The sequence below is a fragment of the Schistocerca cancellata genome, chromosome 3 (assembly GCF_023864275.1).
Source record: "Schistocerca cancellata isolate TAMUIC-IGC-003103 chromosome 3, iqSchCanc2.1, whole genome shotgun sequence".
NCBI lineage: Eukaryota > Metazoa > Arthropoda > Insecta > Orthoptera > Acrididae > Schistocerca > Schistocerca cancellata.
This window is the reverse complement of record NC_064628.1, coordinates 486908093-487196450: the sequence shown is the minus strand read 5'-3', so window position 1 is coordinate 487196450 and position 288358 is coordinate 486908093. Positions and strand designations below refer to the sequence as shown.

Sequence of the window (288358 nt, the reverse complement as noted above, 5' to 3'; positions counted from 1 at the left end):
AGTAGGCTGTGAGTTGAACAGAGGGATTGCCAATTGGGAATATTGGGGAAGGGACATCCAGTTCAGAGAATTGCCTGGTAACCAAGGGAAACCTCCCAAAACTCTTAGTCGGAACCTGGACGACTGAAACGATTTTCATTTATTAGTAAGACAATATATCTGCGTTAGACAGGATTTAAAGTTTTGTGTTTGTGCTTGAATGCATATGTGCATATGATTTCACGTACAGGGGTTGGACAAAAACACTGAAAGTGCTGTGTCGTCCCGACAAGACACAGCCAGGGCAAAAGCATCACAGGCATAAAGACGTGAACTGGTGCCAGTGCCGTAAGAGTCGCCACTTGAGCGAGTTCCACCAGCGCCATGGACGGCGCTGAAGATGAAGATATTTACTTCGCCTCGGCCAATTGCCGGCCGAGTACAATCCGCCAAAGACCGAACGACAACGGACAGAAGTCTACTCGGGAGATAAGAACAGTTCTCACCCACTTGGTTATAGTTCATCGTCCAGGGAACGTCGTTTAGTGCTCTTAGAAGTGAGCAGACATTTACTGTAAATTACATTTCCTATGTACTGTGAAGTTTACCTCGATCATTTGCACTTTGCCATTGAGGGCATTTTGTGTTACATTACGTGCAGTGTTGCAGACTTCATTATTCAACCAGCCTCCAAAATAAGTAAATCTTTAACTCATTTGTATGACTTTGTTACTAATCTGTTGCAGTGATATAGAACCTTCGTTATCCTATCCTATTACCTGTAACAGTGGCACGGAGAAATTTTCTTAGCGGCGTACTCCACAAGAAGCCGTTTCACGAACTCACAAACTCTGCCTAGCGTAACAACAGTAGCAACTCGGCCTCGACAGCAATAGCGACGAGGCTTCACCAAAGAAAGACCATGAGAAATGCACACTTTCACATACCTGCAGATGCTAGCCATGCTTGCAGATTGTGCTGTTGTGTTTTATCATGAACAGGCCGGCCGGAGTGACCGAGCGGTTCTCGGCGCCTCACTCTGGAACCGCGCGACCGCTACGGTCACAGGTTCGAATACTGCCTCGGGCATTGGTGTGTGTGATGTCCTTAGGTTAGTTAAGTTGAAGTAGTTCTAAGTTATAGGGGACTGATGACGTCAGATGTTAAGTCCCATAGTGCTCAGAGCCATTTGAACCATTTTTTATCACGAACGGCAGCCTAGCAGTATCTTCACTACGTTGCTAGCGTCAATGGTGGTAACTGGAAATTTGTGATAAGGTCTGTTGGGAGCAAACTGCTGAGGTCATCGGTCCATAAGCTTACACACTACTTAACCTAACTTAAACTAACTTACGCTAAGGACGACACACACACACCCATGCCCGAAGGAGGACTCGAACCTCCGACGGGGGAGCCGCGCGGACCGTGACGAGGCGCCCTAGACCGCTCGGCTACCTCGCGCGGCATCAATCCTGGTCAGGACAGTATTCTGTTTTGATGTGAGTGCATTATGCTGGAGCTAAGTGAAGTAAAACGTGAGCATATTACTAGTGCACGTGTAGTAGGTGCTTCTGCAACGAAGTTAGCCCAAGTGTTTGGAGTTTCAAGAGTCACTGTATCGCAAATTTATATCGCACACAGGGAAAGCGGAAGAACATCATCCGCTAAGTTACAATGCGGACAAAAGTGTTTGTTGACTGATAGTGACGGATGGTCGTTGAAGAGGAGTGTGACCGAAAATAAGAGGACGACAGATGCAAAACTCACTGAAGAACTGAATGTAGAACTCGCGAGCCCTATCGGCAGCAGCATGATTTCGGTAGCCAATCGTGCTATTCCGTGGGCCCGTGAGAGCTCACATTACTGCGGAGGATTGTGTGACCATTTTGACAGATCAGATCCAATCCAGGGTACAATGTTTGTCCCCAGAAAGTACTGCTGTGTTGGAAGACGACAGGACCGCTGTTCACAGAGCTCGCATTGTCCAGGACTGCTTTCGTGAACATGATCTCTCCTGGTCACCACAGTCAACAGATCTCATTATTATAGCGCCTTTGTCGTCTACTTTGGAGAGAAGGGTGCGTGATTGCTATCCAGCTCCATAATCGTAACTGAACTTACCACTGTATAGTAAGAAGAAGACCCTATATACAGGGTGTTACAAAAAGGTACGGCCAAACTTTCAGGAAACATTCCTCACACACAAAGAAAGAAAATACGTTATGTGGACATATGTCCGGAAACGCTTGATTTCCATGTTAGAGCTCATTTTATTACTTCTCTTCAAATCACATTAATCATGGAATGGAAACACACAGCAACAGAACGTACCAGCGTGACTTCAAACACTTTGTTACAGGAAATGTTCAAAATGTCCTCCGTTAGCGAGGATACATGCATCCACCCTCCGTCGCATGGAATCCCTGATGCGCTGATGCAGCCCTGGAGAATGGCGTATTGTATCACAGCCGTCCACAATACGAGCACGAAGAGTCTCTACATTTGGTACCGGGGTTGCGTAGACAAGAGCTTTCAAATGGCCCATAAATGAAAGTCAAGAGGGTTGAGGTCAGGAGAGCGTGGAGGCCATGGAATTGGTCCGCCTCTACCAATCCATCGGTCACCGAATCTGTTGTTGAGAAGCGTACGAACACTTCGACTGAAATGTGCAGGAGCTCCATCGTGCATGAACCACATGTTGTGTCGTACTTGTAAAGACACATGTTCTAGCAGCACAGGTACAGTATCCCGTATGAAATCATGATAACGTGCTCCATTGAGCGTAGGTGCAAGAACATAATGACGAAACTAAAATGAGCTCTAACATGGAAATTAAGCGTTTCCGGACACGTGTCCACATAACATCTTTTCTTTATTTGTGTGTGAGGAATGTTTCCTGAAAGTTTGGCCACACCTTTTTGTAACACCCTGTATATCCATTCCGAGACGATTGGAATCTGTTTTGAATGTCAACGGATTCCTTACGTATTATTACGTTTGGAATGCGTTGATTTCTCTCAGTTTTTGTCCAACCCTGTACGTCAGTGTATGGGTGATTATGAAACGACAAATGACGTCATGTAAACGACATAATTGAGAAACCCTTACCTGTAGCTCACTCTCCAGTAAATCGCTGTGAGACAGTCACTTATCAGGTAAGAAGTGAACGATGCTGTTTATCTGACTAGCCGGCCGAGGTGGCCGAGCGGCTCTAGGCCCTACAGTCTGGAACCGCGCGACCGCTACGGTCGCAGGTTCGAATCCTTCCTCGGGCATGGATGTGTGTGGTGCCCTTAGGTTGGTTAGGTTTAAGTAGTTCTAAGTTATAGGGGACTGATGACCTCAGATGTTAGGTCTCATGGTGCTCAGGGCCATTTGAACCATTTTAGTTGATTAAAGATGTACGTGAAGTAAACATCTTCAGCGTTGTTAGGCCGCGTCATATTTCTTCAAACAATCGACGTTTCGACTCCTCTGCTATGGCCTTCTTCAGGATTTTCTGGTGTCCACTGGTACTCAATATGCAGTATCCACTGGTGCTCAGTCTACAGTGGACACCTCAAGACACTGAAGAAGATCCCAGCAGATGGGTCGAAACGTCGATTATTGAAGAAATACGACGCGGCATAACAACCTAGATTTTAGCTTCAGTTCAAATGGTTCAAATGGCTCTGAGCACTATGGGACTCAACTGCTGAGGTCATAAGTCCCCTAGAACTTAGAACTAGTTAAATCTAACTAACCGAAGGACATCACACACATCCATTCCCGAGGCAGGATTCGAACCTGTGACCGTAGCGGTCGCGCGGTTGCAGACTGTAGCGCCTAGAACCGCTCGGCCACTCTGGCCGGCTTAACTTCAGTGACAACGGCCACGAAAGCCTGAAGAATTACATGAAGATGTACGTGCTTCCGTGCTTATTGCAGAGCACAAGGACGTATTGCGAAAAAAAATGAATATCTTTCAATGACGATATGAAGATGCTGTTGTTAACAACATCAGACAGATCTAATAGTACTGAGACGATTTTGTGTATGAATATGATCACATTCTAGAGCAGAAGCAACGGCATGCAAACCCCTTAATACGCTGTTTTGGGACTCTGCGTGTAAGACCTAGTATCACTCTGTGGCGCATTCAGTAAAGACAGGCCTCCTCGGAGCTCTAGTGTTATGATTACATGCACTGGTTGCGGGAAAGTACGGTACTCCTTGAGCTGGGAAGGAATGACGAACGCTTTCTACTTCCCGTGAGATCCTGTTGTCGCACCTGGACTTATTCTGGAAGCACGCAGCAATTAATTTGAGCGTGATACACGGGAAGATCAAGTACAGCGCATACATTAGGCGGCGGCCCGTTAGGAGAGAAGACAGGGGACCGCGTGCCTGGAGCACGTTGCTCTCCGAACCCGACCCGGTGCTCAGGGCACGGGCGGGCGCTGTGGCCTGTGGACCACGCCTCGCCTCCAACTGCTCCTGCACTACATGTCATAGAAACAATGCTCTAGTCTTCTATGAAGTAGCTACTGGAATTCGCAGTCTTGAAAATTTTGTCAGTGCTCCTACATTTGCTCTATCCAGTATTTGTTTTGTACTCTTAATGTTGCCAACCAATTTCGTTACAGCATTTCCCATCTCACATTTACAATGTGTTCAAAGACTACAGACTGTATTGGAATGAATTTTCATGCTGTCGTGGAGTGTGCGTTGATTGGAAATTTCCTGGCAACTTAAAACTGTTTGTCCGAGAGACACTCGAACCTGGAACGTTCCTCTTTCTCAGGGAAATGGACTATCGACTGACCTGTACAGGCACGGCCCACGACCAGTCCTCGCAGCTGGAAGCTGGACAGCTCAGGTGGTTAGAGCATATGCCTGCGAATGCGAAGGTTTCCAAATTCGAGTCCGTATCAAAAATGGTTCAAATGGCTCTGAGCACTATGGGACTCAACTGCTGTGGTCATAAGTCCCCTAGAACTTAGAACTACTTAAACCTAACTAACCTAAGGACATCACACACATCCATGCCCGAGGCAGGATCCGAACCTGCGACCGTAGCGGTCGTGCGGTTCCAGACTGTAGCGCCTTTAACCGCTCGGCCACTCCGGCAAGCTCGAGTCCGTATCCTGCACATGATTATAATCTGCCTGGATCATTTCAAATCAGCCTACACTTCGATGCAGAGAGAAAATTATTTCTGAACGTAATCCCCATGGATGTGGCTAAGCTATTTCTCTGTCATATTCTTTCTTCGAGAAGTAATTGTTCCGCCAGGTACGCAGAAGAACTTGTGCGTATTTCCAAAAAAATGGACGGAGATACTGGCGGAAGTGAAGTTTTGAGCTCTTCTTGGACACCTCAGTTCGGTAGAAAATTTACAAAGATTCTGGGTTCGAATGTTGGTTCCACATACACTTTTAATCTATCAGAAAGCTTCTCTATAAACCTCACTGAGGGAGAAATGGTTGCAGCGTGCAAAGAAATGAGCGAAATGGACTGTTTCCGGTAGGCGCACATGCATCCTTCAACGGATAGTAAATGTGAAGATTACGGAATGTCTAATAATTTTTAACGCCTTGACCATTAAAAACCAATATCCTGTCACTTCGGCTGATCATGGCTATTTTGGTGAATCTCGGACAACTAGATAGCTGTTTGTAATAATGGCTTCAACAAGTAGCCAAAACGATACTACCTACAAATGCTTAAATTTTTTACGGTGGAGACTGGCAGTTTTGGAAGCAATCAGGTTTGTATCTTCCATTTCCTTTTTAAAGATATTAATCGTGTCAGACTTCCTAAGTACTCTTAAAAATATTCGACACTGAAGCTGTAATAACAGGACCTACCGTTATATCCTGGAAGTGGTACTGGAATATGTTCTCTGTAAACAGAGAGGGCAGACAATCATTCCGATGTTGGTGCATTCCCGCTCTGGCATCCACCATAATGAGGAAGTTAATGTCTTAGAGAAACAACTGCATCTTCAGAAACTCTTCTCGACTGGAAATTACTATATACAGACTTCCTACGCGAAGTTAAGAGCTACGAAAACAGCAATGAAAAGAGATCTGGAATGTGTCGCATCAGACTAAAGATGGATGTTATGCGGCATTGCAACCTAAAATTCCTACAAAACCGTGGTTTACGAGGCAGCATTCTGACCGATCTACGGTTTTCACCATCGTTCGACTCCACTTTAACCGTGCCTCGTTCTTTGTACATTTGTATTGAACTGATATTTATGATTCCCTTGCATGTGAGTGTGATTCGAAGTCAGAAGTTGATATAAACAATATCTTGTTTTCGTATTCGAAATTTGACCGTGAATGATCGTAATTTTTGGAGATTTTTGTAAGTATGGGTTACCTCCTCCCTGAATCAGTATCTTCTTTTTTGGTTTCTGAACATATTCACTTTTATGGAGTGATTGTGAATTTCCTTAACAGTATAGGAAAAGATCAGTAGATCTGAGTAGTAGTCATATTTTAATTTATCTGTGTCGCTATTCATTAAATTTAAGAAACAGTGTGAAGTGATAACATAAAAACGTCTAGTTTCCTTATCAAGTTATTTTTTTATTTGCTGTAACAAAATTTGACGGTTGAGTTCTGTAACTACGCATTTTCTCTGTACAGGTTTGTATTCTATGTATGTAGTAAACACGTGTTTTCCATGACTGTACAGTACAAACTCTGGTGGCCAAATAAAACAAAAAGGGGACAAATTGCTAATCCGTGTTGTATTTTAGAGGATTTTCTTGCAAATCATGAGTTTGCTTCGTAGAATAATCTCTCTTAAGTGAAGAATTTGAAATGAAAACAATACAGGATATATTCCAGAAAACTCCTGAAGGGATTCTGGCATACTGTGGGAAACTTGGATGGTCAGAAGTGAATTCGAAATATATATTTTTTTAAATGCGTCTCCAATGGCTTTGAGTGCAGAATCTGAAATACTACTTCGGACTTATTGTCACAACATATGCCATTAGTCTTTGAGATTGCAATACCGTGAAGGCGGTATGCAACATGTGTGAAACTGGCGTGAAATGTACGACATGCTTGCCTATGCAAAGGATCAGCATCTCAGTGTAACCGTAAAAATATGTAGAAGCAAAGTCATTTGAATTCTGTATAAAGGGTGATTCCGTGATAACGTTACAAATTTTCGGGGTTAGGGAGAAAGGTAAATGTATGTATGTATTTGAGGTAAGTGAGACAGACCCGGAAGCAGCTGAGTCGGAAGTTATAAGCGACAGTCGTTCCAATACCTCTGACAGTGGACCTCTTCTACTGCAAGCTCTTTACTTTCCGTGCTTGGGGTGGACTTAATGTGGACTAAACACGAAAAAAATGTTCAGTAAACATGGAGCTCTAAAGCGCAAACGTTAAGAGCTGTGAGAACTTGTTCATCTTTGTTATTTTGAAACATATCTCTTCTACTAAACAAGTGCTCATACCTCTTAAGGTACGCTTTTTAGAGCCCATGATTACTAGAAAATTTTTTCTTGTCTTAGTCCATACTACCGCTTTCCTAAAGATCTTAGAGTAGAAGAGGTCCATTGTCAGAGGCATCAGAACGATTTTCGCTTACAACCTTCGGTTCGGTGGTTTCTGGCCCAGGGTTTGCTCCCTCAGATTCACATTTTTACCCTTCTCCACTATCCCTGGAAATTTGTAACATCATCATGGAATTACACTATTAAAGGAAAGAACACGCTGCCAGTTTCTCATTCTGGAATGTTGTTTGTTTGTGCGAGAATCGCGTTGTGGCTCGTGTCAGAAGGAGAAGCGGCTACCGGCAGACATCAGAATTCGACAGTGGCCAATCCAAACGGTATATTCAGGACGTCCGTACTCCGACCCGTTTGCATAGCCAGTAATTTTGACAGAAGGCGTTACTTTTGTGACGTTCCCTAGTTTCGAAATGTTTATGAATGTTATGTTTAAAAAAACCTGGTACAGTAGTGACGTATGACCACTTCTCGTTATTTTGGTCTGACACACGTCCAAACACAGTTTATTGGACTGTTGCCCTATTGAAACCACCTGGTTTGTCCCAGAGACCGGTACACCAGCACTCACCAACCAGTACGACTGATGAATCCTGGCGTGTAGTTGAAGCAGCATGCAATGACGGACCCACATCTGTTATTCAAGATTAGTTCAACTATATACCCAAGCGAGTTAAAAACAGTATTTCTGCCAGATGTGGGTAGTATGTCTACTAAATTCTACATGCTGTAGATCACCAAATCACCTACAAATTAGATTACACACTTTTCTTGACCATGGAGGAAAGAATGAGTGCTGCGAGATTTAGGTGGTTAGGTCATGCGAAGCAAGTGTACCTGACTGGAACTCCACGTCAGTATTTGGAGATGGGGGTACCAGGAAAAAGATACGAGCAGACCAGCTTAATGAAGACCTGAAGAGGAGAAGAGTAACGTGAGATGCAGTGAAGAGAGAAGAGCTAGACCAGGGCATGTCGTTCACACAGTTCCCACCCGGCTCGCTGGAAGAAAATCCTTTTGATGATATCGATGATGATGCACAATAAGAAAAATTTCGTTGTTTGCTATCCATTATGCCGGAATATTTGTAAATTTTCGTCCACTTTCAGTTATTAAGTTAGGAAGAAGTACTATCAGACTTCCTAGTAAAATCCATCACATAGTGAATATTCTATTTCTACAAGCGTATTAGAAGCAGGTAATTTGTCACAGCGCTTACGAAATTTTTTGGTGTGTTCGAACACTGTGTCATACAAAGAACGTCCACAATCTCAACACAGTTCTAACTCCATATTCAAACAAAGAAATCAAACTTTCATATCCTATTGTGCTTAGTGCTAGTGGACAGTATAAGAAGACTCATTTTCGATAATATATGAACCATATAATATATGTGGTGCTACAGAAGAATGTTGAAGATTAGGTGGGTAGATCACGTAACTAATGAGGAGGTATTGAATAGGATTGGGGAGAAGAGAAGTTTGTGGCACAACTTGACTAGAAGAAGGGATCGGCTGGTAGGACATATCCTGAGGCATCAAGGGAACACAAATTTAGCATTGGTGGGCAGCGTGGAGGGTAAAAATCGTAGAGGGAGAGCAAGAGATGAATACACTAAGCAGATTCAGAAGGATGTAGGTTGCAGTAGGTACTGGGAGATGAAGAAGCTCACACAAGATAGAGTAGCATGGAGAGCTGCATCAAACCAGTCTCAGGACTGAAGACCACAACAACAACAACAACAACAACAACAACATCAACAAGGGAGGACAGAGAGACCCACTATTAGAATCACAATTTAAAAGAACGCTGGATGACTTGAGATGAAATGAGGCAGAAGAGATAGATAACATCTGATTGGAATTTCTAAAAGCATTGGCGGCAGTTGCAAGCAAACGACTGTTGATAATGGTGTGTATAAACTGTGATGCTGGCAACGTATCACCAGACTTTCGGTAAAATATCATCCACACATTTCCGAAGATAGCAAGGGCAGATAATTGTGAAAACTATGGCACAATCAGCTTAACAGCTCATACATCCAAGCTGCAGGCAAGAATAATAAAGAGAAGAATTGAAAAGAAAATTATGGATCAGTTAGATTACCATCATGTAAAGGAACCGGAGGGGCCGTTCTCACGTTGCAATGATAAATGAAATAAGGCTGAAGAAATATCACCAGGATAAGATAAGTAAATCCAAAATCGCAGCACGTCTATTTCACTGTCGTCATATGTGCAACCCACCGTCATCACTGCGATCGAGTTAATCGCGTGGGTTTCCTGTCGGGGGAGATTCAGTAGGATGTAGGTTGCAGTAGGTACTGGGAGATGAAGGAGCTTGCACAGGATAGATTAGCATGGAGAGCTGCATCAAACCAGTCTCAGGACTGAAGACCACAACAACAACAACATGAACTGTTTTCTGGTATCGTACTTCGGCTTACAGCTTTCGGCAAACACAATTTTCAAGTTGAAGTGAAAGAAAGGGAAAGCAGACAGTACCTCTCGTCGACGCAGAAGTCGGTAGAGACATAGCGGAAGTTCGTAATGGACAAGAAAGGAGTGGGATACTACTCTGATAGGTGACACGTACTTAAGCAACTCGTCTGATCACCTGCATCCATTCATGTTCATTGCGCATTCCGACGGACTTGGACAGTCCAGCAGGACAATGCGACACCCCACACGTCCAGAATTGCTACAGAGTTGTTCTATGGACACTCTCATGACTTTAAACACTTCCACTGCCCACCATACTCCCCAGGCATGAATATTATTGAGCATATCTGGGATGCCTTTTAATGTGCTGTTCAAAAGAGATCTCCCCTCCCCTCCCTCCTCTTGTATTCTTACGGATTTATGGACAGCCCAGCAGGATTAATAGTGTCGTTTCCCTCCAGCACTACTTCAGACATTACTCGAGACCATGCTACGCCGTGTTGCGGCACTTCTGTGTGCTCGCGTTGTCTCTACACGATATTACGCAGGTGTACCAGTTTCTTTGGCTCTTCGGTGTATAAAGCGTGCTACTTTGCTCATATGCGTAGGGGCTCATAAATAAGGACTTCAAAGTTCCGCAACCAAGTGATTCCTAATCTAAATGCCAGTTCTTCCATACATATGTTCCAAGGAATAATCTCTGATCAACTGACGAAGGTTTATGATAATTCAAAGACAAAAAAAAAAAAAAAAAAAAAAAAATACAATATGGTGAGCCACTTTCCTGGTGCACAGTTAACCAGCGTTTGAGAACTCTCAGACCAGTTTCTACCACACAAGTTATATGGCTTGATTATAATAAAGTTGTTATAAATGTCATAAGAAGACCAAGAACTGGAAACGGCTATGAATGCAAGAGTTTCATAAAGTAACAATGTGTTTACATCAAAACAGATGATGTACGATGCCAGATACTCATTCTTACTGCAAAAAAACTGTAAAATCCGGAAGCATACTTACTTTTAATATTCTGAGGGACCAACAGCAATTATATTTATGAAAATGGCTTCATTGTACTTTTATTCCGAGCAGCTAATATCGGTTGGAGGGTAACCACTTATTCACATCGTTTAAGTCTTTTCCTTGAACCTGGGAAAATTTCATTACCGTGCACAAGGCCCACGAGAGTGAGAGGTATAGCATGTTAGGAACAGAGGCACCGCCAGTGAAGAATTAAGCACTTCAAACGTGGTTCCTCGATTGCACGTTCCCCGCAGGGCATGAAATCGGTAAACACCAGCCACCTCATTGTGCGACTGCTAGCACTGTCTTCAGATCGTCAACACACAGCCTTGACTTGTGTTTACAGAGTGAGTTTTTCGTTATTCTGCCGTCGCTCGTCACCGTCCTTCGCGTGATATTCCGCTTAATACGTATAATTTTTAAAGCCAAGGTAAACGAGGGGCGAATCAATTTAATGAGTTTCTCCAAGGCCACGAGTCAAAGAAGAAGTTCAGAACAGCTTTTCGAATTACATTCACAGTCACTGAATTACTTAAAACATCTTAGCTTGAGAGTATAACAGATACAAAATATATTGAAAGTACCGGTGATTAGTGACAGAATAGATAGAAAGAAGAGGCACACATCAGTCATTCGCAATACCAATAATTTTTATTACTCTTGCACATGTAGCCTTCAGCTATAAATAGCTACCTTCAATGTATTTGAGTTAGAACCAACAAACTCGCAGCAGTACATGTCATCATATGATCTTACTGGTGTATAGGCAACGTGTCTCTCCTTCGTTACGGTCTACAGTCGCCGTGCACAACAGTTCCTTATGGAATAATAAAAGCGATATTGATGGAACTCAAGAACCTTACAAACTTCGATTACCGAAGACCTAACACGATTACGTATTTTTAAGCTTTCATGTGAGTGCTCGTGCTACATGAACTAAGTGTGAAGGCTGTCTTAACAGTTCAAAGTAGATTATCACGCCACGCCGTAACAAATTAAATAGGAATGGTTTTCTAATTTCTTGTTTGCAGTTCGATGGAGCTGGTAGCTAGCCGTAACCTTACAACGTCGCATTTATTCTATTATGACAAACGTAGACAAAATTTTTTCATATGCGACAAACTGCTCACATTTCACACTTAAAGTTATTGATATCGGTGTCTGAAACAATATTAATCGAGAACTCACTTCGTAGTATCAAGTAACAGCTACAATGCAGCATTGTCCTTAATTAATTCGTATAAAGAAGAGCATCCATAGCTTCGTCAAGGTATAACAGCTGGTTCACTCTTGGATGAACAGGTATATGTAGATCACAGTTTCTTGGAATTAGCTTTATGTCTAGTGCAAATTCTGTACTGATATGAAGCAAACCATAGTATGCTTTGATTTCCAACTTCATCTTTGTCGAATTTTCTGATCACCGTTTCCTCGAATACCCATGTGTCCTTGTACTGCGAACTGAGTCGAATATGAAGAATTGAGTGAAAAAAAAAAAGCCAGTCACGACCCCATATCCTGTACGACGCTATAATGCGGTTTGACAACTGCTAAGAAACAGCTAACACTTGCTAAGAAACAACTATCAGTTGATGCGGAACAACTGACAATTACTACGTAACACCTGGCCAATGACAGCAAAAGGAAATGTAGAGGGCGGGGCGGGTTAACTACAGCGGACGGAGCCTGTGAGCGAACACTCTGTATGCATTCGACAGTTCATGCAGTACGGCGTTTGACGACGGACGTCGTGGAACCGGTTAGTGCAACTGTCCATGTGGTACGACAACCTGTCTGCAAGACATCTTTTGAATGCTTACGATCGTGGGCTAGCAGTTGGACGGCTCGAAGTCGGTCAAAGTGTCACTACTGTGACCACAGCAATGAGGGTGTCCAAAAGTATCATCTTGCGATTAATAAGGGCCGCTGAAGATGGAAATGCTATGTGAAAGCATGCCATTGGTCGTGGACAGACCGCCACAGCGTAAGAGGATCGCTGCTTAGCCCTTGTGGCGAAAAGGAACAGACGGCTCGCTCTTAGACAGATCATTGCAGACCTTGCAACCGCTACAGGTACACGTTTCTGTGCTAGAACCATTTCGTGGCTATTAAGTCAGACTGGTTTGCATGCTCTGAAGCCTGTTAAATGCATCCCACTTCAACCACGCCATCGTCGAGAAAGAGTTCGTTTGTGTCGGGAGTATGTTGATTGGAGCCAGCAATACTGATCCAGAGTGATTTTCTCCGACGAATGCCTCTTCACCGTGGCAAGTGATTCTCGCTACCTGTTAGTGCGGTGAGAGGGGCGAACACGTTACACTTCACAGAATGTTCATGATTGTTATGGGTGTGGCCTAGGCTATATGGTGTGGACAGGGATTATGCACAATGGCCGAACACCGCTGCATATCTTTGCGGGAGGTACCCCTAAAGCACAGCGGTGTTGGGAGTAGATTATTCTGGATTATGCCCCTCCGTTTAGAGGGCAGTCAGTCGCGATTTTCTGTTTATGGACGACAGTGCCCACCCATACAGAACCGTTGAGGTATCGGACGTCGCTGAACGTATGGAATGGCCTGCGTACTCTCATAACCTACACGCTATAGAGCATGTCTGGGATGCTCTTGACAGACATGGCGAAAAATCTCTCCCCACACCGCGCAAAAACTGAAAACCGCCTTCACAGCGGAGTGGGACAGTATGTCCCAGGGACTCCTCAGCAGCTTAGTAGACAACCTGAATAACAGGTGTAAAATGTGTATTAGTGCCCGAGGACAGACAGGTGTCGACCATTATGTTGGGAGTCTCACCTGTGTTAAACATGAACGTCATTTATGTCTTTTATTCGGCTTCCGCATGTGGTGATATCTGTACCAATTTTTGTTAGAGACATACCACTCTATCTGTGTTACGTATGCGCTGTGTTTCATGTCACCAATCATAGCCTGTGTTATTCCTATCCAACAGTGTATCTGTTCCTCAGCAATCGTCACACAGCTTAGCGACAGTGACAATGCTGTCACTGTAGTCGACAGTGCGAGGACTGGTTGATGCAGCTCTCCACACTAGCCTGTCCTGTACAAGTATTTTCATCTCTAAGTAACTACTGCAACCTATATTCTTTTGAAATTGTTTACTGCAGTCCTCATTACTTAAGTGGCCGTTTCTTGATGTCACAGGATGTGCACTACCAGTCATTATTTTCTTTTAGTCAAGTTTTACTATAAATGTCTGTAGCCCTCAGTTCCATTCAGTAACTTTTCATTAGTTATCCAAGCTACCAACTGTATATGCAGCATTTCTCTGTCCCCTCTCGCCGGAGGTTCGAGTTCTCCGTTGGGCATGGTTGTGTGTGTTGTTATTAGCATAAGTTAATTTAAGTTCGTTTAAGTAGTATGTAAGTCTAGGGACTGATTACGTCAGTAGTTTGGTCCCTTAGGAATTCACACACATTTGAACATTTTTGAACATTCCTATGTAGTACGACATTTCAGTACCTTCTCTATAGAATCCTGATCTGATTTATCGTCCAGTTTCACTCCCGAACGAGGCTACACTCCAGACTAGTACCTTCAGAGAAGACTTCATAACAACTAAACTTATGTTAAATGTCATTAAACTTCAGTTTATCACAAACGCTTTCCTTTGTATTCTCTCTACTTCGGCTATCGTCAGGTGTTCTGCTGCTCGAATATTTAAACAGGACTTCCAAATCAAGAATCTCAATACTAGAATCTCGGACCCTTTTAAAAATAAAAACGGTAATCTGAAAGAAAAAGTAGATACGGATCTATCTAAAAACAACGAATGAATTGAAATAATAATAATAAATGGAAATGCCGTGTGGCTAGGGCCTCCCGTCGGGTGGACCGTTCGCCTGCTGCAAGTCTTTCGAGTTGACGCCATTTCGGCGACTTGCGTGTCGATGGGGATGAAATGATGATGATAAGGACAACACAACACCCAGTCCCTGAGCGGAGAAGATCTCCGACCCAGCCGGGAATCGAACCCGGGCCATTAGGTATGACATTCCGTCGCGCTGACCTCTCAGCTATCAGGGACGGACATAATAATAATGCTCTGCGATAAGCTGTATTGGGACTTTGTAACATTTCTATAGTGCGAGTGATTTCCATATTTTGTGAGATATGCGTAGCTTTGTACTATAACAGTTTATAGTATGTTTTCTCTGCCATTTATTTTGTGTTCCACCGCCAAGGACCACACGGCGCGCCTAACTCCTCGTTGACTTCATTGTACTTGCATGCCCGGGCGGTCGTGCTCTTCCTGGTCGCTGCACATCACATCGCCGCCGTCGCCGCCGTGTCGTGAGTTACGCAGGGGCGGCCGACCGGCCGGCCCGCGGCTTCCTCCCGATTATAACCTGTTCCGTTTCCCTCATACGGCGGCCTAATTTAGAGAGCTGGCAACGCACCGAGTTGGTACCGTTCCTTGTCCATCAGTCAATGTGGGCCGCTCCGGCCCACAGAATGCCGATGAGGGTATTAAATACACCAGTCATCTTTGTCGTCTAATGCGGGATAATAATCTTTTCTTGGAGATGGTCGTTAAGACGGAACTGGAGCGGCCTGTCTGGCCCTCTAACGGGACACGATTTTATCGCGCCGAGGGTCAACGTCCCGCCCTGACGCCCTATAGGGTCGACAGAACCAACGACACAAGAATCCACTACGGCTCTGGGACCATGGTTAAATGCTGTTATTCATCTGAAGTGCTTGTTCCCTGACAACTTAAATGACATTTCTTAACAGTCGATGACAGCACTGTTTGATACAGTATTTCCTGAGCTGATATTAGGTTCGGCATTTGGGCAAAACATACGATTTATTAACTCCTCAGTCTTCACGTTCGGTTTTATCGTTATACAGGGTGAGTCAGGGAAAAAGGTATGTGTTTCGATGGATGACAGTATTGGAGAGTCTCAACAAAAAACTTTAAATGAACATATGCTCTTTTGTTAACCCTATCCGACATACAGCAGTTTGAAAGTAACAGGCGTCAGTCGCACGTCCTTTTTTCACCAGCACTCATATGCGAATACAACCAAAGTGACATTAGGCTAACTAGCGTTGTATTTTCTCAGTACGTTTGGTATTGATGACCTACTCATAGGTTCAGTTGTTTTAGATAATCGTCTCTATAGACTACGGTGATTTTCTTCAAAATGTGTTACCAAAATACTTCTTTGGCTACACGACATCATAACTAATTTCAATGCGGTGGAGTTGCTGCACATTCCTTAGGGACAGTGGCACAGTGCTTCACTGAAACATATCCTTAGCGTTGGATCAGCCGCTGTAGAGTCAGTTTTTGGTCACTGAGGCCGCCCGATCTTTCTCCATTAGATTAGCGTTTATTCCGCGCGGGATTAGGCGAGCGGTCTGAGTCGCTGCAGTCATGGACTGTGCGGCTGATCCCGGCGGAGGTTCGAGTCCTCCCTCGGGCATGGGTGTCTGTGTTTGTCCTTAGGATAATTTAGGTTAAGTAGTGTGTAAGCTTAGGGACTGATGACCTTAGCAGTTCAGTCCCATAAGATTTCACACACATTTGAACATTACTGTTTATGGATTTCGCTTAAAAGAGAAATCTACAAGCACAGAGTAGACACAGAGAAGGAACTTCTCGCTCGTATGTTACATGCGTGTGCTCAAGTACGGATTGTACGAATGAGCACAGATCAGCAACACAGCAGCTGTCTACAAAAGCTGCAAACAGCAATGCAATGACGGTGGACATATTTTATGAGGAAAAGTACACATTTTAAAAAAACATTTGATCACATCGTTTTATTTAATGTCACCTGCATTTGTCCTGTTCTCCGCTGTTTTCACTAGTTTCCTTGGAAGCTGTTAAGAACGGTACATACATTGATATGATGTTTTTTCTTCATAATCACTAGTGTTGTCACCCCTCAAAATACGTACCTTTCGTCCTGACTCAGTTTGTGTAAACGGATGGATCCCACCAAGAGGCTGCACTCGATTGTTCACCTGTTTACCCGATGGTGTTTTACGAGTATCCCCTCTGGAATACTTCACAAACTATGATGCTAAGTTACGTGTCACCCTCACGACACTGGAGCAGACACAAACGCATCACATTACAAAGTTTCTCGTCTGTTCTGACTCATTCGGTGAGCTACCAAATGTGTCCAGTAGACAAAATGATTCATATTATCCACGGAAACTTACAGCGGATCCAACTCCAAGGCCAGGAAACGCTATTTTACTAGGTACCGGTATACGCCAGGATGCGGAGAAACGACGCAGCCCTCAAAGCAGCCAGAGAACCACGTAGGGTTGTTGCTGTAGTTCAATGTGCTGCCTCCTAGCACGCCATCACCTTTGTCTGACGGGAGGATCATGTGTCGGTGGGAAATCGAAAACTTCATGCCAGTCATACCGATTGAAGGAAGTGCTTCTTCCCAGCACATTAGGACCAGCATCTTCTCGTTACGTGTGTTTTACCAGGGTGTTTCGAAACTGTTCGTTCAAGTTAATACGGTACACAGCAGTCCCTGACGGCAATTTCGGATGGTAGGGACGGTTTACACAGAAGGTAGTTTAGCATGATAATTACAATAGTCGCATTCACAAGAAATGCTGCCACCATTGGCCTGTATGCACGCAGTAAACCGTTGGACCACTGACTATTGTGCCCGTTCGGAGATTCCTGGCATGTGCGCAATGGTACCAGCAGCGACGGAAATTCTAACGACGTGTTCTTCTTTTGTTCCCACAACGTTTTCATAGACCAGCGGCTTCATATGCCCCATAGGAAGAAATTCATGCCGGCCCCTGGTGGCCGAGTGGTTCTAGGCGCTTTAGTCTGGAACCTCGCGACCGCTACTGTCGCAGGTTCGAATCCTGCCTCGGGCATGGATGTGTGTGGTGTCCTTAGGTTAGTTAGGTTTAAGTAGTTCTAAGTTCTAGAGGACTGATGACCTGATATGTTAAGTCCCATAGTGCTCAGAGCCATTTGAACCATTTTTGAAGAAATTCAGACACAGACCACAGGGCCACCTCGACTGATCCATCGATTCTCTATGGTGAATCTCAGATGATTCCTCACAGCATACTGAAATGATTTGGCGCCCCATCGTGCTGGAGTTACGTCCTTTGTCTAACATTCAGAGGTACATTCTCAAACATGATGCTCGAAGATGCGATAACTCCTTCCGTTGAGACGGAACAGAAAAATGTACGGTCTAGTGAACCTATCGCCGAGAATGCCGGTCCACACTTTAACATCGAATCGTTGTTGATGAACACTAGATAGAGTACCTTGTAGATTCACCTGCGCCCAAACATGCAAATTGTGGATTCTGGAACGCCTCGTCGGTGTACAGGACCTCGGCCGGAAATAAGGTATCCAGAGGAGTCAGTTGTAAAAACCACAGTCCGAAATGCACCCGTTGGGGTTTCTTCAGATGCTAGCGCTTTGTCACGCACTGAAGATGAAAGGAAGTAGCTGCTAGTTACGTAACACAATCCACACAAGGCTATGCCTGATGCCAAGGGTGTGTGCAATACGTAATGTACTAGTAGACAGAGTGTCTTCAGCGCGTCACAGAATCTCGTCTTCCGTTTCGGCAGTTCACACTGTTCGATTCCTACCTGTATCATGCATACTTGCATGGCCTGTTTCATACAGCAGGCGATGCTGACGTTCGAATGCTTGAAACGGTGGATCTGGTGGTTTGGGAAAGTGCTATCGATACGCTCTCACTGCAGCTCGCACATTTCCATTCACAGACCCGCATACCGGATGGATATCAGCCATTTCAGTATGCGTATACCGCTCCATGTTCTCTGTTGTTGTCACAAGTTGGTGATGATTTCGACTGAATCGGTGTGATTATAAGGAAGTCACCGATTTTGTCACAAGGCGGTGATACTTGTGAAGGAATGGGTATGTTTGCTAGCAGACGTCAGAGCCAACCGCCCGTACACAGAGCGGTTCTGAATGTCAGTACACCGACACAACAGCTTGCGTCAACACCACTAACAAAATGTTCCTTAACATTACACTTTTACCTCAGAGACCGTATGTTCCTTATGGAAATATATTTGTTTTGATGTTCTCTACCTCCTGTATTAATTTGAACTAATAGTTTCGGAACACCCTGTATCTGACATAAGGCCAACCCTCAATTTGGCTGCAGACCTGCCTACCATGCTCGTCAACGCCGACATCTGTTTAACATGGATTTCTAAATTCTGTGAAATGTCGTGTCACATCCCTAAAGTGTTGTAGAAGGGAAGTCATCGCACACTGAGTGGCAAGCTCGCCCATGCAGTTCAGCGTTATTATAAATCGATTTTACGTGTCATAGTCTATGTAACATGACGGCGGTTTTTACAATCGATAGATGGATTATGATACATTATAAGCAAATTCACCTGTGGGGACAGACATCATCCTCTCTCACGAGACGTGTGCTCTGACAGCTATTAAATAATCGTGTTGTTGAGCACACTATGTCCATCGTCATAATCATCATATTTTTTAGTCTTCACATAACGTGCATTTCACTAATGTATTACTTTTTTCTGTTTCTTTACATTATATGACGTTTATCCATTTTTTAGCTACAAATTTAATTATTTTTTCACCACATGTCAGCATTTTAAAACGTTGTTTCCCATGAGACTACAGTTTCTTATTAGGCATCTGTTTGCGTTAAGTTGGTTGGTTGGTTGTTTGAAGAAGGAGACCAGACAGCGTGGTCATTGGTCTCATCGGATTAGGGAAGGATGGGGAAGGAAGTCGGCCGTGCCCTTTCAGAGGAACCATCCCGGCATTTGCCTGGAGTGATTTAGGGAAATCACGGAAAACCTAAATCAGGATGGCCGGACGCGGGATTGAACCGTCGTCCTCCCGAATGCGAGTCCAGTGTCTAACCACTGCACCACCTCGCTCGGTTTTTCGTTAAGTGACTATCATCATTTAATTACCTCGAAAATTTTGGATTTAGGAGAGTCAGGTGTCCTGAAAAAAGTACACGTAGTAGTAAATCTGACACCAATGAATTTAAGAAAAGTCACTGACTTATACCTTTTGAGAGTTTGTTCAAAAATTATAAGCAATTTGTCATGCATAGCTTGAATAATGCTCTCTTTCTAGTAATTACAAAACTTAATAACAATGTTGGCAACCATCGTGAGTCGTAGCGGTTTTGACAAAGAACGGACCCCACAATAGAACGATATTTAAGCTCAAAAATAAATCTTTTGTAACCATTTAATTAGAAAAAAATATTTCCGCGTTACTTTCTTCTGAGTAGGAAAAGCGTGCTTGTGCACTTATGGGAAGATACCTTCACTCTGTCACTCTCGGCGAAAACTTTGACAAGGTCTTGACTGTAAATCATTATCGAACTACTGAAATATTGCGAACCATAAATTTTCTGTTTTGCCCGTCAGACAGAATCATAATCTTTCATATTAGAGTTTCTCATTTCTGTGATTGTACAACCGTAAATGAGTTGAAAACCAGTTTTCAGAAAAAAAGATTTTTAATAGTTTTTTATGCAGTACAGCAGTAAAGAGGTATAGTATCCGATCACAAGTATCCGTGCATCTGTTAGTGGACGTCAATATCGCCTTTATCACATCTTGAACTCTAACGGGGACACTCAATGAGTGAATGTCCGTGGAGGAATGGCAGAGAATGGCAGCCTATTTTTCCTGAAGAGCCAGGACGAGGTAAGAGAGTGATGCTGGACGGTGGGCTCTGGAGCGAGGTCGACCTTTTAACTCATTCCAAAGTGTTCCAGCAGGTTCATTTCATGTCGGTACTCAGAGCAGACCAGTCCATTCCAGAAATGTTATTGCCCACAAAACATTGGCGGACAGATGCAATTTTATGGGAGGACGCATTCTTATGCTGATACAGTCATCGTCTCCGAAATGCTCCTCTACTATACGCAGTAGACAATCCTGTAAAAGGTGCTCGTATTCTTCCGCATTTAGCGTTTTATTAAGCGCAGTGCGAGGATCTCATTCCAACCACGAGAAACACCACCATACCGTAACACTACACATGATGGCTGACAGCGTTTTCAGGCATTCGCCGAACCGAAACCCTTGCTCCTGATTGCCACAGAGTATAGCGTGAATAATTACTCCAAATCACTCGTTTCATGTCATCCTCTGTTCAGTGGTGTCTTTACACCACCTCAAGCACGGCCCCGTAGTAAAGCATTGCTCCGTAACAAAATTCCGGCAATCATTTTCGATCTTTTTGGAATCTTTCTCATTATGATTTATCTTTTGTATGAATATACTCTGCCAAACCAAAAAGTGAAGGTATAATACTACCATCTGCTACAGATATAACATAACCTCTAAGCTGGAGGCAGTTCGTATAATGAAAATATTAGTCAAAGCAATTATGGTATAAAGTAACTCTTAGTATAAAGTTACTCTCTGAAAGGAATTTTGTTGAGTTGATATACCTAACGGAAGTGGCCTCTCGAAAGTGAAAGTCAGAATTACGTAAATATTTAAACTCTAACAAACGATAATTTGCCTATCCACACTGTCTAAATGAAAATAAAAACGGTCGCCAGCCTAAGTAGGCATAAGAATGAGCAACATTCTTGTTCAAGAAACTGAAAATAAGTAACTTCAATGGGAAAACACAGCTTATACTTTGTCACACGAGAGTGCAATGAACTCTGGCACCTGCATATGTTAACGTTAAGGTTGGAGCTGCCAGTTAGAGCAGAACAAACTATTTGCATAAATATAACAGATAACGATACACACTACTACCTTCAGCGCTTAGTCAAACTGAATCGTTTCAATAATATTACTATTAATATTCACTGCAAAATTATGAACTGGGCATAGGTTAAGTCTCTCTCAGCTAAATACACTACTGGCCATTAAAATTGCTACACCACGAAGATGACGTGCTACAGACGCGAAATTTAACCGACAGGAAGAAGATGCTGTGATATGCAAATGATTAGCTTTTCAGAGCATTCACACAAGGTTGGCGCCGGTGGCGACCCCTACAACGTGCTGACATGAGGGAAGTTTCCGACGGATTTCTCATACACAAACAGTAGTTGACCGGCGTTGCCTGGTGAAACGTTGTTGTGATGCCTCGTGTAAGAAGGAGATATGCGTACTATAACGTTTCCGACTGTGATAAAGGTCGGATTGTAGCCTATCGCGATTGCGGTTTATCGTATCGGGACATTGCTGCTCGCGTTGGTCGAGATCCAATGACTGTTAGCAGAATATGGAATCGGTGGGTCCAGGAGGGTAATACGGAACGCCGTGCTGGATCCCAAAGGCCTCTTATCACTAGCAGTCGAGATGACAGGCATCTTATCCGCATGGTTGTAACGGATCGTGCACCCACGTCTGGATCCCTCAGTCAGCAGATGGGTACCTTCGCAAGACAACAACCATCTGCACGAACAGTTCGACGACGTTTGCAGCATCATGGACTATCAGCTCGGAGACCATGGCTGCGGTTACCCGTGACGTTGCTTCACAGACAGGAGCGCCTCACTCCTACTCAACGACGAACCTGTTGTTGTGGTTGTGGTCTTCAGTCCTGAGACTGGTTTGATGCAGCTCTCCATGCTACTCTATCCTGTGCAAGCTTCTTCATCTCCCAGTACCTACTGCAACCTACATCCTTCTGAATCTGCTTAGTGTATTCATCTCTTGGTCTCCCCCTACGATTTTTACCCTCCACGCTGCCCTCCAATACTAAATTGGTGATCCCTTGATGCCTCCGAACATGTCCTACCAACCGGTCCCTTCTTCTGGTCAAGTTGTGCCACAAACTTCTCTTCTCCCCAATCCTATTCAATACTTCCTCATTAGTTATGTGATCTACCCATCTAATCTTCAGCATTCTTCTGTAGCACCACATTTCGAAAGCTTCTATTCTCTTATTGTCCAAACTATTTACCGTCCATGTTTCACTTCCATACATGGCTACACTCCATACAAATACTTTCAGAAATGACTTCCTGACACATAAATCTATACTCGATGTTAACAAATTTCTCTTCTTCAGAAACGCTTTCCTTGCCATTGCCAGTCTACATTTTATATCCTCTCTACTTCGACCATCATCAGTTATTTTGCTCCCCAAATAGCAAAACTCCTTTACTACTTTAAGTGTCTCATTTCCTAATCTAATACCCTCAACATCACCCGACTTAATTCGACTACATTCCATTATTCTCGTTTTGTTTTTGTTGATGTTCATCTTATATCCTCCCTTCAAGACACCATCCATTCCGTTCAATTGCTCTTCCAAGTCTTTTGCTGTCTCTGAAAGAATTACAATGTCATCGGCGAACCTCAAAGATTTTATTTCTTCTCCATGGATTTTAATACCTACCCCGAATTTTTCTTTTGTTTCCTTTACTGCTTGCTCAATATACAGATTGAATAACATCGGGGAGAGGCTACAACCCTGTCTTACTCCCTTCCCAACCACTGCTTCCCTTTCATGTCCCTCGACTCTTATAACTGCCATCTGGTTTCTGTATAAATTGTAAATAGCCTTTCGTTCCCTGTATTTTACCCCTGCCATCTTTAGAATTTGAAAGAGAGTATTCCAGTCAACATTGTCAAAAGCTTTCTCTAAGTCTACAAATGCTAGAAACGTAGGTTTGCCTTTCCTTAATCTTTCTTCTAAGATAAGTCGTAAGGTCAGTATTGCCTCACGTGTTCCAACATTATCCGCATGGCTGTAACGGATCGTGCACCCACGTCTGGATCCCTCAGTCAGCAGATGGGGACCTTCGCAAGACAACAACCATCTGCACGAACAGTTCGACGACGTTTGCAGCAGCATGGACTATCAGCTCGGAGACCATGGCTGCGGTTACCCGTGACGTTGCTTCACAGACAGGAGCGCCTCACTCCTACTCAACGACGAACCTGGGTGCACGAATTGCAGAAGTCATTTTTTCGGGTGAATCCAGGTTCTGTTTACAGCATCATGATGGTCGCATTCGTGTTTGGCGACATCGCGGTAAAACCACATTGGAAGCATGTATTCGTCATCGCCATACTGGCGTATCACCTGGCGTGATGGTATGGGGTGCCATTGGTTACACGTCTCGGTCACCTCTTGTTCGCATTGACGGCACTTTGAACAGTGGGCGATACATTTCAGATGTGTTACGACCCGTGGCCCCACCCTTCATTCGATCCCTGCGAAACCCTAAATTTCAGCAGGATAATGCACGACCGCATGTTGCAGGTCCTGTAAGGGCCTTTCTGCATACAGAAAATGTTCGACTGCTGCCCTAGCCAGCACATTCTGCAGATCTCTCACCAATTGAAAACGTCTGGTCAGTGCTGGCCGAGCAACTGGCTCGTCACAATACGCCAGTCACCACTCTTGATGAACTGTGGTATCGTGTTGAAGCTGCATGGGCAGCTGTACCTGTACACGCCATCCAAGCTCTGTTTGACTCAATGCCCTGACGTATCAAGGCCGTTATTACGGCCAGAGGTGGTTGTTCTGGGTACTGATGTCTCAGGATCTATGCACCCAAATTGTGTGAAATTGTAATCACATGTCTGTTTTAGTATAATATATTTGTCCAATTAATACCCGTTTATCATCTGAGTTTCTTCTTGGTGCAGCAATTTTTATGGCCAGTAGTGTACTTTTTTATTTAGGATGAGTGTTAAATGTATTTCACTAACAAACACTTTCTCACTGACCTTTGAATAAAAGGAGTTACTGTTTTCATAGATAGTGGTTTTTCTGTTAATTGTTATTTAGGTTGAGCACAATAGACAAACTGTGGGTCCTGTTACACTATTAATAAGCACTTTCAATACACAAAAGGAACCCAATACTGTACGGAGCTTGACAGGAATAGCAAGAGTAATTGAAACGTTCTATAATTAATAACTTTCTGCATTTGGACTACTTTCAATGGAGGGGGCTGTCTTAATCTTGACCACTGTAGTAGAGCAAACTAAAGGCACTTAGTGAAACAAGCACTTAGCAAGCATGAACAGGTAACTCTCAACAGTTGCAGGTCTGAAATTTTACTGCAGTGAAACAGAGAATTGAGATATTTGTAAGATCCTTTCAACAAACAATATTAATTTTAGCACACTCTTTTGCCTCATTAACTTTAATGTGCTTTCAATAAAGGACACTCGGTAATCACTTTAGCATGGGAGGGACCCTAAGTGGATATGTAACTGAGGATAAATCATGGTATGTACAAGAATTCAGGTGTAATTTACCTTATATTTGATCACACTATAACATCCAATGAGCTGATCCACCACTGTGCATTACTACAGTTCGTCTGTTCCATTACAGTGATTGCGCAATGTGGTGGTGAGTGCATGTTGGTAGGTGGATTTGCAGGTAGAATTGTTGGACTCTGTCATTTCTTGGTGGTGAAGATAGATATCAATTTCAGCATTATTCCAGCTATTTACTGCATCCATCCGAGGCTTTGGCACATTGGAAAACGGCACAAAAAGCCCCTCTCGGCACCAGCACAATGCACAACCTTTTCGTGAGCTGTTGGTGGTTCAGTAGCTAATACCCGACTGACTCTTTGTTCCACCTTTCTATCCACGCCAACCACATTTTGCGCGCCCTACACAGTTCCGTTCCCGAGGGGAATCACACCACCTTTTACACACAAAATAACTAAGAACCCTAAGTGAGGATCAGTAATTACATAACAACAACCAAACATATTAAATAACATATATCAGTTACACATATTGGTAAAACTACAAAAAAATTATTCACACAGAACTTACAGTTATATACATTACGTTTTGTTCCCTCCAAATGAGGCAAAGAATTTAACTAATAAAAACAATACATTTTATCGAGACATCAAAGTTTTTACAAAGAAAGGAGTATACAATTTTGTGTTATTGATTCAAACCAACAACATTTACAAGAACTCAACGATAGAATACTGAATAAACATAAAGCACAAAAAAAAAAAATGAGATCAGTAAACAGTTCGGTAGTGTCTGAGTTGTGATGTTACAAAGGGCCCAGAAAGAAAGGAGGAAACGAATCGAAACTTCACTGGTTGGGAGGGTACGCGATGCTATTTCAGTGATTATAAAATCGAGTCAAATTTACAAAGAACTTGGCATTCAAATGGTTCAAATGGCTCTAAGCACTAAACATCTGAGGTCATCAGTCCCATAGACGTAGAACTACTTAAACCTAACTAACCTAAGGACATCACACACATCCATGCTCGAGGCAGGATTCGAACCTGCGACCATAGCAGTAGAGTTATTCCGGACTGAAGTGCCTAGAACCGCTCGGACACAGCGGCCGGCTAAACTTGGCATTATGAGACCACTCATCAGTATCGGATTGATCCTCCTCAGACCTCTATGCACGCACCGATTGGGTTGGTAATGCATCATAACGCCATTGTATTCTCTCCTGAAGTAAGCTGGCTGTTATAACTGGTCCCTGATATCCTAGACACCGCAATGGGACATGACATACGAGCTGATCCCAAACATGTTCTGCTGTTGACAGTTTTGGGGATCTTTCTGGTCACGGCACTGCCTCAGCATCACATAGGCAGTGTGGACAAGTATTACCTTTTGAAAAATGGCATTAAGATACAGTCACACGAGGACGCAGGATATCAGTAACTTACTGTTGTGCCGCCAAAATTCCCTCAGTTACTACCAGCCCCGACCTGAAGTGAAACCCAATGGCTGCCCGCACCATGAAGCCAAGAGTAACGCGTCTGTCCCTCTGCACTGGTAGCCGTTCACTCACCACAGATAACCGCCATACTCACTGACGGTGGTCATCCACGTTCATGCAGAACCGTGAAGGCCTTCATCAGCCGGCCTTCATCCTGGTCACAGCATCACTCCAAACGCAGCCGTTTGTGTTGTGGTGTTGACAGCCAACCCATTGGAAGGTAATTCCCAATTCCGGCTGCTACTATACTCCTGTCTGTATAGCGGGATAACACAGAATGTTGCAAGGAGTCCACTACTTGTTCTCGAGTGACCGACGCGACGTGAAGGGGTCACGATGTGCTACGGCGATCCTTCCTAGTGGTGGTCAGACGTGGTCGACCGGAACTATGATGACAAGTATCCCAGGCCTCACTTTCCCATACAGCATAACAAATCGTGATATCGCACAATTCGACCAGACAGCTTAATGGAGAGCCACAACGATGCCCCTTTCAACCTCGGTCAGATTTTGGTGGCGCTGATTCACACGAGTACACGGCATCTCCGTGTTCTCCGCTGTGATCACTCTACATACAACTTCTGACGCTCTTCATGCCCCTTATATACACCACCAGGCCTGAAACAACGCTAAAAGACGCGTACACACAGGAGGCCAATGAAGGCCAACGTACGATACCGCGGCACCCTTGTAAGGCATTGTAGTTCGGTTACATAATTTACCTAGGGGCGTGAAATTCTGCTCCACTCGGCAGCAAATGCATTTTCCTTAGTTTCACTTAAGTAACATTATTTCAACATAGTCTGGAGTGACGTAAAATTAAGTATTGGCAATATTTTTTATGAGGTTCTGTTTGATGTAGTTCCTTCACCTATTTTACTGACCTGAGACTCCCGATTCGTTATTATTACTCTTGTTGTCCTTCGTTCGTTGCGAAACGTTACATTGGTCAGATGATTTTCATGAAATTATCACCCTCTATCTTTGTCATAGAGATGATTGACCACGCAAGAGAAACTGTCTACTTCTCTAGTATAACACAGCACAAGTGGAATTATATCAGTTATATATATATATATATATATAAATTTACCCCCTCCTCCTGCAGTAGGAGACGCAAGGAAATGTTGACACATAGCATGGTGTGACACAGCCATCGGTCAATGAATATTTATGGGCTATTAATAATGACTAGTCATGTCAAACCGGTATAGCCATTAAACAATGATCGTGATCATTGACTGAAGTAAACTTTATAGTCACACTTCGTATCCCTATAATTTCTTATTAATTACCACAATCAGTTCGAGGAGTACATAAGTGTACTTGTCTCTACGAACTGGACTTAACATCACTCTGTCGTCTTATCGATTCCAAAGTATCAGGGATCATAAAATTCTTCTGAGTTTGAAAGGGACTGAAAGTATGAAAATTTGGGTTAAACATCTCGTCGTCGACGAGTTCATAAGAGAAGGAGTATGTCCCCTAACTGTGGAAAAATGCAGAAGGAATCGAGGCGTGACCTTTTCAAGAAACCATCCTTGCCTTTGCCTTCAGTGCTAATATGAAATCAGGGAAAACCTAAATATGGACAACTGGATGAAAGTTGAAATCGTCGTCCTGCCGTAGACGAGTCCAGTGCCTTACCACTCTGCTACCTTTCCTTTTTGGCTAACTATTTTGTAATGCTTTATTTAAATCTAGATCACAACAAAATTAAGTATCGTACTTAGATCACAGTTTAAAGAAGTAACTTCTCTAGGAACTTCCCGGCACCATCTGGAGCGTAAGGCGGGACTGTACAACCAATCTGCTTAATAATTTCCCCTGCATTTAAATTCTCAAATTAATACAAGGTTTTCAGACTCCCGTTGAGGAAGAAATCTGCAAGTACATCAGCCAAAAAAGGATCTCCAGAACCTGTGGTATCTTTCACCTGTGTCAAATCAATTTCTGCCACTTCAAGTGCTAAAACTGTATATGTTTTCCTGTAATTACAAAGTACGTAATTATTTTTCTTAGTGAGAATAATCAATATCGCTTCCTGGAAAATCTGTGGTATATCGCAGTGTTGCACTTTTCTCCCATCTAGTGTATTTATACAACTATCTCTACGTTTAACAACAATATTATTTCAGCTACTGTTTTTAATATTCCGTTAATTAACAAGAGAATTAAACTCTGACAAGAGAATAAAACTCTGAAATATATTCAAAAACAGTGCCCCCCGCCCCTCCAAAAAAAAAAGAAACTAGAACCCCTAAAGAGATGTCGATTTTTATCTCATGATAGTATATGCCACCTGAGGTATGGTAGACATGCTGGTAATGGTCTAAACCTTATCCGCTAGCAGGTAGCGTAGTGCCGTAGCTACCAGAGCGTCACCTGTTTCTATCCTTTAAAAGGGAACTCCCGTGGCCATAAGGCCTAGTGTCGCGCAGACGTGTAGAGCAAGCAAGCACCGTGCCACAGAGACGCACTTATCCTTCGAGAGTGGCCTTTCGAGTGGTGGCACTGTCGTTTCGATGAAATGCCCCAGATGTAGGACGTACCACATCTTTGTGCAGCGATGTTGGCAACAGCGGATATGTGAACATTCTCACGCTCGTAGATAAGTTCTGAACATCCAAGCAGCATGTACGCCCACCAGCTCCCTCGTACTGTAAGATCGAAAGTGGCAAATCGTGCAGCTTCCACATTACATATAAGAGCAAATGTCAGATAAGATCAAATGTGGCCCCACAGGTGTCAACATGAACTGTTGCGATCTCGTTTCTGGCAGTTGGACTATGGGAAACCCACACCTGTAGCCCCTCTTAAATTCATGGCATAGCATCGACGTGCTCAGCTAGACTGGTGCCGTCGGAGCATCAGCTGGAGGACAGAATGGCGCGCTGTGGTCTTCAGCGATGAATGCAGAATCTTCCTGCGCGCAGGTGAAGGCCATTCACACGTACGACGTAGACCATGTGAGCAATCGAACAGTACATTCGTCCAAAGCACATCGGTCCGACTCGTTGCATGGAGTGCGGTAAACCACAAAGCTCGTTCACATTTGGTGTTTGTGGAGGGAACGCTGACCTATGCTCAATTCTACGTAATTTGGTTCGACCTGTTCTTCTGGCATTCAGGCAAGGGAAGGTGATGTGCTGTTTCATTGCGATAATACACGCCCACACACTTACCGTGAAACTCAACGTTCTCTGCAAGACGTGCAGCAACTTCCATGACCAGCACGATCACTGGATTTGTCTGCAGTCGCGCAGACATGATGGGACGACATGTGACGCGTGCTGTTCGTCCAACCACAACGTTCAGAGAGCTACTCGAACAGATCGAGCAGGTGTGGAAAAAGTATACAAAGAAAATATTCGTCGCCTTTACGATCGACTGCTTGGCAGAGTCGATGTCTCCATTGCCAACCGTGGAGGCTATAATGCGGACTGGTATGGCGTTTCAGTACGGGTCCATACCTAGTATCTCAGATCTGTTACGATAACCATTCCAAGTACTCCATATGTGTAGCTTCTACAACAATTTTTGAAAGAGTTGGAAAACTGTCAATGTGTGTCATAATTGTTTGCAGCGTTGCATAATATTAGCATTAATAACAAATTAAATTGAATAAAATGGATGACTTTCGCAAACATTTGCCGCATTTAAACTGAAAGCTGGAGGTTTCTTTTTAGTTTTACATACGGGTGTTTCAAAAATGACCGGTATATTTGAAACGGCAATAAAAACTAAACGAGCAGCGATAGAAATACACCGTTTGTTGCAATATGCTTGGGACAACAGCACATTTTCAGGCAGACAAACTTTCGAAATTACAGTAGTTACAATTTTCAACAACAGATGGCGCTGCGGTCTGGGAAACTCTATAGTACGATATTTTCCACATATCCACCATGCGTAGCAATAATATGGCGTAGTCTCTGAATGAAATTACCCGAAACCTTTGACAACGTATCTGGCGGATTGGCTTCACATGCAGATGAGATGTACTGCTTCAGCTGTTCAATTGTTTCTGGATTCTGGCGGAACACCTGGTCTTTCAAGTGTCCCCACAGAAAGAAGTCACAGGGGTTCATGTCTGGTGAATAGGGAGGCCAATCCACGCCGCCTCCTGTATGTTTCGGATAGCCCAAAGCAATCACACGATCATCGAAATATTCATTCAGGAAATTAAAGATGTCGGCCGTGCGATGTGGCCGGGCACCATCTTGCATAAACCACGAGGTGTTCGCAGTGTCGTCTAAGGCAGTTTGTACCGCCACAAATTCACGAAGAATGTCCAGATAGCGTGATGCAGTAATCGTTTCGGATCTGAAAAATGGGCCAATGATTCCTTTGGAAGAAATGGCGGCCCAGACCAGTACTTTTTGAGGATGCAGGGACGATGGGACTGCAACATGGGGCTTTTCGGTTCCCCATATGCGCCAGTTCTGTTTATTGACGAAGCCGTCCAGGTAAAAATAAGCTTCGTCAGTAAACCAAATGCTGCCCACATGCATATCGCCGTCATCAATCCTGTGCACTATATCGTTAGCGAATGTCTCTCGTGCAGCAATGGTAGTGGCGCTGAGGGGTTGCCGCGTTTGAATTTTGTATGGATAGAGGTGTAAACTCTGGCGCATGAGACGATACGTGGACGTTGGCGTCATTTGGACCGCAGCTGCGACACGGCGAACGGAAACCCGAGGCCGCTGTTGGATCACCTGCTGCACTAGCTGCGCGTTGCCCTCTGTGGTTACCGTTCGCGGTCGCCCTACCTTTCCAGCACGTTCATCCGTCAAGTTCCCAGTCCGTTGAAATTTTTCAAACAGATCCTTTATTGTATCGCTTTTCGGTCCTTTGCTTACATTAAACCTCCGTTGAAAACTTCGTCTTGTTGCAACAACATTGTGTTCTAGGCGGTGGAATTCCAACACCAGAAAAATCCTCTGTTCTAAGGAATAAACCATGTTGTCTACAGCACAGTTGCACGTTGTGAACAGCACACGCTTACAGCAGAAAGACGACGTACAGAATGGCGCACCCACAGACTGCGTTGTCTTCTATATCTTTCACATCACTTGCAGCGCCATCTGTTGTTGAAAATTGTAACTACTGTAATTTCGAAAGTTTGTCCGCCTGAAAATGTACTGTTGTCCCAAGCATATTGCAACAAACGGTGTATTTCTATCGCTGCTCGTTTAGTTTTTATTGCCGTTTCAAATATACCGGTCATTTTTGAAACACCCTGTATCTGAACAAGTGTAACATGTTGTGGAAAATTGTAATTTAAGAATATGCCTTCGACTTACAGCACTGTGATACGGTCTAATACTGTAGTTACTTCACTGCTATTCAGAAACGAACCATCACTGGTTGCCAATGTGAGCTACCAGTGTCCTGTGCTCACAGTTCATGAGAGAAAACCGAATTCTGGTGGGAGAATCAAGATCGTAGGAGTATCTGGTATAGAGGCCTGCCACTTTTGACAGGAGTTCATTAAGTGCACCTCGATCATAGGTCCCAGTGCCAGCAAAGCAGACAGCTAACGACCCAATGAAATATACATAAATTGTTCTGTGCTGCTCCACCCGCACTGGACTTATATTTTACACAAGCGTTATCTGCTGTGCCTAATTCTTCACTAATCTCTGCCTGTCCATTAGTCACCATACCGTGTTTATTCAAATCCATTGCCATTAATAATTACACATAATCCAACACCGAGCGAGGTGGCACAGTGGTTAGACACTGGACTCGCATTCGGAAGGACGACGGTTCAATCCCGCGTCCGGCCATCCTGATTTAGGTTTTCCGTGATTTCCCTAACAAACTCCAGGCAAATGCCGGGATGGTTCCTCTGAAAGGGCACGGCCGACTTCCTTCCCCATCCTTTCCTAATCCGATGAGACCGATGACCCCAAATTTATTTAGCAAACGCTACCTGCTACTAGCTTATAGCCGGCCACTGTGGCCGAGCGGTTCTAGGCGCTTCAGTCCAGAACCGCGCTGCTGCTACGGTCGCAAGTTCTAATCCTGCCTCGGGCACGGCTGTGTGTGATGTCATTTGGTTAGCTAAGTAGATTAAGTAGTTTTAAGTCTACGGGACTGATGACCTCGGATGTTGTCCCATAGTGCTCAGAGCCATTTGAACCACACTAGCCTATGGTCTATTCAACCATTTCCCCTTACAATACTGCGAAGCATAACATCACACTGTGTGGCCCGGGGTCCACATAAAATATAGTCCCTGCAGCAAACTTGTGACGTAACAGTAGTCGGCTTGTCCGCCACACTCCGTGAACTCTCGGCTCGGTGCAGGGACCACGGGAAATCAATGTATAATTGAAAAGGTATCCAATAAAGGTCCTAAGTTTTTCGTGTGCTATCGAGGACTTGCATGCATTTAAACACGCAATCAAGAATTATTAAACTCGTCTGTAAGAGTTACTCGGTCCTACCCGGAGACGGTTGCCGGCACTCGTTAAGACCTGCAGCGTCACGTGATGTGACGTACGCGTCACGGCCTGTCTTTCTCGCGGGGCTCGGTACGGCCGTGTGACCGAGTGAAGTGGTTTACCAACTACTATGCGGTATCACGTCTCGGAGAGACACACAGACGACACCTCGGGAACTTGTGCGACCGTTATGCGGAAACTGAGATGCCACCGGCAGACAATGTACCACCACTCCACGAAAACTTCCTCGGTGCGTTTGTTGACGTCAGATAAAGAACCTCGCCAGAAGACTCACTTGTTGTGTTTAATGTAATACCTCGAAACTGGCACTAGTGAGCGTCGTTAAGAGGAACGTGTCGCCACTAATTACGGCCGAAAGTACCTAATAATTTATTTCCGTACCATTAAGCGCATCAGCGGCGGCAGTTCCCGAGGCGCGGGATAAAGGAGTGTAGCGCCGAGAGACGGTTGGGAGCGAGAGGGAGCCGGGCCTCGCTTCTTGCCCTGGACGCGATCGTTCCGAGTCACCGGCCGGAATTTATGTCAGCGGGGAAGGTAACGGCAGCCGCGGTCACAGCCGCGCCGGCACGCCGCGCCAGCGCCCCTCTCCGGAGCAGGGCGTTAAGGGCCGACCCGCGCGGCGGACAAAGGCGATTTTTATATCAAAAGCTCGCGGTAATATAAATAAGTGTCAACAACACGTAGCGAGCAACAAAAGGTATGAGCTGCTGAAATGAAAATAGTTTATTCGTGTTTGGTGAGGATGAAGTAAAAGAGGACCGCAGTGGTAGTAAATTTTTTTCTGCCTCCTCTTCTCCTCCCCTCCCAGTGTCTCCCTGCGCCTTGCTGTGAGATAGCAGGTCGGTCGTGTTTTGTGTGGGGTTATTTACGTTTACAATGCTGGCTGTAATGACAAACGTCGGCGACGACGCGCGCGTGGATTCGAGTCCGGCAGGGGCAGAGCACAGGGTCCCACACGGCAACATTCCTTGGCCGGACCCTTCGTGGCTGCACTTCCCGAGAAGCAATGCGGCGCGGTGCAGTCACTCGGCTCATACACAGTTGCAAACTTCGATTTACTGACACAGTACTAACTTTTGTCAGTCGGAAAGCACCGAACTGATTTCCTCAAATGTTCAAATGTGTGTGAAATCTTATGGGACTTAACTGTGAAGGTCATCAGTGCCTAAGCTTACACACTACTTAACCTAAATTATCGTAAGAACAAACACACACACCCATGCCCGAGGGAGGACTCGAACCTCCGCCGTGACCAGCCGCACAGTCCATGACTGCAGCGCATCAGACCGCTCAGCTAATCCCGCGCGGCCAACTGATTTCCTAATTTTTATAACTGCATAGAATTTGTTAAAGACTAACGAACTTGGCAAACGTGCGGAATTGAAATATATGTATGGATATTGTACGTAAGTCCTAATCTCATCCTTCTCCCTGTCTCTGTCTTCCCCCCCCCCCCACTCTCGTTGTCCATCTACTTCTCTTTCACCTCCCCCACCCACTCTTTGATCATCTCCTCTTAGGCCCCCTCTCTCCGTCTTCTCATCCCCCCCCACCACCACAAATATCTCTCCATCTCCTCCTCTCCGCTCTCTCTATCCATTTTCTCTCCCTCTTCTCTCTGTCCATGCCCTCTCATATCCTCTCCCCGGTTAGTGTCAGTTATGTGATGGGTACGGGAAAGACTTGGGAAGCTGCTGGATCGGTGAGGATAGTTGTTTCAAGGACAGTATTTCTCGTAGTTTTAATGTGTTCGACTGCAGAGTTTCTGATGACTCAAATTCCATAATACAGTACTACTCTAATAAGACGATAAGCCATAAATACAATGTTTCTCTTTCCACTTAAAACTGACTGCAACGAAGAAAACAAAACAGCACACTGTTGCGTGTGCTTTATCGTTTAAAATTATTCATAAGGAGAAAGAATATATGTGGAAGAAACAATTCGTCTAATGTAAGTTAAAACTGAATTTGAGAAATAAAGTATTGTACTGTGCTGTGAAAATGTGTGGTTTCGGATTCTTCCTCGCAGTCGGTTTTAACGGAACATCTGTACATTACTGTTCAAATATATGTATTTGTTTACCAAATGTAATTAAGATAATGCAGCGTACGTTTGTACGAACGTGTATTAAAGTATAGTATATAAGGCTGAAGTAAATAGGTCAAGAGAATTTTGATAACAACATTTCTCTTTTATATACCATGTACATATTTATATACCACATATATTGTCAAAATGCTGCGTATGTACGTTTATTAGAATACCGTGTAAAAATTTTAATTAATTTTACAGGATTTTGTTAACAACCTTTCCCATGAAGATACATACCACATATATTTAAAAACACGTAGCGTATAGTCGTTCGAACGTTTATTAGAGTATCGTGCAAAAATCTCAAGTAAATCGGTAAAGAACTGTCGGCATTTTTGGTAATAACGTTAAACTACAACTTGTCTTTATATAATAGTATAGATTTCACGAACTGGAGATCTGAATGCAAAGTAGAGCGCTACACATTTTTCTTTGCTCAAGAGCTGAGACTCTGAAATGGTATTCAGGGGGATGAAGGTTCAGATCATTGTCACGCTATCAGATTTAGATTTTCCGTGACTTCCTTAAATCTCTCAAGGCAGATGCCGAAAAGTTCCCTAGAAAGTGCACGAGCCGTTTTCTTCTCAGCCTTACTCAATCCGAGCTAGTGCTCCGTCCCTAGCGACCTAATCATCGACGGAACGCTGAACCCTCATCTACCTTCCTCACTTACACTGTTGCGGAGGATCGCTCAACTGTCTTTTATCACATGACTGACACCCCTAGCAAGTTTCAGTAAGAACGTAGAGGCAAAACAGAGATTAATCTTGCGCTAGCTGTTTAACTCGGTCGAATGGCATTATCACGTCGTGGGATTATGCCTCTAATTTCTGCCATAATCTCTCCATTTCACTCAAAACGTTTATCAGAGACGCAGTACCTTAGATGTGATAATGGGTTGTTGTCCGAAATTATTTTAAAAGTTGTGACTTCTAATGCCTCACATTTTCGATTGCAAAGGCACTTTCCCACGCCAGTACATTTCCTGAAGAAATTTTTTATTCTTTTTATTCTTTTGTGTTTCGAGCCTCACCGCATGTATTTTTGCATCCGATTGGTAAGGAAGACTTGCTTAATATTTGTCAATATTATTGCTTCGCCTCCTGTACGGTAATCAAGACCAAGAATAAAGTGCTCAGATTAAGAAGTACTTAAGGAAAGTTGCAGCCTTTCTTCCTTACCGTACTTCGAAGAAGAAATCAAACATGTAAAAAAAAAGTACTGGAATAATATTAACATTCAGGCTGCAACGATATCAATGATAAAAATCGTTGAATTCATTGCTGTTCACAGCATGAGTGAGGAAGAATTACAGGATCTGTTGAATGGAATGCTCAGTCTAACGAGCGTAGAATATGGATGAAGGTATACTGAAAAAAGACGAAACTGATGAGTTCGACTTACGATGCACTTTGAGGACCAGGAGGGAGTAGACTAAGTGAAGGACTTCTCCCACCTTGGAAACCATATAACACAAGGACGATATTTGAACCACCGAGAGGGGTGGCGCAGTTTTAATTACATTGAATTCGCATTCGGGAGGACGACAGCCATCCCGATTGAGGTTTTCAGTGATTTCTCTAAATCGAGCCAGGCAAGTGCCGGGATGGCTTCTTGGAAAGGACACGGCAGATACGGCGGATTGCCTTCCCCATTCTTGAAACAATACGACCTTGTGCTCGTCTCTAATAACCCTGATCTTCCTTCCATCATATATGAACCAGACTAGCACAGCCAGAGAGGCATTCCTCGCTACATGAAGTATCCTAATATCAAAAGTAGGACTCAATTTGAAGAAGAAATTGTTGAGTTCGTTCGTATGGCACTGAAATAAGGGGCGATCGGAAAACCATAAAAAGAGATAATCGAAACGTTTGAGATGTGGTGTTACAAAAGACTGCAGAAAATTTTGTGGTCCGACATGATAGGAAAGGAGGAAGTTCTCCGCAGAATAGCCGAAGAAAACACTGAATGGAAGAATGGAACTGTGTGATAAACATTTGTTAAGACATCAGAGACAAGTTTTATAAACTAGAGATAACTGCGGAGAGCAAAAATTACAGAGGAAGGCAGATTGGAATACATCCGACAAATAATTAATGTTATATGTGAGTGCTTCTCTGAGATGGAGAGTTTATCACATCAGAACATAAAAAAATTGGATGAAACAATCGTGCATACAATGGGACGCTTTTTATCACCTTTCCAGCATATGACACCACGCCCTCATTCACAGTTGTATTAGATAAAACGATGACTCACAACGCCTTGGATCACGTTTAGCACAGCAAATGTTGATACTGGATGATAGCATCTATTCGTATCGCTTCTTACCATTGAGGAATTAACGAACGCTATAATTTAAAACGGGCGTAATTTGAATACGCCAACTTCTGTTTTGTTTGAACTTGACTATAAGGCAACTAATGTAACGCAGCGGTCGCTTGGCTCCAGACTGTAGCGCCTAGAACCGCACGGCCACTCGACCGGCCGTCTGTTATAACATTAGGCCCTCATGGCAGGAAACTTTTTCGCTCCCGAACAAAATGTACATTATACTTATGAAAGTTCTTTCTATCCACACCAATGGCTAAATATCTTTCGGCAATTGGGTGATTTCTTGACACGGAAAACATCTGAAAATGAACTGTAATAATCTCATTACTCGGCTTTCTGCAAATCAGATATTAAAGCACGAATGGATTTTCTTTGGTGTTTCGGTACCAAATTCTGTAATTCAGTACTTTAAACCCAGCTGTTTCTGGTCTAGCTATCACAAAAGAATAATGTGCAAATATGGACTTTTACAAATACAATAAACTTTTAGATGCTTTACAGTAACTGCATGATGTATAAACATATTCCATAGCGGAGTACGTCCACGATTGCCCCTGTATTTTCTGTGCCTCTAGAAGTCATTTGGCTTTTTGTGGTATACACAGGCCTGCACAATCATAACACTTGTTAATGATGAAATAACTTAAAATTTGAGAGAAAGTGTGAACTATAGGGAAGGAAATACAACTTCATTCCATTAAGAAAGAACGAGAGGATACACGTTTTGGAACTCTATCCCTACCGTAGTGACAAAAGCCGTGCCGTGGAACACCACCAGAGCTCATTTACGTATACTGTGTCCTTTCAAATGAGGCTATAAGAGAGTGTTTTTTTTCATAAAATAGACTGCTGAGTTGCAATACAGAAGTTTTCTCCAAAGAAAATCCGTATAAAAACCATGTTGAGACATGACATATCGATTAGAATGTTTTAAAATACTAAAGGAAGTTTTCACGATCCTGATTTTGTTCACCCTACTCTATGTTTTTCAAAATTGCTTCACTAGGTTCCTGTGATTACTATTTCAATAGACAAGCTAGTTTCCTTCGTATCTCTCACTCACTCCCTAACGACCAAACGTCAACTGCGCGTAAGCCATTATCTCCGTTAATTCATCATATGTAGTCAGCGAGGGGTGAACAGAGAACATAATTAAACCTCTGAATTGGATACGAAACAGTAACTCGTGTTACTTCTGTATGTCTTTCAAGGGTAGCGTAGTTTTCGAGACACGCATCCTATCTGGATGTAACGACTCTCTCAAAGGCATCATTTTATTGCTAGCACTTAATTATTATGAACGCTTTGTAAAAATTATGTTTATGACAGAGAACGTATAATGGAAGGGGCATATTGTATCTGCTTATAAGGCCTAGCAGTTTTATTTCGCTACTTTTAATGTATGTCATTAATTAGCTGTGAACGTGATAACTGGCCTTAAACCTTAAGAGAAGTACCACAACTAGAAAAGCAATCTTCAGTGGGATTTCAGGATGCACCTCGTGGCTATGGAAATAAAAGATGAATAGATATGCATAGATACGAGTAATAATGTTGTGCTGATCCCAGCTAATAAATCAAAAGAACTTATATGATAGATATAGACAGTTTTATTTGTAATAATTTGCAAATTTATGATATTTACTGAGTGTTCTTTTGCTATACATTTGCTTTCTGAGAGAACTTCGTACCAGTATGATCTGTTTTTTGTCCTGTTCCAATTACTTACTGAGCGAGGGCTGAGTGACTGAGTACGTGCCTCCGTAGGCACCCTGACTTCTCTTGTCTTATTCTCATGATCTCTGTGTGTGATGTACGATGATGGTGGCAGACTTACCGGACTGTCTTCATCGACAAATAATTGATTAAATTTATCAAATAGTATTGCGTGAGACCGACGACGCCTTCGTTCCAAAGATTCGCACCTAAGTTCCTCCATCGTCTCTGTTACATTTTCGTTGGAGTGTGCTATCCTGTTCCGATCCTAGCATCGCGTCTCTGAATACTTTCAATGTCTAGAATCATGGGTACTTGTTAAACACTCCAAACGCTGGAACAATACTCTGGAATTTGTCTCACTAGGGCCCTTCCTTTACAAACGAGGAAACCTTTCCAGGACTCTTCCTACAAGTGTAAGTCTTTCGGTAGCCTTCCCTAACACTGATTTTACATTTTGGTCCCATTCCGCCGGCCGCGGTGGCCAAGTGGTTCTAGGCGCATCAGTCCGGAACCGCGTGACTACTACGGTCACAGGTTCGAAACCTGCCTCGGGCATGGATGTGTGTGATGTCCTTAGGTTAGTTAGGTTTAAGTAGTTCTAAGTTCTAGGGGACTGATGACCTCAGATGTTAAGTCCCATAGTGCTCAGAACCATTTGAACCATTTGGTCCCATTCCATATAACTTCTTAGTACTGATGCTAAATATTCAAACGATGTGACATTCTCAAAATGCTGGACACTATTCGTGTAATCAGATACTATCACGTTCTTCGTGTTTGCTATAGGTATTGCCTAGAGTTTACCTTATTATCACGCAATCACTCTGTGCTGATATTCCTGCAATTCCTTACCACATCCCAAGGGCGGTACAATCTCGCAGACTACAGCGTGTCCAGCGGATAATCTGGTATTGCTACTGATCCTACCTGATAAATTATTTATGCAGGTAGAGAACATTAGAGGTTTTATACTCTTCCTTGGGGCACAACCGATGTTATCATTTTTGTGTTGAACATTCGTCGTTAAGTATAACGTAATAATAAAAGTAAAGCGTATGGTATGAATGGCTGGGAGACACCGAAGGGCAGGTTCAGTTGCCCAACTGCAAAAATTTTTGCTATCCTCCCCGCGCAGACGCATTTTTTCTTTGCAAAGTATTAGAGTTGTGTGTTTATAAGTGTATCTGTTAAGCGTAGATGACTGTAATTATGTGTGTAATGTAGTGACGTGTTCTTGTTGAAGACGATAAGCGAACGGAGAGTTATAACAGGAAGGTGAATATAAAGGCACGGAGCCGTTGACTGAACGTGAGTTTTGAAACATATTTATTAATATACACCAAGTTGAGACGATCTTAAGGAAACAGCAATAAAATACCACATTTTGTAAATAAAGACTAGACTCAAAAGACTGATGCATCAGAATAAATACACTAGCCGTTATTATACACAAACTAATAACCATTGATACGGCAAATGCGAACGATTCGTCAATGTATCAATCATAAACTTTCTTAGGACGCACAAATAGCTGAAAAAACACACATGCAGCAGAAAATTAATCATTAAGCAAAAATAACAAGAAACTAACCAATAAGTCACAAAATTACTCGGTCCTCAAATCAGGATTATTCTCATAAGCATGAGAAATGAATTTAACGAAGCCTTTAAAATGCAGCAGTTCTCAACCTAGAAAAGTAATAATTCACATCAATGCATCAGAAAGACTCTGTCAGGAAAATAACCACGTTAAGAACTCAACAAATCAGTCATACGCAAATAATCGCACTTTGTGACCCACACTTTATGCAGAGCCTTTAAGCATCCTTGAATGTAGATAGCGTGGGTGAGCTAAAATGATTCCCTCATATACATCGTCACTTCGAGTACTTCAAGAATTAGGCCTATAAACGATGTCTTTTCAGCCAGGGCTAACGCACGCCTCCGACTACGTCACACACAGTTGTCGGAGCTGTTCTGCCAAACCGCTGGGACTGATAGACAGCTGGGGCACGTGATTCCAAAGAACAGCAGTCCTGGCGCGCCGCACATTCCACAGGCCGCCCAAGCTCGCTGTCACCTCCTGAAGCCCCCGGCACACGGACCGCGCATCCGAACGTTGAGCGTTGAACGTGCGGAGTTTCTGACGTCATAGCGTGGAACAGCACATTGGGAAGACCTTCCGAACGTGCAGATCAATATCTAGCATGTCAGATATTCTGAGAGTGCGATTGAACGTTGACCAATGAGATGGCAGAACGTCACCTACGTCACACGCATGCCATCTCCCTTCGGTGCAGAGTTGTGAGGCGCCATATTGCCACATTTGTTTTCAGTTAAGGCTAGTATGTATATACGCCATTTCTGAGCACCAGCAAACTGGGGAGCTCTCAAAAACATTCCTTTAATTGAGTGATTTGTTGTAATAAAATGACAAAAAACGTCATATTAGTGGGAAAAGCAGTACTGTAGCTCGACTATTATGAGAGTAGCCCATCTGAAATCAACAGCATGTTGAGGATCCATTAAAGCCGCATTGTTCTTGGTACAATTTGTTATAGTCAAATTTCAATCAGTAATATAGCTATAATAAAACTTTCATGGTATAGTATTAAGCTAGATATAGTTCTTAAACAGCCGTCGTCACGGTAGTGCTGGTGATTCGCATCCCACTACACCTAAATATTTTTTTCTTCTGACCTTCGCTCTTTTAATAGGTTCTGATACATTCTTATTAGTTTAATTTAAGTATATACTATAATATTCGATGTTATGTAAATATAAGAGCCCTTTTTTGAGGGATGAGTGTGTTCGATTTGCTTAATCTAAAGGGCACCTTGCACTAGTTGCAATAAGATATTTTGCCCTTCTTTCTTTTAGGTTTTGTAATTCTCATGTAAAGATTCTGCTACTGAGTACAAACAGTGATCAAATAAGAATGACCTTAAAGCTTTACTGAAAAGGGAGAATGATTAAATAATTTTATCTCATGTGGAGAACTACTGTAAATTTGTGTGGCACTATTTGTAATGGAACTTTTATAAGCCGATGTCCTTACTGACTGGAGATGTTACTTTCCGTTTTGCCTTATTTTCACGGGTATTGAAGTTTTTTTTATATATACTACAGACGGAACAACCTGACTAGCATACAGACAAGGGAAAAAATTACGTTTTAATGGAACTAATATGGGAATTTTACGCCCGTCCAATTAGTAAACAATGTTATTTACGGGCCAGATACGGCCGACAACTGCCGCTGGAGTGCGTTGCGATCGCGTATACCACGTTGGGTTCCACGTACCGTATGCACAAGTCGCATTGTTTCTGAGCGTTCAGCAGCAGTTTGAACTCGGCACGCTCAACGTTGACGTTCGGCAGCACGGTCCGTGTGCCGGCGGCTTAACCGTCCACCTCCGTCCCGGCTGTCACTCCCCGCTCCACCCACCACCGCATCCTCTAGCACGCGCTGGCGCCACGAGACCTCGTCGCGCCATTGGGCGGCGCAGGCCACAAACTTCATCCTTATAGAAGGAGGAAGACAGAAAATAGGCGGCGCGAGTACCGACACGGCACAGAGATTGAAACCCGGTGCCAGCACGTAACTTATTTCTCTTTAAGAGCACCAAAGGGCCTGCCAAGCTTAACATCCCCATGCGACGGAAGGATCACCGTCAGCAGAGTCGCGTGCCCTCACTTCACGAGACACTGTGTGGAAGTTTAGAATTTAATCCATGAGATTGGCGCAAAGTCTGGTGATCAATGACTTTGCGTCACCACTCCTCCTGTCCCCTCTACCGTAAAGGCATTGGGAAAATTGTCAACATTATGTGGCGTAGCCGGACGGTCACCCATCCAAGGAATAACCACCCCCGACGGTGCTTAACTTCGGGAAGACGGTCCGTCCACCTCGGCACGGCCGTTGTTAGCCGAACCAGTCACATACAAGTAAAGATACTCCATATAGTATACCTAAGTTATTAGACGATAATATGGTACAGTGTCGGTAGTCTTTCTAGGAAGATCGAATCTACTTGTTGACCTACATCTACTGTTTTCAAGATATAGTTTCGAATAAAGCAAGCAGTGTTTCACATGAGATTTATTTCAGAATCTGTCCTGGTTCCTTGAGAAAGCCTCAATTTTTCTCCAGAAGTATCATATGCTTTTATTTTACAATCTGCTCTGTGGTCCCGCAAAGGACTGACGTAAATAATATTGGTCTGTAATCTATGCTTCCGTTTTTTTGCCCTTTTTGTAAACAAGAGTGACCAGTCATGCCCCCGGAACTATTCGCTGGAGATTCTCGATAATTATAAAGTAATAAAGATGTTTAGAGTGTATTCCATGGAAATAATAACTCGAATTCTGCCGTATCCTGCTACTTTGTTTGCATTAAACTGTCTTAAATGTTTTGCTATACAGGGGTGCATGTATCAAGAGGCATAATTCGTGAGTATATGCAGCACCTAGATATTGGTGTTGTAGTATCCTTGATTTGATTACATTTATAGATACGAAATTTAATATTTCAGTATTAAGTCATTTGCTTCCTATTTTAAGAGACTGATACATGAGAGACTGAATGGAGGTTTGGATACGATCATCAGATTTACGTATGACCGGAAATTTACTAATTTTCTGACAGTTATTCCGCTCGTATTTAAATGTGCAAGTTATTGTAGGCTCCACACAAACCTTGCTTACGGATTCAGGAGTTACTAATAAATTTTTCCTGTCACTTTCCGTCCAATCTCTGTTGTAGCGAGAGTGTGATAGTCTCTGTTCTCTCAACAATCTCCAAACGGTATCATGAAACGAAGGTGTGTCTTTACCTTTTCCTTTAACTTTATTTGATGCGTACTTGTTTATACTGTTGTTTATGATGTCTTTATATATATTATCTAAATTTGCAATTCGTTTATTGAATTTAAATTAAACGTTCGCATTTATTCTACAAGTAATTTGTTAATGTTCAGTTAAACAAATAGCTTTAAGAGTAGAACGTATATTTTAAAGTAATGTTTCCGCAACATTTATAATCCACCTTAGCGGGAGATGTACCCGACAAGTACCATATACGTCCAACTTCAAAGAAACTTAATTTTTTTTTAAATCCAGACGAATCTGAATACACACAAATATATCAGAATAGGATGAACAGATACGAATAAAGTAAGGGCGTTTCTAGTTTGTTATAGAGGTGTTTAAGGCAGACGAGGACCAATTAAAAATTAACTTGTGTAATTTGCCTCAAGGATGTTGAGGATATTCCAGCACACTACTTTTCTACCCGCTGACGTGACATATCGGAGACACAGAAATGGCGATTCTTCAAGTGATCTGTTGGTTCACGCCAGAGCCGACACAAGAACTTCATATGTATGTTCTCTCTCTCTCTCTCTCTCTCTCTCTCTCTCTCTCTCTCTCGCTCTCCCTCGACCTTCCTGCACTAGACTTCAGTTGTGGTCCTATGACATCCACATACTATGTGATCAGTTTTTTGTTCCCTCGCTCACATGCACCTTGCAAGCGCGCCAGAAAAAATTAGCTTCTCTGCTTCCATATTTGACTGCTTCGCTTCTTATGAAAACACAAGAGATACACCGAAGACTGTCGGTATGGTGTTTGTATACAAGAGTACTCACGATCATTGCTATTTTGGAACAAAAGAAACAAGGAATGTACAGCTATCATTACGTGAAAGGAAAATTTCATTGCTATGTATTGTTTGTGAAATATTGTCTGTTTCTCATTGCATGGCGTCGTTTTTACTATAAATCCAGTTCTTAGCCGGAAGTTCTATACTGAACTAGGGAAGTGAAATACTATTACAATAATTTTTCTAGAACCTTTACATTAAAGTATACTGCTGTATTATAGAGATCAAATGATTCAGCTTTAAATAAAGCACAATTTAGTGTTTTCGTTTAACTATTGTCTACTTTATGGAACAATCTAAAATAATTGACATTTTTTTGTAATAACTTGTGGTTCTATAACTTACGTTGAGGGCAAAAAAAGTTACAATGACAGAAGTTATAGTAATGACTATGTTACAGTAAATGTATAAAAAATACATTACTGGGGAAACTACTTATTTACTATATCAAATGGTACTTGCAGCATGTGTAACAATAGTTTTCACTGGATGCTTATGGTACTGTGTATCACATGCAAGAACACTGATATCATTTTTGGAAACAGTGGTTCTAAAATGAGCCTTCCATATTCCCTTCACATTTCATGTGTAGAAATGCTTCCAGTACTAATGATGTTCTATGTTGTTTTCGGTATTGTAGCCTGAATGATGAAACGTAGAAACAAGTTACGAAGTTAAAATTACAACATCAAAAAGCCTTTGTATACTTCAATGGCAAGTCAAAATTGAGCATCTTCGTAACCAAGAGATGTTTTTGACTGTTACTGATGTTCTTCTCTTTGTTTTATCTTAGAGTATTTTTCTACTTCACTACACATTCTTCACTGCTGCTGCACAAGAAACTACATCATTTATGTATTACTGTTTGTCTTAAACACGAAAGAAGCAGAGCTCCCTTATTATCAGTACGAAGAACACATTGTATTTTCATATATTTCTTACAGTTAGGTTATTCGAGATGTTTCATTCTAGGAAGAAAATATTAACCTGTTACTGTAGGTCTATATGGTGGTCGTTCGACTTCAAATCAACGATTTCAATCACCACTTTACGACTACGTCTCCATTATTGACATTTCTACTTTATATCTAAATATAACACAAAAGAATATGGCTGAGAGTAATGTTACTACATCATTGAGTGTTGGTCTTGTTTAATACCCGAATAGAGCGTCGGAATAGTGACTGTATGTGTGCCTCCGTTATGATGTGTAAAATAGAAGGGATCATCAAATATGAGTCCGATTTCGATAACCACTCTGTTTAATGAGCATGGCTATCACCGATACTTGAAGAGTCCCTAATTGTGGCTAGAAATTCCAGCTATCAGTTCACCAAGTTACGAACTATCCGACTAGCCCCGCAACTTAATCGGATTCATTACTGAATGAACAGGCCTAAGAGACTTGCGTTTTAGGCTGTTACTGCAAGTGGATGTCTCATGTTCCACTTAGCACTGTTTCCAAAAATATAATAGTTCTCTTTCCGGTTATCACTAATCTTTCTGATCAGACACAGCAACTACAGTTCAATTAAGTGGGGTGATGCTGACGGCATTAGACTAGAAAATGACATGCTGAAGGTGCTGGATATGTTGTGTTGTATGGCCAGGAAAATAACTTGTGACAACATACGTAAAGAAGTTAAAAATAGTAGATAGAGACATAAAGACACTTTTTCTGAACAATAGAAATGTCATAATATCGGATATAAATATTAGACTTTGTAAAAATATTGGGCATAACAGTGATCACAACGAATAGTAATAAAATAATGTATAGAACCGCCTTGAGCACATCAAAATATTTTTGTAAATAAGTGGTGAACGGTTTCGACTCGATGTGGATCATCTTTGGGCCATGCTCTTTAATTTAGAGCACAACAGAATAGAGGGAACCATGTAATATAACGATCATTAAGTTAAAATAAATTATAGGATGGTATACACAGTGATGACTTGTCGCGGCGATGGCACGGAGCGTGAACCATGGATACCACGCACTGATGTCAACTGCTGACTATGTAGCAGTGTCATGGGTTTAAATAGCAGATGTCCGGCCGCTTGCCTGTCGCCCTATGCCATCTTCAGTCAGAAGGTTGCAACTAACGCGATACGTGTTAGACAGCATAAATATAAACCTTAATATTACGCTGAATATTATCGTAAGTTATATCTAAATAACACTTTACATGTTATACAGCAAAAATTTTGTATACACTGAAGACACAAAGAAACTGGTACACCTGCCTAATATCGTATAGGGCCCCCGAGAGCACTCAGTAGTTTCGCAATACGACGTGGCATGGACTCGACTAATGTCTGAAGTAGTGCCGGAGGTAACTGACACCATGAATCTTGCAGGGTTGTCCATAAAACGGTAAGAATACGAGAGGGTGGAGATCTCTTCTGAACAGCACGTTGCAAGGCCTCCCACATATGCTCAATAATGTTCATGTCTGGGGAGTTTGGTGGCCAGCGGTAATGTTTAAACTCAGAAGAGTGTTCCTGGAGCCATTCTGCAACAATTCTGAGGGTGTGGCGTGTCGCATTGTCCTGCTGAAAACGCCGAAGTCCGTCGGAATGCAAAATGAATGGGTGCAGATGATCAGACAGGATGCTTACGTACGTGCCATCTGTCAGAGTTGTATCTAGACGTATCAGAGGTCTCATATCACTGCAACTGTGCACGCCCCTCACCATTAAGAGCCTCCATCAGCTTGAACAGTTCCCAGTGGCATGGAGTGTCCATGGATTCATGCGGTTGTACACTTCCATCCGCTCGATTCAATTTGAAACGAGACTCGTCCAACCAGGCAACATGTTTCCAGTCATCAGCAGTCCAATGTCGCTGTTGAGGGGCCAAGGCGAGGTGTAAAGCTTTCATGTCGTGCAGTCATCAAGGGTACACGAGTGGGTCTTTGGCTCCGAAAGCCAAATCGATGATGTTTCGCTGAATGGTTCGCTCGCTGACACTTTATGATGACCCAGCACTGAAATCGGCAGCAGTTTGCGGAAGGGTTGCACTTCCGTCACGTTGAACGATTCTCTTCAGTCATCGCTGGGCCCGTTCTTGCGGCATATTTTCCCGGCCACAGCGATGTCGGAGAACTGATGTTTTACGGATTCCTGATATTAACGGTACATTCGTGAAATGGCCGCACGGGAAAATCCACACTTCATCGCTACCTCGGAGATGCTGTGTCCTATCGCTCGTGCGCCGACTATAACACCACGTTCAAATTCACTTAAATCTTGGTAATCTGCCATTGTAGCGACAGTAACCTACCTAACAACTGCGCCAGACGTTTGTTGACTTATATAGGCGTTCCCGACCGCAGGGCCGTGTTCTGCCTTTTTACATATCTCTGAATTTGAATACGCATGCCTGTATTCTACCAGTTTCTTGGAGCTTCAGTGTAATATAATTGATCAGCCAAAGGCATTAATTAACGGGTTAGTGGTCCGCCCTCTGGGAGACTTCGTGTATACCAGAGACTGGCTGCAGGACTGCGCTGGTTACCTAGCGACATGGACGATTTATCGATAGCGATCAAAGATGCTACGCCGCAGCCCTACTGAATTTGATTCGGCCTGGTATGATCTTCATATCTATGTTGGTTGCAAATCATCCTTCAGCAGCGAGCTTCAACACTGGATTACCGTGTTATACTCTGTAGAAAACTTACAGTATGTAGCCAGTGACCAATTTCACCAGTTAAATAAACACCTTAATAATACATACGGAATGCCGTGTAGTCACTGATTATATTAGTTTTCTACATTGTGTGACACGGCCAGCAATGTTAAAGCTCGCCGCTGAAGGCCGACTTGCATCCAATGCAAATATGAAGATCATATGCGGCCGAACTGATTGCTGGACGGAAGCGGCGGAGCATCTTTGATTGTTATCGGTTAAGTTGGCCGTGTCGCTAGGTAACTAGCGGCGTCCTGCAGTCCGTCTTTATTGTATACTAAGTCCTGCGGGAGTAGTCCACCAGTCGGTTAATTGATGCCTTTCGCTGGTCAGTTATACTTTCTCACTTTATACTACGTAACTTTTTAACTGTACAACGTATATCTGTAAATTAGTATTTAGATACAACTTACGATAATACACAGCGTAGTATTAAGGTTTATGTTTACGCTGTCTGACACGTGGGCATACGTTGTACCCTACCGGCTAAAGATGACTTAGGGCGACAGGCAAGGGGCAGGGCATCGGCTACTTAACACAATGACACCGCCACATAGTCAGCAGTCGACATAAGTGGGTGGTGTCCACAGTTTCCGCTCCGTGCCATCGCCGCCATGCATCGTCACTGCGTATAACATTGTATAATTTCTTTTTAACTTAATGTTTATTATATTATACGTTTCTCTCTATTATACTGTAATCTAAATTACAGAATATGACCCGAAGATGACCCACATCTTTTCGAAACCCGTCACCACTTATATACAAAAGTGTTTTTATGTGATTAGTACTGTTCTGCATAATATTTTGTTAAACATTTTAATATTAGTATGGTTTCTCTGACAGTATTTTTCTTGTTTGTAGCCTTATAACGTGGTGAAACTTCGGCGCTATGCAGTGTAGTCAATAGGAGACTAGAAGCTTTTGAAACGTGGTATTACAGACAAGTGCTGTAAATGAGATAGTGGATGGGAAAACAAATAGATCTGGGGAAAAACGAGCTTCTTGCCACTAGTCGACTGAAAGAAGTGACAAGTTGACAGGATACGTCTTGAGGGGTTGAGGAGTAATTAATCTAGCGGTGGAGATGAGTGAGGGTGATAAAATGAGCATAAGGGACTCCAGAAATTTGCAATTTCAAATAAAATATCATAGACTACAGGAAGAAGTGGCGAGATCACTTGCACTGCATGTAACGAACATCCACTTAAAAAAGGCTTCATTACCTTATCACAAATAATAGAAATAAAACATATTTTATGTTATGTTGGTACATATTTGTGGATTGCATACGAAACATATCATCCGCACAGAGTAGAATAACGTGGAGAGCTGTGTCAAACTAGTCTTAGAACGAACTGAAGTCCACGCAAACAATTCTGAATATATTTTCTTGATGATAGCCTGAGGTCAGTATCAGCTTTGAACCTTACGTGAGTTGACGAAAAAGATAAAGGAAAGAAGTACGGAACAATAAGCTTCGCAAGCAGGCGCCAGTTGAACGTAAGTACAGTCAGTGTTGAATCAAATATAAAAATCCAAGGAAGTTGAAGGTAAATCAGCCTTCAATCTGATTGTTTTAGTACTTATGGTAAGTGACGTGAAGCTGTAACGGATGAATCAGCTTGCTCTATATTCAACGTAAATCGCATTCTAACATGTTACCAACTGATCTAAGGAATGTTATAGAACCTGTAATATTCGGAGAGCAGGTTATCATGTGAAGATATTTTTATGTGTTGCACAAACTCACAAAAATGGCACTTTAATAGTGAAATGCGTGAACGGTCGAATACTATATGAATGCTTCTGAGAGTAATTATAGAAGAAAACTAAGGAAAATATCACACTGCATTAGACTGTGCTAGTGAGGGAGAAAACACAGTGGAATGAACTAATTCAGAGGAAATTATTAAGAGAAATAGTTAAAACAGAGTGCGTATGAGGCTGTTGTTCATCCCCCACCAATTTCAACTTACATACTGAACTAAATATGCATAACAAGCCTGATACTTTTACGCATCAAACGTTCATAAGGATGTTGTGAAGAGGACTTGGAAAGGATGCAATAAGTGAACTATGCGACATCATAACTGTAAATATTTACCTAGAATAAAATGAATAAAGATCACAACATAAGTAACTCCAGGGATTTGCAGTTCAAAATAAAACAACATAGACGTTAGAAACAAGTGGCGAGGTCACTTGCAGTTCATGTAACGAAGAACATTCACTGAAAACAGCCTTCATTACGTTATCACAAATAAAACATATTTTATTTATACTGGTACATATTCGTGGACTGCATATAAAATATATCATACTGGCCATTCAATAAATTTTTATTGTTAATCGGTATATGACATATACACTCTGCATAACACCTTCAAGCAAAAACAGTTATAACATGTGCTGAAGCCCATCGCTATAATACTACAAAACAATGAAGACAACAAATTCTTACACAACATAAATAAATACAACAATATTATGAGTACCGAGATGTATCATGCAAAATAAATTTGCACCAGAAATCCCCGGATGTGCCAAAAAACGAAGGACCTATTATACTACACAAACACAAAACCTAAATGTTGTCTTTACGAAGTAACAGATGAAAAGAGCCTTCGAAGCAAAAGTACAATAAAAACTGCAACGGACATAACCAGAGAAATGTCTGTACAGCCGAAACTACCAAAACGTTTTGTGATTGTCATAAATTTCAATATCTGATCTTCCGAACGCCTTGGAGGCCTGTGAAGTAACAGCCCACATACGGCTTAATAAAAGAAAACGACTCTAACGCTGAATTATGGACGAAATGGCAAAAATTGGCGGAGCTCCTACGCAGACTCAACTGAAACGACGTGAAGAATGACGAAAAAAAATTTCCGACATCAGTTGTAATCGGGAATTGAAATAAATCCAATTCCAACAAGTGAAAATTTGTGCCCGACTGGGAGTCGAATCCGGGTTTCGTACTTATTTTGAGCAGTCACCTAAACAACTTCGACTGTCCGAGCACGCTTCTTGCCCAACCCAAATTCCCATATGCTGCACACTAGTTAGTTATGTGGCCTGTCCATTATCTCCATAGCTCGGAACATCATCACCTCATTCAACCAGAGGTCGTACGAAGAGTGCATCATCACTAAAGGTATCATTTGCCGTCAAGATACATACATCAGTGTCCGAAAAAACAGACACCACATACATAAAAAAAAGACATGGAGAGTGTCGAAAGAATGAATGCAAAATATGTTTGCACTAAGACGTCTCTCACTTTGAAGGCCACAAATACTAGCATTATATTTGGGAAGCACGTAAGACGAAGTTTAGGGATTGAAAGAAAATAACACATTCCGGGCGAAGGAAGAATGACAAAGAAAGCCGGTTTCACATGCAAAGAAGGCGTTCCTGGCCGAGAGAAGTCTGCTAGTATCAAACTGAATTAATATGACCAAAAGATTTCTGATAATGTATCTTTGGAGCGCAGTATTGTATGTTAGTGAATCATGGACCTTGGGAAAACCAGAAGGAAGAGAATCGACGCGTTTGAGATGCGATGCTATAGAAGGATGTTGAAAATTAGACGGACTGGCAAGATAAGGAATTACGAGGTTCTGCGTAGAATCGACGGAAAGGAACATGTGCAAAATGCCGCCAAAGAGAAGGGTTAGGATGACAGTACATGTGTTAGTCGTCAGGGTATCACCCCTTGGGTACTAGAGTGAGCTGCAGAGGGTACAGACGGCAGGGGGATACATCCAACAGATAATTAAGGACATAGCGTGCAAGTGCTACCCTGAGATGCAGACGTTGGCACAGGAGAGGAGTTCTTAGCGGACCACGTCGAACCAGTCAGAAGAGTAGTTGACATATCTGTAGTAAACGACTCATCTATTGCTACTGAGTTGGTGAATTTCTGTTCGCTCCAGTTGTCCTCAACGTTCTTCAAACCAATCACGAACAAATGTGGCCCGGTGACCATAGCAGCAAGTCCATTCCATGTAAACCCAGCCCACTCCATTATGGAGCCACCGCCAGCTTACACAGGGCCTTATTGACAGCCGGGGTCCGACGCTTCGTGGGGCCTGCATCACACGCAAACTCTACAATTAGCCCTTACGAACCGAATCGGGACTCATTTGATCAGACTACCGTTTCCCAAACGTCTAGGTTCTAACCGATATGGTGGTGAGCCCAAGAGAGGCGCTGCAGGCGATGTCGTGCTGTTAGCAAAGGCACCACGGTGGGTGCCTGCTGCCGTCGCCCATTAACGCCAAATTTCGCCGTGTCCTAAGGATACTCTCGTCGTACTTTCTCGGTTATTTAACTCAGTGCTGCTTATCTTAGCACTGAAAACTCTACGCAAACACCGCTGCTCTCGGTGGTTAAGTGATGGGCATCGGGCACTGTCGCCAATACCCTGCCCTTTTACACCTTGTGCACGTGATACCACCGCCATCTGTTATGTGCATATCGGCTATGTCTTTTGTCACCTCAGTGTAGGTCCTCCGAACTTCAGTAATTCCTTTACTATACTCCCGGGAGCTTCTGGCTTTCCATTTTTTCGTTTTTGAAGCAAGCGTCTGACAAACTTAATCGTCAGCCACTTCTCGAAGCTCTTCCATGTTCTCCGTAAGAAGATATTGAAGATATGTCTTCCACTGGGAAATGGGGATCATTCTGTCTCCACTTCCAATTTTAGCAAGAGCTCTGACTTGAAGTATAAATCGCCAAGCTTCTGACGTCCTGTTGCATCCAACTAAATGTTCTACGTAGGGACATTTTTTTCTTCCATGACTCTTCTTTACCTCGGATAAATATCGTTTTTGCTTATCTCTTAATTGTATTGTAGTGATCTTTACCGTCCTGTCTTTTAGAGTTTAACCAGGGTATGCAGTCTTCTTTGCTTCAGTCCTTTCTCCTAAGGCCTGCACCATCAATCAAACACCCTTTCCTTAGCTTCTATCTCTTCCAAGAGCCTCCTCAGCATCTCCCAGTAAACACGATTTTAAATTCTCATGGCCGGCCGAAGTGGCCGTGCGGTTCTAGGCGCTGCAGTCTGGAACCGCGAGACCGCTACGGTCGCAGGTTCGAATCCTGCCTCGGGCATGGATGTGTGTGATGTCCTTAGGTTAGTTAGGTTCAACTAGTTCTAAGTTCTAGGGGACTAATGACCTCAGAAGTTGAGTCCCATAGTGCTCAGAGCCATTTGAACCATTTAAATTCTCATACAGTGATAAACAAAAATTTTGTACGTGGCTGCACGTTCAGAGACCGTGAATAGCTACAATTGAAAGAAAACAGCCCTCGGTCACTATTTTTAACGAATTAATCGGGTTTCAACACTGCTAGGAGTGTCTTTCTCAGAATTTAAATCAAAGAATGGTCTATAACATGGTCACAGAATTATGATAAAAACGTATGATACAGAGTATAAGTACAGAATCATTGTGGAAGACTGGCAGTACTTATATATCATTTATAAAATAATAAATATGCCAAAAGGGCATTAGTAACAAAGATATTCCAGATAAAAAATTGTGATGGCGAGCCAGTAAGGGCTGCTCGTTACTTACGCGTTACGAATTAATCGATGATTCTGTACTTATACTCTGTATCATACGTTTTTATCATAATTCTGTGACCATGTTATAGACCATTCTTTGATTTAAATTCTGAGGAAGACACTCCTAGCAGTGCTGAAACCCTATTAATTCGTTAAAAATAGTGACCGAGGGCTGTTTTCTTTAAATTGTGTCACATAGTGATGTTGCATTTCCGTCTGAGCTTATGCACACTTCGCCTCTGCGTGGATCTCGTATACTCCACTCCTGCATAAACTCCACTTGCAGCCGTGGTACTTCAGTACGCTGAGTCCTTCTTTCTGTTCCCCGTTTATTTTCTTTTCCTTGAAAGAGGACCACTGTGTCATCTACGGTAGTGATGTACTTTACTAGCCCACTGAGGATGTTTTTTAATTTTTTTTAGATTATTCTCGTTGTTATGTAGGAAAATATTACTTATTTTTACACTGCTAAACGATATTCTTGTATATACAGCTTGTTTTTGAACTAGAAATATTTATGGGATAGTGGCAAGTTTAGTAAAGTTACGACTTTTCTATTTCTGTACATGTAATCTAAGTTCGATAACGTCAATTATTTCATTAACTGATACGTGAAATCACTGAAAAACTAGTAAAATCAGTGATTCCAACGCTCCCTTAAACAACCAATTTTATACTAAAAAGCTACGCTTCAGTGAGAAAAAAATAAAAAGCAGGGTAATCCCAGCAAAGTCACACGATAACAAAACAGCATAGCTGATTGACATACCCCACCGGGAAAAAATCAGATAAAAATGGTACAAATGGCTATAAGCACTATGGGACTTGATATCTGAGGTCATCAGTCTCCTAGAACTTAGAACTACTTAAACCTAACTAACGTAAGTATAGCACACACATCCACGCCAGAGGCAGGATTCGAACCTGCGACCGTAGCGGTCGCGCGGTTCCAGACTGAAGCGTCTAGAACCGCTCGGCGATAGCGGCCGGCAAAACTCAGGTAACAAACTGAGAATAAGCTTGAGAACTCACAACACGATACGATCTCGAATTTGTCATTTCCTAGAATAATTTTGTAAATTTGCGCGTTCAGGTTTTAATAAGTTAAACTGCAATAACTGTGAGGAAACACGCAAAGACTAACAGACAGGAAGGAACATCTAAAAAGGATAAACGTATTTTACCAGAGAGCGCAAAATGTGAGTCGACCCTCACACCAGAGCCGTTCAGAGCTCACCCTCTTACGGAGAAATATTATTTATATCTGCGCCAGTTATCTATTTGTGCTCCTGTACACGCCGCGGGTGAATTGTCGCAGATGTCCGGATCAGAGCAAATCGCGCGGAAGAATCTCTGAGGAACGGCGCTGGGCGTGCAGCCAGAAACCGCCGCATGCGGTCCTTGCCATGCTCTCGAGTTGGGCGGGGCGGGAGGACCAGCCGCCCGACCGACAGACCGTGCAGCCAGAAAAGCGGAGCTGGCGCTCGAGGAGAGGTGTTTACATAATCATTGCACTATGGAAGTTTATCTGTAGCGGTTCCCTTTCATTGTGCGCGCTGAAAAATTTTTCCCAACTGCACCCTCCAAAAGGTATGGGTGGGACTCAGGCGAATTCTGGCAGCGGCGCGAAAGCGAAAGAGGATTCCAACAGGCTGAATGGCCCGTTTAGCGCAAAGGGCGAGTGCCGGAGGCGGCTTTATCGGCGTCCGGTGGAGCGCGAAGGGCCGGGGAGGTGCGGAGGCAGCGGAGCGGCGCGCAGCGTCACAACAGCAGCGGCGGCCATTGTGACGCGCCGCAGATTTATCGGCGGACACGCCCGCAAGACGCAGCCATTGACTCATCCTCCGCACTCCACGGGCCGGCGCCCGTAACACCCGCAGAATACAGTCGCCAGCTGCCTCTGCAGAGGACTCGCTCGAGAGCCTCCTCCCTTCCCCCGGCTACTCTACGTGCTGGTGGTGCCCCGTCCAGCGTCCAGTGATCGCCTACAGATCAGTCGCCTGTTATTGTGGTGATTTCCGATCCGTACCACACCTTCCGTAAACAGGAAATCTTAACTCCACTTAAAACGTCCGGGCTGATAGGCCGTGGTCGAAGTATAAAAGCCGGCCTCGGTAGCCGTGCGGTTCTAGGCGCTTCGGTCCGGAACGGCGGGACTGCTACGGTCGCAGGTTCGAATACTGCCTCGGGCATGGATGTGTGTGACGTGCTTAGGTTACTTAGGTTTAAGTAGTTCTAAGTTCTAGGGGACTGATGACCTAAGATGTTAAGTCCCATAGTGCTCAGAGCCATTTGAACCATTTTTGGAGTATAAAACTCTCCCCTGACGTTTCGTCTCCGACTACGGGAGACATCCTCGGAGGTTCAGCGGCGAACTGCGAAGAGAACTCGAGGAAGCGCTGATTATATAGGCAGTACAGAGGGCGTCACTGTCTATAACTTATAATCAGCGCTTTCGCAGTTCACCGCTGTACCTCCGAGGATGTCTCCCGCAGTCGGTGACGAAACGTAAGGGGAGAGTTTTGTGCTTCGACCAGGGCCTGTCAGCCCGGTAGTTTTAAGTGAACACAATACCGGCCGTGAAAGCTTACATTGTATGAGGAAATCTTAAGTTTTTCTTACGAACTTACAGCATCCTGGAGTAACTTGGATTATTCAAAAGAACGAAAAACCGGTCAAAATTTCGACTTTGTTATGTAAGTTTAAAACAGTATGTTCTGTTTCTTTGGCATATTCTCAAGAATTTGGTAATAACAGTATTACGCATGAGTGTAAATTCGGTTATCTCCCCTGTAGATCGGTTCAAATGGCTTTAAGAACAATGGGACTTAACATCTGAGGCCATCAGTCCCTTAAACTTAGAACTTCTTAAATCTAACTAACCTACGGACATCACACACATCCATGCCCGAGGCAGGATTCGAACCTGCGGGCATAGCAGCCGCGTGGTTCCGGACTGAAGCGCCTAGAGCCGCTCGGCCACAGCGGCCGGCCCCTATAGATTGATCTGAAAATGGGTCTCGATCCGAAACTAGTACAAAATATTGCAATTTGGTGGACTGCTTTTTCGTTCCATTAAGTTTTTTTTAACAACTGGAAAGGCATCAGAGTATTGCTAGCTCCATCTAGGGTTCTGATTGTTCAAGCGGATAAAGCACTTCCTCTGCTAGAATTTTATTTTCCTTACTTTCACTGTGAAATTAAGAACTGCCAGATGTCAGTAACTGGAAAGTAATGACATGTTGGACTGTTTTGGTGTCTTCTTTTTTACAAAACTGCCTCTGGCACACTGGCTACAACTTATCGGCAATAGGTTTGGGGCGTTCAATAAGTAACGCAACACATTTCTTTCCCGAAAGCAGACAGGGGTAATTATGTATTTCTATACACCATATTATTCCCGACTCTTTTGGGTACAAAACCAAATTTTTCTACATAATCTCCGTTCAATATAACGGCCTTAGGCCGTCTTACTGGGAAGGCCTGTATGCCCTCATGGTACCACCTTACTGTTCGACATCGGACACAACGTCTTGATGCACCACATCTCACTGCTCAGTGACAACGTACGGCCTCACGCAAGTCAGGGAGAAAAGAAGAGCTTACAAAACTTAATTGGACTGTTCTTCTTCATCCGCCTACAGTCTGGATCTCGCACATTTCAACTTCCATTTACTTGGCCCAGTGCGAGAATTAGTACGCGGATGATGTGGAGATTGTTCTCCACACCATCCACGTACTGATTCCCGCAGAGTGAGTCCGTCATTGGGCCAAATAGATGGGAGTCGGAAGGTGACAGATCCAAACTGTAGGGTAGATCACGAAGAACAGTCCAGTTAGGTTTTTGTGAGTTCCTCTCGGGTGTGCAGACTTGTGTGAGGCCTTGCGATGTCATGGAACAGCAAAGTGTTTGATTTTGATTCGTCAGTCACCTTGAATGAGAGTGTCCGCACGTTCCAACATTGCAGGAGTGTCACCTGTGTGCACAAGGGATATAGCACAGGTTCGCGCGACCTAGTTGCGGTGATGACAGAGGCCTCGCCGAAAGGCTCATCATGCTGTTTTTCACCGCCAGGTCTCCGTAGGAATTCTGAAATTGCAAACTCAATGACAGCCTTCTGCTTGGAAAGCACCTTTGTTACACACATTTTGAAGATTACGTATAGCGCGGCAAGCCAGAACTTGATGAAATTATAAGGGCTGAAGCGGGAACATTCCAGGATGTACCACAACAAATTCCGAATTTTTTCAACCAAAGTTGGCCTAGAAAAAAATTTGTTGCATTGCTTACTGAACGTCGCTCGTAACAGCGTCGTTCAAGCTCACTCTTTCCTCGACGTACGTTTAACAGCCAGATTTTCTAACAATCTGACGGTGACACTAGGAGAGTGGTCAACCATTCTGTGGAAAATTTTGAAGAGTGGGCACTTACCAGTTTTTAAACTAACAGTATTTCGTCGATACATGGCTTATTCCTTTACGTTTTGGCCTTTTGGTTAGAACATAAAATCTACTACGAAGGTGGAGAGAAATGGTTGTTCGCCGTTGTTAAACGTCGCAGTGTGACGTAAGACAGATGATACACTTGTTTAATTTGGGTATTACGAAAACTGGCGCATACAGATCTGAATTTTCGGGCTAGTAGTTTCACCATCCAGCTCAAACAATGTGTGTTCTGAAGGTAGTTACATGTTCCATACATCATTTGAACAGGTCTTGTATCGAAATGATGTGGATCGAGTCAGTTTACACGATACGCATACGTTGTTAGTGTTAATATTAATGAACACAGTATTATTTTTAGTCCTACTCATGTAACTACACTTAATTTTTTTTAATTGGCTACGAGTTTTTAAGTTGAATTCATCAGTGGAATGGTAGGAGTCGTCCAGCGGAAATGAATTTAAATTAGATTTAAAACTTGCTTCGCTAGCTGTGAGACATGTTATGTTGTTGGGAAAACGATAAAAAATTTTTTATACTGCATATTGAACTTATCTCTGAGGTATAGGTAATAAATGTCATTTTTCCCTGTAGTGTTGTAGGTATTTACATCACTGTTCTTCTCAAATTATGATGGATTATTAATGAAAAATTTCATTAGCGAATGTATGTGTTGTGGCGGCGCAGTTAAATTGCCTAGCTCCTTGAGGAGGTACCTTCGTGACGTCCGTCAGTGAACACCACATATTATTCTTACTGCCTGCTTTTTTGCAATCAATATTTTCTTTCTAAGTGCTGAGGTCCCCAGAAAATTATTCCGTACAACATTATAGAATGAAAACGTGCAAAATATGTCTGGAGATTGTCAGGTTTCTTTCCAGGATTAGCAATTATACGAAGAGCAAAAGTAGCTGAACGAAATTATCTCAAAAGCTCAGTAGTGTGCTTTTTCCAAATCAAGTTTTCATCAATATCTACGCACAAAAATTTAGAGCATTTTGTCTTACTTGCTGACTCCTGCTCATGTGCTATATCAGTTACTGGTATAACTCTATTTAATGTACAGAACTGAATGTAATGTGTTTTTCTCAAAATTTAGGGAGAGCCCATTTTTAGGGAACCAATTTATAAGTCTCTGATAATATCATTTACTAACTCTTCTGTCGCTTTCTCTCTAATAGGATTTATTATAACACTTACATCGTCTGCACGAAGTATCAATTTTGCTTGTTCATTGCTTGGTGAGAGGTCATTCACATATACAGGCTGTTCAAGAAAAAGTTTCGAATACTTTTAGAGATGTTAGTACTCATCGAAACAAGAAAAATGAGTCCAATAAACATGTGTCCGGAAATACATCCTTTCTGCGATAAACACACTTCTACAGGAGGTGTTCAACGTGGTGTCCATTCATAATAATGCACCCCGCCCCCCTGCCCTCCGGCGTAAGGAATGACACATCCTTTGAAGAATGCAGGTTCTTGTTGTTGTACCTGCTGGCACGCATTGAAGACGTGATCACGTAGTGTCCGCAAATCGTTGATTGGCTGTCGTAGACCCCATAAACAGAAGTCTAGGGGATTGAGGTCTATGGAACGAGCAAGTCAGCGCGCGGGACTCCCCGACCAATCCAGCGGTCCTAAAATGTCTGTGTCGGATATTGGCGGACATTGTGACGGAATTGTGCTGGTGAGCCATTACGTATGAACGACATTCTTGCTGCAGTGGCACAGCCTCCAGCAAGGTAGCCAATACATTAATGAGAAAGTCCAGATGACGCACCCCAGTTAATCTTTTTGGTAGCACTTATGGCCTTATTAATTACGTCCAAGTACATCTACCCTTACGTTGATTGAGAATCGGTGTTGATGCCGTTTCCTGATTTTCTTGGGGATTTACATCTGCCCGTACATGCCGGTTATGTAAATTCACGTCACTATCTCCTGTGAACCCTGCCTCATCGGTAAATAAAATCTTGGATGTGAACAGTGGATATGCGGCGCTGTTCTGCAACAGCCATGATGATCCTGTGGCTGTAGGACCAGAACGCGTTGTAGATGACATGGGCACAGAAATTTTCATGAGGTACACCCCCCCCCCCCCCCCCCTCGCCAGATACCAGAGTGAGACACGCCTTCGTTTGCTACTAATCGTCGCATACTTATCCCAGAGGTTTCTTCCACCGAACGAAGCACGCACTCCTCCATGTCAGCCGTGCGGACTGTGTGGGCCTTCTGTTGTCAGTATTCTGAGGTGCAAGGTTACCTGTATCCCTCAGGTGCTGGAAATGTCTGCCGAACAGCTTATCAGAGGACACTCTGCACTGTGGATGTTTTTCTTTGTTGAGGGCATGGGCCTGCAGGCTACGTCCATTTGCTAAACCATAGCTGAATATCGTTTCCGTCTTTTCAGTTGTCGAGTTGTGCGCTTCCATTGCTGACAAGTGTGACAAGTGACGAATGAGAGAAAATATAAATGTGCTACAACATTTGTACGTACACTCAGCGGAATAACAGTAAACACATAAGTGAATCCGCGTTTGGAAGAAGGTAAAACAGCGTGATATGCACCCATAGTCCACAGTACTGTACAGTAAGATACACAAACACGACGAAAACTAACATAGCTTACAGCACGACTCGAACCAAACAACTGACTGCAGACCATCTAATGGTACGTAGAGTACTATGAGTAAGGCATCATAATACCCTGCCGACATATATGACAGTGCACCAATTCAACGACTGTGCTAATATCCGCAACCAAGCGTCGCGCAACGCTTCCTACAAACACGTGTTTATCTCGTTTCAGCCGGCCGGTGTGGCCGTGCGGTTAAAGGCGCTTCAGTCTGGAACCGCGTGACCGCTACGGTCGCAGGTTCTAATCCTGCCTCGGGCATGGATGTGTGTGATGTCCTTAGGTTAGTTAGGTTTAATTAGTTCTAAGTTGTAGGCGACTGATGACCTCAGAAGTTAAGTCGCATAGTGCTCAGAGCCATTTGAACCATTTATCTCGTTTCCAGACCATGTTTATGAGACTTATTTTTCTTGTTTCGATGACTACCACCACCTCTTAAGGTATTCGACACTTTTTTTTAACACTCTGTATAAGGAATAGGAGTGGACACAAAATTGAACCCTGCGAGTCTCCCTTTGTGATTATTTTTCTTCTGCGGTCACTAAAATTTTCTACCTTTTCGGCATTGTCTGAATTATTCACAACACTCTTTTGCATTTTGTTTGTGAAGCATCATTCAAACCAACTGTTTGAGTATCGATCTACCCAATCAAACGCCTTGGAAAATTCACAAAAATAGCAGCTGGCCATATATTATTATTTAGGGCCTATACTATTTGCTCAGAGAATGTACAAATAACATTCTCTGTCTAGCAACCTTTGTGGAACCCAAACTTTGATATGCTAAGTAAGTCTCACTTAAGTCTACGACTACTCTTGAACGTAACTCTTTCTAAGATTTTGAAAAGATGTCCCTACGAAAATTTGACGATAATTGTTTAAGTCTGTCACGTATCTTATGAACTAGTTTAATATCTCCACATTTTAGTCTGTCTGGAAAAAATCCCTGTCTACTGATGCATTTCATGTATAAGGACATTACTTATTCAGTTAGAAAAACTTTTCAGAATTCTGTTTGAACTTCCATCAATCCTACAAGACCTTTTGTTTGTTAGAATTTTTATAATTGCACTAATTTCAATGAAGGACATTTTGTAAATGTAGGTGGACTTTTCAACAGAATAGACCTTAAGGCGAACTCGAGTTAAAGTAAACAAAGGAAGTTGTGCATAGTCGTATTAAGTAAGGTGCTGCTAGGAAAATTAGATAAGAAAATGAGTAGCTGAGTATAGGACATGAGTTTCGTTATTTTGGAGCAAAGCAATATACTACGGATAAAAAATGAAGACTGCCACCAGCAAGAAAGGCTTTTCTCAGACAAATAATGTAGAGCTGTTTTCCATTAACAAGTATTAGGAAATATTTTCCAACTGTGTTTATCTTCAGTGCAACCTTATAGGGAAGTGAAAGGAGGGCAGTAAAGAGTACAGACGAAAAGGAAATACAAGATTTCGGAATGTGATGTCATGGAGAAAGGGTGAAGATGATACAGGTAGATCGAATAATCGATGAAGAGGCGCTGAAAAGAATGAGAAAGAAAGGCGTTTAATGACAATGCGAATAAAAGGAGAAATAATAGAAAACACCCTCCGACGTCAATTAATAGCTAACCCGGTAATAGTGGCAGCGGACGGAGGTGGTGGGGGTTGTGAGGTAGAAATTATAGAGGGGGCCAGAGCTTGAATGCAGTAAGCAGATTCTGATGGATGTAGGTTGCAATACTTCTGTAGAAATAAAAAGATTTACACAGGACTGATTAGCGTGGATGGCCGTATCAAACCAGTTTTGAGACTGGAGACCACAAAATAACTGTGGTTTTACAAAGCAACATCGTAAGAAAACTGTAGTGAATTGACACTGAACTGTTGATTGCACATGCAACATACTTAGGAAGCGTTACGTAACTATTTGTTTACAAATATTTCAAAGTACAGTATGGAACAAGCGATGGGCAAAATGGAAGTAATTATAATCGATGGAGACAAATGGCAATAGCAGCTCTCATCGAATGTCGATCCACATTGTGATTCAGCTCTAACACTCTGTCTAATCTACGCTACATGGCCCTGCAGGTCTGACCGAGACTTTGAACTGCTGGAATTTTAGCTGTATGGAACTAGCTCCTTATTATCCTTACAAACAAATTGGTAATAAATCACCGACACTTCTACCTAGAGTTAAATGGAGTAATAGTTTATAAATGAATCTAGTGTTAGATTTTCTTCACAAGGAAATGTTTATTTGGCTATTGTGTGTGCTCTTGGCTGAATACAGTCTGCTGTCGCATGGTGATGCGCTTATGATAGCCGCTTGTTGTGTTGTCGGTGTTTCGTTGTAAGTAATCATATCACTATTAAACTCGCAGCTTAACGTTTTTACTTTTTGCAGTTATATTTAATTTTCCTAGAAGTCGCGTAAATTTTTCTTTCATCGAATCTCATCCATTCTGAATTAGCCTGTTTCTTAAGCAATCTGTAATGCTGCCCATCTCACTCATAGTATTCTTATCTTTTCTTGTTTTGTTGTTAAACTGGAACATTTCCTGAGTTACCTGTGCCTTTTGTACCCTTGCTGTCGGTGTACTTATGATGTTCTGTTCAAGCTTCCCTTTTCCCCATTTCTAATATTTTACTCATCTTCTACCGAACTTCAGCCAACACTCTTTTTAGGCCATTAGTTACTGCATAAGAAAATTTCCACTTCATCTGTTTTTTTCTAAATTTTCAGCATTCAACATATATTACGATTTCATGATCCTCTTCTATTCTATCCTAAAACTCTTGTCCGTTAGACTATGCTCTCAGCCCACGTCCGCAGCCCACATTTGCAGTCCTATATTCTGTTTCTGCATAGGTGTCTAACTTTAAAATAGCCACAGTGCATCCTAATCTTAGCCGTGTGTGCTTTTGTCTCTTCCGATTCCGGAAAAGCGTTCACTGCAACCAGTTGAAACCTGCTGCAGAACTCTAGCTTTTCCCCCGTATTGTTCATGTCTTACACCTCATATCCTCCCGACAATCATTCACTCCCTCCAGTTACCAGGGAATACAAAACTTTATTCGCCCTACATTATCTATTCCTCTATTTCCTCACATATCGCCTCATCATCATCTTGTAGTGTAGCCATATAAACCTTTACAACAGTGATTGGTATACGCTTTGTATCAGTCCTTGTAATAATATTTCACCCACTTTGTTGCTTATAGTAACCCTCTGTTAACTATGTTTGTATTGGTAAGGATGGCGACACTTATCACAGTATTCAGTGACTCTGTTAAAATTGGCCTAGAATCATCTTGCCATTTCACTTCACTAATATCTAGTAACTTAAAGCTGCCCAGTTTTTTGTTTGCATGTTAACTAGTATCCCTACACAATTCAAAAGACTTACATATCACGCTCTTCTGCCGAACTACTCCTGAACTATCAGTATCCGAATATATGGGCAAGGATCAAATTTATCTCGGAATTTTTTGTATGAATCAACAGGTTATCATAAAAATATTTTAGAACACTTCATGTCTTCTTTGTGTCTTTAATCCTGAGGTTCAGATACTATATCTCGATGCGTTGATGATTTTTGATTCATCTTACTTTAGGAGAAGTTACTCTAAACTTTTATTCAGTCTTTTATCCTTTCTTCACAAGGCGTTAGTGAATATGTCTCCTCATCCAGAAGGTCTTCGATTGTCGTAGCAGGCGATTTATTTCAGAGTGGCTTCGCTAATACCTAGAATCTTTCGATTAATATTTGAAGGTTTCCACCACTTGGCGGCGGTAACTACTTCTTTTCTTTGTTAAAATAGATGTTACAATTAATTACCTTAATACACTATTATAATTACGTTGCTGTCTTCATCCTTAGATTTCTTTTGCCATTTGCATAGCCAAAAGCTTTAAATATTTCAGAATTAAGAATTGTCAATAATTAACTTTTTAACGTGCAGCATAAACAGACAACGTTCCCTTGCTTTGTAGAAAATATGCAGTGAGATATGTCGGTTTAGGTTCTGATTGCACCACAGAAGCTCTTATTCAATTAGTAGACTTGAGATGAACATTTTATGATATGAATACAAGCTTCCCACTGGCAAGAATTGTAAGAAAAACAACCCAAATGTATCGAAAACTTTATATTAGACTATTTTGCCGTAGTACTATTCATAAAAGTAAATTTTAGGCAGATTTTTGTAGTCGTGTAATAGAGCGGCTTTATGATCCCTTTTTGAACATCGGTGGTGAGTAACTAATTACGGATTTGCATTAAATTCGTTGTATCCCTCACATCATTACTTTATTTCTGGTAAGTCAGTTTTAAATGCCGCACCATGCCTGCATCATTTGTGAGTAAACGAATACAGTTCAACTTGAGGCTAACATTGTGACTAAATTTTGAAATGGCGGGTATCTTCTGGAGCTTATAGTTAACTTTTGTACTTGGGACTGGATCAGCTATATTACCACTTATATCAAACATTCAAATATTTAGTACAACACAAAAAAACTGGGTTTAGACACTGACAATAAATTTAAAAGAGAAGTATACCTGGTAATATCGAAGCAGTTTTAGATTTATAAACGTTGGTGAGTGCGTGGATCTGTAAAGAAAAACCCAATTTCGCTACTAACCTGAAATAAACACGCAACGGAAATATTTGTGACTTAATTTTCCGTACATATGCAAATTCGTTGCTAAATTTAACCAAAACGAGATATAAATTTTATAATAGCAAGATGGGTTTCTTACAAACCCTCAACGGGTGGGAAGAGTTGAGGGTTGAACGGCATAAATGGACGTGAAAAATATTTTATCGATTGTGACGAAAAGAATTTCGTTTCTCCCATGCTTCATACTTTCGTTGCTAACACGGCTGATTTTTTCTGCTTCTAGAATTTATACCTGTGTGCTAAATGATATAGAATTCCTCTGGGACCAATTTATGGCTCCATACAGAGAAAACTGGATGTTGTACAGCTGACGGTGGACCTCTGCTTTGATTGTCATTTTCCAGTGACCTTAGTAACAACTGTTTTCTTTTGTAGTGCTCTCAACTGTGGGCTCTGTTAGTGATATAGGTGATATTTTTAGATGTTCTTACCAATCGGCGCTTATCAATTCTTCTAGTAAAGGTTTTATAGTGTTTATGTCATCTGTTTCCATTACTTTCATGTTCTCTCGCCTCTTCGAATTTTTTTTTTTTGTTCTACTTACCACACTTGTCCGATTTTTCAAAATCGTGGTGTAGCGCCAAGAAAATACATAACAATAAAAAAAAACACAAATATTTTTTTCGTTGTAAAGCCGTTCACTAGTTACTCACTTTATCCATCTTCAACAATCTGACACTTGGATTTTAAATATTTATATACAACGTATACTGTACCTTTCACAGCTGTGATGTTGGCCATTTGGCTATCGTATTTCCGAGAAATGCTTTTTTCATCCTGTTTTACTTTCATTTCAAATGTCGAAAGAAAGTAACGTATTTATTTTCATTAGCATGTGCACTTTATTTAACAGAATGCGTTGCCCGATCCCAAAATTGTAGTTTATGATCTGTGAATCAATTTATCACATTGTTTTCACCCGTTCATTAACAACACAGGTTTGTACTAAATGATTCAAATGGCTCTGAGCACTATGGGACTTAACATCTGATGTCATCAGTCCACTATAACCTATAACTACTTACACCTAACTAACCTAAGGACATCAAACACATCCATGCCCGAGGCAGGATTCGAACCTGCGACCGTAGCAGTCACGCAGATCCGGACCGAAGCGCCTAGAACCGCTCGGCGACAGCGGCCGGCAGTTTTATACTTTCAACTCCAAATTGATTACAGTCCCATATAATTTCTTAAACTCGATGCCAAATATGTGAGGTTATGCTCCCATTTCGAAACATTCATCAAATGCATCTCTCAGCCGTTACATGTATGAGGGCTTTGACTGTACGACGAATTAAACTGTAAGTCATTCACGCTGCTGAAAAATAACGAAGCCGTGTGGCACGTGATGCTTTGCTGAAGCGTGGCGTTAGGAGTGGCCACATCTGTTGACTATGGGGACTCTTAAAAACCCAGCATTGGCGCAAGTCATGCAGGCGGGGACCCAGTGCTAGCGTCGCGGGTAGCGGCCTACAGGCGCCGGCAGCTGGGAACAGCCGATTCCACTCGCGTCACTGTAACGTTATACTGCAGCTGCTGCGCCGCGTATCCCATGCTGTATGTCACTACGCCTACATTCAGAAGAACCGCGGTTCGCATCTCCTTCTAGTCATAGATATTTAGTCCACTTCATTAGCTGAGTGGCTTACCAGCACGATAGCTCTGCGTTAACGATCAGAGGGCTGGCTACCCTCTGTAATCCTGAGTGAAGGGATCGACGATAAATTTGAACGGGTTATGTGATATCTGCCCCTACCAAATGCACGAACAATAAATAGAAAAACGGCCAACGCGTCTGACAGCCATGTAGCGACCCCGGGTTAGATTCCCGGCCGCTTTGGAGATTTTCTCCTCTCAGGCACTTGGTGTTGTGTTGTCCTCATCATTATCGACAGCCAACTCGCCAAATGTGGCGCCTACTCGAAAGATTGGCAACTCGGTGGGCGATCTTCAAAAAAATTGCTCTGAGCACTATGGGACTTAACTTCTGAGGTCATCAGTCCCCTAGAACTTAGAACTACTTAAACCTAACTAACCTAAGGACATCACACACATCCATACCCGAGGCAGGATTCGAACCTGCGACCGTAGCGGTCGCGCGGATCCAGACTGTAGCGCCCAGAACCGCTCGTCCACTCTGGCCCGCGGGCGATCTTCCCCAGGTGGAGACTCCCGGCCATCAACGCCAAACGATCATTTCATTACACAGAAATTCATTTTTCTTGTGATCTTCCTACGCCACTCTAAGCGAGTATTAGGATATCTCCTCAGCTAAAGCAATAGTCGATTTCCTCCCCAATTTCTGATTTGTGCTCCGTCTCTATTAACTTCATTGTTGACAGCACGCTGAAATCTAACCTTTCTCTCGTCCGTGTTTTTACTTTATAGAACAGAAGACACCCCCTCTCTGTAAGTGCTGAGTTACATCTGTTTTAATATTATTTAACGGTTGAAAGATCATTGGCAGTTGAATGCATTTCTCAGTTGTGCCAAAATACATGCAAGTGAAGGGAATTGTCCGAGAATGGAATTTTTTTTTTACGGTAGTTGAGCTAAGCATAGTTTGATCAGTGCTGCTTAACAAGGGTAATCGTTGGCACCGTGCGATGTTCGTCATAAAAAATACTTGTCACAAACCAGTTTTCATTACGAGTATGCAGATTGTTAGCAGCATCTGCAATGTGAACTGTCTGCTCATGTTAATTTCTGTGTAGAACTACATCAAACAACAGAAGTACAAAAATCAACTTAGCCATTGTTTCAAACAGTTGCAATACTCTCTAAATAAGACCTCTAGGACTCGCGGAGGAGACTGGTGACCTAGGTATTGGATTAAATTATAGAAAACAATATTTTAGCCACATATTGTTTTATCAATTCGTGACTCTTTTAGTCTTTTTGTTCATCATCAGTTCCAAAGACTACAGCAATGATAAGTAGGCCTATAGTCAATAAATAAAAGAACGAGAGCAGAGAGTGTAAATTTACTTTACCTTTAAATATATACTCCATATTCTTGTACGTTCAACTGTTGACTACGCGCCTAAGTGCCGCTGCTGTTTTTTTTTTTTAATCTTATGATGGCTCCGAAGACGAAACCAGTCATGAATTTTGTAAGCTGATAGATGACCAACATACTGATTTATGTAACCTAGAGGACATGTTCTCTTCGGTCTTCTTCTTATCCTTTACAGCTTTAGTTCCTTTATTGTTTAAAAATATTTATATTTGACCCATTAATGTTTCTTCTTTCTTCTAAGTGGTATCCTTCCTCTGTATGACCTATTCAGCTACATTATTTTGGAAAATACACCTGATTCTTCTGTAGGTCTTTTTTTTTCATTCATCAGTCACCTGAGTGGTTTGACGCGGCTCGCCGCGAATTCCTCTCCGGTACCAACCTCTTCATCTCAGAGTGCCACTTGAAATCTAACTACTCAACTACTCGCTGGATGTATTCCAATCTGTTTTCATCTAAAGTTTTGACCTTCTACATCTGTCTCTAGTACCATGGAAGTTATTTCGTGACGTCTTAATAGATGTCCTGCCATTCTGTCCCTTCACCTTGTCAGTATTTTTCATATACTATTTTCCTCGCCGATTCTTTGGAGAGCCTCCTCATTCCTTACCTTACCAGACCACTTAATTTTCCACATTTTTCTATAGCACCACATTTCAGATGCTTCGATTCTCTTCTGTTCCGGTTTCCCCACAGCCGTAGCTTCACTAACATACAATGCTGTGGTCCAGAAGTAAATTCTTCGAAATTTCATCCTTAGATTAAGGCCTATATTTGATACTAATAGACTTATCTTGACCAGGAATGTCGTTTTAGCCAGAGCTAGTCTTCTTCTTACGTCCTCCTTGCTCCGTTCGTTATGGGTTATTTTGATGCCTAGGAACCAGAATTCCTTTACTTCATCCACTTTGTGATCACCAAACCTGACGTTAAGTTTCTCGATGTTCTCATTTCTCCTACTTCTCATTACTTTCGTCTTTCGTCGATTTACTCTCAATCCATATTCTAGATTTATTAAATTGTTCATTCCATTCACAAATCATGTAATTCTTCTTCTCTTTCATTCAGAATAGTAATGTCATCAATGAATCTTATCATTGTTATTCTTTCACCTTGAATTTATCTCCACTCCTCAACCTTTCTTTTATTTCCATCACTGCTTCTTCGATGTACAGATTGAACAGTAGGGGCAAAAGACTACATCCCTGTTTTACACCCTTCTTAACCAATCGCTACGTTCTTCGTCGTCTACTCCTATTATTCCCTCGCCGGCCGGTGTGGCCGGGTGGTTCTAGGCGCTTCAGTCTGGAACCGCGCGACCGCTACGGTCGCAAGTTCGAATCCTGCCTCGGGCATGGATGTGTGTGATGTTCTTAGGTTAGTTAGGTTTAAGTAGTTCTAGGTTCTAGGGGACTGATGGCCTCAGATGTTATGTCCCATAGTGCTCAGAACCATTTGAACCATTATTCCCTCTTGGCTCTTGTACATATTGTGTAATACCTATCTTTCCCTACAGATTACCCCTATTTTTCTCAGAATTTCGAACATCTTGCACCATTTTACATTGTCAAATGCTTTTTCCATGTCGATAAATCATATGACCGTTTCTCGGTTCTTCTTTAGTTTTGCTACCATTATCAATTGCAACGTCAGAATTGCCTCTCTGGTTCCTTTTCCCTTGCTAAAGCCAAACTGATTGTCATCTAACACATCCTCTTTTTCCATTCTGCTACATTTTATCCTTGTCAGCAGCTTGGATTCATGAGCTGTTAAGCTGATTATCCGATAATTCTCGCACTTGTCGGCCCTTGCAATCTTCGGACTTGTGTGGATGATATTTTTCTGAAAGTCATATGCTATATAGCCATACTCATACATTTTGCACACCAAAGTGAATAGTCGTTTTGTTGAACATTTCCCCCAACTACTTCAAAAATTCTGATGGAATGATATCAATCCCCACTGCCTTATTCGATCTTCCAAGGCTCTTTTAAATTCTGATTCTAATGCCGGAACTCCCATCTCCTCTATATCGTTCCCTGTTTCCTCTTCTGTTACGTCATCATACAAGTCTTCGTCCTCATAGAGACCTTCAAGATACTGTTGCACCTGCCCGCTCTCCTCTGCGTCTAACAGTGGAATTCCTCTCTTACTCTTAATGTTATCACCCTTGCTTCTAATTTCACTGTATGTTGCTTCGGCTTTTTCTGTAAACTTAGTCAGTCCTTTCGAAATCGTTTCTTTTTCGATTTGTTCACATTTTTCATGCAGCCATTTGGCCTTAGCTTCCCTCCATTTCCTATTTATTTCATTCCTAAGTGACTTGTATTTCTGTATTCCTGAATTTCCCTGACCATTTTTGTACTTCTTTATTTCATCGATGAACTGAAGTCTTTGTTCTATTATCCATGGTTTCTTCGCAGTTACCTTCTTCGTACCTATGTTTTTCTTCTCAACTTCAGTGATTTCCCTTTTTGGAAATGTCCTTTCCTCTACAACTGAACTGCCTGCAGGGCTACTCATTATCACAGTATCTGTAGCCTCAGAGAACTTTAAGCGTTTCTCGTCATTCCTTAGTACTTCTGTATCCCACTTCTATGCGCATTGATTCATCCTGACTTGTCTCTTGAACTGCAGCTTACTCTTCATCACTACTAAATTGTGATCAGACTATATCTGCTCCAGGGTAAGCCTTACAATCCAGAAGCTGATTTCTGAATCTCTGACTGACCATGATGTAATCTACCTGAAGTCTCCCAGTGTCTCCTGGCCTTTTCCTTTTGATGATTCTTGGACAGAGTATTCGCTATTACTAGCTTTAATTCATTGCAGAACTCAGTTATCCTTCCTTCTCTCTGATTCCCAGTATTAAGCCGATATTTTCCTGTAACTCTTTCTTCTACTCCTTTCCCTACAGCTGAATTTCAGTCCCCCATGACTATTTGATTTTCATCTCCTTTTACGTACTGTATTACCCTTTCAGTATCCCCATATACTTTCTCTATCTCTTCATGTTCAGCTTGCGACGTCCGAATATATACCTGAACTATTGTTGTCGGTGTTGGTTTGCTGTCGATTCTGATAATAACAGCCCTATCACTGAACTGTTCACAGTAACACACTCTCTGTCCTACCTGCCTATTCGTAACGAGTCCTACTCCCGTTATACCATTTTCTGCTGCTGTTGATATTCCTCTACACTCATCTGAACAGAAATCCTTCTCTTTTTTCTATTTCACTTCACTGACCCTTACTCTATCTAGATTGAGCCTTTGCATTTCCTTTTTCAGGTTTTCTAGCTTCCCTAACACATTCAAACTTCTGACATTCCAAACCCCGCCTCGTAGTACGTTATCCTTTCGTTGGTTATTCAATCTTTTTCCCATGGTCACCTCCTCTTTGGCAGACCCCCTCCCGGAGATCCGAATGAGGGACTATTCCGGAATCTTTTTCCTATGGTGAAATCATTATGACACATGCCCTTTGTATACACACTATGTGTCTTTGCTGCAGTGGTTTGCATTGCCTTCTGAATCCTCATACCGTTGATCATTTCGGATTCTTCTGCCTTTAGGGACAGTTTCCCACCCATCGGGCAAGAGAGTGCTCTGAATCTGTGTCCGCTCCTCCTCCCTCTTTGACGAGGCGGTTGGCAGAATGAGGGTGACTTCTTATGTCGGAATTCATCGACCGATATTGATGATGATTTTTATTCAAAATTTAACCGATTGCGTGGTTCCAACCCGGAACCGAAGACGTTTTGATTTCTTATGAAAGATGCTACCCCTAGATCACGGGTGCGGGTCTTGGTTCAAATGATTCAAATGGCTCTGAGCACTATGGGACTTAACATCTATGGTCATCAGTCCCCTAGAACTTAGAACTACTTAAACCTAACTAACCTAAGGACACCACACAACACCCAGTCATCACGAGGCAGAGAAAAGGTGCGGGTCTTGTTAATATGTAAATAATATACAGGGGGTTACAAAAAGGTACGGCCAAGCTTTCAGGAAACATTCCTCACACACAAATAAAGAAAAGATGTTATGTGGACATGTGTCCGGAAACGCTTAATTTCCATGTTAGAGCTCATTTTAGTTTCGTCAGGATGTACTGTACTTCCTCGATTCACCGCCAGTTGGCCCAATTGAAGGAAGGTAATGTTGACTTCGGTGCTTGTGTTCACATGCGACTCATTGCTCTACAGTAATAGCATCAAGCAAATCAGTACGTAGCATCAACAGGTTAGTGTTCATCACGAACGTGGTTTTGCAGTCAGTGCAATGTTTACAAATGCGGGGTTGGCAGATGCCCATTTGATGTATGGATTAGCACGGGGCAATAGCCGTGGCGCGGTACGTTTGTATCGAGACAGATTTCCAGAACGAAGGTGTCCCGACAGGTAGACGTTCGAAGCAATTGATCGGTGTCTTAGGGAGCACGGAACATTCCAGCCTATGACTCGCGACTGAGGAAGACCTAGAACGACGAGGACACCTGCAATGGACGAGGCAATTCTTCGTGCAGTTGACGATAACCCTAATGTCAGCGTCAGAGAAGTTGCTGCTGTACAAGGTAACGTTGACCACGTCACTGTATGGAGAGTGCTACGGGAGAACCAGTTGTTTCCGTAACATGTACAGCGTGTGCAGGCACTATCAGCAGCTGATTGGCCTCCACGGGTACAATTCTGCGAATGGATCATCCAACAATGTGTCAATCCTCATTTCAGTGCGAATGTTCTCTTTACGGATGAGGCTTCATTCCAACGTGATCAAATTGTAAATTTTCACAATCAACATGTGTGGACTGACGAGAATCCGCACGCAATTGTGCAATCACGTCATCAACACAGATTTTCTGTGAACGTTTGGGCAGGCATTGTTGGTGATGTCTTGATTGGGCCCCATGTTCTTCCACCTACGCTCAATGGAGCACGTTATCATGATTTCATACGGGATACTCTACCTGTGCTGCTAGAACATGTGCCGTTACAAGTACGACACAACATGTGGTTCATGCACGATGGAGCTCCTGCACATTTCAGTTGAAGTGTTCATAGGCTTCTCAACAACAGATTCGGTGACCGATGGATTGGTAGAGGCGGACCAATTCCATGGACTCCGCGCTCTCCTGACCTCAACCCTCTTGACTTTCATTTATGGGGGCATTTGAAAGCTCTTGTCTACGCAACCCCGGTACCAAATGTAGAGACTCTTCGTGCTCGCGTGACCGCTACGGCCGCAGGTTCGAATCCTGCTTCGGGCATGGATTTGTGTGATGTCCTTAGGTTAGTTAGGTTTAAGTAGTTCTAAGTTCTAGGGGACTTATGACCTCAGCAGTTGAGTCCCATAGTGCTCAGAGCATTTGAACCATCTTCGTGCTCGTATTGTGGACGGCTGTGATACAATACGCCATTCTCCAGGGCTGCATCAGCGCATCAGGGATTCCATGCGACGGAGTGTGGATGCATGTATCCTCGCTAACGGAGGACATTTTGAACATTTCCTGTAACAATGTGTTTGACGTCACGCCGGTACGTTCTGTTGCTGTGTGTTTCCATTCCATGATTAATGTGATTTGAAGAGAAGTAATAAAATGAGCTCTAACATGGAAAGTAAGCGTTTCCGGACACATGTCCACATAACATATTTTCTTTGTTTGTGTGTGAGGAATGTTTCCTGAAAGTTTGGTCGTACCTTTTTGTAACACCCTGTATAGTACATAAAGTAGATCCCTGTCACGGAGGAAAAGACTGAATGTCTTTAGTAGCTACTCAATCAGTGAACCACATATACGCACTGCGTTCCTTCTACAATAGTATTAAATTTTACTGTACCTTTCTCTCTCCAGCTCGCTCGCTCGCTCGCTGACTTTTGTCTCTTAAATACCTGTCTTCATGAGCTTGCGTCTTAGCAGTTCCAATGATTTTCACTTTTACGCTGCATTGATAATTTCCCATACACCCACTGTATTCTTAGAATGCTTCCTTAGTTCGATAAACTGTGGTACCTCAAAAGTTATATGAGATATGCGTCTACAGGGGTTCCCGCCTGGTCAATGGCGAATACAGTTCTTGGGTTTATCGCTGTATAACATAGCGTAACATTTCTTCGAAGTAACTGTTCATCATCTTCACTTATATTAAGTTCTCGCCGCTACAAAAAACGCCTTTATTTTAATGATTGCCACCCCAACTCGCTTATCATATACGTGACACTACCTCTCCCACTTCACGTAGTACAAGACGATCTGCCCTTCGATGTCCACCGTCAATCCTGCCTAGTAAGGGTCCCATACCACGAAGCAGTACTTCACAACAGAGCGGACAACCGTAGTGCAGGCAGTCTCTTTAATAGACCCGTCGCATCTCCTACCAATACGACACACTCTTTGGTTTGCCTTCCCCACAAAATTGTATTTAGTTGAGTTGATAGCCTATAGATTTGTGTGATTTATCGTGTAACCGAAATTTAACAGATTTGTTGCAGTGCTGATGTGGATGATGTCACACTTTCCATTATTTAGGATCAATTGTCTCTTTTCAAACCATATAGATAGCTTGTCTAAATAATTTTGAAATTGGTTTTGATTTCACGATGACTCTATCAGACGGTAAATGATAGCATCATCTTCAAACAGTGTAAGATATATGCTCAGGCTGTCTCCTAAATCATTTGTACAGTTATATTTAGTTTTAATTTAGTAACTTTAGATTTAATTTAGTTATTTGTTGATGTAAATGTGCGCCTAGTCGGTTACTTTTCACTGCATGACGTCTTAGTGCTACAGCTATTGACAATGACGACCTTGGCGGTGCAACAGAGCAGTAAACCAGACCAATACTCTGAAAATATGCCTTTATGGAAGTCGTAAAATGAACAGGAAATGCCGGCCGGAGTGGCCGTGCGGTTCTAGGCGCTACAGTCTGGAGCCGAGCGACCGCTACGGTCGCAGGTTCGAATCCTGCCTCGGGCATGGATGTGTGTGATGTCCTTAGGTTAGTTAGGTTTAATTAGTTCTAAGTTCTAGGCGACTGATGACCTCAGACGTTAAGTCGCGTAGTGCTCAGAGCCATTTGAACCATTTGAACAGGAAAACAGCTGCAGAAAAATACTGTAACAATAGATAAAAAAATTATTCCGGCAATAAAACACACTCAAACTACTTTTAAATCTCGAGTGCTGTGGTATCGCCAACAGGCGGCAAGTGATTTCGAGGCCTGTACAGGAGACGAACTTATCGTGATGAGTTACTGACACACTGAGAATGTAACTCTAATTGACACTTTTGTTATGTACCATTACGATAGTCAACACAGATATAAGATGTATGTGACGGAAACCATGTGAAAATTAAGTTAATGAACCATTTCATCATAAAATACGACCTAAGTACGGGTGACTTCAAGGCACGTGGAGAAGATGAACCGACGATGGAATGTTAAATCTGTGTTGTTAAAACTTCGGAATTGTGCGTTTTATCAGATACTGAAAATTAAGGGACAATAATGCTGACACATCGAGAAGCAGATTATAACACCATCTATGGCGAACGCTTGTAGAATGGTATGTTACCTCCAAGGCCCACACCTACTGAGAAATCAGATCTGTCTTAAAATTATCCTGTATCAAGAAATGAGAAGGAGCAGTTATCTGTTCAAGATGTAGGGTTATTTTTTACAAAAACTAGTGTAATTGAGACAAGTTACCGTTTCAAGATAGTTACATGAAACTTTCGAAGAAGCAGACAGGGACATTATTACCTCATTCACTACGTTTCCTTTTTTTCGCTTTCAGTTCTTGATTAATATTTTCTGTCATGTCTTTTGCTCTGTCTTGTGCGTTTATTTTTATTTTTGTATGGCACAATTTTCTCTTCATTCTTTTCCGCAAATGTGTTATAGATTTCGTTCAGCTTACTTGGACTTGAATAATTGTGAAGGCAATAATTGAAAAAGGCATTTCATTCTCACACTTGTTTCTAACAGGGCTATAGAGCCCCTATCAAAGTGATTTGGCCTCTTAAATAGCTGTGTATGAAACGTTTAATCAGATATTTGACTTGGTTTACTAGGTGCAAACATCGAGTTATCCAACAAATGGCAACTCCTTCTTATTCAGTATGAAAACGCTGCACTAACGCTAGTGATCGGTCTAGTTGCTTTTAGTAAGTCAAAGACTTTATGACTATTTATCTCCATGTGAACAGCATTGTGTAACCGTGGATTCGTGGCTAGTGTGCCTTTGAAGATAACAAACTCGATCATAGGCATTAGTGAGACTTCGAATAGGATAGAAAAAAGGTTCTGAGGGGATAGCGATTTTCGCCGTTTTCTTCGAGTGATTTTTGAAGGAGGAGCACGTAGAGATAATATAAGTTTACGCATTGGCTGAGGTACGCTGCCATTAGTTATGGTTTTTTTTAGACCACCCATAAAGGGGAAGTGGGAAGTAATAGATCAGTGAACTTCAGCTGCGAAAGGAATCAGTAATCGCTACATCAGTGACCGGTTTTGGAACAGGAAGATGGTTAACGGAGCAACTCAGTTGCAGCATTATTCGCTTCGAAACTGAAACGAGGCAAAAGGAAACCACTATCTTATCACTTTTAGCACTTACTTTGCATAATGTCAAGCAAATTTGTAGATCTAATATCACAGACAACTTGTAACACAGCTGTATTTTTCTCGGCAGACTCAGGACCAGATAAAAGAGATTGAGGCGCATACGTAGGTGTGCAAGCTGTATTTTTTTTCCGCACTCCGATCGCAAATGAGGAGGGGCACGGGCTAGCAAATTGCAGTTCTGTGTGCTGTTCAGTAAACACCACATTTAGTTAAACAGTACATAACCTATCTACGAGTAGTACGATACACAGTATAGAGTGACATTCTCTTTACAAATGATGCAGGGCAGGGTTGCAGACAAACCCAGATATTAGTAAGTCTGCACGCTCAGAAAATGGTTAAATAAACATTAGGAAATTTAGAAACGAAAATAAAATGCAGAGAGAAGAAATATAAACTTACAGTTTTTAGATGACACTGCATTTCTGTCAAAGACGACAAAGAACTTGGAAGAACAGTTGAAAGGAATCAGTAGTGCCTTGAAAAGGCATGGTAATATGAATATCCACAAAAGTAAGGTAATAGTAGTGGAAAATACTCGACTTAAATTAGGCTGTCGTGGAGGATTTAGATTAAGAAATAAGACACTGAAAGCAGTAGATGAGTTTTGTTACTTGGGCAGAGAAATAAGTGACAGTGCTCACAGTAAAGAGAATGTAAACTGCAAACTAGTTGTAGCAAGGAAAGTGTGTCTGAGGAAGAGAAATCTGTTAACATCAACTGTAAATTTGTTAGGGAGTCCTACCTGCAAATATTTCTCTGAACTGTAGTTTCTGCGGAAGTGAAACGTAGACGATAAACGCTTCAAACAAGAAGAGACTAGAAGCCACATATAACTGAATGAACAGATCAGAAGCTAATGAAAAGATACTGAATGGAATTGGGGAGAATATAAATTTGTGGTACAACTTAATTGAGACATTTAGTAACTGTCGATATGGTAATAAAGGTAAGTACGGAAGTGATACAGAGCGGGAGACCAGTACTTGACTGTAGTGGATATAGGTAGCAGTATGTACGCGGAAATGAAGAAACTAGCGCATAGAGCTGCTTCAGGCCACCATTGGGGTTGAAGATCAGAGCAACATCAAGTACAATACAAAGATTAACTCTAAACTTCAACCTAGCGCTGGTTCCTCTACATTCCGCTCTTCCAGTATGCTGTGCAATTAGGAGACGCTGCGCAAGAGTGGCAAATTAGAATGAACGGCGTCACAAGCTAAAGTGTGGGTATTTTCGCAAAACTTATTAGTGTGACTTACCTGGTCGAACACAGGTTGCTAGAAGCAAGTATTCCAGGTCAGAGAGGTTTGGATTGTCATCAATAATCAACGGAATTCATCTTTCGTCCTCCTACTGAATTAAGGAATCTGTTATGTTCGAACAAAGGTGTTCATGGCATATAAAACGCTGTGTATATAGGTGGTCAGAAACAGTCTGAAAATCTAGTATGGCTGTTGCAGTTTAGGTTGTGCTGAGAAATAATTGTTAAGAATAAAAAGCTGATACACTTGCAAGTTAATTGACATTGAAGTTAGCCAATCAGCCCGTCGGGCGCGCCAATTCAAGTGGCCTGTGAGATACAGTCACTGTAAGTTGTTCTCTCACCGTAGATGAAGGCGCACGTGATTGTTCAGACTTTGGCTCGGGTTCGGTTTTAACTATCGTCCCAGGTCTAATTTTCTTATCGCTATTTTGTTCAGTTTTACGAAAGAAAACGAAGAACACCTTTGGCGACACCGTCTCTGGCGGATCGCTTGAATTTACACAGTCAAAGGCGTTATTAACTAATTTTAATGCTAATTAACTCTGTAATGCCTCAACGTATCGAATTTTTTTCTTAATAATTATTTTCAGTATCACATATCCTGCAACACCGTTACAAGGTTTGACTGTCTCTTACCATTGTGTCTAAGATTCTGTCGACAGACGTAAAGATATCTGGAATACATAAATGGAACGTTACAGAGCTGTTACTGTCTACCGTGTACGTAAATAATCTAGTGAATAACATCAGAAGAACCATGAGGTTTAATGCCGGCCGATATTATTATCTGTAGGAAGGGTGCACACCAGAAGACTATAGCAGAACGAGGACGATGAATGACTAGCATACGAACTGGCAGTTGACCTGAGACGTAAATAAATGTAACACATTACGTTCAAACAGGCAAAAATTTCCATTGCTGTTCGATTACACTACTCATGACGAATCAGTGGAAACAGTAACAACGGTAAAATATCTAGAAGTAACGGTAGTAAGCTAAAGTGGAAGGACCACAATTATAGAGACGCAGTATTTGGCCTAATTTCTCTGATTTTCTCATTGTGGTCACTTCAGGAAGAAAAGATATGTTGCCAGAATCTTACGCTCCCGAATTTCAAAAATAAACCTCTCTGTGATGCACAACGCCTCTCGCACTATCTACCCGCAGAGTTTCAACATTTTTGTAACGACACCGCACTGGCCAAATGATTCAGTGGCAAAACGCGCTGTTCTTACCTTAAATTTCTTACCTTACCTTACTTTCGGGGATGAATTTCCTTAAAGTAAGAACCTTAAGGTAAGGTAAGCCTTAAGGAAATTCATCCACGAAAGTAGCGGCTCACAAAACACTTGTTCGACTGATTGTTCAGTATTGTTCATCAGTCTGGGACCATTGCTAGGTTGCATTAGTAGAAGACATAAAGATCCAACAAAGAACAGGGAATCGTTCAGATGGTGCGATAGCGTCACGAAAATGGTGAATCTCTGAGGGTACATTCTACGAGAAAGGAGTTGTGCATCACGGAGTGGTTTACTGTTGAAATTCCGAGAGCGTACCTTCGATGAAGATCTGGGCAATATATTACTTCCTCCCGAAGTGAACACAACGAGAAAAATCACAGAAATTAAAGCTAATACGATGAGTTAGCGACAATAATTCTTCACGAATGGGACAGAGAAGGGAGAGAAAGAACATTTAGTGGAACGAGATGTTCCCTCTTCCACACACCGTAAGGTAGCTAGCGGGGTATGCAAGTAGATGTGCAAGGGCTACTGGAAAGTGAGGAATAATCGGTCGCAAACTGAAAATCACACTGAAAATCAAAACTGTTTTATTTGCAACAGTTAGCTACACCTTCCAGCTACATCTCTACATAGTTGCCGCTCCGATTTAGACATGTGAAGCGTTATACGAACTTTTCAGTTCCCTTGCCATAGAAGGCAGCCTCCTGTGCCTTCCGACAATTCTCTATGCTGGACTGCAGCTCTTTGTCCGTATCAAAATATTGTCTTCACAGCGAGGTGTTCATTTGAGCAGAGATAAAAGTCAGAGCGAGCCAAGTCCGGGCTGTATGGTGGGTGATCGAACACTTCCCATCGGAAACGCAGGGGTAGCGCCGTAATTTTCCCTGCAGTGTGAGACCGAGCACTGTCATGAAGAAGGAAATGCATAACACTGTGGTTACATGAGATAGAGCGAAATCCGTCTGTAGGCACCCATTCTCCCATTGTTGGGAGACACTATTTTCTAGGCATCTTTAGGCGCTCACTGTGCGCTCATAGCTGATAGGAGCAACGTGACGCTATTTGCGGGCGTACTAGAGACACTGCCAAACACATCTGTGGAAAGCTTCATCGGATTTTCACTGTGGTTTCCATGTCGCGACCGATCGTTCCTTACCTTCCCGAATAGCTCTTGTAGAAATTTGAACTCCGCCGTGCGAATGTCGTTAGTTGCGTCTTGCGGCAGGTACTGTAAAAACCTCTGGCATCGAACAGTTGCTTCGAAGAAATATGAGGGGGACTTCCGGGGCGGAAAAGCGGAGACATGTTTCTGCAGCAGATATGGCGACGAATTCAGAACTGATAAAATATGCATGAAATATTGCAAAAATAAGAATACTCGATTTTATGGATATGTACTGGTGGATTCTTTCTACACCCAAGAGTCTACTATAGCCCACATATGCCCAATTTATAACAAAAGAGACAGACATGAATGTCAGAAGTACAGGGGTATTATTAGCCTTCCGAATTCATTTTATAAAGTATATGCTAGCATTCTAACAAAACGAGTATCGCCAGTTGCTGAAACTCTGCTATCTGATGACCAACATGGTTTTCGAAAAGGCAGATCATGCTCCGACTGTATCTTCACCATGATACAACTAACTAGGTTAGCGTGAAGATCCCCCACCCCCGTACGCTATAAAACAGAGTTCACTAAAATTAATAAACGTTACTATATTTTTACTGTGCTGTGTAACTTGTCAAGCATAGATCGTGTTTGCGAGAGCTTTTCGACAAAAAGCTTACCAAGATGCCAGCAGTTACCGAAGTTTCGCCGCTCATGTTCAGTGAAAATAGCTTTATTAGAATTTATCCCACCGTGTCGTGAGTTTCCACAACTGTAGAAGCTACAAAGGTAAGAAGAAATTATCCCTCTTAATTACCAAAAGGGGAGTGATGTTGCATCTTTCATGAAGAGATTAAGATGGGAATGTATTCCACCCACACAATAAAAGTGGAAGCTTAGTGAAATAAGTAATAGAATTCTCCGGTTCGCCTACGGACAATGTGGTTGTATTTTTCTTACGTTGTATTTTAAGGAACTGCCGTAAGAGGACGAAGTATGGGGATAAATCTTCGCATCCGTGTGCCTGTTCCACTGTGAGGACGAAGCTGCGTAAACAGTTATTAACGGTTTCATCAACCATTCGAAGAAAGTTCGTGTAATCAGGTTTTAAGAAAATTATTTCCTTTCGAAGAATTAGTGCTGTAAGTGTTCATGGATCATTTTGCACGATAAATCGTCATGTGGAACGAGTCATTTTACATTCATATTGCAAATTTATACTATAAACATCACAATACAATTTTCCCCCTTTCCCGAAATGAATATATACAGATTGAGTTAGCAATTCCAACCCACTAGCTTTTACACATTACAAATAGAGAAATTCTTCTACGAAATAGTTGTCAAGGAGACTTTTTCAATTTATTTCAGGTTACCTTGCTGTAAGACATTTTACATCACAGGGTAAGTGGTCAAAAATTTGTTGCAGCGTTGTGCACCCCTTTCTGTGCTAAAGACAATCGTAATGCTGATGAATGAACGTCATTTTGTCTTTTAAAAAAAAAAAAAAAAAAAAAAAAAAAAAAAAAAAAAAAAAAAAAAACTCCGCCACACACCGTCAGGTGGCTTGCGGAGTATGGATGTAGATGTAGATGTAGAATAGAAAAACATTGTGAATTCAATTTACCGACTCTTCTTGCCGTTATTGGCTACCAAAAGGCGTTTGATAAATGAAATCAAAGCAAACCACGAGAGATTTTAAAAAACAGAGGGATTCCATCGCATCTTATAAAAGCTGTACAGATGTATGAATAACAAAATAGAAATAAGAATAGCAGGCAGCAGGCATAATATGGGTGAAATAAACCAAGGAATTAGTCAAAGGTGTCCACTCTTTTTAATATGTATATCGACGATGTAACTTCCTTACAGACAATGAAACAAATTAAAATTAACGATGTGGATGTTACTACACCACTTTTTGCTGGCGACCAAGTAAGAATTACAACGAAAATGACTTACAAGAAACTATCTTTAAGTAAAATAGCCAGAGCATACAATTTGAACGTCTCCATCAAGAAGCCAAAATCAATGGCATTTTTTGCACACCTGTCCAAGCGAGTTTAGATTGAAACTGACAAGCAAATCTCCGAGCACGTTAATTCATTTAAATATTTAGGGCACAGTGTTATATACACGACAAACAGTGAAGTAGAAAATTATTTAGACCTCTTTAACCATTTCTGTGGAACTTTACACAAAACACTGGGAAAGAATGTCCACAGGGATACTCTACTAAGGTTCTATAAGGTTATGGCTCTAGGGATGCGGAAACGGTTCGCTTAAGAAGAGAGATGAAAAGAGAATCGATGTGAAATGAATTTCTTTAGATACATGACTGGACATACTTTGACGGATAAAAAGACAAATGATGAGAGCCGAGCTGAATATGCGAAACGTAATTGACATAATCAAAACTTTAACAGTTAATTATGTAAATTGAAGGTGGGAGGAAGGGGCTATAGACGGCTGCTTCATCACGACTTCATGTGGAATCTGCGGCGACCTGTGAAAATGTGTGCCAGACTGGGATTCGAACAGGGATCTACTGCTTACCAGGCAGTTGGGTTAATCACTGAGTCATCAGGACACTGTCTGTTGCAACTGTGCGGACCGTCCCAGCCCTGCCCCCACCTAGCGCCAACTATCCGCAATCTCTGTCCCTGCAGTCCATGCTCGCTACTGTCCTGAGGTTCCTGCAGGAGGTCGGACGTAATCGGGCATCCGTACTGAAGGTGGTGGGGTTTCTGCCCATCATGGCGAATCATGTGAATTCGTGGTCTCTGTTCTTTCATAACTATCCAAAAGAACAGACACTACGCATTCAGATACACTATGTAATCAAAAGTATCCGGACACCTGGCTGAAAATGACTTACAAGTTCTCGGCGCCCTCCGTCGGTAATGCTGGAATTCAATATGGTGTTGGCCCACCCTTAGCCTTGATGACAGCTTCCCCTCTCGCAGGCATACGTTCTTTCAGTTGTTGGAAGGTTTCTTGGGGAAAGGCAGCCCATTCCTTACAGAGAGCTGCACTCAGGAGAGATATCGATGTCGGTCGGTGAGGCCTGGCGGCGTTCCAAAACATCCAAAAGGTGTTCTATAGGATTCAGGTCAGGACTCTGCGCAGGCCAGTCCATTACAGGGACGTTACTGTCGCGTAACCACTTCGCCACAGGCCGTGCAATAGAATAGGTGCTCGTTCGTGTTGAAAGATGCAATATGCATCCTCGAATTTCTCTTCGACAGTGGGAAGCAAGAAGGTGCTTAAAACATCAATGTAGGCCTGTGCTGTGATAGAGCCACGCAAAACAACAAGCGGTGGAAGCCCCATGCGTGGAAACACGACCACCCCATAACACCACCGCCTCCGAATTTTACTGTTGGCACTACGCACACTGACAGATGACGTTCCCCGGGCATTTGCCATACCCACACCCTACCATAGGATGACCACATCGTGTACCGTGATTCGTCACTCCACACAACGTTTTCGCACTGTTCATTCGTCCAGATTTTACGCTCCTTACACCAAGCGAGGCGTCGTTTGGGATTTACCGGCGCGATGTGTTGTTTATGAGCTGCCGCTCGACAATGTACTTGCAGTGGATCGCAGTTTGGAACTTGTGAAGGGCCTGGATAGATGTCCGTCTATGACACATTACGAACCTCTTCAACTGCCGGCGGTCTCTGTCAGTCAACAGACGAGGGCGGCCTGTACGCTTTTGTGCTGTACGTGTCCCTTCAAGTTTCCACTTCACTATCACATCGGGAACAGTGGACCTATGGATGTTTAGGAGTGTGGAAATTTTGCGTACAGATGTACAGCACAAGTGACACCCTATCGCCTGACCACGTTCGAAGTCCGTGAGTTCCGCGGAGCGTCGCATTCTGCTCTCTCGCGATGTCTAATGACAAGTGAGGTCGCTGATATGGAGTACCTGTCAGTAGGTTGCAGCACAATGTACCTAATACGAAAAACGTTTGTTTTCGCGGGTGTCCGGATACTTTTGATCACATAGCTGTGTGGCTGGATTGAAGAGTTTTTAGCAAACAGAACACAGCATGTTGTTCTTAATGGAGAGACGTCTGCAGACGTTAAAGTAACCTCTGGCGTGCCACAGGGGAGTGTTATGGGACCACAGCTTTTCAGAATATATATAAATGACCTAGTAGATAGTGTCGGATGGTCCATGCGGCTTTAGGCGGATGGTGCTGTAGTACACAGAGAAGTTACAGCATTAGAACACTGCAGCGAAATGCAGGAAGATGTGCAGTGGATAGGCACTTGGTGCAGGGAGTGGCAACTGACCCTTAACATAGACAAATGTAATGTATTGCGCATACATAGAAAGAAGGATCATTTATTGTATGATTATATGATAGCGGAACAAACACTGGTAGCAGTTACTTCCGGAAAATATCTGGGAGTATGCGTGCGGAACGATTTGAAGTGGAATGATCGTATCAAATTAATTGTTGGTAAGGCGGGTGCCAGGTTGATATTTATTGGGAGAGTCCTTAGAAAATGTAGTCTATCAAAAAAGGAGGTGGCTTACAAAACACTCGTTCGACCTATACTTGAGTATTGCTCATCAGTGTGGGATCCATACCACGTCGGGTTGACAGAGGAGATAGAGAAGATCCGAAGAAGAGCGGCGCGTTTCTCACAGGGTTATTTGGTAAGCGTGATAGCGTTACGGAGATGTTTAGCAAACTCAAGTGGCAGACTCTGCAAGAGAGGCGCTCTGCATCGCGGTGTTGCTTGTTGTCCAGGTTTCGAGAGGGTGCGTTTCTGGATGAGGTATCGAATATATTGCTTCCCCCTACTTATGCCTCCCGAGGAGATCACGAATGTAGAATTAGAGAGATTCGAGCGCGCACGGAGGCTTTCCGGCAGCCGTTCTTCCCGCGAACCATACGCGACTAGAACAGGAAAGGGAGGTAACGACAGTGGCACGTGAAGTGCCATCCGCCACACTCCGTTCGGGTGGCTTGCGGAGTATAAATGTAGATGGAGTAATATCAGTTAAGATGCAAAGAACATATAGACCGAATGCCCAATGCAAGAATCACTAATGCCAAAAAACAATATAAACCAAGAGGCAAAAGATCCTTAGGAAGAGATGGCTTGACCAATTTTGAAGAAGACAGAACGGACTTGAAGTTCCAGTCTGTGATGTAGAGTGGCGGGGAGAGTAGGAAGACACGCGGAGCCTCTGCGTTTGATTTTGTGTGAACAAGCGCTGCGCCGAGAGGAGAGCGGTATAGCAGAGCGGCGCTGCGCAGCCCACGGCACGGCAGCAGCTGTGCCAGCGGACGAGTCCTCAGCGCAGAGCCTCGCCGCTGCCGGCCGCCGAGTGCCGCTGCCCGCCGGCGGCTGCCGGAGAGCCAGAGCCCCACCGTCGGCCGCTCAGTCGGCGGCGCGGCGCGCTGCGTGGAGGGAGCCGCCGGCCTGTGGTTGGCCGGCGCGCCGCGCGCCTCGCTGACCTCGTTTCCCGGCGGGCCTAGCCCAACAGCCATAGCACACCGCGGCGCGCACTCCGCTTCTGCCGTCGACGCCGATTTCCAGGCGTGGCTACGCCGCCGCGAACACCTCGTCTCCTCCTCCCTCCCTCCCTCCCTCGTCGACTACGCGTCTATCTCTCTCCCCCCTCTCCATCCCCCTTCACCCCTCCCCGCGACTTGACCCGACCCTACCCCGAGCGGCACGAGCACCGCTTCGAAAAGTGGGATCGTCCTCCCGCTCAGTGCGTACGTGAACTGGAACTGTATCGGACGACGACGCCAGAGCAGCAACACCAGGACGCGACCCGACCGACGTCCGCTGACCGACGTCGACCTCCACGGCGAAGAGGAAGGAGCCGGTGCTGCCGGCGCGTTTTCCCTCCGCCCGTCGCGCCCAGCTAGATGGATAAATGACGGTACGTAGACGACAGGTGGGCCCGTGAGTGATGGACCGGGTTCAGAAGTGAAACGTTTGATTGACAACTGGATAAAAGGGTGGTACGCGCGCTCGTGGCCGGTAAAGTAGATTGTTCTGTGTGTGCGCGCAACGGAAGACGTGTAGCGCGATTAGAGGGAAACGAAGAAAACGAGTTTTGAGCGACAGGAAGGAAAGTAAAAAGAAAAAGGAGAGGGAGGGGGGAGAGAGAGAGGGAGAGAGAGAGGCATAAGCAGCGTAGAGGCATAAGCAGAGTGTTAGTTTCACGCTGCGAGGTTAATAAAGTCGGTGGGAGGGGGAGCGCCGCGCTGAGAGGACGACCGTGAGAGAGCGATAAGGCGCCGGCACGGAGTGGAAATGATAGAGCGCGCCGGCCGCCGGGTGACATTTGATTGGTGCGGCCTGGGAGATGCGCTCGGCCGGTAGTGGCGGCTCGAGGCAACAGGTGGCGCGGACGTCGGCGCGCGCTAGCGTCGTGGCCCCGGCGCACTTTTGCCACGCAGCGGCGGCGAAGCGACGCAGCGCGCTGCAGCGACGCGAAAACGCCGACGACACCGACAGCGCCGCCGCCTCCGCCGCCGCCAGGTAAGTGTCGGCGCCGCCCCCGGGGTCGACGACCTGGCCGCTGCGCCCCCGGAAACCGCCGCCCGAGCCCCGCGTTTCGACTGGGCCTCGCGTACCTCCGCGGATGTTCTGTACGGAAACCGTGATTTTTTTTGGAATAATTTATTTTACAGTACTGATTGCAAACAGACTTTCCTCCACAGCTAATTTCGGCCCTTTATGACCATCATCAGGTACCGTCGCTACTTTTGTAGAAATATAAACTTCCCGTATTGCGGTAACCATATACGTCAGTACAATTAAAAACGATAATGGGGAAGACGTTCACTGTTTTTCACCTTTTCAAATCAAAATAAAAGGTCTCCATAAGTGTTTCCTGAGCAGTTTATGAGTAATACCACTCCTTTCTCGTCACTTTTCGCTGCAGTACCTCACCCCGTCTTGTTTGTAAAATAAAGTATCATCAAGCACTGTTACACCATTCTACCTTCGCTAAGTCGTGAAGAATGATTTTTTGTCATTAATTTATTCACCAGTCCACACTGAATACAAAATTTGTTGCGTGACCAGTTGCTGCCTGTTACGACCATCATGAGGGATCGCCGCTAATTGTTTTAGGAAAACAAACATACAGCTGTCTGTAGTACGTATTCGTGACAGTGGTTTTAAATGATAGTGGAGGAAAAGTTCACCATTTTCACGTTTTCAGTTTTTTTCATAATTCCTCATAACATGTTTCCGAACTTACGCGCTATGCTCTACTGATGTACGAGAGACACATATGTTTCTTTTTTGCTCTTTTTTTTTGTTTCGTTTTGTGCAGTTTTCTCCATAATAGCTTATCTCGTTTCCTATATAAGAGACCATCTCTCTGAATAAAATCAAGCACGTCCATGGATGCTACGTTTCGAAATAGCTTTATTTTAGGCGATCATTCATCAGACATTACGGATTGTATATGAAATGAGCTCTACGACCAGTTACGACAAGTTATGAACATCATGATGTTACCAGTATTTTAATATAAAAATGCTGTAATATGTAGGGCGCATGTGTGCCTGAATTTTTAAATGATAATGAAGAAGACGTTCATTCACTGTTTCTCACATTTAAAAAAAAAATCTTCAGAACCTGCTTTTTAGCTTTCATCCCATCCTCGGGCAACTTACAAATCATAGAACTCGTTTCCGGAATCGACTGCTCAGTTTTCGTCGCAAAACCCCATCTCGTTTTGCATACTGTATAAAGGAAACTAACTTCAGCCATTGTCACAGCCTTCAGAAAAGTGATAAATATCTTATAGCACTTACGACACACATCAGTAGAGTAGGAAATTCCGTTTACTGTCGAATTTGTCACAATTGCTAGAGGTTTATTTTTCACTGTTCTGGAATAGGCAATGACAGTAACACGAAACATTTTGTTTCGTACAGGAAATATATAAAGTGTGGCGGCGACAGCTGAAGCGTAATATCTCCGAAACAGTATTGCACGTCACCAGAGGATGCAGTTCTGTCTCTGAAACTCGTTGCTGATATCGTTGCTCGTGGAATTGGTCGAAATCACAAGTCAGTGTATAACATGCTGTCCCCTCTTACGATGGACGCACTGAGTAGCTAACTGGAATTGTTCGCAGGTGTGATTAGCGGTGCACGCATGACAATATCTCTAACCGGGAATGACAATGGTCCTGTTAAAGCGAAAAGCTGTCGTAAACATGGTTTGCTATCAGGACCGTTATGAATGTTATTGCCAGAGTTGGTTACGATTCTCGAAGTTTTTTGGTATAGTCGTTGTATTGAAGCTGTCACAACCGTGACACATCCCTTCTCATCGGACGGCTTACAGACATATTGCTGAGCTCGTCCCGTTGTCTCTTTTGGACCGCGAAATCCACTGTGTTTTGTAGGACAGCTATCTCATGATACTATTCTCTATTTTTCGATCTTCATTTCCTGTGCAAATAGAAAATGATTTTACATTGCGTCTTCGTGCATACTGTAACTAGAATTAATTACTCCTCATCTTCTAGATCATATCTGTAACTGTTACAGACTGTCATAAAAAAGTTACCCAGTCGATGGCCATCTTTGCCATTTTGTAAATGGATTTCCACGTAGTTATCGATGTATTTCTCTGGTCGCCTACCATGTTTCGTGATCTGACTCACTCTGTTTTGCACTCGCCAAGGCTGAACCGTAACCGTCAGCGAAATTCTCTATACACATTTTCATTTAATGACACGAAACATGTGCCTCGTACTGCGGGACAAACTGGGCAGGTTGGTTGTTCCGCAGGTAGCAGCTAACTTTCGGTTGTTGCTTGTCACTTGCTTCCTCCATTATAGAAGCAATTGATAATACCATTTCATATCACCGTTCATTATCGTTTTTTGTCACTTATACCTTAGCGAGGATTTTTACTGAAGTTCATTGATTCAGATACGGAACTCCCGTTCGCTATGAACATGGGTCAGATCCTCTTCAGTTCGTCTAGGTTTAGATCCTCCGTAGTTCCCCCTAAAGTCGCTTAAGGTAAGTGCCTGGACGGTTCTTATGGAAACATGGGGCTAGATTTCTTCCCTGTCCCTTCCATTCGGAGCCTATGCTCCGTACGTTATGATATCATCGTCGACGGCACGTTGAACCCTGCTGCTTCTACCTCTGCTTGCTACTCGTTAATGTTCTACATGTATTGGATGACTACGATTCCAGCGCTGCTGAAACGTAATACTTGTCTCTGGAAATATTTGAAATTCCTGTTTAATATTGGACATCGTGTAGTTTTTGCATCACATATATTCGTGTTTCAAAGAATTAAAATTACTGCGTTTGCTTTGATTAATCAGTTCACGATAGAGCGTGCCATACGTCAACTCTTACAAACATTCTAATCTTGTGGTATAATGACTACTTCGTGTGTTCCACTTCCTGTGAAGGGCTTTACCGTGTCCGTCGAATTTGCTGCACATCTTACTTTCAGAATCTCAAAATATGCGTTCCATCTTGCAAACAGTACTTCTTTCTTTCTGAAACGTGCGAAAAACACGAAGGCTACTAGGTATCGCAACTACGACTTCTCCTACGCAAAATAGATACTATTCGTTTAGATATTGTCCGTCAAATCCTCAGAATTGTTATATTACCACATTACAAACCGTAACATATCCCAACGTAGTACGATTATCTCACGTTTTGACAACTGATTTAGATTGTTTGCACCTATTGTTGTGGAGCATATTGGAAACTTTTCCTAATTAAATTAACGATACTGCCCAAGGTCCTGGATTTATCGTCATAAAACTCTATAGTTAATTGACTAAACGTGTGAAGCATGCTGGAAACTTTTCGTTATGAAGTTAATGATGCATCCTAACGACCTAAAATTACCGCGACAAGAAACCAGAGTTGACTGTCGAAACGAACAGTGAGACAGCTTAGCAATACATGTGACAACGATTAATTTTTATTTAGACCTTTATCTCACTGTTCTGACAACAGATGTCATCTTCTGAATCCTGCTAATTAATGTTACTAATAAAGTTAAGGGGTTTTACCCGGTTTATATTATTGTATTCGTTTTAAGTTACTTAAAATAATTCAGTTTTACATTACTTTCATATATTTTAGAAACAATCGAGCTGTACTACGTGAAGATTTAAAGGTGGATATAGTGTGTATCAAAAGATCACAGTTTCATAGAAGTATCTCAGATAAGTGGAAGGGAAATAGCAAAAACGTATTTTGGCTCATATTAATCTGACGTTACTGTATGTTTGTCTAAGAGTTCTATCTTCAGAGTTCTTTACCTTTGATTCAGCTGTCTGAACAGACACCACAGTATAATTACCTCACAACATTTGTTCAGCATACCTTTTTCTATTTTTATTTGGTGTATCTCTGTAGCCTCACGTTGACGCTGAAGACGAGCTGTGTTTGTTTTAAATTTTTAAGTTACATGAGAAGATGAGACTGACCTTTGTATCGTTTCCATCATTATTTGACTGCAGAAGAAGTCAGAGGCACAGTCACCTCGAGTTTGATAACAGCAGTGTGCGTTCATTTCTTTTTTCCACGCCGATGTTGCCGTATTTTCAATATTGCAATCTACCAACCACACACTGGGGGATCGATAATGTTAACAGCGGCAAACATAATATCAAGTTCGTGATTACACTTCGAAGTTTTAAGTAAGTACATCCAATCATAACCGAACGCCTGGCGAGGTCTCGCGGATAATAGTGAAGCTGTATAACTATATTGAACTTAAACGACGAGTAATTTGATTATATTTTTATTTCGCCGTCGTCAGTGACTACCATGATTACAACGCGATTGTTAGAGTGCGCAGTGTATAATGTCGTAAATAATAGGAGGAACAGAAAACTTTTTTATAACGCACTATTTTAAGTACAGATGCACGTAAGGGCACTTGTCACGGTGTGTCCGTACTCATTCTACAGTCGAGCGTGAAGCCGCTGAGTGCGTAGCGGTAGCCGGAGGAAGGGAGGCACTGGGTGCCCGGAACCGCCCCCGAGTGACATCCGTTAGCCGCAATCTAAAAAACACAACGGAAGGAGCGCAACCCGTCTGCCAGGAAAAGGAAAGGTCAGCAAGACAGTGCGAGCGTGCGCTCTCTGCAGACAACCACTTAGAACGGCGAAACACGGACAGTCCGGTAGCGAAAAAAATTTAAAAAATCTATTACGGAGAAAAGAAATATTTACTACACATCCTGTATCTCTACGTAACCAACAAAGTCTGTTTCAGGTTTCATCTTTCACAGCATCGCGACTTACAGTTTCCTCTGAAAGGTGACAATCGGAAAGTTGCCGGAACCTTCATTCTACCAGATCTGTGACTTACTCAAGATTATTTTGGGAAGTGTAGCAACCTTTACGACTTAAATTATGCCGTGAGAGGCACAAAACTACAATCCAGACACTCAGATAGTACACGAAACTCAAGACAATACTGTAGTTTTAAGAGCGACACTGTTAATTCTCACTATTACAGTCATGTATTGTCACATTATTCCAGAATTGCCCATTTGGAAGTTCCTTTACAATGGATGAATTCCTCTCCGTAATAGTTAAATCATCTTCCAGTTACGTGACTGCTTGTTAATTACAATAAGTGACTCCTCAGAGCTGTGTTTCTCATGCCATTTCACTAGATGCAGAAGCATTAACGTTCACGATGACTTAACTCCTGTTTAGTGTTTTTCGTTCGTTCCTTTGCAGGACTATTAGAATAAAGTGTACGCTACTATCTGAACCGCTTCGAAGAATAGTACAGCTACTGCACAGAATATATCTGACGGAAATAACGCGTAACAATAACCTGTCATTGCGTGCTACAAGGCACACACGTCGTAAATTATAAGACAATCTTAACTTGGCGCCAGGGCAGATAATCATGAAAACCATTGCAGCGGAAACTGCTCGACAGAAGATGATGTTCAGGGTTATAAGAGGTGATAGCAAAGGGCGAATAAACTAGCAGCCGCATGTGCGAAACCAAGCGCCAAGTCTCTTCCCTGTCTCTGTTATTCATTGACAAGAGGATAGTACAAGAACGGTTTTCTGCACTTTTAACAATTCCCGCTAACGGCAGGCTATGCACAGGAACTGGTTTATTGTATTTTTTAGGGCAATAGTAGAAATCAACGTTAGTTTCATTGAATGAAAGCTTAGTGAACAAAGATGACAAAATTGAGACACCCCACCTATATATACATGACCAATTATCGAAATACTACTTGCACTCTTTTGTCATTCATGTAAATTGCTGATACTACATAAATGAGGAAATGACTAGTGTCACAGAAAATCTATATACTGTAAGTAAATTTAAATTAATGGAAATGGGAATGAAGTCCAATGCTTCTTGACAGAGCGTAGGGGAACGATGAGGGAGATCCGCACCGCCGTACTAAGCAAGGTCCTAATGGAGGTGGCTTGCCGTTACCTTCCTCCTACAGTAATGGGGGATGAATGATAATGATGAAGACGACACAGCAACACTAAGTCATCTCGGGGTAGGTGGAAATCCCTGACCCCGCCGGGAATCGATCCCGGAACCCCGTGCTCGGGAAGCGAGAACGCTAACACGAGGCCACGAGCTGCGGACTTTAAAATATAAAAGGAACTATTGATCGTGGCAGTAAGATGTGTTCTATGAGTAAATGACAGGTTCGTATGAAATTATTCTGTAGATTTTTTCTTCTGTATTCATATATGTAACTCCAATCCTATCGAAGAAAACTACAGATACAAATACAATAAATTCTGCCCTTTTTTCCTACCTCCTCTCAACGCTGTAATTAGAAACGCTTCTTGAAAAGTCAGAATTTATAATCGTATTTGGATATAACATTGCTTATCAGCAAAGTCTTAGTGTTCTAGTCAACAAAATTTTTAATTTCAATGTAAATCACGCATTGTGATTTTTCCAATAATAATAACAGAAACAAGAAATATAATGGCTTTGCATTCGCCATGGGATACCTGGAATGTTTATGTGGTGTGACAGACAGCACAACATGCATGTAGAAGATAATTTCGTCTTTTAAATATGATATTTCAGTAATGGCCGAGTTAATCCATCCTGGAGCTGTAATGGCGTCGCACTGCTCTTCCACATTCTCGTTGGCTCCTACGACCATTTGACAGTGAAGGATTTATGATCTGCTGTTACTCTCCCATATACATGCGTCGAAGAATGGCATCTCTCACTTATAAACAGATACAGTAAAATACGATCTTCATCGACATTTCATTGTTGGTGATAACATCCATTTCTTTTTCTTATACCGAGTCTATTGGCTCCCGATACATCCATCAATCCAAATTCATCTATAAATCAGTTAAAGCAGCACGTATGGCTTTATATTTTGCTATATTTTCCTGAATTTGTTTGTTGTTTGATCTTTTTAGTCTCTGCTTGTACACGCGATTGTTCCAGACACTGAATATAGTTCAGATATTAGAAAGCACTTCAAGCTTATTTGATAGGTCAGCTACAAACATTTCCTCGTTGTAATCAGAGCTACAGATTTTGGTAGCGGCTTTTTCCGCTTCCTTTTATTCTCTGAATCATAATCACGGAAAATATGATTATGTGTAGCGTGGCAGATGAGTGAATGGTAGCTGGACAGAGGAAGCTGTTAGCTACACTGTAAGAAATAAGAAAATACCGAGGGTACGATGTAATGGAAGGTGAGTAGATGGAGCAGCATGAACTCGTCTGGCTGGAGGCAGTAGTGCATGAAAAGTCTAAAAGCACGAACACCACCTGAAAGTGGCCCGCAAAACAGTTTGAATAAATGAAAGAAAATAATTACGAGAAACTTTTGTTGTCAGAGTACATCAGAGTTGCAAAGTACCCAAATTACAATTTTTTTCTACTGTTTTCAACCAAGGAGTTTGAGTCTATGGAGGCGATGCATTTTTATCTACCATTTACTATATTCCCACTCAGTCTCGAAAGTTCCGAGGCTAGATTTAAAAAAAAAATAAGATGTTGGTTTCAATGCTTCGGGTATTCTGTACAGTCACCTCCCTGCCACCCGTTTAAGTGCAACACACAGAACACTCATACAACAATGTGAAACTGTTAAAAAAGCCCTTCTTTGGGATGTTGTTCAACTCGCGCGTCAAATTCTCCTCATCTTCGGTCTTGGCAAGCCGTCAGAGACCCGTTCCTCATTTTGTAGTTTTGTTGTACTTTCGGACTGATAACAGCACGTCTCGTCACCCATCATAATTATTTTTTCCAGCAAAGAACTGTCCGCGTTTTGCATTTCAATTAAGTCGTCACTGACATCAACCCTTCATTGTCTTCGTTGGGAAGTCAAGATGTGCGAGACAAACTTTGCGCACACTTTTTTCTTCTTCATACGTGAGTAGGAGATGCTGTTCCATTGCAGTTTGTGACACAACAAAGTCGACACACTACGGAAGCACGTCCACTACTTTACCCTGGCTGCCCAGAACAGGCTGATTGAACGCTCATTTCCGGTTTACAGTTGTTAATTCAAACTGAAACCATTGTTACTGCGCTGATGTCGTTTATACGCCAGGAATAAATTCAGTTCCTGAACTTTTTGGACGAATGATGCATACTTTAGCCGCAGATGATGGCGGGCTCAAACGAAAAGTTCCAATAAATAAACGAAAATTAATGCAAGCAGTTTTTGTCCACATTTACTTTCCAAAAACGACCTTCGGCACGTACATCGAAGACGCAACGCACTCAAGCTTCAAAGTTTTTATAGGGGAAACTTTTATTACGTGCCTGTCGAATGGCCGCTGCCGCTCATGAGTTCAGATTGTATGTAAAATTTCTGCTTTAGTAATCGGTACTGCCTTAACGCTAGTACCTGCGACCGCATTGTTTGCGCCTTTTTAGTCACGTTTTTTGCACCTGAAGATTCCAGGTCTACCCTTTACGTTGCTGTTCTTCAATTAAACCACGTAAACGAATGATCTCATTACACTAAGTGGTGCAGTGAACTGCTACTGGCACTCAAAAAGAGTGGGGTCCAGATCGTCGTCTAACCATCCAGATCTGCATTTACAACTTCGCAAACCACATTATAGTGAGTGGCGGAGGGTGCATGTCACCTTCGCCCTTATTAAATGAATCTCTGACGAAATGGGGTACTCATTTTTGCATCTTTCCTGCTTCCGTTGTCAATCGTTTCTGCTAAAGGTCGCGGTACTCAGCCTCCTAGATATTTAATGAAACTGACTGCGTCGTTGATCGGAAATATCTAGTCATACGATAACGGGCATTTCTGACACTTTATGTACAGTACGTTAGATTTCTTTGTGTGGCGAGTCATCTGCCAATCCCTGCATTAAGCGTCGACTTTCAGGAAGTCTTCGTGCATTGCGCTATAATTTTCTGTCGTTGTTACTTCTTTACAGACAGTGTATCCGAGACGTTTCCGAACCTCTGCGTCATAGTACACGCCGTTATTGGAGTACTTACATACGAAAACTATATATCCAACAGACCTGTATGACACCGTGTGGAACGTCTGAGGAATTACGCTTCGAAAGGCTTCTTCAACGCTTTTGAGCCATTCTGCTGTAATCTTGTACCGATGCAGCGCCACGTGGGACTTGGTTATTCCCCTAATGACTCTATTAGCGTGGTGAGGTCCGGGTACGAATCGTGATGACATATACGTAAATGAGGCGGGTCCTTTTTCAGCTCTTACACATACTGGGGATTTTTCTCAAATCAGAGAAATACAGCCCTCCTAGGTGATTTACTATAGCGCTCCTCCATTAGAAAATAAAACTCTTAAGCGAGATGCAGCGTTTAGAAATTGCCGACAGGCAACAAAGTACGGCAGGTAGCAACTCACTTATCCGTGACACTCTTTCTTTTCCCTATCGTTTATCCCGTCTAGTACAGTGCCCATTGTTGCAGGATTAGGCAAATTTTATTTTATTATTTAACTGTGAAGGCGAATATACATCCTGATACCACAGTAACGTCAGCGAGAGAAGTAGTGTGTCCTAAATGTTTAAGAATTGCGTAAACCTAGTTCTGTATATAATGAAATTTTACTTGTTTGTGTATACTGTTCTCTAGGGTGCAATTTGGGGACCTACCCAGAATTCGTGTAAACGAGCGTGGGAAACCGCCTAAAGGTCACAGGCTGGCGGCGTACCAGCACACGGTCGTTAATGCGCCACTCGGATTGGAACCGGGTCTGATTCGCCTTCCTGTCTCGAACGGCAGTGCGCTACGCGTTACGCTACACGAGCAGGTAACTCGCGGCTTCATGGCGTTGTCATATTATTATTTCATAAACATCGATGTAGATCAGATCATTTTCTAGTCTCACGTTTTCACAAGAGATACGAGGTATTCTCAGACACCCAGCAGAACAACGTCATCTGCGAACAGCCTCACTTGCCTTATGACGTTACGCGCTAACTCGGTTACATGTATTATGAGTAGTAACGGTCCAGTACGACTTCCTTGTTGTATGCCCGCAATTACCTTTACATCCGATAATTTCTCGTGGTTTACGTAAATCGTGTCAGGCCAGTCCTGGAATTGCTCCTCTGAATAGGGCTCGAAAAATTTGGGTCTCTATTCTACAAGCTAGTACTCCGTATCTAATATCGTCGATACCATCGGGAAGATAATCTACAGGATGTATCATAATTAAAAGCGTAATCGCATACAGCTGAAATTACACGATGCTAGAAGGAAAATCTCTCAATAAATATGGGGACTAAAGCTCATACTTTAGGAGCTATGAACACTTCTTCATCTTCGCTACTGTGAACATGTATCTTCCACTGAAGAAATGCTCATAGATCTTACGTTATTCATTTTAGAGCGCTTGTTTGCTAGACAATAGTTTTTGATCTGATTCATACTGGTTCTTCCCAAAACATGGAAAGCACAAAACATTTCTGTAGAAGAGATTTGTTCCACAGTATCGAAGATGAAGAATTGTTCATAGCTCATGCGCGTTTGAACCCATGTATAGTGAGACTGGAGAAAAAGACATTTCGTTAACGGAGACGGTCATTGATTTATTGAAAGGTATTATTTTTAATTTTTGACACAACCACTTTATTATGGCACAATCATAACCAGTTTCGAAGCGCATCTTCAGATGTTACAATAGAGAACAGGAAAGCTTAAATTAAGACCTGAAAGAAGTGCAATTATTTTCTCTGTGTGTGTTTGTGAGCTTAGTGAAGCGCTGTTAAAATGCGTATGATTCATACCTATGGGCGGCATTTGATGAACAAGTATTCATGCGTTGCCAATTAAACCGGATCAGGACGTCTCAGGAAATTATATGCATAACCAACTCTACTTTCTCTCGACCACTCTTTGCGCTAACGCTCACGTCCTCTACAAGACAATCTTCAGTCTGAAAAGCATAAAATATGAAAAAATTAGAATAATACTTAAATCTGTTATTCATCAAATATGAAAGTAAATACAGATCCTTAAAACTGTAGAACCTATTTAGAACAAATTGAACCTTACACTCAGACGTTTTTGCTTCTAGTATCTCGTAGATTCAACTGTACGCGTTTACGCAGGTATTATGATACACCATTTATAAACATCTCTTCGCTTTCTTCGTTTTATTTCATTTATAGATTTATAGATTCATTTATAGATTTATTTAGCCTGGCAAGATTAGGGGTTGCAGGTCCAATTACATCTACTCAGACATCCTCGGTGAGTAGGGCAATATTATACGACGATAATGCTAATATTGGGATAATGTATATAGTTATGAGCGTGGAATTCAAGAAAACCCAGTCTTATTAACATTGTGATAAGGTATTTCCTGATTATGTGCTTGTCGAATGTGAGTACTGGCGTGTAACAGAAATATATGGGAACATTATAAAAGTAATCAAATGAAGAGAAGGAGTGTAACAGAAACTTTGTCAACAGTATAGAGGCAACCGAATGTAGAGAAGAAGTTGATTGATCAGAGGAAGAGCGATGAATATGAGCGTAGGGTCTGAGAAAAACTGCACTTGTTTTCGTTCAGAACCTGATAATAGTTCAAAGAGGTTAAACGACTGCTAACTTGCTGTAAGAATTCAGAGATTTAAAATTGTGAACATTATAGAACTTGAAAACTTAGTATTTTGTCACTACAATAACGTATTAATGAATCACAAATGGAAATAGTCAGTTCATACAAATACAGGGGTGCAACAGATCGTAGGGATATGAAATGGAACGATTACGGAGGCTTAGTCGTAGGTAAAGCGGTGGCAGACTTCGGTTTGTTGGTAGGATACTGTGAATATGCAGTGTAGAAAGGAGTAGGGTTACAAAATACTCGTGCGACCCATCCTAGAAAGTTGATCAGGTGTGCGGGATACTTAGCAAACAACATCAATATGGGATAATTCACGTATACAAAGAAGGGCAGCACGAATGATGACAGGTTTGTTTGACCAATGAGATGGTGTTACGGATGTGCTGAAAAACCTGATATCGGCGATCTTTGAAGACAGACACAAATTATCTCTTGAAAGCCTACAAAGAAACTTTGAAGAACCAGTTTTAAGCGACGAAGCTAGGAATACACTACAGTCTCCTAAGTGTCGCTCCCGTTGGGATCGGGAAGACCAGATCGTACTAATTTCAGCATTGCCAGAGGCGTTTAAGCAGTCATTGTTCCACAGCTTCATACGAGAATGCGACGAGAAGAAGTTCTTATAATTGCAACTATGTGGTATTTCTCCCATGCACTGCACAGTAGTCTGCAGAGGATAGATACAGGAATTTCGTTCTCTTCACGTATGATATACAGAAGAACGGAAAAGAAAACTGAGGATCTGTTAGACGACGATCAGTTTGGATTTGGAAGAGGTGAAGGTACCGGAGAGACAATTCTGACGTTGCGGTTAATAATGGAGGTAAGAGTAAAGAAAAATCAACACAGTCATAGGATTTGTCGATCTGGAAAAAGCATTGGACAATGTGAAATGGTGCAAGATGTTCGAAATTCTGAGAAAAATAGGAGTAAGGCGTAGGGATAGACGGGAGATATACAGTATGTACCGGAGACAAGAGGGAACAGTTAGAGTGAGACTCTAAGAAAGAAGTGCTCGGATTAAAAAGGATATAAGGCAGGGATGCAATCTTTCGGCCCTGCTGGTCGCGGTGGCCGTGCGGTTCTAGGCGCTTCAATTCGGAACCGCGTGACTGCTACGGTCGTATGTTCGAATCCTGCCTCGGGCATGGATCTGTGTGATGTCCTTAGGTTAGTTAGGTTTAATAACTTCTAAGTTCTAGGGGACTGATGACGTCAGAAGTTAAGTCCCTTAGCGCTCAGAACCATTTGAACCATTTTTTTCGACCCTACCCATCAATCTATACATCGAAGAATCAATGACGGAAATAAAAGAAACGTTCAAGAGTGGAATTAAAATTCAAGGTGATGACATTGCTATCGCCAGTGAAATTCAAGAAAAGGATTTGCTGAATGGAATGATGCGCCTAATGAGTACAGAATATGGACTGAGAGTAAATCGAAGAAAGACGAAGGTAATGAGAAGTAGCAGAAATGAGAACAGCGACAAACTTAACATCAGAATTGGTGATCACGAAGCAGATGATGCTAAGGAATTTGCTACCTGGGCAGCAAAATAACCCATGACTGGCGGAGCAAGGAGGACATCAAAAGCAGATTAGCACTTGCAGTAAGGGCATTCCTGGGCAAGAGAAGTCTACTAGTATCACACATTGGCCTTAATATGAGGAAGAAATTTCTGAGAATGTACGTTCGGTTGGTTGCTTTAAGTATTAAAGGGACCAAACTGCAGAGGTCATCGGTCCCTGTACGTTCGGAGCACAGCATTGTATAGTACAGAAACATGGACTGCAGGCCGGCCTGCTTCGGACATGGATGCTTGTGATGTCCTTAGGTTAGTTAGGTTTAAGTAGTCCTAAGTTCTAGGGGACTAATGACCTCAGATGTTAAGGGGGGTAGGACGTCAAACGGGCCGACTTGGAGCAGGAGAGGCATCACAGGACATTTTAATTTCCAGTGTCTATACTTTTACAAATAAATTCATAAAACTTTGTCAGCATCACCAGGAAGGATTCAGGATTCACACTCATTGCAATGGAAGTTCGAAAACATAACAAAATAATTTTTTTTTACCTGTGAAATTTCATCATTTTTTCACTTACTAATGGCTGCATTTGTTGCTATAGGTACACTTTTCTTCATAAGTTAGAGAGATTCTTCGATGAATTTTGCACAGCATACATACCATACTTACAGGTGTATGAAACTCTAGAATTTATTTAATTTATGAAAAAACGAATGATCTGTTGCATTTTAAACTTCATGTTTAGAAAAAACACAAATTTTGTAGTTAATTACCTCAATTTTTACCACAGTTTTTAATAGATTTGGAAAATTCTTGAGTTTCATACACCTTTAAGTATGGTTTGTATGCTGTACAAAATTCGTCGAGCCATCTCTCTTACTTATGAAGAAAAGTGTACCTATAGCAACAAATGCTGCCATTAGTAAGTGAAAAAAATGATGAAATTTCACATGTAAAAAAAATTACTTCGTTGTGTTTTCGAACTTCCACTGCTATGAGTGTGAATTCTTAACCCTTCCTGGTCATGCTGACAAAGTTTTATGAATTTATTTGTAAAAGTACTAAAAATACAGACACTGGAAATTAAAATGTCCTGTGGTGCCTCTCCTGCTCCGAGTCGGCCCGTTTGACGTCCTACCCCCCCCCCCTCCCCCCCTTAAGTCCCGTAGTGCTCAGAGCCATTTGAACCATTTTTTGGACTGCAGGAAAATCGGAAAAAAAGAGAATTTAAGCATTTGAGATGTGGTGCTGCAGAAGAATGCTGAAAATTAGGTGGACTAATGAGGTAAGGAATGAGGAGTTTCTCCGGGGAATCGGCGAGGAAGGGAATATACGGAAAGCACTGACAAGAAAAAGGGAAGGATGGTAGGACATCTTCTAAGACATCACGGAATGACTTCCATAGTACTAGAGGGAGCAGTAAGAAGAAAAAGGAGTTTGGAATACACCGAGCAAATAATTGAGGACGCAGGTTTGAGATGCTGCTCTGAGACGAAGAGTTTAGCACAGGAGAAAAATCCGTGCCGCGCCGCATGAAACCAGTCAGAAGACTGATGATTCAAAACTAAAATGACGTTTCTGTTGCAATGAGTCTGAGGCGTTCGGGAGCGTGGGAAAGGAACATTTAGAGGTGGTTGTCTCCAGGTGAGTGCGCTGTCGCCGAGACAGACAGGCGTAAAGTCCGCCGGTGTGTGGGCGGCGCTGCGGGCTCGCCTCGCCCCTTCTTGTGAGCCCGCTGCGGCCGGCGAGTGAACGAACACCCCGCTGCCCACGGCGCCGCTTCGGCAACCTCTTGGGAGCATGGGGCGGCCGCTCCGGAATGCGCCCGCCGGCGTATTTAATTGCTGCGACAACGCGGCCTGCCACACCGCCACGATCCGCTGCCGGCACTAAATTACTGGACGCGTCCCGTCGGTGATTGAGTGTTTAAGCTGTAAACGACTGTCAGGACTTACTGGGCCCATTGTAATCAACTCCCGGAAGGATTGCAAGCCGTTAACCTCCAGCTTTTACCGCTACACTTCGAATCACAGCGATGGAATTTATCAGACGCGTATCTTTGTCAAAGACGTTGTCAGGAAGATAGCGTATCATCACAATGATTTCCTATCGATGCTGGTGAAGAGGAATCTAGTTATTTCTGTTTATAACCGACTCATTTACCAACAATCCCCTCTGCCTGTATTCGCTATTCGAAGGTGACTTCCAGGTGTTTAATTGCAATTCCCTCTATCTGTTTTAAGTCGTTCTAACATCTCCTTGACAAACGCACCGGTACTTTCCATTCTTATATATTCTACATTCCTCATTTTCCCTTATTTGTTTCTAAACTGTCAGGCAGCCGCGGTGGACGAGCGGTTCTAGGCGCTTCAGTCCGGAATCGCGCGACTGCTACGGTCGCAGGTTCGAATCCTGCCTCGGGCATGGAAGTGTATGATGTTCAAAATGGTTCAAATGGCTCTGAGCACTATGGAACTTAACATCTGAGGACATTAGTCCCCTAGAACTTAGAACTACTTAAACCTATCTAGGCGCTTCAGTCTGGAACTGCGTGACCGCTACGGTCGTAGGTTCGAATCTTGTCTCGGGCATGGATGTGTGTGATGTCCTTAGGTTAGTTAGGTTTAAGTAGTTCTAAGTTCTAGGGGACTGATGACCTCCGAAGTTAGGTCCCATAGTTCTCAGAGCCATTTTTTTGTTAGTTACATAAATATATCGACACTGACATTTTATATTTGTGCTACGTTTATCATTCGTAAAAACGTTTTGACCTACCAGTGAACCAGTTTTGGGAAGACGTCTGTTCTCTTTCTTGAAGAAACAAAATTAAAGCTACGTAATGAAGTTCACTACGATCGAAAGAAATGATTTCTTCTGTAAACGCTCTATAGTTTGATGCGTTTGTTGCATGTTTCTTAAATAAACGTTATCCTTAATAAAGACTCTTATAAGCATCGAGTAATTTTTAGAAGTGTAAGAGCGGCTCCAGTTTTATTCCGAAGCACATCTCTCCGGTACTGGCTGCTGGGAGACATTTGTCCATACGGAAAATCACAGTTCGAACCATTCATGTTTCAAACCATATAAACTAGTGTTCTCATCTGACAGTTAAAACGCGGATCTAACTTAAACTGGTGATACAGTTGTTCCCAGTAAAGCATCACCGGTTGAATTCGAATATTTTAATCGTAGGTCCAAGACTGGACGTCTATTACGATTCTTATCCAAAATATGTATCCTTCTCTGGACATATAATGTCAGCTGTTATTTCGAGAGACTGATAATTCCATTGAGATTCGTGTTAAAAAACACTACAGTATCTCAAGTCTCCCACGAATACTGAAGTATGGTGAGGTAATGTTTACAGTGTCAACCTTAGACTTTTACACAATGTGGTGGAAACTGCTGGCTATATGGGTTACGCGTTTCACTGAGTAACGGATTTTATTTCAAGCACTTACACTTTCTGTACTTATAGTTTTACCGATTACTACTGTTATGAGTCACATGTATACCTGAGATGCGTGATGAGTGAGACGTAAATGAAAAACCGAGATTTCGAGACAGGTTATTTCGCTACTCGTCAGCTTACTCTTTGTGGAAGTTCACGTGCTTCTGTTGCTCTTACAATCTTTCGGAGACACATTTTGGCGGTTCTGCCACCGCCATCTCCTATTTTCTGCAGGCGATTATAGAGTATTGAATAAATCTGAAAATACGTGGAGGAATGGTTCCAAGTCTATGAAATAGATTATAAGTTACGATAGCTTAAGTTCTGTTTTCTTAGAAAAATATTCCGTAATTCATGTTACCATTTCTCTTTGCTATTAAAATCATCCTCTTATTGTTTGGATTAATGATTCAAAACTTATAAAGCATTCGGAGTGGCTACGTCAGATTTTGAAGGAATCGTCCTCAGATATCTGCCACGTTCAATATTCCTGCCGCACTGGAAACATATTACAATGTTTCTGGGATATTCATATTGAGTCCTTTGGAAACAAAGGCTTTAGATGAAGCAATTCTCTTTTTGGATGAGTGTTGAATTTCAATAACTTGTTGTTCTGTCTATACATAAATCAAAACCTTCCTGTTGCACAGAAATGCAACTATTTCTCATATAACTACGCTCCGTCATGAATAGTAGCTTGTTGCAATTTACTGCACGAAATTAGTATGTACATGTAGAAAGTCACATAATCAGTGTCATAAAATTGCATTATACTTGGTAGACCGTCGTCGTTTAGCTTTTAGCATGCGTTTAGAAGACAGATTAATAACTTAGAAAGTAAAGAGATAAACTGCGCAGATCTCATGCTTGTTTAAGTAATTTTTCCTTTCAATTATGTTCATATTGTGGCAGCTCTCATTTGGAGAATACTGAAATTTTAGGAATAAATCGGCACAGCTTATTACACTGTGCTTTAGGGACATTTTTAGCCTCGAGCAACAAAGATATTTAAGACTGTGATTTGAGCCCAGAATAACCGTAACATGAAGGGTAAGGTTAAGTTGTTCTCACAGCCACCTCCAAAATATCACCGACGTACGATAAGAAATAAGAACATGAGAACAAATTTAACATTCTCGGGCTGGCAATGAAAGATGTTACGGTAAAAACTGCAGTTGTAGACTATTTTTAGACCAGTGCACTTCTCGAACGTGTTCCCGGCCAATAGATTTCCTCCTTGAAGAGCGATGGTTGAAGGATTGTTAACAGCCATGTAAGTGCCAATATCCACCATTGGGGTTCTCTACAGCATAAATTTAGTTATTTGGCAGGCAAAGTGAGCCAGGTGCAGTAAAAAGAGTTCTGTCAAAACCATATGACTCCTTGTCCACTGTCAAAAAATCTTTGTGTACATTTGCATTCTACTGACAAAAGGTGGTTATTCATTTATCGATGATATCTTGCTATCCACGGCTCTTTTCGCGTAACTTTAACGAACATGGTTCAGTAGATAAGCATATTATTTGCCTGTTATTGTTTTGTGCAAATATTTCTTGTAGTTTATTCGACACCTAATATCGACTTAGCTGTTTAGTCTTACTGCTTATGATGTCAGCTGTTTAATACATCCTTATCACCCATCATCCCTTTCACTTAATCGATTTGAAGGAATCCCACACAACACGATTACTTTAAAAATGAGTACAAATAAAACTATACGGAAGAATCTCACTCGATTCCTACATGATCAACAGTAATAAACCCTGTAGGCAATGCAAAAGAGACCTGTGTGACATTTGGCGAGTGTTTTGGAAATTAAAGTTATCATAAACAGTCAGTATACAGAGTGTATCATAAAGACATTTCAAAAATTTGGGGACGGATTTCTTACTCCAAAACAAAACATAAAGTACGTTCCCAATAAACCTGGGCTCTGAAATGCATATCTTAAGAGCTGTAAGAACTTGTTCATCATCGATGTTGAGAAACACATCTCCTCTACTACAAGCTCTTTGCCGGCCGTTGTCGCCGAGCGGTTCTAGGCACTTCAGTCCGGAACCGCGCTGCTGCTACGGTCACAGGTTCGAATCCTGCCTCGGGCATGGATGGATGTGTGTGCTGTCCTTAGGTTAGTTAGGATTAAGTAGTTCTAAGTCTAGGGGACTGATGACCTCACATGGTAAGTCCCATAGTGCTCAGAGCCATTTGAATCATTTGCAAGCTCTTTGCTTTCCATTTTTGGGAGAGAGTATTATTGGTCAAAATAAGAGAAAGATGTCCAGTAGACATGTGGTTTAATGTATATGCTGCAAGAGATATGAGCACTTGTTCATCTTCGCTACTGTGAATCACTTCTCTTCCGCTGAACAATTGCTTATAGCACGTAATGCATTCATTCTAAAGCCCATACGTACTGGACATTTTTCCATGTTTTGTCCCATTCTACCTCCTTCCAAAATATGGAAAAGAAAGAGCATGGAGTGTGTTTCAGAGTATTACCAGAGATTTTTTTTCTTCTTTGGTGTAAGGAACCTGTCCTCAAATTTTTTGAAATGTCGTTATGTAACACTGAGTAGAACACTTTTTTTTTTTTTGTCATCAGTCTTCTGACTGGTTTGGTGCTGCCAACCACTCACAGTTTTTACCCTTCACGGCTCCCTCTAGTACCATGGAAATTTTTCCCTCATGTCGTAACATATGCCCTGTCATCCTGCTCTTCTTCTTTTGTCAGTGTTTGCCACATATTCCTTTCCTCGCCGATTCCTTGGAGAACCTCGTCATTCCTTACCTGCAGCACCACATCTCAAATGCTTCGATTCTCTTCCTTTTCGGTTTCCCAAAGTCCATGTTTCACTACCATACTGTTCTGCAAACGTACATTCTCACAGATTTATTCCTCAAATTGAGGCCTATGTTTAATACTAGTAGACGTCTCTTTGTTACGACGAGGTAATCACAGTCTTACAGACACCTATGGAGCCCAGACACAGGCGCACACACACACACACACACACACACACACACACACACACACACACACACACGCAAGCGCAGGCTCACAGCCCAAGAAAAGAAAAAAACAAGAAGAGTATGTGTCTTTTGTGTGTGTGTGTGTGTGTGTGTGTGTGTGTGTGTGTGAGAGAGAGAGAGAGAGAGAGAGAGAGAGAGAGGGAGAGAGAGAGAGAGTCAAGTCATTGGACCGTAATGGTGCAGGAGTGTCTGAAATCCAGCCACCAGGAAGAAAAATAAAGAGGGAGTCAGGGAGGTGACCCGGGCCCGTATCGAATCCGTGCGACAGATTAAAAATGGTTCAAATGGCTCTGAGCATTATGGGACTTAACTGCTGAGGTCATCAGTCTCCTAGAACTTAGAACTACTTAAAGCTATCTAACCTAAGGACACCACACACATCCATGCCCGAGGCAAGATTCGAGCCTGCGACCGTAGCAGTCGCGCGGTTCCTGACTGTAGCGCCTAGAACCACTCGGCCACTCCGGCCGGCGTACGACAGATTAGCGACTGCTGGTGCGGCATCTCGACCATCTAGGTGTATGTGCTTCTGCTTGTTTCCCACTCTTGTTCACGGAAATACCAGGCTGGCTACAATCGCCGCCTTAGGGAACACGACACACAGAGTAATAATACGGTAATCTAAGGAACAGATAACAGATTTCATCCACTGATAGATGCCGCACAGAGACTTTCCCACTTCGAACAGCTAGTACAGGGGAAGCTGAAATTTCATAGAATAAAGAGTTACCAAATAACGAAATGAAAAGTGGAGCGCATGACAATAGACAACGTTAGGAGGAGGAAGAATGTACGACGCGCTCGTAGTGCGACATTGACTGGACGTGGGAAGTATGAGTGCGGCCTACACAGCAGGAACGCTCGTGTAGTTGAAATGCCGTCGTCGGTAGTATAAGAGCGAAACCTGCTGACGTGGGCAGGACGTCCCCGCACCGGCGCCCGAGCCGCGGTCCGCGCGCGCCCCTGCTGATCCCGTGTTTCCTCTGCAAACAGCAGGCGTCACCGGGGCCGGTGAGCAAACGCGACCCGCCGTTTCGGGGCAATAGCGCACTCCCGAGCAGCCGGCCGGGTTCCGAGAAGCGTGCCGCAAGAAAGTCGGCGCTTTCGTTCCGGAACGGCTGGATTTCTGCTCTTCTCGCTCGATCCCCGGCTTCGCGTGGCGCCGCGGGTTCAGCCGAGCGCCCGTGTAATCTGAGCACACTCCGGGAAGCGGAAGCAACACTTGCGCCCGCCCGCCGCCTGCTGAGAAAGCGCTCATCTTCACGAACGCGATGTGGAAACAGGGGTGAGGGAAAGCTGTCCGCTATGCCCGTACCAAAACTTCCTCCGCTAAGAAACGCGCATATGACCGCGCTCGTATCTGCATTTATGAGCGAGAGTCCGTGTCACTAATCCCGTTCCATCAGTAAATAGAATATGCTGTACCTTCATGCTTAAATTGTTCCGGCTACACAAAATCGATTGGTTATTGTATTTTAAAATAACGTTCTACAGTTTTAACATTTCTCTCTTTCTCCCTTGCTTTTCAAAATTCTCTCGCTTTCTCTTTCCTTCCTGTTGTTTATCACATCCCACAGCATTCACAAATTTCATCATTTGCAAATTTACTTTGCTTTAACTTTGTGGCCGGTCATGTGTGTCATCTGTCTGTGGGAATGGTGTAATCCTTGTTCTGATTTTATTCTGTTTTCTTATATAGGAGTAGCCCGGCATGTGCTTATAGGAGCGTGGAAAACTGGTTGCTGCGTACAGGCCGGCCAGTGTAAGAGATCAACGATCGTTAATTCACAGCACGAATTCAATCCAGATCTGGATTACCTCCTACTTTCACAAACTAGTGCGTTAAACGTTAAGCTATACGAGCAATTATTTAGAAACATTTTGTTACTATCAGTAACAAATATATATCGAGCACTGTTATTTTTCGTTGAACAGTTAGCGGCAAAGAATTAATACCTATAGAAAAAATGATGAAAATATTCCTCTACTTTCTGCACTCGATTCCTTAGAGTCATAGTGTGTTCTACACAAAAAATGCTTTTTTCAGTGCCGCTTTATTTATTTGATGCAAATAATAAGACTCATTACGTCACTGTACCATCCTACCTTCTCTATAAATTGCTTTCCTTCCCTCCTTTAACTCAGTACAATACTAACAACTTTTTACAAATGTTTGCTGTGTTGCTCATCAGGTATACTAAAAAGGAGTTGCTTTTACAGCTTCCATCACTAGCGCTAGACGTTGGAAACTGTTTCGACCTCTTTGTATGTTCCAACACGGCAGCTGATTTATGCCGCCTTGACTTTCAGTTGTCGCACATTTCTCGAGTATTTTTGTGGAGAAGTTAAACGGCCACATTAACAAGCGTGGTGTCACTGTGCTTGTCTTTTGAAGACTTCCGAATTCCATTCATTCTGAGACCATTTTATTAATCAATATTTGCCCTACAAAGTCTACAGGAGAAAATATTTCTGAGCACTGAGCATGATTGGGATTAATTAAAGCCTTCGACACCACTTCGCAAACTGACAACCAAACGGTTGACTTTCAGCTTAACCTAAACTTCGGGCTTCGCTATAGAACAGTATGTTATCACCACTGAGTTTTCGTATTCACATTCATTGGTTTCGCCAACCGACTGCAAAACTGTCACCGTTCACTTCGCACTACGGTACAGATCAGTGTGTCAGTATAACTTACATTCCAAAAAAGTAATATAAACTGTCAGTGTTTTGTTTTATTTCTACTTGCGCACATGGGCACGTGTAACAGCACATGCCACAGCAGTATTACACCAAAGGACGAAGCCGACAATGTGGTCTCGGTAGGTTTATGTATACGCATTCGGGGTGTGTCAAAACCTTTTTGTCAAACGTCTACGGGTGGTAGATCACGCCATGGGGAACAACTTCTGTCAGAAACAAAACGTTCGCCGATGCCAGGCGCCTTTTATCATTGTTAATGCCCCTGAGACGCAGCAGGACGTAGGCATACCGTGGCGTGTGTGTGCAATGTGCGTTGCCTAAAATGTAGTCATCTGCTCCATTTGAAACGGTGGAGGCCAAGCAAATTATAGTTCCAGATTCGCTTCTAAAATACATTTCTCCTCTCGGACACTCATTCTTAAGGTTTTCTTGTTGAAAATCACTCTGCCAAGTTACTGGGGTACATTTTGTGGATACGCAGCTCACCTGATTGGTAGACACTGCTAGTTCAGTGAAATCTCGTCGCCATAGGGCTAGTGAATTCAATAAAAAGATTCCTAGTGTCGCCGGAAAGTGTCAGAGAACATTTTGTCTCCAACAGAAGTTGTCCATCCCCACCTCCCCATGACGTGATCTTTCATCCATAGACGTACATACAAGGTGTCCCAGAAATGTTGCAAAGAACTTGGATGTGTTGTAGAGCGAGTACTGAAGAACAAATCGACGACAGGAACCCGTGTCCACAAACGTCATCCAACGAACAACAGACCGTCACAGTTGTAGGAGCTGGTGCCTGCCACTAGGCCACCCCTTTGGCAGCAAATGTGACCTTGTACGCTGACGGGCCGCAGGCGGAACGTCTCTGTCATTCAGTGACTGCGAATGATTGTTTCGATCTCCAGTGGAGATGCTGGAGCTAGCTGCTGCTTAGGCAGGGCCTTGTCTCCTATGAATGCGATGGTCTGTTGTCTTGGTGGATGATGGTTTTGGACACGCGTTTCCTTCTGCAGTTTGTTTTTGTCCTGTGTAACGAAAAACATCGGACATTTTAGACGGTTCGAGGAGAGAAATAAAATGCAGATAGAAAGCTGTGGCCAAATCCGTCGTCCATGAAGCCAGCAGAGCATCACATTCATAGGCGATAAGGTTTTCTAAGCAACAGCTAGGTCCACATTCTCTATTTGCGGTCGTGGGAATCAGTCAGCATCACTGAATAACAAACAATATTCGCGGGACGTCCCGCCTATGGTCCGTCAGCGTACGAAATCACGTCTGATGCCGAAGGCGTCGCCCAGTTGTAGGCGCCTAATACTTTGACGCTCTGCAGCGACATAAGATGGCTTTTCTGGACACGAGCTCCTGTCCTCGATTTGTTCCTCAAGACAGCCCCTATAACCTCTCCCACTTTCTCAGAACATTTGTGGGATACCCTGTATATGAGCTGTGTAGCTTGATGTATGCAGGGTAATTAACCTGCCTTTACAGCTGTGTTTTAAGCTACCTGCAACGCCTTGAAAAATCAATATTTTCATATTCTCTCGCATGAAACGTGAAAACTATCAGTCCTACAGAAAAAATGAACAGGGTCTTTTGGAAAGAAATTTAATGCAGATAAATTTCGTACTTCGATGCGTTTTCGCTAGAGGCCATAGTTTTGTAATAATTCAAGAAAAACGTACAAAAGTAACTACCAAACGCAGTTTTCTTGAATACCTCGAAAACTGTGGCCACCAGACAAAACGTATCCCAGCACAAAATTTGACTAAACTAAATTTTCTACAGATAGGTCCTTCTCATTTTTTTTCTATGGGAGTAATAGTTTGCACATGGCGAGGGAGAAAATATGAAACCCTGGCGAGTGGTTTTTGTAGGTGTTGCGGGCTGTATAAAACCCGGCGATTGGGGTAGCCTAATCACCCTGTATATAAAATTATATATTGAGCCACACAGCTGAAGCGTCTCTCCTGAAATCAGAACATTCGCCGCAGTCGAGGTACGAGCAAAGCGCGTCCTAGGAGAGAGAATTTTGCGCAGTCGGCGAGTGTAAGGTCGTAAAAACGGCATTCCTACTGCGCCAGAGACGCCAGCGCGAGAGATTAAGACCCCGCAAATCAGCGGCCGAGCGCGGGACCATCTCGCAGCGCGGTCCGCTTAAACTCACATCGCGGCCGTTTCGGCCGGCGGGACGCGTTTGGCTGGCCGCGAGGACCGGTTTCGGCGGCGCGTCCACTCCGCGCTCGCGCCCGGAAGACGGCAGTGCGGCTGTGGGCGCCGCGCCGTACCGGCAGGGAATGCGAGGAATCCACCGCCGCTGGCTCGCACGCAACCTCTTGCCCAACACGTGTGAATCAGGGGCCGAGGCCTGAATCACGCCGCAAGTGGCTCCGCGGTGGACAAATGGGTGACCGTAACAAGGAAAAAAACCCGCCGCTCTCCATTTCTCCGGTATGCGCCGCTACGTAAATGACGATCACTCTCCTCCAAAGTGCGTCAGCACTGCAAGTATCCAGAGAGTGTTGCGCCATTTCTCCAGCACAGGAACTACAGCGAGCTTCAGCGTTAATAGCACAGCCGTGATTTACAGTGGGCAGCTGCGGACAATACTTCAGACCGGTCAACGGAGTCATCCTGTAAGCTTACCTAACGCAATCTAACACGCTATTTCTGTACTGTCAGTAAAAAGGAATTTTTCTGAGAGACTTGTAGCTAGTTATTCTAGTCTTTAGCGGCCAGTAGACGCCTTGACGCAACGTTGATAAACGATATGAAAAGACAAAGATCAGTGTGTAACGTTGCGTACAAAACAGTGACAAGAGAATTACAGTACAATCTCATAAAGTACAGGAAGAAATTTGTCCACGTTTTTTCAAATGAATTACGCAGCTTTAGGTTTTAGAAATTTGAGGGAACCACGGAATACAAATATGGGTGATCGATCGTACCTGGATTTCAGCCTCGGGCTTCGCGAGTGCTCGATCTCGAAATACTACGAACTAGGACGAATGCCTGACATCGGAAACTTCGTATAAGCTCCTTTTCTGATCAGCATTTGACCATCGCTGTACAAGTATCCGCATACACAGTATCATTCTCGACACCTATTCTGCTGCACGACCCTTGTTTGTACTAGCGCAGGGAGACAAGAACGGGGAACGATATCAGCTGTGACCTGTGCAAAGAGACCATCGCTGTATTTGCCAGAAGAACTGAAGGAGAAACCTTGGAACTCTAAACCTGGAAGATGAGACGGGGTTTGAAATCTCATCCATATGGATAAAAGTACAGTGACGTAAACAAAGCGTCATCTCGCCAAATCAAAAATACCCTTGCGCTAACTGTTCTTTTTTGCAGCTGGACTGTTTGGTAGATCGCATAACAGGAAAAAATTTTAATCAGTACGAGTTTGTCTCGCCGATACTTAGGACTCTCTGAAGGAATAAAAAATGGCCATTTACTTTTCTCGAAAACCGTTGCACAAATATGGAGAATCAATAATGTCACAAAGCAGTTAAGTGAGTTAACATCACGCTAAATGATAACAGCCAAACAGTTGCAGGATAAAGATTTATTAAAATCCTGGACCACGGTTTCGGGTATATCTAAATATACCTTCATCAGAAGTAAAATACACTAAAGTCACATCCTGCAATGGAGATACATAAACCAATTGTGCAAAAGGCGTCGTCAGTAGTTAAAACATCATCTCCATTTATACAACATAATTATGGACAGAAGGTCGATGCGAACACAGCATAACATCAGAACTTCACCTGTGAACTAATGTTCACTGCATCTCCACTGTATCTCCACTGCAGGATATGACTTTAGTCTATTTTACTTCTGATGAAGGTTTATTTAGATGTACCGAAACCGTGGTCAAAAATTTTAATAAATCTTTATCCTGCAACTGTTTGGCTGTTATCATTTACCGTGAAGAATTTCAACAGTTGCTGTTTCAGCCACGTTTAAAATCTTAAGTGAGTTAAGAGGGAACAGACCACGTGCAGCTAAAATAAAATCCTTAGCAACGCAACAGTTTCCTTATCATCTGCCCTAACGCAACTCCATTTCCGCCATATCTTTCTAATTTCTAATTACATGTGTAGCATCCGCAATGCAAAGGTGGACAATATTCAAATAAATGACCAAATGTTTTCGTTACTTGTTTCATCCCTTCACCGCTAACATAATGAAGTTCTGGCCTGCCTTTAAGTGCATATGTCTCATTCCTCTCATTGGCATAATGAAGTAATACGCTGACAGTCACCACAGCAATTGGAAATGACGTAGGATTCCACAGGCTGAGAGTTACAGAAATCCAATATTCAAAGACAAAACTTCTGCAGATTTTCTGTTGTTTTATAACAGAGAACCCTTGGAATCCATCTTTTTATGACGATGCCTGGCGTGTATTCCATCTTGAACTTGTCACGAGTTGCTTGTGTGAAGTGCTGAGACTAGATTCTATATACTTCGACTTTTTACGTATTTCGTTTAGAGCTGTCCTAACCACCCACAGAGTTACAGACTAAACTTAAATAACACTTATGGATTTTGAAAATAACGCAACAGCGTGCTCTACTGGAATCAACGTGTCAGAAAAAAGATAAAACGCAGTGATAATGGTAGTAGATGCCACCTATACAGTTCAAAAACTGACATACGACGTTTTCGACTATGAAAGGTTTCTAATAAAAGTGAATTTGATAGCATGTGCAATATATGTCGTAAGTATAGAATGGTGTACTGGAAGGTAGAATTTAACAGGTAGCCGACATTGTAGTCCGTAAATACGGAGCAAAAGCTCTAATTGAATATGTGAAAAGAAGTGGGCTATATTTTATTTTTAATTTTATTGACATTTGCTTTTGAGAAAGGTAAATGACTACTGACGGTTGCGGATGTGAACTTCATACCTCACGAGAAGGCTATATATATATACATCACAAAGCAGTTAAGCATTGACAAAAGACAAATCGCTCCATTTGCTGTTTGGTTTGTCTCAAAGAATATAGCATCCTGCACCGGAAACAACTCGACAATAATATTTCTTCTCTTGTTACGTTAAGCGGTTCTATGCGCTTCTGCTGCTTCGGTCGCAGGTTCGAATCCTGCGTCGGGCATGGATGGATGTGTGTGATGTCTTTAGGTTAGTTAGGTTTAAGTAGTTCTAAGTCTAGGGGACTGATGACCTCAGATGTTAAGTTCCATAGTACTCAGAGCCATTTGAACCATTTCTTGTTACGTTAATCACATAATAGCGCAGACTGACAAAAGTAAAACTACAGTGGTGGTACAGTATGTTATTTGGGCTGACTCCATCTAAAATAAGCGAACACGAAATTGAAAATATTTACTGCTGCAGCAGAGAAAATGCGCTTGACGACTCTAGGAGAGACACCCTGTGTAAGTAGATGTGTTTTACAACTCAAGCTATGGCGCCAGAACCGTTGTAGCTGATCAGAAACTAGCTGAAACACGCCCTGGAAAAGAGCGGCAACGTCTGCTGTGGATGCTGCTTCGGTCTGTAGCTCTGTTCCATTTAAATGTAGATACGGCGTGCGGCGAACGCTGCTTTGCAAAACGGCCACCGGCAAACAAGAGTTTAATAGCGCTCGTCGCTCAGCGCGTATTCGTCCGCTGTCAGCGGGCTTCGCGCTGTTGGTCCACGCCTCGCGAGGGTGCATCGCGGGCCGATCAATCTCAATCGCTCGCTCCGCTGGTGACAACGCCGCCTCAATGCGCCGTTTACCCGACAGGCAGCGCGCGGCGCGCGGCAGCTGTCACACTGTCCGTCAGGATGGATCGCCTAGTTACGTTCCCATCGACTCCAGGAGCCTTCACTCGTTACTACCCCAGCTTTCCTCCGGATACAGAACGGCCGAGTAGGGAGGAATTCGTCGGGAAAGCCTTTTGTCGGTAACAAGGATTCGACTGCTGAATTCCATTCGTATTGTCAGTGCATTTAATGCCTACAGTGTTGTGTCACGCAACATTCTTCACAACTTTCCTTTGCTGTGGCTAATAACGCAGGCGTGGCAGTCTCGATAGTGAAGTGAATTCTTGTGAAACTGGTGACTATAGTTCAGATACGGACGCCAGAACTTGTCGCTAAGCGTAGTTGTCCATTTGGTATACCATCGATACGACGGCGGCCTGCTGAAACGTAATGCTCGGAATTTTTAATGTGAAAACACTTAAATCTTTTTAAGAAAAACAAACGTCATTAACACTCTACACGTTTAGTCTTCATGCCTACATATTTCAAAACCTCTGCCGCCAGAGCGCTCCGAATTGTAGTGTGTGACATGGCGGTGTGTAGCATAACTTGTATGTCGGGCCGGCCAGCGTGGCCGAGCGATTCTAGGCGCTTCAGTCTGGAACCGCGCGACTACTACGGTCGCAGGTTCGAATCCTGCCTCGGGCATGTATGTGTGTGATGTCCTTACGTTAGTTAGGTTTAAGTAGTTCTAAGTTCGAGGGGACTGATGACTTCAGAAGTTCAGTGCTCAGAGCCATTTGAACCATTTTTTGTATGTCGGTGCGTGAGGAACAGCGTGCTGTAATCGAGTTTCGATTTCGAACAGTTCGTCCACACATGGAGCACTCTCTTCTTCAGCTTAGCAATGGCAGACCACACACAAGCTGTGCGCCATCTGCAATAATCCGACGCTTTGGTTTCACTGTCATCGACCGTCCATCATACAGCCCCGACTTGGTCCTGTCCAATTCTCGTCTGTGTCCACAACTTAAATAATACCTTCGAGGACTTCACTTTAATAGTGATGAAGCGGTGCAAGCACAGGTGAAGAGTTGGCTCCGTCAACAAAGTGAAACGGTATCAACAAACTGGCCTCTCATTTCACCAGGATGACTATGTTGAGAAATAAATATGCCGACATGAAGAATAAACATGTAGAATATTAATAAAGTTGGTTTCATTTAACAAGCTTCAAGAATTTTCATATAATAATTCGGGGGCATTACCTTTCAGCACGCTCTCGTACTGTTTAATGTGATCACCACTTGAAGAGTGGAAACAGAAAACCTTCAAAGTTCCATTTTTTCCCAAAATACATTTTCAGTGCGACTGTTTCCTCGATATTCTGTTACATATCCCTAGACTTGATATGGTTCCCAAACCACGGGGAAAGTCATTCAAATGTACGCTAGAATGCCAGTGCGTGAGATACAGCGTTCTGTAATCGAGTTTCGTTTTCGCCTTGTGCCAAGATGTGCTTCCCTTTGCAGATCCACTATCTAAAAGATGTGGGAAGTTGTTTTTGTTGGCTACAGTTCTACAAGTTAAAAAAGTATTGCTCTATTTGTACTTGTAGTACCACAAACAAAACATAGTCCATCAGTTTTAATGCCACTTGGATCAAATACTTCCATCCAACTATTTCATAGTAAACTGTCGTTTTTGATGCCGTGGCTGTGTACTAAACACAAGTAAATTCTTGCAGAGAAGGAAACAGCAACCTGCCACGACCGTTAATAATGCTAATTATTTACACAATTGCCGCCGTTACCGGTTTCGAACCAAAAGGTTCATCTTCAGACGGTTGCTCAGCTTTGTATTACTTTTGTAGTTATTGGACAAATAATAGCCAAGAACCTATGTAAACAATAGCAGATGTGATATAAACGTGAACAGTCATCTGAAGACGAACCTGTCGGTTCGAAAGGCGTAACGGCACTATTTGTGTAAATAAATGGCATTATTAACAGTGGCTCCTTGCTGTTCTGACCTTTGCAAAAATCAGATTGTACAAACTTTCTTACTGGCACATTCCTACTACAAAACGTTCTTAATGAATTATTTATTTTGTGATTTTTTTTGTGGTAATAAGGTGAACTGCATAATTCTATGGTATAAGAACACTCTATTAAGTTTTTAAAATACAAATTAGTGACATGTAAACTGAAATACATTGATTCTTTCTTTTTTATTATTGCGAAAAATGTCAGATTGTCAGATTTGGTATTTAGAGCGATTTCCATTTCCACTCTCCTTATCTGCAAGCTATAAAAGAAGTTAGAGCTGTGAGTGGCTATTGTATGCGACTGTCAGTAGGAGTAATCTGGTAGGCAGAAAATAAAGCACCACGAGGATGAAACAAAATTTGTTTTCAACACGTCTGTTCGAAAAAAATCTGATGACATATAGTATCGGTATCCTAGTGTACATGTAAAACAGATGCGAGTGGGAACAACTTGACTCAAAACCAATTGCAAAATGACTTAGATAAGAATACTGACAGGAATCAGCTAAATTTCGGTGCAGAGCGCTTAGAAAATGTAACTGTTCTACTAAAGAAATTGCTTTCACTACGGTTGTCCGCCCTCTTCTGGAGTACTGTTGTGCGGAGTGGGATCCGCCTCAGTTACCATTGACAGAGGATATTAACACAAAAGTCCAAAGAAGGGAAGCTCGTTCTGTATTACCGCGAAATCGGGGAGAGAGTACCACGGATATGACACCCGAACTGGGGTGGTAGTAATTAAAACAGAAGCGTTCTTTGTTGCGGAAGGATCTTCTCATGAAATTTCAGTCACCAACTTTCTCCTCAGAGTGTGAAAATATTTGTTGGCGCCCACCTACACAGGGAGAAATTATCATAATGATTAAGTACGATAAATAGGAGCTCGCACGGAAAGATTTAAGTGTTTGTTTTTCCCCCGCGCTGTAAGATGTGAACGGTAAAGAAATAGGTTGAATTTGGATCGATGAACACTTTACCAGGCATTTAATTGTGAATTGCAGAGTAATCATGTAGATGTGGACTGCTCCCTGCGAAGTACAAAATGATTTTGTGCATCGCTGCATGCCAATTCATTTTATGAAGGTTTTTCAAACATGATAACTTGCTCTCTGCAATGACATTGTTGATGATAACACAATTACATACAAGTTATGCTTACTTTCCGTATTGGAATAATGGAATTATTGCCTGTAAAGTGATGCATTTTCTTAACATACTGAAAACAATGTCACATTTGAGGAAAAGCCTTTTTAAGTCCGTTGCAGACAGTGAAATGTATCCACAGATAAGATACATAGAGTAAACTCAGAAAACAGTGCATCGTAATTTTTATGTGGAATGTTGTTCTCTGAAGATTTTGTCACTTTTTTGTACTGCGCTTTTTTGCTGTTCTGCTTTTTCGTTTTCGGAAAATTGAGTTATATTTTGGTCATGCACGTTTTAGTGACATAGGCCGATAGTAGGGATCCTGTGAAACGGTAACATCAGTTTTATTACGAGAAGAATATTTTACGGGTACTAGAGTTAAGACATTATTATCATACTTCACAGGAAAAAAAGAAACACGGAATGGTCTCCCCGACTTCCACGTCTGCAAGTGGATAGCAAATACCTTCGTAAGTATAACATAAAGTGTAAGTTAACGAGAGAGTGCGTCACCATAAACTAGACCTAATGACGCAAAGACTCTGAAACTGATTGTGTAAATATTTTAGAAGTAATTAGCCGTGATTTCTTCTAGAAATATGAACGTAGTAGAAAACTAACGTATAAAATCCGTGAGGAATATGACAGCCTGACACGTGTCACGAAACCTTGCTGTTCCCTCGGAGAGCCCTCACCTTTTCCGCTACGCATCTTGTTTTCGGCCCAAGCAGGCCTTTCTGCTTACCTCGACCACCGTTCGCGTTTTCTAAGAGTTCACGCAGTAAGGAGTGTGCTCTCTTTTCTGGTCCTTTGGTGATATAATGAGCATCACGCCTGTGCCGTAGAAATGCACAAGTAGAAGTTCCACAAACATCTGCAATATTTATCACTACGAAACTCCCATCAAATTAAAAACAGTGCTATGTGTTGTACTTCATTTGATATTCTTATCATTGAACTGCAACTGCTAGCCAAGTGGTTGGAAAGCCATTTCTGAGGGGCTATGAGCGGGTCAGAGATGCACTAACATACAATAGATTTGCCGTGAAGATGAACGAAGGAAATGATTTGAACTTGGTTACATAAATTTAAACATCGGAATTCACAAATTCAATTAGGTGTTCATATTCTCCGCAGACATATTGAATGTTTGTACGTGCGTTCAAACGAAGGTAAACTGGCATGAGTTCACGCAATGACGCAACATCATACTGATCTCTATGGCTGATGCTATTTATTTTCTACAGCCAAACTTTCATTTACTGGTTAGATGAACTGTGTTGATTAGAGGCGTATATTTAACTTCCATCTGTTTTATTCCAGATCTTACTGGCCTATAAACGCTATTGGAAGTGTTGCCCTATGCCATTGCTAAATAAATGAACAGTTTCTTACGTTGAGTTATAAATACTTGTGAGAGCTACGAATGCTCCTACGTTTCTTGAATAAAATATCTGAATATTACATTCATTCCTTCTTTGCAACCTGTGACAATAACAAACCGCAGTTTCTACAGGACAACCTGACGTTCCAGTAAACCGGGAGTTTCGTTGCCGTGTTGATGTAATGGGATGTCTACAACTGAATCGAGCACGTTGGACAGTACTGACGATAGTTGTACTGCTTATAATTTTGTTTCATGTTAATGGAGGTGAAAGATTAACATTTATTCACGTTCAGATTTCGCTAAAACACACTCTTTCCATAATATTTATTCTAACAAATGATGTTAAACTTCACAACATAGAGGTTACGCGTAAAAAATAGTTACGCGTAAAAAATAGACTGTAAAGTTACAGCAAATTAAACGCATTTCAATCAGAACGCATCCATGTACTGATTATAGCTATTGGCCACGATAATGATATTTTCAGAGTCTGTTATCAACAGATGCTCACCTTACAACAAACACGACTAGAAGAATCTATTGAATCTATTCCTTTTGTTGTAAGTGCACTGAGAACTACCTCATAAGTGACTTCAGTTATTAAATGAAGGATTTAGGAGTTGCAGCGGATCTTTGTAATCAAATAACAATTAACAAAATCACTCCGTTGCGTGCTGAAGGAGAAAAGATTCCATTTTCCTACACGTTTCATTGCCATTTCACATAAAATTTACGACAGTATAATCCCACATATGTTAATATCGTCGTACTCGGCCATACGTGACATACAACTTTCTATGTTTAGAAGTAAATTCTTCTGGGAAGTATTATCGGACACTCTTTAAAACTTTTGTAGATTGAAACATTATGTTTGTAGCTTCCTTTACTTGTTTAGTAGCGACCCTTTAATTTCGATCTGGAATCTTAATTCATTTCCGCGGATACCTCATCTCCTGTTAATCACTTCACGGCCCATACGAAAAATCAGACACATGATAATTGTATGTTTTCTACCAAGATGTATTATAGTTAAAGAATAGCAACTATGCGTGAGATTTCAGCTTAATAACCTCTTGATCTTTATTGATAATTGGAGCATTTGTGTCCTTACATAGCCGCGCGGGATTAGCCGAGCGGTCTCAGGCGCTGCAGTCATGGACTGCGCGGCTGGTCCCGGCGGAGGTTCGAGTCCTCCCTCGGGCATGGGTGTGTGTGTTTGTCCTTAGGATAATTTAGGTTAAGTAGTGTGTAAGCTTAGGGACTGATGACCTTAGCAGTTAAGTCCCATAAGATTTCACACACACATTGTCCTTACATATGATTTGACCAGGCTGAGTTTGAAACTGCTTTATTTGTACTGCTAGTTTCAGACACTGGCCATTTTCAAATGCATCTATAATTACAGATGTGGAGATATCGTCGTCAATTCGTTACTATAGATGCACTTGCAAATGGACAATGCGTAGAAGTTACTCTGGCGACTCAACTTCGCTCTTAATAATAAAAAGAATTTTAGCGAGGATTAGTGCGCGGAAATTCACCAGTTGCATGCAACTTGCTGCGTCTACTAATTTTTTTGTATCGCACAAATGTTAAACTACAGAGGTAGGAACTACGGTAATTGCAGCATACAGACAACTCTCGTGAAACTTCCTTCTAATTATCAAACATCGTAAAAACAAAATGGCTCAGTGATTACCGCACCACGCTCGTATCCGGAAGGAGTGAGGTCCGCCAATCCTGATTCGGTTGAACGCCAGAAGGCGAAGGAATTTTTCGCGAAAGGAACAAAAAATTAATAAGCAATAAGCAGTTTGGAACACGCTATAACTTAAGATGGTTTTTAAATAAATGTCCTGCGAACAGTAGACTCAAATTACAAATACACTACGAACGCTGTCTGCCAGAAATCTGATTATTGTTGTATCATTGCACGATGTGACATATTTTTGCTGGTGAAATAATTTCATTTACAAGTTATCATGCTGCTGTCTTATATAAACCATGATGCCACAAAGGAAATTGACTTAGATTGTACTGTATTACAGGAAAAGCCTCATTTTCTTTACGAGAGAAAGAAAGCAGTGAACGAAAGTATGTGTCAGTATGGCAGGTGCAGATGAGTTACTGCTTGAAAGTACCAGCTAGAAATTAATTGAGCATTTGCAAAAGTACAGACAGCACAGTACTAATGTTACAAACAGACAACACAAGCGTAGGATCAAAATGAAAATGGAAAGGAAATGAATACGTTTCATCATAAAATGGAAGTTGAACTGAACCTTTCTATGAAGATTTGCGTCTTCCCAGGACAAGTTAAGCGTCATTCAAGATATTGTGTGGCTATATACAGTAAGTGCAACGGTAGTGGGTTTAAATGTATTTTTAGTATTTTTAGACATGATGACATGCTATAAATTGCAGTGTATACTGTTTTAACTGCGAATTCCGTTTTTCTTTGTGTAGAAAATTCGTAATTCCGATTCACATTTACAATTATGTCTTTTTAACAAACATTTATCTTATGTTTACAGGTTATGGTTCAAAAGGTTCAAATGGCTCCGAGCACTATGGGACTTAACATCTGAGGTCATCAGTCCCCTAGACTTAGAATTACTTAAATCTAACTAATCTAAGGACGTCACACACATCCATGCCCAAGGCAGGATTCGAACCTGCGACCGTAGCAGCAGCGCGGTTCCAAACTGAAGCGCCTAGAATCGCTCGGCCACAGGGGCCGGCAACTGTTCTTCAATCGTCGTAAAGTAAATGCTTCGCTTCCATCTTCCAGGAGGTGTAGTGCAGTTCACAGCACAACTTGACTAACACTTGTCTACGTTTTTAATACTTTTTTTACGTGGAAACCTAAAGAAAATATTAATGTAATATTTTTTTGCCTAGTGTGTCAACTACCTGCGTTTTGGCGAAAACTAAATGTCTACACCAAAATGAAGTCGTTGACATCTATTGGATAGACTATGGTCGACAGTTGAAAATCTCTGCGACAGTTGAAAATCTTTATTCAAAGACACGACCGATTTCGCAATGTATATTTGGATTATCAGGTGTTTATAGTCAATCTATAGAAGCGATATGTTTAAAAGCAGGAAAAGGACTTTCCGCAACATTCTCATCAAGTTTTTTTTTTTTAATTTGTAACTCGCAAATTTGCGAACGTCCTTAAATGGAAAAAGGGGACTAACGTCACCCTGAAAGCTCCCATGCAGACAGCCTTGAGAAGAAGCGTTGCTGTTGCCGATATTAAACTAATCGTAAGCTGCAGCGTGGCCTACGTGGAAAGTTGCCCACACGCAATGTCTTCGAATAAAAATTTGTAATCGGCGCAGCGATCCTTATTTAACATGGAATATTTTGACTGCGAATGCCCTACAAAGGGACTATGGCCAGCGTTTCATAGGACGCAAAAGGATTCGTCTCATTAATTACCTGTCACGGAATGTTATAATATTACAATTAAAATTTAATTGCTGACACTTGGCACGTCTAGAGAGTCAAAATATCCTGAAAGTATTTGTTGCGCCTGTCCGTTATCTTCGGCGGAAGTGCTGAGATTTGAGGCATCGTGAGGGTGAATGTATACATTTGTCACACATCATGGGGGACTACGATGCAAAACCGCGTACGGCCATCCTAATTTATGTTTTCCATGATTTCCCTAAACCGCTTAAGGCGAATGCCGGGATGGTTCTTTTGAAAGAGCACGTCCGCTTTCCTTCTCCACCCTTCCCTAATCGGAGTTTGTGCTCCGTCTCTAATGACCTCGTTGTCGGCAAGGCGTTAAACACTAATCTCCGGCTCCTGCTTCACATCATGGAGAATTTTCCCCTGCGATTAGAACAGATGAAACTATTTCATTAACAAGGACTAATTTCAGCGTTTCAGATAAATCTTAGAATGTCTGAATCTGTGAAATTTGTGTATTTATTGTATTTGGTTGCTATTATTTTTGTTTTATAATTGTGGTGCGTAATTGTGGGTTTGGAGGGGACCAGACAGTGCTGCTCGTGGCATTTCCGCTGGGAGCAGTCATTACAATGATAAAGTGATGAAACTGTTATTAACTATGAATTTCTTTTTGCCGAGCTAGCTGCATAAACCTTACGAAAAGTACGAACATAAAGTGTTGACGAGAACTTGCTACTTACAAAGTCCCGAAAATTAGACCATCTCCTAGACAAAAGGAATCTAAGCCACTGAATTATGATAGTCACTTTTTTAAATTTGCGTAAATATTTCGTAACTAACAAATGCCAGGAAAAGTTGAGTGAGCTTTGGAAGTAGGAAGTGTGGACCTGGTGGAAGCAAAGCTGTGAGGACGGCTCTTGATACATGCTGGGGTAGATCAATCTGTAGCACACTTGGCCGTCAAAGGCAACGGTCCCGAGTTCGAATCCCGGTCCGGCACACAGTCTTAATCCGTCAGGAATTTTCATATCAGGCTGAGGCTAAGCCATATCTACGCAGTATCCTTTCTTCCAGTAGTGCTTGTCCTGTACATTTCGCAGAACTTCTGTGACGTATGGAACGTAGCAGATGAGGAACAGGTGGAAGTAAAGTTGTGAGGACAAATCGTGAGTGGTGCTGGGGTAGCTCAGTCGGTTAGCGCACTTCCTCACGAAAAGGAAAGTTCCCTTGTTCGAATCTCTATCCGACACACAGTTTTAATCTGCGAGGAAATTTTAGGAATTTTAATAGACAGCTTATTCAGTCTACAAATCGTGGAAATATTTGCTTTAGTCAACAGATACAGAACCGGTCGGGTTTTACCGACCCTTGTGTGGGTACAGGCTATAGTGGTTGTTGTTGTCGTGGTCTTCAGTCCAGAGACTGGTTTGATGCAGCTCTCCATGCTACCCTATCCTGTGGAAGCTTCTTCATCTCCCAGTACCTACTGCAACCTACATCCTTCTGAATGTGTTTAGTGTATTCATCTCTTGGTCTCCCTCTACGACTTTTACCCTCCACGCTACCCTCCAATACTAAATTGGTCATCCCTTGATGCCTAAGAATACATCCTACCAACCAATCCCTTCTTCTAGTCAGTGCCACAAATTTCTCTTCTCTCCAATTCTATTCAATACCTCCTCATTAGTTATGTGATTTACCCATCTAATCTTCAGCATTCTTCTGTAGCACCACATTTCAAAAACTTCTATTCTATCCTTGTCCAAACTATTTATCGTCCACGTTTCACTTCCATACATGGCTACACTCCACACAAATACTTTCAGAAATGACTTCCTGACACTTAAATCTATACTCGATGTTAACAAATTTCTCTTCTTCAGAAATGCTTTCCTTGCCATTGCCAGTCTACATTTTATATCCTCTCTACTTCGACAATCATCAGTTATTTTGCTCCCCAAATAGCAAAACTGACTTACTACTTTAAGCGTCTTATTTCCTAATCTAATTCCTGCAGCATCGCCCGATTTAATTCGACTACATTCCATTATTACCGTTTTTCTTTTGTTGATGTTCACCTTATGCCCTCCTTTCATGACACTGTCCATTCCATTCAACTGCTCTTCCAAGTCCTCTGCTGTCTCTGACAGAATTACAATGTCATCGCCGAACCTCAAAGTTTTTATTTCTTCTCCATGGACTTCAATACCTACTCTGAATTTTTCTTTTGTTTCCTTCACTGCTTGCTCAATATACAGATTGAATAACATCGGGGACAGGCCACAACCCTGTCTCACTCCCTTCCCAACCACTGCTTCCCTTTCATGCCCCTCGACTCTTATAACTGCCATCTGGTTTCTGTACAAATTGTAAATAGCCTTTCGCTCCCTGCATTTTACCCCTGCCACCTTCAGAATTTGAAAGAGATTATTCCAGTCAACATCGTCAAAAGCTTTTTCCAAGTCTACAAATGCTAGAAACGTAAGTTTGCCTTTTCTTAATCTGACTTCTAAGGTAAGTCGTAGGGTCAGTATTGCCTCACGTGTTCCAACATTTCTGCGGAATCCAAACTGATCTTCGCCGAGGTCGGCTTCTACCAGTTTTTCCATTCGCCTGTAAAGAATTCGCGGTAGTATTTTGCAGCTGTGACTTATTAAACTGGCAGTTCGGTAATTTTCACATCTGTCAACACCTGCTTTCTTTGGGATTGGAATTATTATATTCTTTTTGAAGTCTGAGGGTATTTCGCCTGTCTCATACATCTTGCTCACCAGATGGTAGAGTTTTTTTAGGCCTGGCTCTCCCAAGGCTGTCAGTAGTTCTAATGGAATGTTGTCTACTCCCGGGGCCTTGTTTCGACTTAGGTCTTTCAGTGCTCTGTCAAACTCTTCACGTAGTATCATATCTCCTATTTCATCTTCATCTACATTCTCTTGCATTTTTAGAATATTGTCCTCAAGAACATCGGCCTTGTATAGAACCTCTATATACTCCTTCCATCTTTCTGCTTTCCCTTGCTTGCTTAGAATTGGGTTTCCATCTGAGCTCTTGATATTCATGCAAGTGGTTCTCTTTTCTCCAAAGGTCTCTTTAATTTTCCTGTAGGCAGTATCTATCTTACCCCTAGTGATATGTGCCTTTACATCCCTGCTTAGCCATTTTGTACTTCCTGTCAATCTCATTTTTGAGGCGTTTGTATTCCTTTTTGCCTGCTTCATTTACGGCATTTTTGTATTTTCTCCTTTTATCAATTAAATTCAATATCTCTTCTGTTGCCCAAGGATTTCTATTAGCCCTCGTCTTTTTACCTACTATGCTAGTGGTATCTGGCAGATATTCCAGCCACGCATTTTAGGGGCCCACTTACTAGAAAAATATTAGACAAAGTGTATTGACGCTAAGTGAATCGACGGGGAGAAATAGGAGCACATTTCTCATAACAGCGACCTGTATCATGCTACCAGATCGTAAGAGCTGTTCCTGGATTCTCGCGAGCGACCATCAGCCCCGCATACGCCCGAGCTCTGGCCTGCGGCGGACTGGTCCACGCGGGCACCCTGAGTCAGCGGAAGGGCCGCACCCCAGCGCGACGCAGCGGCGCGTTTCTGGAAACCGCCCGAAATGTGGAACACGGCGATGACACACGCGATAGAGCCCCGCCCAGCGGGTGGGACGGCTGCGGCCGCCGCCGGGCCCGGGGCCCGCGCAGATGCGATACCCCTGAGTTACGGCCGGCACCGCCGCGACCCACCCGCCGCTTGTTAGCATGCCGCACACCCCCGCGCGCGGCCGCGCTCTCGCACGCACACACGCGCAGTACACACGCGCGCACACACACACACACACACACGCAACACTAGAGCCATTGTGCAGTAAGTGAAATATGAGTTGGGACGGCAGGAAATCGCCAACATCTCAGAATTATAGATCTTTGTCAATTTTATGGGACTACAGGTCTTCTGGGGAGGACAATATATTCTTCACTACGTCCATTCGAAGCAGAGCACACATACTCTTTTATTCCATAGCAGAAAGTTTAGTGTCGGAAGTTCCATGCGGCTTTTCGCGGATGATGCTCTAGTATACAGAGAAGTTGCAGCATTAGAAAATTGCAGTGAAATGCAGGAAGATCTGCAGCGGATAGGCACTTGGTACAGGCAGTGGCAACTCACCCTTAACATACACAAATGTAATGTATTCAAAAATGGCTCTGAACACTATGGGACTTAACATCTGAGGCCATCAGTCCCCTAGAACGTAGAACTACTTAAACCTAACTAACCTAGGGATATCACACACATCCATGCCCGCGGCAGGATTCGAACCTGCGACCGTAGCAGTCGCGCGGTTCCAGATTGTAATGTATTGCGAATACATAGAAAGAAGGATCCTTTATTGTATGATCATATGATAGCGGAACAAACACTGGTACCAGTTACTTCTGTAAAATATCTGGGAGTATGCGTACGGAACGATTTGAAGTGGAATGATCAAATGTAGTCCATCAACAAAGGAGGTGGCTTACAAAACACTCGTTCGACCTATACATGAGTATTGCTCATCAGTGTGGGATCCGTACCAGATCGGGTTGACAGAGAAGATAGAGAAGATCCAAAGAAGAGCGACGCGTTTCGTCACAGGGTTATTTGGTAAGCGTGATAGCGTTACGGAGATGTTTAGCAAACTCAAGTGGCAGACTCTGCAAGAGAGGCGCCCTGCATCGCGGTGTAGCTTACTGTCCAGGTTTCAAGAGGGTGCCTGTCTGGATGAGGTATCGAATATATTGCTTCCTCTACTTACACCTCCCGAGGAGATCACGAATGTAAAAATAGAGAGATTAGAGCGTGCACGGAGGCTTTCCGGCAGTCGTTCTTCCCGCGAACCATACGCGACTGGAACAGGAAAGGGAGGTAATGACAGTGGCACGTAAAGTGCCCTCCGCCACACACCGTTGGGTGGCTTGCAGAGTATAAAAGTAGATGGAGATGTAGATGTAGAACGTTTAATTTGATATACATTTATACGAGGGCTAGTCGTAAGTTTTTAATTATCACCTCGAAAAAAATAAAGTAACGTATTTTTATTTTATTTACTTATTTTCGTTATTTTTTTTACTTTATTTATGTGTCTTGCAAGTATACGGCGTGTTAGGGGTATAATTGCATATTTTTTTTATTGGTGACTGAGGACAGTGTTCTGAGCAACATTACATCATTTATACCTCATCTGTAGACTAATAATTGTAGCTATTAGGAGTAGTACGTTTTTAGGTTGGTTAGTACCTTCAAGTAAGAAGCCAGAGCGAGCCATTAATGCTTATTTTCCCCTGGGCAGCAAATGAGGTGCTGAAGTCTGGATGCGTGGTGCAGGATGCCAGATGCATGTCTATACTGACAGGCGCAGTCCGCTTAGTGGTGCAGTTACGACTGTGCAGAAATCATCAGTCAGCAAATTGTGTGTTATGTTTGTGGTAATACTTAGACACAGAGAAATAAACAACTAACACAGTGCATTGGGTACATATTAAGATGCCAATGGTAACAATATTTGCACTTTACACGCCTAACGTCCTCAATTTTGGCAGTACTCATACACACTGAAATACCTGCACCACAGAACTGTAGCACGCCACAGTAGGAGCTAAAACAAAACGCAAAAGCCCAGTGACATAGTGAAGCAGCTCCACCGTTCTGGCCTCAGACGGGCTAATCGGGACCGACGACCGCCATGTCGACCTTATCTAGTTGTCTGTATGGAGGGGCGTGGGATGAACAGTTCGCTCTCCTGGCCATTTTAGGGTTTGCAGACTACATGATCTAGCGCTGCCACCAAGGAAAAATCCCTATAAGTGCCGAAAATTGCTCCGCATGTGAGTCAACTATATTTAGCAAATTTCCCCCCCCCCTGTATGTTTCTCCATCTTTTTTTTTTCTTCCTGTGCGTATGTCGCATTACAGTTCTCAGATTACTTATAAGAAAATTGTACTCATTTTGATTTTATTACGAAGAGTGGCCGGTCCCCGAACGTGGTGAGCTTCCATGTCGGCTAGGCCACTTCGCTATGTAGGCGTAAGATGGAGTACATTACGGTATTTCGTTTCCTATAGCAACGGAAGTATTGTATCTGTATCAGGGCAGTCAAGATGGTTCCTTCAGCCGTCTGTATTGGCCTGAATTAGTTGCAACATTTCCACTGCTGCCAAAAGTGAATTAACGCACGATACTCCACTTTATGAATGGGCTATCTCATTTTGATTTTGCTCCTCTAGGAGCGTGCTACGATACGGTGGGGTGTCGGATGCAATGTGTATCAGGATTCCAGACATGTATGCACACATATAAATAATTAAAAAAACGCAATTTTATTTTGCCGATGTGCCAAACCCATATAGCCTCAAATCTCTAAAAATTGTCAATCAGAGTTCCATTTGATTCCATTCGTAATTACTGACCATTTCTAGCTCACGTTTAGGCGAGAATTGAAGAAGGCTGACTTTGTTCTGTTTAAGTATCGTACCGTGCACTGCAGTTGTTTTAACTGGAGGTAAAAATGGAACTCTTTGAATGGCAGTTATTTCTCCAAATTAGCTTGCGGATCATTTTTTATTTATTTTGGCAGTGTAGACTGTATCATACTGTTAACATCTGCAGCCATTCTTCTTCAGTACGTTAGTCACGTAAACGAGAATAAAAACAATCCGAACTTCGCGGCTGAGTTTTTTTATTGCTTTCTATCAAATATGTTTCACCTATTCGTCTAAGCAATAATAAGTTAACTCTAAGAAATAAAGCACATAATTGTTTAACAAGACACATTTTGTTACGAGATATATGTATAGTGTCTCCTGGCAGCACATTTGGATTATCTTACTGTTTATACTCTTTACAGTAAACAGTGTAAATAGCGTAAATGGTAGGGCTACTTAAATGTGCTGCCTGCAAATGGTATACATCTCGAAACAAATAAAGTATTCTTAGTTTTCCGTTTTGATTCATAAAGTTCGATGATGATCTATTTCACGTATGGATGAAACATGTAAAGGTTAAAAAAAATAACAAAAATTAATTGCAAAGACCGATTAATGGCCGGCCGCAGTGGCCGTGCGGTTCTGGCGCTGCAGTCCGGAACCGCGAGGCTGCTACGGTCGCAGGTTCGAATCCTGCCTCGGACATGGGTGTGTGTGATGTCCTTAGGTTAGTTAGGTTTAAGTAGTTCTAAGTTCTAGGGGACTTATGACCTAAGATGTTCAGTCCCATAGTGCTCAGAGCCATTTGACCGATTAATGTCTATGCTTATCTAGAAGTAAAAAATGGTTCAAATGGCTCTAATCACTATGGGACTTAACCTCTAAGATCATCAGCCCCCTAAACGTAGAACTACTTAAACCGAACTAACCTAAGGACATCACACACATCCATGCCCGAGGCAGGATTCGAACCTGCGACCGTAGCAGCCGCGTAGTTCCGGACTGAAGCGCCTAGAACCTCTCGGCCACCGCGGCCGGCTATCTAGAAGTAATAAATGGTATTATCTGTAACATTCTATGAAACTTCTCGTTAGCTTTGTCTGAGAAATATAGTCTTAACACGACTACTGCCGCCTAGCGACTATATTCATTGTTTTAAAAATCAGTGCCTGTCACTGCTAAATTCGTAGTATCTGTTTTTTTTCCCTTATACTTATACGGAAGATAAAAAACTGAGCAAAACTGGAACAACTTGAATGTTTTAAGGTTAGTATATTTTCTTTAACTCTTAAGAATGTTTTATTGAGCTACGTTCTCTACTACGGTCTGTAATTCACTTGTAAGGATTGAAAATAGGCAGACAGACCTGTCTCTGTGACGTAACGAGTAATATAATAATTTACGAGACATGGAAGTTGATCGAAACCGCCTCAAATTCAAGCGTCAACGTAACGTTGAGTCGCTCTTGTACAAGTGCCAGTGCTTGCAGACGTGTATTTGGGGGCGGCGTCGCGCGCCGTAACGCGAATGCTAGGCTGGTCACTCATCACCGCTTGACAAGCAGTATGCAAGGGCTTAAAACATGAAACACAATCAGGTATGAATGAACACTAGATCCACAGTAAGAAACAGATCCTGAACTGCATGAAGATTTACGCTTTACATATGGTCGTCACTGACAACATTATATTTCTTACAACTTTCAGAAGCTTGTTTCACGTTAGTCTCAAAATCTACTCAGAAGCGCCATCATGAAATATTCTTCGATGGAGCAATTTCTGCTTAAAAAGTATACACTACACCGATAAGACAAGGTGATTAGTTACAAATTTGATTGGTGGTCAACCATTGGTGTTAAAAAATCTAGACATGTTTATGTTGTAGGCCCTATGTATAAAATTTGTGCATAATTCTCTACGTGGATCAACCTTATTCAGAATTAGCACGCCAGAGATAGACTCAGCGGTTTTCAGTTGTAACAACAGATAACGTTGCGACGAGTGGTAAAGTGGGTAACAACTTCATTTAAAGTGCCCATTTACTGATGCTTCTATTCGACATCCGGCAAACGGTTCCCTTCTAATCTTTGACATGTGCTAAGCAAAATTTCTTCTGCTAATCAAATGATCGAAGTCTTATTATAATAAAGAATGATCTCCAGTTATGTTACGCACTCTGTAATTGACTCAGAATGTGATAGAACGTGCACACACACACACACACACACACACACACACACACACACACACACACACAGACAGACAGAGAGAAAGAGAGAGAGAGAGAGAGAGAGAGAGAGAGAGAGAATCTGACTCATGCATAAACCTGAATCTACTGAAAAAATTCTCTTAAGGTTTGAAGCACAAAAATGGATACAATTTGTTTTTTTTAATATTTTTATTCTCACTGAGAAACTTATTTTTTGGAGCATCAGTGCACTTACTTGTGGCTAAATACTTTTTTTGTTTCTCTGACAAATCAAGGTCGCTTTGTGAGTAATAAAGAACATCATAGTAAACATACTGTAAGTCTGCTGTCACTAGGTGTGTTAAAGATATTAAGTATTACCATCACATTAGACAGATCTCACGTAGAACGGTAGCGTTAATTCAAAATGTACATACACACTTCTAACATGTTATGCAATTTCTCTTTTATTATAACTGTTTTTATGCACTTTCTCTTTTGCAGTATTTTGAGCTCTCTGCTTGCTAATTATTTCATATCTGGAACAGAATCATATGTATTCCGTTTTAAATGAGATAAATGCCTGTGTCGTAACAGAGAAACTTTCAGTGGTTTTGTAAAAATCGTATTTGTAATACTATCAGTAGGCTCGTAGGGCATATGTGGATAATGTCCTCACTGTAGCACCGTCATCAACAAGGCGAGAAACGTACCAGTTCGTACTTATTTATCGCCAGTCATGAAATATTGTTTTCGATACTCATAATTCGCCATTTCTCTTTCATTCTCCGTTCTCCCGTCCTGAGCTGGATGCAAAACACTTACCTGGTTCATTTCTTTTAATAAAATTATTGTTTATAAATAGAAAAAATAATATGTGCATTGGAGAGACTTCACAAGAAGAATAAGTTTTTTAGGTTCTGCTGTTTTAATGCGCTTTGCTTGAATTAGTAAACTATTTTATTTGTCTAACAGCTGTTGGATAGTATATCCTGTGGTATAGGAATGTGCATGAAAGGAAAAGACGAATTTTACCAAAAGTTAGTCTAGTATCTTCTCATTCGTGTTTTAAAGGCAATGGATTTTACATCTTTTACAAAACTGTAACATATAAGGTGAAACGGACTACACTGCGTGAAACAGACTACATGCAGTATCAGTTGATCATGTAGCTAAAAAGTTGTTCAAGTATTCTGCTGAAAACACAACCTTAAGTGCATTTTTTATGAAAGATATTTCTGCTTTTGTAAATTATGAATGTTTTCGGTTCGAAGCTCACACACAAAATCCATTGAAAGCTAAGTTTTGGATCTTAGAGTCTTAGATTAAAAACAAAAGACAGATTAATAAAAGTATCTGAACCAACAAGTTACTTATTTATATAATTTTCGTAGCCATTGCACTAACTTAAGTAGCGGCGACCTTCCTCAGTGGAAGCGTATTACTCAAATCAGAAGGCATACGCTAGTGAGAATTGTGTAATTGTCTGAAATATGGTGTTTGTTAAATGATAGTAGCTTCTCTTGGCACAACTTGTGTTGCAGAGCTGTGTATTCACAAATGATCCTAAGCCACGATTAGTATTAGCTTTGAAATGCGCGTTCTCGTTAGCAATTGAGAAATCTCTTGCCGACAGTTCACACTATGGATCAAGAAGCGAGTGGCGAATTGCGAAAATAGTACGAGAAAAAAAGGAAAAGCTAGAAATGATACGCTGCTTGCAGACTCGTACTCTGCGCGCGCAATACTGCTCACGTTCAGGACGTTGCGTATTACGCTGTAATTACAAAAGAAGTTCCCAACGCATCTGCTTACAGACAAAATAATTTTGGCAGAATTCTTAAGCTACAGTGTGTCTTCAACAAAACGAAATACTGCCACAGCAGAGGCTTGGTACTAAAAACCCTCATGAAATTCCTCAATATTTTTCGTAAACGCCCTCAGTGGTCACCTCGAGAAAAATGTATCTCTCTGTTCCTTCACTGGAAACAGGAAATCAGCCATTTTAATACGTTTTTGTATCTAACTAAACAGATAGGATTTATATATGTTATTAATGAGTACTGAGAGTAGTACGTTACAGGACTGGGAAATAAATCTGCACATTGCTGAGAATGAAACGAAAGGGATGTTAGTGAGTCTGCACACTGGCAGAGTGATTTGTTAGAAGTTCTAAAAAAAAAAAAAAACTCGCCATCCCACACTGGGGGACTACCACAGTTCTTGCAAAATATGGTTCTTGCGATAGTACCTGTGTTGAATCACCGCATACCACGTTCTTCGTTCTTTTGCAACCTGCTGTCGTTCACCAGTTACTCCACTGTTGACGATGAGCTACACGAAAAAGCAAGGGAGAAGAAATATTGACGCTCTACTTCATCCCCATGTGAGTTCCTGTCATGAGCAGGATTTACACCTGTTGATATTCCGCTTACAGTTGCTTTTAACGAAACTAAAGTGTTAAGACCGCAGCAGCTACTTGCGGAAACGCGGTCGACGTAAACCAGAGTCATTATTACCTAAATGACCTCTTGCGAAGCCTGTACAATATCACGGCCGTTTAGACGGCAGAGGGGAAACATCTGCAATGGAAAACGTGCGCGGCGGGCGGCAACCGGCAGTGTTTAACAAGCGGGGCTCGTCGCTGAAGGTCATGGACGTCCTCGCCAGCGACAGCGTAAGCGCTCTGCACAATAATTGTCTTATCTCAAACAGGTGAACGAGAAACAGGCTCTGCCTGAATTCACACTATTGGAAGATGTGGCATACTTGCAATACCGTCTGTACCAAAATATTATGGAACTGACGTCGATATTATGTACAGTATTATAAGAATTGAAGTCGGATTTGCTGTAGATATTATACAATACTTGTACGACGCAAGTTCTTTGTCTTCAGGTACTGATTCGACTGTAGAAATTTGCTTCCTTTGGATGACTCAGCATCTTAAAAAACCGCATAGAAAAATTATGATCTACAATAACATCCGACGTACATACAGGGTGTAGCAGATACGCTGCTATAAACTTCGAGTGTGTGTAGAGGGTGTCTTGAGGATCAAATCGACTATGGGAAACCGTCTTCCAGCCACCCCTCTGGCAGCAAACGTGACTTGTACGCTGACGGACCGTTTCGCACATTGACCGCGACTGACTGCCACGATAGCTAGTGGGAAAAATGGGGCTAGTTGCTGTGCAGAAAGGCCTGGTCTCCTGTGAATGCGATGCCCTGTTACCTTAGTGGATGACGGTTTCGGACACATGTTTTCACCCACAGTTTATTCTTCTTCTAGAATCCACTAAAATCTCCTTTCTTTCTCGGTATACAGGAGAAAAATAAATGCAGATGAAAACCCGTGTCCAAAACCATCGTCCAGCCTGACTTCAGAACATCACATTCATAGAAGACAAGAAAAATTTGGAATTTTGTGATAAGGTCTTATGGAACCAAACTGCTGAGGTCATCGGTCCCTAAGTCCGACATACTACTTGATCTAACTTAAACTAACTTACGCTATGGACAACACACACACACACACACACACACACACACACACCTATGCCCGAGGGAGGACTCGAACCTCCATCGTGGGGAGCCGCACGGACCGTGACTAGGCGCTCTAGACGGCGCGGCTACCCCGTGCGGCAGAAGACAAGACCCGCCTACGCAGCAGCTAGCTGCATCTTCTCCACTGGAGTTCATAGCAATCAGTCGCACTCACTGAATAACAAACATTGCGAGACGTTCCGCCTACGGTCCGTCACCGGCCGAAGTAACGTTTGGTTACGAAGGGGTGGCTTAGTGGCGGACGCCGGCTTCTAAAACTTCGATACTCTGTAGCATCGTTGGATAACGTTTTGCAACAGTGGTTCTTATCTCGATTTGCTCCTCCACACGTACTCTACAAATCCCTCGAAGTTTCTTGCAACATTCCTGACATACCTTGTATAGCGGGCACCTGAGAACGGTTCGGAAGACCGAGACAGTTAGCAACACCAAGAGGCAAACATTATCTTGAGAAGTACACATATCCCTTTGCTTGCGGCGTAGCGACAAATTCTTAAAGAAATTACCGCCTGATTTGTGCAGACCACAAGAAAGGAATAAAAAAGTGGAAGAGAGTTTGTGCATCTGTCCAGGTTGTCACCGATTGACACTATGGGATTTTTAAAGCAAAACCTATTTGTTCCCCACGAGAAGTGGAAAACTATGACATTCTCTGTCAGAATTGTTTATTACATCTGAGTTCTGTTCCATGCCGGGTATAGTACAGCATGAAAATACTTTCATAGCAATAGATTTATGTCCCGCTCGTACTGATTTCCATTAACGTCAGGCAGTCCATGTTCACACATGTTCTTTCTAATACATAGTTTTAACTTATTGACAATGAGTAGAATTGGTGGAAACCGGTAGAAGCCACAAGTGATTCTTAAGTGAATGTGACTGCTATGGGTACCGCATTCCTCGAACCTGAAGAAGATGGCAGAAGACAAGAGAGCATGGAAAGCTTTGGGCAGAACACTAATGACGAGATCAGAAGCAGGTCTATTCACATTTTATTCTAGCAATTTCTTGCGCCTATAAGTCCTTGCTCTCATGGAATTAATTCTTTCTGCTTGAGATTCTACCTCTTATTCTCCTTGCCTTCATTTTCAGATGGTGTTCCCAGCTGCAGTTGTCATAGTTTCCGTGAGTGGGGAATCAGAACGGCAATACAAAACAGTACATGAACTTGCCCCAACAGATCTGCGTAAACATGGCCCATCGCCATGCCTGAATTAGTTTCGAAGCTCCAGTAGCTACTTTCAGGCATTCAGATTATGCAAATGTATATCGTAAAGTAGAACTATCTCCCGGAAACGAACATATATTTAAACAATCTCAGTTCTGTAAGTTACGATCCCTAGGAGTTTACATATTTGAGTAAAGAAATTTACTCACGTTGCTCAAAAACACAAATACGTTCTTCGCGCTAAGACGTTCCGTCAACTAGTCAGCTAGTGCCGTGAAGTATGCGAGAGTTCACAACAGACGGCAGTAGTAATGTTCCTACCGAAAGCGTAGCAAAGTAGTGCAAGACGTTCGAAATCCTGAGAAAAATAGAGTAAGCTGTAGGGAAAGACGGGTAATATACACTGTGTACAAGAACCAAGGTGAAACGATATGAGTGGAAGACCAAGAACGAAGGGCGTGGATTCGAAAGGGTGTAACACAGGGATGCAGTCTTTCGCCTCTGCTGTGCAATCTCAGTTTCAAAGAAACAATGACGTAAATAAAAGGAAGGTTCAGCAGTGGGATTAAAATTCAGTGTGAAAGGATATCAGTGTTAAGGTTCGCTGATGACATTGTTATCCCCTGTGAAAGTGAAGAAGAGTTATGAGATCTGTTGAATGGAATGAACTGCATAATGAATACAAAGGGAGGATTGATGATAAATCGAAGAAAGACGAAAGTAATGAGAAGTAGCAGAAACGAGAACAGTGACAAAAGAAATATCTAATTGATGATCAAGAAGTATATAAAGGAATTCTTCTACCTAGGTTGCAAAATAATCCTTGATTGACAGGGCAAGGAGAACATTAAAAGCAGACTAGCACTGGAAAAAGGATGTTCATTGCCAAGAGAATTCTACTTGTATCAAACTTAGGTCTTAAACTGAGGAAGAAATTTCTGAGAATGTATATTTGGAGCAGTGAGACATGGGCTGTAGGAAACCCGGAACAGAAGATCATAGGACCATTTAAGATCCGGTGCTACAGGATACTGTTGAAAATTAGATGTACTGATAAGGTAAGGAATGTGGGATTTCCCGGCAGAATGGGCTAGGAAAGGAATATATGTGAGCACTGGCAAGAAGAACGGACAGGAGCCACCCGCTGTGGCCGAACAGTTCTAGGCGCTTCAGTCCGGAACCACCCTGCTGCTACGGTCGCAGGTTCGAATCCTGCCTCGGGCATGGATGTGTGTGATGTCCTTAGGTTAGTTAGTTTTAAGTACTTCTAAGTCTAGGGGACTGATGACCTCAGATGTTAAGTCCTATAGTGCTTAGAGACATTTGAACATTTTGAAAGGACAGGATAACAGGACATCTGTTAATACATAAGTAAACAAATTCCATGGTACTAAAGGGACTTGTAGAGGGTAAAAGCTGTATAGGAAGACAAAGATTGGAGTAAACGCAGCAAATAACTGAGGACATAGGTTGCAAGTGCTACTCTTAGATGAAAATGTTGGCACAGGAGAGGAATTCATTGGTGGGCCGCATCAGACCAATCGGAACACTGATGATTAATGGAAAAAAAAATTATCTTCCCCTGTCGTTAGCGCCCTGGCAAGAACAATTCCTGAAGAAAGTGCTCTGCACTAACGTTGCCCGTCTCCGTTAAATTTTCGTTATTTGCTGTTCTTACCGTTACTGTATTTTAATGGCCAGTAGCGTACAAAAAATTGGTGGCAGGAGGTGTACGAAACCTAAAGAAAAAGTTGAAAAAGCGGTTAGCCTTTTTGACGCTGTGTCTTTTCCACGCCGATTAATTAGCCGCGAGTGCTAAGCTAGGAGCGGCGTTCTACTCGGCCCGAGGTGCAGGTGGCGTCACCGGTGTAACGGTATCGCACCTGGTTTAAATATGTTAAGAGAAGCGCGAGAGGAGCCGAGTAATGGGCGGCGGCCGGGCCAGGGGCGGCGAGGGGGGCGGCGGTGATAAATTGGACGGTGGGCCGCGCTGTGCTGTGAGACTGCGGCCGCTACCTGCCTGCCGTCGCCCCCAGCCGCGGGTTTTGCGGGCACGCCGCTCTTTGAAGGCAGCGGCGCACGGCGCTACCAGCTCTCCACTTACGACTCTGGAGAGTGCCGGTTGTCGCACATATTTACTTGACTGTAAATAATGAACCTGCACGAAGTCGTCTCAAGTTTCCCGCCAGGGCATCTCGTCCATCATGAGTGACGTTTCCAGGAGGGAACTTCTCTCTGCGGTGACCTCTCAACAGTGCCGTGGGGTGCCACATGATACCGCATCCAACTTTGCTGAAAAGTCGCATCAGCTCACCGGTTCATCTTCCAGAGACGGCAGTCATCAGCAGCACTGTGTGCTGCTCGGTGAGTGATCAATCCACGTTACGTCCTCAGCGGCATCTCGCTTCTACCCTTTGACTAGAAGCACTTAACGTATAGAATTTCATGAGTTTTATGCCGCACATAATGTCAAGTTACGGTTTTTATTAGGACTGTCTCCAGTTCTTTTCCTCGTCACAGTTGTTACAGTTGCATTTTATAAGTCATTCTATCCTTGACATTGCTGTCCACACACATAATGGCTAGCATGGATAATAATTGCAGTGAAGAACATATAAAGTTAACAGTCATCAAATTCGACGACTAGGGCTTCTTATTTCGTGCTGATCGGATCGGGAGATATAATACTCAGTGTTTGGTATCCTTATGATTCTGAAGCGTGGAAACCATGATAACACTGCCATTTTGTTGCACCGCGGGCCAAAGATGGCAGGCGTGAACGACGGCTGCGTACAAGTACACGGGCAATAGAAAAAAAAATGTTCAAATGTGCGTGAAATCTTATGAGACTAAACTGCTAAGGTCATCAGTCGCTAGCCTTACACACTACTCAAAGTAACTTATGCTAAGACAAACACACACACCCATGCCCGAGGGAGGACTCGAACCTCCGCCGGGACCAGCCGCACAGTCCATGACTGCAGCGCCTCAGACCGCTCGGCTAATCCCTCGCGGCCGGGCGAATAGACGTTCAGTTGTTGAGCAACTGACTGCCCAGATGAATCAGGGGGCTACCAACGGTGTCTCGTCAACGATCGTTCAGGGACCATTGCTGCGTACGGGCCTCTGCAAGAAAGCGCCTCGTACATGCGCCGATGCTGACTGCTGATCGTCGGCGACGTAGGCTCGAATTTGCACGTTGATGCCACAGTTGGATGTCCACTGAGTGGCGACAGGCGTTCCTTTCAGATGGATCACGTTTTATGCAGCATCGGGCAGAAGATGGCCGTTGGCGTGTAGGGCGTGAAACGTCAAACACAGACAACAATCGTCGGTAGTATCCACGCCGGAGTAGGGAGCGTTTTGGTATGGGAAATGGTTCAAATGGCTCTGAGCACTATGGGACTTAACTTCTAGGGTCATCAGTCCCCTAGAACTAAGAACTATTTAAACCTAACTTAACCTAAGGACATCACACACATCCATGCCCGAGGCAGGACTCGAACCTGCGACCGTAGCAGTCGCGCGGTTCCAGACTGTAGCGCCTAGAGCCGCTCGGCCACCACGGCCGGCATGGGAAATGTCTTCGTGGCATTCCCTGAGTAATCTCGTCAGTCTGGAAAATGGATCAACACAGATATGCATATATCCTTGGAGACCATACCCAACCCTACACGCAATTTATTTTCCCCCGGCGCGATGATATCTACCAGCAGGACAATGCAACTTGTCACTCGGCTCGCAGTACACAGGCGTGGTTCGAAGGGCACCAGAATGAGTTTAACGCACTCCACTCGCCACCAAAGTCACCGCGTTAAAGCCCAATCAAGAATCTGTAGGGTCACCTCGATCGGGCTGTTCGTGCCGTGGATCCTCAACCGCGAAACTTGGTGCAGCTGGCCACGACACTGGATTCGGCATGTCTTCGCATCCCGGTCGGTACCTTTCAGAACCTCACTGACTATCTTGCTGCGCGTCTCGTAGCGGTCCATGCTGCAAAAGGCTGTTAGTCAGGCTTTTGGCAGGTGATCACATTAATACGATTGAACTGTGTAAAAATCTGTTGTGCTCCATCATTGGCAGATTACAGCCTGGTCCCTGATGTTTTCCATAAATAAATACAATGAGACCACTTGTACGTTTCAGCTGCTCAACTGTTATTGCTCTGTGCCCTTGACATGGTTTGCCAGAAATATGTCAGTTCATGAAGCTAGACACTTTTTATCTACATAGCTCGTAGGTCAGTGTTTCTGTCACCTCTGTTCTCTAGAAGCGTATTCAATTCAGAACTTCTTTGTGCAGTGAGAACCACAGTATTGTCTTTATTTCTCTACCGTCGACGACGACGCAAGGGGATGAATGCGTTTTAGTTTATGGTTCACAATGATTGATAAAGTTATTGATTAATATTTGTTCTTCGTAAAAAGAAACAATGCATAAAAAACCACTGCATTCCTCTCTGAAGTGGAAGCCTGAACGTCCACCTCTACAGGGCTTACGGAAGTACATAAATGGCTTGTGGACTGGAGAAAAATTCCATAGTGAATAGTGTTTTGTTATGATTGCAGCTGTCTCTTGCAACCATTGCCCTAATACTACAAGGGCGCCTTCTTAGCCTCGAAAAGAGACATAAATGGGCTTCACTACCATGAGTTAAGACCTCATAGCCGGCCGGAGTGGCCGAGCGGTTCTAGGCGCTAAGGTCTCGACCCGCGCGACCGCTACGGTCGCAGGTTCGAGTCCTGCCTCGGGCATGGATGTGTGTGATGTCCTTAGGTCAGTTAGGTTTAAGTAGTTCTAAGTTCTAGGGGACTGATGACCTCAGAAGTTAAGTCCCATTGTGCTCAGAGCCATTTGAATCATTAAGACCTCATAAAGCACCATCTAAAATTTTGGCTTCCAATTACATTCGGACCAGCAATAAAGATTAGTGTAAAATTTTCTCTTTCATCTCAATATACTTTTTTCTTTTGTGGTAATTTCTTGGGGTGTTCCAAATTATGTTCTTTTTGTCCAGCAGTGTATCAAAGAGTCATCTTTCTATGTCGATCCGCATTTAATATATCACCAAGACCTTGTTCATTCTCAAAGTTGTACGTACCGTCATGGCTAGTAGAAGGTACCAGTGTCCCATTTGGAAAATAATTCTCATCTTAAAAGGTTAGGCTTACGATCAGCCCAAATCTTTTGCGTTTCTCGCCGTTGTGAATGCTACAAGAAGCAACGGCCTGAAGGAGAAAAGTCTAGTGGTTACACCAGAAGACAGAACGGTCAAAGATATTTCCTATTAAAGAAGGTATTTCGTTTGATGCGTTTCATTGATAGTTCACTTCCTCATTCTATTATTTTTTAGGCCCATGCAACATGACTGATTCAAAACAATCTTACTACACAGCCAGTATATCAGAAATACATTTCCGAATATGTGTGTGTTTGTGTGTGTGTGTGTGTTTTACAGAGAGAAGTAGACAGAGGGACAGAGAGTCTCCTGTACGAACTGAACTTTAGCCTGTTTGTTTGGCTTCCGTCTTGCGACAGACGGAGCGATGCGACGTTTCGCGGTAGGAGCTCTAAGCCGTACTACTGGCGGAGTGTGTCATAACTGTCGACGAAGATGTCGTCCCGGAAAAGGGCAGTGGGAAAGCCAGGTCCTGGGCCACTGGAATGTCCCACGCCTACATTTCACCTCCGCTCGCACGTGGTTAGTGGACCAAAAGCAAAACAGTTGCCGTTTGTGTCATGTAGCTTCAGTTTTACAACAGGCACGACTAGAGGGAATGTGACGTGCTGAACCTCTGTCGTGTGTGCTATTAACACCTTCAGCTACGCTGCGGAATCATTTAGCCACGTAAGTGTGTTTCAGTAAACCTCTGTGCGCTCTCGAACATGGAATGTATTAAAGGGGAATCCGGACTGACACGCAGATTAAAAAAAAAAAAAAAGTGTCAGTGAAGTGCGCCATTTTGACGAGTTACGAAATCGTCGCAAACGGAGAGCGCTTGTTTGCATTACGTACACTGTGGGCACACTGTTGCTGCTGCTATCGACTCTACAACGGTAACAGATGTCATACGAAGCTTCAAAATTCAAAGTTGTAACAGTGATCTCTAGCTGTTTTACTGTTGCAGTCTTTCATCGCGTATTCTGAATGTGTAAAACGTTAGATTCGGTGCGTCGAACATGACAGTCAGACCATCTTATTCACATACATGACATATTACCTCTCGCTACGGTTGAGTCCTACAAGCGGCGAAGTAGCCATGGTGCCCTGCCGATGCATGCTGATTTTTGTATTGTTTTATAATCAGTGGGCCGCGCGGGGTAGCCGAGCGGTCTAGGGCGTCTTGTCACGGTCCACGCGGCTTCTCCCATCGGAGGTTCGAGTCCTCCCTCGGGCATGGGTGTGTGTGTCGTCCTTAGCGCAAGTTAGTTTAAGTTAGATTAAGTAGTGTGTAAGCTTAGGGACCGATGACGTCAGTAGTTTGGTCCCATAAGATCTTACTACACATTTCAAATTTTATAATCAGTGACCCATACAGGATATGTTCTTGACTGGTTTATGTCATCATATTCACGAGTTTAAAGTTGACTGATTCAAAGCTGAGCGGTTAACCATAATCTACAGGGACATGAATAAAAAAACCTGTCTAAAGTAAAAACAAAAATGGACACTAAAGTTCCCTTCTTATAATGAATTTACAGGTACAGTTAAATACTTGGATATTCTATGGACACAGAACTATTTCGTGCAGATAGTGATCATGGCTTTAAGGAATTTGAGAAACCCTACGAAGAAACCACATAAAGTTTCTGAAAATTACAGCAGTTGTTCGGTTGTACCACGACGATATTTTCTTAAGAATTTTAAATTAACTAGCGTGAGAGATGCAGGAAACGCTTCAAACGATATGCAGGGCTTTCACTCTGTGTTTGATAACGTTTTGTACTTCACTAAAAATGTGCAACATTTATTCTTCAAGTGAACAGTAATTGCAATAAAGAAAGGAAATTAATTTCAGCATCGTTTTGTTGGTAACCGTGTGGCTTTGGCTTTCTCTTAACCTATTAATGGATCCAATCGTACCGCCTGAAGCCAGAATTAAGGCATTTGTAGTATTATGCTGTGTGTTGCTGAGTAGACCAATAGCGAACCTCATTGCTGTGGAAAGTATGAATCATTCGTGTTTGGAAGAAGGTGATAATTACTGTGTGAAGAACAAGTGATACCTCTGGGCCGTATTTCGCAAGAAAGAGAGTGTCATCGGAACTTTATAACAAAAGCACGTGAAAAACTACAGCAACAGGCCACTTTTTGCACAGCTTTATTTAATACACAAGGCGTATCGGATTTTCACCTAACTTCGGTTGTCGTAATACATTTACATCTTTATCAGTAACACGTTTTGGTCGATTACACTACAGCTGCCTTTCATTTCGTAAGTTGTACCTTCTTGTTTCACATTTACAGCCGTAACACATACACTTTTAGCTTCACCGATGCACTGATGCAGTGCAGTATTTGACATGTGAGGAAAATATGTGCATTACGCGTATAAATGTGAATCAAGGAGCTGCAAGTTACAGAATGAAAGGCAATTACAGCATTCAAAATGTATTGGACCAAAAAAGTGTTACTAATAAAGCTGTAAATGTATTACGTCAACTCATAAACTGAAAGTAGACGAAAATTCGAGGAAGTGCCTCGGCGTAAATGAAGTTATAAAAAAATGATGGCTGTCTGCTGTATTTCTTCAAGTAAATTATCCACTGCCCGGAACTCAGCCACCATTGTCATGGATAAATTATTGCTGTAATCAAAAATTTTGAAGCCGGCCGCTGTGACCGAGCGGTTCTAGGTGCTTCTGTCCAGAACCGCGCTGCTGCTACGGACGCAGGTTCGAATCCTGCCTCGGGCATGGATGTGTGTGATGTCCTTAGGTTAGTTAGGTTTAAGTAGTTCTAGGTCTAGGGGACTGATGACCTCAGATGTTAAGTCCCATAGCGCTTAGAGCCATTTGAACCGTTTTTGAAAAATTTCGAAGTCTTATATCTTCTGTAAGAGACAGTCTCCACGGAACTCAAATATTATACGTTCAGGTAAGCTCGTTTAGCTTTGCTGTTTACGGGAAACTGTTTCGTGAAGCAGATACTACTTGCATGCGTTAACAAACACCAGTTTTGAAGCGGTATGTAGTCTTTCAATGCCTACCATTAGTCACTTTTGAATACATTATGGGAGAGCCAGTGATCAATATCTTACAAATATTTACTATTAAAAACAGTCTTGATCACGATTTATTTATCAAGGTGATCGGTTTCGACCACTACTATGGTCATCTTCAGACCACTGAGTAGGAACCTCTTTCTGTTGGAGAATCACTACGATTAGTACCACAACACAACGTCATTTCAACTTTACATTAATGAGACGAATTGATTGATTGAAAATGGAGTTATTATTCACCATAACCGGTGTGCTAAAAAAGTAGCTGTTCGGTGAAATAATTTTCCTTTGCATAATGGAGACTACTACGGCGGAGCCAACTCATTCCACCAAAATGTGGAAATGTTTAAACATGTGTCCCTACTGAGAATGTTACTGAAGATATGTGAATGTGAAATAAACCATGGAAAATATAAAAATTACTTCAACTATGAAGTTTAGTTCATTCAAAGCTCATACAGTTTAATGGATGTACCGGTTTTGACTGGTTAGTCGTCTGTATTACAAACCACTAACCCGGCACACCGTCCACTTTGAAGGTTGTCAATCAAAGGGACAAGAGGAAGTTAATTTTTAAAATTTCACATGGTTGTTGATCGACCATAAGAATATAAAATGCTATTATAATCTACTAATTAATAGTTACAATCTTATGTTTAAGGTTTAAAACAAAGTAGAAATTGTGTTTATGTGTTGAGACAGCATTACACACGGGGCGGAGAATACCAGACTATATTCATCCAGTATTTGAGAAGGAGAGCAGTTAGAGACCTCCAAAAAACTTAACATGTATTTTGAAACTCTCACGAAGCCTTGTCTCACTGACACCCCCCACAAAATGATAAAAGGAAGACAAAATTTATAGCTTAGTGCATTTTCGCTGTTCATGCAGTAAAACTGCAACACCAACATGACTTTTAATTTATTACTTCTTTACTACTTACTTACTTACTTACTTACTTGACAGGGAAAGACTCTGGGAAGAACTGAAGAAGATAGATATAGAAGATGGATACATTAATGTTATAAAGACAATGTACAGAGGCCACAATTGTAGAATTAGAACACCATTGGGGAACTCTGAATACTTCGAAATAAGACAAGGACTTAAGCAAGGAAGTATTCTATCTCCTGCGCTTTTTAATGTTGTGATGGAGGGAATGAATAGGGCAGTTAAAGATATAGTAAAAGAAAAAGACAAAAAGATGATTTTTGCAGATGATATGGTAATATGGAGTGATAAAGAGGTAGATGTACAGTTACAGCTTGATGCGTGGAAGGAAATAATGAAAAGGTATGGATTAAGAATAAATAAAGATAAGAGTGAAGTAATGGTATTTGGAAGAGAGAAAGGAATCAATGGAAATATTACCTTGAATGGAGAACCCCTCAAAGTGGTAGAAAGTTTCACTTATTTAGGGAGTGAAATATCTAGGGATGGAAGAATAACTAACGAAATTAATAGGAGGTTACAGAAGGGAGGCAATTTCTACCAAACAATAAAACATCTGATTTGGAATAATGAAGTTTCAGAAAGAGCAAAACTCCTGATGTATAAGAATTATTACTTCCCTATTGTCACCTATGGTGGAGAAACATGGACAATGAAAGAAAGGGACTGGAGCAGACTGCAAGCAGGGGAAATGAAATTTCTCAGAGCAGTTAAGGGAAAAACAAGAATGGACAGAGTAAGGAATGTAGAGATTAGAAAGGACCTCAAACAAGAAAGTATGAGAGAAGAAATTGAAAGAAAGAGATTAAGATGGTATGGGCATGTTAAGAGGATGCATGGGCAGAGACTCCCCAAAATTATGGAAGAACTAAAGATGGATGGGAAACGACCTAGAGGGCGCCCAAGAACACGGTGGAAAATGGGAGTGAGAATATCTGTTGAAAAGAGAGATGTGACCTGGCAGCAAGTGGAGGAAGAAAAGTGGTGGGAGGACCGAGCCAAATGGAGAGGACTCGTCAGCACCCAGACCCGGCAGTAGCTGGAGCGGGATTCGGATATAGATAGATAGATAGACTACTTACTATCTCTATAGGCAACAAATTTTTCAGACATTAACCACATACACCAGTGAATGTACCTGCATTATTATATCACTGTGCGATACATAAATCCGGATCGAGCGAGGTGGCGCATTCGGGAGGACGACGATTGAATGCCGCATCCGGCCATCCTGATTTAGGATTTCCGTGATTTCCCTATATCCCTCCAGGCAAATGCCGGGATGGTTCCTTTGAAAGGGCACAGCCGACTTCCTTCACCGTCATTCCCTAATCCAATGAGACGATGACCTCGCTGTCTGGTCTCCTCCTATTAAACAGCCCAACCAAGCCAACCCATAAATTCGGCGATTTGAAGTTTCATTCATAGAAATTTAAAGAATCGTTTAAATAATCACGGATGGGGTTTACTGGTTATCAAGTGTCCATAAACATTTCTGGGCCAAAGCATGCAAGAAGCAACTTTCGTCGAAGCTCCTATTAGGCTCACCAACCAGTCTAAATTGGTACGTGGACGGAACTACTTATGTGAGCATTGACCCAAATAAACTTTATAATGCAACAATTTTGTTTCTAGTGAGGTCCCAGAATGGAGCCTCAAGGTAATATTAAATCCTAGCATGCTCTGACGAAGCCACCGTCCAAAAATATAGGGTGTCTGGGTTAAACGTATAATAATATAAAATATGAAAGCTTGAGAAGTAATTGAGATATTTATTAACGGTATGTCTCTGTGAGTACAGTATCTTAAAATGTATTTTTACACACCTAATACACCTCCACAGGGTGTTACAAAAAGGTACGGCCAAACTTTCAGGAAACATTCCTCACAAACAAAGAAAGAAAATATGTTATGTGGACATGTGTCCGGAAACGCTTACTTTCCATGTCAGAGCTCATTTTATTACTTCTCTTCAAATCACATTAATCATGGAATGGAAACACACAGCAACAGAACGTACCAGCGTGACTTCAAACACTTTGAACAGGAAATGTTCAAAATGTCCTCCGTTAGCGAGGATACATGCATCCACCCTCCGTCGCATGGAATCCCTGATGCGCTGATGCAGCCCTGGAGAATGGCGTATTGTATCACAGCCGTCCACAATACGAGCACGAAGAGTCTCTACATTTGGTACCGGGGTTGCGTAGACAAGAGCTTTCAAATGCCCTCATAAATGAAAGTCAAGAGGGTTGAGGTCAGGAGAGCGTGGAGGCCATGGAATTGGTCCGCCTCTACCAATCCATCGGCCACCGAATCTGTTGTTGAGAAGCGTACGAACACTTCGACTGAAATGTGCAGGAGCTCCATCGTGATGAACCACATGTTGTATCGTACTTGTGAAGGCACATGTTCTAGCAGCACAGGTAGAGTATCCCGTATGAAATCATGATAACGTGCTCCATTGAGCTTAGGTGGAAGAACATGGGGCCCAGTCAAGACATCACCAACAATGCCTGCCCAAACGTTCACAGAAAGTCTGTGTTGATGACGTGATTGCACAATTGCGTGCGGATTCTCGTCAGCCCACACATGTTGAATGTGAAAATTTACAATTTGATCACGTTGGAATGAAGCCTCATCCGTGAAGAGAACATTTGCACTGAAATGAGGATAGACACATTGTTGGATGAACCATTCACAAAAGTGTACCCGTGGAGGCCAATAAGCTGCTGATAGTACCTGCACACGCTGTACATGGTTCGGAAACAACTGGTTCTCCCGTAGCACTGTCCATACAGTGACGTGGTCAACGTTACCTTGTACAGCAGCAACTTCTCTGACGCTGACATTGGGGTTATCGTCAACTGCACGAAGATTTGCCTCGTCCATTGCAGGTTTCCTCGTCGTTCTAGGTCTTCCCCAGACACGAGTCATAGGCTGGAATGTTCCGTGCTCCCTAAGACGCCGAACAATTGCTTCGAACGTCTTCCTGTCGGGACACCTTTGTTCTGGAGATCTGTCTCGACACAAACGCACCGCGCCACGGCTATTGCCCCGTGCTAATCCATACATCAAATGGGCATCTGCCAACTCCGCATTTGTAAACATTGCACTGACTGCAAAACCACGTTCGTGATGAACACTAACCTGTTGATGCTACGTACTGATGTGCTTGATGCTAGTACTATAGAGCAATGAGTCGCATGTCAACACAAGGACCGAAGTCAACATTACCTTCCTTCAATTGGGCCAATTGGCGGTGAATCGAGGAAGTACAGTACATACTGACGAAACTAAAATGAGCTCTAACATGGAAATTAAGCGTTTCCCGACACATGTCCACATAACATCTTTTCTTTATTTGTGTGTGAGGAATGTTTCCTGAAAATTTGGCCGTACCTTTTTGTAACACCCTGTATATGTGCACCATTAGTGGCGCGCCAAACATCTAATCCGTGTTCCGCTTCTCTCCAAGTACAGGCGTAGCACTTACTCCCACATACGGCAATTGTGCGTGTTTATCGTTACGGGAGTGTGGAATGTAGCCTCGTCAGGAAAACAGACGGAATCCAGAAATGCCCAGTTTTCATCTATTTTTGCCAGAATTGTCTCCGCGCATACCCTCCGTCGTGGTCTGTCGACAGCCGTGATTTTGTGACAAATGCGCAGTATGTGCGTCCGTAGGCGCTACCTTTATAGACGACACCATGTATTGTCGAACGCGATAACTGTAAGTGCCTCCTTTTCTGTCGGATTGACTTACGAGGGCTCCGCTGGAAGGACGTACGGATTAACTCAACAGTAACCTCTGGAACTGCGTGCTTAGTGTAGTGATGTGACATCGAAAGTAAACTCTCAGTACAGCCAAGCCGCTTGCCCCATTTCTTGATTGTTACGAAAGTGGGAACACAGTCAGTTGGTCGCAGTCCATACTCACGCCGAAGCTGAAAACGACCTTGTATCACTATAACAGACTTCAGTGCCGCGAGAGAAAGCACTCAGAACACCATCTGCTATGGAATCCACACGGCTACTGGCGCCCGTTTACGTGGTCAAAGCAGTTAAGCGCATGCGCATGCGGTACCATCAGCCACAAGCAAAAACAGAAAGCATTTTAAGTTACCCTACTTTTAGAACCAAACCGCCAATCTATATCTTAATTACCTCTCAAGTTATACATTTTATATTATTATAAGTTTAAGCTGGACACCCTGTACTTGTAGCCTACTGATGATGACTATTAAGTCCAAACAGGTATAGCCACTAAACAGACTATGCGAACATGGACTGAAATAAACTTTACAGTTGAAAGTAATTGGCTCAGTTATGCTGTCTGACAATGTGGCAAATATGTACAAAATAGTGTCAAAGATAAAATACGCTGTAGCTGTAAAAATTAAAAGTTCAAATAAAACAATTTTTATGTGACAGTCACTTTTTATTTTCTCCCAAAATTGTAGATATATTTTGTTGTTTATATTAGTGGTTGGTGTTTATGTGTGAACAATTAAGTCAAAAATGTTCATTAGTGACGAACTGCAGTTTTCTGTACACTGGAACAGATGCAACATGAAATCAAAACAAATAACAAGCTGCATCTATCTGGTACACATGTAACAAGATATCGCTGTTTTCCACCTGAAGATGAGAGTTTTGAAAACGCATCATGGGAGAAAATAAGAAGTAACTGACACAGATCAATTATTTTATTTGAACTTTTATTGTAAAACAGTCTCAGTTTCGTTAAAACACAGTCCGACATGGATGACGTAAGGCTGTAAAAATTACTAATTGCTAAAAGGGAAAGCACTACCTGCTTTCAGGACATACTTCCGATCGTCAGGAGCACATTGAAATGTGAGTCCACAAAGGATGCATAAAGAAGGTTAAAACAGATTAAAACAGTGCATTCATGGACTTACAGTTTAATTTATACTTGAAAATGGCACTTATGTTCTGTAACCGGACAGTGCTTTCCTTTTTAGAAATAAATAATTTTTACAATTGAATTTGCTCATTTTGAGAAGACAGACGGAGCTATGTGTTTTACTTGCCGAAAACATTCAAAATCCACGCTCGATGAATATTTCTTCATCTAAATACAACCGGTTTTGACAGACGTTGCTTCGTCTTCAGGCCTCAAAAAAATCTTTTTCTTACGAAAAGTATTCATTTTAAGCTGGACCCCAGTCCAAACTGTCGTGTGGATAAAAACAGTACATTACAAAAGGTTTGCCGTAACTAAAGTACTCCAAAACACAAAGCACCTTGTGCAAATGGTCACGTCCATCTATATACGCTCACAGATGATTATTATCTCACAAAAATGCAGTAACAGTACACAGTAGCACGTCTGTTTACATGAGGTGGACCTACTGTGAACACTGAAAATCCACCTTAAACGCCGTTTAAGCGGGACTTGTGACGTGACAATCATCTGCGAGTGATATATAGATGGGCATGACCATTTGCAAGGTGCCTTGTGTTTTTAAATACTTTAGTTATGACAAACCTTCTACAATGAACTGTTTTTATTCACAAGACAGTTTGGGATGTGGTTCGACTTAAAATGAACACATTTCATAATAAAAAGATTTTTTGAGACCTGAAGATAATAGCAAAGTCTGTGGAAATCGCTTGTTTTAGGTAAAGAAATATTTATGCGAGCTTGGCTTTTGAATGTTTAAGGTAAATTCTGTAACTATAGCGGATTTTATCATGGGCAATGACTAACTGATGTTGAAGGCCCGTCAATAGAAACGAGTGGCAAAATAGCGTATCCATGTGCTTGAAGCATGTTCAATAGGGGAACCCGAGGTCCGCGACCGCCACCACGGACCATACGATCCGGGAGCGTGCGAAGCAAGTCGAGTCCAACGCGCATGCGCGAGACTGAATGGCACACTTGCAGTACGCTACGCGCGGCTAACCCAGATGCGGCCGGCCCGTCCCGCGCGCCAGCGCAAACAAAAAGCTCGCGTGTTAACAGCACACGCTCGTTTAGCACCTCCGGAATTAGGTCTCTGCCCCCCCCCCCCCTCTCCGCCCGCTCTAACACCCCGGGACAACAACGGGAAGCGCAGAGTCACTCCGCTCTCGACATTAGAAATTCAGACGAGTTCATAACAAGCGAAACTGGGTTTATAAAACGCGCCAGCAGCTGGAGGGGTCTGCCGCCATGGAGTGTCGGGGAGCAAGGGGGAGGGGGAGAGGGCGACCGGCTGGCTTGTACAGTTTGCGCCGCGGAGCGTGTGTTTATGCAAGGAGCAAGACCACAGCGCGAGGCGCACAAAGGCGCGGACCCGGCGAGCGTAAGTGGCTGGGGCGGCCTGCGCCTTGTGTCGCTAAACCATTTATCACGGCTGAAAATTTCCCTTATCAGCAGAGTGGAAACCGGGCAACAACAGCGGCCGTGTTGGAGAGGCCTGCGCTCGGAGGGAGAGGGAGAGAGGAAAAAAGAGGAGGAGGGCGGCCCTGCTGCCTGGGAAGAGGAGGGCGCACACCCGCCCTCCGCCGACCTGCTCAATGGGCTTACGGACAGATCATTTAACAGCTTTGTGGAGTCGCGACGACTGGCCCCGGCCGTTGGCGTCGCTCAAACTCTGCGGAAAAACGCCGTCTCCTGGCCGGCCAGGGTGTCGCGCTAATTAAACAAGCGGCGGCTAACCGACGAGATCGCCGCGGGGAAAGGTGGCCGTCTGATGACGCGGACGTCCCCGTAAGCCCTTTGCACGCTCGGCTCGGCTACAGCATTCGTTTCCGCTCGACTACACATGCCCTGCGCCACTGGAGTCCGGCACTGCAGCCGCAGCGAGCTGGCTTCGAGCCGCGAGAGGCGATCTAATAACTGCTCTAATATGCTGGGTGGGGTGAGTCTGGGACGAAGTGTATTAGACTGTACGTCTCCCGTTGCACATCTCGGGTCGTCAGGGTCCGTTCTCCTCGTTGAGCTTCAAATATATGACATTTTTACAAGTTTTGTTAAGAAAAAGTAGTGAAACAATCAACGTAAATCTTTTTGCGCATTATTCATCGATCCATGAACAACGTTTTCACATTTTTAAAAAAGAAATTCAGTCATCATTAAACCCCTTCGGAGAACTTATAATTGCTCTGTCTGAAATGAGGTGTGTCTATAGCGGAAATCTTGCTGACTGCAAATCTTATCTGAAATCAAACAGCAAACATTTTTCTTAATACTCAGGATATTGCGCACAGAGTAATAGCACAGCTTATTTTGAAATTTGCAAAATAATAAAATGGTGAACGTTTGAAATAAAGATGTAATTTTCTCCTCTGTTTTTGGTCACATTTTTTGCAATAACTAATGAGTATATTAAAATTGAAAAAATAGCTTATTACTCCTTACGGACAAGCCTGAGGAGTAATTCATCCAAATTTCGACAAGGTAACTTCATTGGTGTGCCCGCAATCCATTCCGTCAGCTTAAAATACACTGTATTTCAGGCTGACGCAATGGACTGGCGGGCACATTGATGAATGTGTCTCCCTGAAATCTGGCTGAATTTCTCGTCGTCCATATCTGCAAAGAATAAGAGATTGTTTTTTTATTTTAATTTATTCATTAGCTATTAAAAATACGTGGCCAAAAACACATGACAAAACAGCATCTTCATCTCAAACGCCCGCCATTTTACCATTTTGTCAAATTTAAAAAAGAACTTTCCTATTACTCCGTGCGTACTGTCATACAGATTAAGAATTTTTATTTTTTTTTATTTCAGAGAAGTTTTGCAGACTATAGAAGTCACGTCACGGACATACATCACTTTGCAGCTTTAATTCCTCGGATGGTGGGGTAGAGGGGAGGGAAGGGGGGGCAGAGGGAGGGTTTAATGTTGACTAAATTTCATTAAAAAATCAGAAAATGCTGTCCAAGAATCAACAAATAATGTGCAAAAAGATTTAAGTCGATTACTTCACTGTTTTTTTTCCAAAAAAGAAAGTACCCTTTTCGTGATCAGGCAAGGCAGAGCAGATCGCCGCAAACCGGCATCACTCCGGATATGTCGGATACGAACTTCTGAAAGCGCACAAATTCTGAGAGAACGAGTTCCTTCTGTTCGAAAACAGAGAATGATAAGTGTAATGACTGACAGTATTGACGATCATATTTTGAACTTGTGACCATATCTCAAAACACTTTCCAGATTTACCGTAGTTTGTTGTAATTTGGCAGCATAAACAATGTGAATGTCTTCCTTGAAGTTCTTCAGCCTTCTTATCACGATGTGATTAGTTAAACACCACCTTTATTGGGTTTCCTTGAATATTCAAAACTAAGGTGAAAACTGCGTTATCACCCACTCCTACAATTTATCAAAAACGAAAAAACACGCATGTTGCCCATCTGTTTTACTAATTATTAATACTTGTGAACAGCGAGCAGAAAAATAATGAACGAGTGATAATAAGTAAATGCGCCTTTTTTCCATATAATGTTTCACCAAGTAAGGGAGAATGTTGTTCCTTGGAATACTTCACAGACCTTCGCCTCCAGAGATCCATGTAATAGAAATTTAACATATTTTCTTATCCCAGTTTGATGTGATAGCATTCATTTTACTGTGCTGTAGTCTTTTTCTGAAACCAAAAATAAATCCCGAAAAGTAAGGTTTTTGCAAATATGACCAGCTGTCCCAAAGTACGTCATATAACGAATGTTGTATACAAATTTAAAAGTGTTGCAGTCGAGAAATCTTGTCAGTACTCTACTTAATAGTCTGTTTTGCATTTGTAGTCTACCTCATACCAATAATCGCTAAGGAAATCAAATTAAGAAGCATTATCGTTGAAAACCATTTACAAGTTAAACACATTTTACAATACGAGTAGAAACTGTTATGAACCAACACAAATTTTCATTCTGAAGCCAGGCAAATTTGATAGGTCTTTAAGGAAAAGTTATTCATTTGCAAATAACACGTGTTCCATAGCAAAGAGAAGAGTTACAAGGTAACGTTTCACACCTATTCTATTTCTTTAAAAAATATTTCTGCTCACCGTGAAACTCCGTAAGTGAAGAATTAACAGTATTCGAAAAATAGCTTTAAAATGTTATACAGAACTTAAACATGTAGAACTCTTAATTTTTACAAATGCTGCACAAAACATAACCTCGTATCTCACAACAACAAAGACAATAGAAAATACCGCAAATTGCTTATGGCGGTTTCCAGTGCGCGTTCCTTCAAGTGGCTCCAAAATAGGTCACTAGACTCTAACACTGTCCAGGAAACATCGTATGTTGCTGGATACATTATCCTCCAAGGAGAACACTCTCCCCTACCCGCAGTGAAATGAAAGAAATTTGTCAGAACATCTGGATTTCAGGATGTAAATTCCGGTTAACACTCAGCGAATTCATATTATACATGTTTAAACTTTCTCGGAAAAATCTATCTGTATAAATTCTTAGTATGAAGTGTTTGGTAAGAACATCATCGGAGTGGAATAATATACTTTTCAGAAGCGGCCTGCATAGGCTGACTGTGACAGTTACTGCATAACCTGAGACGTTTCACGCCAGGGAGGCTCTCCTTTCTCTCCTTCATGAAGGTATTAGTGGCACACAAATTGTGAATGATGCAACTGGAATTCATAAAGTGCTGCCCATCGCTGTATTTTCGTTTTAACTTCAACGTTTCTCCAATTTTCAGTGCCAAGTCTCCCTACGTCCTCCACCCATCCGGACTGTCCGACATGTGATGACTCGACGAGATAATAAAATAGCAAATAATTATCCTTTGTTGCGTTCCATGTTCTCATGACTTGAGTCAGCAAACTCTTGCTGCGACGATCTAGCAGCCTGTGACGTCAAACGAGGATTGCGTTGCGGTGTCTGTTGTTAAACGGAAATCCCGACGGCTCTCATCATTTCTGTTGCTCAATCGCCGCCACAGCCGCCTACAGCATGAGCGTTGTGAGAGGTTTTGAACTAGAGGTGTTAAGGCTAGAACTAACTTCCCTGTTTAGAATGAGACAGCGTACGCCTTACGAACTATATCGCAGAAGCAGTAGAAACGTGGGATGATACTACAATTCTGTATACAATTTCTCTAACCAAAGCGCCATTCTTACAAGCAGTTGCGGAGGTCTATTCCTGTATATTATTAACAAGACATGCACAGATAAGGACGAGGAAAGCTTTTAGAATGAATTTCTTGCAGATTAAGTGAATGTTTTTGTTTAACAATGTTACTTCTCATTTATTTATCTTTGAGCATTATTAAGTATTGCGTAAAAAACAGGAACAATGATTTCTTTTCCAAATAAGATAACCGAAGGATTGTGTCCTGGACAACGCGGCACTACAATGCTTATTGAAACGACTATCTGAGAACGCCAGCTATAATCGAGAGGCAAACTCTGCGAACTACGCGGTAAGACCCTCCAGCAGCTATAAGACCCCATAAAACGTTTTCCTTATTTTGTAAAAGACTTGTTAGACCATAAATGTTTGACAGTTCTGGTGATTAGTTTGTAACGCTTGCAAGCTATAATTACTACTCTAACGAAATAGTTTATTCCGAGCCACGGCTGCTGTATCACAGTGTTTCACGTATATAGTTGTGGGAACGTTCTGCTGTATTTATATTTGTAACATTGAACAAAATATTGCTTTTGAAAATCAAATCTGAACTTCAAGATGCTACGTCCTTTATGTGAAGTTTATGGATTCGTTACAAGGCTGTGCATGTATCATAATTATTTGGGAAATCATCGATAATTTATAACTCTTCTCTTCGAATGTATACAGAGGTTCGAGTCCTCCCTCGGGCATGGGTGTATGTGTTTGTCCTTAGAATAATTTAGGTTAAGTAGTGTGTAAGCTTAGGGACTGATGACCTTAGCAGTTAAGTCCCAAAAGATTTCACACACATTTTTTGTTCGCTGATGTTTCAGACAGCAGTGGACATTAGCCCAAACTCAATGGAATACTTCCAAGGCCAATGCCAAATTATGCTTAAGTGACTAGACGTAAGATTACTTTCACCAATTTTCTTTGAACATACTGACAACTGTGAGACTTGTTTCCAGCGCATGTGTGTACAGTTATGAGGATAGACAATGAAAATTACAAACCCATCTACAATGAGGTTTTTGCTGTGAGGGTGGAGTCTGTTTTATACCGTTGTGGCAGTTTTATAAATTGTTCTCCTCAGCCGAATAGTGTAGTGTGTTGTAACTGTCACATAAACATTACAAATATATGCTATAAGTTTAGGTACGTTAACGGAAATGTGTTAAATACAATCACATCACTGTTGACTACAAGCTATAGACTTACGAAACTATATGGAGTATTTACTTGATATTTATGTTTTAGATTTAGTGAAGTAATGGCGATATTGTTTCATGGTAGATTAAAATATAGTAAGTAATCTCTTCAAGAGAAGATACGGATTGCAAGTTTGGTGCTCTTAAGACTAAATGGGACAGTCTTCAGAGTCTTTAAAATATAAACAACATAGCAAGAAAGAGTAAGTCAACATTAAGAAAACAGAAAATAATAGAGAACGGATAAACAGTTATGAAGAAAGAACATAATGAAAGATTGTAACCAGAAACTGGTCTAAGAAAAACTACGGATTCAACGTCAGTACTCTGGAAAAACATCCGTCGTAAGCTATGATTTTTGAATGCTTTGGCACTTGCGTGGCCACGAAACGAGTCTTGTAAGTTCCAAGTGAACTTGCATTTTTATGAAGATTATTATTACACCCTCGAAGAGTACGCGCATATATTCTAGCTGACATTATTTGTAGGATACTCGAAGTGCGTCGCTTTCGACCACAGTTACGTTGTGAGCAAAGTGTTAGACACGGAAAACGGTACAATGAACTGTGAGGGCGTGTGGAAATGTAATGCCTCCGAATTGCCCGCATCTCGTGGTCGTGCGGTAGCGTTCTCGCTTCCCACGCCCGGGTTCCCGGGTTCGATTCCCGGCGGGGTCAGGGATTTTCTCTGCCTCGTGATGGCTGGGTGTTGTGTGCTGTCCTTAGGTTAGTTAGGTTTAAGTAGTTCTAAGTTCTAGGGGACTTATGACCACAGCAGTTGAGTCCCATAGTGCTCAGAGCCATTTTGAGCCTCCGAATTTCTACGTGAAAACTCTTAAAGCTTTCTAAATAAAACAAACGTTATTAACCTTCTACGTATTTATGCTTCATGTCTACATATTTATTTCTCAGCACAGTCAATCTGACGAGCAACATATCTCTCCTAATGAGAGATCAAATTGTTGGCACTGTCACTGTAGAATGTTTGACTTCGTTGACAAAGCCACAGCCTCACTTCGACTTGTACCGCTTCATCACTATGAAGTGAAGTCCTCGAAGGTGTTCTTTAAGTTCTGGAAAGCGATGAAATACCGATGAGGCCAAGTCGGGAATGTATGGATAATACCGATGACAGTGAATCCAAGGCGTCGGATTGCTGCAGATGTCATAGCGCTCGTGCGTCGTCTGACATTGTTATGGTGACAGTGAGGATGATACATGTGTGGAGAAACTCTTCGTATTCGAAGCTCGACAAAGCACACTTTTTCTCACGTACCGACATAGTTACAGTTCCTACCGCCACGTTACGCGCTAAAATTCGAAGTTCTCTAGCGGCAGGGGACTACAAATATGTAGACGTGAAGAATAAAGATGTAGAATGTTGATAATGTTTGTTTTATTTAAAAAGCTTGAAGTGTTTTCACATAAAAATTCGGAGGCATCACTTTACAGCACGCTCTCGTACTTGGCGTAGCCAGCACCGAGCGACATGAGAAAGTAGTGTTGCCTACCTGTCAGGCGGACTGCGCCGCGCGGTGAAACCGCACTCACTCTACTGTGTAGGGTCTTCACGACGCCGTATGGATGGTTGCTTTGTATTCCATCTCAGCGCTCAGTAATCTGTCTCGCTTCTCCCGGAACACGCTTCCACATAAAGACTCTACGTGAGGCGCTCAGTTAACTGTCGGGAACGGCGTTCTCTAGTGGCTGGAATGACGCTAGAAATAACAGCACGCCTCGATTTATGGTGCTAAGTGCTGAGGGGCGCTCATGAAGAAAGGCTCCCCTAGCGTGATAAAACAATCTGATGGATATCCCTGGGCGCGGTCTTGTAGACACCTCAAAGAGCAAGCCTAGGTGCCCAGGCTGTAGGCAACCCAGATAGCGGTTACTTTTTCGCTAATCAAAGTCGTCACCTTCAAAGTCCAGAGTTAATTTATGGTTGGCCTTTCCATGTGTCCACTCTACGGAATTCGTTAGGATGTTACTCGCACAGAATACGTACATCATTAATCTATTCCACATGAGATACCCTGTTCTGTAGGTATTCCATGCTTTTATTGTTAAGGCTACTTAGTGAAAGACGTAAACTTTCGATTGGTATTTTGCTTTTGCTCACGATATCTACAACCGCTTTAAGGAAAGGCATTTTCAGAACATGTATTTTACATTTTCCGTTCTAGTAACATCCCGTGATTTCAGCATCATACACGCTTGATTCTGCTGTCATAGTTGTGTGAAATATCAGCATCGATTTTAACAGTCTCGTTAAATCAGCTTCTTATATTATCCTAATTTCAAACGAAAAAGGGTATCTAAAACCTGATTACGTTGCCTGATACGTTGACTGATAGAAATACGAGGACAGCCAGGGTAATTCCTTTTATTGATCTGTGCCTTAAAATAAGTTTCATAATACTGGCTGACAAAAAGTGCACGAAAACCTGCGACGGAGGTCGTGCAGAATGGACACAAAATACGGTTAGGCTACTTACAAAACCAACATTGGTTTTCGAATAAAAGAAATTAAGATTGTACATTAGTAGAGTCACACTACATGAATTTATTGCTTCATATTCTGAAAACTGATTTGGTTTGGTGATACAGCGAGGCGGAGTATTTGCAATTTACTGGAGAGTATATGAACTGTTTAGCTACATTCAGCATTTGTATTTGAAATAGTGAGGATGAGTAGGTGACGAAAGTGTGCTTTCAATCATTAAATTTACTTTAAACTGGGAAGTCTCAATCTGTGCTTACCGGCCAGGACAGCTGTTTATTATTTATAATCCAATATTTTAATTCGAAGTTTAGCTAGGGTCCAGTAACGTATTTTATGCCTATAAAAATAAATTTTACAGCCTATTTATTGTCAGGCCGTTTAAAAGCGGTGGTTTACCCAAATGGAATTATACAGACGTATATTTTATTCTGTACATCAGTACTTGGATTAAGGCTATCTATTCCATTGAAATTTACTGAGGGGATAACCACACAGTTATTTAGTTACCACATTATTTTCTCTTTAGGATTCCACATTTTTGCCACACATTCTACTAATTTTATCGATTTTGCGTTCAATACCACATCCTCGAAAGAATAAAGTGTTATTTCAAAAAAATAAACTCACCACCATCTTTAATAGGTTTTTTACTAACAGATTTATTGGAAAAGATTTGAGAAGTGCCATCGAAAGCCATGGACTCTGTTTTACATAATGTTGTTTCAAGGCTATCCTCTGACGATACTTTCTGTAAGTCAAACCCATCACTGGAGTTTGAAAATGTTACTACCCAATCAGAAAAGAAAGGCCAAAAAATAATCTTCAGAACACTGTGAGGCCACGCGTCTTCATAATGTTGAAATATTTTGGACAGAAATGAGCTAATATTGGAGTCACATAAGCTTTGCTGGTCGTAGAACATTGATAAACACGAATAACTCCCCAGAGAGACACGTTCAGTCTCGTGGTTGCAGCACTGATTGTCGCACGTATTTGTCGCTTTCGTTGTCGCTTTAAGTAACATTGTGGTGGTTCATTCACTTAATATTCACTTTCCAGTACCTACACGTTCATCGAAATTATTTTCAGTTCCAGTATTAATTCCTATGCAAATGTTAATGTTTATTCAGTTACTTAATGTACATCTTTTTAACGTGACCTTCTGGAATAGTAAAAATGCTCCCAGAAATTCTCCAGTGCCAATGTATTGAATCTGATGTGCTTCTTCGGGATGTATGCGAAGGACCGCCACAGCATCTCTAAAACAGAGAGGTTTGGTGAAAAACGTTGATTAGCGAGGAAAATGTTGAGTCTGGGAAGAGATAGTTCAAGGTAAGCAAATGCAGGAAACAGGGTGCGCTATTCATTTTATAATGAAGATCATAATGTCTTCCAATGCCAAAATATTTTGGTGAGGAGATGCATCATCTTGACGAAAAAGTCTTTCTTCTGGAAAACCAGTTCTTTTTCACCTATTGTGGCATCACTAAATGGTAATAAGATTCTTCTGTGTTATATGTATCTCTTCTGGGGTAACCGATAGTTCCTCAGTATATCTTGGATATAGTTTCGGTTCACTATTTCGACTGCTAGTTCTGTTTTAATAATCGGTACCTGTCTCATCCACAGAGACAAAAAGGCACCGAATCACTTTTAATTTTGTGAATACATTCCAAATATTATTCAAAAATATTTCTGTTCTGCCAAGTTTCGTTTCATTTTGAGCAATCGCGACACTTATCATGAGCAAAACTTAGTCACGTGTAGTTCATTCTACAAAATGTGTTCGACATATTTCTTTTAACTGTAGGAGTCTGCTATTTTTTGCACTAAGTTCTGCACTTGTATCTACACCTTCCTCTTTCGTGATCATATCTTTACACTCATCTTCTTGTTCCGTGGGCATTTATGTAACACTTTAGTAAGGATTTCTGCGACCTCTTACCATGCTGGGGCAGTATGTCGCCTTAGAGCCTTATCATCGGTTTCATTAACAACAGCAACGTATATTACTAGAATCCTCCTAGCTTATCTCAAGTTTTTTATTCCTTTTCCTGCATCAGATTCCATATCTTCATTTCGTGTCACTCTGTAGTACAGGAACATAAAACTATGTGAGTTTCCACAAGCTTAAAACTGATTACGTTTTCTGATAGTATCTGGTTCTTTCACTTGTTTACATGGGTTAAGTATCATTTATTCAATTTAGATATATCTCCCTTTCACACTGAGCGACTGAGTCCAGGAACCGAAAGTTGGTTTGATGGCGAGAGCGCTTTACTCGGTATGGTTTTATTGCATGTGGCACGGCCTTGCTTTACTCCGACATTAGAATTCATTAGTTATAGACCAATTACAGGGCAATCTACAGTTTAACGACGATTCCGAACCACGGTGTAAGTTGGTTCTTACTTCATTAACATGTAATACCATGAGATGAAAGAAATAATAAATAACAGAAAAATGGAGTTAAATATTCTTCGTTCCAGTCACATATATAAGGTGAAACTCCGTGTGATCATGTTTTAGTAATCAATCGGCAACATGCCGTAGTGTTGAAGACAATAATTGGTTGTCCACCTGCATTTACTATTTGTAGAATATCATGTGCGAATAAGGTCACTGTGTTTCATTACACGACTAATGCTTCATGAACCTATGTGAAATCTTTTGAAAAAAAAAAAGAAAAAAACAATTTTACACTTCTGTAGATGAGCCATGTGTGAACTTAGTAGCAAATGCAAAGAACAGGTGGCAACATCAAACACATGAACTGGAAACTAATTTCCTACTTACTGGGATAATCACAACCAAGTTCCCTCTCGCTGTAACGTTTACATGGGTATCCATGAGCACTGAACGACTAACAAACGTGTTACGCCCGTGTCGTAAAAAGTAGAAGAACGTTCGGTACTTGGGTCTGTCAACGCTATTTATAAACAGCACTCCAAAATACACTTACCTTTAACCATAACAGGGTTCTCAGCTTTCAAATTTATTGCCACGTGAGCCCGACTTGCACACCCCTGAATCGGTTGAAGTAACCGTATCTGGAGTACGGTCGATTAATGTGTTGTCCAAAGGTTCATTAATTTGACAAATATTTTCCGATATACCACCAGAAAGACAGCCTTTTTTTGTCGACCGTTACGGATGGCAAGGCGGTATTGTGCTCGCACAAAGTGAGTGTTGAGCTTGCACAAAAAGTGCGCTTATAAGGTTTACACCGTGCGGTCGAAGGCACAAAGGGATGCTATGCCCTCCCGTGAAAGGTGATCCTCTGCCGCGAGCTGCACGCATCACACCCGCCAACATAAATCAACGTCACATCCGGAACGCGTATGACAGATCCCGAGTAATTAATCTTAGAATCTTGTCAATTGTGTGCTTGAGAGCTTCGGAACGGAACAGAGGAGCGGGCCGAGGATGAAGGAACGGGAGGGCGAACGGACGTGCCGCGGCGCGGCGACCAAATAAAATGAAAGGAACCCTGCATTAACATAAACTGTGAAAGGCCCTGCCGGGCCATCCTTGGAAATAGCAGCCTAGCGGTGGGTGATCTCTTTTTCACAAAAAGCAAATGTGAATTCCGAGGTGGGCTCCCCATGTTTCCAGTGCCCATGGAGCTGACGTGTCGTTTGATAACTGCAAAGTTCCAGACTATAGCGTTTGCTCGGTATCAGTCGCTCTCGTTAAATTAAGTCTAGGAGAAACTGCTGAAACTAGTTGTCGCTATCCATTACAGTGAACACAGAGCTGTCGAAATGGAAAATTGATTTACTGATGTATTTCAGCGTTAGTTTCCGATCTATAAATAGTTTTGTAATTAAAGCACCGTTGTCATTTACGTCAATAAGAAATGCTTTGTTGCTTAAATCCTTCTTCTGTCCCTTGCGTACTGTACCCTTCGTTTCTCCATACTTTTGACTTTTTCAAACCTTCAGTAACCCTGCTGTTATTTTCTGGCACAGTTAAAGAAAGCATTCAGTGTCCTTGGCAGAGGCGTGTAGGGGAGAGAATATTAAACTCAGGGTGATGAAAGATATGATTAATGTGATATACAGAATCGATACTGCTACAGGATTGTTACAAATACAGGCAGGTAGCTGATACCTCAGATATATATAAAGCAATGGTATAGGATTACTCCAACGCTATTTATCCTTTCCTTCCTTCCTTGTTGCTAGGGTCCTACTATAGTTGTTACTGCATCTCACACCACTGTCGCAAAATATCTCGATCTCACCATTCCTCCTCATCCTCTTCCACTCTTTTTCTCTCCATCACTTCTTGGATACCACTTAGCCACACTTTCCGTGGTGTTCCTCTTCTCCTCCTTCCAGGAGCTTGCCATGAAATTGCTCTCTTGGACCATCTGTCATCATTCATTATTTTGAGATGCCTATTTTGTTTTTCAGTAATGCAAAAAAAAAAAAACAATGAGACTGTGTCCTTTCTCTTATTTTCTCATTTCTTACGCGGTTAAGTAGGGAAATCCTACACGTTCTTCTCAAGTGGTCCATTTCTAAGGCTCTACGTCTCATTTTACTTGCCGGCTGCTGTGGCCGAGCGTTTCTAGGCGCTTCAGTCTGGAATCGCGCGACCGCTACGGTCGCAGGTTCGAATCCTGCCTAGGGCATGGATGTATGTGATGTCCTTAGGTTAGTTAGTGTTAAGTAGTTCTACTTTTTAGGGGACTGATGACTTCAGATGTTAAGTCCCATAGTGCTCAAAGCCATTTGAACATTTTTGTTTTTACTTCTTCCTGTGTCTTCCCAGCACTCACCTGCGTAGGTTGTACTGACTTCACGATGGATTTGTATGAATGAATTTCAACATATAAACTCATTTTTTAAGACCACAGTACAGGGTTTCTCTCCTGCCTGATCCGTTGTTGGATACCTCTGTCACATCTTCCATCACGTGATACGACACTACCCAGGTACTTAAGCTTTTTACGAACTTTAATAAGATGTCCGTCAGTGTTTAGGCCACTTCGCTCTATTCCGCAACATAGATATTGCCTCGTATCAAAATTGAATTTCAAAACACACTTTTTATTCCCTTCCAGCAACTTCTGGAGCATGTGCTGCAACGACCTGATAAGCAACATAGAAAAATATGTACATACACTGGTTCTCTACTTCAATCCCCACGCCCATGCACTTTCCACACCACAGATTTACTGTCTTCTGGACATACATCTGAAAGAGTTGGAAGACAAACAGCATCCTTGCTTCAGTCCTTTAGTTATTCTGAGACCTCTCTAGAAATTTCTTTCCTATCTACAATTACCTGTTCTGCTGACTTGTATAAGTTTATCATCCTTCATACATAAATGTTTGGCTGTTCCCCTAACCACAGCACCTCGAACAATAGCTGTAGTGGCACTATGCTGTATGCTTTCTCAAGCTTTATGAGAACCAAATGACTGCTTCGATTCCTTTCCAATCTCTTCTCCATGGTAGGGCAAAGATGTTACCTACACATGACCTGCCTCTTTTAAAGCCGTTTTGTTGTTCCAATTCATTTACAAACTTCTCCATTCTTGATTTTAAAATCGTCCCACACAGCCTGCTAATTCTACTTGTGACACTTATGGCACGGAAATTGTTACATGCTTTCCTGCTTTCTTTTTATGTACGGGGCCTACATGTGCTAAATTACACTCTACTGGAATTTCCTTCCCGTACCACATACATTTTTATCGTTTCACTGAGTAAAATATTCGGAGCCACGATATGAATCACACCTTCATAGAAGCTACAACCCTCTCTTCATATGAGCTCCGCAGATGATGACGAAACGTTGGGTTTCTTTAAGTAATTCCTTCCACCACAGTGTAACAGACCGGAATTTTTTATTAGTGTGACATTTCCGTACATCAAAGTGATTTTTTATGGACTCCAATGAAGGTTTTATCCTTCTAGGTATAAAATCATAACCTGAGAATCATTGAAACTTTGACTAAGTGCCGGCAATAAAGCTTTAATCGAAGAGAAGAAAAACATGCATCAGCTAAGCTCTAGTTATAGCTTAAATCACTAAAGTGGAACTAATGGTTCCTTGGGATACAGTCCCGTTCAGTCGAAGAAGACCATGATTGGAATGTTATTGAAGCAGTTATTGCGGATCTAGTATCTTGGGTGTGACGTCATTTTTCATGAGGACAGATATACATTAATAGGAGGAACAACTACCAGATGTTACGCAATCGAACAGGAAGAATTACAAAAAGGCAAATGAGAAATATGTTCTAACTGGAATCCTGCAAGATAATCGGAGCTCCTAAATTATTTGGCAGGTTACTAGGTTACAAGGGACAAAATATTACGAAAAAAACAAACATATAACTAGGATTCCCACCACACAACAAAAAGTTCCAACAGAGTATTTTAAACGAGAAATGACTGTATAAGGAGCGAATTGTATGTTCTATGACCGCCAGACGAAAATAGAGATGAGGGAAAGCGTCGAGGGAAGATAAAGCGTGACGTCACGTTGACAGTGCTTTAGAGTCAGACTTTAACTCAGCTGATAAGGACGAAGAAGGAATCGCCTCTAGCCATATTCACCAAACCAATCGGCGTAAGGAGATAAAGCGTCGATGGGATATTACAAATATGACAGCAACAGGCTGATCTACCGTAATATTTTCCAATTTTTTCTAATTTCTTTAGTTGTAACGTTAGCGTGTTGGTTTCCAAAATTTAAGAAAAAAAGGAAATTGTGACAAAATGCACATCAGTGGTGATACTGAGTTATTGGGTTCACTGTGAGAATGCCATTTTTGAGTAGTGATATCACACTAAACGGTTTAGGGTCTCTTTTTAATTGTTTGTTGAGGAAAATTGCCTTTAACGTACCGCCGTCTCCATAACTAAATCTCCCACTTACTTTTGCTTAACCACACTTTGTGAAAACCAACATCTGTGTGTGTGTGTGTGTGTGTGTGTGTGTGTGTGTGTGTGCGTGTTAAAACTCATATCGACTCACTTCATCCAACTAATATAGGGTACCCAGCCTACTGTGCCACAGTTTGAGGCCAGCTTCAATACATAAGTAGTCAGTAAATGAGAGTTCTAAGTTAGGTGTCAGAGCGCAGTTTAAGTACCGTCCGTCTGAGTTTATGTATCAGGCAAGAAATAAAGGTAAATGTGTATCAGTTTTAAGTAAGGAACACATTTACGTTATTATGTCTACCGATAGAAACATTAGAAACATTTATGGCCGTTAAAAATACAGCACATTACTCGCTCCTTCTGAACAATCAATTGCCAAAAATATAATTTTAATTTATTGAACCATTTATGCACTACATCAGTATCTCCTTAACGTGGGATGCGCTGTATATCGAAAATTGTTCGAGCAGCTCTGCGATACATCACCTAATTGATTAACACGTTGAAGAAAGCCTTTGTTTTGTAGTTTGTGTACTGTTGTAACTGCAACAATTTTGTTAAGAGTATGTACATAGATTCCATTTCTTTCACCATTTACCTTATTTGTCAGTCAGAAATATTTTCTTTTCTGATTTTCTTATTGGTTCTCGAGACACTGCGTTTATTTCGAAATCCAGTTATATTTGTGTATCTTGGCCAACATGTCGTTCATTTTCTGGATTATCGGTAGCCAAACCTGGTTTCCACTTTCAGTATCTCCCTACTAATGGCTTTCAGTTTGATAATAAATCAAGGTTGCCGTTTTCTGCTGTCCAAGTTATAAATTTTTAACAACTTCGTTACAACATCTACTTTAAGTTTTGAGATGCCAAACTCTAACCAGCTTCATTTCTTCAATAAGATATCGTTCAGTCGTGGAAAGAATGTATACCAGCCATGGTTCAGCTCCACTCACTAACATCGGAAAGGCATCAAGGATGACTATTTCTGCTTCTATCAGAAGAAAGAAGGAGAAGATGTAATCACTTTCTCTTTTCATGCATTTCTTCGTAGACAAAACCAGTTACCGCAAACCCTTGTGAAAAATGAAGGTTTATAACAAGTTCTCCTGCTTTATTGTGCCAAAAATATTCAAAATATACAAAGCTCTAGGTGTTATTTAACGAGATAGTAGTGATTTTATGAAATTCGGTGTACTACCAGTGGTTCGATAAACATTTTAATCCTTCCGAACGTTCTACCCAGTTTCTGTTGAGCTCTACTTTGTATTCTAATTTGTCAGATATTGGTATCATGTATTTTGTAGCAGTATATATTGTGCGGTTGTGGATGCTGTAAAATAATTTTAAATCATTGCTTAAATTATTTATACTGTGATTTCTCTATACATTGTTTTATATTTGTATCAAGCTAATAGCAGTATGGTTCAATAAACCCAGCCAAATAATAGAAAACAGTCTTCTTTTCCTGTTGGTATCTGTAATCATTCCCGTTTATTGCAGTGCTGTTTTGCTGTGCAGAGTGTATCATTTATCTTGACCACCCCAAATAACTTTCTGCCCAGAAGTAAAACACGTTTTTGAGCAGGTGTCGAGGAGAGTAATTGGATTACCGAATAAAAACTATAGGGTATTATTTGAAAAGGGCGTACTGCAGTTCATAGCTTCGTAACAAGGAAAGCTGCAAGAAAGGCGATGATGCTAGTAGCTCAGCAACATTTCTCATAGGTAGGAAGCAGGTAAGTAGTAAGGTGCCAAGAATAATTTTGACCAGGGTACTAGCACAAAGTTTCATTAGATTACCTTTCGGTCCCCAATGACAAACATACCATTTCTTGAAAGACATATACCCACATTTAATCATAAAGGAATCATTACTTGACTCAAGTTAAATAATATCTGTAAGATTAATAGACAATAAAAAGCTTTTACTAAACGCATAAATTAAACAATTCTTACTTCTAGAAATTAAAGAGACGCTTCTGGTTCACTGGTATCGAATAAACATGTCAACTGAAGCCTAACAGTTAGTAAGGATAACAAATAATTTAAAACTGTAACAGAAAGAAAGATAAACCATTAACATGAACTTTCAGAACGTTAAAACACCGGTTGAAAGAAGTGATAAAATCTAGCTACCAAAACTCAGTAGGTGCCAGTTACATACTCTCAAGCAGCAAATATAAACAGAGGAATTGTGGTAAGGCGCTGTTGCAAATATTTTCTGCTCTGGCACTCCCGAAATTGTCGTATAACTTAAGGACAACAGAATGATTGTAAAGGATCCGCCAGCTGAAAATAATTTAAAAGATTTAATACAATATTCAGCTGTTATCATTATAACCAGAGGGAGATAAGGAAAATGTTATCACTTTCGATAAAAGAAACTGATAAAGACACACATGAATTATTAACCATGTCAAGCAGCGATAAGTGAATATTCAGCGCCAGTTTCCCGGTGAGATCCGCAAGGACAATTTTAACATAAAGTTCTCACGAAATAATTTATTTTCGTCCGTGATCATCCTGGAATAACAGTGTCACCCCCCTCGATGTCGTGTGTGGCAAGTCATCCGCTTAGTGTAACTTCTTTCGTAAGGCGCTTCTCAAGCTGGGCTGAAGAAACCTCTAGGAAGTAAGAGAAGCGATGGAGAACATTAGAACTCGGTCACAACGTGGAAATGTATTACACCCCGGTATGAACAGTGACACAACGGAAAACTACAATACTTGAGAAAAATCAGCTTAAAGAATTCCACAAAACAGAAATAGTATAAGCGCACTTCAAATTTCAAGTAAGTAACTTTGCCAGTAAATTTCATTATAGTCTGTACAACAGTAATATTGACACGTAGTTTGGTGCTCGTCGGATATGAGATGTTATCAGGTAATCATTACGGCGATGACTTGTTATCAAGAATATTTATTACCTGAGGATGGTTTTTATAGTGGCGCGAAACCGGTCGTGACTTTTAATAAACAATCTTCTACATCCAGTTTGGGTTATTTCTTTCAAAGTGAGGTAACTGTTAATTAATTCTTCGAGTTGTGTAATTTTTCTTGATTTTCTAAAAACTTTTTTTATTATGACCTCTCATGTAATGCTTTTGCCATTTTTCCTCATATATATATAATTACTGTAATACAGTACCATATTCGAATCTCGGTCAGGCAAAAATTAATACTTAAGTTAATCAAGTTAAAGCAAGAAATGGAAAACAAGTTCGCATTGTTATATTAGAAAATTACAAAACGAGAAAGTTAATACAATTCAGTAAAAAACATCAGTTAGATACAATTTCAGTAACACTATTAACGAAAACATAGACCCATAAATGGGCTTATATAATGTAGAAACATTTTTCGGCGAGGAAAGGGATTCAATATGAATCTTATACGCTGCAACGCACAATATTTCATTATATTTACAAAAGGTGTAATCGTCAAAACAATGTCTGTTTCATCAGACATGCATGCATGTCTCAAGGATACTGTAATGAAAGATACAGACGCTTTATAAACAAAGAGATTATTATAATGAATGAAGTTAACAATTACATTCAGTTTACCTTATACATGAGAAGTTCCACAGCTCAGCGTGTGGAGCTCTCCTTGAATGAGCCTTGCACACCCAACAGTAGCAACGCTGGTGTGAGACTGGTTCTTGCCGTCGCGAATCAAAACTGACGCAACTGCCGTGAAGTGGACAAACTGAGAAATGGAGATGTGACGTTTTCATGCTCCTTGGGGCACCTCTCGTATACTTTTCAGTGACAAAAGCTAAAAACTGCCGTTTTCTGACTTGTGTCACTTTTCTTGCCGGGCTCCGATATGGTAGTGTATTGCCTCTATCCTGTCACCGATATAAATGTTTGCACTACAGCACGCTATTGATTCCGTGAGCGTGACCGCCTCGCTGAAGTCGGCGAAATGCCGTCCGTGTCCTGCGGGCGCGGAAGATGAACACTTTCCCCGTAAGTTAATCAAAGATAGAATAAGGAGCTGCTCGATATGTTTTTCATTTTGCTTCTGGACAAAAAAATTATTTGGGGCGGTGAAGACAGATGGGGCACCCTGCGTAAAACAGTTGCTTTGGAAAGTGCATGTCCATTTTACATTCTTCTTTGCGAGCTTGGGGAACGGTGTTTCGGTATAGTGTTTCGTGCTGGAATCGAAACTGCCTGCTAGACTCAAGCCTTTCTCCTGTACATAAATTTGTAACTACGGAAGAGGCTGCAGACTTTCCAATGTAAGAAGAACCGAATGTTTCCTGCGTTCATGCATATTCAGCAAATAAGATCTCCATATCAATACGAACACTTAGGAGCAGACGGTAACTCGGCGCCTCCGAAACCTTTTTAGCCGACAGTTAATGGAGGGACGCGGACGCACTCTGCGCAGCCAGTGGGCAGCGGGCAGCAGGCGGCGGCCCCTCGGCGCGAGTAACGCGTCCGAGCGGCCGTTCCTCAGCCTCATTGTCCTTAAGCTTTATCTAATAGCTCGGCGACGCACGTGCTGCTCATCGCAATGCGCGGCTGCGTGTAAGCCGGGCTCCCAGATGCGACAGTTCCGACCCTCGGCCGTATCGCGGCAGCCGAGGGGTCTCTTAGCGCAGCTTAAAACGTGCATCACTCAGCCCTTATACCGTAGCTCGCGTGGCGCAATTACGTTCATTGTTTATTGATGAGGTGACCGCCGGCGGCCTGCAACTGTAGAAATTCTATTCGGTCACCGGCGAGCGCAATTTATCGGGGCCGGGGCTTTTTAAGATGCAGTCCTGTCCCGAGCCACATGCTAAAGCACTCCGTGTTTAGAATAACCTCCGACGACTTGCAATGCTCGCGCGCGGGAAGCCGACGCGGACATTAAGTTGTTTGACGGGCGAAGGCTGCTCCCGGACTCGGCGCGCTCCGTAACTTTGCTTTCTTCTCATGCTAAGAACGGCGGAGGGCCGATGGACTTTGGAGTTTCTTTTCCCGGAGTGTTCACCGATCACGGCGAGGTAACCGACAACTAAAAATACTCGTTCGAAATTTAAAACACACGCGCTGATAGATTACAATCGGTATACCACCGACATAAAAACGCAACCGAGTCGTCAAACGACAGTTCAAGAGCTCACTGCAAAGCTTTAACGAAAACCGATATTGAGGGTACGTTTTACAGTATATAGGCTAGTAACAATTCCATTGATACGCACAATAATTTCACGGCTCACCTAATCTTCTTCCGTTTATGTTAGTCATTATGTATTCTATGTACGTGGACCGCGTGGGTATCATGAGGTAGTGATTGTATTCTACACCTATTTATAGCCTAATTCGACTCTGTAACTACAAGATATTCAATCTGTCAAGCCCCCACCCTCTCTCCCCTAGAAAAAACAGTAACTATAAGAAATATGGAAGTTCAATCTGGGATGAGTCCAAAGCCTTCATCTAAATATTAAGCGTGGGTTTTTCCGTTTTACGGATGTCTTTTTTTTTTAATTTTTTGCTGTTGCATTTGTTATTCAACTGATTAAGCTTATCCGTTATGGATATTTTAGAAGCTCTGACTGTTAATTGAATGTAAATACATGAACCTGCAACCAATCACTTCTTTGAATAGTTATTTATTATTCCATGAACCGGTTTTCGAATCTTTTCAGGTTCATTTATAGATGGTGTTCTGGAAGTTACATCACTGCTTCTAGCATAATGATGGGTGCTGGCTCTGTGATAAAAAGATGGAACACGTTTTAATATATCGCCATGACTATTGTTTATCTGTCGATATGGACGCGAATTTAGTTTTTTATTTACTGCGACAGTATGTGCGACTTTTTTCGTTAGTATCCACTTATCTGCTTGGATTTTGATGGCCAATTGCTACATTCACTTCACACTTTACACAATCTGTATTCATTTACCATGTGACAGCGGAACTTCGCCAGCATCCAGCATGTGCTATTCAACTGTTGCTTGCAACAAAGTTCTTGACTAAAAGATATGACTTCGGCCTACTATGCTCAGAGAAGTATTTTTTCTTATTTACGTGTATTAAGGTCGATATAAGAGCAAATATTTTAATCAGACTGGCGACAACATGAGAGCACAAAGTAAAACAAGTAAATGAATGAATTAATGCTAGAACAAGCTTAAAGCGATCTGATGTCTTATTTCTACTCGTATATTAACGTATAATACAGCTCATAAACTGAATGTATTCAGCCTCTGTTCTCGTCTTGTCTAAACTGTTTATCGTTCATATTTCATCTCTATACATGGCTACACTCCAGGCAAATATAATCAGAAAAGGTTCCTGACACTTAATCTCTATTCTATGTTAACAAATTTCTCTTTTTCAGAAACGTTTTTCTTGTCTGTCTGCTTTGGCTTTCATCAGTTATTTCTCTGCCCAAATACCAAATCTCATCTACCACTTTAAGTGTTTTGTACCTAATCTAATTCCCTCAGCATCACCTAATTTAATTCGACAAGATTCTATTATCCTTGTTGTGCATTTTTATGTTCATCTTATATATATTTCAAGACGCAGTCCATTTCGTTCAACTGTTCTTCCAAGTTTTTTGCTGTCGGTGACAAAATTACAGTGTCATCGGAAAACCTCAGAGTTTTTATTTCTTCTCTCTAAACTTAAATCTTACTCTAATGTTTCTTTGTTTTCCTTTACTGCTACTCAGTGTATTCGTGTGGTACTTGTTATTCAGGCACAAAATAACATTTAGTGCAATTTTCGTGTTATAATTTAGAACAATAATCAAGTTTGTGTATATACGCTTCATGTGCTTGAAACTAATTGTCGTATGGATTAATTTTAGTCCTGGGGATTGTTACATACTGACCATCGCCTGATTTAGAGTTCAGGTCGTTTCTTTGGTAGAAGCACTTGATTACTAACACGTGACAACCAACATATAAACACAGAAAGGCGGAATTGTGCCGTAGGGTCTTCTTTTTTTTATTTTACGGATAAAACAATCTAGACCAAGTTTTTATTTAAATTTTATTACCGGTGTCAAACGACTATTGCCATCTTCAGATCTGAAACTTTTGTTACGACCAGCGTTAGTTGGTTTGCATTGTTGAAAATTATAACCTTGCAGGCGATAGAAGAATTAGTGCTGTACGTTAATTTCATATCTGAAGATGCCTTATTCGGTCGAAACCCGCAATATAAGTTACATAAAACGTGTTCTAGACTGTTTGTTATGATAAACAATATCTAATGCCTTTCACCTACCACTGCACACTTGAGACCCTGTAACCATCTGAAGCATTACTATATGTTTCTCAAAAGATGGGCCTTATTTCCAGCTAGACATATGATTCTAACGTAATCAACGCTTAACACCGTCAAGTCGTTCCGGAGTTGAAATTGTGCAGATGGAAGGAGGATACAAAAGCACAACTTCAGCAACCAGAGGTCGGACTCGAGGCCATCAAAGACTGTTCTCATACCGAAGGAAAATGAATGTGTACAAATAGCAGTAGGTCTGTGCCTAGAACAGCACTGCGGTAATATATGCCAACTTCGGATTACTGATCTACCTTTTAAGACGTGCATACTTCTGTATCATCTATTATGTTTGGAAACCTGCTTCTACAATTTACAAAGCGGAAGAGAAATACACAGAGGATTTTCGAGAGTGTAAAGCGGAGATATATCTTGTTAAATGATTTTAGGGCCTCCGCTTATTAATTTAAAAATGCAAAATTCTCATCGCAACTGAAAAAAAAAACAGAAAATGTGTGAAATTTTACTACAGTCCTCTTGTTTTTTATTGTCGCCAACGTGCGGAACAAAATAGTGAATGCTTTCAAAAGTATACGATTTAAATAAGGTATACTTGCATGTTGACAGGCAACTACGTCTGTTCCCATCTCCGCAGATCAATAATTGATTAAAAGCAGAGTATCCTAGTATATGTTACACGGGCCTTTGCTTGGCGACGAGATTCAGTGTTAAATTTGAGGAAGATTACAGAAAATTAGTGTCGAAAAGAAACGTTAAGTACACGGAAATAGTCCATTTAAAGTACTCAACAGTAATGATGATCTCTAGTGTTGCAGAAACATTATATTTCCCATTAGTGAAGGTACCCCGTAGACAACACGAATGAAGCTGATTATGTGCTTCTTATGAAATAGATCTTGCTGTTTTCTTTAGGCATTTGAATTTAAGTGATTGCTTAATGGTACTCGAAACAAGCCATGTGCAAATTTGTGGATTGCACACGATTTTTATTGGTACACGAGAATATGGTAAGTAGAGGACAATGAAGCAAGCAGTTAATAACAGTAAACATTGGTCCGAAAAGCAGTGGTTTCCCCGGTACTGCAACATTTCCTACCTGACCTTCTTGCTGGCCGTATGTATCTTCATTTCCTGCAACGCAAGCTTGTAACCTCCCCCTCACTTACCGACCTTAATGACAGTGAAAAATGAAACCGCGTGTACCTAATGGGAGCTTTGGAAAAGCAATCGTCACCGAAGTTAACCTGTCGGTAAAGAGGGAGGAAAGGGTTACATCTAAATGAAAGGAAATGTGCTAATGAAACTGGTGGAAATTAATTTTGAAAAGGGGTAAAGTTAATAAAGAAAGTAAATGTGCAGCCGTTACGTTAACAATTAACTAGCGGTAATTAGGTATTTGAGATTTGGGGGAAATCACGGTCGCCAGTCCTAAGGACAATTACTATAGTAACTGAAGGTTGACACGCGTAGTGTGAAAACTGAAAGTTTGTCAGAAGTAATAAATTTCGCTACACCCTGACTTAATTTAGCAAAAGAATTAATAAAACCGGAAAATCGAAAGTTAATTTAGTGACTGAAGTTAATAGTGAGCTTTCTTTCTGAAGCACATCGAAATTCAGTAAAATACGGTTAGTCTTGGACTACCTCAACAATCATTTCAAAAGCTACTTGAATCTACGCAATTTAGAAAGAAGAGATTTAACTTTGAGCCTGAATTAAATGATTCTGAACAATTAACAATAGTAAAATTTAGTACGTACCAAGCCGAGCTGCAGTCACAGGTAACTAAAATACGGTAACAAAACTCGCACTCTTAATTTGTGCTTGTGCAATCTAAATACTGTAGCCAGCTATGACTGAACTTTGAAATTAAAGCAGTGAAATAAATTGATGCTGGCGTTTGAATTTTAACGACACTCGGATTCATTCCGGAAAAGGAAGGGACCCTGCTTGGTAATGCAACTGGGACAATGAGCAACAAAGGTTCATGCTAAGTTGCTGTAATTATAGTTACGAAAATGGTACAGTTTGAAAAGCTGAGGTCTGCCATACAGTTCTAAAACTTTACGTGCTTCCAGTCTTCCTTGTTGGTTGATTGAAGTTTGAAGCCGTCGATCGAGGAGGTGGCGACAGTCACTCATTGTCGGCCGTCGCTGTTGCAGAAGCTGGATGTTGGCGCGCCTTCTTCTCGACACGGTCACCAGACGAAACGGGCTCTTGATGTGCGCTAGTTAATGTTTCCCGTCCGCGACACCATGTCAGAAACTATCATCGCAAGTCGAGCGCAATTACATGCTGCCAAACCCCGAAAGCGCGGCAACTCGCGGGAGCGTCACACAACACACCTGCTCCACCCGCTACTCCAACCAGACTCCTTCTCTCAGCCCGCGCTCCACGCGGCAGAGTTAACACTACCAAAGATCCTACACACTTTGATTCTTCACACGACCTATCGACGTAATCGTTCGATAGCAGTTTTCCCTAGGCAAGACCCAGCGTAAAAATACAAATAATATTTACGAAACAAACCAATTATACATCGACATAAATGCATAAATATACAAATAGTAAAACAATTACAATATACAAAGAGACAGAAATGTCATATCTTGAGGTAACAAAGCAAGGGAAAAAATAGTACAATAGATGGAAATAGGAGGATATGCATTTCCGGCGTTACAAGCTGACCGACGATATGGATGATGTTCCTTATGCTGAAAGGATGTCAAGGCAGTGCAACGTGACCCATTCATGAGGGTGTTCAATAATAAGTAGTACGAATCTCTGATAAGGGGTGTATCCGGTCGTGGCTCGCCAGTTCCATGTCTCCCTGGTCCGCCGACCTGAACCCAGTGGATTTTTTGTGTAGGGATATTTAAAATGTTCGATGTATTCCAATACTGTTTATACCGTCGATGAAACCCGACAACGCATTGTGGATGGTTTTCAACGCTTTCGGGACACGCCTGAGATTTTCGACCGCGTCCGGTATCGACGAGGAGCCGTGCTTTTCGTGTCTTTATCCCCTCCCCCTCCGTCTGTCCGCCTCTTACCCGCTCATATCAGTGTCCATGTACTCTTCGCCCCTCTTTGTTATCCGTCTCCTCCTCTTCCCTTCTCTCTCAATGTTATACGCTCACCCCAATAAGAGGTAGGTGGATTTTCCCCCCCAGTAATTCCTTCAAGATCGTGACAAATACGTTTGCCAAATTTGGTTGAAATTGTTCCAGGGGTTTAGGATTAGCTTTTTACTCGTGGCTTTGATCGCGAACCCACATACCAGATGTATTTTACATTTATCTGGCATATTTCACACGTATTTGTACACATATTCCATCTGTATCTCACGCGAATTTTGCCCTGCAATTTAATTTCCACGCAGATCAATATGTATGACGCAGATCAATATTTATGAACTATGTGCTGTACTATGACATAACTTGGCAGGTGGTTTAAGTGAATAGTGGCCGAAAAATCTGTCGCGAATAAAGTTGTTCGTAAAGAAGTAATAAATTAAAACGTCATGCTTCGTGCGACAGTTTTACTGCATGAAGAGCAGAAATATAGTTAGCGATAACCTTTTTTTTTTCTTTTCATCATTTTGTAGGGCTTTTCAGCTAGAAAAGTGTCTTGAAGGTTTGAAATTACGTATAAAGTTTGTCGCAAGTTATTAAGTGCTCTCATTTTCAAATACAGGAACACAAGTATGGCTATTCGTGGGCTACACTACTTTTTACAATGCCGCATCCCATTTGATAGGTAGATGGTTCTTATCCTCATAGCTATTATTTGCAGAGGGCAAGTGATGCGTGTACCAAGTTTGGTTGAAATCGGTCCAGCGATTTAGGAGGAGATAAAGAAGTATATACGTACACTATGTGGTCAAAAGTATCCGGACAACCCAAAAAACATACGTTTTTCATATTAGGTGCATTGTGCTGCCACCTACTGCCAGGTACTCCATGTCAGCGACCTCAGTAGTCATTAGACATCGTGAGAGAGCAGAATGGGGTGCTCCGCGGAACTCACGGACTTCGAAAGTGGTCACGTGATTGGGTGTTACTTGTGTCAGACGTCAGTACGCGAGATTTCCACACTACTATACATCCCTACGTTCACTGTTTCCGATGTGATAGTGAAATGGAAACGTGAAGGTACACCTACAGCACAAAAACGTACAGGCCGACCTCGTCTGTTGACTAACAGAGACCGCCGACAGTTGAAAAGGGTCGTAATGTGTAATAGGCACACGTCTATACAGACCATCACACAGAAATTTCAAAGTGCAAGTACTATGACAGTTAGGCAGGAGGTGAGAAAACTTGCATTTCATGGTCGAGCGGCTGGGCGAATGCCCGTTGAACGCCATCTGCCAGCTTGTGTAACGCCAACAGTTAAATTCGGAGACGGTGGTGTTATGGTGTGGTCGTGTTTTTCATGGAGGGAGTTTGCATCCCTTGTTGTTTTGCGTGGAACTATCACAGCACATGCCTACATTGTTGTTTTAAGCACCTTCTTGCTTCCCACTGTTGAAGACCAATTCGGGGATGGCGATTGCATCTTTCAACACGATCGAGCGCCTGTTCATAATGCACGGTCTGTAGCGGAGCGCTTACACGACTCCCTGTACTGGAGTGGGCTGCACAGAGTCCTGATCTAATTCCTATAGAACACCTTTGGGATGTTTTTGAACGCCGACTTCGTGCCAGGCCTTACCGTCCGACATCAGTACACGTGCTCAGTGCAGCACTCCGTGAAGAATGGGCTGCCTACCCCCAAGAAACCTTGCAGCACATCATTGAACGTAAGCCTGCGAGAGTGGAAGCTGTCATCAAGGCTAAGGGTGGGCCCGCACCATACTGAATTCCAGCATTACGGATGGAGGGCGCCACGAACTTGTAAGTCACTTTCAACCAGTTGTTCGGATGCTTTTGATCTCATAGTGTACACACATATATACATACATCATTCTTTTATAATATTTATGGATTACTTGTGTGATTCTACACCACAATACTCGAAGTATTTCAGGGTCACATACTATACTGCTTTTGTGTTACTCAAGTTTTATTGTGGCTTGGGTATCAGTCCTGCATTTGTCCCTGTTACAACTCTGCTGGTTTCGAATCTGTGTTTTTTTTTTTTTCGTTATTTTTATCCATCATTGTGAAGTACGAAATTTAACGTAAATGTTTGGCTGTGGGTAACGGTTCGGGTCGTTGCCAGCTTACAATCTTTCGGGTGTCTGTTGTTCTTTGGTGAACTATAAAAAAATTATTTTCTAAATGATTTTGTTTCAGTAATGTCAAATTTACGTCGATCGTAGAAGGAGATGACCTATTTAACATGACGTATTTATGCAGCCTGCTGACCGTGTAATAATTTGGAGCTAATAAGAGCAGTTTGTAAATCAGTGTTTCCTTGGCGTACTGAGCATATCGGAATGGAAGAATGGAGGTCCATAAGGAGGAGAAAACAGTTTCAGACTTTTATAATGTCAAGTGTGATATACAAAGGATTTTTAGCTAATGGCTGGAAAACTAGAGGAGGTCCATATGTTCGGTATGCATTTTAAACACTGGCTACAACAAAGAACAGAATTACAATTTGGCGGCGTAGATATTTGAAATAAACGGCTTACACGTATTTAAGGAGTTAAGTTACGCCTTCACATGTAGGTATTTCCCTCAGCATATTCTCAGCAAGTTCATGACAGTGATTGAAATATAATTTTGTGGATGTGGGTTCCGCCTTTTTCAAATGGTTCAAATGGCTTTGAGCACTATGGGACATAACATCTGAGGTCATCAGTCCCCTAGAACTTAGAACTACTTAACCCCAACCAACCTAAGGACATCACACACATCCTTGCCTGAGGCAGGATTCGAATCTGCGACCGTAGTGGTCGCGCGGTTCCAAACTGAAGCGCCTAGAACCGCTCCGCCACTCCGGCCGGCTCCGCCTTTTGCAGATACACTGATTTTTCTTTTTACCCAAACATGTTTCAGCACCTCTGTGCCATCATCAGTGACTTTTTTTTTGTTTATTGAGAAACTGTAAAAATGTGAAAATATTTTAGGTTATAACTGATTTAACAAGGTAAGGCCAAAAGAAAGTAATGGTTCGTTCTGCTTCTTACCGTGATTTTACATTATGTGGTTTTGCATGATCAACTCTATAAAAATGGCTCTGAGCACTATGGGACTTAACATGTGAGGTCATTAGTCCCCTAGAACTTAGAACTACTTAAACCTAACTAACCTAAGGACATCACACACATCCATGCCCGAGGCAGGATTCGAACCTGCGACCGTAGCAATCGCGCGGTTCCGGACTGAAGCGCCTAGAACCGCTCGGCCACCACGGCCGGCGATCAACTCTATAGTGTCCTGCATTGACAGCTTGTCATCGGCAGAAAGGCGGGACCGACATCCTACAATTTAAACGCGAAAAGAAAGGACGTGATCCAATAGCCGAATACATCATTTTGTGTATAGTCACTACTGGAGCTCCGCATTAACTCCTGTTCTTTGTGCATCAGCGAAAGTGACGTCATATGATTCTCAGGGTAGTGTCGGACCTCGAACCCCAATGCCGCCGCATAGTGTTCGATTAAGACAGTACGCTGTAGGGCAGCAGTGCTCATGAAATATTAATCCGATCGAGCGATATGGTTACACAACGTTCTCATGATACCTCAATGCCGACCGACAAATTGATATTAATGCATTCAACCCAGCCGCATTTAAATAAATCCGCCCCGCTCGGAATTCAACACAGAGATTCATTACGGTTAGATAAGGCTGTATCGTAATTTTGCTACCATGTCTGTTGAAATATTATTAAGAGTTCAGTTCCGCGTGACTCATGGTGCACACAATGCAGACCGTACCGTCTGCTGCAGGTTGTTTAAAACATCGTTTCTCATTGCTCGATAATCTTTCTTCTGCTCTCACGGGTACCATGCAACAGCATCTTTATTACTGTGTTGAAACGTAGGCGGCCCGCAGTCGTCATAACAATGCCACTGCTTTGATACCCGCGTCAAACAAAACGAAAATTAATGAGGAATTTTACATGACTGCAGGTTCCTCTGTGCCTCTCTGAATGTCATTCCAGTAGCAGTAGAAGGATTGGTTATTTACAGAATGCAACTTCATTGTCTAGAGAATCATTAACTCCTTTCGCAAGGCAACACTAATGACGAAGCTATTATCGGGCATCCTAAGATTCAGCGGAAACTAATATGGGTTTTGTACTTCGTTACAGTATGTAGTAGACTGTCGCTGGAAAACAGTGACAAAGTCCATTAGTTTCATAGTCCTTCCAAGGAGGCTACGGGATGTTCAACCAGTACAGAAAACACTGTTGGATTTCAGAGTATTTGATGTTAACATTAACGGTTATGATGCCAGTGACTCAGTCTCTCTCATTAATGTTCTACTTCACCTTCCTGTGGAAACTAGCACTGTAGGACAAATGACATCATCATGAGCGACGTTTTTGTATGGTAGGAATAGCAATTTTTCCTGTACTACCTTACTCTATTAGCTAAGACCTTTTGAGCGCCTTTTACAGTGTTTCAGCAGGAAACACCAACATTCGAACGTCTTATGGCTATCAGAGAGAGAGAATGATGAAGTTTAAATGAAGAAATAACCAAAAATGACGTTAGAAGATCCGGAGTATTATAAAACATGATAGTTGTCTGTCAATGGTACTGCTTCCTTGTACATGAAATCTCAGAGTCATTTTTTTTTATCTCATGTCAACTTGGCCGTATATATTATTTTTTATAGACGACAAAACAACTTTAAATGACATTATAATGCTGATGTACGCTCTTGTTCAAGAATTACAGCTTCACTTCTACGATATTTACACTACATATCTTTTTCTGAATGAATTTACCGTTGCTTTTACGTGATTGTTCTTTGTGTCAAACGTAATATTGTTTTCAATCCCGCTACACTATAAATTTAAACACGAATATTTAATATTGCTGTTTAAATGACATGTGTATTTCGGACGCTCTTCTGACTTATCATTTCTCCAGAGATGACAATTGATTATGAAGAGACATGGTAGTTCATTAAATAATAATTATTACTAGCACTACCAGCATTTTAGTCTGGAAGTGCATAGGAAAATGATGCAGAAGAGAACTACAAATTCTACAGAGGTAATGTAACATGAAAAGTAATGAAGTCGTTCACACAACTTGAATGATCCGTTCGACTAAGTAATTATATATTAACAATCTTGTTACTGAATGGTCGTTAAAGTGAAAATACACCGGGCGCCCTACGTGAAGTTTATCAATTGTAAATGAACACTGGATGTGAAATTTTATCAAATATTTTTCACAAAAATGTCAGCATTATGTCCAGTGGCCAATATTTGAAACTATTATCAACCGAATTTCCGAGTCAAGTGTGGTATACGTAATGGAAATACATGCATTTAAAAGCATTAACACTCCTATAAAACAGAATATAGCAACCATACAAAGCTTGTTAATATTTATAGCGAAACATTTCTCTGAAACGGGCGGGTTGTACATGAAACGAAGGCGTCCACGCTTTGATGCGCAATCCGGTTATGCAAAGTTCGTAACACAATGAATGTAAAACCATCCTAATCACAGCTGCTACAGTACATTTTCTGAGTATTAACAAAAAATGGCTCTAAGCACTATGAGACTTAACATCCGAGGTCATCAGTCCCCTAGACTTAGATCTACTTAAACCTAACTAACCTAAGGACATCATACACATCTATGCCCGAGGCAGGATTCGAACCTGCGACCGTAGCAGCAACGCGGTTCCGGACTGTAGCGCCTAGAACCGCTCGGCCACAGCTGCCGGCTGAGCATTAACGACACAGTAAAATATTGCAGACAGTTTAGAAATGACGGAACGTCCAAACTATGTGAAGCAAACATTCAGCACGTATTTTAAATCTTTGTTAATATTGCTTAGAGAGAAAATAGTTTATGAATAACGTAGCTCTCCGATCTTGGAAAAGTGGTGACATCGCAAATGAGAGAATGGCCTTCCGCGCCAACTAAAAGCTAAGCAGTATCATACGCATACACATGTGTGAGGGAATTGTAGTGTTGAGACAACAAATCACGAAGTGGCGCCCTCGAGTCCTCCACGGTCACAGACAATGGGATACAGCATCACGCTGGGCTCGTCCTTCTCCGCGCTTATTCGTACTTGTGCAACGCTGTTCCTCCTGCTGTGGAGCTGATATATTGTGCGGTTCGCGTTTCAACAGAGTCCACACGCCGAGTGGGTACTATTACGGCGCTCTTTCCTCACGGTCACTCCTGTCCTGCATACACTTGCTGGCTGCAGGTGGTGGAGTGAAAGTCGTGACCGGAAAATTCATTTGATGTACGGACTTTACGTTTATATATATGCAATTTTGCTCGACATCGCCATTATTTTCACGTAACAGACATGACCCGTGTCTTTGTGAAACTGCGACGGCAGCCGTCACCGTGGATGTATTGCATGGATCACCACTTTTTTTCGCATCCATCGACAATGTATAATATTTAGTACTGATGCACGAGTGAGTCTTGTCCCGATTTTCTGTTACTGGCTGTGCATCATGTTTATATCACCTACTGTGTGAACATTAGGAACAACTATGATAGTATTCGACAATTTAACTCTGCTCCATCAGCTCTTGCAGCAAATGACTTTGGGTCTCTGGATCAAGCAAAGATGCGCTGTTTCCCCTATAAGCAATAGCTGCCAAACGACATGTAGCAGGAACTAGAAACCTTGTAACCCATAAAGCTTCACGTAACTGTTCATAAGGAGTATCCATTCGAATCTTTGTAACGGGATGTATAATACCTAAGAACACATAGTGAGATTATCCATTCCGTCAGTTGTTCACACATCATTTCGGAGCTACGTTGCAGAAAGACACAGAGATCGATAGAACCTACGCAAAATACCGTTGACACACTGTTTCGTTTGTCAGAAACAAGATATCGGTTTCACTTTCCCAAAATCGACATATACCAATCATGGATGGGAAAAATATTGGGATTTAAATGAGAATTATCAGGAATTACTAGCAGAACTATCTTAGTAGCGTAAATGGCCTCCAAATTGTTTTTACTGCTGATATCGGTTGTTAAAATACAGAATATGTAGAGCTGTGGAATCATACGAAGGAGTTTACAAATGATGAGTATGTTTAATCAGAATGTGAAACAAAAAAAAGTGTGTGACAACTTGGAATAAATTGGACTGATTTAGAAGCAGAGAAAGACATTTCCGAAAAAAAACACATAATATTTTATTCTAGGAAATAAAATATTATTTACCATGGAAGGTACGAAACTGTATGACTGAATGCCTCAATGTATTTGCACTAAAATTTACTGAATCGGGAAAATAGTGGTTTTCTTAAGGATGCCTCGACATTACATCAAGTTGTGAAGATATTGTGCACAGACTGTTCGTGGCAGGGACTATAAAGAATGTGCCATGCTTAATAACGAAAACTGATATACTTTAAAGTATACGATAGTAAAACAAAGATGTTCCATTAAAAATGAATCTGCAAGCAAGATGTTTGCGAAATAATTGCGATTGCGTAGTTAATAACTGCCAAGAAACATTGTCCTAGTTGGCATAAATTAATTTGAAATGCAAACGTATTGATTAAGTTTTTATCTAACTGGGATCCAGTTACGATTCATGTTCATTACGTTACATGGTACAGTTTACTGTACACAAGCGTTTATTAAAAGAGGTGTTCCATGTGTCATGCCATGTGTCTCATCCTCGCATTTTCCCTCTCGCTGTCCGCTTCCGTAGCGTAGCGGTAGCATTACCGCCTACCACGCAGGGGGCTCGGGTTCGATTCCCGGCAGGGGACTGGGTATTGTGTTTCCTTCATCATCACTTTCATCATCATTGAGTCCCAAGCGCCGAGGTGGGGTCACCTAAAAAGGACTTGCAATACGGCGGCCGAACAACCCCGAATTAGGTCTCTCGGCCAACAATGCCATACCATCATTTCATGTCATTTCCCTCTCGCTTCTACAATACGGTACGAATTATTTCAAACCCCATCCTCCCTCCCCACGGACCATCTCATAAATCTTGCTCTAGATGTTCAACAGTATCACTGCACTGCACTTAACTTCTAAGGTGATCCTAAACAGAAGAATATAGAAAGTCTAGGACAAGTGATCTTGAAAACCGAGGCACTGACCCTGCTCGACATATCCATCCATCTACGCTGCCGGAAAGGAGACGGAAAGACAAAAAAAAAAAAAAATTAACGTAGGGTAATGAAATTTGGGGAATACATTTGTCTAGGTAACATATTTATGTGATTAACATTGGAAGATGACAGGTTAGTGTAAGCACGATACATGCCATTGCAAATGTAAAATGCTTGTACATTAATAACTGGTTTCACCGCCAGAATGCAGAATGCAAGCATGCAGACAGATATGCATTTTGTTGTGTAGGTGCCAGATGTTAGTTTGTGGGATGGAGTTCCATGTCTGTTGCAATTGCACGGCCATTACTGGGACGGTTAATGCTGGTCGTCGATGACACTGGAGTTGGACGACGACGTCGCATATGTGCTCGATTGGAGACAGATTTGGTGATCGAGCAGGCCCAGGCAACTTTTAGAGCATATTTTTTTCTTACAACAGCGGTATGTGGGCGAGCTTTATCCTCTTGGAAAAACCCCCTCAAATTCTGTGCATGAATGGCAGCACAACAGATCGAATCACCAGACCGTTGTATAAACTCGCAGCCACGGTTCGTGGGGCAGTGCCAGAGTGCTTCTGCTGTCATACGAAATCGCACCCGAGTCACTAAGTCGAGTTGTAGATCCAGTATACGAGGTGTGGCTAGAAAAAAACCGGACTAGTACTGGTGAAACAATAAAACGAATGCAATAAGGCTGAAAGTCGCGTGGCCTGTCACGTGACTCTCGCTCCGCCTACTGCTCGAGTTTCATCTGCCTCCTGCACTCAGTCTGCCCGTGGCGTCTGTTTTAAGTAGTTGACGTTTTGTCTGTGCGTCGGAAAATGTTGAGTGTACAGAAAGAACAGCGTGTTAACATCAAATTTTGTTTCAAACTAGGAAAATCTGCAACTGAAACGTTTGTAATGTTACAACAAGTGTACGGCGATGATTGTTTATCGCGAACACAAGTGTTTGAGTGGTTTAAACGATTTAAAGATGGCCGCGAAGACACCAGTGATGACACTCGCACTGGCAGACCATTGTCAGCAAAAACTGATGCAAACATTGAAAAAATCGGTAAACTTGTTCGACAAGATCGCCGTCAACTCCTGTTAACTCAGACACTGCTCTGATTGTTAAACGGCGAACTTGTCGAACAAGTTTACCGATTTTTTCAATGTTTGCATCAGTTTTTGCTGACAATGGTCTGCCAGTGCGAGTGTCATCACTGGTGTCTTCGCGGCCATCTTTAAATCGTTTAAACCACTCAAACACTTGTGTTCGCGATAATCATCGCCGTACACTTGTTGTAACATTAAAAACGTTTCACTTGCAGATTTTCCTAGTTTGAAACAAAATTTGATGTTAACACGCTGTTCTTTCTGTACACTCAGCATTTTCCGACGCACAGACAAAACGTCAACTACTTAAAACAGACGCCACGGGCAGACTGAGTGCAGGAGGCAGATGAAACTCGAGCAGTAGGCGGAGCGAGAGTCACGTGACAGGCCACGCGACTTTCAGCCTTATTGCATTCGTTTTATTGTTTCACCAGTACTAGTCCGGTTTTTTTCTAGCCACACCTCGTATATCGCACTTAGACAGATTGGTTGCAGGCCCTCAACTGGCCTCCTACTAGCCAACACACGGCCAACAATGGCAACGAGGCAGGAACAGCTTTCATCAAAAAACCCAACAAACCTCCAAACTGCCCACCAATGAGATGGTTTGGAGTTAGTAAAACGCACGCTTAAGGACGTCAGACCCGGAGATGTCCTTGAAGTAACCGATTTGTAACAGTCCGTTATGTCACTGTGGTGCCAACAGCTGAGCTGCTTTTCAAATTGCTGCTGCAATTGCAGTACTCTGCGCTAGAATCATACGCCATACACACGATGGTTTTCCCTCTCGCTAGTACCGTGTGTTCGTCCGGAGCCCGGTATGCTTGCGACTGCAGATTCTCGTGATCACCGCTGCCAGCGATCATATACAGTGACTACATTCCTGTCTTGTCTTTCTGCAAAATCTTAGGAGGAACATTAAGCTTCTCGTTGTCCTGTTATACGCCCTTGTTCTAACTAATTGAGGTGCCGATAATGACGTCTTTGTCGCCTTAAAAGCATTCTTGACTAACGTCAACTCACCACGTTCAATCTCAAAAGTAACTAACGCTGTTGACCATTACAGCTTGTATTTGAAGCAAACCTGATTTGGACACTCATGTGGCGCGACAAGCGCCACTCTTCTGTGACTGACGCGAAATCTGAATAGACATCATCTTTCAGATGTAGAAACACGCCTACCAACTTCCTTATGTCATGCCGGCCGATGTGGCTGAGCGGTCCTAGGCGCTTCAGTCTGGAACCGAGAGACCGCTACGGTTCCAGGTTCTAATCCTGCCTCGGGCATGGATGTGTGTGATGTCTTTAGGTTAGTTAGGCTTAAGTAGTTCTAAGTTCGAGAAACTCAACCCGAAGAGGACTGTAAGATAACACAGCCTAAGTACTCTCGATTCTTACTGATTCGAATTTCGGTAAATCAAAAGTCCTGATAAATCTTGCAGTTTGACAAGATCTTGGAGAAAACCTCTATAAATCTAAGAAATCACATGTTTTTTTGGTACGCTCTGGAAGTCGACGCTATTTTCATGACAGACCTCCGCGTAAACACTGTACAGCACGATTCAAAAGTAGCTGTGCACATTTCGTGGGTGTAACCTACGGATTAAAATAAGACTAAAATGTTAAATAGCCTGTCACTGTGGCCGAGCGGTTCTAGGCGCTTCAGTCCGGTACCGCGCTGCTGCTACGGTCGCAGGTTCGAATCCTGCCCAGGGCATGGATGTGTGTGATGTCCTTAGGTTAGTTAGGTTAAAGTAGTTCTAAGTCTAAGGGACTGATGACCTCAGATTTTAAGTCCCATAGTGCTTGGAGCCATTTGAACCATTTGAACCTTATGTCATTAACCCCTTCTTGGTGACGCAATTTTTTTTCCTTCAGTGTGTTATAATTTTGGCACATTAGAAGTCGTCTTACATTAGCAGAAGAATGTGTCGGTGCTCCAAATCATGCTTGTACTACAATCTTCAGCCATGGGTAAGAACGAAATCAGAGCTCAGTTGAACCTTGGTTTAATCAGAAAGTTTACATTTCACATGCAAACGTTTGAACTATTGTACAGCGGAAGCTCGTATCCAGACATTTGCACGGGCCGTTTACGAACCCATTTTACCTGGGACTTTTTCCTTGTATTACCGTATAATTTCACTAGTGTCGGATTTCGCTATTAGTTATGATGCACCCTATGTAAGAATTCATCAGCTGTTGCAGCTACAGTAATTAAAAATACTGACTGTCGTCTAATATTTCCGGCGCCAGTGCGCTCTACTCGACAGCGCTGCAGTTGCAGAACTCGGCCGGCCGCTCGGACGCCCTCGTTAACATACTCGTCTCGGCGGAGCTCATGTCGAAACAAATTGAAGACGAGAACACGTATTCCCACGAGCGCAGTCCGAGTCGTTTGTAGCGAGCGATCGCGTCCGCTGTTTACCACGTCGGCGGACAGATCTTCGTCACTGATCAATCTAATGAGGCGGGGGACTCGCCTCTCACCGCACAATGGGGCAGCGGCCGTGGCGTACGCTGCTGCTCCCAGCATTTACATACCGGGCCGATCGCGCGTGCGCGCAGATCTACCTGTCGCATCGCCAATTCTTTGACCACCGTCATTCTTTTGTCACTGTACCTGATGGACTGTGACCAACCGTGCCTTTAAAGTTGCAGCTTGTCAAATGAACGCAACTGGCAACTCGGATGCGCGCCTCAGATCCCAGAACTTTCCATTTAGTGACGTATTTTTCTTTTTCATGTGTCTACGAGCTGTATCTGCGAAGGGTCGACTTGGCTATTAAACGACGTGGCATGGTTAACTTAAGTGGTGTGAGTCTGCACTTCCTATTGTCAGCCGTGAGCTGCTTTCAAGAAATCTTCCGCTATTGAAGCGGACCGTGTTTCACAATTATGGTTTATCCTGTATCAGGATTGCATTGCGCGATGGCGGAGTACATTATACAACGAGTGTATGTGTGTAATCATATCTCTCTGTGACAATGCTGTTCCTGCAGTTGTTTCAATTACGGCAGTCTTGTGCGCCACACATGTAGTGTACACGTGTTAACGCTCAACACTGACATTGAGAATATTATGAAGTGTGACAGTGATTTATTTATAATATGTGTGCTGTTTGCAATTCAGCAACACATATATCGTCTTCGAAAACCATATGGGCCACAATAAAACAAACCATCATCTACTGGAACTTACGTAAGTGAATACGACTGTCTCAAATTACACTACTGGACATTAAAATTGCTACACCACGAAGATGACGCGCTACAGAAGCGAAATTTAACCGACAGGAAGAAGATGCTGTGATAAGCAAATGATTAGCTTTTCAGAGCATTCACATAAGGTTGGCGCCGGTGGCGACACCTACAACGTGCTGACACGAGGAATGTTTCCGACCGATTTCTCATACACAAACAGCAGTTGACCGGCGTTGCCTGGTGAAACGTTGTTGTGATGCCTCGTGTAAGGAGGAGAAATGCATACCATCACGTTTCCGACTTTGATAAAGGTCGGATTGTAGCCTATCGCGATTGCGGTTTATCGTATCACGACATTGCTGCTCGCGTTGGTCGAGATCCAATGACTCATAGCAGAATATGGAATCGCTGGGTTCAGGAGGGTAATACGGAACGCCGTGCTGGACCCCAACGGCCTCGTATCACTAGCAGTCAAGATGACAGGCAGCTTATTCCCATGGCTGTAACGGATCGTGCAGCCACGTCTCGATCCCCGAGTCAACAGATGGGGACGTTTGCAAGACAACAACCACCTGCACGAACAGTTCGGCGACGATGGCAGCAGCATGGACTATTAGCTCGGAGACCATGGCTACGGTCACCCTTGACTCTGCATCACAGACAGCAGCGCCTGCGATGGTGTGCTCAACGACTAACCTGGGTGCACGAATGGCAAAACGTCATTTTTTCGGATGAATCCAGGTTCTGTTTACAGCATCATATTGGTCGCATCCGTGTTTGGCGACATCGCGATGAACGCACATTGGAAGCGTCTATTCGTCATCGCCATACTGGCGTATCACCCGGCGTGATGGTATGGGGTGCGATTGGTTACACGACTCGGTCACCTCTTGTTCGCATTGACGGCACTTTGAACAGTGGACGTTACATTTCAGATGTGTTACGACCAGTGGCTCTACCCTTCATTCGATTTCTGAGAAACCCTACATTTCAGTAGGATAATGCACGACCGCATGTTGCAGGTCCTGTGCAGGCTTTTCTGGATACAAAAAATGTTTGACTGCTGTCCTTGCCAGCACATTCTCCAGATCTCTCACCAACTGAAAACGTCTGGTCAGTGGTGGCCGAGCAACTGGCTCGTCACAATACGCCAGTCACTACTCTTGATGAACTGTGGTATCGTGTTGAAGCTACATGGGCAGCTGTACCTGTACACGCCATCCAAGCTCTGTTTGACTCAATTCCCAGGCGTATCAAGGCCGTTATTACGGCCAGAGGTGGTTGTTCTGGGTGCTGATTTCTCAGGATCTATGCAGCCAAATTGCGTGAAAATGTAATCACATGTCAGTTCTAGTATAGTATATTTGTCCAATGAATGGCCATTTATCACCTTCATTTCTTCTTGGTGCAGCAATTCTAATGGCCAGTACTGTACATCTAAATAAATGCAAACACTTTAGCGTGTTTTTAATAATGAAACAACCGATAAAGTAGTACAAAATCTTCAAATATTCGTGTGCAGTGCAGGAGCAGACTAATGCTACTGATCAAGAGATGTGTCTAACTGAAAATATTAACCATCTGAAGTAGGCATGTTAGCCCGAAACCTGTTATGGCACTGAAATAAAATATTTTAAAAATATTTGTGGCTTTTTGTGTCCTTCACGAGCGATCATTAACGGTCGCAGGTTTCACTAGATTAAGCATGGATAAAATAACAATAAATGAATGGTTGCTGGTTCAAATGGCTCTGAGCACTATGGGACTTAACTACTGAGGTCATCAGTCCCCCAGAACTTAGAACTACTTAAACCTAACTAACCTAAGGACATCACACACATCCATGCCCGAGGCAGGATTCGAACCTGCGACCGTAGCGGTCACGCGGTTCCAAACTGACGCGCTTAGAACCGCACGGCCACACCGGCCGGCGAATGGTTGCGATATAGACTTCACTGAATAAGAGAATAACGAACAACGAGTCATTAAATTCCAGAGACTGTTGCCACGAAATCGAAACTGCGTACAGCCGGTCCGAATATTGTAAACGTACTGTTGTTCGTGTTTAAACCACTAGGAAGCTGCAGCATCTGTGAAACTTGACTTGTCGCTTCCAACCCATGTGACAACATTCCCCTGTCCCTATAACGCATGTATGGCTTTTACTACTCTGAAAACTGCTCTTCTACCCCCACGAAGAGATCTGGGCCAATAAATGTTCAAGCACCATTCATAAGAACCTGCTGGCGTTTCCTCCATCGGAATAGTTCGTCACGACATCTTACGACTGTGTATCTATTACGGACTCGGTTGATGCACGAACACAGATACGGATACGGATAACGCGGAGAGTTCTTGCGGGCAGGCGTAGTGTGCCTCACAGTGAGTGAGCAACAACAGAGCATATAAGGGAAACGGGGACCCTGAGGACGCGGCGCGAGGCCGAACCGGCTGCGGCGGCTGCGGCGGTGGCGGCGGCGATGGCATCGGCGATGCCACGCGCCATCCCGGTAATTTGCACGGTCGTTACGGCGGGCCGCGCGTCGCCCACAAACGTTACAAATTGAGACGTCCCACTTAGGCGTCCCGGATGTGCGCCGCTCCTAGCTGTCTCCTTCCCCAATTTCCTTCGGACATCACCAGATACGTAAAACTGATTGTTTTTTAATGAAGAGACGAGCGGTGGTGTATTACTGGATAACGCATTAGATTTCGAACATGCAGCGGTGCGAATTCTTTCCTTTCTACCAACATTTGCCGGTCGCTGTGACAGAGCGGTTCTAGGCGCTTCAGTCCGGAACCGCGCTGGCCGGCCGGGGTGGCCGAGCGGTTCTAGGCGCTACAATCTGGAACAGCGCGACCGCTACGATGGCAGTTCGAATCCTGCCTCGGGCATGGATGTGTGTGATGTCCTTAGGTTAGTTAGGTTTTAGTAGTTCTAAGTTCTAAGGGACTGATGACCTCAGAAGTTAAGTCCCATAGTGCTCAGAGCTATTCGAACCGTATTTTTGAACCGCGCTGCTGCTACGGTCGCAGGTTCGAATCCTGCCTCGGGCATGGATGTGTGTGATGTCCTTAGGTTAGTTAGGTTTAAGTAGTTCTAAGTTTTAGGGGACTGATGACCTCAGATGTTAAGTGGTGTTATACATTACGCCGTGAAGAGGTGAAAATATTTTCTGGACGTCTACATTGAAAAGCAGTTACTATTTTATGGGTTAATCTGAAGTTCTAGAAAGCAGTGCCACACAGCGAATCCCGTGAAACGTGGTCACCCTAATATTTCATAAACGATTAGAGACATCAGAACAAGGGTGCGAGCGCTATTACAGTTGGATGGTGCTCTCTCCCTGACATCTCCGTCGCATTTACTTTAGCGATTGATGTGATGGGCCATGACTTGAGATGGATATTTCCTTTAGTTGTATCCACCTCCCAAGTTAGAAGAAATCTGAAGTGATAGCGACATTGTAATTGGCCACGCAGTGGAATAGATCCTGACGAAGTATTTTTTTGAAAGGAAGACAATCAACCATCTTCAAAACATGTAAGTTCCTGGAGCATCGAGCGAACAAAGAATGTTGAGATTTCATGGCCCTCGGGTGACTTGCACTTGAATTGGTTCTGTAACATTTCTACCCCAATTGTAATCAATCGTTTAAAGCCATTTTTTCAACTCGAGGTAAAAGCTCACTTTTTTCCAGTGTTTGCTTTTGGTAGAGGAACCCTTGAAGAAACACAGTTTTATCCGTTTTCGGTGAAGTTTTACTAACGCCAGTGAGTTAATTTTACTGTCTTAATAACACATGCTAATATTCGTGTAGGTGTTTGTCATGTGCAGTACAGCTGATATTTTGGTACAGATTGTTCGAGTCCTGGTCCGGCGTTCAGATATAATCTGCGGTGAAGTACACTATAACATCAGCGCACACACTGTTGCAGAGTGAAAATCATTGTGCAGTACTACTGTAATTCTAGTAGCCACAATCTGTTTTCTGGATATCGCTGGCAGCAAACAGCATGCAGCGAATATAGGTGTCATCCGACTATGGCGGATTTTCTCTTCTGTCGGCAACATAACTGCGAAGAGTATTCTAACAGTGGAGCAAGTGTGCATTTCCACAAACTTTTCGTTCTGAACATTAACTAACGTTACATTATTCTACATCTATAGAATAGCAGTAAAATAAAAGCGTAATTGTATTAAAAATATAGAAAAATTACATTTACTTCATTGTCTCAAAAGGTAAGAAAGCACTAAATCTTAACGTCCAGGCGTGAGCGACGCTGACTTCTTTGTTCAGCACTTTCCGGATATTTTCGCGGGACCCGCTGTTATTGCGTCGGACTTTTCTGGGCCTTTTGTACGTCTGACGCCGCTATTTTTCCATCGAATCTTTTTATGTCACTCTGCAATATCGATGTTTCCATTTTACGTGTTCTCATGTCTCGCGGACGATGGAAACGGGCCTGTTTGATGGCATCGTAGAATATACCGGTACACAAGGTACCACGCTATAAACTTTTGCTAGCAATTTACGGTAATATTATGAAATTTACTTCTAAGCAGAAAGAAAAATTCTTCAAGCAAATAGAATGGATCTACCGATCGTGTTTGCAGCCATAAAACTTGGAAAGGCGGAAATCAGAGCTTTCCAGAGAGGCAGTTACGGTCCTGAAATAACATGCCACGGAAACAATTTGCGTGTTTAGTACTATTCATAACCTATTGCCGCGTATAATGAAAGCAAAAAGCTATTACTAAGTAAGTAACCCTCCACTGATATTCGACTATATAACGATACGATAGGCGGCGTTGAGAGAGGTTCAGATGGCTCTGAGCACTATGGGACTTAACATCAATGGTCATCAGTCCCCTATAACTTAGAACTACTTAAATCTAACTAACCTAAGGACATCACACAACACCCAGTCATCACGAGGCAGAGAAAATCCCTGACCCCGCCGGGAATCGAACCGGGAACCCGGGCGCTGGAAGCGAGAACGCTACCGCACGACCACGAGCTGCGGACCGTTGAGAGAGGTGATCAGTAAGTTTGAGACAACGCAGAAACAGCAAAAGATATGTTACAAGAGGGTATTTCGGCATCTTATTGCCTGTCCCCATTCACTGAATTTATCATATTCCAAAAAAGTTCTAACAACACGAAGAAAATATTTTTGGAATTTATATTGGAAGTAACTGAAGTGATTATCGAGAAATACGTAGATGTATTACCTTGAGGTGTATAAGCAGACTGAACTACAAGTCTCAAAGAGAGGCACTTCATATCCAATATGCCTGCGAATCCGATAAAAAAAGGTACCTCGTAGAAGACGTGTTGTGTGCTGTTACAGAAGAAACGCTAGTGAGAAAAAAATACGGAAAGAAATAAGCACCTGCTGCGAATATTGCAACACGGGCTAGTTTACGGAGCCTTACTTCAAGCTTTACCACACTCAGAAATTTTTTTAGTAAGTTTCTCCTTTTGTTACAACGTTGAAGACGATTTACGCGATTTCTGATTGGTGCAAGTTAAATGTCAATTAAAACTCACTTCTAAATTCAGTTCATGGTTTACTCGTTAAATTGTTTTAATAATGTCCCCTGTCATACAATGAAGGCTTTCACGACCGGATGCTTCAGCTGCCGTGAATTCTTCCGGGCTGTACGGCCGTGGTCCATGGAACTCTTCTATCCTTGACGTTTCGTCCAAAGCAACGCTGGAAATCTTTAACAGAAAAGAAGCTATGAAGCTCAGCGATATGACAGTGGCGCTACAGAATCGTTGAGAAGTTTTCGTCTTTGACGTACTATGATGGATAGTTATATTTTATCCCGGACAAGGTTTATATCTGCTATCACGTGAAATCCAGACCACGCCCACTTTCCACGGTATTTGGGCCGTTCTCCGACGTCCGACTCGTCAGTTGACAAGACTCAGCACTACCAGGAGCACCTCCGAAGATGTCCAACGTAGCTTTGGACAACCTAGCTTTGGATGAAACGTCAGAGATAGTAGAGTTCCAAGGACCACGGCCATACAACCCGGAAGAATTCTCGGCAACTATACCCTGTGCTTTTCGACAGACAGCCGGCCGCGGTGGTCTAGCGGTTCTGGCGCTGCAGTCCGGAACCGCGGGACTGCTACGGTCGGGCATGGGTGTGTGTGATGTCCTTAGGTTAGTTAGGTTTAAGTAGTTCTAAGTTCTAGGGGACTTATGACCTAAGATGTTGAGTCCCATAGTGCTCAGAGCCATTTGAACCATTTTTTTTCGACAGACAAATCGGAAAATCGCACGCGGCTGGAGGATTAATCATACATGCAGATGGTCATGAGTCACATATTTACATCCTGAACCATTTGTTACTTGTTGTGAGTGTTTATATTATGTGAGACCACGTGTATAACGCAGTATCTCATATGTATAAAAGTACTCTTGTAAACGATATGTTTCCTTCTAAACAACATATGTAAATATATTTGTATATCTGGAGAATTAGTATGTATTGTTTGGAAAAGAAGGAGAAGTGAGATGTGTAATGAAGAATAATTTAAATTTCTTTTTTCATAAAGAAAAGGCATGTGTTATTATAGGAAAATGATATGCAGCAAACAATTACTAATGATGTAGCTAATATTCTTTGATTCCAAAAAGGAAGCTAAAGGCTGTGTACAGTGGAATAAATTTCACAGAATGACTTGCCACGTAACTAATGTACTGTGTCTGACGTTTAGCCCCGCTTGCGCCTCTAACGAGTGTCCTGCCTGCGCTGTTGCAGATGAACCAGCAGTGCAAGGTGTGCGGCGAGCCCGCCGCGGGCTTCCACTTCGGCGCCTTCACCTGCGAGGGCTGCAAGGTGAGCTCCACTAGCAAGCTGCACTGCAGTCGCCGCGACGCACTCTGGGTTTGGACAAAGATAAGGGAACACTGACCACGGAAAGGAGTTCATCATTCATCTCACCCTCCTGTTTTCAGTAGCTCCCTCCTGATTGCACTGAACTCAAATTGACTACGCTTAAACACAACAGGAAATTCCTGGGTGGAATATTTGTTTCCGTTCCTTAGTCACGAGCAGTCTTGATGCTACAAAATGACCTCATGGCAAACCCTGTAGATTATCTATGTAGTATCTAGGAATCCTGCGTACTCGATTCGCTAGACAAACAGCTCGGAATAATGAGTTTTATTACAGTAAGATAATTACAATGCTTAACTATGGCAATTACAGAGATGTGTTGCAAGCGAGGGGCGACATACGAAATAATCATATGAAAATGATATCTGTTCTTGCGGACATATGCTGGTTACACACGCCTTGCCCGAACTCGGTAAGATTGTCTGCCGCGAGTAATGACTGTAATGGGCAGGGGCACTACCAATGTTGTGTGTGGACATTAAGTTGGGAATGTGGGTCTCACGGGGAGCGTGCAGGGGATAAATCTCTGCAGTCGCGGTATCCTCTGTGCCCTCGGTGGCTCAGATGAATAGAGCGTCTGCCTTGTAAGCAGAAGATCCCGGGTTCGAGTCCCGTTCGGGGCACACATTTTCAACTGTCACCGTTGATGTATATCAACGCCTGTCAACAGCTTAGGGTGTTGATTTAATTATCATTTCATACGAAATAACCAGTCTTTGCAGTGACTGCTGATCTCTGACAAAAGTCTTTCCTGAACTGCTAACTTCGACGCTGCTATCCAAGTTGCTAATCTTTAAATTGCTATTGAACTGAGCCGTCAGCAGTCGGTCGCGGTGCTTATGTCCTCTTCACACAGGGGCCGCTGCTGTCGCGTTGTCGTCCTGGAAGGAGGTCCGGTCAGCTTTTTATTGCCTGACTTCTCACAGTCGTCTCTTCTGGCGTGCCAGCGCTTGACTTTAGGCCGTGCTAATGTAAACCTAGCTGTGTAGGAGAGCGACATACAGTTATTTATTACTAAATTATCGAACATCTGTCCCTGTTAAGAAGACAATAATTCTTCAACATTTTGTTACTGCGTCATTAGGTGAATAAATTTCAAATGTTCAAATGTGTGTGAATTCCTAAGGGACGAAACTGCTTAGGTCATCGGTCCCTAGGCTTACACACTACTTAAATTAACTTATGCTAAGAACAACACACACACACCCATGCCCGAGGGAGGACTCGAAACTCGGCATGAGTAGGGGCGAATAAATTTCGTCCCAGTCACCCACTTCTTGTAAAAAATAAAAATAAAAATAAAAAAATTAAAAAAACTTTTTTAACAAGCAGTGATGTGCAAACAGAGGACGATCTTGACTCTTCATGGAAAGTATGCCACTGACCTTTCTTACAATGTACCGAAAGGAATACCTGCAAATTATCAACGCTAGGTGCAGAGACTGGCAGTTGGCCCTCAAGATTAACAAATATAACGCATTGCACGTAAATAGGCAAAAAGACCCATTATTGTACGACTATAGGATTTTAGAATAATCACTGGAAATAATGATGTTAAGGAGTATGCATACGGAGCGATTTAAAATGGAACGACTACATAAAACTAACTGGAGGAAAGGCAAATGTCAAACTGAGATTCATTGGCTGAATCATTACGCACAAAGAAGGTAGCTGACAAAACTCGTTCGACGGATAGTTTAGTATTGCTCATCAGTCTCCGATTTTACCAGATAAAAGTGACAGAGAAAGTGCTGAATTTCCCGAAAAAAGGCAGCATGTTCTATTAAAGATTTATTTACTAAGTGCGAAGGTGTCGTGGAGATGCTCATACAGCTCCACTGGCAGACGCTACAAGAGATGCGGTGTGCATCGGGGCGTGTTTTAGTGTCAGAATTCTGAAACATACATTTATAGAACAGTCAACAAATATATTGCTGCCTTCCATGTATACCTAGCGAAAAGCCCATGAAAGTACTAGGTCTTCCACTATGTTTCCATCAATTTTTTCTCAAAACTCGAGGCTTTATTGTGAAAATGGCTCTAAGCACTATGGGACTTAACATCTGAGGTCTTCTGTCCCCTAGACCTTAGAACTACTTAAACCTAACTGATCTAAGGATTCAAACCTGCGACCGTAGTGGTCACGCGGTACCGGACTGAAGCGCCTAGAACCTCTCGGCCACCGTGGCCGGCCTCCAATTTTGCACCATTTCATATGACCGGAAGTGCCGATAAGCACGTCCGTGTGCTCTTGATCGAGAAACGTGGTAGTCAGAGGGAGCAAAGTCTGGAGAATACGGCAGGTGGGACAGGACTTAACATTTCAGCGTTTGTAAGTATATTTTGATGGGTTTTTCGATATGGAGTCGAGCGTTGTCATGTTAAAAATCATCTTTTAATATCTGTCGCTGTATTGTGACCTTTGTCTATCAGTGCTCGGCTAAGATGCATCAACTGCTTTCGACAACGATCTATTCTATTGTTTCCGTCGGTTTCAGTTGCTTCGGAAACCTCTCCTTCACCGCCGTGCCGGTATTCTACGCCAAAGTCACCGTTCTTGAAGCGCTGAAATCATTAACTGCACATTATTTTACTAAATGGTTCCTCACCATAGGACTTACACAGCATTTAATGAGCCTCAGCCGCAGATTCGTTAAAGCAGAAAATCAGACTTCGTGGAAATAACCAGGAGTGAGCTCGCAAGTTGACATATTCAATCGAGAATGACTTTATGCTGTCATCGTATATTGACCAATATTTTAATGGAGCTATGTTGACAAATGCCGAAGGTTATTGTGTGACACTTGCGACCTACTACCTGCACCACCATTTACCGCTACTGCCATCTGTTGCAGAATCACGGAAGCAAAGTTGTAGACCTAATAAAATAAGATATATTCGAGCTCATTCAGAGGCCTACCAATAATGGTTAATGTCATGAACCATTCGCGAATGGAACAGGAAAAGGAGGGTTGGTGGAGTGACAATAGTACACAAACCACCCTCCGTCACACACCGTTAGGTGGTTTCCAGAGCGTGGAAGTAAATGTATATTATTGCACAACATGTACCAACGTAACAAAACAAAATTTCATTGAGACGGTTGGTGTATTCGGCTTGCCCTCGTGGTTGCTTAATTGTGACCTCGGCGGATACGGTACCTGTTGCCGGCGGGACGGGGTCCTGAGACAACACGGCGGTCACGGAGTTCCACCGTCGCAGTCCCAGGTAGAGACAGACATAGGCGCTGGCGCATGCGCAGACGCAGCGAGGTGAAGGCCGGCACGGCGCCCCCGCCCGCCGAGCGTGCAGAATCGCGGCGGCCCGTGATTGATTGCCACTCCGATAGGGGCGATGACGCTTACCGCCGACCGGCGGCCTCTCTTTCGTGATTATCTTTTGATTCGAGTCATCGATGCTGAGTTATAGTCGCGCGAGGCGGAGCATTCCTGGCGGCGTTTCATACAATGTCATAATGCGGCCGGCACGCCAGTCTTCTATAGAGCAGCGTGGGAGGGAAACAACTTATCCGGAACAATGGGATAACGATTAGAGGGAACAAGTGCTATGAGATCACCGTCGATGTTCTACTTATTAAAACTGCATAACAGACGTTATTTTGTAAGTGCCTGTGCTTTTTATTTCATTGTTACCATAAAATAATTAAGAAGTGACGCGATATCGTGCATTTGAACTCTATATTACCTCAGAAAACGAACTTGTCTAACAAAAGTTAATAGAAGCCGACCTCGGGGAAGATCAGTTTGGAGTCCGTAGAAATAATGGAACACGTGAGGCAATATTGACCCTACGACTTATCTTAGAAAATAGATTAAGGAAAGGCAAACCTACATTTCCAGCATTTGTAGACTTAGAGAATGCTTTTGACAATGTTGACTGGAATACTCTCTTTCAAATTCTAAAGGTGGCCGGGGTAAAATACAGGGAGCGAAAGGCTATTTACAATTTGTACAGAAACCAGATGGCAGTTACAAGAGTCGAGGGACATGAAAGGGAAGCAGTAGCTGGAGTGAGACAGGGCTGTAGCCTATCCCCGATGTTATTCAATCTGTATATTGAGCAAGCAGTAAAGGAAACAAAAGAAAAATTCGGAATAGGTATTAACGTCCGTGGAGAAAAAATAAAAACTTTGAGGTTCCAAAAAATGGTTCAAATGGCTCTAAGGACTATGGGACTTAACATCTGAGGTCATCAGTCCCCTAGAACTTAGAACTACTTAAACCCGACTAACCTAAGGACATCACACACATCCATGCCCGAGGCAGGATTCGAACATTCTACCGTAGCGGATGCGCGGTTCCAGACTGAAGCGCCTAGAACCGCTCGGCCACCAGCGGCCGACGATCCCCTCATTCATCGCTTGAAGACTTTCTTCAGTTGATGAACGAAGGGATCGCGTTGTTGAAACCATTAGTCTAGGGATACCAGTTACTTAATGCTGGCCGCTATATCGAATGCACATAGGGCTGGATCCTCCTACACATTGATCAGCGCCAGTGAGCCTGAAGTCGCCGTAGTGAAACGCAAAATCTGGTTCCACAAATAAATTACATTCAAGATCTGTAAGGCTGAAGGTGATTTTAATTTTACATTTTAACCTAGTGATTTATCCTCCAGAGCAAAGACTATTAGCTTAAATGTCGGTGTAGGGATAAACATGAAAAAGACGAAACTAATGGTTATCAACCGACAAGATTTGGATAAAGTCCTACATACAGTTTGCTTAATGGATCTGGAGGTAGCGAATTATTGTGTACATCTAGGATCTCTGATCAGTGACACAGAAAATTGTGATAAAGAAATAAAACGACGTATCGTCCTTGGCCGAGCCGCAATGGTTGATCTCAGTAAGATCTGGCAGAACCGGGCAATATACAGAACAACGAAGAGGTGCTTGGTGGAATCGTTGGTGTTTGCTGTGTGCTTGAGAACCGAACTGATGTCTCTGAGAAGCGGTGTAGGAGAAACATGTTACGCGTTTCGTAGATAGGAAGAAGAGCCAGTGCTTCCATATTTGAAGTTTACTGTCAGTTAAATTTACTTGGATTTCCTTGGTCTCGTTTTGAAAAGGGGTTCATTCAGAAAAGATCACGTGCAAGATAAAATCGAAGGCAGAAGACTTTGAGGAAGACCAACAAGTATATGACTGGATCAGCCAAAGAAGTTTTCCGGCGTATTAGTTCACATTATATTAAGGAGAATTGAAGATCAGGGTAGAAGATGGCTATGCGGAAGATCCGTACTTAAGAAGTGATTGAAGCAATAAGCTCACGACGCTCATCAAAGATTGAACTCAGTAATTATGATGATTTCTGTGGAGAGTAAGGTCTTGGTGTTTTTGTGTGACTTGTGGCCTATTGACTGTATTTCTGCTTTTGTCTTTGTGGCAATGGAAGAAGTTTCTAAGAGCCATGTGGAGGCTCTCTTTGAGCTGTCAGTAGTTCACAGGTGCCTCGGAGTAGTTATTTGCTGACTTTGGAGTAATGAGAAGTTTATCCCTGTCTCCTGGGTGAAAGAGACGCTGACGACCCTTCTTTAGACAAATGAAGAGAGTGCAGAAACGCAGACATTTAATCTGAGTCTGCTGATAAATTTTTCCGAGTAAATTTAAATTGCTAAGAGATTGTAGAATCTGGCTGCGGTGTAGTCGATTGCGACTCCGCGCGACTCCATAGTAGTTTCGATTACGGACGAAAGAAACGTTTCAGCAGTGTTCATTTCCTTGAGGACTAGGGTGTGAAGGACCTACGATAACTGTGAAACCGCGGTGTTTGTAGCGGTGGCTAATGATACTCGCTTTCGAATGAGCTCGATATATCGTGGTACCCCGCAGAGCTCGATACAATCACGTCACATGTGAGTCACGCTGCGCGAGCACAAGCAATCAAGAGAAATTAAAAAAAAATGGCAACATCAAAAAGCTATAGTTCTGCTTGAAACCTGACAGTTCCGAGAAACAAAGTTGGAAATGATAATAAACCCTACCACAGTATTACCCCTGTTGCATTTGAACTAATTTACAATAAGAAAAATGGTTCAATTGGCTCTGAGCACTATGGGACTTAACTGCTGAGGTCATCAGTCCCCTAGAACTTAGAACTACTTAAACCTAACAAACCTAAGGACACCACAAACATCCATGCCCGAGGCAGGATTGGAACCTGCGACCGTAGCGGTCGCGCAGTTCCAGACTGTAGCGCCTAGAACCACTCGGCCACTACGGCCGGCTACAATAATATTTCTCGTACAGTGGATACTGTATATAAATATTTATGGAGATTTTTTACGTATAGCTAACTAACGTCACAACACTTCTATATGTTCAGCAACACATACATGCACATAAACAACATCTTAATCTTTGGATGGGACAACATAGTCAACGAAGGATGATGTCCCAAAAATAATGTAATATGGTTGCAGTCTCCCGGTTCCGACCAAAGTTTTCGGGCTGTTTCCCTTGGTCGTAGGTGTATATCGGAACGGGGTAAGCCCTTCCCATTTATTCCCAACTAGGATCCCCCACCTGCCACACCATCAGCTTAACTGATATGTGGCTGAATAAAACCAGAAGTCCTTAATAGTTCAGAAACATTTCTCGACTCTGAAGTCAGTACAGTGTTTTCTTTGGTTATTAGTGATTATAACATTTTACGAACAGAGCTGGGTATGAGTATTTGGATCCCAGCTCACACATCAGAATGATGATGATGATGTCCCATACTCCGTGGAGGCCGGCACGGTAACACAGCGTGTTCGGTCAGAGGGTTAGCTACCCTCTGTAATAAAAAAAATAAATAAATAAAAACTGAGTTAATGGATCAACAACGAACTGAAACGGGTGTCTTTCGACGTCCGCCCAGAGCAGATACAACGAACGAAAAAAACGAACAAAATGAGAATAATAAAAAAAAGGAGCGTAGGGGACGAAGCGGGAGACCCGCACCGCTGTACTAGGCAAGGTCGTAGTGGAGGTGGTTTGCCATTGCCTTCCTCCAACCGTGATAGGGATGAATGATGAAGACGACACAAGAATACCCAGTCATCTCGAGGCAGGAAAAAACCCTGACCTCGCCGGGAATCGAACCCGGGACCCCGTGCGCGGGAAGCGAGAACGCTACAGCAAGACCACGATCTGCGGATTGTAAAAAAAGTCACCGGTTTTTCAACGGCCCTAAATACGGTGTTAACATTCAGATGAAACGAGGAAGAAAATTAGCTGGGAACTGATCGTGGTAATAACTGAGTGGCAAGACCTGTTTGGAGATAGTACTAACAGACATCACTAGATAGAAGGGCGAGCTAAAAGGTCTTGAATTAGACTAAATCGTGATCGTGATCATTTATTTATTTAGTAGTGGCAATGTTCACATATGAGTTGCACTGTATAAGATAATGCAGTACGCGTATCATGGTTAGTTTTACGATTAAAATGCATTAAAATGCATTAAAATGCAAAGGACTTGGAAGAGCAGTTGAACGGAATAGACAGTGTCTTGAAAGAGGGATATAAGATGAACATCAAGAAAAGCAAAACGAGGATAATGGAATGTAGTCGAATTAAGTCGGGTGATGCTGAAGGAATTAGATTAGGAAATGAGACACTTAAAGTAGTAAAGGAGATTTGCTATTTGGGGAGAAAACTGATGATGGTCGAAGTAGAGAGGATATAAAATGTAGACCGGCAATGGCATGGAAAGCGTTTCTGAAGAAGAGAAATTTGTTAACATCGAGTATTGATTTGTCAGGAAGTCGTTTCTGAAAGTATTTGTATGGAGTGTAGCCATGTATGGAAGTGAAACATGGACGATAAATAGTTTGGACAAGAAGAGAATAGTAGCTTTCGAATTGTGGTGTTACAGATGAATTCTGAAGATTAGATGGGTAGATCAGATAACTAGTGAGGAGGTATTGAATAGAATTGGGGAGAAGAGGAGTTTGTGGCACAACTTGACAAGAAGAAGGGATCGGTTGGTAGGACATGTTCTGAGGCATCAATGGATCACCAATTTAGTATTGGAGGGCAGCGTGGAGGGTAAAAATCGTAGAGGGAGACCAAGAGATGAATACACTAAGCAGATTCAGAAGGATGTAGGCTGCAGTACCTACTGGGAGATGAAGAAGCTTGCACAGGACAGAGTAGCATGGAGAGCTGTATCAAACCAGTCTCAGGACTGAAGACCACAACAACAACAACAACATATTCACAACGCTGTGGACTGGCGTTAGTACCATCAGAAGTGGGCAGATCGCTCAGCGAGCGAGAGTTCTAGCAAAAGGTGAGATATCTCGAGCTGTGTCGGTAGCTAGTCGCGAACAGTTCGAGCACAGTGCCAGGAAGACGGATCGCCGACGGCAGCTGGCGCTGCTCGTCCCGGCCCGGCGGGTCACGCGGTAGCGCACGAGACAAAGCGGGGCGGCAGGGCGTGTGCGGCGGGTGCGGTGGCGCTGCGCGCGCAACTGGAGCGCGTCGCGCGGCTGCGCACTGGAGCCCGGTTCCGACCGCTTGCCTCACCGGAAGGACGGCCGGCGCGCACGCGTATCCACAGCGGCGCGGCGCGGCGCGGCTGCCGTCGCCGATGGCTGGCAGCGTCTGGTCTCGCGAGTACGAATTGTGTCCGTCTGCGCCACAATAATTCTACACACGCCCTTCACACTGCAAGTTCTCACATCAAAGAAACTGGTTCAGCTCACTTCCAGCATTGTTATAGATCTCATTTTCTCTCCTATTGCACCACACAAATAAGATAATTTTTTGCGTAAATCACTCGTTTATATTGCCACTATGCGTCTCGATGGTTTACACCACCATCTTCAGATGCAGAATTGTTTATATACGTAGCTGGTTTTTGTGAAGAGTACTGCCGTCTTTTCACAGTAGCAGACCGTGATCATTGTAGCCGGCCGCGGTGGTCTCGCGGTTCTAGGCGCTCAGTCCGGAACCGAGTGACTGCTACGGTCGCAGGTTCGAATCCTGCCTTGGGTATGGATGTGTGTGATGCCCTTAGGTTAGTTAGGTTTAAGTAGTTCTAAGTTCTAGGGGACTGATGACCATAGATGTTAAGTCCCGTAGTGCTCAGAGCCATTTTGATCATTGTAGGTTATATTGCGTCGTATGCTAATGGTAAAAATTATTTATTTAGAAAAGACACTTTTCTGGTAGAAAACGTGAATTTACGACAATCAATTGTACTTACGGGTCGTAAAGAGTCTGCATACTGCTCCCTGTTCTGTGTACTCTCCACTGTACATTATGTTTACATTGTCACTTCAGAGATCTTGTACGTGTGAAACGTCCCCTTTAGAAATTTTTAAATGACTGTGCTGGTAAACCTCTACGTTATTTGATTTTCAAACAGCTGAGGAAAACTGAACGTACTCAGACATTTCTCTCTTCTCTTATTCTGATCAACACTAAACTGACAGCCAGTATTTTCAGCGCAACGCAATCTGACTTTCAATAATCCCTACAAAAGTATGGCCCTGACTAACAATAACCTATACCTTTCATGAATCACTTACCTCACAAAAATCTTCGTTACTCGAACCACTGCAATACAGCGAGCGTCAATACTGCCAGATAAATAAAATATCCTAACTACTGAAGGCACTAATTACTGAGAGGCATAGTTAGCAAATGAAAGATTGTGATAGAGAACAAACAATGTATTTATCTTAATAATGTTCAAAAGTCATCATATATATATATATATATATATATATATATATATATATATATATATATATATATATATATATATATACGCACTAACTACTGATAGGCATAGTTAGCAAATGAAAGATTGTGATAGAGAACAAACAATGTATTTATCTTAATAATGTTCAAAAGTCATTAAATATATATATATATATATATATATATATATATATCAGTTCATGCTATCCAGTATTACAAATTTACTCTTTCTGATGGACACATGTCCAGATCGTCCGCCCTCAAAACTCTGACATCTCTCTCCCCACGTCCACCACTGCTGGCGGCTCACCTGCAACAGCGCAACGCTGCGCGCTGTTCATATCGAACTGCCCAACGCTACAATAGCAAATAATCCAACAATGCAAACCAGACACAGCCTGCATACAGCACAATCAGTGATTTTGATACAGAGCGCTACGTGGCGTTACCAACATAAAAACCTAAACAGCCTACTAACACATGTTACAGATATGCTTGGTTACACTGCATACAAAGATCAAAGATGAAATGATTTGTACACTAATATGATTTCCTTTTCTCAAAAAATATGGATGGATTGCAAAGAATATGGACATATGCACAATTCAGTCACTATATCAGGTAATTATTATTATTATTATTATCGTTAATTCCCCATTAAGGAGAGCGTTAAAACACAATCATTATTCGCAATGACAATATGGTACATAAATTGGTACATTTCAAATTCATGGCACTTTTTTCTGTCTCTTTCTTTTCTCTTCCCAAAAACCTCTCATAAATTCACTGTGTTTCTTCTTCCTCTCTTCTGTCCACTTCTTTCCTGATTTCTTCTCTTTTGGTATTTCTTCGAATTTCTGTTTGTTGATTTTTCTCTGTATTTTCCTCTGTTTGATATTTCTTCTGTGGAGATGTTTAGATTTTTGAGGTCTTCCATGGTTTCCTTCACTCAGTTAGTTTTCACCTTATTCGTCACCACTATGTTAAAAATCTTCTTGGTCAGCCTATTTTCATTCATCCTATGAATGTGCCCATAGAATTTTGCCCTTCTTTCTCTGATATTGTCTGTAATTGTCTCTGCCTGTTTGTACAGTTCCTTTGTTGGTCTCTTTATCCAGATCCCCTGTCTCTGAACTGGCCCATAGATCTTTCTCAGAATTTTCCTTTCTTGCTTTTCCATTTCCTTGATTTTAGTTCTTCCTCTGATTACTGTTGTTTCCGAGGCATACAAGGCCTCAGGTAAGACTACTGTTTTGTAATGTCTTAATTTGGCATTGACGGAAATATTTCTTTTATTGTAATGGTTCCATGTAAGTCTGTATGCTTTTTGTAGTTTTGTAACCCCTTCTTCATTGGCTGTTGAATTCAGTCCTATTTTCTGTATAATCTCTCCCAGGTAGATTTTGTGTCCACGTACTGGGTTTTTTCATATGATATTTTTAGTCCTGTTCTGGCTGCGATTTCATGCAATATCTCTAGGGCTTCTCTGGCTTCTTTTCTATCATTTGTAATAATGGCTATATCGTCGGCAAAGGCCAGACATTTTATGTTGACGGTTCTATTTTTCTCTCTCACCATCTTTACCCCATTGACTCCTTTGTCCCACGTCCTGATTATTTTCTCTAAAACAGCGTTAAATAAAATGGGTGACAGGTCATCTCCCTGTCTCACTCCTTTCTTGATTTCGAAAGATTCTGAGATCTCACCCTTGAACTTCACTTTTGACTTTGTATTTGTTAATGTTTCCTGAATTAGTTTTCTGGTCTTACAGTCTACCTTCATTTCTTCTAGCGTATTAAAAAGTGTTTCTCTGTCTATGGAATCGTAAGCCTTCTTGAAATCAAGTAATGTTACTGTGGTGTTTCTGGACTTTCTCGTTGTTAATAATGTTCTCAGACACCAGATCTGCTCACTGCACGATCTTCCCTTCCTGAACCGTCCTTGGTATTCTCCGATCTGTGGATCTATCTGAGATTCTAGGCGATTTAACAGAGCTTTTGATAGAATTTTGTATGCCACCGGCAGTAACGAAATTCCTCTATAGTTATTAGGGTCAGTTTTGTCTCCTTTCTTGTGGATGGGGTGTATTAGGGCTGACTTCCATTCTTCTGGTATCTTTTCTGTTTCCCAGATGTTTTTGATTATACAATGAACTTTGGGTGTAATGTTTTCATGGTCTAATTTCCAGATTTCTGCAATCAGTCCATCTTCACCTGGTGCTCTGTTATTTTTCAATGATTTTATTATTCTCACGATTTCTTCATATGTTGGGGGTTCGGAGTCCCAGTTGGGTTTTGGTTTTGTGAACTGTAATCTCTGTTTTGGTTTATCACAGTTAAGTAACGTGTCAAAGTATCTGGCTAATATTTCACAGTTTTTCTTCGGATTTGTCTCCAGTGTTCCATCTTGTCTTTTGAAGCATGAGCTTGGTGGCTGATATCCTGTCATATTTTCTCGGAATACTCTGTAAAAATTTCGTGTGTTGTTTCTGGTGAAGTCTTCTTCTATCTCCTTCAACCTGCTGTTTTCGTAACCTCTCTTTTCTCTTCGGATTATTTTTGAAGAGTTTTTCTGTATCTTGTTGAAGTCCTCCCATTTTTCTTGTGTTTTATGGCTGTTAAATTTTTTCCAGGCTTGTATTCTGTCTTCTATGGCCCTGTCGCATGTCATGATCCACCATCGGTGTTTCCTTTTTCTCGGTGGCTGCCCCAATTTTATCAGTTTTTTTATTTTTTCTGCCAGTTCTGTCCAGTTGTTGCTATTGATTTTCGTAATTTCTTCTATTATTTCTTTCTTGTTTATTTCTAGGTACTCTGGATCTGTTCTGAACGGTCTGTTGGTTCTCTTGATTTGTCTATTGGGTATAAATTTTACATTAATTTGGAGAAGGTGATGATCAGATTCGAAAACTCCTTTCCTTGTTCTTACGTTCATTATTTCTCTGGTGTTTTTTGTGGATATTGCTACGTGGTCTATCTGAAATTCTCCTAGAGCATGGTTGGGGGATTTCCAAGTTACAAGTTTTCTGTGTGGTTTCTGGAATTGCGTTGACATGATTTTCAGATCAAAATTTCTGCAGAAGTTTATCAAGTTCTCTCCATTTTTGTTTGTTCTCATGTGGGCCATGTGTTTCCCTGTCGTGTCTCGGAATTTTCTTTCCTTGCCTAACTGGGCATTGAAGTCTCCTAGTAACACTTTTATGTGATTCTTGGGGAGTATGCTGGTAGTTTCTTCCAGATCTTCCCAGAATTCCTCTATCATCTCTGGGTTCTTCTTGTTATAATTGTTTGTGGCGGCATGTCCATTGTTTAATGTACAGGCTTTGTGTCCAGATCTTATCGTGAGTGTCGACATTTTTTCTGATTTTGAGGTGAAATCTATTACGGAGTCCAGTATCGATTTATGTACTACAAAACCAGTTCGGAAGAGATTGAAATTTCTTCCTGGGATGGTTATGGCTGGTTTCCCCTTATATATTCTGTAATTTTCAGAATCAAAGTGGTTCTCATCTGCAAATCGTGTTTCCTGCATTGCCATAACTTTGATGTTGTATTTATCCATGGCGTTTGTTAATTGTTCCAGTTTGCCTGGCCTCAGTAGTGTGTTGGTGTTGAGTGTTCCCACGTAAAATACTTTCTTCATCTTGAGGGTTCTTGAGAGGCTCCAATTCTACTCTCCATGACATGCCTGATCTCCTAGAATCCGATGATCAGGTCTATTACCCAGTCTTTTTATATATACACTCCTGGAAATGGAAAAAAGAACACATTGACACCATACTTGCTCCGGACACTGCGAGAGGGCTGTACAAGCAATGATCACACGCACGGCACAGCGGACACACCAGGAACCGCGGTGTTGGCCGTCGAATGGCGCTAGCTGCGCAGCATTTGTGCACCGCCGCCGTCAGTGTCAGCCAGTTTGCCGTGGCATACGGAGCTCCATCGCAGTCTTTAACACTGGTAGCATGCCGCGACAGCGTGGACGTGAACCGTATGTGCAGTTGACGGACTTTGAGCGAGGGCGTATAGTGGGCATGCGGGAGGCCGGGTGGACGTACCGCCGAATTGCTCAACACGTGGGGCGTGAGGTCTCCACAGTACATCGATGTTGTCGCCAGTGGTCGGCGGAAGGTGCACGTGCCCGTCGACCTGGGACCGGACCGCAGCGACGCACGGATGCACGCCAAGACCGTAGGATCCTACGCAGTGCCGTAGGGGACCGCACCGTCACTTCCCAGCAAATTAGGGACACTGTTGCTCCTGGGGTATCGGCGAGGACCATTCGCAACCGTCTCCATGAAGCTGGGCTACGGTCCCGCACACCGTTAGGCCGTCTTCCGCTCACGCCCCAACATCGTGCAGCCCGCCTCCAGTGGTGTCGCGACAGGCGTGAATGGAGGGACGAATGGAGACGTGTCGTCTTCAGCGATGAGAGTCGCTTCTGCCTTGGTGCCAATGATGGTCGTATGCGTGTTTGGCGCCGTGCGGGTGAGCGCCACAATCAGGACTGCATACGACCGAGGCACACAGGGCCAACACCCGGCATCATGGTGTGGGAAGCGATCTCCTACACTGGCCGTACACCACTGGTGATCGTCGAGGGGACACTGAATAGTGCACGGTACATCCAAACCGTCATCGAACGCATCGTTCTAGCATTCCTAGACCGGCAAGGGAACTTGCTGTTCCAACAGGACAATGCACGTCCGCATGTATCCCGTGCCACCCAACGTGCTCTAGAAGGTGTAAGTCAACTACCCTGGCCAGCAAGATCTCCGGATCTGTCCCCCATCGAGCATGTTTGGGACTGGATGAAGCGTCGTCTCACGCGGTCTGCACGTCCAGCACGAACGCTGGTCCAACTGAGGCGCCAGGTGGAAATGGCATGGCAAGCCGTTCCACAGGACTACATCCAGCATCTCTACGATCGACTCCATGGGAGAATAGCAGCCTGCATTGCTGCGAAAGGTGGATATACACTGTACTAGTGCCGACATTGTGCATGCTCTGTTGCCTGTGTCTATGTGCCTGTGGTTCTGTCAGTGTGATCATGTGATGTATCTGACCCCCGGAATGTGTCAATAAAGTTTCCCCTTCCTGGGACAATGAATTCACGGTGTTCTTATTTCAATTTCCAGGAGTGTACATGAATACGTTTTTCTTACATTTTTAAAAAAAATATGATTCGGATGCAGCTCTGGATACAAAAATAAAAGATAAATGATTATGTATATTAATATACACTGAAGCGCCGAAGAAACGGGTATAGGCATACGTATTCATATACAAAGACATGTAAACAGGCAGAATATGACGCTGCGGTTGGCAACGCCTATATAAGACAAGTGTCTGCTGCAGTAGTTAGATCGGTTACTGCTGCTGCAGTTGCAGGTTATCAAGATTAAAGTGAGACTGAACTTGGTGTTGTAGTCGGCGCACGAACAATGGAGCACAACATCTCCGAGGTAGCGATAAAGTGGGGGTTGTCCCTTACGACCATTTCACGAGTGTACCTTGAATAGCAGGAATCCCGTAAAACATCAAATCTCCAGCTTCGCTGCGGCCGTAAAAACATCCTACAAGAATGGGACTAACGACGACTGCAAAGAGTCGTTCAACGTGACAGAACTGCAACCCTTTGGCAAATTGCTGCGGATTTCAATGCTGGGCCTCAACAAGTGTCAGCTTGCCAACACTTCAACGAAACATCACTGATACGGGTTTTCGGAGCCGAAGGCCCACTCGCGTGCCCTTGATGACTGCACGACACAAAGCCTGGTCACGTCAACATTGAAATTGGATTGTTGATGACGGGAAACATGTTGCCTGGTCGCACGAGTCTCGTTACAAATTGTATCGATCGGATGGACTGTACAGGTATGGAGACAAAATGGTTCAAATGGCTCTGAGCACTATGTGACTGAGGTCATTAGTCGCGTAGAACTTAGAACTAATTAAACCTAACTAACCTAAGGACATCTCACACATCCATGCCCGAGGCTGGATTCGAACCTACGACCGTAGCGGTCGCTCGGTTCCAGACTGTAGCACCTAGAACCGCATGGCCACTCCGGCCGGCTATGGAGACAATCTCATGAATGAATACGCCCTGCATGTCACAGGGGACTGTTCAAGCTTGTGGAAGCTCTGTAATGGTGTGGGGCGTGTTCAGTTGAGTGATATGGGAACCTGATATTCCTAGATACCACTTTGATAGGTGACATGTACGTAAGCACCCTTTCTGATCACCTGCATCCATTTATGTCCATTGTGCATTCAGACAGACTTATGCAACTCCAGCAGGACAATGCGACCCCCCAAATGTTCAGAATTGCTTCAGATGGCTCGAGGAACACTCTTCTGAATTAAACACTTCCGGTGGCCACCAAATTCCTCAGACATGAACATTATTGAGCATATCTGGGACACCTTGCAAGGTGCTGTTCAGAAGAGATCTCCACCTGCTCGCACTCTTACAGATTTGTGGACAGCCCTGCAGGATTCATGGTGTCAGTTCCCTACAGCACTACTTCAGACATTAGTCAAGTCCATGCCACGTCGTGCTGTGCCACTTCTCCGTGCCCGCGTGGCCCCTACACACTATTAGGCAGGTATAACAGTTTCTTTGGCTCTTCAGTGTATTTTGTACAAAACAGTTTAACATGTTATTTTAGTTTCCATTATACATAAATATATGTGTGTATATTACAAGTTAACGTTTAATTTTTGTGCCCAATGCTGCAGCCCATTCATATATTTAAAAAAAATTCAAGTAAACACATTTATATATGCATAACTGCGTGATATAATATCTGAATTCTGCATATGTTAATATTCTGATTTTACTTCTCGTTATTTTGTGCTTTATCTCTCATTTATCTACATTTAAAGAGGGCTACCATTTATTACACTAAGTCGAAATTTTCTCCAACTCTATCTCCATTTCCTTATGAGCATCGTCCGCTGACGATACTTCCCTCTGGACAAGAGCATCGGAAGTGAACAGTTTTATAGCGCTGATGATCCGATCTGATAAATCAGTTCTGTTTATTTACGATATTAGAGATGTGATTACGCTGCCTTGGAGCACACTCCATGCCACTTTACTTTATGCAGAGCATTCACCGTCCAGTATGACGTACTGCGATCTGTGAGTCAAATATTGATCCAGCCAATCACGTAATCTCACTGGATGGATAAGAAATTAGTCACACCCACAGAAATCATTCCAAACAGCATTTAATACTGTGTAATTCCACCCCTGAACTTGGTAAATGCCTGCATTTGATTATTAAGCGAATCCACACGATTGTGCAGGTACGTCGCATCCAGGCTAAGACACACGCTGAGGATTTTTAATGCACAGTTCTATCAAATTTCGGAGATGCTGATGCCGGCGTTTTATCCGCTGTTCCAACGTGCCCACAGATTATCTATAGGTTTCAAATCAGATGATTATGCACGCCAATGAAGATGTAGTAGCGTGCGGGAGTGTTCAGAAAACCCGTCACGTATTCTTCCAGTCAGAAGAACTTTGCTGTTGTTGTGTGCCTGTGTGAGCAATTGCCTCTTGCATGGTGACCTACTCCAAATGTTCATTGTATGCATTTCCCGCCACAGTTTTATGTCGCTAACAGATGGGGATCGACCGTCATTCACCGCCTACAGCAACTCCTGTCGAGTTGGGAAGCGATTTTGATTCACAAACCGTGAAACGCGTTGTCCTCCTCAGTCAGGGCTTTTACCGACCACAGTTCTGACGTCGTGTTTCGTTGTCACCGCTTGTTATACACTCCTGGAAATTGAAATAAGAACACCGTGAATTCATTGTCCCAGGAAGGGGAAACTTTATTGACACATTCCTGGGGTCAGATACATCACATGATCACACTGACAGAACCACAGGCACATAGACACAGGCAACAGAGCATGCACAATGTCGGCACTAGTACAGTGTATATCCACCTTTCGCAGCAATGCAGGCTGCTATTCTCCCATGGAGACGATCATAGAGATGCTGGATGTAGTCCTGTGGAACAGCTTGCCATGCCATTTCCACCTGGCGCCTCAGTTGGACCAGCGTTCGTGCTGGACGTGCAGACCGCGTGAGACGACGCTTCAACCAGTCCCAAACATGCTCAATGGGGGACAGATCCGGAGATCTTGCTGGCCAGGGTAGTTGACTTACACCTTCTAGAGCACGTTGGGTGGCACGGGATACATGCGGACGTGCATTGTCCTGTTGGAACAGCAAGTTCCCTTGCCGGTCTAGGAATGGTAGAACGATGGGTTCGATGACGGTTTGGATGTACCGTGCACTATTCAGTGTCCCCTCGACGATCACCAGTGGTGTACGGCCAGTGTAGGAGATCGCTCCCCACACCATGATGCCGGGTGTTGGCCCTGTGTGCCTCGGTCGTATGCAGTCCTGATTGTGGCGCTCACCTGCACGGCGCCAAACACGCATACGACCATCATTGGCACCAAGGCAGAAGCGACTCTCATCGCTGAAGACGACACGTCTCCATTCGTCCCTCCATTCACGCCTGTCGCGACACCACTGGAGGCGGGCTGCACGATGTTGGGGCGTGAGCGGAAGACGGCCTAACGGTGTGCGGGACCGTAGCCCAGCTTCATGGAGACGGTTGCGAATGGTCCTCGCCGATACCCCAGGAGCAACAGTGTCCCTAATTTGCTGGGAAGTGGCGGTGCGGTCCCCTACGGCACTGCGTAGGATCCTACGGTCTCGGCATGCATCCGTGCGTCGCTGCGGTCCGGTCCCAGGTCGACGGGCACGTGCACCTTCCGCCGACCACTGGCGACAACATCGATGTACTGTGGAGACCTCACGCCCCACGTGTTGAGCAATTCGGCGGTACGTCCACCCGGCCTCCCGCATGCCCACTATACGCCCTCGCTCAAAGTCCGTCAACTGCACATACGGTTCACGTCCACGCTGTCGTGGCATGCTACCAGTGTTAAAGACTGCGATGGAGCTCCGTACGCCACGGCAAACTGGCTGACATTGACGGCGGCGGTGCACAAATGCTGCGCAGCTAGCGCCATTCGACAGCCAACACCGCGGTTCCTGGTGTGTCCGCTGTGCCGTGCGTGTGATCATTGCTTGTACAGCCCTCTCGCAGTGTCCTGAGCAAGTATGGTGGGTCTGACACACCGGTGTCAATGTGTTCTTTTTTCCATTTCCAGGAGTGTAGAAACGTTGAGCAGTCCACTGCAAAGCACCAACAAATCCAGCAAACTTCACTCACCGTATGGCCATGGCACGGCCAGACATCATCTCTCCTTTTCTCCACTCTGTTAAGTCCTTACATTTACCCATGTTTGCATCAATGTCCGCTTGAAACATAAATGTCTTACTGATCGCCACTTTCTCATGCTCACGTAGGGACAGTGCACGCGCGGTTGAGCCCAAGACTCCATCGCTGCGCCGTTTGTGAAGACCTAACGATTCATTTGAGCGTGCGCACTGAGGCGACTAATTTTTTGTCCGATAAACTTATTTGCGAAGTTACTCCCTGTAGCCGTATCTCCCATGCTAGTCGTAGGAAGACAGAGTCTTTCTGTTAACCTGCAGCTTTTGTTTGCGGTGTATAAATGAAGCAAGTTTCGTTGCACAGCATGATGGAAAATTCAGTACTTCCAGCTTATAGAGTACTTTGACGTCAAAGAAAAAGCTGTGTTAGTTACGGAAGAGAGGTTAGGGGTTAATGTCCCGTCGACTGCGAGGTCATTATAAACGGAGCACAAGCGCGGGTAAGGAAATACGAAGATTACTATCGACTGTCTTTTTCTTATTTGCTGGCCGGTGCGGCCGAGCGGTTCTAGGCGCTTCAGTCCGGAACTGCGCGATCGCTACGGTCGCAGGTTCGAATCCTGCCTTGGGCATGGATGTATATGATGTCCTTAGGTTGGTCAGTTAAAGTAGTTCTAAGTTCTAGGGGACTGATGACCTCAGGTGTTAAATCCCATAGTGCTTAGAGCCATTTGAACCTTTTTTTTCTTTTCTGTATGGAGCGTAAACATTGGACGATTGAACAGTGGAAAAACTTTTTGTGGGGTGACGAATCATGGAACAAAATTTGGCAATGCGATGGCAGGGTGTAGGTATGGCGAATGACCGGAGAACGTCATCTGCCAGTTTGTGTAGTACCAAGAATAAAATTCGGAGGCGGTAGTATTATGGTGTGGTCGTGTTTTTCATGGAGGGGGCCTGCACTCCTTGTTGTTTTGCGTGGCATTATCACAGCATAGGCCTACATTAATGTCTTAAGCACCTTCTTGCTTCTAACTGTTGAAGAGCAATTCGAGGATGGCGATTGTATCTTTCAACACGATCGAGCACCTGTTCATAATGCACAACCTGTGACGGAGTGGTTACACGACAATAACATCCCTGAAATGGACTGGCCTGCACAGAGTCCTGACCTGAATCCTATAGAACACGTCTGGGATGCCTGCGAGGGTCGAAGCTGTCATCAAGGCTAAGGGTGAGGCAATACCATATTGAATTCCAGCATTACCGATGAAGGGCGCCACGAACTTGTGAGTCGTTTTCAGCCAGGTGTCCGGATACTTTTGATCACATAGCTTACATGTGTTCCCTGTTGATTCTCGCACATATTTCGTGTTACCGATGTTTCTCTGTAGTCTATATCAGTTGTTTAGCACTTACTGTATTTGACACGACTTTGTCAGAGGCTGTTGGTTCCCTTGAACGTGTGTGCATTTTTTAGGTCTCTATAATGTCTTGTTCAAAGGTTACACTAAATAATAGGGTAACGAGAACTGTCCACGAAAATATTTGAAGTTATGTTCATTCACAGTTAAAAAGTGAAGCCTGTGGCAGAAGTCCGTGACTTGGCTACTGGCTTGACTTTAGGTAGAGTACAGCATTTCTTCCACGAGGCACTAGGAGGGGAAGGCTGGCGATTCCGTCGTGCCGGCCGCCTTTTGAGGCCAGGAAAGATCTCCGTTACTCGTTTGATAGCAGGCCGACTGGACCTGGAGACGTTCTGGAGCGAATGGAACGAGGAAAAGACCCCGTTCTATGCGCGGAGGACCCCAGGGGCTCCAGAGCCGAAGTCTACCGCTCCAAGCCTTAGACCACCACGGACACTTACAGTTCGCAAACGGTAAGTTTCCTCTCTGACACGGGGAAAAAGACTTTCTCGATTTGCGTGAGGATGAAAAGACACGTCTTTACCAATCTTACAGGTATCGAGCTGCTGAAATCTGGGGTCGGAAATTACATGGAGCGATTTCCTCCTTCAGCGACCGTCAATGAACTATTTGTTTATTTATCGTATGGAAATACAGACATATAAGAAAGAAACAGACAAATTACTAATATAACAAACGTTAATAATTGCAAACAAACATCACTAACATAACAGGATTAGGAACAAACATCAAGTCTATTAATGTAATCTATCGACTCTGGAGTTGCGAGCAGGAAGTCGTGGGGGATCCCATTATAGACTCTTCTGGAACACTCTTCAGCATTGTGGCTGATGGTCTGATTTTCTCCGCAGTGACACTGAGGGGATGATATTTTAACCCATCTATACAGGGAGTAAGCACGTCTGCCATGACGAGTTCGAATCCTATTTAGAGTGGACCACGTTTTGCGTGGCAGGTCAAAACCACATGGCTTTTGTGTGATGCAATGCATGTTATGGTTTTGCCATGCGTTCCATTTTTCAGACCATGCGTTTGTGATATTGAAATCTTCTCGTACACAGGTCCTTCCTGTTCTTGTTGGCGGGTTCCTAGATCGAAGCCTATTAGTGTTTGCAGCCTCAATGTCTTGGTGGATTGGCAGGCTTTGATTTCTCATGATGTTTATGTATTCCAGTACAAGGGCATCAGTACGTCGCAGGTGTGGCGGCGGGATGTGGCTTAATATTGAGAGCCGTTGCGTTAGAGTCGGTTTAATTACTACAGAAATCATCCTTAGAGTGTTATTCAACTGGACATCACTTTTTTTACATGTGGGCTGCTTAGCCAAGTCGGAGCACAGTATTCGGCAGCCGAGAATACAATTGCTAAAGCAGAGGTGCGGAGAGTGGATCCCATTGCTCCCCAGGTAGTACCACAGAGCTTTTAAATAATGTTGTTTCTTGTCTTTCATTTTTCGGCAGTCTTTGGTAGGTGCTCTTTAAACCTTTCGTGGGCAAAATTATTGAGCAGTCTTTTTTAATGTATGGAGAGCAAATAGTAGTTAAAATATAGGTATATTTATCATACAGAATATCAAATTTGCTCCAACTGTGAAAGTGAAGTCAGACAGCTAGGTGGGAAATAGTCTTCCCACTACCCTTCCTTGGAGTTAAATGAAAAAAAAAACTTTTTCAATATATGTCGTATTTATTTGAAAAATTTACTTCTCGTGTTACAGTGATTGTTCACAATTACTTGCCATGAAATTTTCTGAAACATGGGCTATGCAAAGTGGTATTTGACAATATGTACAAACACAGCGAGTGCTCTTTTCCTCAGCTTTGGCACTACAATGACGGCATGTCCAGTAGGTTTCTCCTAAAATGGGTTGATGCTCTCCTACAGCCACATGACGAAAATCTTCAGGTACTTTACCCCTTTTTGCCAGAAAGACGCCTTGTCCACGCCTTTTTTTGGGAGGAGAAGCCAGCGATCAATTGTCTGGCTAGATGGATCCTGTATGTGAGCTGATCATGTTGTCCACTTTCTCTTTTGCTTATTTTCCACAGGATAAAACTGTTCACTGCAGCAACGTCCACCAGGAAATAAAATATTCTGTGCCACCATTTTACAGAATGTCTGCCAATAGCATACCTTTCTCGTAGTTGATCAAACTTATCGACACCACCCATTATTTTGTTGTATTCTGCCACAACTTCAGTACAAGAAATCTCTGTACTAGTGCCATCCTTGTTTTTCCTTTTCACTGTGGATGTTTCTCATGGTTGATGAATTGAGGACAGGAAAATGACTGGACGGTTATCCATCCATTTTACTGCAGAAATGGCTCCTTTTGTTTCAAACTGGAATTCTCCTCGTTCCAGTTTTACGTTTTCCTTCATAAATTTGGGTAAATCAAAAGTATTTACCTTACACTATAGCTCTGAGGAAAAAATCACAAAATGTCACGCAAACAGCACTGAAAGGCTCCTCTACAGAGCAACACTCAGCTATACAATGCCTCTGCGCGAAGGTACGGCAAAAACGGCGGGAACTTCCGATTGGAAGTAGTACCCTATACTGTTCACTAGGTGGTAGCACCGTATAGAGGTGGGAACTGTGAATCCCACGGGACTAGGAGCGAGTTCATTGTAGTGGGAAGCATGTTTGGCTCTGAGCACTATGGGACTTAACAGCTGTGGTCATCAGTCCCCTAGAACTTAGAACTACGTAAACCTAACTAACCTAAAGACATCACGCACATCCATGCCCGAGGCAGGATTCGAACCTGCGACCGTAGCAGTCGCGCGGTTCCGGACTGCGCGCCTAGAACCGCGAGACCACCGCGGCCGGCGGAAGCATGTTTCCCATGGCTCATGAAAGGGTTAAAAGATAGTGTTCTGTCCAGCGTCATGCCCAAGTACTTTGGAGTTTTATTGTACCTGAGAATGGTGTTTTCAAATCGAATGTTGAATTCCTTTCCAGCGAGTTCGTTGTTGAGATGGAAGCAACCAACCTCTGTTGCATTTGGTTGAAGTCTCCCCTTACGGAAATATTCGCCCATTATCTTCAGGTCTTTCGTTAGGATGTCCTCAGCTCAGATTCTTCAGCTGTGCTACATCTTGTAGCAAGGGCCCAATCGTCAGCATACCCGAACTTTGTTGATTGTGTTTCCGGCAGGTTTACAATATAGAGGCTAAACAGCAGTGGTGCGAGCACTGATCCTTGTGGTAAGCCATTCTTTAGAGTTTTTTTATGGAGCTGTAGTCAGTTCCCATACTTCCATACTTATTTGGAACACCCTATCAATGAGCAAGCTGTCTATTAAGCGTGCTATAAATTTGCAAGGAAATACTAGGAGAATTTTGTACATGATGCCTTCTCTCCACACAGTGTCGTAAGCTGTGTGGAGAGAAGCCATTATGTACAAAATTCTCCTAGTAATTCCTTGCAAATCTATAGCACGCTTAATAGACAGCTTGCTCAATGATAGGGTGTTCCAAATAAGTATGGGAACTGACTACAGCTCCACCAAAAAAAAAAAAAAAAAAAAAAATAAAGAATGGCTTACCACAAGGATTAGTGCTCGCACCACTGCTGTTTAGCCGCTGTATTGCAGAACTGCCGGAAACACAATCAAGAAAGTTCGGGTATGCTGACGATTGGGCCCTCGCTACAAGATGTAGCACAATTGAAGCGAGTTTGTTGTTGAGATGGGAGCAACTAACTTCTGTTTTGGAAGCATTTTGTTGAAGTCTCCACTTACGGAAATATTCGCCCATTATCTTCAGGTCTTTCGTTAGGATGTCAATGAACTGGAGCGGTTTCTGCACGAGAAATTATATGATATCCCACTGACGACGACGCAGTATTTATACGCAAAGGGCACTAGCTGGTCTGGATGTCAGAGACTGTATTAGGCACGTGATCATACTGTTTTGCCTTTCGTTTCGTCACCTGCGTTGTGCAACAAGGCGTCAGGAATAACACGTACAGTTTGTGCCGGGGAAACGCGGCGGTATTCCTACATTCCGCGGCAGCGGCGGAGCGGCGCGCGCCTGCGCCGTCGCGAGGCAACGCTCCGTGATTTAGGCCGACAAACGGCTGATACAATGGGCCGGCGGCGGCGGCGGGCAGGTGGGCCGTGATTTAGGAAGCGCGTCGGCCGGCCCCCGTGTACGGAGATAGCGGCCCGGCCCGCGCCCTGAGTGGGGAACCGTGTCGCCGGCCGGAACACGGGGCGCGGGACACGGCCATCAGCGCGCACGCGCCGCGGCCGCCTCACCTACATACAAGCACTGTGTGTGCCGCCCGCCGGGGTGGTCCGCGGCAGCAGCGGCCGCGCTTGTACGCGCCCAGCCGCGGTATGACCTGCTGCCCCAACAGGTGTTTCGGGCGCCGCCGAAACCTATACAGCCGCTTTGCAAGCGGTGAGTCTCATATGGCCACCTCGGAGCTGCTTCTGGACTCTCTCGCTCCAGAGTGTGAAGGAAGTGGAAGAGATTATGGTTCAAATGGCTCTGAGCACCATGGGACTTAACTTCTGAGGTCATCAGTCCCCTAGACTTAGAACTACTTAAACCTAACTAACCTAATGATAGCACACACATCCATGCCCGAGGCAGGAATCGAACCTGCGACCGCGGCGCCTAGAACCGCTCGGCCACCCCGGCCGGCGAAGAGATAATGGTACGCATACAAAAGCATGCGAACCTAGTATGTTCCAAAACGCCGCGCATAAAAAGGTGATTTAACGGTGCTCATGTCTCGGGTTCTTTTGGTGTTAACAAGATAGGCTCAAGTATTTTGGATAGCCCTCGGACTAGGGGCCATATGAATACTCAACAGAAGGATCGTCTCGCTGTCACTACCCTACAGTACAGATTCGAAATATGAACATTACACACTTCCCTTGCCGGCCAGTGTGGCCGAGCGGTTCTAGGCGCTTCAGTCTGGAGCCCGCGACCGCTACGGTCGCAGGTTCGAATCCTGCCTCGGTCATGGATGTGTGTGATGTCCTTAGTTGAGTTAGGTTTAAGTAGTTCTAAGTTCTAGGGGACATGACCTCAGATGTTAAGTCCCATAGTGCTCAGAGCCATTTGAACCATTTTGAACACACTTCCCCCTGCTTAGGAAAATGGAGAAAATCGGTTGATTCTTTTTGGATTTGATGTGGTCTGTGGTGGGCTTGGTGGGAGGTATGGAGGCGCCATTAATTCAAGGGCGGTTCCTCGGAAAAAGGAGCAAAAAGAATTATTCTACTGTATTTTCGTCGTCCTAGCCGATCAAAATCCAGCCAAGGAGTCCAAGATGGCTAGGCACAGCAAATGGCTCAAATTTGTACGATTGTTCCTTGAAAATTTTCTTGATACAGAGGTTCAAAATTACCCTACTACCACTACATGTAAAATCCGGCATGACACGAACTCGAAATAATACATAACCACATCAGATCCCTCAAGTCTCAACGGTATATTCTCCAGGTATTTATCCAGAGGAGTCATCTTTCTGTTTTAAAAAAATATTTATCCGTTATTGAGAACCCCCACCTCCAAAAAAACTTGTTTTTTCTATCAAAACCCAGCTGCGGAGCCCCACACGGTTATGTACAGCACTTGGCTACAATTTTTACGATGTATTTCCAAAATCTCGATTTCGAATTTTCTTCGTATCTTCATCCGTTTCCGAAATAAAAAGGCTCAAAGTTACCTTACTTGAACACTTAAAATGAGCACGTAAAACGTATCATTTACTCCTTTCTCGGAAATGTCTCTTTCGTAATGAGTACAACAGTGAAATGAGTCTGACTTACGCAGAACTGAATCAACGCTCTTTCTCCCCTCATAATATCCCGTAAGGGATTGGTAACTGGTGGTGGAGGGGGATAGGGGGGTGGAGGAAGATAATCGAGTATTTCGATAAACAAGATTTGATTTTTTATCCTTTATTGTTGTTTCGTCCCTCTCGCTTCATATGGATGTCAGCTGTAGCGGTATAATATTCCACTCTACGGTCAAGGGAATTGAAAAATATAGCAAGAATGTGAAAAAATATAAGTGAAAAACCAAATACGGACACCTAAAAAACAACAATATGTACATTCTAAAAACACGTCGCAGAATGGCGAAATTCTTCTGAGAGAAGTACTGAATCACTGCACTTCCACGTAAAATCTGGAAGACCTGCACTAAGTGAGAAGTGTTTCCGAAGAAGATAATATGTTCCGTAGAGTTAATTGGTGCGGATAGAAAAGATAGAGGTCAATCAGGAAAACTGTGGAGATGAAGGTGGGAATACAGAAGGGTGGAAAAGACAAAGAGTGAGAAGGAGTTTGGTGATGGGTGGAGTAGTGGTTGCAGGAGGAAAGCGATGGGCATGCATGGAGCGGAAAAAGAAGAGAGGGGCCCAGATATAGAGAGGGACAGGTGGTTAGAGTTAAAGTTGGTACGACGTATAATGTATGGGCGGATCTCATTGTCTGAGAGACGGAGTTGGTTGAAGTTTCGTTGGAGTAGGTTCTATAGCCTAGGGAGGCATGGGGACGGTGGAATGTGTTTGTAAAGGCGCTACAGCATATCATGGTAAGTAATCAAAAGGGAATCTAGTTTGTGAATAATGTAGGAGGTGCGGAGGTATTTGATGTGGGTGAGGAGGGATGTGAACTGGATGAAATGGTAAAGGATCCATGTGAGGGAAGGTAAAAGTGTGCGGAAAGGGGGACGGTGCGCAGCAACATTCGAGAAATTTGTATTTTTTACTGCGTGGTGTGGACATAGAAGTTGGTATCTTGCAGTCTTCTTTTAATAGTCAGTCTCTCTCTCTCTCTCTCTCTCTCTCTCTCTCTCTCTCTCTCTCTCCCGACGGCATCAGCTGTTTCCGTGATGTAACAAATATATTTTCTTTAACTTTGGGGCCGAATGCCCCACTGTCGCCACAGCTATGAGCTGAGCTAAGGAAGGAAGTCCTGTGCGGCATCTTTCTGTGAATCGTCTGAACTGTTAACCGAGTGGTCTTGGGTGCATTGTCACGGCTCGCGTGCTTTCACCCCGTCGGAGTTTCGAGTTCCCCTCGGGCATGAGTGTGGATGTGTTGTCCGTAGCACAAGTTAGATTAAGTAGTGTGTAAGCTTAGGAACCGATGACCTCAGCAGTTTGGTCCCATAAGACCTTACCACAAATTTCCAAATTTTTGTGAACTGTTTTTTTTTCCCTTATCACACTTCAACTCTTTGTTTATCGTATTTTCTGAGGTGGAGATTCGAGACCAACCCAACATTTACCAAAACGAGTGGGGAAACTGTCTAAAAACCACTTGCAAGCCGTCCGGTGACAAGGCAAACTGTAACTTGTAGTCATCGCTTGAATTCGATTCGATCTGGCTCACTTCCCTGTCTCGCAAGCTGCGCATTGAAGCACACGAAGAGATCCTTTTAACAGTCTGAACAGTTCAGTGTTTTTACGTAGAAAATAACCTTTTTTAAAATGCCGATCTAGAAACTGAAAATGTTTTGCAAATTCTGTGCAGACGTTTTATGGCAGATTTGACATTTGTGAACTGATAGCTCTGTATCTTTCTGATCACGTTTCAGAAAACTAAAAATTCTCTTGCTATCAGATTTACCAACGTATCCTGTACGTCTTCATTAGTATGCTTTGCCTTATGTGTATCGAAACAGATAATCTGACAATGTTAATAAACTAAATATTTTCTGTTCGTTCCGTTCCACAGCTTCGGTAAACTTTAGAAGTGACTTTAAGAAGTAATGTAAGCTGTTGTTTAAAGTATTCTTCATTAAGCGAGTGAGTGATTTCGGTCGAAGGCCACTTCCCAGCAGTGCTGCTCCTAACAACAACGATGAAGTACAAAGAAGTTAGAAAAGGAACACAGTGTCAAAATGTCGACTAGCATGTGTACGCCCTTTACCGTTACCAGTGCACATTTTGACACTGTGTTCCATTTGATGACATTATTGTTGCTGTTACCGCAACCTGGGTTGTAACATTGCATGTGACGGAAAGCCTGCGCTTATTTATAAATACCTTTCAGAACAGCTTACGATGTTATAGGATGTCGGTTCTGAAGTTAATAAATGAAGACGGTTTTGTCCGCGATAGTATCAGAAAGAACCAACTACATTCATAAATTTTAATTTTTTATTTTGATGATTTAAATTTAATAGCCAACTACGAAATTGCTGAGGTGCCACTTGTGAACGTCTTGCTTGTTGGCACTTTGTCGTTTAATGCCACTAAATGAACGTCGACCGAAGACCTCGAGACAAGCTCCAGCAAGCAACAAGTTTACAATCACAATTAGGTAATGCCATCCACCAATGGTTCCTTTGTACGTACTGCTAACGCATACTATTGCTAGAATACATGACATGTACTAGAATTAGGTTACAACGTTATTTTTTGCTTCATTATTATTTCATCTCCTGGCCCCACATCCGAATGCGTTGGCTATCAGCTATTACAGTCTGTAGCTCTTCAGCCAAACAGTAAATACGGTTAAATTATTATGTAGTTCTTATAAAGTGAAATGAAGTATAAAACACAGACCCTGAGATGCGGAAGCTGACTGTTTAAAGCATTTACATGGAGAAGAATGAAGAAGTGCGTTTATGTAGACAAGGGTAAGGGTATAACCGGATTCGTGATATTCGGGTAGTGTGAATTATGAGTGGTATGTGGGTGGATGTTTGGTTGTGGGATTTAATTGGACAATGATAGAGAGGTTGCGAACGAAGTGTAAGGATGTGGCTACAGGGTGGTGACGACAGGAGCCCTCCCGTCAGGACAGGAGCCCTCCTGACAAGCGGAGGTGAGGCGGATTCTTGGTAGATCTGGATTTTTAAAATTTTAGGAATGCTTTTATACAGCCGAAGGGGTAAGCGCCTAGTTTCATAACCTGGGAAGTATCTCAATCGAATCTCGCTGCTTGTACTGTTTTTCATTCCCTTGTAATTCTAATAACAGTATTTAATGATTATTTTATTCTTTACACAGCATTTCTCCTGAAAAAAAGAGAAAACCTTTTTCGTAAGGAGACTAGAAATAAAAGAAGGATACACGACAACTTTCAAAAAAATCAATATAGCCATTACATTTATATTATGGTATCTACATTCTTGACAAGTATAATATGTAACCTGTTGACCACTGCACGAATCAGAATGATGCTGATCGTAGAACTATAGAAAACCATCATTAATGCGACATACAGCGTTTGTGATTAGCGCAGTATTTTTTCATGTGCGTGATTTTTTTCATTGTGTCTGTCTATTACAAATCCGACTTAGTTTACATTCATAAACGGTTCTCGAATGTCACACGGTAGTGGCGTACCAAGTACAGAGTGACACAGATAAACAGGAACATTTCCACAATCCAATAAATTAGAAGTTGTGAAGGAAAAAAATTGCATTCTTAGTAACTGAAACCTTACAACTCTGTCTTTTACGGAACATTGATGGCTTTTATCATTTTTTAAAAATTACGTCCTTTAGAGGGCGTCCTCCTGTACGAATAAATTCTTGAAATCTACTGTTGAGATTCCTCACTGACCGCTGCAACATCTCAGCTGGGATACTATGAATTGCATCCCATATTCTCTGTTTTAACTCATCCAGGGTTCTTGGTCGAGATGCGTAGACTTTGCTCTTGAGGTAATCCCACAAGAAAAATTCACAAACGGATAAATCTGGCGATCTAGGGGTCCAGCGAATGTTACCGAATCGTGGAACCACACGGTTGCCAAACAATTCTCGCACGCATGCCATTGATTGCCGTACAGTGTGTGCTGTCGCTCCGTCCTGTTAAAACCAGGCTTCTTGAACGTTTGGAAAGTTGTTCAATGCAGGTGTAACGAAAGTTCGTAACATCTCCACGTAACGATCGGCATTGGCAGTAACTGTGTTTCCCTGTTCATTTGTGAAAAAATACGGTCCTATAATACCATGTCATGAAACACCACACAATACAGCCACATCACTAGCGTGTAAAGACAGCTCATGAACGTCATTAGGATTTGTGTTTGTCCAGTAACGGTAGTTCTGTTTATTCACATTATCTGTGAGATGAAAATGTACCTTATCTGACATCCACAACTCGTTTAGAAATTCACCGTCATTGTTTATTTTTGTTATCATTTGTTAACAGAATCCTTGTCGTAACCGGAAATCATTGTCCTTCAATTGTTGCACCATCTGTAGTTTGTACGGGTGAAATTTTAGATCCGTGTCGGACCGAGACTCGAACTCGGGACCTTTGCCTTACTCGGGCAAGTGCTCAACCAACTGAGCTACTCAAGCACGACTCACTACCCGTCCACACAGCTTTAATTGCGCCAGTACAAGGCAAAGGTCCCGAGTTCGAGTCTCGGTATGGCACACAGTTTTAATCTGCCAGGAAGTTTCAACATTAATTTTGCTGGAGAACGCACACTTCTTGATCGTCCTGTTGCTTTCTTCTTGAGAGCAGGTCCAGTCTCTTCAAAGTTACTAAATCAACATTTTATGCGTGTTTCGACGGAACGGCATCATGATGTCCTAAATTATAAATACGTCGAGACTTCCTCTGCGCCGATACCAAACTGTCATTGTTTTTATAAAACATTTTTATGGCTAACGCACGCAGTTGTCCGTCCCACTGATCCATGATTTCTGAAATGGCAGACTGTTTACTCGCTAACTATCACGACCCCGCAGTGCTGCCGTGCCACCTGTCGATGGCTGCCACCACTCATTTCAAAAATTCCCGTTATTCTGTGTCACCATGTATATCGAACTATGTAACCGAATATTGGCGCAGACGATTGATTGAATTTTTATGGTGTCTTCTCCAGAAGCTACAGCCCTATTCTGTTCATTACACGCAGTTTTATAGTCTTAAAAATAATTGTCTCGAGACTTCATCAGTAGAGTACATTTGGTATGGATTGCCTTAATACTGCCAGTCGGTAGAATAAAGTGGAAATGAATAAAAAGGGTGTATCGGTAGCCAGATTCGATCCAGGAACCGCACTCATATGAAACTAACCACTTTTTTCCCCTCCTTTTCCATTATATTGTTCGTTGATTTTGTTCTTCGCGGACGTCCGATAGCACTCGTTCAGGTTGTTGTTCATTGATCCATTCACTCAGTTTTTTTTTTTATTACAGAGGGTAGCTAAACCTTCTGACCGAACACGCTGAGCTACCGTGCCAGCGTCTCTCAACTGCGGCTCCTTCAGTGCGAGCGACCATACAAAGTACATAAGCAGGCCTAATCCGTACATATTCGATTTTCTCGAGAACAGTTGAAAGTTGCGTCTTACATATATTGATGCCCTAGTCGTGCCCTATACCCCCCCCCCCTCTCCTCTCAGTATGAATCAAAACGGTGAGAGGAAGCTCGTGTAAGGGGAGGTAATTATTTTTCTTGGGAGAAGATGTGACGAGTATTTAAGTGTAGTATCGGGAGAATGTGTTGATACAGGCGCGGAAGAAAGCTACATAGGATCGAAGAGGGGGAGGGGGGGCGGGGACTATAAGGTGGTTAGTGTCAAGTGGGACACTCGTAGATGCTCAGTATGGAGTAGAAGAGGGGGAATTTTTAACAGTCTCGTGTAGGGCAAGGTAAGCGAATCCGAAACTCTAGGCTGAACGCATTGTATTATAGGATTTCTAGAGCTTAAAAAAATTTGAAGGAACGGGAAACTATGCTACATTGGCATATCGAAGGATTGGTCGGATCCGTAATATACCAGCAGAAAAACGCTCCTATAGAAGAACAAAAAATGTGCATATGTTCCTATTTATTTAAAACACTATGACTGAAAAATGGGGTACGAGCTGCCTAATTTATCTTCCTCAGCACCTTTAAAAATTTTACCGAACACTTTGGCACGCGATATGTTCTCGCTTTTTTTGACATGCAACTCAACTCAAACTCCCAGAAGCACCCCTAACTGAAAACTCACTCACAACGCTCATTAGTCCATCATATAAGTCACTCACATCCATCCACTCCCAGTTGCCCTTTCTCACCCATTCATTCAGCCCAACTCTTTGCCATTATCTCTTTGCGGCTCTCTGCGGTGTCTCCTGTGTAGCAGCCTATTTCTACTGTCCCCTCTCACTGTCACTATCTCCCGCTTACTCTCTCTTATTGCTAATATTCCATTCCTTCATTCTTACTGCTGCTGTCTCTGCTCATTGTCTCTCATTGTCGCTGGCTCTCATCCACTACCACTTTCTCTCTCTCTCTTTATTCCTCCCTGTGTCCCTCCCCTCCCCCCCCCTCCCGCCCCAGGCACTGTCCTCTTCTTTTTTTCCCCACAACTGTTCTGTCACTGTCGATTATTATGTTCCGCTGCCACTGTATCCTTTCTGTTACACTGCCATTGTCTCCTCCGCTCTCTCTATAACACAACCAATATTTATTACTTTGTGTACTTCTTTTCTCTCTGCCTAAAAAAGTTGGAAATTTGTTCCTATGGTACAATTTTTGGGAAAATTTTTAAAGGTGGTGAGGAAAGTAAAATGAGGCAGCTGGCACCCCACTTTGTAGTTTCAATCTTTTAAATAAAAAGGAACACATTCATATTTCTCGTGGTGCGATAGGAGCATTTTTTCGCTGGTGCCCTTCTATTTCGTGCTGCAGCAGGGCGCATAACTCACATAAAAATAAATGTATTGGCCAGCAAAAATTAGGTAGTTTATTGTATAAAAATGAAACAAATTGAAACTAATTTTACACCTCAGACCGGATTTTACGTGCAAAGAAATTATGCATATGCTTAAGTACTACAAAATGGGATTCTCAGATAATAACGGAGACACTCTGCAGCATATTTCTCTATACTAAGTCACTTTACAATCTACGTTTTCGTCTCACACCGGATTTTACTTGCGTATTTTACATGCACAAGTAGGGTAATTTTGAACCTCTCTCTCTCGAAAAAGAGATAAAGATGGGAAGAAATTTTTCAAAGATGTTCCAGATCAGGATCTTAGGAATATATCGTAAGACTTTCAGCTATTTGCAGTGCATAGTCGTCTTGGAATCCTCAGCTGGCTTTTGGGCCGCTAGTGACGGCGAAATTATAGCGAAAAGGTCTTTTGTGGTGTTTTCCGAGCAACCTCCCATGAACTAATGTTGTGCCAGTAAGTCAGATCAAGCCGACCGTACATCAAATCAGATACAAAAAGAACCAACCGATTTATATCATAAGCCTCAGCAGGATATTATATCTCTCAAAAAATGTAACTATTTATTTAGAGGAAACACTCTCCTAGTAAATTTGTTTGTCCGTTGATTTATCGTGATCTGTTACTGATTTTTAGTGAAGTTAGTGTTTACGTTTAGCTTTCAAAAAATACAAAAGAGATATAATAAGCAAAATAATGAATTTCGTAGGTTGCCAATTACGTATTATATCTGGTTTTATCGAGCGCCAGGCTCCCTACAAATTACTGTAAATGCAGTAGCGTAGTACTACGCAGCTCCAGTTCACTGATCTGAAATTATTACTATCACAGAAAATAGACAAGTTTTAATAAAATTATTTCAGTGGATTCCTTCAATTAATCTCACTGAATATTTTTACATAATTTCTTCCGCTCCGGCTATCAGACATTGAGCTGTGAAAAAACATTTTTAAATGTAACGTGTAATGGCGGCTAATTGTTAACAGTCAGAGATCACTGTTACTCGCTCCGCAGCAGCTGGAAACATGCTAAATAATTTTCATTAAATATTCTTTTCATAAGATAAATGTGGCGTAGGTTCTTGAAATAACACACGGAGATCACTTTATACTAATGTATTCTTACTAGGGCACAGTTTACACCATTAAATATTTGCAATTACGTTACGATAGAAACAAATGCTAGCGCAGCACAATAGCTTGCGTACCTTATTCCAGCTAACACCAGAACGAACAGAACAAAACAGACTAGACAGAAGAATGAGCATTGCTTTGTGTTTTATACTCTTACAAAGATAATAATACTTTCAATTACTTACACATTATAATCTCATACAATAAAAATAATGTCTTTTCTGCACCTATCGATCTATATTGTATATTTTTACAGTTAGTGTTACTACCTTTCGCAGATAAATCGATGTTTGCAGTTCATTTTGAGTCACATACAGTCATTTTTATTTATGTTTCACCTCGACAATGGCGAATATTGCAAAAGGGACACTACACGGAGGAAGTCTGTAGTGTTCATACTTTGACACTCTACTGTAGGACAGTGGCACTAAGACGATCCTTCTGTTGGATATATAAATGGTTCCTAGTTCGAAGGCTAACCAAAATACTTGGCCACCACCTTCTTATCAGCAATAGAACCCTAGATATGAACACTTCAAAATCCCATCTCTATGCACGGAGCTTTGGGAACATATTAGGCACCCATGTTGTCTCATGCATAGCAATAGATGTGGAGGACTGTGGAAAGGTGCAGTCCTCTTGTTTGGTCGTTTAGTAGTTTCAGCCTATTGAGGGATTTCTGTTGGATGGTTAGTTGGTGTCTTTTCCGTACTAATTGCCGGTCGAGTGTTAGCCCCAGATATTTTAATTACAAAGGCGTTTTTCTTCGGGCTGTTAGTAACCGCTGTGTTGAAGCCGTCACGCGAGCGCCCGACGCGGTACGAGCCAGGGCACTTACGCAAAACACCGACGGGCGCGTGTTGCGGGGCAGAGAGTAGCGTAATTGTAGCAGCGGGGCAGCGGAGGCGCGGCGCGCGGCGCTGCACGGGAGGCCGCCGTGTTTATCGGGCGCCGTTAATGGCTACACGGCCGCCCTCTCTCGGAACATCCGCCGGCCGGCCGGCAAGGCCGGACGCGGGCGCCGAGCAGCGGCGGCGGCGCGGTTTCGCCACGAGCCGCCTCGCCCGCTGCGGGTGCGCCACCCATTCACGGAGTGCTTGCTTGCTGTACCGTGGTAACGGGGCGACCAGCCGCCAGTATCCTCGAAATGCGAAGCACTCGTTTTCCGCTAACAACACCGTCTGTCCTCACGGAAGTGGAAGTGTTCCACGCCACGAACCACCATCCCAGTGTTTTTCAAACCTTTTCGCCAAGTTCGTCACTTAACGGACATTACGTGATTGACAGGTCGCACCATTGTAACGGCCTAAAAAAGAGTTACCTTGACAGTTTTTTTTTGGGGGCGTAAGAAAAAGTGACAGAGAAATAGTAATTGGGGTAGTAGTTGTTGTTCTGGTCTTCAGTCCTGAGACTGGTTTGATGCAGCTCTCCATGCTACTCTATCCTGTGCAAGCTTCTTCATCTCCCAGTACTTACTGCAGCCTACATCCTTCTGAATCTGCTTCCACGCTGCCCTCCAGTGCTAAATTTGTGATCCATTGATGCCTCAGAACATGTCCTACCAACCGATCCCTTCTTCTGGTCAAGTTGTGCCACAAACTTCTCTTCTCCCCAATACTACCCATCTAATCTTCAGCATTCTTCTGTAGCACCACATTTCGAAAACTTCTATTCTATTCTTGTCTAAACTATTTATCGTCCACGTTTCACTTCCAGACATGGCTACACTCCACACAAATACTTTCAGAAACGACTTCCTGACATTTAAATCTGTACTCGATGTTAACAATTTTTTCTTCTTCAGAAACGCTTTCCTTGCAATTGCCAGTCTACATTTTATATCCTCTCTACTTCGACCATCATCTGTTATTTTGCTCCCCAAATAGCAAAACTCCTTTACTACTTTAAGTGTCTCATTTCCTAATCTAATTCCTTCAGCATCACCCGACTTAATTCGACTACATTCCATTATCCTCGTTTTGCTTTTGTTGATGTTCATCTTATATCCTCCTTTCAAGACACTGTCCATTCCGTTCAACTGCCCTTCCAAGTCCTTTGCTGTCTGTGACAGAATTACAATGTCATCGGCGAACCTCAAAGTTTTTATTTCTTCTCCATGGATTTTAATACCTACTCCGAACTTTTCTTTTGTTTCCTTTATTGCTTGCTCAATACACGTAGTTACTGAGCATATATTTAATTACATTGCAAAAACTTCTTTTCAGAAAATATTATAAAATGGTGACTGCAGAAATTCTCCTGAGGCATGTTGAATCTGAAGCGATCTTTGGCACGCATTGTAACTGGCGCCAGTTTGAATTTGGAAATAGGAAGAAAAAATCTATGTAATTTACACGAGTGTAGCTAGTGAAACGTTTATGGGATTTTAGACATATTGATTTTTGTATAATTGGTTCAGATGGCTCTGAGAATTATGGGACTTAACATCTGAGGTCATCAGTCCCCTAGAACTTAGAACTACTTAAACCTAACCAACCTAAGGACATCACACACGTCCAGGCCCGAGGCAGGATTCGAACCTGCGACCATAGCGGTCGCGCGGTTGCAGACTGAAGCGCCTAGAACCGCTCGGTCACAGGGTTCGGCTTTGTGTAATTGGCGAGTGTTTGAATGCAGTCGTCCAGTTTTCACCAAAAAACGGCAGGATTTGTTAATAATATTGTTTAAATTAACTAATCGAAAATCCCCAACGTGGTTCGCTTAGAAATATTATTTCAAAGTATAGTAAAATTTTCAAATGAAAAGATTGGAAAATTGTTGGAGTTACGCTGCGTGCCGTTTAGAAAAATCATTTTGCGATTAAAACGCTTCTGAAGTTTTTAAATGTGTTATAGACATGAACAAATGAAAAAACACTGCGTTTAGAAAACTCTAAGCATTTATCTGCTATCCCAGGATTGGCCTGTTTTAAAGTTGCATTGCGATCGAAATCATATCCATTAGTTTATCGTAGAACGATTGAAACACCTATCGTGGCAATTCCATGAACTCACAAAACTTTACATTTACCTTTACTCCTACTCTAAGCAGGCGCATTTCTAGAACGACTCGACGGTTGATTTGCTAAGCGTTCCGTATAAACTTTCCGCTTGATATAACAACTTCCGGGCAGTTTGCACAAGCAATTATTATTGTGAAGCCTAAGCGTCGAGGACTTCGTTCTTGCAACGTCATGTCTGCACTGCACGTATCACATTTTGCTTGCTCAGAAATAACAGAAAAAAGGGCAAAAAATTTATAATCCTGTAGCTCAATCCACCTCAAAATCCTGGTCAATGTCTTGTAGTTTTGCCCAAGTCACCATTCTTATTTGAAAGACAAAACTGTATATTATTAGATCACATATAAACTATAAAAGTCAGCCGGCCGGGGTGGCCGAGCGGTTCTAGGCGCTACAGTCTGGAACTGCACGACCGCTACGGTCGCAGGTTCGAATCCTGCATCGGGCATGGATGTGTGTGAAGTCCTTAGGTTAGTTAGGTTTAAGTAGTTCTAAGTTCTAGGGGACTGATGACCTCAGAAGTTAAGTCCCATAGTGCTCAGAGCCATTTGAACCATTTTATAAAAGTCAATACTACACACAAAAATAAAGATTCGAAGCGAAAGAACTGTCTTTTTCGTACACGTCCTGACGCTTGCTAACGTCAGCCTAACGTGTTATTATTTTGAAATGCGTCTGACTATACCCAGACACTACAGGGGTATCGATTTGGCACAGGTAGCCCGTTTCAGGGCATGTGAGGCGCTCGGAATTCAATACCACCATTGTTTTGAGAGATTAGACGTTTTTCCTCGCATTTTATAATGTTTTAAGCGTCCTTTAAGCAATTAAAAAACTGATTTTTTGAACATTCTATAATGGTATTACCCCTTATTGGCTGAGTGTAATAGCCTCGCTCAAAAAGCAAGATAACAGATGTCTCGTGATAACGCCTAGAAGTGAACCGCGTTTAGAAAGTCTCTGCGGTGCATCAGCGTTATCCGCCGGTCAGCACACCATCGTCAGTCAACCGAGCGTTTGACCGTGCCTAACTCCGTGTATAGGGTGGGAAGGCGTCCTAGAGATGCCAAGTTGTTCAAAAAATGGTTCAAATGGCTCTAAGCACTATGGGACTTAACATCAGAGGTCAACAGTCCCCTTGACTTAGAACTACTTAAACCTAACTAACCTAAGGACATCACACACATCCATGCCCGAGGCAGGATTCGAACCTGCAGCAGCTGCGTGGTTCCGGACTGAAGCGCCTAGAACCGCTCGGTCACATCGGCCGGCTGCCAAGTTGTTGACAGATATGAAATGGCACACGCCTGTCTATATACATGTCTTCTAGACGATCAATTGTGAGCTCGCTACTAATCTGTTCGTTTATGTCTGGCGAAACAGAAAAATAAAGAAGTGCACATCTTTTTCGAAGTACGAGATAGACATACTTCTCGAATTGGTCGGTGCAAATGCATCAGTTATTGAGCGTAAAACAACTGTCAGCTGCAGTATAGAAGAAGAAATATTTTGTTTTCGTTTTTTTTTTTCGTACAGCTATAATACCCACGTCATTTAAGTATAAAGTTTATCAAATATATGCTAATTAACACATTTAATTGTAATTTTTATGTAAAACGGACTTTTTTTATTTCTATACGCAAAAATCCATTTTCGCTGCATATAAAATTTCTAAATTACCACTTTTATAAAAGATTTATAATCACGATCGTGTAGTAAAAAACATTAATTTTTTCCTATCTTTTTGTAATATACGCTTTACTTAAATACTAACTGAACATAAACCTCTGTATAAAAATTTGAATGAGCGTGGAACCGAACCCAGGCCTCACAGGCAGCGAGAAAGGATGCCACCACAGAGCCACACTCTTTGTCGAGATAATTCTACCTTATTTTACCATATTAATCTTGGTCGGAACACTTAGAAGTCAGCCGCACTGGGTAGCTGAGCGGTCTGAGGCGTCTTGTCACGGTTCGCGCGGCTCACACCGTCGGAGGTTCGAGACCTCCCTCGGGCATGTGTGTGTGTGTGTGTGTGTTGTTCTTAGTGTAAGTTAGTTTAAGTTAGATTAAGTAGTGCGTAAGCTTAGGGACCGATGACCTCAGCAGTTTGGTCCCATGAGAGCTTATGACAAGCTTATGACAAATTTCCAGCCGGGCGTTGAGGCCGAGCGGTTCTAGGCGCTTCAGTCCGGAACCACGCTGCTGCTACGCTCGCAGGTTCGAATCCTGCCTCGGGCATGAATGTGTGTGATGTCCTTAGGTTAATTAGGTTTAAGTAGTTCTAAGTCGACTGATGAGCTCAGATGTTAAGTCCCATAGTGCTTAGAGCCATTTGAAATATTTGAACACATTTCCATTTCCACTTAGAAGTAGATTTTCTCGATAACTACTTTGGGAGAGGTATGTTTGAGTCTTGAACTACACGAACCATAAATATATAAAATTTCGTAACTTCCATTGTCGTGCGGTTCATTTGTTAGAGAAAAACAGATAATGTGGTCACATGTGGAGGTACAATTTAATTCTACTTCTGGTAAGTTTGATTCATGAATGAATATACTTTCTGCGTTCATCTTATGTTAGGGCACGGTACACGACGCCTTGGGTCTGTCTCAGTGCATCGAAGCAAGTCGTCATCTCAGTATCGTACACCTATAAAACCCAGGTCATCTCAGTCAATTTTAACCATGGTCCATTCCCCCGTTTAACCTTGATCGAGGTCGGTCCACCAGTATTTTCGATGAACAGGGTTAAATGCCGAATTAACTGCCGTTAAATTGTGATCGAGATCATTACAGGTATGAACTCATTCTTTTATTCGTTTTGGTGTGGAAGCAAAGAGCCTTCAAATGTCGCCTTGAGGAGTTTGTGTCGTATCGAGTCACGAAGATTGCTTCATGGAGGCTGGTATCAAAGTGTACACGTATCCCCATCCACCCCAGAAACAATATACAGGAAACAAATCAGGGGACAAGCAGTCCAATCAAGGATTACGTCCATTGCTCTGGGCGTCTACGACGTGAACTGCCGTGTGTAGTATTGTATTATCCTGCTAGAATATGCTATTTGTTACCCTGGTCGTGTGAGGTATGACAGCAGGTTTTCAACAGTTAAAAAGTCACTTCTATGGTGATATCCAATAGTTCCTTCGCTACCCAGTCCATATGTTTCTCCTAAAGGTCTGGGTTTATTAACTTGTCCTGCTAGGTAAACAATGTAAAGTTCCCTCATCGCTTCCCACTACATGTTTTCATTAGTTACTGACCATTGTTTTTGTAACCTTTATACCACTAAAGAATCTTATTTGATTAGCCAGAGATTTGACAATATTCGTTCTACCAGAAATGTTTCGTTTAAGCTGGGCAATCTGTGTTGACACATCGTTCTGTCAATTACGCTCATCTCCTTTCATCACTTGGAAAGTTCTATTTAATGATTTCCTATCACTGTTAACGAGTTTACATTTGTCTTCTGTCTGTTGACTGATATACATTTCGCTTGTATTGTGTATGCTTGTCATGAGAGTAGAATAGTAACTGTACATAGCTCTAGGAGATCTGTATGTGTTGTCAGCAAATAAGTGTCGATCATTAAATGTCCGTTTTTCTGTCATGAACGCAATCAACGGAACATTAAAACAATCACCGACTTCCGGTCTCGTACGCAGACTTACAAAACGTTACGTTATGTGTACAGAACAGTAGATAGGATAGTGTGTTGTGGGTATCTCAGAAATTAATCAGGAAAATATGTCTTCCTAATGTGATGTCCACATTGTTTCTTCCACTGTAAACCTGTGAATTTTCAAGTATGATTTAAAATTACGTTTAAAAAGATTGTTTCCCATTTAGATAAAAGAAGACTGAGGTCGAAATCAGTGCATTTTTCATTACGTTTGAATCCCTAATCCGATTGCCGGCCGGAGTGGCCGAGCGGTTCTAGGCGCTATTGTCTGGAACCGCGCGACTGCTGCTGTCGCAGGTTCGAATCCTGCCTCGGGCATGGATATGTGTGATGTCCTTAGGTTCGTTAGGTTTAAGTAGTTCTAAGTTATAGGGGACTGATGCCCTCAGAAGTTAAGTCCCATAGTACTCAGAGCCATTTGAACCATTTGAACCCAATTCGATTATTTGCAAGGACACATCTTAGGTCTATTCTCTTGATTTTAAATAGAATTTGTGTTAGTGCGAGACGACACTACTAATCAGAAACGTAAGCAGTTGACGCGAAGAGTCGTTCATAATCGAAGAAATTTGTAAACCAAAAGAAATTTGTAAACCACCGGTGTTTTAAATTATTTATTTTTGCCAACATCGAGGTTAAAGAAATTTCTAAAGGATTCAACTTCGATGTTAACTTATGTTGTGTTTATTGCTGTGCCACTGTGTAGAACGCAAGCACATTCACTATCACGCCCTTTAGCTACTCGAGTGAAAAGATATTTACGACACTGACTTTTTGCAGTATTTCTCCAAGTTGTATTTTGTTCTCCAAGTTGTATTTGCATTTCTGAAGAAGCGAGCTTCATTTGGCTGTTATTTAACTGTTGTATCAACATGAACTCTTGTCCTTGGACTGAGTCGATTTTTCACTTTACGATATACGGCTGCACACACCAAAGATAGGCGATAGTGGCAATAAATCCGGCCCTCCATCCGCATTCTCTTAAGCAAACCCATCAATTTTACAGCCTCCTTGAAAGCTCGGTGCCAGCAGAATCAAATAAAGCCCACTTTGCTTGCAACGAGCATGGCAAACTGTAACGCATTTATTTCAGTAAATGGTTTACAGTAAGTCAATGTCTGAAAAATATAATAATAAAATACAATGCATAAGCAAGTTGCTTCTGGCGTTTTGAACGTTTTCATCATCATCATCTTGGACAGTTTCCAGCCACTGGCTGGGTCTGTCGGGAACACAAGCCTCTCCATCGTGTTCTGTCTTTCCACCATTCCCCCTCTTCCACCTTCATCCAGTTCTCTCCTCTTCTCGTCACACATTCCTTCACTCCCTTCACCCATCTATCTCTTGGTCTTCCTCTGGGCCTCTTCCCCTCCAGTTGCAGATCAAACATCCTCTTTGGAATTCTTCCCTCATCCATTCTCTTCATGTGTCCATACCACTGCAGTCTTGATTTTTCTATCCTGTCCTGTACTGGTTCCTCCTTTAGTCTTTCCCTCACATACACATTTCGCAATCTGTCTCGTCTTGTTACACCCAACCTGCTCCTCTGGAACTTCATTTCGCTAGCCTGTATTCTACTTTTGTCGCTTTTGTGCATTACCCATGTCTCACTTCCGTATGCCAATATGGGGACAAAGTAGGTTCGGTATATAATTCCCTTGGATTTCTGTGGCACCTCCTTGCTCCAAATAAGCCCCCTAATGCATTTGTAGAACTGCCCTGCTTTTCTGCACCTTTCATTTATTTCCATTGCGTTTCCGCCCTTACTTTCAATCACGCTTCCCAGGTACTTGAAGTTCTCTACCACTTGTAGTTTTTCCCCTCCACAAGTTATATCCACATTTGGCCTATTCGTCTTCCTTGTTGTGACAATTATTTCACTTTTCTTTGCAGAGAAATGCATTCCATATTGTGCTGCCGTTGCCTCCCATGCATCTAACTGCTCTTGCACCTCCTTCTCGCAATTTCCCCATAACATCAGGTCATCGGCAAAAAGCACTGCTTTCATTTTATGATCTCCAATTGCATCTGAAACTTGCTGTAGGATTTCATCCATAACAATAATAAACAATAAAGGCGAAAGTGCACTTCCCTGTCGCAGCCCATTTTCCAGCTTGAACCATGCAGTACATTCCCTCCCCACTTTCACACAACTCTCACTTCCCTCATACATTTTTCTGACTTTTCGTGTTATCTCTTCATCTATCCCTTTTGCGTTCAGCACATCCCAGAGCTTGTCCCTACAGATACTGTCATACGCCTTCTCAATATCTAAAAAGGCCATGATTAAGTCCTTCCCGTACTCATAGTGCCTTTCCTGCAGTTGCCTTACCGCAAATATGAGGTCCGTTGTTGATCTTCCCGGTCTGAAACCATACTGCTCCTCTTGCAGTCTACTTTCAATACTGCTTCTTATTCTCTTCTCCAGGATCTTTTCATAGATTTTTCCACAGTGGCATAGCAGGGTGATTCCTCTGTAGTTCTCACATCTCCTTTTATCCCCTTTCTTGAAGATCGGGACTATAATTCCTTTCTTCCAATCCTCAGGAATTCTGTTCTCCTTCCACACCACCCTCAGCACTCTGTATAGCCACTGGGTTCCTACTTCTCCTGCTGCTCGTATCACATCCACTGTTACTTCGTCCCAACCTGGTGCCTTGCCCCCTTTCATCCTCTTTATGGCTTCTTCCACTTCATTCCAAGTTAGATCATCAATTTCCCCACTATTATCATCGTCTGCTGCCTTTGGCTCTCCATCGCTGTTAGTTACCCGCTTGGCGGCATTCAACAGATCTTCAAAGTACTCCTTCCAAATCTTTTTGAGCTCATGCATTTCCTCCACAACTCTTCCATTATTATCCATGATCCTCAGGCACTCGCTTCTGTCCTTCCTCTTATTTTTTACCATGGCGTAAAGTACTTTTTTGTTCCCTTCACTGTCCTCTTCTAACATTCTTGTCCATTTTTCCATCCACTTCTTCTTCTCCGCCCTTACTATGGTCTGTGCCGCTTTCTTGCTTTCCTTATATTTTACTCTAGCTTCCTCTGTTCGGGTCTGGAACCATTCTCTGAAGGCTTTGTTCTTTCGAAGTACTGCCTCTTTACATATGTTGTTCCACCATGGGGTTTCCTTACTTCTCCTCTTTGTGCTAGTTCTTCCGCACACAATCTCAGCTGCCTCAACTAGGGCCCTCTTAAAATCTCCCCATTCTTCTTCCACTGTTCTCTGATCTTCCTTTGGCAGCTTCTTCCTGATCAGTGTCTGGTACTGGGTCCTCCGTTCATCCTCTTTCAGCATCCATGTCTTCAACCTTTTCTCCTGTATATCTGTTGCCCTCCTATCTTTTTTCTCTCTCAGGGTGGCTACCAACAGCCGATGGTCACTGTCTAAGGCCTCAGATGGAACGACCTTAACATCTGTGAGGCTGCTCATCATCTGCCTATCCACTAGTACATAGTCTACTACTGAAGTTTGGGACCAGTCCCCACTGTACCAAGTTATTTTGTGACTACTCTCTTCTTGTACCAGGAATTTGCGATCGTCAGCCCATTCCTCTTGCAGAATTCCAGCAACAATTTTCCTTCTCTATTTCGGTTCCCCCAGCCCTCTGGTCCCATTATCTCCTCGAATCCTTTCCTGTCTGTGCCAACATGTGCATTGAGGTCCCCTATTATAATCTGATTACCTCCATTTAGCTGCTTTTGCATGTCATCTTCAAATTCCTCCTTCTCCTTTTTTGTACACCCCACCTGTGGGGCATATGCTTGGATGATTTCAATGCTTTTTCCTTTCACTCGTACTCTGGCTTTTATCATTCGATCATTGATACCTTCCACCTCCTCCTGCAGACCCTCTCTGACCACTATTGCCACTCCATTTCTTCCCCTCTCATTCCCTATCCAGTACAGTTTACATCCTTTACTTAGTGGTTTTTCACCAACTCCTCTCCACCTAGTCTCAGCAAGTCCCAAGATGTCCAATTTCCTCCTTTCCATCATTTCTACAATTTCTTCTAACTTCCCAGTTAGAGTCCTTACGTTTAAGGTGCCCAGTCGTAAACCATCTCGTAATCCTTTTCCATTGCTTGGTCGGTTTCCTTTAAATCCGTTCCGTGATCCGAGGCATGTTCCCTTTTTAAAAGCAGTTGATTTATCCACTACTGGCTTGCTAGGCCTATCGCAGCTTCACCAGAGCCCCGTTAGCCGTCACGTTTCAGGGTTCCCATAGAGCCTTCTCAGCTACCGTAGCGGTCCTGGGGCACACGAAGTTTTATGTATTGTTAAAGCAGTTTTAGTCCCAGCCCGTCTCATCCTCAACGATTTGAAGCGACGCCCTCAAACGCTTTTATTTAATATTCGCGAATCATTCAAGGAGAATTCCGAAATAGCTGGGCACGCCACAACCGTTCCCTTCAGGTCTTTATCTTTCAGCTAAGTTGGTCGTTCATCACTAAAGAAATTGACGTCAACGAGACGAACTTAAATAAACCTCTTTTTATTTCTTTTAAACGTTTTTGAAGCGTAGAGAGCTATTGTTTACATTAGTTTTAATTTTTTAAATAATGTTCAGTATATTATGCTAATTTCCGTTGGCTGTAGAATAATGAAAGAATCTAATTTTATGTGTAGGAAGTTCTTTGTATGCCTTAAAATCCCTTATTGCTAATTTATTTCCAGTCCTCAGTTATCCTTTGACTTTCCTTTTCATGCCTTTCGTGAAAATGTTAATAAACACAATATGTTGAGCATTATTTCGGATTATTTTCAGAGCACTAACGCAAGAACTGAAAATTAAAACGAATAAAGTTTCCGCACAGGTACTCGACCTCACGACCTTCGAATTACCGTTCTGTACTTTTCCGCTGCGTCAGCCGCTGTCTGCAAACTACGCCTCGCCCGACCGGCCCCAAAAGTGGTATTTTTAGGGTTGCGTACCTCAGTCGATAAAAAAAGAACCATGGTAGGGTCACTTTGTTGTCCGTCTGTCTTGCTGTCTCAGTGTCTATTCGACTGTTAAGACCCTCTTTTTTAGGAATGAGTAGACGTACAGAGTTGAACTTTATGTCATATATTATGGTCTACGGTCCTCCTGTGGAAAAAGGTAAGCTTTTAATGAAATCACAAAATATGGCCATTTATGTCACATTTCTTGATACTCGCAAACTCACCCATAGAAACCTATAAAGTACTTCCCGTTGACCAAGAATAATGAAATTTGGCGAGCAGCAAGTATTCGCCGTACAAGTAAATGAAAAAATCCGAAAAATGGTGAATCTGTAATTGTATCAAAAGAAAGAAATATTTTTCTGTCATTCTCTGTCTGTCCGTCTGTTGACACCCCATTTTCCCAGGAAATTACTGAACTATAGAGCTGAAATTTGTAACACATACTAAGGTCTATGGTTCCTTGGCTACTGAACAAATTAAGCTTCTAAGTCAATACAGTCAAAAGACGCAGCCATTTGCGCTACATATTTTAATAGTGGCAAACTCACTCATCAGAGCCTACGCGTAGAGTACTTCCCATTTACCAAGGATCATGAAATTTGGCAAGAGGTAAGGATTCGCATTGAAAATAAAGGAAAAATCCGAAATTGTTAATTCGTAAGCCAGTCACACGAAAAAAATATTTTTTGTCATTTATTAACGATCTATCTGTCTGTTTGTCCATCAGGTGTGACCCCTTTTTCTTATGAACCGGTAGATATATCAAGTTGAAATTTATGTCATTCAAATGTATATTACTGAAATTTATGTCACATACTACGGTGTACGGTCCGTTGACGACGTTAAAAAAATTTAAGCTTCCAACCCAATACAATCAAAAGAAATGGCCATTTATGTCATATGTTGTGATGAAAACTCACTCATCAAAACCTATGGGGTCCTTACCGATGTCCTAGAATTACGAATTTTGGCAAGAAGAGAGTTTTTTCCGTTCGAGTTACGCAAAAATCTGTAAATTATTAATCGTCGAGATTCTCGATTCCCACACAGGATGAACTGTCTACATACATAAATAAGTTTGTACGGAACACTCAGAGCGCTAGTTCTACTAACATTTGGCCATTTTTTTAAATGCTTGGCCGTCGCTGCTCCTACTTCCTACACTTTCATTACTGTCGTAGCTCTGCGTATACCATAAATTTGGACTAAATCAGTGGAGACGATTAGGCGAGGTTCCTTTGCAAGACCAAAAGTATTGCTTAAAGGGACAGAGGAAATACTACAATACATGTGTTATGTTTTATTGGCGGAAGCAATCTGAGCGACTAAGACGAAGTATTATTTTTAACACTTCTTCATTCAGCAACAGCTCTTTGTTTTCTGGACCGGAGCTCCCTGTTCATATTAGCTTATGTTGCTGCAGATGAACGCGCGGAGGCATCGAGCTGTCACTCTGGAAGGTTAACGTAATAATTTGCCGTGGAAACCGCAACGGCGCGAAAATGCCAGAGCGCAAGGCCGGCGCGGACGGCACGCGGCACTTAGTGGTCAGAACTAATCAAGCGGCAGCACCTGTCGGGGAGGCCGCTGTTGTAATAGTCGAAGGTCAGGCGCGCGCACCCGTTCTTTGACCCTTTCTCACGCCCATGCAGCCCTTGAAGCAGGGAGTCCGCCGTGAAAGAGGACTACTCGAGCCATCTTCTGCTAAGACAGGACTCATCAGCCGCAAAAGTCATCCGACAATATGAAAAATATTATGTGAACTGAAGATGGAAGGGGGAAAAAGGAAAGGAACTATTGATGTCAGCTTCATCGGGACTTCGTGCGGAATCAGCGAACTTGTCCGAAAAAACGGGCATCACGCATTCATATAATTGGTTCGCCTCGATGGGCAATGAATCCACCACCTTCAGTTCGGATGAACAAATACGTTCGACCTGCTACGGGAATCTCAAAGTAGCGAGCATGGAGGACATGGAAGGGACGGATAGGTGCTGTCAGGTGGGAATGGGGTCAAGCGGGAGCGGTGCCGAGATAGTCTACCCAGTTGTGATAAACAATGTGTCCGGGTGGCCCAGAGTTTAATGCAAGTACCTGGTAAGGATGGATCCTGGTATCGGGTCCCTGTGCAGAAAACATTTTCACTTGTCGCTGCCAATTTCGCATAAAGTACCGATGCAGCTGATCATCAGTTCCTTTCCCTTCTCCCGGCCCCTTCTCCACCTTCAATTTACATAATATGTATCACATCTATGGATTCCACATTCCTATACACTGAAGACCCAAAGAAACTGGTGCACCTGCCTAATATCGTGTAGGGAATCCCGCGAGCACACAAAAGCGCCGCAACACGACTTGGCATGGACTCGACTAATGTCTGAAGTGCTTCCCGAGCGGGAAGCCATGCCGGTCCCCCGCCACGAATCCGCCCGGCGGATTACTGTCGAGGTCCAGTGTGCCGGCCAGCCTCTGTATAGTTTTTAAGGCGGTTTTCCACTTGCCTCGGCGAATGTGGGATGGTTCCTCTTATTCCGCCTCAGTTACACTGTGTCGGCGATTGCTGCCCAAACACTGTCTCCACGTACGCGTACTCCATAATTACTCTACCACGCAGACATGTTGGTTTACAATAGCCTGCTATGAGACGTTCCCGGAGGGGAGGGGCCCATGGGCGGCCGAACCGCACAATAACCCTAGGTTTGGTGTGGAGCGGCGGTGGGGTGGGAGGACTGCTGTAGCCTGTTGTGGGGTTGTGAAAGATTGAGGACTACGGCATGACGAAGCCTCTCCGTCGTTTCTAGGTCCCCAGTGTTCAATACACAATACACAAATGTCTGAAGTAGTGCTGGAGGGAATTGACACCATGAATCCTGCAGGGTTGGCCATAAATCCGTTAGAGTCCGGGAGGGGGGAGTTGGAAAACTCTTTTGAACAGCACGTGGAATAGTCGTTGGATGCCACCTGAGTAACAGATCAATCAGAGACGCTTCAACCCTTCTAAAACTGTCACTGTTGGTGATGTGACTGTGAAGCGGAAACGCTTAGCAACAACCACAGATAAATCAAGACTATGCGGGCCCCATTACTGACGGGAGCGTTGAGCATCTACATCTACATCGACATGGATACTCTGCAAGTTCCTGGCAGAGGGTTCATCGAACCACCTTCACAATTATCTATTATTCCAATCTCGCATAGCGCGCAGAAAGAAAGAACACCTATATCTCTCCGTATGAGCTCTGATTCCCTTTATTATATCATGATGATCGTTTCTCCCTATGTAGGTCGGCGCCAACAAAATATTTTCTCATTTGGAGGAGAAAGTTGATGATTGGAATTTCGTGAGAAGATTCCGCCACAACGAAAAACGCCTATATTTTAATTATGTCCACCCCAAATCTTGTATCATTCCGGTGACACTCTCTCCCCTATTTCGCGATCATACGAAACATGTTGCCCTTTTTCGATGTATTCCGTCAATCCTTTCTGGTAAGGATTCCACACCGCGCATCAGTATTCTAAAAGAGGACGGGCAAGTGTAGTGCAGGCAGTCTCCTTAGTAGATCTGTTACATTTTCTACGTGTCCAGCAAATAAAGCGCCGTCTTTGGTTAGCGCTCCCCACAACATTTTCTATGTTTTCCTTCCAATTTAAGTTGTTAGTAATTGTAAGTGATAGGTATTTAGTTGGATTTACGGCCTTTAGATTTGACTGACTTATCGTGTAACCGAAGTTTAACGAATTCCTTTTAGCACTCATGTGGGTGACCGCACACTTTTCGTTATTTAGGGTCAATTGCCAATTTTAGCACAATACAGATACCTTTTCTAAATCGTTTTGCAATTGATTTTGATCTTCTGATGACTTTATTAGTCGATAAACGACAGCGTCATCTGCAAACAACCTAAGACGCCTGCTCAGATTATCTCCCAAATCGTTTATATAGATAAGGAACAGCAAAGGACCTATAACACTACTTTGGAGAACGCCAGAAATCACTTCTGTTTTACTCGATGAATTTCCGCCAGTTACTACCAACTGTGATCTCTCTGAAAGAAAATCACGAATCCGGTCACATAACTGAGACTATAATCCAAAAGCACGCAATTTCACTACACGCCGCTTATGTGGTACAGTGTCAAAAGTCTTCCGGAAATCGAGAAATACGGAATCAATCTGAAATCCCTTGTCAATAGCACTCAACACCTCATGCGGGTAAAGAGCTAGTTGTGTTTCACAAAACGATGTTTTCTAAATCCCTGTTGACTGTGTGACAATAGTTTTTTTTGTTGTTGAGGTAATTCATGATGTTAGAACACAAGAACACAATATATGTTCCAGAACCCTGCTGCGTAACGATGTTAATGATATGAGCCTGTAGTTTAGTGAATTACTCGTTCTACCTTTCTTGAATATTGGTGTGACCTGTGCGCAGAAAGAAAGAACACCTATATCTCTCCGTATGAGCTCTGATTCCCTTTATTATATCATGATGATCGTTTCTCCCTATGTAGGTAGGCGCCAACAAAATATTTTCTCATTTGGAGGAGAAAGTTGATGATTGGAATTTCGTGAGAAGACATCAATAGTTTCTGAAATGAACTGGTGTACCCTCAGCTGGGACCTGAACCCATCGAACACCTTTGGTGTGAGGTGGAGCCTCGACTTCGCTCCGTACCCCAGGGTCCTTCTTTGTTTTCGGCTCTTGAGGAACAATGGGGTACCGTTCCTCCACAGCCATTTAGACACCTCATTGAAAGTGTTCCCAGAAGAGCTCAAGCCATCATAAAGCTAAATGATGAAAACACCCCACATTAAGGTCCACTAATAAGCTGCTGCTTGGGTATTCATTTTCGGAACTTAAACAAGTCTCGCACTCGGATTAAATTGACACATTATGCTGAAAGCAATCACTGTTTGCGGTTTCCATTTTTCTGGCTGGTAACTTCAGTAACCGCCAAAGTGCAACTTTAGCAGTCTGTCACTTTCAACTTCGATCTTTTACTTCGCACTCGTGAGAGAAAGGATACGAGCGAGAACATCTCTTGCGGAGTCTATGAGTGCGTTCTGAATAGCAGCTTTCACTCGGCAGGAGAATGTGTGCCCCTGTGGAGACTTCGTCGTAGATCACTTCTGTCACTACAGGTTCTGCAAATCACTGTAAACAACTCGCCGAGGGTGTTCGTTATTACAGCAGTGTTATTGCAAAGGAGTGTGTTAGAATTAGTTTCTTCAGCGCGTACATTTGTTCTGTAATTAATCTGTATTGTACTCCTTATAACCACCAATAAAACGATTCTACGTCACGAAAAGTTTTCACAATGTCGTACTTAGCTTTAGAGAGATAGTCGACTTTTCCTCCAAGGTATTGTGATTTAACAGTGTGAATGGGATTATCGCACGTTTTGTCTTTTCAGTTCACCAAACACGTATGTTTCATATAATTAATATGAAATGACAGGTAGCAGAACTATACGGTAAGCTTTTTTCGCCGCACAGAGGTGTCAATTTCTTAGTGTTTCCGACGTTACCCTCTTTACCATCTGACACTTTCTGAAACTTAGAAACTATCGAAAATACTAGTATTTTTCATGTTTGTACTATTAATCTTTCTTACAACTCCCATGCGATGTCACAGTTTAGTGTGTTATGTTTTCTCTTAAATCAAATTATAAGCAATCCCAGCATGAATGTTTCTAACTACCTAACCGTTCTTTACGAATCTTATTCTTCACGGACCCGGTGTATACCTTTCTTCGTCCAGTGAGGTAGTCATTCGGTTAAAACTTCCCGGCTGATTAAAACTGTCTGCCGGACCGAGACTCGAACTCTGGACCTTTGCCTTTCCCATCTGAGCTACCCAAGCACGACTCACGCCCTGTCCTTACAGCTTCACTTCTGCCAGTACCTCGTATCCTACCTTCCAAACTTTACAGAAGCTCTCCTGCGAACCTTGCAGAACTAGCACTCCTGAAAGAAAGGATATTGCGGAGACATGACTTAGCCACAGTCAATCGGTTAACTGTGGGAAGGACTCCAGTTTAACACGAGATTCGAATCACAGAGCAGTAAGGAATTTTTCATAAAAACAAGCAACAGCAATAAAGAAGTCGCCTCAATTATCCGAAAAATACAAGAATTAGCCAGTGATCAGTGTTGAAAGAGTACCTGTATAGTTTTTGTATGTGACTCTTCTAATGCAGCCATATCAAATAGACTTTTTATTGTCCCATATGCGTTTTGCTTCCTTTACTTTATGAAGCATTTTCAGTGGCCTGTAATACACTTTGCCTTTGTATATAATATTTGCATTGCATAAAATTTATAGATGTTTCTACATTACAGTGTTTTGTTGCTCATTTATTGTTAGGTGAGAAACAACTTTTTGCAGCCCAAGTTTCATTATGTTAAATTAATATTTGTTTGTACTTACGATTTGTGATCTTTTTAGTGCATATGTGCCGCCCTCGAGCTGTACTTACAATTACATTGTTTGCATAAAATGATGTCTGATTTTTGGAATTTTTCTAACGTATTTCAGCTCAAAACATCACTTCCACTGATCACTGTATGTCTGATTTGTTTATTTAATGTACGTACTGTAGCCAATAATCGATCTGTGTTTTTCATTCGTCTTTTGATTGTGTGGTGGTGTCTGTATTTGGTTTAATATTCCGTTGATTGTTAAGTTTCTGCTTGTAGGGTGATTCTATTTAATTGTACATCCCTGCTTGTTACTGTGTTAGTGCGTAACATGACTAGTGGGTTGCCATTTATATTGATTTTGTCATTTAATACTCGTACTTTCTTGGTCACTGCAAAGGCTCATTTTATGTGAGCGTTTCCGTGTGACGTTAGGAATTTTCTGTTGTGATTGGAAATCCTAACAGTTTTCATTTGTGAGAAAACAGATTACCTATAGCCGTCCTTATAATTTTATCTATTTTGTTGCAACCAGTTTCTGCGTTTTCGTGCGCAACCAGGCTGTAGTTGATGCGGTTCCAGCAAAATAAATAAAATCGTAAGGACAGCTGTAGCTGTTTTATTTTCTCACAATAATAAACGGCCGCCGTTTCAAAGACCTCCTGCCAAATACAGAAACTTAACAATTTTCATGTCACGTTCAATGTTAGATGGTTCTTCATATCCATGCTGCATTAGGTGTTCAGTATAGAATAGCTATTTTTGTACTTTCATCTTCTTATGTGTTCTTGATATCTAATTTTGAAATCTCTGCCTGTCATTCCCAGATACACTGAATTGCAGTGTTGACATTCCGTCTAGTACACAGCTAATATTTGGTACTGCTCTGGTTTTTGTATTGGGGTTTTTGAATGTGACTGGAGTGTCTTCTTTGATCTGTGTGTGTGTAAATTTAATCCTAGCTTTTTCAGTGTATTTGCTGTTCTGTGTGGTGAATTATGTTTGTTTCTTAAAATGTATAATTTCTTTTTGTTAATCATATAATGGGTGTCTCTTTTCTGTGTGTCTGTGCGTAAGGTAGTATCTGTGGAGTTCTGTGGTGTGCATGTCTTCTGTTCATTTTCATTTTTCTTTAGTTTTGCTCCGATGTTGTAGTTGATTTTTTTCTGTCATGTGGTTTTTTGTATCCGTTGTGTGTGGCTACAAGCTATATTGTTTCTAATTCTTTTTCATAGTTTCCTCTGCTGAGTGAAATTATGTTCAGTCTGTGTCTCATTTTTTGGAACGCTGCTACTTTGTACTTTTGTAGGTTTGATCTGGCATAGTTAATTGTTTCTGCTGCTGTTCGCTATCTGTACATGTCAAGTTTTTGTCTTTTCATTGTCATATCCAAGAAGAGTTTGTTGTTTGCGAATTTTTTCTATAGCGAACTGGATATTTTTGTATACTCTGTTTATGTCTGCTTGAAGTTGATTTATTTTCTCTATTGGTTCATCTGCCACACAGGTTTCATCATCCACAAATTTGTATCGGTTAAGAGTTTTGTATCAATTCTTCATAATTACTGTGTTAAAGATGGCATTTTCCATGTGATTGATGAATATGTTTGCCTGTCTTCCTTTTGGGCTCATTGTGAAAGGTAATCATTTACTAAATAATTTTCCTTTTCAGATTGGAACTAATTTGCGATGTCATAACTTGAAAAATTTTGGCTATGTCTATAATATTACCTGTGCGTAATTCCTTGCGTATCGATGGATTCTCTTCCGTTAGTTTTGTTGTCTGTCATCGGTACAAAGGTGTACATAATTGCTATGTGAAAAAAAATGTGAAGCTGTTTGTGGAATATGTAGGCATTTTATTTGTGTTGTAGGTTCATTTGTGTTTTTCACTCTTCTGTTGTTCTTTATTTCTTTACGTGTTTTGCCATATAGCATGATGGTGTAATGGTGAAATCTATACCATGTTATATAGAAGTATTTTATTTTGAATGTTGGGTTGTCTTACTAGAGTTGGTACATTTTGGTTCTTTTGTGTGATATGTTGTTTCCTTGTGTCTGTGAATATATGTCTGGTGTCCTTGACATTTGTTATGGATGTCTGAAAATGTGATGCTGGATTAGATTTCAGTGTTGTGATGTTTGAGGAAATTAATTATTGGATTTTTTCTATATACTGCTCATTATTGATCAGTAATATTGTGATACCTGTATCAGTTCTGTTAACTACAAAAGTGTATTTTTCCTTTAAATTTTTTGTGGTGTTGTTTCCTGCTTGAGTTTCCTGTTAAGTTCTTTCTTTGGCATGGTGATTACGCTTTTTATTTTAATCTTCACCCATTTTCATGTTAGCTCTACATTAACAGTTCTGTTTTTAGTATCTCTTCTTGTGTTAGGATGACTTCTGTTGGTGCAACCAGAATTCCTATGTAGTGGTTGTCTGTATTAGTACAGATGTTGTGTCTGAGCCCTTTTCTAACAGTGTGTCTCTCTCTGTTAAGTCTGTATCTATGAGGTTTCTTGCCTTTGAATGGACCATGTGGTCGTGTGGGCGTGTCGAATTTTGTTGTTTTATATTGCAGGTTGTGTTTAGTTTTTTCGGAGTCGTCAGTCTTCTGACTGTTTTGATGTGGGCCACCATGAAGTCCTCTCCTATGCCAACCTTTTTATCTCAGAGTAGCAATTGCAGCCTACATCCTCAAGTATTTGCTGATTGTATTCCAGTCTCTGTTTTCCTCCACAATTGTTACACTCTACAGCTTCCTTTATTACCATGGAAGTTATTTCTTGATGTCTTAACAGATGCCCTGTCATCCTGTCCCTTCTTCTTTTCAGTTTTTTCCATACAATCCTTCCCTCGCTGATTCTGCGGGAGACTTCCTCATTCCTCACCTTACCAGTCTACCTAATTCTAAAGATTCTTGTATAGCACCACATCTCAAAGGCTTCGCTTCTTTGTTGTGCCGGTTTTCCCTCAGTCAGTGTTTCACTAACATAGAATGCTGTGGTCCAAACGTACATTCTTAGAAATTTCTTCATGAAAGTAAGGTCTTCGTTTTAATCTTTTGGCCAGCAATTCCCTTTTTTTCCAGTGCTGGTCTGCTTTTTGCGTCTTCCTTGCGCCGTCCGTCATGCGTTATTTTGCTGCCTAGGTAGCAGAATTTCTTAACTTCACCTACTTCGTGATCACAAATCCTGGTGTTAAGTTTCTTGCCGTTCTCATTTCCGCTGCTTCTCGTTGCTTGCGTATTTCTTCGATTTGCTCTCAGTTCATTTTCTGTACTCATTAGACTGTTCACTGAATTCAACACCTAATTCTTCTCCATGTTCACTGAAGTGTGAAAATATTGTGGTCCACAGGTCGGATATAGGGCCCTCCCTCAGGACCTTTCTCGATACCTTTCCGCTTGAGGGCTTTTGATTTGTGAGATTGGATTATTACGAGGGTGGTTTGAAAAGTTCTCGGAACGGAATACAAAAAAAGTACTCACATCATGGAAACTTGTTTTATTTTTCAATGCAGTCTCCTTGTAGATTAATAAACTTCGTCCAACGATGTTCCGGTGCCTTGATCCCAACTCCAGGCCCGCAATGTAATTGTCAACTCTGGTTTTCAATTCTTCGTTTGAAGTGAATCGTCGGCCACCAAGAAAAATTTTCCATTTTGGGAACAGATGAAAGTCTGATGGAGCCATTGTTATTGTTGTGATCTTCAGTCCTGAGTCTGGTATGAAGCAGCACTCCATGCTACTCTATCCTGTGCAAGCTTTTTCATTTCCAAGTACCTACTGCAGCCTACATCCTCCTGAATCTGCTTAGTGTATTCATCTCTTGGTCTCCCTCTGCGATTTTTACCCTCCACACTCCCCTCCAATACTAAATTGGTGATCTCTTGATGCCTCAGAACATGTCCTACCAACCGATCCCTTCTTGTAGCCAAATTGTGCCACAAACTCCTCTTCTCCCAAATTCTATTCACTATCTCCTCATTAGTTATGTGATCTACCCGTCTAATCTTCAGCATTCTTCTGTAGCACCACATTTCGAATGCTTCTGTTCTCTTCTTGTCCAAACTATTTATTGTGCATCTTTAACTTCCATACATGGCTACACTCCATACAAGTACTTTCAGAAACGACTTCCTGACACTTAAATCTATACTCGATGTTAACAAATTTTTCTTCTTCAGAAACGCTTTCCTTGCCATTGCCTGTCTACATTTTACATCCTCTCTACTTCGACCATCATCAGTTATTTTGCTCCCCAAATAGCAAAACTCCTTTACTATTTTAACTGTCTCATTTTCTAATCTAATTCCCTCAGCAACACCCAAATTAATTCGACTACATTCCATTATCCTCGTTTTGCATTTGTTGATCTTAATCCTCCTTTCAAGACACTGTCCATTCCGTTCAACTGCTCTTCCAAGTCCTTTGCTGTCTCTGACACAATTACAATGTCATCGGCGAACCTCAAAGTTTTTATTTCTTCTCCATGGACTTCAATACCTGCTCCGAATTTTTCTTTTGTTTCCTTTATTGCTTGCTCAATATACAGATTGAATAACATCGGGGAGAGGCTACAACCCTGTCTCACTCCCTTCCCAACCGCTGCTTCCCTTTCATGTCCCTCGAGTCTTATAACTCTTATAACTACCATCCATGGAGCCATATCAGGTGAATAAGGCGGATGTGGCAACAATTCATACCTTAGTTCGCGTAATTTTGTCATGGCGACGGCACAAGTATGCGGGCGCGCGAAATGACTCGCGGGACCCATCTTGCAGATAATTTTTTCATTTCTAATTCCTCAGTTAAAATACAGTATACCCTTTGAGATGACGTCTGATAAGAGTGAATAATTTGACGCACTTTCAATCGGCGATCCTCCATGACAATTTTGTGCGCTTTTGCAATGATTTCTGGAGCAGTGATACATTTTGGCCGAGCACTACGCTGGTCATCTTTTAAGCTCTCCCGACAAAATTTAAAGTAATTTGTCCACTTGGCAACGTATGAATATGAAGCAGTCCCCCAGTGTAATCCGGAAATCGGACTGCTCGGATCTAGATTTTTTCCATCTTCGCAAATCACTACGCGGGAACAAGAACAGAGCCACGTCACCGCCATAAATCTCTTCCAAGACGAGGCCCACGAGAAAGACAGGCCGCGGCGCGTACGTCACGAAGGTAGTCCTGGACTTAATCGCGCCCGCATCTCGTGGTCGTGCGGTAGCGTTCTCGCTTCCCACGCCCGGGTTCCCGGGTTCGATTCCCGGCGGGGTCAGGGATTTTCTCTGCTTCGTGATGGCTGGGTGTTGTGTGTTGTCCTTAGGTTAGTTAGGTTTAAGTAGTTCTAAGTTCTAGGGGACTGATGTCCATAGATGTTAAGTCCCATAGTGCTCAGAGCCATTTGAACCATTTGACTCACTCGCTCGCTCAAATCAGCAGACAAACTACGTTCCTACACCAGTTAACTCGTAACTAGGCGTGTCCGTACAAACGAAAACTGAATCTTCTACTGGAATCCGCTATTATCTTACTGTTATTAGTCCTGTAATGATGGGAAGTCCATGGGCCTACTTATAATTTGTTACGGCTGTACTGTAAAATAAAACCATGCTAAAATGATTATCAGTTGCATAAGGCACCACTTCCAGCATGTAATTAGTACTGTTAAGCAGAAGATACTAAATGCTGTAAACAAGCGGTTATACCATTTATATCGAGTATTGATCTTAAATTAAATTTCGCTGTAGTACTGTTAATCAGCAAAACTTCATAATAGCAGATTCCAGTGGAAGATGTAATTCTCGCTATTACATACACTCCCAGCTGCGAGTTAACAGGTTTAGAAACGCGTTTTGTCTGCTGAGCTGAGGGAGCGAGCGAGTTCAGGACTACCTTCGTGACGTACGCGCCGCGGCCTGTCCTTCTCGTGGGCCTCGCTTCCAAGAGCACTGACGTGGCACGTGTTTACAGGCAACAGTCCACTGAATATCACGTGAGCAACTCGTTGCGCTAGCGCTGACCTCTCGTGGTGATTCCGAGAACTTTTCAAACCACCCTCATATGTATACCTCTCTCTTGGGTCAAAGCGACGCTGGCGACGTTTATTTAGAATGAACAGTAACGAATCCGCAGAGTAGTACGTTTTTCTCGCGGATTTCTCCTCGCCAAGAGTGCAGATTGCTACCGCGGAAATGAGTGCGTTCCCACACGACGCACGGAAGCTCGGTGGCACGAACGAAATGACCGTGTCAGCAGCTTTTCGAGAGCTGTCTATCAATAGAACGGCATCTGGCTACGAACCGAGTAGCGACGTAACGTGAGAAGTCGCGGCCAGTGAGCTTTTACGACGCCGGCGTCGCACCGAGAGCGGCTCGGCGGGGCTGCCGAGCAGGAAGAGACGGCGGCGATTGGGCGGCCGCTGCAGCAGCAGGTGGAGCCGCGCCGCGCCGGTTCCCACACTTTCACACGCAGCGGCCGGGCCGCGCGACCGCGGCGCCCGGCCGAGCTGACCCGCTCGCTTCACTTTCCCGCGAGGGACGAGGCGGCACGCCACACCGCGCCGCAGCACGGGACGAGCCTCTGCGGGGACCGCTGACGTAACGCCGGCCGTCTTCTTCGGGAGCAACCACCGCATCAAAGGAAAGGCGCCGGCGACGGCAGCAGAGGCGCTGTACGACCGGAGGCGGCCAGCTCCACTTGGCTCGCGTTCGCAGTTGCGCAAAGGACTCGAGACGGCGACGACAAGTGGCTCAGCTATTTAACCGGAGCAGAGCGCCGGCATTCCCGTGGCCTCGGAGTGCGTGTGATATTCTGCGTGCCTCGCCGACATTTCTCCTCGGTCTCGCCACATTGTGTGGCGCACGTGGGCAGCAGGTTTCCTTCCAGCCGGCGCAACGGCGGAAAATTACGTCCCGCACGCCGGAATGTCTTCCCGAGTATGGGGGCCCGCGTTGTCCATAGCTAAAGCCGTATACGTTGTACAGTACGAAAGGCATTCGACAGGTACCTTGCAGGAGCGCTTTCATTGTGAATGTTGGAAATTGGCCACTCTCAAAGTCGGTTCGCTAATAGGAGCGTTGAACTGGAGTTGACAGCATCGCGTTTGCTAGGGGGGGTTGGGTTGGGTAGTTTGGGGAAGGAGACCAGACAGTGAGGTCTTCGGTGTCATGGGAATATGGAAGGACGGGGAAGGAAGTCGGCCGTGCCCTTTCAAAGGAAACATTCCGGCATTTGCCTGGAGCGATTTAGGGAAATCACGGAGAACCTAAATCAGGATGGCCAGACGCAGGATTGAACCGTCGTCCTCTCCAATGCGAGTGCTAACCACTGCGCCCCCTCGCCGGGGACTCCGCGTTTGCACATTATATCATTTTCTAAATGGAAGTTTTACTTGCCAGGAACATATGCACGCCAACGTACTTAAGAACAAACCGTAATCCATACATATCACAAAAGTAGATGTATCTACGTATGTATGTTCGAGGTGTGGCAATAAAGAAACTGGACTGGTTTCTGTGTGCATTTCCGGCTTCGTCGATGGCAAAGAGAAGAATGGGGGAGAATAACCTCGGTACTGTCCCTGACATGCATACAGAATTTCACGGTGCTCTGGTGATTGGTCTAGCTGAGAGCCTTCTTAGAAACAGGTCTCGTGTTTGAGCTCTGTCGGTGTTACGCTACGTTCTAAAGTGAAATAACGTGTTAGCATCAAATTCCTCACAAAACTTGGAAAACCCGCCACAGAAGTTTATGGAAACTGGAAATTTGTGTTGTTACTATGGGACCAAACTGCTGAGGTCATTGGTCCCTAGGCTTACACGCTACTTAATCCAACTTAAACTAACTTACGGTAAGGACAACACACACATACATGCCAGAGGGAGGACTGGAAACCTCCATTGGGAGAGTCGCGCGAACCGTGGCAAGGCGCCTTAGACCGCGAAGCTACCGCGCACGGCCAAGTTTATGGTATGAGTGTCTATCTCGTACGCAAGTTTTAGAGTGGCTTAAGACGTTCAGTGACTGTAGGAAATGATGCTCAAGACGGTCCGAAATCAGTCCGTCCTTCCACTTGGAAACTAGTTGAGAATAGGGAGAAGGTCAGTAGAATTGTTCCTGAAGACCGACCGCCGCCTGAACATTCGAGCAATTTCGGAACTTGCCCACATCAATAAGGAAATCGTTAGACAGATTTTGCACGATGATATGGGCACGACAAAGGACTGTACTGAAGTGATGCCAAGAATTCTTACAAACGAGCTAAAGCAACATCGAGTGGATTGCTGTGCTGACACACTTGAAAAAATTGTAAATGACCGCGACTACCATGGGAAAGAAATTGCGTGTGATTAAACATGGATGTTCAAGTACGATACAGAGACTAAGCGACAATCCATGTACCGCAGACCCCTAGGAAGAAGAAAGCGCGCATGAGCAAATCAAAATTCAAAGAAATGCTTATTATTTTCTTCTATATCGGAGGGATTATCTACATTGATTGGGTGCCTGAAGGTCAGTCAAGCTTATTACGGAACTGTTCTGAAGACCCTCTGTGAATGTGTGTGACCATATCTGTGGAAGAATCGTTCATAGATTCTTCGTTAGGGCAACGCGCCGGTCAATAACGCGATGCCTGTGAAGAGACTTTTGGGAGAAACAGCATTGCAGTGATGGACCATACACCGTTTTCGCCTGACCTAGGACCATGCGACTTTTTTCTCTTCCCAAAACTGAAGTCTGCGCTAGAAGGTACGAGGTTCGAGTCCGTGGATGCAGTGATGGAAAAAGCGACGAACCTCCACAACAGCATGATATAAAATGGCTAGCAGCACTGATTCTAAAAGTGCAAAATTCGTGTGGAGCAGTGTAGGAACCGAGGCAAGGACTGCATTGAAAGGGACAACATTTCAGTTGTGTAAGTTTCTTTCAGTAAAGAGTTAGAGCATGAGTCCGGATTATTTCCTGCCACTCCTCTTATGTTTGTGTCTATGTTATTTTTTTTCGACATCTCCTCCTAAAACCACTGAACAGGTTTCAGCCAAAACTGATACTCACATCCCTTACTGTCAGGCAACAACCGCTGTGGGGTTAAGAAACATCATATGTGGCATCATGCATAACGTAAAGATTTTTTACTTCTGTGCTATTAACTCTACTTGCAATAAATTTTGCACACAGTATCGACATATGCTCCTAAACACACGTACAAAATTATGTAATGGCACTACACGTAGGTCAGGAGATATGACATCATAAACACTGAGATGCGTGAAAACCTGCCGCATTATGCATGACCTTTAAATTTGTTACTTCTTTGCTGCTACCTCTGTTCACAACGTATTCGCAGACAGTATTCACATATGCAGTTCGATCTACCTACACAAATATATTATTGTACGACACATAGTTCAAGAGACATGCCGTGATAAACACTGAAAGCCGCGCGGGGTAGCCGTGCGGTCTAGGACGCCTTGTCACGGACAGCGCGGCTCCCTCCGTCGGAGGTTCGACTCCTCCCTCGGGCATGGATGTGTGTCTCGTCCTTAGCGTAAGTTAGTTTAAGTTAAATTAAGTAGTTCGTAAGCTTAGGGACGGATGACCTCGGCAGTTTGGTCCCATAAGACCTTACCACAAATTTCCAAACACTGAGATGCGTGAAAAAATATCGCATCACGTATAAAGTTTATACATTCGTTCTTTACTACACACATCAAAAAAGTTTTGTATCACCTCGGTTCCGAGAGTTCCGGAACTTGTACAGAAAATTGGAATAGAGGTCAGCATAAACATCATATCAGCCCTTTTTATTGCTCATGAAAACCACACATCGCATGTTGTTCCACCATACAGCGAGACTTTCAGAGGTGGTCGTCCACATTGCTGTACACGCCGGTACCTCTAATACCCAATAGCACGTCCTCTTGCATTGATGATGCCTGTATTCATCGTAGCATACTATCCACAAGTTCATCAAGGCGCCATAGGTCCAGATTGCCCCATTCCTCAACGGCGTTTCGACGTAGATCCCTCAGAGTGGTTGGTGGGTCATGTCGTTCATAAACAGCCCTTTTCAATCCATCCCAGGCATGTCCGATAGGGTTCATGTCCGGAGAACGTGCTGGCCACTCTAGTCGAGCGATGTCCTTATCCTGAAGGAAGTCATTCATAACATGTGCATGATGGGAGCGCAAATTGTCGTCCATGAAGACGAATGCCTCGCCAATATGTTGCCGATATGGTTGCACTATCGGTCGGATGATGGCATTCACGTATCGTACAGCCGTAACGGCGCCTTCCATGACCACCAGCGGCGTACGACGACCCCACATAATGCAACCCCAAAACAGCAGGGAACCTCCACCTTGCACTCTCTGGACAGTGTGTCTAAGGCGTTCAGCCTCACCGGGTTGCCTCCAAACACGTCTCCGACGATTGTCTGGTTGAAGGCATTTGCGAAACGCCTCGGGGAAGAGAACATGATGTCAATCCTGAGCGGTCCATTCGGCATGTTGCTGGGCCCATCTGTACCACTCTGCATGGTCTCCAGGTTGCAAATATGGACCTCGTCATGGACGTCGGGAGTGAAGTTGCGCCTCATGTTGCCTGTTTCGCACAGTTTGAGTGGTAACACGACGTCCTGTGGCTGCACGAAAAGCATTATTCAACATGGTGGCCTTGCTGTCAAGATTCCTCCGAGCCATAATCCGTAGGTAGCGATCATCCACTGCAGTAGTAGCCCTTGGGCGGGCTGAGCGAGGCATGTCATCGACAGTTCCTGTCTCTCTGTATCTCCTCAATGTCCGAACAACATCGCTTTGGTTCACTCCGAGACACCTGAACACTTCCTTTGTTGAGAGCCCTTCCTTGCTCAAAGTAACAATGCGGTCGCGATCGAATCACGGTATTGACCGTCTAGGCATGGTTCAACTACAGAAAACACAAGCCGCGTACCTCCTTCCTGGTGGAAGACTGGAACTGATCGGCTGTCGGACCCCAATCTTTGGGTGGGGTTAGTGACATCTCTGAACAGTCAAAGGGACTGTGTCTGTGGTGCAATATCAATAGTCAACGTCCATCTTCAGGAGATCTGGGAAGCGGGATGATATCTGTAGTAAGAGCTCCTAGAGTCGAGCCAACTTAAGGAAATCCTTCACACCTGGCAGCGTTTTTGACAGCTTTCAAATGCGAAGCACAAACGCCTGTAGGAAGAAACAAAAGCCCTCCATACAGCTGTGAAGAGCCGTTGTCAACGAGACGTTAACCAATCGTACGCAGCTTCAGGATCATCTCACACCTAGTCGTAAGAACATACAAGGTTTCGTTTCTAGCACAAAATTGACAAAATGGATGCCTGGGCAATGGCGGGTTTGTCAGTTAGTAATGTTATAAATTTTCTTGCAGAAACGCTGAAAAAAAGTATGACTTTCTCGTCAACGACACCCACTTCCACTGGTTTAGTGAAATGACAGAAAAACGTGATCAGAACGACCGAACAGGGATTAAAACATCTGTCTTTCCAAATAATCCCAGTGACGTAACATATAGTTCCGAGTTCATTATAAAGGACAATTATTAAACTTGGAACTTCATAACACTAATGATTTTCTTTTCTTTTGATCCGGCTGGCTGGCTGGGACATCCTATATATTATTAGGGACCGAAGTGGCGGTGTCCTGTGTTATTCGTTATAGGGGAGCTGATGAGTTCGTTTAACCGTAATCAACATAAAGTGTGCTAGAGTGGAGGGATACAATTGTTATTGTTGGGGTTGGAGCCTATGGGGCTAGCCTGTAGGCTCGAGACTTTCCCACAAGATCAAGTAGGCCTGGTCTCCAGCACTTTTCAGTTGGGATACATGTCTAGTAGTTCTAACAGGATGGAGAAATTCCCGAAGCAGTGTCGTGAGAGAGAGAGAGAAATATCGAAAGGTAGTGTCTTCTTGTTGCTCATGAGGTCGTTTGGATGAAAGATGTATATGTTTAAACAATTTTGAAGATTGCCGGGGGGGGGGGGGGGGGGGCTACATATCCAAAGTAATCGATAAAGTTATTTCGGCAGTACAGAAAGCTGACAAGTCTTCGCAAGTGTTTCCCGTGCGTAGGCTTGAAATTATGATCAATCGTTTCCCAGTTCTTTACGCGACTTTTGTTGTTTAGCATTGCACATGATGGGTAGGACTGGCGCTGTTTTGTGAAAGACATGGACTCGATACGGCTGATTCAAACCAGTTGTGTGCATTTTTTTGCCGTCCAAGTTGGAAGTGTTGTAATTCTGGTGTTTCCCGCAACCTACGTAGCTTTGAACTGCTAGACTTTGTGAAGAGTTCAGTGGAAGTAGCAAGGAATTAGTTTGTAGCGCTGTTTTGATACTTAGCGGAATATTTATGAATGCACTGTAGTTAGGCTGCTACATGGTTTTTGTCTTCGGAAATAGACTGAGAATGAATTCTTGCGAATCATGGCTAGGCTGGCGACCATTATTCAGACTATTTTAAAAGTGTAGCAGCGCTTATAACATATCCACATAAGTCAATAAACTTTTCATTGATTATCGCCGAATTGGATTTCATGGCCACAGCAACAACTAGTACACGCGAAGGGGAAAATATGATCTCTGAAATCTGCCATATGTATTGTTTCGCTTAGCAGTTGAATTACAAATTTATTTGTGATTTAACTGAAAAACAAATCAGTACAAGTATCCATTGTCATTGTCTCCACGAAATAGGGTTCGGCCATCTTCGTTCGCTTGTAATATGCTAATCTGTGCAACGACATTTGATGTGTGTCTTTGAAAATGACAGACCGTCAAAACTGCACTCACAGCCAATAAATATATTGACACCCGTAAGCGGTATGCACCATATTAAAAATATTATGACACATTATTTCTGCTTCATTGCTTCCTTGACATAGAACAGTTCAGATATTCAGTAGCATTGTTAAAGCGATACTCTAAATTGCAAATACCAAGCACGTTTGCTATGAATTTGTGTGCCTCAGAGAAGTTTCTCTAGATATGTTTATTAAAGACGTAGACTGGAAAAGGTGAAATAGACAAGCTCTTCTCTTAAAGCACCACAGAGTTTACCGCTACCAGTACATAAATCACACTGCAGTTACTTGAGTTTTGAAGACACAGCAATTAAGCACGATACGATGAAGTCGAAGTATAAGTCTCCACATTCGATCACTACGTTATACAAATGTTTCACTTAACTTCAGTGTACGTAGTCGGTAGGTGTTTCTCAATAAAGAGATCTTGCGTAATAATTACGATGCTTAACTCTTCGTAGTAGACGTGTATTTCTATCATGGTTCGAGCTATGTAAATGAGGGAGATACAGGAACCTTACCTTACACGGACCATGCACATTACGACATTATAATAGCTGGCGAACAAATGTTCTCCAGGACTCACCTCATCAACATTCATTTCAGCGAGCAGGATGTGCCTTAGCTATGAGAGAAAAAGCTAGTTCAGATTTCTTTGCTATCGTGTTTACCTTGAGCGCTCATGCTCTTGTGACTGCTGTATCCGCATCTTTTCTCTTATGCAATACTTTGTTTGTCCCTTTCCCATTCCAATTGCTCTGAAATTGTGCTATCGAGCACAATTTCTGTAAGATCCGCGCCCCTTCAGGGATACTTTTGTTTGAGTAGAAACGTCCAATCATTATTTTCAGCAATCCTCCAGCCACACAAAAAATGTACAGTACCTGGAGAAAACCTTTGTAAGGCGTCTAAAAAGACATCGTTTCGTATTTTATCTACCCACACTTTATAATCCTCGTACTTGTTGTGGCGAGTCACAGTAAAATGCCTTTAATGGTAAAATGTGTACTTGTATCTTTGTGTTTTGTTACTTATTTCTTCTAGAAGTCGGTAGTTAGAGGGAAGTGTGTGACAGTAACCAATTCCGTGGTGATACGAATAACGAAATCTGAAAACCACACAAATTATTTATTCCTTACGAAGTAATTCCATGTTGTTTCAGTGATAAGCTTTCTCATTGCATTAACACCTACTTAAAACTGGCGTATAAGCCCTTGATACTATGTCGATTAAGTTGGTTTACGTCATCCAGTGACGTTTTGCTAAAAGTATTCCCAACTTTATTCACCAATGCTTTATAGCTACTAAAAGATTTTATCACTTAGATATGTCGGAGTGCTTGCAATTGTAGCCTAGCTACGATAACAAATGGAATTTTCCGTAGTTTCCATTGGATAAAACATAGCAGTCTGCCCCTATACTCAGCCAGTTTAGAAATACAAGATCACAAAAGAAAGAAAAAAAATATTTATCACTTGTTATAAAAGAATATACGATGTATTGCTGCTTATTGTCAATATGGATACTTGAGTGCATTTCTAAGGCCAGGAACACTTAGGCATTATCACGAGGATCGGCGACTGAATGAGACACAGATTTCTCTCTGGGGTATCTATCTTGAACGCTGTTCCGTAATCGATTGTCAGATCGTTTACAGTGTGTAATCTACCGTAACACTTACGTACAGTGATAAAATAAATATTATTTCTAATCTAATTCAATTACTTGTTTATTGACAGATACACAGCGTTCCAAGTTTGTTACAATGTTAAAAATTACGTTTTCAATATAAAATAGTGGTCTAGTAGCCAGTGTGTATTTTGTAAATGATGCCTACCCGTCTGACCAGCGGCATTTTTGAGAGATATGACTGCATTATCAGCTACAAGTCTATCGCGGTACAAAATTATGTATATTGTATTAGCAATATACTGAAATCATAACTCAACGTGAAAGCTGTGAAGTTAATGATAGTTATGATATTTCAATTGCGACAGGAGGTTACACATACAAATTATTTTTGTCAAGAGTTTTCGTCTCAGCTCCATCGATTCCCAGTTTAAAAGCATCGATTTAAGGAGTTTTGCTAATCTTTACTTATCACGATACAACTACTGCCAAGAAATTTAATATGTTGTAAATTTACTGACAATCTTGATTAGAAGGATTCAGTTGTTAATTAATAATTTTCTTATTCAATGATATACCACTTATGTCCAGTAACCTGCGTGGGTAGCGATGAGTTTCGGGAGGTAAATAACTACCAGATCTACTACCAATTACGACAATAATTTTTCCCACTTCCTCTAAGAAAATTATCGTTCTAGTTACTTGTCCTTCAAACCCCCACCCCCTCCCTTCTGAACCCACAGATTCTAACAGATGCTAACAGATGCTAACAGTCATTGGATCTCGACGAACGCGAGCAGCAATGTCGCGATACGATGAACCGCAATCGCGATAGGCTACAATCCAACCTTTATCAAAGTCGGAAACGTGATGGTACGCATTTCTCCTCCTTACACGAGGCATCAAAACAACGTTTCACCGGGCAACGCCCGTCAAGTGCTGTTTGTGTATGAGAAATCGGTTGGAAACTTTCCTCATTTCAACACGTTGTAGGTGTCGCCACCGGCGCCAACCTTGTGTGAATGCTCTGAAAAGCTAATCATTTGCATATCACAGCATATTCTTCCTGTCGGTTAAATTTTGCGTCTGTAGCACGTCATCTTCGTGGTGTAGCAATTTCAATGGCCAGTAGTGTAATTCCTAATTTTTTCAACCGAAACTGGCCGAGAAAAAGAAGTGCCGCGTTACTTACTGAATGCCTCTCGTGACACGCCGCCAACTGGTGACGTCCCACAGGACGCCATGGGTCGAACCAGACGGGTGGAATTAGGTCACGAGCTTGACCCAATTATGCAGCAATGTGCCGAAATGCGTCGGTGGAAGGTAACACATAAAGACTGAAAATCTGACCTGTTACAGGCTTACGTAACATTGTAATCGATGTTATTAAGGCTAATTAGTAGGCGAAACTGTAGACAGTAGACTTACTGTTTACGTAACCAAATTAGTTTTTTTTTTTTTCATAACGCCGTATACTTTGTGCTTGCTTTCAGTCATTCTTCGGGAGAACCTACAACAACATGAACTCCATTTCGGAATGCAAGAACAACAACGAGTGTATTATCGACAAGAAGAATCGGACGTCCTGCAAGGCGTGCCGCCTCAAGAAGTGTATCGAGGTCGGCATGTCCAAGAGCGGCTCCCGCTACGGCCGGCGCTCCAACTGGTTCAAGATTCACTGTCTGCTGCAAGAGCAGCAGCAGCAGCAGCAGCAACAGCAGCAGCAGCAGCAGAACGGGCAGGACGGGGGCGGCATGGGCGGCGGCGGGCTGCCCCTGGGGGCGGCGTCACTGTTCGGCGGCGCGCCGCCCGGCCTCTACCCGCCCTCCTTCTTCGCCGGGCTCAACGGAGCCTTTCCCGTGCTGCCGCCGTCTCCGCTGCCCAAGCGCCGCAAACTCGAGTCCAGCAGCTCCGACGACTCCTCGGGCGCGTCCTCCGTTGACGACGAGACCGCCGCCATCACTGCAGGGTACGTATTCTCGAAGCCCAGGCACTCCTAACTCTTCGGTCAGTACAGCTAAATTCTGGAAGGTGGGTACAGATTGCCGGAGATGACCCCTGAGATCAATAGGATTTTACGAACATAAGTCCAGAGAGCACGATTTTCATACTGAACGTAATCTTGTACAAGATATTCCTGTGCTTCTCACAAAACGCCTCACAGAGGAGGTGTACTTCCACTTACTCCGGAATATTCTACTTTTCGTACTGAAAGAAGTGCCTTTGGCACTCCGGAAGATCTACAGAGTGATGGTCATCAAGCTGTGTTTAGGGAAGCAGAGGTTTCTTGCTATTTGTCTCGCAGAGTCTGACTTCCTCCAGTTGCACAGGAAACGCTAAATGTTCAGAGGAGTAGTTCGAGCTCGCTGCTTTTTGTTTTCATCAGAAGTTTTTGACATATTTCAATTCAAAAATCGGCGGGAATTATCGAACTTGTGTGAGCTTCAGAGGGATTGAAAATGCATAGAAGAGAAAAAATACAGGAACAGTAAGGAAGCTAGCAGTCAGTCGCAACTCAGCACATAGTATTATACATGTAGATCTCAGCTACAGAATAGCTATCATGTGCTAGAAACATAATAAATATAAAATAATCAGTGATATTGAACTCGATGATACCTCTGTGTTTCATATATCACATATCATATGGCAACATCTATTCTGTAGCTGAAATCTAGATCTGCAATAAAGAACAGACTGGCAGATTGAGTAGTGACTGATTGCTGACTTCTTGTTTTGGATTGCTTTACACTCGTCGAACACAATGGTTCCAGTGGAATCCACATGATGAAAAAAATATATCTGTAAACTACTGGTATCTTCCAAATGCGTGGGAATATTATGCCCGAATTTATTACAGTGAATTACACAAAAAAGTCACTTTTGTCTAATACGATACTAGCTGAATACCCCGGCTTTGTCCAGGTATTTATGTATTTCATCTTTCATATGACCTCCTTACAACTTGATGGCATTCGAACTGCCTCTTCATAACTCTCTGTGTCTTTGTCTTTCAGCTGCGTTCCTACAATTGCTTCCTTTTTCACCTGCCGATTTCCTACCTCCCACATGCGCCTGTACCTCTCTCTCCTCACCTCTCTCTTTGTCCATATGTTCCTGTATCTCTCTCTGTCCGTCTCCTCATCCTCCTTCTTCTATGCATCACCCACTCCACATTCTCCAGTCCATCTCTTCCTGCACTTCACCTCCTCTCTCGCTGTTCACTTCCTCCTCCTCCTCTCTGTTTGTCCATCACTGCTCTTCCTCCCCACTCTCACAGTATACCAAGCTCCTCCACACCCCTAGCTCATCTTCTCCTTCCCCCTCTCTACTCAACTTCTACTCCCGCTCTCTCTACTCTTTTATTCTCCCACCTCTCACAACTGTGTGTGTGAAATCTTATGGGACTTAACTGCTAAGGTCATCAGTCCCTAAGCTTACACACTACTTAACCCAAATTGTCCTAAGGACAAACACATACACCCATGCTGGAGGGAGGACTCAAACCTCCGCCGGGACCAGCCGCACAGTCCACGACTGCAGCGCCTTACACCGCTCGGCTAATCCTGCGCGGCCTCTCACTATTCATCTACTCCTGCTCCATCTCCCTATCCATCTAATCTTGCCCCTCTCCCTACCACCTGATACACCCTCTGTTCTTAAACATTAAATCTTGCCCACCCTTGCCATCCAACTCCCCCAATCCCTCTCTCTTTGTCCACCTCCTCCTTTCCCTCTTCATCTCATCATCCTCTTCTGCCTTCTCCCTGACTCTGTCCCTCTCCTCCTCCCCCTTTGGCTGCCCATCTCCTCTGACTCAGCTCTGTCTGTTCATGCTATCATGCCATTTACCTCCCTACTAATGTTGTGCAGGATAGCCTGTATGGCAGGGGCTGATAAAAACACTTTTTACCACATATTTATGCTCGTGTTAGAGATATGAAGTTATAAATCACACAGTGCTGATACTTGTAAAGCTTTCTGTTTCTGTGCCACATGAGGTTGAAATCGATCCAGAGGTTTTTAAGGAGATCCTGGACATACATACATACATATTGCTACTTTAATTTATACATAGATTAGCAGATATTGTATCGCAAAATAAGGCAACTTTTAGTATGGTGTGGAAAGTACTGAAGAAAACAGAAAAAATAAATAAAGAATAATGAAATTAACGTTATTATACATAGAAATGAAAAGCAGTTATTGGCTGAGGTCTGTTACATCAAAATACAACATTTTATCGTCAATAAAGTCCTAATGAATCATAAACAATTGTCATTTACACATACAAAAATTTGGTTGTTTGTTTTGGAAAACTGCTACATCTCTGATCTTCTTTTAGAGACAAAAAGTAAGGCAGTCGACATCTTAAAGAGTGGTTTGAACTCTCACAGTGATTCACTAAGCATAGTCGTTTGGGATGAGGGATACCCCATCTTCTTCTGTCCTTAGTACTGTTCGTATCAGCTGGTTGTAGGGTGACCTATAGTTGATGTGGACTACAAATGAACTGTGTAACTTAGTATTTATCATAGCAAAAAATAATTGCCGCAGGTGAAAAACGTGTTTGCTGTTAGCCGCAGCCCAGTAACACCAGATTTCTCCGCACTGTCCCAACGGGTACGTTCGTCTTACGTCTGACATTGATTTCTGCGGTTATTTCACGAAGTGTTTCTTGTCTGTTAGCACTGACAACTCTACGCAAACGCCGCTGCTCTCGATAGTTAAGTGAAGGCTGTCGGCTGCTGCGTTGTCAACGGTGAGAAGTAACGTCTGAAATATGGTACTCTCGGCACACTCCTGACGATGTGAATCTCGGAATATTAAATTCAAAACGATTTCCGAAACTAGATGTCCCATGTGTCTAGGTCCAACTACCATTCCGCGTTCAGAGTCTCTTAATTCCATCGTGCGGTCATAACAACTTCGGAAACCTTTCCACATGAGTCACAGGAGTACATATCGCTATTCAATGACGTTTATCACCTCATGGTAAAGTACCGATATTCATCGATCGACGTTTGGATACCCCGATTCGTTGTAATGTGCCAGACATTGTGTGTTCACTTCTCTACAAGTTGCGAACAATGACAGTGACTTCCGTCCTGTTATACTGTGTTTTCTGAAACTGAAGGGCAACCTGGTGTGTGTGCACAGGCTCATGTCGCGACTGCACGGGGGCCCGCGGCCACCGCCGCTGTACCACGGGCCGGCGCCGCCCCCGCACGGATCGCCGCAGCTGCAGCCGGCGCCGCCCCCGCAGGCGCGCTTCCTGTACCCCAGCCTGGCGGCGCGCACGCCCGTCAACGGCGCCGGCGTCGGCGCGCCCGGGGGCGGCGGCGGGCTGCTGGTGCTGGGCGGCGACCTGCTGCTGTGCAGCCCCGCACTGGCCGGCGTCGCCGTCGAGCAGGACCAGCCCATCGACCTATCGGTGCGCGGCCGCCCCAAGTGCTGCTCCGATTCCGCACCCAGCTCGCCTCCCTCGGCGGCCGCCGACTGCGACGAGGCGCTCGACGGCACCGACGCCGCCGACCGCCAGCGACGGGACGGTCGGTCGACGCCTCTCGACCTCACCAACAAGAGGGCGGCCGAAGTCCCCCAGTTTGGCTGAGGACCACTTGACCTTCCTACACCAGATGAACTCATATAGGCAACGGTTGAACCATCTCCTCTGCTTGTCCTCAACTGGATTAAGGAATTGTTACGGGGTGATCGGCCGACGCCTCGCGATCTCACGAACAAGAGGGCTGTCGAAGTCCCTCAGTTCGGCTGAGGTCCATTTGACAGTCCGACACCAGATGAACTCGCATTGGCAGCGGTTGGATTGCCTCCGCTGCTTGTCCTCAACTACGATTAACGAATTGTTTCGGGGTGAACGGTAACGCCTCTCGACATCACCAGCAAGAGGGTGACTGAAGTATCCCAGTTTGGCTGAGAGCCATTTGACCGACCGACACCAGATGAACTCACATTGGGATCGATTGGATTACCTCGCCTGCTTCTTCTCAACTACGATCAAGGAATTATTTCAGGGTGATCGGCCAACGCCTCTCGATCTTACCAAAAAGAGGGCGACCGATTTCCCCTGACCGTCTGACACTACATGAACTTATATCTGCAGGGGTTGGATTTGCCTCCTCTGTCTGTCCGCAGCCACGGTGAAGGGGTTGTTTCGGGATCGTCAGTCGACGCCTCTCGATCTCACCAACAAGATGACTGCCGAAGACCGGAGTTTGGCGAAGACCACTTGAGTGTCTAACGCTACGCAGGCTCATATCTGCAGTAGTCTACTTGTATTCAACTGCTGCTAAGTTCCCAGTAAACTCGTAACGATAGTGCATTCGGGCTGGAAGAAACTGGTTTACTTACTGCTGCTGGAAAAAAAAAAAAACTGATTGCATATAACAATTTGAGGAACGGCCTGGTATTACTTTACATTTATTTATGCAAGTGTGCTTCTATATCTGAACTGACAGTACCATAGAGGATGCGAGATCCATCCCTAGTACTGTCAAATATTTTGTGTCGATAAGAGGGGTGGATTGGTGTCCACCTAGTGAAGACAGTTAAGTAGCTGCAGTTCCCAAACTGTCATTAGTGGATCACGGAGACAGTGTTTTGCTGGGGAAAAGTTCATTCAATAGTTTTGTGTGCAGACGTCTTAGAACGAAACAATGATTTCTACACATTTACCTGTTCTCTCGACCTGATCATTGATTAGTTTGTATGTTGTTACATATGTGCGGATTCACACCGTCTTTCAATGCTTATCTTGTAAGCACGAAACTCCAGCTGCATCCAGTTCTATTCTCCCCCTGAAGTTTCAACTGCAAAATGTTTGATATTATCTGAATCCACTCACTGAATAAAGAGACGAGTAAACATTTCGCAGCCGTAGCTGCAGTTGAAACAAGAAAATGATTATAGCTGCGCAACCGAAATGTCGTTTCAGCAATCATTTCACCGGTAAAACTTGAAGATGCACGATGTGCGCCCATCTGTCGATGCTCAAAATATGTGAAATGCCCCAGTTTACCAACTAGGTGTTAATGATAGAAAGCACCACTTGATACAGGACTGCAAGTATCTTCTGTTCTTCCGTTTCACAGAAGGCTTTAATCCAGACATCTTTCAGAATTCCGAAACAGCATCTCGTACGGGCTGTTCTTACATTGCACTAGCGAAGTAAACGAAATAAATACGTACTGCATCTTACGTCACCTCCAATTGCTTCTAGTACCTTAACGCCATAGATAAGCTGATAGGGTACTGCGAAGCTCTGTTTTGAGGTTTCTATGAAGTAATTCGCATCAGCAATAACTAGGCCGAAGGAAGCTACTTTGGGGAGACCACAGCGGCAAGGCGCCAAATGCTTGACAGACGGAAATCGTGAGGACACGATTAGGACTGAATGGCTAGTCTCGTCGCCGTGTCCAAGGGGATGCCTGTTTTCAATTTCATGCGCAGTTCATTACGGAGTGCCCTCACCTACCACTAATACTTCTTTAATGGGCAGTGCTGAAAAGCAATCTCCTATCACGAGGTTAATTTACGAAGCAACTGAGAAAATGAAATTGACTAAAGCTAATGTATTTTAAAGGACCGAATTTATCACGCTTGCCATTTTAAATTAACTCCTTGAGTGGCTCACTTTTATTGGACCGGTAATGACCCGGAACAGGGAGGCCATACCTAGCTGTTAATATCATCTCAATTCCTTTTAATGAAGACATGATACACTTTCGTACAACTCTGTTCATTAGGAAAGCATCACATTCATTTGCATAATGGATATCTGGTAACGACGTACTCATCTTGCTGGCGCTCAGAATTACCAAACCTATAGCATACAACGCTTGTGGCACTGGAAAACGGGGCCTGCCAAGGAGTGCAAGATGTATGCCGATAGTTGGCAGCGATAGCTACGAACGCGCTTTATTTGCGTATCTAAACGGGGATTACGGAATTCCTTGTGAATCTGCTTTATTTCAGTAGCTACAGATACGCTCTGTTAAGGTTTCCTTGAATGAAGTAGTGAAAACTCGACTGTGCAGATGTTTATTCCTTCCTAATTGAAGGAACGCTTTAAATGGCCAGTTTTTTTATTAAATAGATTACGTTGTCTGCTTCTTTTAGTATTTATCAGCATTACAAAAACTCGAATTAGCAGATATTCTGTCTTGAATTTTTTTCTACGACGAAAACTGAAGCCTCCTTAAAGGATTTTTTTAGGCTTACTACCGCATGTTCTTTACCGGAGGCATATATTTTTGTATGATAATATTACTCGATTTAATGTGTGTTAAGACAATTGTAAATACTTACTTTTGTTGCATATTCTTTAGTATCTTGTTTGCTTTTTTGTAAAATATTATGTATTTTGTTATTATTTAAGTAATTCAGTGGAGCAGATGAGTTTCATAGCGTACTGATATACGCACTTCGTGCACTGTTCCTTGGGAAACATTTACGTCCACTTTCACTGTTGGAGTTCCAACGTATCAAAATAAGGCCAGTAATCAACAAAAGTATTGTTTCACAATAAAATGTTATTCGTGCTTAAAACTGGTTTTTCGTTTTTATTTTTGATTTGCTTCTTGGTAACAATGAACAGATTTTGAACACACGGTGCCTTGTTTGTCACAAACTATTTTACAGCAGGCTTAAAGGACATCCACTACTCCAGTTTTAGTACGGTGAACAACAGTTTACAGAAACTCTAACGGGAGGCAATCACGAGAATGAACTTACACAACTTCTGATGATATTACAGCTACGTGGTGAATCCGGATACATCTGTCACTAGTGGCCGGTGCTGTGCCAGCAGATCCTGTAGAACTAATTTCACTGACTCACAACGCAAATCTTCTAGAATTTGTAACGCTACACAAGCTTCCATACCAAACTCAAATACCACCCATCTGGAAGAAAGGCTAATCCACGAAACACTTTCAGTTTCTAACCGTTGCCCAGCACACAGGAAGATAACTCAATGTCGAAAGCTGTGGAAGTTTACGTCCAAGACACAAAATTAAGGTGAATAAACCTACCTTTACAGTAACGCAATACATTTATGGTAAAATAAGTCTTAAGTGCTACAACTGGCAAATGGAAGCCGATATAATGAAAAGTATGAATAACATTATTTGTCCTCCAGTGGATTCAAGAATTCTGAGCTATAAATTCAGAAAGCGGCGGTTTGATTTTGCTATCGTAACCACTAGAAATATATGCTTTTGAACAGAAACAACATACAGATACGTAATAGAACTACGACAGTTTTTATCATCTACAGCTTCCTGATGCAGAAAGGAAGTTATTTCTTCATGTCTTAGCACAAGATCAACCAGCCTGTCCCTTCTTTTTTTCATTGTTTTCCATATATTTTTTTCTTTGTCGGTTCTGTGGAGATCCTACTCGTTTCTTATCTTATCAGTCCATATAATTTTCAACATCCTTCTATACACCACATTCCAAACGCTTGGATTCTTTCCTTGTGTGGTTTTTATACAGCGCTTGATACACTACAATACAATGCTGTTCTCCAAACAAATATCCTCAGAAATATCTTCCTCAAAATAAAATCTATGTTTGATCCTAGTAGTTGTCTTTTGGCCAGAAATGCCGTCTTTACCTGTGTAAGTCTGCTATTTATGTCCTCCTTGCTGCATCCGCCTGTATTATCTTGTTTCCAAGATAGTAGAATTCCTTCACTTCATATAATTCCTGGTACACAATGTTAAGTTTATCGCTCATGTCGTTTCTGCTACTCTACATAACTTTCGTCTCTCTTTGGTTTACCCTCAGTTCATATCTTATTCTAATGAAACTGTTCATTCTATTGAACTGCTCCTGTAATGTTCTTCACTTTCACCGAGGAGAGCAATGCATCATCGAATCTATCAGTGGCACATTATACTCTTAACTTTATTCCCATTCCTGAACTCTTGTTTTACTTTGTCATTGCTTCTTCGATGTACGTACGGAGGATTACAGGTGAAAGACTGGTACTCTATTTTACTCCATATATCGTTCCCGATTATCCTTTCTTAATTTTACTTCTTGGTTTTTGTACATATTGTATATTACCCGTCTCTCCCTATAGATTATACCTATTTTTCTGAGAATTTCGAACATCTTGCACTGTTTTAATCATCGTACGATTTTTCGAAGTGATCTTTTACGTCTTCCATTACCAATCGCAACGTTAGAACTGCCTCTCTGGTGCATTTATGTTTTCTAAACTCAAACAAATCTTCATCTAACAGATCTTCAATTTTATTTTTCATTTTTCTGTATATTACTGCTGTCAGCAAATTGGAAGCATGAGCTGTTAAGCTAATTATGCGATAGTTCTCGCACTTGTCTGCTCTTGCTACCTTCGGGATTTTGTGGATGATATGTTTTCGGAAGTCTCATGCTTTATATCCAGTCTCATAGGCTCTACAGACTAACTCGAATAATCGTGCTGTAGTCACTTCCCCCACTTTCCGAAGGAATGTTGTCTATCTCTTCTGCCGTATCTGATCGCAAGTCTTCCAAAGATGTGTTAAACTCTAATACTGTGTGACCTACGTATTCCATATCGATACCCTTTCTTCTTGTCACGCCACCATGCAGTTACTTCCCCTCGTAGAGACCTCCAGTGTACTCTTTACACCGCGTTTAAACCACGGGATTTCCACTGCTTTAAAGTTCACCGAAGGTTGTTTTGACTTTCTTATATGTTGAATCACCCATTGCGATGACCATTTCTTTTTCGATTTATGCAAATTTATCCTGCAAGCATTTCGCCTTTGTCTCCCTATACATCCTTTTTACTTAATTCCTAAGTGACTTACCCAGCTGTATTCCTATCTTTTTCTTAATATTGCTTCATTCCTCGATCAATTGGTTTCTTCCGTTACCTAGGGTTCTTCGCAATCATCTTCCTTGAACTTATTTTTTCTGTCCATTCCACATCATCTGAATTGATTGTTGGGGTATTAATTATCCCAGTATCTACATCCTTAAAAAACTTTAAAAGCATCTATTCATTCTTCAGTACTTCAGTGACCCGGCTCTTTGCACATTGGTTCCTCTGGTTCTCTCAGAAATAGACATATTTTCAGACTGAAGTATGTGACTTTATTAATGTTTATATTATAATATGTGACGTCAAGATCACTTTATAATTAGGATATTTACATTACCGGATAGCGGCAATTCATTGTCGTTGTCAGATGTGATTAGTCCAGTAACAGCTTCATCACGATTTATAACAATTCCAGTACACTTTGATCATCATGAAGTTGAGTGAAATATGTCAATGAATTATACATATCGCCGTCACGTAGTAAAGAGAAAAAACAGTTGATGACAATTCAAATATTAACTTTAGATACAAATCCTAACGACGAACAGAAATTATTCCAACACGTAACAACCCTCACCCAAGAGGCGTAATCTTTTACCAGATTAACTGTCAACATTCTGTTCTGTGAGTATGAAAAACTGTTTCTTTAATGCAGATGTTCAAAAGTCTACCAACATAATAAATGTAAACCGTATGGAATTGTCAACAGTCGTCACATTTGATGTACAAACTGCAGGAGATAAGCGAACGTGTGCAGTATCTCTTATAATTCTGTCACGCAGTATTGGGTGAGCTGCACTGGAATTCCAAATAGTATCGTCACTTGAACACTAAAGTAGGGTTGTATGTGAAAATGGAGCTGGCTGTAGGACAAGATCGCCACGATCAGTTCATCGCCGAGGATATTGAACATTAGTGTGGTCTCTACAGTGCGTGCATGGTTTGCCATAGTTCTGTCACGTTTAACCCATATGAACCGGCCAATAACCATATGTATATGTCCCGGAATGTTTGTGATGACATTTTTCCTTGTTTGTGGTATTACCCTTTGTCGATCTCCGTCTAAGATTAATTAATTGTCCATGGCTCACTAATTAGTTCCACCGACTGTTTCATGTAGTTCTTGAAATAATTGTATAAAATATTGTCGCCAAACTGACATTACGTAACGATTCCTTTGAAAGAGTAATCGATAATATTAATCGAAACTGTGTTCAAAGAAGCGTCCCGGATCAAAGGACAACCGTTCTACTGTACTGACAGGGTTGAACAGCAGTGTTGAGGCAACGAATTGATTCCTGAGCTGGAAAATATTTGGGGAGACCTTCCCTCTGATCTCGCAAAGTAATTTGTAAAGATAGGAATCATGGTAGGTTGAAATGGCGCTGAACACTATGGGACTTAACATCTGCGGTCATCAGTCCCATAGAACTTAGAACTACTTAAACCTAACTAACCTAAGGACATCACACACATCCATGTCCGAGGCAGGATTCGAAACTGCGACCGTAGCGGTCGCGCGGTTCCAGACTGAAGCGCCTAGAACCGCTCGGCCACCCCGGCCGGCAATCATGGTAGAACTATATGTTTCGTCTATGACTTTTAGTGTAAGCTACGATGAGATGAAAGTATAGAATTACGTTAAGCGTGAAAGAAATCAAGGGAAAATAGCACCGAGGTTTTGCCACGCGCGTGAAGTGTAACTTCCTACTGAGTGACCTAAGTAGCGCACGGACCCGGCGCCGAAGGTACACACTTATCGTTCACAGAGATGGCGGCAAGACGAGTCTTCTCGTTAACACTGTCCACCTAAACTTGATCTGGGTAACAGCAGTGTAATCATAAATGGCATGTAACGTTTTGCAGACTAAACCTGAGCCCAGATTGACCTATTAACTTTTTAAATTCCAGCGTTGGAATTTCGACAATATTCATGCCACCTTCGGCTATTTCCGGTTCTACGACACACCAGAATCTGATCTACATGGCTGCTTTGCAACTCACACTTAACTGTTTGGCAGAGGGTTCATAAACCCACTTTCACACTACCTCTACATACACTTCTCACTCCGAAAATGTGGCGGAGGGTATTCCTGGTCCCACCAACTGATGCCTCGTACCCTATTCCACTCGCGATTGCCGGTATGCCCCTGTATTAGCTCTAATTTCTCGAAATTTCTCATCGTACTCATTTCGCGAAATATCTATAGGACGAAGCAGTAAGTCTGACTCTTCCCATAAATAAAGCTCTCTAAATTTCGATAATAAACTATGTCTCGAGCGCTCCACTCTCGAAAAGCACGTGGGAAAAATTAACACCTCAATCATTCCATGAGAGTTCTGATTTTTCTTATTCATTCCAATGACCATTTCTGTATATAAAGGTGATAGTCAACCAAATATAGCGTGAGTCACTTACTATTGCCACCAAGAATAACTCCGAAAGTATGATAGGAGTTGAAAAGTTTGTGGAACAAAAGTTGCATGGGACAATGAGGGCCATAAAATGAAGTTAGTTTTTAGTTGCTAGGTGGGATCGCTTAGTGATATGAAGGTCAACTTTATTTTTTTAAATGGGATGCAATAGTTTGGTACTTACTTTCTGACAGCGGCTATCGAAACGAATCCAATGATGTGTAACAGTTTGTTGTTGTTGTTGTTGTGGTCTTCAGTCCTGAGACTGGTTTGATGCAGCTCTCCATGCTATTCAGTAACAGTAGGGTCTTTGAATGTCAACGAAGGTAAAAAAAGTGGCATGAACGTCCATTTACAGAAGGTGTTCGAAGTGATGACCATTGGTATCAATGCAGTGCTGCAGTCTTCCTTTCATGGATTGAGTGGTATTCTTTACCACTTCAGCATTTGACGAAGCACTTGCTTTGATAATTTTCTCTCCTATATCGTGCAAATAGTTCATATTCGCCGAATACGGCGTATCCATCTACCATGCCACTGACATGTAAACACCATTCGACGGTTTCGCAATGCAACACTAATAGGAACGCTAAGACTAGTCGAATCAAGCGAATGTGAATTATGTATTCCTTCGAAGAACAAGTCGATATGCATCTCATTTACGCAGAATAGGGTTGCTAGTCTGCTTTCGAAGGTCGAGTGCAGATGGTAAGGAGATGGCGAAGATCGCTCGCAGTTTGAGTGTCAAAATCCAATAATTCAACAAAAAATAACGTTAAACTAAATGGAAAATGACCACAGATGTGCGTCGGAGACTAAATCTCTTTAACAACTGCCTGTTTTAATGCTGTTTTTAATTAACTGTAAAGTAAAAATTTGACTAAACAATGAAATAATGAGTGCTATCGCTGGGACTCTCAAGCTGACTGCGTATCTCTACGTTTCCACAAGGCTTTTGACACCTTTCCTCGCTACTTCGGGCTAAAGTGCATGCCTGTGGAGTATAGTGTAAGTTGTGCCAACTGCGTATCATTTCCTGACAGAAGAGCTGTACCTCGCAGCAACTGACGGTAATTCATCTTGCGAAAGGAAGTGATATCTCCGATTCCTCACTGAACTGTTACAGTCACTCTGTTGTTCTCTATCCCTATAAAAGATCTAGGAGAAAATTTCAGCAGATCTTTTAGTCTGTTCGCACGTCATTCTGTCCTTTACTGTCTATTAAAGTTCTTAGAAGATCGAAACGAATTGCAAGATGGTTTAGACAAGTCACCTGTATGGTCTGAAAAGTTACAATTGATCATAAACAATAAAAAGAGTGGGGTACTCCACAGAAGTATTAAAGGAATCCCTTAAATTTCGATTAAACGATAAATCACACAAATTTAAAGGTTACCAGTTCAACTAAATACCTTAGGATTACAATTACGAACAACTTAAAGTGCAACTGTCATAAAATATTAGGATATTACAAGCGTGTTGTTTGGCCCGAAGAAACACTGCATGTAATATCGATGCCGCACTGTTTAGGGCGCCATGTCACAGATTGCGCGGGCTCTCCCGCCGGAGGTTCGACTCCTCGCTCTGGCATGGGTGTGTGTGATGTCCTTAGCATAAGTTAGTTTAAGTAGTGTGCAAGTCTAGGGATCGATGACCTCAGCAGTTTGGTCCCTTAGGAATCCGCACAAAAAATGGTTCAAATGGCTCTAAGCACTATGGGACTTAACATCCGAGGTCATCAGTCCCCTAGACATAGAACTGCTTAAACCTCACTAACCTAAGGACATCACACACATCCATGCCCGAGGCAGGATTCGAACCTGCGACCGTAGCAGCAGCTCGGTTTCGGACTGTAGCACCTAGAACCACTCGGCCGCAGCGGCCGGCAATTCACATACATTTCAACATTTTGCAATAGATCTTTTATAGGGATAGAGAACAACAGAGTGACTGTAACAGTTGAATGATGAATCAGAGATATCACTCCTGTTTCACAAGATGACTTACCGACAGTTACTGCCAATGACATGCCGTCGGCACAACTTACACTATACTACACAGGCATGCACTTTAATCCGAAGTAGCAAGGAAAGGTGTCAAAAGCATTCTGGAAATGTAGAGACACGCAGTCAACTTGAGATTCCCAGCGATAGCACTCATTATTTCATTGTGTAGTCAAATTTTTACTTTACAGTTCATTAAAAACAGAATTAAAACAGGCAGTTTTTAAAGGTATTTTGTCACTATGCACATCTGTGGTCTTTGTCCATTTAGTTTAACGTTCGTTTTTGTAGAAGTATTGGATTTTGGGACTGAAACTGCGAGCGAGCTTCGCCATCTGCTTACTATCTCTACTCGACCTTCTAAAGTAGACTAGCAACAGATGGCGTCTGCGCCTACCTGTCTTTGAGAACAGAGTCTCACTGTCGTTCAGCTGCCGCCCTGCTCACTTCCATTGCTCCTTAACTTTTGACAGCTCACAAATCCAAGTTTAATATTGTTTGCAACAGAAAAACGGAACCATATAGAATGTCTGATTCGCTGTGAGGAAACGTATCGAAGAGAGGTGTGGCTGTGACGATAACATAGTGAAAGGGCAAGTAGATCCAGTGTTCCGCTAGGACAGACATCTAGAGTTCGACAGCATTTTTGTGTTCCGAGTTTTGTGACGCAGATAGTCGTAATTTTCTACACTTTTTTCGAGGGTACGTTAATGAAGTTATATGCTGTCACTCCGGATCGATGTGAAGTCTAACAGACACTCGCACCTTGAAGAGGCAATGAATGAAGGGGTTACTGTGGATAGCTTAAGTCTGCAGTAGAAGTTTCTGAAATCCCTACCCAAAATGAACCAGAGTTCATGAGCTCACCTACATGTTAAGAGACTTGAAACGGAAGTGCAGAAGTCTGGCTGGCTCTGAGCGCTATGGGACTTAACATCTATGGTCATCAGTCCCCTAGAACTTAGAACTACTTAAACTTAACTAACCTACGGACATCACACAACACCCAGTCATCACGAGGCAGAGAAAATCCCTGATGACCCCGCCGGGAATCGAACCCGGGAACCCGGGCGTGGGAAGCGAGAACGCTACCGGACGACCACGAGCTGCGGACCATGCTGAAGTCTCTTCGAATCATCTGTTATAAGTTTATGACAGTGCCACCAGTGTGTACGCCTGCATATTATTGCCAGCATGCGTTGGTGCAACAGCGACGTGAAATCGCTGGTCACCAAGGTGAGCCCATTGTCACCTGTCAGCAGCTGGAGCGATTGCGTGCCGCGCATACCCCGGCTGCACAATTAGAATGGTGCGCCGCTGACAATGGTAGCCAGAAGGAGTGCGCAGGGCCAGTGAACCGCGTAGGTCGCGCACGCCGGCTGGTGGCGAGCGTGAGAGCGGAATGCGTGCCACGCCCACCGGCCGCGCCGAGCCGCGCCGCGCCGCGCCGCACCGCCCGGCCCACGCGCCGCAGCTCGCGAAAATAATGGTTCCGCTCGCGCTGGAGGAGCCGGCGCTGTCGCTGCTCGGAGTCGCTACTGACGAAGTGAACACGGCAAGTGCCATAACCTTCGTTCAGTGGGAGAGGAAGCAAAATAAGCAGACACCGATCTCGGCTTATCCGTAAATAGTCGGCTGCTTGTAAGAAAACGAGAGTCAAAGTTTTCGACGTGATTTAGATGCATTTTAGCGTGTGATAGCCTCAGCCGAAATTATGGCTCAGTGGCTAGCACTGCGACCTCTCACTTCTGCGCCCCATATTCTAAGCCTGATTGCTGTTTTTATTTTATTTTATTCATTTACCTACTCGTGTGCCCAGAGGGTTACTACACAGATATTTTTTTATCAAGTTATGGAATACAAAGGCGTTATACTAATCGTAAAGTTGCAACTTTATTATATAAAAATGTGTCTACGGTATTTTCAGGGGTCAAAATATTTTTAATTATTGTATTTTCATATTTCATTCTTATATTTTTTCAACTGTTTATACTGCAGGAATATTTGGTGCATTCCCTTGGATGATACCGATCGTAGAAATAAAGAAATTCTGAACACCACGAGCACAGCACGAAGGCAGATTTGCCACAGTGACATGTCTTCGTCAGAATGTCACTCGGGAAAGAAAAGTTAACATCACTGAAATTTCATGTGTCGGCAATAATTTCACCGGAAATTACGCATGATGGATCACTGTACCGAAAACTGGCGCTTGCAGTTGATTATGAATCAAGACAGGCAACATAAATGTCAAGGAAAAATTTCAAAAAAATTTTTCATTAATTTATTTTATTTTTATTTTTTAAATTCATTCACCAGACATAGAGTTAGCAGACGAGTAAAGACAACGTTATTTCAACATACATTGGAGAACATTCGTGTAGTAATCTTCTACACACATGAGTAGATATATGAAAAATAAAAACAATAATCGGGTCTGTAACAAAGAGCGCAAAAGTGTGAAGCCACGACTCTGCCCACTATGCCACCGCTTTTGCTGAACTGTTTACTCCCTAAAAGGCACTCACAGTACGTCGAAAACTTTCACCGTCCTTTTCTCAGAAACGGTCGAGAGTTTTCGGAGAAGCCGTAAAATGTATGTGCTTATATTGACTCATCTCGTACTGTGCGAAGTTTATAGAAAACTGGGTTATTATGTCACTTGCCGTGTTCATCTCTTGAGTGATCCAAGCCTTAAAAAACAGGTGCCGGTCGGAGTGGCCGAGCGGTTAAAGGCGCTACAGTCTGGAACCGCACGACCGCTACGGTCGCAGGTTCGAATCCTGCCTCGGGCATGGATGTGTGTGACGTCCTTAGGTTAGTTAGGTTTAAGTAGTTCTAAGTTCTAGGGGACTTATGACCACAGCAGTTGAGTCCCATAAAAAAAAGGAAACAAAGAAACAAAAAATGTGGGCAGGACTCGCACTCTGAGGGTTCTGTAAACACTTCATTACGTATATAGAAAATAATACATTCGTGTGGATCAGCGACCTGGTGCAAGTCTTCCTGTTGGAGGCCTATGCGGCGTTTTTCATGTCCTTAACCCAACCGGGGAAAGGGGACCTACAATTCAAGGTGCAATCCGAACCCTGTGCTGCTTCTCGCGTCTCCTCACATCACTTTGGTTAAGATACAGACTGAAAAATATTCATAATCCGATCGAAACTGGATCCTTTCGCAGTTTGGTTTCTAGCGATATTCATTAGCGCTAGACCACCAGGCGCTTCTTATATATCGATAGTTCATTTACAAGTTTTGATGAATGAGTCTGCGAGTATCAAACTATGGCCATATCTTCTGACTGCATTGACTTAGAAGTTTAAATTTTAAACACTGGCAAGGGGCCGCAGACCTTAATTAGTGGCGCGACTGCAACGGTCCCAGGTTCGAATCCTGCGTCAGGCATGGATATGTGTGATGTCCTTAGGTTAGTTAGGTTTAAGTAGTTCTAAGTTCTAGGGGACTGATGACCTCAGATGTTAAGTCCCATAGTGCTCAGAGCCATTTAACCTTATTTAGTGACATAAATTTCAACTTGATACCTCTACCCATTCCTGAGAAAAGAGGTCTTGACGGTCGTATAGACAGACATACAGACAATCGGGCAATCTTAAAGGGTTCCGGTGCTAGAGACTGGGATACGAAACCCTAAAAAGAATTCAACTATGTCGAAAGTTATCTGTCACATTCACATCTTTCAGTACTCACATTATTTAGCCTGTTATTAACTCGCAGGTGCATTGCAAAGATGTATTCCGTACCGCGCTATCTATATATGCAAGAATAACTGTCTTTGGTGCGTTCAGTACCTTGATTTAAGAACACTCTCTGAGTTTCTAGCTCCGCGTGTTGATGAGTTCGAGCGTGGATTGTATGGTGGCCGAATAGTGGACAGCGTGTTTGAAAGCGGACACAATGGGCAGTCTGGCAGGGACGCTAGTATTCAGCGCCGCAGTGCGGTACGATTGATTAAAATTAGAGTACAACTGAACGCAGAGTTTGCTAGCCAAGCGCAGATGTTGTGCGGACAACGCGTCCCTATTTTCTGGTTGTACTGCATGGCTTAGTTTGGGGACCTTCACGGTATTTTCAGAAATGTAAGGTCTTTTTCTATGCTAAGATATTACACTTGTGTTTTTCGAAAATGAATGATCTTCGAGGCACGGTACGGACTCTGTTCTCCGTTAATCGATCAGAATAGTGGCGTTTTCAAGCTCATCACATCCCTACGCATTGAGTTTCTTTCAAAATTTTTCGAGATGTATAGATCTTTTATTCCAGTACTTAAAATGTTACAGCCTTTTGTACCATGTGCTTTGTAGATAAATGTTGTGCCATCTTGGCTTAACTACATTGTGGGAGCAATTATAACTTTTTCTGATCAGGTATCTTCATAGTAATTCGAATTTAGTTATCATAATTTTTCCAGTTATGATGCTTTTTGCTGAGTTGTTCTTTGCAAGGGGAGCTACCCCTTTCTATATACCGTGCGTTTGGCTTACAGCACAGATAGCCACTTTCTCGAATAGCTTCTACGAGTGACATTACGTTATTCAGTAAATACGGTGACCTGTGTTCTACATCTTTCTATGCATGCTTTTTCAGTTGGTGTTGGTGCTGATGGAGTTCGAATTCATCATTTACTGCAAAGTGTAACTACGTGACATGTTGCATTTGTGAGCCATGATTAGAAACTGGGCCCAGCATGCCCCTTGCACACAATTGAGGCATAAGAACAGTTGCTTACACGTAACTCACATAAATTCAGATGTTTATTGCAGCTTGACAGATTGGCGTAAATCAATTAATTAATTAATGCGCCCTTTATGAAAAAGTTGTGAAAAGTAGGTCCGTCCTGTTCTAGGTCATATTATCTTAATGGTGCTGTCAGATCGCGTTATTATCTAAATTAATGTCTCTGAACTTCGTATAGGATAGAGCGTTTCAATTCAGGGCATATTTAGCATTTATTTTTGCATATAAGCAAGCTACAACAAGGCGTAGAGAGAATTTTTTTCCGTGTCCGCTCAGACAATTTCTTTTTCAAAAAATTGAGGCTCGAATGGCCTCTTTATTACTAAATTTGGAATGACTTTATGGTGAACAAGGCTCATTCATTGGGCGGCACTGTAGTAGATATGTTTTTGCACCTCGCCACATCCCACAGGGCATCTGATTTATCTGGGAGCAGGCCCGTCTGCACGCTGATCGCTCCACTCTCATCCGGTTCAAAGTTGCCACAACAACTGCTGTTATACAACAGCAGTATTTTTGAAGAAAACATTCTGACACTAGATTAAAGAGATTCAGAGAAATAAAAGAATGTTGTGGACAGAGATTTCGTTAAAGTCTGACATCTTCCTCACGCAGTACATGTCTTACTGACGGTTGGCTAAACGTGTTCTTCCGGGCTGGGGCAGTTTTCGTCAACCAAATCGACTTCCCTGCTCCTGCTGGATCTTACCTTTCTTCGCCACGATGATGTATTGTTTTCAAACAAGGCACTCAACTGCTGACACACTTGGAATAAGGAGTGATGGAACTTAAATGAAATAAAACACTTAACTTGACAAGTCTTCCTTCCAGCAGGCTTCACAGAACTCTCGCCAAGCTATTGTTCAAGCGTAGGAAGTCGCAGCATAGCTTGTCATAGAACCCTAGCAGCCTCTCGTTCTAGCCTTACACTCGATTCAGAACCAGGGGTCCAAGGGCGGTTCTGTGGACAATTCTGAGGATTGTGAGCTTCGTTGAAAATCAGTGAGTATCGCCGGTCTTTCAACCTTCGCTATCACATAGTGGAATGATCCGAGAATGGCTGTGGAGCCCAGAAGACAGGCGTTGTTTGATTCAACGTGCGCCACAATTTGCAGCTGGTTGCACTCTTTTCCCTCAGTGGCTGCCGGAATAGCCTCTTTAACACGTTGATTGAGACCCCAAGCACACATAATGAGTGCAAAAAGTGTTCTTCCTTCACATCTCTTGCTGCCATATCCCTAACGGGTACCACCATCTATGGCACGTTTTAACTATCGATGATTAGTGCACAGGACACCTTTTGCGCTTGTCTCCCCTTGACATGTGACTACAGGTTTCCTAAAAGGTGAAGTGAGTCTTACTCGCACAGTTCCAGTTTACGTGGAGGGCGGCACCTCGAACTTACTGGGTAGGGGTATGACTGCAGCAATTTTTCATGCCTCTGTCCTCCCTCTTCAGGGCGACTAGACTTACTATAGACACGCCACTCACAGTCAGGTGGACGAGTAATCATAGGTTCTATACTTCTTTTAGAAGAGACAGTATCCACAGGAGACGATAGCCTGGTTTCGAGGATACGGTCTCCAAAAGATTTAAAAAAACACAAATTATATTTAAAATTGACGCTGCAGTACGAGGTTTTTTTTTCGAAGCTCTCAAATGATCGAAAATACACGATACAGGGTGTCCCAGGTGGAATGATCAGTTTTTCAGGGATGTGACAGAACCGATCATTCGAAGCAAAAAAGCTAGTAAACATGGGCTCGAGAATAGATATCTTAAGAGCTAAGAGAATTTGTTCATCTTCGCTGCTGTGAAACACATATCGTCTACTCAACAAGTGCTCATAGCTCTTACGGTATGCATTTTGGAGCCCATATTCATTAAACCTTTTATTCTTGATTTGGTCCGTACCACCTCCTTCCAAGGTATGGAAAGCAAAGCGCTTGCAGCTGATGAGATTCACAATACGAATGGGCGAATTGCATGGATATTTTACTGATTTTGTGACAAGTTCTGTACTGGCATGTCAAAGATGAACACGGCAGCCTTAGTTTAGCACAGTCAAAATTACGAAAACTTTGGACCAGGACTAATCATTAAGGCAGAATGACTACAGAGGCGGCCGAGGAGCACACGAGTCACCGAAAAGGTTTCCAATTGAAAGACTTGTACCTGGCCGTTGAGTTACTATTAGTATTGTTGTTATTATTTTCCGATATGAGTTGCTTAGTAAGAAGTACCATCCAGTGTCAGTTGCAAAATGTTGTTCTGCACTCCGGCACAAGCATTCGCATTAAATACTTTTCACTATTTGCTGCAGACTAATTCCTTGCGGCCTGTTGTATTCGACGCTAGCTGCCGCTTGTCAGAATTCCTCTCCGCAAAGAGGGTCATGTATACATATTTTACACACAGTTCAGAGGCAACAGTGTGTGATAAGTAGGGTAAGACAGCCTATATAGAACCACCTGAGGACATCGAGATTTTAATCAAAAATTTGAAGAGTGCCAATCGTTGAAAATATGTGCACATAGAAACACATTCATTGTAAACCACAACATGCACATATTAATTGAACTGAAAACTTATGAAGGACCACAAGAGTATTTGTTTTAAACATAGACTAGTTCATAACGTACAAAACCACGTGACTATACCATTCTTCGACACTACCTTGGCGGGAGGTCTTTCTTCGTACCCTTGTTTACCAGCTTCTTCTTATATGGAGACGAAGTCAGATCTGTACGGTGTGCTGTTTTCCTGTTTCTCACTGCTTTCCTTTTTGGACAGCGGAGATATTTCCTTTGCCTTTATGTAGGCATATTGATGAGAAACGGCATCACTTTCAGTGGACTTTCCTGCATGAACCTCCAGAGGCGCTGCTGTTGCTACTTCGGCTGTAATTCCTGCAGACTTCTGGTGAAACCGTTGCTGAAGTTTCTGCTGTTAACAGGCTAAACTCTAGTAGTTTTTAACCCGTTCACCAGCATTGGCTGTTGTTGCAGCTTGTCCATAAGAATTTTCGAGCATTTCACTTATCTGAAATTAACTAGTAGGCTTCATAGGATGTTCTCTTATCCAAGCGTCACAAAAACGACTGACAAAACCTGAAAAAAAGGCCACATCCAAAGCTTCCTGTCGGTGAGTACTACAGCTCCTGAGAAGTGTTAGAGCCTCTGCACAAAAATCTCATTTGAGATCCAGCCACTTTCTGAGCATGCAAATTTAGCTCCTGGAGGTGTTCCGCTGAGAGCTTAAATTTAAACTGAAGCCCGTTAAATATAAGCAAGAGTGTCACAAACCTCCCAGAAGCACTCATGTAACTAATTGGCATAGCACTGCTTCCTCTTTCGCCTCTTGGTATTCCATCAACTTGATCTTTCCCCTTTCATATTAATATTTTTTGATATTTTTGAACGGTGAAAAGAGCAGTTTTTATCCACGTTTAACGTGATCGTAGTTTCCACTTTATTTTCATAAACAATATTTTATAATGTGTTAAAACATTATCAATTTTCTCCTTACAAAATACACGTTACCTGGCCGTAGATGATCCCCCTGGTTAGCGTAGTGATATTTCAGGGTGACGAGAGACATGTTGTAATACCACTTGTCACCAGCCATTTTCAACTCCCGGTTTAATCTATGGGGTTGTAGTTTCCGCTGTTTCAAACACAAGGCGTCGAAGCTCATGCCTTTTTAGTTCAAAACAATCTCTCTTCTGACGTTAATAGGTGACTTACCAAGTTTTTTTCTACTACTTCAAGAAGTTCAACACTTTTTCCAAAAGACTATTTGTTTTCTACCGCGATAATATTAAATTAAACTGCAGAGGAAGCCAGAGATTGGAATACATCCATGAAATAATTGAGGACTTAGGTTGCAAATGCTACTCCGAGATGAAGAAGTTGACACAGGAGAAGAATTCGTGGAGAGCAGCGTCAAACTAGTCAGAAGACTGACGACTACAAACAAAATTAAAAAATTGGCACTATCAACATACCTTTTCACAGTGGCGTTCGAAACATTGTATGTGTGGGCTGGACAGTTCAATCCTATATCGCCATGTCTGTAAGCACCTAACTCTCTTTCCATCATCTGTTGCTCCCAGGCACCGTATCTTCCGCATTTTGACATTATCTATTAAAATAAGGAAGACTACAGTTAGTATAGACTTCATTGATTACGAAATTGGATCTATTATTTCAAGGTTGACGTAATAGTGTTTATCAATTTATTTATTTATAAACAAGCCATGTTTGGTTTGAATCTATTGTCCTAAATTGGGCCACTCCACATAAGCAGTCTAATAAAGAAAAATACTGCCTGTCCAATATAGGACAACACACCTCATTTGCACCAACGCTCACATGTAACAAAGAGTACAGGCAAGAGTACAGGCACATGGGTAAATACGCTGTTATTGTCATTTGTAAGAATTGTTTACAAGTGTGCAGTACAACTTACTCCGTCTGTTGGCCTTACTTTGGAACAAAAAACTGTATATTACAGACACTTAAAAAAATAAGCACATGTAACAGAACAGCACACGCTCGTAATGTTGTGCCACTTCCTCGCCATAACAAAGAGAGTGCAAACTTTGGTTTGACGCCGCTAGAGGAATCAGCCATCACTCCTAACCAGTTTTTGCTGATCCGTCCAACTTTAACACTATTACCGCAAGTTCGCGTCTAGTATAATGCTTAATT

The 288358-nt window shown here is 42.7% G+C and overlaps 1 protein-coding gene and 1 non-coding gene across 2 annotated transcripts; both read left to right on the top strand.

Annotated features, from left to right (window-relative positions):
- Positions 1-86718: 86718 nt before the first annotated feature.
- On the top strand, positions 86719-272171 carry LOC126176376 (protein embryonic gonad-like). Its single transcript, XM_049923533.1, has 5 exons — positions 86719-87195; positions 196704-196781; positions 265109-265584; positions 268776-268943; positions 268998-272171. The coding sequence occupies exons 1-5, from the start codon at positions 87190-87192 to the stop codon at positions 269227-269229; spliced, it is 960 nt and encodes a 319-aa protein (XP_049779490.1). The 5' UTR covers positions 86719-87189; the 3' UTR covers positions 269230-272171.
- Positions 197390-197464, top strand: Trnat-ugu (transfer RNA threonine (anticodon UGU)). Its single transcript has one exon. It is a non-coding gene; the product is annotated as a tRNA-Thr (tRNA).
- Positions 272172-288358: the final 16187 nt, after the last annotated feature.

What these genes read in the sequence shown, in the direction of transcription:
- LOC126176376 (XM_049923533.1), top strand. An exon ending in ACCGCCGCCATCACTGCAGG is followed by an intron (nt 265,585 to 268,775) that starts GTACGTATTCTC and finishes GTGTGTGCACAG; the next exon opens with GCTCATGTCGCGACTGCACG. An exon ending in AACGGCGCCGGCGTCGGCGC is followed by an intron (nt 268,944 to 268,997) that starts GCCCGGGGGCGG and finishes GCTGCTGTGCAG; the next exon opens with CCCCGCACTGGCCGGCGTCG.